The sequence below is a fragment of the Mauremys reevesii genome, linkage group 16 (genome assembly GCF_016161935.1).
Source record: "Mauremys reevesii isolate NIE-2019 linkage group 16, ASM1616193v1, whole genome shotgun sequence".
In the NCBI taxonomy this organism is placed as follows: domain Eukaryota; kingdom Metazoa; phylum Chordata; order Testudines; family Geoemydidae; genus Mauremys; species Mauremys reevesii.
In genome coordinates this window covers 19,345,348-19,633,705 of record NC_052638.1, presented here as the reverse complement: position 1 = coordinate 19,633,705, position 288,358 = coordinate 19,345,348, and the positions used below count along the sequence as shown (strand labels likewise).

The following is a 288,358-nucleotide window of genomic DNA, read 5'->3' as shown; positions in this document are numbered from 1 at the left end:
TAGCCAAATGTATTCTTTCTCGCTGCTATGTAGTAGGTAGCACACCCAGTGGTGCAGGGAAATGAAGTGGGCAGGGTGCGGAAGGCAGGGTGCGGAAGGCAGGTTGGTCAGTGAGGATAGTTGCACGGATGGAAGGTGGGGTGGGATGAGAAAGGGCCAAGTGCCCAATGGAGTGGAGGGCACTGTGCCTCCAGGGAGAAAGCCACCATCTCTGACTGAAGCTATTCTGGGAGATTTCCCCGCCCCCCCGCAACATGACATAATGTTATTTTCTTAAAATATCCTATTAAAATCTCCTGGATTGCTTTCAATAGTCACCAGGAGATTGATGCCAATTCTGGGAGACTCCAGGCCAACCCTGAAGGGTTGGGAACCCTATTACTACAGGATCAAAGATGGAGCTAGCTTGATTTTGGCTCCCCTTTACTCCTTCCCCTGGCTTGGCCTGGAAGCGGGGGGAAGGGGTCCGGCTAGTGGATTTTTGTTTTTTAAATCTACTTTCTTGGTTCCCTAAAGTGCCGAGCTCAGGTCAGATGAATGCCCTCTTCCCTCTAGCTCTGTGCCCTCCCTTTCACTAACCTGTCGGCTCAAATCCAGGCTGACAAGAGAATAGCCCATCTCCTCATTATTTTATCCACCGATTAGGCCTAATATCTGACATACCAATTTTGATTTATTGATTTTTTTAGTCTCTCACTGTTCTTGTTTACTAAGCTTGATTGTAATACAATTCTTTAATGATATCAGTAGATCTTTTTGTTCAGTTTTTCTGCCTCCCTTTTGTAACCTTTTCCCAGCAACTTTTGCTATTAAATGTTATTGTGACCCTTTATAAACTTTCACTCACTTTTTACAGTTGAGCTCATAATTAGGGTAAATTTGTTGGCCCATTATCACAGCAGGTCTTTTGCATCCTGCTTTCATTGAGTCAAAGTCAAAGATCATTCTTGCAGGGAAGTTGATAGGCATTCCGAGCAGAAGACCATACCACCTAAGAGAGCACTGGGCATCTGATTGAGAGAGTGGGATATTTTTAGTTAGAAAATGGATCTCTTCATTTGACTTGAATTCATACCATTTGATGGTTTTGATTGGTTGGAGATGAGTTATCTGAATGGTGTCCAATTGCTTTTCAATCTCAACAGTGAGGGGCCATGTGTCAGTCCTCTAGATCACAATATTGACAAAACATTTTATATCCTAGGTTTTGTCTCTCTACTTATGATGGTGTTTGGTTTGTGAAAGATAGTCTCAATGAGGTGCTCCGTGACTGACACCGCTTTTGCAGTGCAGGCTTCAAGTTCATTCTCGACGCTGCCTGTGCTATCAACGACAGAGCTAAGGCAAGAGAAACCACCCTGTGTGTTTGCCGACTAACATGCTGGAGCCCTCAGGGTGTTCAGAATCACTGACTAGAAGAATTTTGGTTTTACCCCTATTAATTTTCAGGCAATTATTTGCCACTTAGCTTTCCAGGACTTTAAGTGCTGCAATAAGCTCATCCATTGATTCACCAACTAGTTCTATATTATCAGCAAAATCAACACTGGTGAGATTCTTATCACCAAGGCATATCCCTAAAATTCATTTGCTTAGGCCAGCGTTTCTCCAACTGGGGTTCCGCAGACCCCTGGGGGTCCAGGTGGGTGCTCCAGGGGGTCCGCGGACCCCGCTGATCAACTCTTCCCCATCCCTCCCAGTGCCGCCTCCACCCTGGGGAACAGCTGTTCAGTGGCATGCAGGAGGCGCTTGGAAGGAGGAGGAGGAGCGGGGCCGGTGCACGCTTGGAGAAGGTGGCAGAAAGGGGAGGGGCAGAGGTGGGGTGGGAGTGGGCCTTGAGGGAAGGGGCAGAGGGGGGCAGGGCTTGGGATGAGCGGGAGTTTGGGGGCCTGAAAATTTTTTAAAATCAAAATGGGGGTCCTTGGGTTGCTAAAGTTTGAGAACTGCTGGCTTAGGCCAGGTCTACGCTATGGGCGCGACAACAGCAGAACTACCGTGCTGCAGCTATGCCTCTGTTATGCCATAGTGTAGATGCTTGCTACAGTGATGGAAGGGTTTTTTCATCAATTTAGTTAATCCATCACCCTGAGCAGCAGTAGCTAGTTAAGAATCGATAGTTAAGAATCTCAACTATGGTGCTCAGGGATGTGAATTTTTCACACTCTGAGTGCTGTAGCTATTTCAGCCTAACTTTAAGTGTGGACTAGGCCTTAGTGTCTATCAAGTATATAGTCTATGGCAGCATTGAAGAATTATGGGGTAGCAAGATATCCTTGTCAAATGCCTCTCACTTCAGAAGAAGGTGGTTCTTTTCCTGTTTACAAGAACTCAGTTTGAGGAGGCATCATGTGGGAGATGGAAAATTCTACAGAGCTTGCAAGAGAGGCCTGTGAGTTTCATGATCAGCCAAAGTGATTCATTGTCAACAGAGTCAAATGTGGCTGTGGTATCCGAAAATGCAATGTGAGCAGGGCACTTGAATTCTTGTGCATTCTTAATAAGGTGGCATGCAGTGAAGATTTGCTCTATCATGGAATGGCTGAGAATGAAGTCAATTTGTTGTGGTCTTCTCTTGCTCCTTAAGATAGCAGCAGCTCAGGTCAGCAAGACAAAAAGCAAAAACTTTCCCCTGGATGGATAGAAGAGCAATGCTGCAATAGTTCCAACAGTCTTGTTTGCTGTCTTATGTTTCCAAAGCAGTAAAATAGTTCCTTTTTTTCCAGTCAGACAGAACCAACTCTGTTTTCCACATGATATAGAACAGCATCTGCAGTCACAAAACAATAGCTGGTCCCAGGGCCGGATTCACTTTTTATGGGCCCAGTGCCAAACATATTTGTGGGCCCCCATTGGGGAAATAAGGCATGTGATGGGGAGTGGTCCGCAGAGCGAGGGGACGGTTGGGGGCAATGAGTGCAGCGGGAGTAGCCCTACTCAGCCCAGCACAAGGGCACTGTTTACAAACCCATAACTGCTAGACGCACACTGGCCCACCCAGCCCTGCACTTCTAGCATGCCCCTTCCACAGTGCCCCCTTGCCCAGTACCCTGCCCTTATGCCCAGCACCCCCTCACCCAGAGACCTCCCCCTCAGATTCCTATGCCCCCGGACCCGCTATGCCCAGCACCCCCTGCCCAGAGACCCCTCTCACTGACTTCCCACCACAACTGCACAGCAACCTGCACACCATACCCCCTGCCCAGCTCCCCAGCCACAGATCCCCTACTGTCCGGCATCCCCTTCACAGTCCCATCATCACAGCTGTATAGCGCCCCATATTCCTGAGGGAATTCTGCATCAAATTCTGTGCATAATATTTTAAAATTCTGCAAATTTTTTTTTACAATAAATGTGGCAGCTCCACCATGGCAGTGGGGAGCACAGGCCACTGGCTGCATGGACGTGGGAGAATACCCTGCAGCCTTCCCGCCCCCTGGGACAGGGACTTGGCAGTGAGGCTGAACCTGACACAGCACAAGGGCCATGCCTGCCACAGAAACACCCTGGGGCCCTGCCCGTTTTGTGCCAGGCACACCAGATGTGGGCAGGGAGGCTCAGCCTGGCAGCAGGATCCAAGTGCAGAGGGACTTAGTGTGGGGGGGATCCAGATGGGGGTAAGAGGGTTCTGTGTGGGGCAGTCTGGGTGCAGGCAGCTCAGTGCAGGATCTGGATGCACAGGGAGGTGCCAGGTGCAGGGCAATGGGAGTCTGCAGGGGGGACCAAATGAAAGTGGTTGGAGCTCAGTGGGGAAGGGGCGTGTCTGGGTGCAGGGGAGGTGGGATTCATGTGGGTGGGGGTCCAGGTGTAGGTGGTTGGGGCTCAGTGGGGAGGGTGTCTGGGGGGGCTCATTGGGGTGGTACAGATGCAGGGGAGGTGGGGCTTGTCAGGGTGAGGGTTTGATGGGCCTGCTTAACAGGGGAGCCCCAGCTGCTGCCAAGGGGATCTGCATGCTGGGCCCCTGTGTCCCTTATCCCCTTTTCTTCCCTTTCCCATGCCTTCTCCACTGCTCCATCTCCTCCTCATCCCACCCCCTTCCTTCCCCACTGCCTCTTTCCCCCTACCCCCGCTTTCCCTATCCCCTTCTCGTCCCCATCTCATGCCCCTTCCCCACCACTCCATCTCCTCCACATCCCACCCCCTTTCTTTCCCCTGCCCCCTCATCCCCCATCCTCTTCTCTTCCTCATCCCATGCCCCTTCCCCACTGCTCCATCTCCTCAGGCTTGGGGGACAGAGGGGAAACCGCCCCCCAGCACAAGCTGGCAGAGCGGGCTGGGGCTGGGTCACTCCACTTCCCACCACCTGGTGAGTGCAGGGCAGGCCCAACCCCTGCTGCAGTCCCCTGGGACGCTGCTCAGGGGAAGGGGTGGAGTGGGGGCAGGGCTGGGGTGGAGCAAGGGTGGGAAGAGGTGGGGTGGGGTGGAGCAGAGGCAGGGGCTTTGAGGAAGAGGCGGAGCAGGGGCGGGGGCAGCTCTCCTGGCCGGCTCAGCCAGCTGGGGAATCAGGCTGGCTGACTCTGGGCCCGGCGCCATGGTCAGCCCGGTACTGGCTGGTCCAGCACTTCTTAACAGTTCTCAGGAATTCCACAGATTCCTGCTGCCTTATTTCCATTAAGCTTCTTTACATCTCTGTGACTTTTGTTTGTAAATGCATCAGGATCATTTTGTGCAGAAGAGGTGAACTTGGCAGTGGCCTTAATGCCAGGATCCAAAGAAACTGGAGGTGTGATAAGCAACTGGCTGAAATGTTCGCTCCATTTCTGTATTGGTTAGCTGATCAGAACTGGAGTAGAACACACCAAGTGAATGTGAGGTCATTCAAATGTTTATACAAGGAGATGATGTTGTTTCTGGCAGAAGCTTTCTCAAGTGTGATGGCTTTAGCTTCCATAAAAGCTTTGTGGTCAATGTGTATCGCTTTATAATAAGTGCCATTTAGTTAATGATACATGACCATATCACCTCTCAAACAAGTCATGTGATGCTGTCCAGTGATGGGTAGGGTATTAACGGAGATCCAGGGTTTCTTGGTTCTTTGTTTAGGACCAATGATGCTCATAGCAGCATTGGTTATTTGAGATCTGAAGTTTGTCCAGGTGGATTCAGTATATTCTGGCAAGGTCTCAAACCTGTTCTAGATTTCAGATGCATAGCAGTTTCAAATGCTATCGATTTGTAGCATAGATAGTTCAAATTTTGTTAACTCAATTATTACTTTGCTTGTGATTTTTAATCTAAGATGGAAATTTGCAGAGACTAATTTGTGTTCAATGTTACCAAGCTCAGTGGACCAATAAGTTCTGCAGTTGCTGATGGATGATTTCCAACGACAAGAGATTATAATCTAATCAATCATCTTCTTTGTTCAGCCATCATTACTCAACCAAATAAATTAGCGAATTTGCTTCCTATGAAACCACGTTTGTAATGACAAGCTTACAAGAAACACCCAACTGTAAAAGGTGTTTGCCATTGACATTTAAAATATCTGAGTTAACAGGCCCAGTGACTTATGAGGAGAGGCTGAGGGAACTGAGATTGTTTAGTCTGCAGAAGAGAAGAATGAGGGGAGATTTGATAGCTGCTTTCAACTACCTGAAAGGGGGTTACAAAGAGGATGGATCTAGACTGTGTTCAGTGGTACCAGATGACAGAACAAGGAGTAATGGTCTCAAGTTGCAGTTGGGGAGGTTTAGGTTGGATATTAGGAAAAACTTTTTCACTAGGAGGGTGGTGAAGCATTGGAATAGGTTACCTAGGGAGGTGGTGGACTCTCCTTCCTTAGAGGTTTTTAAGGTCAGGCTTGACAAAGCCCTGGCTGGGATTATTTAGTTGGGGATTGGTCCTGCTTTGAGCAGGGGGTTGGACTAGATGACCTCCTGAGGCCCCTTCCAACCCTGATATTCTATGATTCTATGAATGATGTTTTTCCATGCTCCACTCAAATTATCAACAGTAGCATTAAAGTTGCTGAAGAGAGTGATGATGGGATTCGAGATAGTTGAAAGAAGAGAGCTGAGCTGATTGTAGAATTCTGTCCCTGTCTTCATCAGATATAGAGCTGAGCTGATTGTAGAATTCTGTCCCTGTCTTCATCAGATATTTCATTGGTTGGACCATAGCAAGGAATAATTATCTGTCTTCCATGTTTATGCTGGAACTAGAATTATTTAAGTAGGCAACTGGAAATTTATGCAAATGATATATCGATATACAGATATAAAGTTTAAAGAGGAGTCTGACTCCTTCCTTTCTCAAATTCCAAGCACTCGACCACATAAGATGGTAGTTAGCTGGGAGAAAAGAACAGGCATCTTTAAGGTAGGATAAAAGGTGGAAATTCTAATTCTATAGAAAACAGCTGCTGATTCAGAAAAGTCTCTGAACAGATTTTACACAATGAAAGATCGAAAAGACCTTGATCAAAGGCATGATTGACAAGGACAGAATAAAGGGCAAGATTCTGTAACTCTGACATTGGCCCAGATTTTCTGCTGCTTTACATCTTGTGCTGTTATTAACACTTGTACAAAATGAGCACAAAATACGTGTAAACACTGCCAAATCAGAACTGTAGCAGTTTGCTCCCACTTTGCTCAGGAGCAAATTACTACACAAGGTTCAAGGGAGCGGAGATTTAGTCTCATTGAGTATTATTTACCCATATGAGTAGTCTCATTGGATTCAGTCAGACTGCTGACATGAGTAAATAAATATTATTCTGCATGAATAAAGGGTTGCAGAATTTGACCGCATGTTTTGGAGTCATGTATGAACATTGATGTGAACAAGCAGTAAGCACTCTCTAAAAGGGCAGATAAACAGTTCTGTTGTAATTAAATACAGAAACCTGAGTAGTAACAAAGTGAGACAGAAAAAAGTGACTGAATTAATCATTTCAACTTTTTAGATAATCTATTAACATAAAAAGTATAAAAGAAATAATTACGCAATCACGCAGTGACATATTCTTGTGAGTAATGTCATTGCTGCCAGTGGGACTGTAGGCATGAATACTGATTACTTTCAGGAGAAAGATTTTGTAGGATTTGGCCTAAATTTGAATTTTATTTTAGCTTCTAAAGGAGAGTGATACCATTCCATTTATATTCTTTAGTTCAGAAACAGGTAGAATTTTTTTAAATTAATGAAGACAGTTTCTATCTGATGAGTATGCTGTGTTCTAATATCCCCTTTGTTCTTTTGTGTTACGTGTACTTTCTTTATTTTAACAATAGACAGTCCCCTGCATTTCATCTTGTATAGTCATTTACAACTGCACAAAGTAAGTACAAAATGCTTCCATTCTGATTTAGTAGTGGTTTACACCCAATTTGCACAGCCGTACATGATAACACAAGGACCAAGGCAGTGGAGAATCAGGCTCACAGGCTTTCAGTCAAAGTAGCAGACAGAGGTCTTGATCAAGAGGACCCTACTGAAGTCAATAAGCTAGATAGTCAACTGGTGTAAATCAGTATATTTCCACTGACTTCAGTTGAGTTTTGCTAATTTATACTAGCTGAGGATCTGGTCCAAGCTACACTGGTGTAAAACTGGTATAAATGAGAAGTGAATTAAGCTCTGTGCTTTTACATAGAAACCAAAGAGGCATTTACACTGACTACACTATATTTTCCTGCATGCCTTGAAGCAAAAGCCATGCAATTAAATATCAGATGAGGGCTCTTTCTAGGCAGAGACCTTTGGAAATTGCTCTAACCCTTTAACATTTAGAGAAGCATGTTTATAGAACTGGAGTGCCTTACTATGTTTGCTTGTTTTCACAAAAGTAAAAACAGAAGAAAAAAATCCCAAGGATGCTATGATCCCATTTCAGTCTCTTCCAATAGGAATACTAGAAAGACAGTCCACATTAAGGAGTGTGTGTTGGCACTGAAGAATCTCCTGTCCAGATTCAAGAAAGAGATAACTTGGAGGTAATTTATTTTATACTGGTTTTCTAAAGAGATGACATTTCCACTTCCGCTTGTTATTTAATCTGCTCTCCCATACTAATGAATATTAATTCCTAGTGGTTATTTACAATCTATTAAATAGAAAATAATGGAGCATCCTAAAATATTAGCACAGTTGGATCATTATGAATGTACAAATGCCAGGAACTCAGAAATGATTTCTACAACTATATCTATCTGTTAATATTTGAACACAGCTAAATGTTTTTGAGGAATGACATGAAAATGTGGATAATCAGAATTATTTATTCCTCCAGTGCCTACTGTTATGATGGTTTTTAACAAATCAGCTTATGCTGTGATTTAAAAAAAACAGAGCTCACCTTTTTGTATTACTAATATTAAGCTAGACCCTGAGCTTGTTTAAATCAGCGTAGCATTTGACTTCAGTGGGGCTACACTCATTTACACTACCTGAGGATCTAGCTGAATGATTATCATCAGATCATCTCAAAGTAGTCAAATGGGCAGAATTTAGCCCATTAAGACCAAAATCTTCCAAACTGATCCACGTGGGTGGATGTTTACATCTGTAAGATTGGCTTGCCGGTTCATGGCCTAATATTGTGGAGCAATAGGTCAGAAGACAGAATATTTCAAGTTAAGACTAGAAATCTTATTTTTTCCTATGCCATATATTGGGCCTTTTGAAAAACACAATGTGGGTGACTAGCAGATATAATCAATAACATTATTGATATTTAGGCTTTTAACATAATATTAACAGAGGTGATATTTTATAAAATCTCATAAACCAGGCAGGATTGGTCTGGTCAGTATCTGAAAGGAAACCATGAAGGAAATGCCAGTTGCTAGAAGAAATAAATGTCATCTACTGAATCATGAATGCCAGATCTCTGGTCCTATACTTGTGTAGACCCTATTGACTTCACCACTGGGCCTAAGTCAGTATGAAACCTTACCATGGTGGGAGGGGATACTGTGCAGTTAGAGGTGACATCTCCAAGATTACAGGTTCTGAGTGCTTGTGTTCATTAAAGATCTTCTAGCCCTTTTCACAAGAGTAAGGGAGTTCTCCATTAGAGAAAGTGTCTTTCCAAATTTAGGCTTGCTTTTATTTAATCCATTTATAGGACACCTAGCACATGCTTCTACATGTTGTACTTGGGCAATTACATTCTGCTTGTCAGCATCTAAATTCCTCTTGCAGCATCAACAGGTTATGGTATTGTTCTTCACACTTTCTCCTGCTTTAAGATGTGTGGTGGTTCTGTGCACCATAAAATAGCTGATGCATTCAATTGCAGAGGCAGCAGCGGCTACTCAACACCTTTGTTGTATGAAGTTTACTCCCTCTGCCCCATGTGGCTGGCCAGTGCATGGGGCTGGGGGAGACGTTGACCTCTGCCTGCCCTTTTTGGGGAACTATGCCCCCACAGGGGAGAGGAAATGGTGCAACCCTTGTGTTCTCCAGAGTACAGGTGCTTCAGTTGGGCCTGGCCTTATGCTGCATAAGTATATGGGGAAGAATCTTTATGTCCTCCCATAAGGGCCACATAAGGTCCAGGCAGAATCTGGCCTTACAGTTGTAAAGTCTGGTATGTGCTTCAGGATCCTTTGGGTTGAAAAGCTAGAGATATGAGATAGTAGTGAAATATATATATATTTAAAATACCACCAGAACAAGTGAAGCTTTAAAGCTTTGTATTAAACAGCTCATGCTACCTAAATAGTATCTGGTCTGATTTTACTGATGGTGTATTTACTGTTTTCATTTTGTTTCTGCTGTCCCATAAACACTTTTAAGCTGTGGACTTTTTGTGCCACATTCCCTTGTAACTCCTTTGGGCAGGGACAGGTGGCAGCAACTTTCAGATTTTTCCAAAATGTCCTTTCTAATCATTATTCCAACCTCTGTTTCAACAGTACTAAGACAAAAGACCAGTTCTTCTTTTATTTAGCATGTGTAAATTTCTCTAGGGATGTCAATGGAGCTACACTGGTATAAAACTGGTACAAGTGAGAAGAGAATCAGGCTCTAGCTCTACAATATTTCAGTTTTTCTTTCTTCTGAAGAGTATTTCAAACAATGACCCTTCCCCCTTACCTGCCCATCAAGAAACTCATTACAACAGTAGCTGTGATCCCAGACCTAAACAACAGAGCTGGGAATTGAACTGTGGTTGTCCAGAACTCAAAGGCATTAGATGCTCTCTGTTATTTATTAGTGAATTGTATCACCTTAGTAGCTACCGACAGAAAAATCAATCCTGTCATTTCTACTATTTGAAAAACATAATTACCATATAAAGACTGATTTAATACTTGATGTATTAAATTTTAAATGAAAAATTACTTGCTAAGTTGCATGGTTTTTTTGTCCAAAATCTTCTGAGAAATATAAAGGTTTCACATTCACCCCTAGCTGTATACATTTCAGGTAATTTCCTCTGCAAGGTACTGTTCTTCATGTATTTTAATTAAAACGAGGAAAAGAAATGTATCATCTTTGCTATATCTCATGCTAAGGAATACTAGTTAGTTTGAAAATACATGTTTATTGATTTTACATGATAATTTCTTTTCTTAGATCCAAAAGATGCTATTTATCCAAGAACATTTCTAAAAACAGTAGGGGGCATCATTTCACTTTTGTAATTCTTCTGAGACATTATCCCAGAGCATTATGTGTGCAAACTGAATTTTCTTTTTTGTTTATGGCATTAATCCTGAGGTTAAGGTTGGCCTGTGGTGAGCAATAATAAGTTTAACCTTTGACTTCATACAATAAGATGTAATTTATCATTTCTATACTCTTTTGTAAGTCCTATTACCCTCACTTTTGTTTAAGATAAATTGAGACAAGTGAACACTTGATATCAGTGATCCACACATGCAAAACATAAAGAAAATGAGTAAATTAGATTCTTAGTTCTTTAGCCTCTGAATATATATTAAAAAGCTCACACGTATGTTTAAAGAACTCTTGAACTGTAAGTCAGCTTTTGTACTGTGCAGAACATTCTGTCCTTTAAAAAGATTTTAAGCAAATAAACATAGCTCCTCCTGGCATTTCAATATTTGAAAAACTTTTCATTAAAAAAGGATAATCCTAATATCTTCAAGGAAATAGAAGCAAATTATAGCATGGGAAGTAGCCATGCATTTGTTGTAATTTACTTGCTGTGTAACTTATGAATGAAAAAGTGTTTTTTCAAATTAATGTTTAAAGACAGATTCAACAGTTTTATACAATTTAAAGTCAATTGAACAATTGTCTTTAAATATATTATTGTAACTGTAGTTATTCATCTGTAAAGTATCTGTGTACTGTCTTTATGTATCATCTCCTTGGTTTTTTTTCTTGTAGCTTGTTAAATATTATTTCTTTGAAAGCTGTAAATTTTTCTGCACTTCCCTGTTTGATTATAGTTTCACTGTGGATTTAAAGGACAGATTTGGTTTTAACCCATCTATACTATAGCCTGGCCATTGGAAGTAGAGCCAAGTAATATCCCTTTCTGATTGGATTTCCCTTAAACCCAGAATGCCCGCATTCAACTCCAGAACCTAGTGCCTCCTGCTGAAAGGAATTGTCATCTCATTTTACTGAGAAGATCTCTTGCAGCTGGGATGACTTCATGGGACACCATCAAAAACAAGTTGAACACAGAACTGAAAATAAAGTACCCTCCTTCCAAGAATATGGCCCATTTGCACAAGAAGTAGCCATGGAAGTACTAACAGCATTTAGAGTGACCACATGTGACTCTGACCTCAACCCTTTTTGTCTAGTATAAGAGTAGAGAATATCTGAGATATTGTTAACCATATTCCAAAGAATGATTCCTATCTCCTACTCTAAGCCTGCAGTTATCCAACCAGTACTAAAGAGCAGGTCCTCTGCAGCTGGGGCAGGGCCGCGCTACCAGCTCCGCCTGGTGGGGCACGCCCGTCATTTTGCCGCCCCCTAAATTTCGCCGCCCCAGGCACCTGCTTGTTTAGCTGGTGCCTAGAGCCGCCCCTGCTAAAGAGTCTTTCACTTGATGCTGGTGGTGACCTATGAAGTGGCTTAGGTACCTGACTTTTTAGTTACTGTCTAATGTCTAACCTTCCTGTTTTAAGCAAGCATAATACAATATCCAACATCAGCTGTTGGTTCCCAGTATCCTAGATCCTTCTCAGTCAGGTTTCAGGGTGAGGAATAGTATTGAGACAACACTTGTTCTGGTGGATGACCTCATCCTGGATATACACAGCATCACAGTTTCAGGATACCTGTATCTGTATTAAACAAAAGAAAGATAAAGAAAAACGTGTAAGCAGCTCCCTCCAGGATAGTCCACTTCTGTAGTCCACTTCAGGAGTTCCCAGTCAGGTCTCAAGTCTCCTGCCGACACCTGTCTCTTGGCAGGGACGCTTGTCCCACTCTCTTCTGACTGGGGAAGTTTTAAGGCTGCACAGCTCCTTGCCTTACACTGTGATTAATTGGGCCAGAGAGAAAGAGAGAGTGATAATGACTGTGTATGTTAGTGGTTCAGACACCCACCAGGGAGGTGGGAGATCCAGGGTCTTGTCTCCTGCTCTAATGACTCTTTGATTATTTATACACAGTGGAATAGCTTCAGCAGAAGAGACTGAGGGAGCCCCATATCAGACTATCCCATAGCTCGTACTTAGAGTACAGCCCTGAGAGGTAGGAGATCCCTGTTCAAAGCCTTTCTCCCCAGGAGGAGAGAGGGGAATTGAACATGGCTCTCCCACATCCCAGCTGACTGCTCTAACCAGGCTAAAAGTTATAAAGTACTGTGATGGGGTATTATATACCTCACACTGGCATGGAAGGGAGGATGTTATGGAGCTGCTTTTGGGTTAAAAGGCCCCAGCCCACCTCCCCTCCCAATCATGCCAGGAGTGGAGGAGAAGTTAAAAAGAGGGAACTCCACTCAGATGGGGGAAACCCTACGAAAGGAACAGACTGTTGTGCTTCTCCAGTCTTGGAGAGAGGGCTAACACCCTATAAAAGCCCTGCCCTTGCAAAAGGAGGGTGCAGAACCCCTGAGTTAAAGGGGGAAAGAACTAAGGCTTGCTCTGGAACCCAGTGAGCTCTGAAATGGACCTTGATACTCACAATGCCCCTCTGAAGTAAGAGAGGCCCATATCCTGGAGGGAGCTGCTTACACGTTTTTTATCTTTCGTTTAATCCTTTTGCTGGCTAGGGGTTGTTTGGTGGCATCACTGGGGACACATAGTGGATGAGACAGTTGAGAGGCCCTGGCTGGAAGGTGAGCACTGGCTTGCTAAAATGACACCCTGCAGCACCTCTGCACATCCCATGTAGCCTAAAGGGGGTGCTCTATCATGGACAGATTCATGACAGGTAGGCAACTCCAGCTGCTTTGTTTGGAGTGAGGCAGTTGCTTAACAAGGCGTGGCTTAGGTACCTGACTCCGAGACATTAAGGCCAACTGACTGAGTTATTGAAGTTTTTAAATCAGGATTTAAGTTACAGAGAACCCACCATTTACTCTAGTTTAAACCAGCAAGTGACCTGTGTCCCATGCTACAGAAGAAGGCAAAAGCCCCTCAGGGACTCTGCCAATCTGACCTTGGGAAAAATTCCTTCCTGTCCGCAAATATGGTGAGCAGTTAGACCATGAGCTTGTTGGCAAGACCCTCCAGCTAGAGACCTGGGAAAGAATTCACTGTAGTAACTCAAAGCCCTCCCCATCTAGTGTCCCATCTCCAGCTGTTGGGGATGTTTGCTACTAGCAGTCACATATGAGTCACATGCCATTGTAGGCAATTTCATCATACTATCCTCTCCATAAATTTATCAGACTCAGTCTTGAAACCAAATAGGATTTTTGCCCCCACTGCTCCCCTTGGAAGGATGTTCCAGAACTTCACTCCTCTGACAGTTAGAAACCTTCATTTCAAGCCTAAACTTGCTGATGGCCAGTTTATATCCATTTGTTTTTGTGCCAACATTAGTGCTTAACTTAAATAACTCCTCTGCTACCCTGATATTTATCCCTCTGATATATTTTTATAAAGAGAAATTACATCTCCCCTCAGCCTTATTTTTGTTAGGCTAAACAAGCCTAGCTCCTTGACTCTCCTCTCATAAGGTAGGTTTTCCATTCCTCTGATCATCCTAGTAGCCCTTCTCTGCACTTGTTCCAGTTTGAATTCTTAAACATCAGAGATCAGAACTGCACACAATATTCCAGTTGAGGTCTCACCAGTGTATTGTATAATGTTAATAACACTTTCCTATCTCTACTGGAAATACCTTGCCTGATGCATCCAAGGATTACGTTAATGGTTCATAGTCATCCTCTGATTAACTAATACACCCAGGTCTTTCTCCTTCTTTGTTGCTTCCAACTGATCTGTCCCCAGCTTATAGCAAAAATTCTTGTTGTTTTTCCCTATGTGCATGACTTCGCACTATTACATTTTTTCTCATTTCTATTACTCCAGTTTTCAAGGTCATCCTAGGCTTACCAGATGTCCCGATAAAATCGGGACTGTCCTGATTTTGAGGAGTTTGTCCCACATCCCGACCAGAGTATGGTCGGGGCACCATTTGTCCTGATATTGTGTTTCCTGGTCTTCGTCGGCAGTTCGGCGGAGAGTCCTTCAGTTGCGGATGGTCTTCAGCGGTATTTCAGCGGCGGGTGCTTGTGTCTTTGGTGGCTTGTGTTTTTGCTGAAATACTGCCGAAGACTGTCCGTGACTGAAGGGCTCTGCCGAATTGCCACTGAACTCCCAGATGGGTGAGTGTAAAAAAACAAAAACGTCCCCCCTGCGGCAGTCCCGATATTTTCCCCTTAACCTCTGGTCATGCTAAGGTCATCCAGATCTTCTTGTATGATGTTTCTGTCCTCCACCATATTGGCAATACCTCCCCATTTTGTGTCATGCAAATTATATTAGCACACACCTACTTTTTGTGCCAAGGCCATTAATGAAAATATTAAATACGGTTGGTCTGAAGACCGATCCCTGAGATAGTCCACTAGTAACTTTCCTCCAGCCTGACAGGTCACCTTTCAGTATGACTCCATTGTATTGTCTCCTTTTTAACCAGGTCCTTATCCACCTTTCAATTCTTGTATTAATCCCCAGCTTCTCCTATTTAACTATTCATTTCCCATATGGAATTTTATTGAAATCCATGTAGGTTAGACCTATTGTTTTAAAAAAATCAGTTATCTTTTCAAAGAAAGAGATACGGTTGGTCTCGCATGATCTATCTTTTGTAAAACCATGTTATATTTTATCTCAATTTCTGTTTACCTCTATATCTTTAACTAATTTCTCTTTCAAAATTTATTCTAAGACTTTGCATGCAACTGAGGTCAAACTAATGTGCTTGTAGTTTCCTGGATCACTTTTTTCCCTTTCTTAAAATAGGTACTATTTTAGTAATTCTCAAGTCATAGGGTACGACCCCTATGAGTATGGATTTATTAAAAATCCTTGCTATTGGGCTGGCAATTTCACATACCAGTTACTATAATTTTCTTGGATGGAATTATGTGGGCCCCCTGATTTGGTCCCATTAAGCTGTTTGAATTTGACTTCCACCTCAAATGTGGTAATTTGTACTTCCATATCCTCATTTCCATTAGCCACCCCTAAGCTCCTTATTACTCTTATTAAAAACTCAGGCAAAGCATTCATTTAGGTGTTGGTCCATGCCTAGATTATCTTTAATCTCAGCCTCATCCTCGGTGTTTAATAGTCCCACTTCTTCTTTTCTTTTTATTTAAATGGCTAAAGAACTTCCAGGAGAGAGGTTCCTGGTTGTGGATTGCTAGCCGAGATAGGCCTGTCCCTGAAGCCTGGATTTAGGTACCTATCTCTGTGAGGGTCAGGATTTAGGACTCGCCTTTCTCATTTGCACCTCCCATTGGCTACTTTAGGCAGCTATCTGTCTAGCATGTATACTTTTGTGGATCGCAGTCTTAGGCACCTATCTCTCCCCACTGGGTAGGAGCCTAGGCATATAATGCAGGCTTTGTGGATCACAATGTTGTTCCTATGATTTTCTAGATTACTGAAAGGTAGATGTTGAAACATTGAGCATTGCAACAGCTAAGTTCCTTTGTGGATCTGGGCATTGGCCCATTCATAGGCCTTAAGATTGCAAACTTAAAGAGGAGGTGTGTATGTAGTTCTGTGCACATTAAGGCTATGTCTATCCTGCAAGCCAGGGGTGTGAATTCCCTGCACGTGTAAATATACTTGTACTAGCTCAATAAATAGAAGTGTAGTCATGATATCATAGGGAGCAGCAGTGGAGGCAAAGCTGAGCCATGCCAAGTATGAACCTGCCTGAAACTGGTGGGTATTTACTTGGCATGGTTCAGCCATGCATCCACTGCAGCTACCCATGCTAGCAAGGCCACACTACTGTTTATACTCATGCTAACTTGATGAGAGCTGGCGCAAGTATGTGTACATAAGCAGGGGAATGACATCCCTTGCTCATGGCATAGACATGAAGATTGATGTATGGGGGTCAAGCAGGTGGTTGTTACAGACAGAGGTGCCCAATCTTTGTTGCACTGAAGGCAACTTTGACAGCTTGCTGGTAGTCTCAGCCCTACAATTTATTTCCTTGTAATATTATTTGGGAACAGCTAACTAACTAAATGCCTATATCCATAATATTGACTTGCACTAGAGTCTTTCTTAGTAAAATAGAGGTTGGATGGTGGCTAAGTTTGTCCAAAACAAAAAACCTGTGGTTGATCAGCTTTGCCTTGCTGGAGGGCTACAGGCAAAAGGAAGATATGGGCAGAATATTAGGATTCTAAGGGCACCAGTTGGCCCTCATGCCACACATTAGTCAATGCTAGTCCATAGGGATGATAATAGGTGTGCTTGTAAGTGCAATTTTATGCTCCTGCTGAAGTCTACATGCAGCTATAATTTGGAGTTTTGTTTAGGTTTATAATTTTTTGGTAATGAAGGAGTAATTGCAAGAGTTGAGGATATAACCATTTAGGCCATTTTCATACTCCACAGATGTGCTGAGCGGAATGTGTTTAAATCTAAATTGAGAAGGAGCGAATTATCCTACTGATTCTTATGGGGAAAGGAAAGAAGAAAGGAAGTGCCCTTTTTTGAAATGTCACATATGTTCAAGAAAAACCTTTAATGTTTTTAATAGATCACAAGATAACACAAGAGCTGATGAGAAATGAAGAGGGTATTGGTTGGTGGTGAACAAAGGAAAAGAGATTGCGCTAAACCATCTTTCATATCTCAGCATACTATAGGAAGTTAAACACATTTGAAATAGAGGTCAATTTCCAAACACAACAACTTTCTTAAGTGGGTTTGGACTTGAGATCCTTAGCACCAAAACGTGATCTCTACCACTTCAGCTAAAGAAGCAACTCCTTTAGATAGTAGTAATAGTAGGCTGTTATTCTCTCTATGGATCTGCTACTATAGGAGGACATGATATATTTTACAAGAACATTGTATAAATGCCTGCAACTGTCCTAAAAAAGTTTAGCAGCTCTCAGGATGTGTCCCATCATCAATCAGCAGCCTTTTCTACTTTCTATAGCTCTCATTTCAGAGGTATTAATATTTGTTGTACATTTGTGAAAATAATGTGGGACCAAATCCTGGGAACTTTGCATGAGGCAAAGATGATTTGGCCTGAAATGTCTGACTTGGACAGTCCCAATTTAATGAAAGCTCAACTGCCCTGACCTAAAGGATCAAGAGCATACTGAAATGCAATATATAATATTTTAGCAGCTTAAAGGAAAATGTCTGAGTAGACCCACCAGAAGTATTGATAATATGGGATGCATGTGGCTTGTTTGCTTCCAGTGCTTCCATTCCTACATATCCTAGGAAAATGCTTTAATTCATAATGGTTTGTCACTTTTGTAATGCTGGTTACGTAACAGGTTAAAAAGCTGTGGTTCAGTGGTCTAAAAATAAAGTTGCTGAAAGTTTGCAGGTTCTCAAGATGTTAATTGGAGAGCAGATAATGTAAATAGGTACGTGAGTTCTATGTGTTTTCTGTGTACACATTGGATGATAGTGACAAGAAGGAACAGTACCAATGCTGAACACTGGTAAAAAATAAAAAAAGTTTCCATTTGTTCAGTCAGTTATACTTACTCTCCAGCCCCTTTGCTTGGGCTGATGTCAAGGGTTTGCTAGCCTCTCTTGGATGTGTACTAGAGCATGGTATATAACAAGATCAACCCTCGATCTTTAAAACAATGGAGTTCTGTACTGTGACAATCAAGACCACCAGTCAACCCTGGGGCTAATAAGTCTTTAGGGAAATGTATTTCCAACACATTCTTGGTGAATGGGATTGTAACTCAGATCATATTTCTTACAACTTAAAATGGTTTGTACAAATCTTGTACAAACACGTATCTTATATCTTAGTTTCTCAATATTCAAACTGAAGGAAGGACAGCGGGAATTCCTTGATTATGGTGGAATTCATTTCCTCCATCCTGTGGATATTGCTAAATTATTTCTGGCAGAGATTACTTCTATTGCCAGATCACAGTAAATTTCACCCCTTCTCCAGATTGCACCAAGTGGCAGATATTATCTAAAATATGATCCTGGATCCCCTTGGGACCCTCTCCTCCTCTCTTCAAACTACTCCATTCAAACATTTGCTTTTCCATCAGACTCAAAAATGTTTAGAGGTTGTGATGAGAAAATGTTGTGGGTGGTGTTTGAAGTCCATTTGGGATAAGGCCATGTATAAAAAGTTACATGCAAAACAGGTTTGCGATTTAAAAAATAAGACCTTTTAAAATATGCAAACCATTTAAAGTCTAAAATATGGCATTGGCCTATGGGATGCATGCATACATCTTAGTGCACCTATTGTGTCCTTTGTGCTTATAGGGCAACTGTAGTAGCAGGGCACATAACTACTAGTGAGCATCTGACCTACAGGAAGTCAGATACAAGGCATGCTGTCTCCTGGGAAGGGGTAATAGCCCTGAGCACCACAAGATCAGGGAAGTTCTAATATGGCTTTCTCCACAATAGCTAAGAGAGGCTCCTAAAAGGGGAAGGGTGTATCCTCTCCCTGCTGAGCTGATGGAAGCTGGGACAGCTTTGGGTGGCTCATACTCAGCTTTGTGAGTTTATTTGCTCTTGTTTTGGAACTCTTGTTTGAAAATAAAGCCAGCCCTGAAGAAAGGGTTTTGGACTGTATGGAATTAGGAGCTACAGTCTATCTTCCCTGACTTTTTAGTCTACTTCCTAGCTTATACCAAGCATTTGCAGCTCAGGGAAATTATTTGCCTTTAAATATCATGAGTTATGGTGGAGAAGAGACAAAGTTATGGTTCAAAGGGAGAAAAGAAGAACTTTGATGGGTAAAGCTGCCTAAAAGGCTTGCAGCAGGGAGCTGATCTATCACACTTATTAATTCTAGGGTTTTCTCTGTGCTGGAAATTAGCCCTTATTATAGATGAACCAGTGGTGTAGTTTAACTGGTGCAGTTCCTAGTGCAGATGGGCAAAGCTGCTGCTGCACTGGTGGAATATATCCTGATTTCAAGATGGAATTTATCTTGGTTTCAAGCAGGGTAAAATGTATTGGTGCAAATAGTAGTTCTGCATATCTGCTAGGGGTTTTCACTGGAGTAGCTGTCCACCAGTGGCTGTAACTGGAGCAAACATCCTGTGTAGGGAGCATAAGGGCTGAAGAAAAACAGTAGAAAACAGTCAAGTAAGTGAAAACTAGCTATCATGCAAATGAAGCTGAAATACTGAGAACTATTTTCAGACTGGCCTGTGAGGCTGTTCTCATTTTGGTTATTTACTTTCCCCTCTAAAAGCCTTCATTGGTTTGGCCAGCAGCCAAGGGGAGAATTGCACTCTGACAGTTCTGCCTTTTTATTATCCTATCAAATACTCTTAACCACCCAATTAAAGCAGCTTCTTTTCCACTAACATGCTCTTTCCCTGGTATCTTCCATCAAGAAATTTCTCTGAGCTTAAATACTTAAATTACTGCTTCAAAAGGACAGTTGAACATTTTTGGTTATGCTGAGATCACTTCAGGTTATTTTTCCTGATAGGTTGTTATGACTTAAAGAGTTCCACAGATTCTGATACAGTGGCATCTGAATGAAGTTTCTACATCCACATCCAGAGTCTGGCAGCGGGTTTCAGTGCGTTGTCTTCACCTCCCCACGCACACTTCTTTTTTTTTTTTAAGCATAACAAAATTTCTGGGTATTTCCAAGATGCGCAGCACACTTCATTTTCAGCTGTCAGTATAGCTGACAGCTTATTGTGGTATCATGAATAAGTTTTTCAAAGGCTCACACCTAAAACAAAATCAGCTTTTGCTTGCTTTTTTTAAAAGCTGACATTTTAAGTTTATATTAAACATAATATCACCTTGATACACACTGCATGAAAACGTAGACTACTCAGAATGAATTATTAATGAAAAGATTTTACTCTTTCTCAGGTGTTCTGAAGTTACCGTACAGGCTACCAAGGGATATGTGTTTGAGAAAGAACTGGTGGCTTATCAGACATATAATAGGCTGCAGTACCTGCAGTTGTCATAGCTCAGCAGCTTTTCTCCATAGGGCAAAGTTCTCTATTGCGAGATGCTGCGTAGAGACAGTGGTGCAAGTAGAAATAATTTCTTGCTGGTACTGCACTCATGGGAGGGACACAAGGGGGGGGCATGTGACCTCCCCACATGACCCTCCATGTGACTCTTCCCTGCCCAGCTCGGGGCCCCCATTCTCTGCTTGTCCCCTCTGACATCCCAAACATCAGCATGCTTAACTACTCACTTTCCCCGAACATATATAGTGTTCAGTCTATTTATATGGAATATGGGAGTTGGGTGAGGAGCCATTTCAGGATATGTATGACTTATTAAAAGACAAATTTTAAGTAGAGCTGTATCCTAAACTGCTTTAGGTAACATTGCATTTCAATGGGGGATTCAACTTCCTTTATAGGAACAGACTCCTGAAACTCTTACCAGTCCACAAAAGTGGTCAACAGTCATGCAAACAGTCCCATTTGTTTTCAATGGGATTGATCAAATGATTAAGGGTTTACAGGATTAGGTTCCAAGTTTGTAAATTGTTCTGGATGAAACTGACAATGCCTGAGCTGTCAAATCAGAAGGAACTTCATTTGAATAAAGGTGGGCAGGTGTATAAGTTTTAGCTCCGTTGCTAAGATGACGAACATATTTTCAGCAAAGTTCTTGGCAGATTCCTGAGTCAGTTGGTTTAAGGCCGTCAGTGTCCAGCATTATAATCTTCACTTAGTTCTCTCACCCACAAAGTGGAAAATGAGGCATTTGGTTTCTTTGTTTTGCTGCTCCAGTTGAACGTCTACACTACGGGACTATTCCGAATTTGCATAAACTGGTTTTGTAAAACAGATTTTATAAAATCGATTGCGCGCGGCCACACTAAGCATATTAATTCGGTCTGTGGGTAGCTATTCCTAGCTATCCCATAGAGCCTCCCCGCGCCCTTGGAACTTCGGGTTGAGATTCCAGTGCCTGATGGGGCAAAAATCATTGTCGCGGTGGTTCTGGGTAAATGTCGTTAGTCACTCCTTCCTCTGGGAAAGCAACGGCAGACAAGCATTGCGCTTTCCCTGGATTGCCCTGGCAGATGCCATAGCATGGCAATCATGGAGCTTGTTTTGCCTTTTGTGACTCTCACCGTATGTGTACTAGATGCCGCTCACAGAGGCGATTCAGCAGCGCTACGCAGAAGCATGCTTTTGCTTTTGCATGACAGCAGAGATGGTTACCAGCCATATTGCACCATCCAAACCCTTCCATAAATTGGAACTAAGATGATCATGGCTACCAGTCCTTTTGTACCATTTGCTGCTGTCATAAGTGCCCCTGGCTGCTCTTAGCCAGGTTGGGAATGACTCCCTGAGTCAATTCCTCCTTTTTGGTATCTAAAAATAGAATCAGTCCTGCCTAGAATATAGGCAAGTGTACTAGATAACCACTGTATCATAGAACCAGAGAGCACAGCTGCTCTGTGTCAGATCCCGCAGAAATTATGATCTGTATGCTATTCACAAGGGGTGCTCCTGTAACAACACCACCTGTTCATTCCATTCTTACCCCAGCCTTCCTGGGCTACCATACCATTGTCCCCCCCACTTGTGTGATGAAGTAATAAAGAATGCAGGAATAAGACATGGTGACTTGTTAGTGAGAAATGAGTGGAAGGCAGCCTCCAGCTGCTATGATAGTCCAGACAGGACATTAAGCAGTGTGTAGGAGAGAAGCCCAGCATCCTCTGCTAGTCCAGGGGCAACTGAATCTTTTCTTTACACATGAAGGTGGGGGCTGATGGAGCTCAGCCCCTGTTGCTATGACGATGGTTACCAGCCATATTGCACCATCCACCACCAGAAAATTAGGCCAGGCGCCCTTGATCGACCTCACGGATGCTAGTCAGCATGGTTACTGCCCCATGTGCCAATAGGCTGATGACGAGGACGGTTACCAGTCCTTTTGTACCATCAGCCACCCATGGCAGGGGGGGAGTGATGATGTTGGTGTTGACGTCTGCAGCATCGTGTCTATCTGCAGCATTCAGTAAAGATAGGGTGACATGTAAAAGAGTCAGAGGATTGTTTCCTTCTGGGGTGTGTGTGGGGTGAGTAGATTGCCCAGCTCTGCCCTGCCCCACCGCGGAGCCTGTGTTTGACGCTGGAAGCAGGTGGAGCTCAGCCAAGAATGCAAATACCGGAGGCTGCAGGAACTGTGGGATAGCTTCAGTCCTCCAGTCCATGAGCGTCCATTTGATTCTTTGGCTTTCCGTTACGCTTGTCACGCTGCAGTGCGCTGAGTCCCTGCTATGGCGTCTGTCTGGAGATTTTTAAAAAAGGATTCTGAATTTCATCTTCTGTAACGGAGCGCTGATAGAACGGATTTGCCTGCCCTTACAGCGATCACATCCGCATGGTCCGTGCTGGAGCTCTTTTTTTATTTTGATTTCGGACTGCATCGCCACCCGTGCTGATCGGAGCTCCACGCTGGGCAAACAGGAAATATTCAAAAGTTCGCGGGGCTTTTCCTGTCTACCTGACCACTGCATCCGAGTTCAGATTGCGGTCCAGAGCGGTCACTGGTGCACTGTGGGATAGCTCCCGGAGGCCAATGCCGTCGATCAGCGTCCACACTAACCCTAATCTGATATGTTAATACCGATACTAGCGTTACTCCTCTCGTTAGGGAGGAGTACAGAAACCGGTTTAAAGAGCCATTAAAATCGATATAAGGTGCCTCCTAGTGTGGACGGTTGTGGCGTTAAATCGGTTTTACGCTCCTAAAACCGGTTTAAACGCCTAGTGTAGACCAGGCTTTGACTAGTTTGGCTACAAAGAAGAATTCTGTACACTGGGGACAACATCTGATTTCTGTAAGGCTGCAGAACTGGGCTGACATCAGAATCCAAACATCCTCTGGTCAGTGCAAATAGAGGCCTTCCTCTAATGATTTGGATTTGATGTGATGCAGTATGGATGTCATGGATAATTCAGACCAATGAGGAGAAACAGAATAAAAAATACTGTTTAAACACCTTCTGTCCCCCCAACCCCTCCCCTCTTGAGGACTCCTAACCAACGTAACAGCACAATACATAAGCTGCTTTGTTTAAGTTTGTTAGCATATGTATTGTGCTGTTAAAGCCATTTAAAGAATGAATGCCCTCCCTAGCCACATTAGCACAACCCCCCCCGGAGCGGGGGGCTAGCCCCAAGTCTTTCTGGTACCCCGTACCTGCTAAAAATCTCTTGCTGGTACTGCATACTTGCGGGTACCACCCTACTTGCACTCCTGCGTAGAGAATTCTAATCATATTGTGCGGAGCAACAGTAGTGCTATGGTATGTGTGTTTGTTTATTTTAGGTCTCTTCTTGGTAATTCTAGGATAACTGCATATCCAAGGTTCTTTGTAGTTTAAAGATAGTCAGTACTCATAGAATCTAATTAGTCAATGAGTTCAGTATAGTTTTCTTAATGGTGATATTTAAAGTATGTCAAAGTTTAATCTTGTTCTAATGATATCTGAGCAGCTGTCAGTCTCCATGCATCTCTATGAGATTCTTTGAAACATTCAGGCTGCTCATAACTAACCAGAGGAATGAACTATAAATATGAGTTAAATGTTCAGAGAATGTGCTGGTAGGTGCTTTAGAAATAGCATTGATGGATAGGTAACAATCACTTATAAATAAAGGTTGCAGAGTTTGGCCCTTGTTCTTGTGGTTTGGTTATACTGGTTTAGAATTTAGATCATTATATCTTTCTAAATAAGTTCTTGAAAAGCATCATGACTAATATTGTAGCATTAGGACTCCCATTGATTGCAGTGGGCTTTGGATGAGGCTGTAGGTATTTGGTTACTTAACATCAGAAGGTATTTCATACTTTTGGGTCTCAGGCTCCCACTGAAGTGGGAGTTCCAGAATTCCAAATTACATATCTATGTAATAATAGGTTCATAAAAAGATATAAACCACATCTGGAACAGTTTGAAAACTGTGTCACTGTGCAAATTATTTTTAAAATTGTATACATTTTAAGGCCAAGATTTAAAATAAAAATAACAAAAACAAAGTCAACAAAGCCTAAAGGTTGTTAAGTCCTTACTTAGGTTAAAACTTCCGAAAAGCACCTAATTGAATTAGGAGCCCAAGTTCCATTTTCAAAAGTGACTTAGGCACTTAGGAGTATAGATACTGTTGCCTCTCAATGAAACTTAGGAGCCTAAGTCACTTTTGAAAATAAGGCTTGTGCTTTTAAGGGCTTGTCTACATGCTGGGGTAATGCACATTACGTGCATGTGCTTTGTAAAGCGCACGAAAGTGTTGCGAATTAATTGGTCCATATAGACCCTGCAGTGCACACTAAAGGTTCCCTACTGCGCTTTAAGGTAGTTCTGTTTCAAATAGCACTCAATTAAAGCTCACTAGGTAACCTTTAGTGAGCATCAGCAGGGTCTACATGGACGAGTTAGTGTGCCTTAGAAATCACACTCCCATAGTGCACATTGCTGCACAGTGTAAACAAGCCCTAAGTCTCTTAAGTACTTTTGAAAATCGTATTTTTAGTCCCTTCAATAAGTGGTTTGCTTTTTTAATTTTTTTTTAAAGTATTGCTCTCATCAAACCGAGTTTGCACTGAGACCAAAATGGCTACCATCTCTGCAAAAAAGGAGAGTTCTTAGAAATGTAAGGGTGTACTACCTTAAAAACAAAGGTAACTCAGCTTTACAGCTCATGCAGTGCATCACAGATTCAAAATTGAGTTTATTTTTAGCCTATTTCTCAGCTTGACTCATCCCTTCTAGTTTCCCCAATTTGCAGCAGTGGCTTTAGAAATTCTACAAAGTGGCAAAACAGGAGATTTTATAGCAAATCTGCATTTGTCTCTAGAACGCCTTTCCCCTTTTACAAAATCCCTTCCCTTTCTTTGTTGGCAGGGTTGGGATCTTTACTGGTAATAAAAGTATGAAGTGTTTCCCTGTCTTCCTTTTATTACTGCATCCTCCTCTGCTCCTCTCCTTTATCTTCCTCCCTGTTGGGTGATTTTTCTTCTGGGTATATTTCACTCTGACTTTGTCACTGTCCACTACATGCTGCTATTTATTTCAGACAAAAAGAATCAGACCTTTTAAAACCCAATAAGAACAAATGAATAGAACTGTTGTTTCGTGCTGCTTTCTAGAACCTGGGATTCAAAGAATGTGTCTCGAATCATCAGTGAAAATGAGAATGGTTTCAACTACATGCAGTGAGATTAGTAGTCTTTGCTCAGGAGAGGCCCAAGGCTGGAATGTAGTGTTACAGGCTGGGACTACAGTATGCTGGTAGAGCTACTGACACCTGCCTATGTAAAGGCTGCAGATAGCTCCTTTTCTTTAACCAATTATATTTAAAGGGCCTGAGCGCCTCAGACTAGATCTTTCTTTCTTCCACTGGTGGGAGGTGTGACAATTCAGTCAGACTCAAACTGATGACTGAAGATAAACTCCTGTTTCCCCATATTAAACAATTAAACTGAACATCTCTAGCCCAATGCATTCGAAGAGTGACCAGTGGAACCTCTGTCTTAATCTTCTTTGCTTCTGTCATGCTTCTCAGTAAACAGCACTGTTTAAAGAGTCCTGGACCTGAGAGATTTTTGTACACAGTTCTCTTCTTACATGACGTTACTGAAGTCTCTTTGATTTGTCTTTTAGCTCAAAGACTTGAAATTGGTGTGTAGGAAATTATTTTGTTATCGAGACAGTCTCTGGGGATGAATTTTGAAATCAGGCTTGATGGGCTCCATTCAGATAAAACAAGATTTACAGTAAATGTGCATTCTGGGATTTTCCTACAGTCCTCCTGCAGCCAGAGTAAGGAAAATTATTGCTGTGTCTAGAGGCACATTGGAGGGATTTAGGTGAATGTGCAAACTAGTGTAAAAAATCAAGCCTGAGAGAATGATATCGGTATCCTCTTTTCTCCAGCATGAGGATCAATCTGCTGCACAGAAGGTTCAATAACTGGGGATCAGGATAGTCACTGATAGATTATCAGACTTCATTTTGCAATAATAGTGCCACAAAGGTGGAGATAGCTGAAAATGTAGGTGCCAGACACATCACTTTCACCTGCCATTTCCTTCTAGTATTTTTCATGACTTTCAATAAAGTAACTAATTGCTTGTAAAAAAAAATTGTGGAGTGTGAATACCAAATATCTTTGAAAACAAGTCCACAGGTGATTTACCGCTGACCTCTATGGAGAAGTATTGTGTCCTTGATCAAAAGCACCACCTTTAATGCTGAAGATGCAGGAGACAGTAATTAAAATATATTTAATAGATGCCACCCTCATTTTGAAGCCGCCCTCAGTTTAAAGCCTCAGGGAAAACTAAGTAATTAAGTTTAGTGGCCGCTTCTAAATGAAGTTATCTAGTAACTGGTTAAAAAAACTGCTATGATTTGGCCAGCATTAAAATAACTTGAAAGGCTCCCACTCCACCTTAGAATAAGGCTCTCTGAAATAACTTCACTGGATGCACTGTGTAAAGTAACGTTAATTTCATTGAACACTGGAGTCAGACATACATACATCTACATACACAGAGACCACAGTGTTAAGCCTACTGCAGTCTGAAGCCTGGTCTACACTAGGCGTTTAAACCAGAATTCTTGTAATTCACTTGGCATTTCACCCAACAGTACGAAGCCATTGCCTCCCCAACTGCAGTGGAGGAAAGACTGCTGAGGTTTGCAAGCAAAGTCTCTCCAAGGGTCGCTGGAGCAGGAAACGAAGAAACACTCCAAGTGGAGTGCAAAGTGGGAAAGATAGCAGGCAAAGTGGTCTATGCAAGTGGATGGGTGGGTAGGGCGGACACAGAGGGAAACGAGGAAGCAGAGAGAACTGAAAGCAGCACTAGGGTGTGTGTGTTCCAGACCTAATCAGTTGTATGTTATGTAAAACAAGAACTTTTAAAATTTATTTTTAATATATACAAATTCTGGAGTTATAATTCCATTGAGAGGTTCTGCAAACCACCCAAACTTCTTTGCCATGGTTTACAATGCACCATAACCCTCCCCCCACTCACGTACCATCCTCTCAGGCCAGGAATATGCTTGCTTGGTTAGCTAATACCTAGTATATTGCTATTTTGCCACAGCCAGGCCTACTCTGGTTCACAGTCTTTGGTTCATACTGTTAGTTATGCCTAGGGCTCCTGCAAAGCTACACCTGTCACTTAGGTCCCATCTGGTGTAGTACTATTGTCCCACTGTTTGTTTCAGGTTTACACATACAGCACTATGTTATGGGAAAGGAAAGGGACACATCTTTGTATCCCAAATTAATGATGAAACCCCAATAATACAGCCTATGTTGTGGGAGGATACGAGAGTCCTGCCCGCCTCTCTTGTGAATGAAAACTATACTCAGATCTTTTTCATGAAGGGAAAAGGAATAAACCCCAGTCCACTGGCCAATTGTCCTTTTAATAAGTTCCAGTGCCTAAAGCTGTGTGTGAGCTTTTGCTGAGTGTCTAATAGCTGCCACATTTTCCTACACAGTCATGGTGCTATCAGTACTTAAGTAATTGCTTTGTAAAATGCTTTGGGACACTATGTGCGTGAAAGGCACTATATAAAACCAAATTCTGTTCTCTTCTATCCCCTGAAGTGGTGCTATTCACTTTTTAAAAACACTGTTTATTGCCAAATTGGTGGGCATCATTCTGTTGTTTATGCATCTGCCACTGTCAATGCAACATTGTGCTAGATACTTAAATCTAAGAATCAAAAGGAAGAAGCAGGTAACTATGCTGGTCTGGTAGGAAAAGGAACACGATTGTCACAATATAAACTGGTGTTTTCACTAGATTTTGTTGTATATATTTCATTCTAAACATGTTTACTTTGATTTTCTAGGGGAGAGAATATCCATTCTATCTAGATAAACTTGGGAATTTTCACTGTCCTCCCAAATAATTAAACCAGCATATGACTATTACAAAAGCCATACAAAATTATTGGCTGGTATTTATTATAACTGGGGATAATTCTCCTCACATTTATACCTGCAAATTTCCAGAAAGTCCTCTGTAGTCAATGGGGTTGCAGCAGTGTAACAGCAATGCAACTGAGGGGATGTCTACACTACGAAATTAGGTCGAATTTATAGAAGTCGATTTTTTAGGAAGCAATTTTATACAGTCGATTGTGTGTCTCCTCACTAAGTGCATTAAGTCGGCGGAGCGCATCCACAGTACCGAGGCTAGCATCGTATTCCAATGTTGTACCTTGTTGCCTGCACTCAACATGGCTGTCAGGGAGAACGGTTTCTCCGCTTGCCTGCTGTGCGCTACACTCCTCCTCCTCCTCCTCATTTTCCTCATCCCCAAAATCCTCATCCCTGTTGCGTGAGACTCCCTTCTTGCAGGAGTCCATGAACAGGGGTGGGGTAGTGGTGGGGGCACCCCCTAGAATTGCACGCAGCTCATCATAGAAGTGGCATGTTTGGGAGTCTGACCCAGAGTGGCCGTTTGGCTCTTTGGTTTTTTGGTAGGCTTACCTGAGGTCCTTAAGTTTCATGTGGCACTGCTGTGGGTCCCTGTTATAGCCTCTGTCCTTCATGCCCTTGAAGATTTTTTCAAATATTTTGGCATGTTGTCTCTTGGAACGGAGTTCTGATAGCACAGATTCATCTCCCCATACAATGATCAGATCCATACTTCTCGTTCAGTCAATGCTGGAGCTCTTTTGCGATTCTGTGACTCCATGGTCACCTCTGCTGATGAGCTCTGCATGGTCATCTGTGCTGATCAGCTTGCCACGCTGGCCAAACAGGAAATGAAATTCAAAAGTTTATGGGGCTTTTCCTGTCTACCTGACTAGTGCATCTTAGTTGAGAGTGCTGTCCAGAGTGGTCACAATGGAGCACTCTGGGATAGCTCCCGGAGGCCAATACCGACAAATTGCATCCACACTACCCCAAATTCGTCCCGGCGATGTCGATTTCAGCACTAATCCCCTTGGGGAGGAGTACAGCAATCGATTTTAAGAGCTCTTTAAGTCAACAAAAATGGCTTTGTCATGTGGACGGGTGCAGGGTTAAATCGATCTAACACGGCTAAATTCGACCTAAACTCATAGTGTAGACCAGGGCTGACAGCAAAATCAATATCACTATTTTTACTATGTTTAAGTGTTCACAGTGTTTATGCACATTCCTAGCTAGTGTTCTTCATGTTGATGAATCATAATTAAAAACATAGCTCTATTTCCAGTTAACATTCCAGATTTAATTGGTGTGGTAAAGATTTGCCTGTAAGAATGGGGACCTACTGCCATTCACACTCCTCTTGCTTCAAGGATGTTTCATTTAAAACAATACAACTGGTGCAAATTTGTACACTTAACTCATGCTTCTCGTCTATTTATGTGCTCCTGGAATAATATGGATGCTAGTTAAGCATGTTGTAAAAAAGTTCAGCATGTTCCATGTTTGTTCTTCCTAGAAAGCGGCCACTGAATCAGAGCATCTATAAATTATCAAGCGTTGGCAACTGTACACTTAATTTCTTTGATTTCAGAAAGTTCATTGTCAAGAATGTATTTGTTGTGTGTAAAGTACATACTTACTGAACCATCTAGGTTCCTTACTTTGATTGTACACTACTTATTATAAGGCCTTTATTTTTAATTTTTTTTAAGGTGTTTATAGAAAGAGTGAATGAAAGAGGCAAAGGAGTGCTTTGGGCATTTAAACAGAGTACAATAGTCTAGAATCCACATATAAAATGGAATCATCATCAACTACTAAAATAATCTCCCATTAAAGAGAACAACTACAGATTTAAAAGAAGGGAATTTTGTCACCATATTTAGGTTCTTCAAGAAAAGCTTGAATTTCTGGGACCTGGCTACAGCTCTAACAATTTTACCTATTGACCTTTTTTCTATAATCAGTCAACTGTTTTCAGACGTTGTCATTGGAAAGTAGAATTAGCCACTGTAATGTTTGTTGTTTAAATCTTGAAGTAACTTTTCAATAATGTCAAAATATTGGCGATAGGACTTTTCTCTCAAACTAAACCATTATGTATAGATACAAGTTAAAAAACATAATACAAAAGGTAAATACAAAACAAAATTATAATGAAATAGCTCTCAGAACCTCTGGTTTTAATTGCTTGCTTGTTGCATCTTCTTCCAATAATTATATGATTATATTTAGGGAATGTTCTAACCTTTATGATGTTCCAAGCATTTATCATGTAGATGCCATATTTCTGGTTTTCACGTGCCTTGTGAAAGAGAGTAAACAATCCACATGGCACCATTCCAATCATTTGACACTTGGAAGAACAACATGGAAATACAGCTGCCCTTATGAGCCTCTTTGGAATGAAATGTGGTTGAATCCATCCCTTGTTCAGATGCTTCTAAAAAAGAGTCCTTCCCAGTCAGCACAGTGTTTTTCACATGCCAGGTGTGATACTGTAGCCCCACCAATGGTGTAGTTTGCTGTTCTCAACATGGGTAGTGGAAAAACAGCTGCTACCTTTTCCTTATAGAAATGTATCAAGGGTGACTGGCATGCAACATTCTCTCTTACTGAGATTGGGAAGGGAGTATAGTACGTGTCAGGCACTCTATATGTTGTCTCATAGCACACATTTGCTTTCAAGGACGGCGGAATCTATAATATGTGAAGAAGCACAATGTTTCAGTAAAGAAAGAGTTGAGTTTTTAGTTTCTATTCCATGTATGTTGGATGATGAGAATGAGAAATAATGTAGTTTGTCTGCACCAGAGAATCCAGTATATAGAGAAGAGATTCTGTCTGTGCCATTGTAGCTCATGAGTTTTATGTGTAAATTAACTTTTAATTTGTCTAGCTGTATGTTAACCTACAGTTAAAACTAATACAGAGAACCTCAAAAGACCAGTAAGATAAAATAAACAAAAAAAGTATAGCAAAGGAAATAAATTTTTCTTGTTTTTACTGCATGGAAATCAGAAAATCTTTGTGGTTTTGTCATACCCACAGCTTGAAAAAAAACATTCACTTGTTTGCCTACAGTAAGTAGGAATCTTTCCTGGAAAATGCCATCAATTCTGCAGAATCTCATCCTTCCTCTTTTTCCTTTTTTTTTTTAAATAAAAGGGTTTAGCTCCCCCCCCCCAAGAAACCTTCCAAATACGAACTGAGTATAAACCAACAGATAGACACGGCCTTAGAAAGGTAGCAATGTAAAAAGGTTGTACAGTTTTAATCACACTAGTATAGTTAAAGTGGGACAACCTCCCTAGTGTGGACACAGTTATACCAATACAAATATGCTTATAATTATACTAGTATAACATGTTCCTGCCAGGGAAGGGAAATAAGTTATACTGCTATAAGGCAGTTTTGTACTGGTATAACTACATCCACAATAGAGGTTATAACTATGTTGATAAATAAATCACATTCCTAACAGACATAGATAAGAAAAAGTATACAGGCTTCCAGTGGCTGGTGAGACACATGGGAGACTAAGAGAGCTAGACAGCAAAGTTTGATTGCAGAGGAAGGCAGGGAGGTAATTCCCCCTTCCCCTGGTAATTTGCAGGTACTGTACAAGGAAAAACCCGCAATGGGAGGAAAACAGGGCATGGCTAAACACTATTGCTAGCTCTTCCTCCGCCTGCACCTGTGGGGGACCCCCACCAGACAGCCATCCTGACCCTGGAAACTTCCACTGATGTCCTGGTATGACTTGCTGGGAATCCAGCCTGTATGTCCCTGCCTGTCAACAAAAGCCAGGCAAGGGGAACCACCCAGTGTGAGAGATGTCTGGGGGTGAAGTCCTTCAGGAAGCAGGTCAGAGAGCTGCAGGTGGATGCAGCTCATCTATGTAGCATCCAGGAACATGAGTACTTTACCAACAGGATCCACATGGAAACTTTTGGGATGGAGGATGCTAGCCAAACACAGATGAGTTCAGCAGCATCAGAGGAGAAAGGAGAATCAGTTGCTGTATGGGGAGGAGACAGGCTGCTGGCCACTTTGGGCAGTAGACAGTGCTCAACCCTCCCACCCAGGTCCTCCATCCATTGTGTCTGAGAACCAGTATTGACAACAGGAGGTGACGAGCAGCCCCCAGTGGCTGAGGAGCAGCCACCTGCCTCTAGGGATGGGAGGTTTACAGGAGGAGGCGTAGGGTGCTGGTGGTCAGGGAGTCCCTTCTGAAGGGCACTAAGGCATCCATCTGCCAACCTGACATGATGTCCCAGGAGGTGTGCTGCCTGCCTAGAACCTGGATCCAAGATGTTATGGAAAAGTTGCTGAGGCTCATCTATTTCTCTGACCACTACCCCATGCTACTCATCCATCTGGCCACTAATGATACTTCCAGGCATGACCTTGAGCAGATCAACAGAGATTACAGGGATCTGGCAATGAGGGTGAAGGAGTCCAGGGCACAGGTAGTCTTCTTGTCTGTTCTCCCAGTTGAGGGTAAGGGCATAGGCAAAGACATGCACATCCTGGAGATGAGTGCACGGCTGTGCAGATGGTGTCAATGGAAGGGCTTTGGCTTCCTCAACCATGGGATGCTGTTCCAGGAAGGACTGCTAGGAAAAGATGGGGTCCACCTGACCAGGAAGGGGAAGAGCATCTTTGCATGTCAACTCACTGACCCAGTGAGGAGGGGTTTTAACCTAAGTTCAAAGGGGACAGGTGACAAAAGCTCACAGGTAAGCATTAAAAAAGGCAACCTTAACAGAGGGCTAGGTGTTGGAGGGGGACCTGAAAAGATACTGGAACAAATTATTAAACAATCAATTTGTAATCACCCAGAGGAAACAGGGTGTAAGGAGTAGACAGTATGGATTTCTTAAGAACAAATCATGCCAAACCAACTTCATTTCCTTCTTTGACAGGGTTACCAGCCTAGTGGATGGGGGAGGAAATAGCCATGATATATTTTGATCACACAGCCTCATGACATTCTTATGAGCAAACTAGAGAAATGTGATCTAGATGAAATTACTATAAGGTGGGTGCACACCTGGTTGAAAGACCATACTCAAAGAACAGTTATCTGTGGTTTGCTGCCAAACTGAGAGGGTGTATCCAGAGGGCTCCCACAGGGTCTGTCCTGGGTCTAGTACTAGTCTATATATTAATTAATCACATGGATAATGGAGTGGAGAGTATGCTTATCAAATTTGAAGATGAAACCAAGCTACTGGGAGTTGTAAGCACTTTGGAGGACAGGATTAGACTTTGAAATTACCTTGACAAATAGAAGAATTTGTCTGAAATCAATAAGATGAAATTCAGTAAAGACAAGTGCAAAGTACTACATGTAGGAAGGGAAAAATCAAATGCACAACTACATAATGGAGAATAACAGGATAGGTGGTTGTACTGTTGAAAAGTATCGGGGGGTTATAGTGGATCACAAACTGAGTATCAGTCAGCAATGTGATGCAGTTGTAAAAAAGGCTAATATAATGCTGGAGTGTATTAATAGGAGTGTCATATGTAAGACATGGGAGGTAACTGTACATCTCTACTGGTGAGGCCTCAGCTGGAGTACTGTGTCCAATTCTGGGTACCACACTTTAGGAAAGATGTAGATAAATGGGAGAGTCAAGAGGAGAGCAACAAAAATAAAATGTTTAGAAAACCTGACTTACCAGAAAAGGTTTAAAAACTGAGACTGTTTAGTCATGAGAAAAGAAGACTGAGGGATGACCTAATAATAGTCTTCAAATATAATAAGGGTTGTTATAAAGAGGATGGTGATCAGCAGACATGCCAAACCCGCGAAAACAATGCAGAAATTGGGCTTGTTTTTGGCTTAATTGGCTTGTGAGTTGCTTGTTGGCTGGTTTTTGGCTTGTAGCTTGTTGCTTCTTTTTTTTTTTTTTGATTGGCTCCTGGCATGGGGGGGCCAAGCAGGGACAAGGGGCAAGCAGGGGAAGTGGGGGAGAAAGTCAGGGGTGCACAGCGGGCTGACCACAGTCCCAGACTGCATGCTGGGGGGATCTAGTCACATAAAGTGTTGGGGTTCTTAGGGATTGGCTTGTTTTGACCTTGTTTTGAAATGGGATTAGTTTAATTTTTGGCTTATTGTGAAAGTCGGGGTGCTTATTTACCGTGTGAAAGTTGACAACTGTGGTGATCCGTTGTTCTTCATGTCCACTGAAGGTAGGACAAGAAGGAATGGACTTAATCTGCAGCAAGAGAGATTTAGGTTCGATAATAGGAAAAGCTTTCTAACTATAAGGATATTTAAGCTCTGGATTAGACTTCCAAGGGAGACTGTGGAATCCCCATTATTGTGAGGTTTTAAGAACATGCCATACAAACACCTGCCAGGGATGGTCTAGGTCAGTGGTTCTCAAAGTAGGGCCGCCGCTTGTTCAGGGAAAGCCCCTGGTGGGCTGGGCCGGTTTGTTTACCTGCCGCATCCGCAGGTTCGGCCGATCGCAGCTCCCAGTGGCCGCTGTTCGCCGCTCCAGGCCAGTGGGAGATGCAGGAAGTTGCGTGGGCCGAGGGACATACTGGCCGCCGCTTCCTGCCGCGCCCATTGGCTTGGGGCGGCGAACCATGGCTACTGGGAGCTGCGATTGGCCGAACCTGCGGATGCGGCAGGTAAACAGACTGGCCCAGACCACCAGGGGCTTTCCCTGCACAAGCGGTGGCCCTAGTTTGAGAACCACTGGTCTACATTTACTTGGTCCTACCTCAGTTTTTGGGGCTGGATTTGATGACCTCTTGAGTTCCCTTCCAGTCCTATATTTCTATGAATCTATGATATCAGAACAAAAATGGTGTGTAGATCAGGCCTACATCTGCAGAGTCTCTGCTGTCATATCTTAGAGCTTTGCCAAACTGTGTCAGAGGCAGGGCCGGCTTTAGGAAGTGCGGGGCCCAATTCGAATATTTTCTGCGGGACCCCAGCAGGGATGACTAAACATATACATATACACACACACACACACACATATATATATATATATATATATATATATATATATACACACACACACACATATATATAAAAAAGCCTTTAATTTTTTAGCAACCGGCTCCCTATAAAAAGTTCTGATTTAAGGGATGTGCCACAGTATGTATTTTTTGTACCAATAGGGTTACCACATGTCCGTATTTTAAATTTTAAAAATTCCTCCCGGATGGTGATTTAAGAACCAAAAAGCCTGACATGTCCGGGAAAATACGGATGTATGTTAAACCAACCTAAAGTTCTTTTTTAAAAAGATGGGCCTGAACTAGAAATGAGCTCCGTTTCACATGTGTGGGTCCCCACCACTCCCTGGGGGGTGTGCTAGGGTGACCAGATGTCCCGATTTTATAGGGACAGTCCCGATTTTTGGATCTTTTTCTTATATATGATCTTATTACCCCACCCCCATCCCCAGTCCCGCTTTTTCACACTTGCTGTCTGGTCACCCTAGGGTGTGCACATGTGTGGGTCCCAGCTGCTCCCTGCCCCCCTCATTGAAGCAGGTGTGCAGGGTTACTGCCCTGGGAACTGCAGGGCACAAGTGGACATGGAGGCAGGGCAGGGGCTGACTGGCGGCAGGGCAAGGGATGCGGGGCTGGTTGGAGACAGGGGTGTGTGGGGTGGGCTGGCTGGCTTCAGGCAGGGCCACAGGGGGGTGCGGCATGGGTTGGCAGGGCTGGAGACAGAGGAGTGCGGGACTGGCTGGCTTCAGGCAGGGGGATGCGGCAGGGGTTGGCTGGAGACAGGGCAGGGGGTGCGGGGCTGGTGTGGGCAGGGCAGGGGGTGCGGCAGGGGCTGGCTGGAGATGGGCTGGCTGGAGACAGGGCAGGGGGTGCAGCAGGGGCTGGCTGCAGGCAGGGGGTGCGGATACAGGGGATACAGCCCACCCTGTATGGTGAGTGCCCCCTCCTCCACCAGGGTAGCAGCAGCAGCCCAGGGCTCAGCGGCTATTTAAAGGACCGGGGCGGCAGAGGCAGCTGGAGCACCCCCGCTACCCCAGGGCTCAGGGGGCTATTTAAAGGGCCCGAGACTCCCCTGCTTCTACCACCCTAGCCCTTTAAATAGCCGCAGGAGCCCTGGGGAAGCAGCGGGGCTCCAGCAGCTATTTAAAGAGCCAGGGCGGTAGAAGCAACGGGAGCTCTGGACTTTTTAAATAGCCCCCAGAGCCCCGCAGCCCTATCCCAGGGCTCCAGCAGTGGGGCTCTGGTGGCAATTTAAAGGGCCTGGGGCTTCAACTCCTGCTATGAGCCCCAGGCACTTTAAATTGCCCCCTGGAGAAGCCGGGCCACCCCGAAACAGCACACCGGCTCTTGCCGGTACACCGTATTGGGGCTTGGGCGTGGGGCCCTCTTAGGGGCGGGGCCCAATTCAGGGGAATTGGTTGAATTGGCCTAAAGCCGGCCCTGGTCAGAGGGAAAACTGGTCAGATTATTTTTTCTGTTGCTATTTGGCATACTGTTGGTAGCAGCGACACTTAAAAGAATCAGAGCGACAAGGTGGGTGAGGTATATCTTTTATTGGCACAAGTTCTTTTGGTGAAAGACACCCTTTTGAGCTCCGTAGAGCTCTTTTTCAGGTGACCTAAGGAACAGCTCTGGGGAGCTTGAGAGCAAGTCTCCATCAACAGAAGCTGGTCCAATAAAAGATATACCTCACCCACCTTGTCTTTCTCATATACTGGGACCAACACAGCTACAACAACACTGCAAACAGTTACAAGAATCAGATCAACTATGACCAGAAACAGAAGTAGACTTTGGAGCTATTAATGGAAGAGGAGGACAAACACAGAGGCTAGTGGAGGGAAGATTAGGAGAGACCTCTCCTCCCTGCCAGCACTCCTGCACTTGCCAAGAGGTTCTGTTGTGGGAAAAGTTGGGGTAGGAGGTGGAGAGAGAAAATAAAATTCTTCTTTCTGTAAGCCGGACAATTTTTGGAAGGGGGAGGGGGTTAAGGGGCTTCAAATGTCAGACATTTACTAGCTAAGGCTACAAAATATAGAACTGCTAAACTAGGTCCAATGTTAATCTGGAGATCCTGGTTGTAATGCTAGCACCAACCGCTTTTGCAGCAGACTAGGGGTGAGGGTGGCTTGGCTTCTCAGCTGGGCATTGTCTCTGGCTAATGGGTCCCCTCATCTTAATTTAGTCCTTTGAAAATTCAGGTGTATGGTAAACTATTCAAGTTCATTCTGATTTAATTCTATTGTTGTCACATTCTGCATACACTATGCACTAAGGTGTGTGAGTGCGTACATACACACACATACACATACTGGCTTCTGAGATGTTCTCAGTCTTTTAGAAATTGTGATCATTGCTCTATGTTGGACTGATGTATTCAAAGCTGAAAGAATAGTAGGACTATGTAATGGTAAGAGCACAGTGTTGTCTGACAATTTACAAGCCAGCAGACCTTGGGAACATTGCCAGCATCCTGATTACTCCTAGTTCAGGGAAGATTCAAAGCAGAACTGCAGCTAATGAGCTGAATTATTTGATGAGGGAAAGTCTGTCTAATCATGCCCTAAAGTTGTGAACTTGGTGCTATTTGTGGGTTGGTGTTACTAACTGGATTTTATAAAAAAAATCTGCCCTGTGTAAGTATAACAGCTGCCATCTTGTTTGTCACTGGGGATTGAACTAGGGACTCCAAAGCAAAAAGCGTGGGCTAAAGATCTAGGCTCACAAACAGAGCTGTAAGAGAGCCACATCCATCATGGATCAGGCACAGATGGAGGAAAATGTAACACTCACTGACCAGGGAGTTACATATGTACTAGCAGGAACCCATTAAATTGTGTAAATTGTGTACTCCACCCCTCCATGTCTGTGTTTCACTCTCCCTTTTCCTTTTCTCCTTCTTTCCCTTCCTGCCCTCTGAATAGAGTATTGCTGAGTAATGGCATTTATCATCCCCCTTCTCTATTCTTATTCTTTCTTCCTTGCTCATCTTCTCCTTTGCTTTGAGAGTTTGTGTATCTGTTTGTGAAAGTGCTTGGGGAAATCACCAGGATGGAAAGAGCTATTCTGGATCTAATTATTATACAAGGGCAAAATATTATAATGCCAATCACAGTTGCTCTTCCAGTACAGTTTATATAATATGCGAAAATGACAAGGAAGACAATTCTGGTTGGATGAGCAAGACATGGTAAGTAGTATGATATGTATAGACATGCTTACAATTGCCAATAGAAAAATACTTAAATGTGTATACAGCAGTATATAGTGTACACATACGCATAGGTTTATACCAATGCCTAGTACATAAGCAGGTTGGTAGCAGAACTACTGACACTGTTAAAATCTATTTGATTATATATTAAAAAAATAAAGAAGAGACATGGAGGTTGTGTAACACCATGTTCCTATAACTGTTATCCTGACCCACTTTCCTCTCTTTCCTGCATTTGTTTGTTACATCCACACTTTAGATCTTGTCTTAATTTAGTGTCTAACCTCCTCAAGAAAAGGACTGCCTTTTACTATATATTTGAACAGTGTCCCCTGCCCAGCACAATGGGGCTCAGATTAAGGCTCCTGAGTGCTACCATACAAAGAGAGCTGAACAAATAATTGTGGGGTTTTTTTTGGCTTGGTGCCCAAACCGATGCCCTCGTCCCCCAAAAATATTCAGTTTGTTTTGAGCCCAAACTGAATATTTTTAGTTTTTCTTGCCAAAATAACAAGCAAAAAATTTTTTTTGTTGAGGTTGATTTGGCATTTTTTAAATTAAATATCTATTTGAATGTCAGAATTAACCTTTCTGACTTTTTCAAACGTTTTCCCAATATGTTTTATTTGGTTATAACTGCATTTTTTGGCTAATTTACTGTTCACCAAAATAATTCACCCACCTCTAAATATAGATAATTATTTATAAGTTGATCACTACCTGTATTTCTCAGAATTGGTGATATGGAAATCCCGCTCACAAGCAAAGGTTTGCAAAAAAATAAGGTGGGCTAGGGGTGAAGGGCAGAAAATCTTACTGCAGCTACCTATATAGTCTAGTGAGAAATCCACTCAAATTTTTCTCTTATACACTCTTTATTTCAAAAGAGTCTATATTTGCCCTAAGGACTGAAACAACACAAACAAGCTAAGTTGTGAATAGTTAGAATATTTAAAAGTGCCGTGGTTCATCTTTCACTTGAAAGTGGTATTCAGCTGAATTATTGTAATGGGGCCTCCAGTTTTTATAACAAATAAAGTCATTAGACTCAGAAAGCCAAAGATTAGTATTATATGAAGCTGAATGAGAAAGGAATTGGATGTTTGTTTGCTGCTATAATCACTTCCTTAGCAGTGATGCTACCAGAGAGAAATCTCACAAATGTAATCCCATACAGAAGTTGTCCTTGAGAAAACTTAACAAGAGGACAGTTCTTAGGGTATGTCTACACTACAAGACTATTTCGAATCAACTTAATTCGAATTTGTGGAATCGACCTTATGAAGTCAAAGTTGTGTATCCACACTAAATACACTAGTTCGACTGTGTGAGTCCACAGTAACGGGGCCAGTGTCGACTTTGGAAGCGGTGCACTGTGGGAAGCTATCCCACAGTTCCCGCACTCCCCGCTGCCCATTTGAATTCTGGGATTTCCCCCAATGCATGCTGGGGGGAAAAATGTGTCGAGGGTGGTTTTGGGTAACTGTCATCATTGAACCGTCAATCACGCCCTCCCTCCCTCCCTCCCTCCCTGAAAGCGCCTGCGGGCAATCTGTTCGTGCACTTTTCTGCTCAGTGACAGCGCGGGCGCCACAGCACTTTGAGCAAGGATCCCGCTGCAGTTTTGGCCGTTGTCAACTCCTCGCACCTTATCGTCCACCTCTTCCACAGTCAGCTGCTGAGAAATAGGGCTACTTTTCAATGGTGCTGCGAGCACTGGTGGACCATGGGGGACGTTTTACCAACATCAACATCGGGTGGCCAGGCAAAGTTCATGACGTGCGTGTTTTCAGGAACTGTGGTCTGTTTAGACGCCTGCAGGAAGGTAGTTTCTTCCCGGACCACAAAATAAGTCTTGGGGATGTGCAGATGCCTATAGTGATCGTCGGGGACCCAGCCTACCTGCTAATGCCCTGGCTCGTGAAGCTCTGTGCAGGCGCCTTGCACAGCGACAAGGAACTCTTAAAGTACCAGCGAGCAGTGAGCAGTGTGACCTGTGACTGTTTAGTTTCTTTACAGAGAAGCTGAACCTGCCCCTGTTTCTTTACCAAGTGACTGTTGACTAGCATCTGCAGTTACATACCCCGCCCACCCCGCTTCCCCAACTTCCAACACACGTTTAAAAATAAAAGACATGTTCCACTGTAACTTTACAAAGGTTTCTTTATGGATGACTTTGCGTTACAGGGTTGAAACTGGGACACGGACTGTGCTGGGTAGGGTGTGCAGTGATGTAAAGACCGCCTGTAAACTCGAGGAATGACAGGCTCCTGCTCCCAGAGCGGTCTGCATTGCCGGACTGGATGTTTCAACGGAGCCTGCCATCCCTCCTTTTTGGGACTCTGTGTGCGGGGGCTATGTGGCCTTTTGGCAGGGGAGGACGGATACAGATTCCTCTGCTGCGTGGCTCTGTGGTCCAGGACAGGGACCATTGCATGAGATCTGTAACCCCGCTCCCCTGCTACAAAGTCACGTACCCCCCCACCCACACAGAACCTGCAAACCACCTCCCATACCGACCCGGGTGCCTACTGACTGCAGTGTGTGTGTGACCTGCTGCTGATCCTGCCCCCATGTCTGTACCCTGGTAAAGGTGATTGTCCTGTCCAATTACCAACCCCCTTCCCCCCCTTCAAACACAGTCTCCTCTAAAAGAACATGACGGAAACAGTAATTAACAGACAAGTATTTTTTATTATCAACTAGACAGTTAGGGGATGAAACTGGGATGGGGGCTTGGGTGAGGCGGGAAGGAAAGGACTTCTCAAAATTTAGGCTATGAGAGCTTTTCAGTACTTGAGCACTCTGCTGGGGTGCAGTGACAGTTTACACGGCCTCTGGCGCCCCTCCTTCTGGTTATTTTGGGTGAGGGGGGTATGGGACTTTGTGGCGGGGGAGGGCGGTTGCAGATACACGGCAGGGGGGCTCTGTCCTCCTGCCTGAGGTCCTGCAGAACATGCACAAGGTGCAGGAGCATGTCCGTTTGCTCCCTCATTAGTCCAAGCAGCGTTTGAGTCGCCTGCTTGTCTTCCTCACGCCACCTCTCCTCCTGTTCGCTGTGTGAGCACTAGTACAGAGAGAGGGTCTCCCTCCACTGGCTCTGCTGGTCCGCGTCATCTCGGGAGCACCCCATAAGTTCAGTGAACATCTCGTCCCGTGTCTTTTTCTTTCACTGCCTAATCTTTGCCAGCCTCTGTGAGGGGGATGCTGTGGCAGGTCTGGAGACAGTCGAAGCTGTGTGATGGGAAAAAGGGGAGTGAATTCCTTGCAAAGATAAATTTTTGCGAACAATGAACACAGTGTAGTCTGTCTCTGTGAATTCTGGGTTGAGATCCCAGTGCCTGATGGGGCAAAAACCATTTTCGCGGGTGGTTCTGGGTAAATGTCGTCAGTCATCCCTTCCTCCGGGAAAGCTACAGCAGACAATCATTTCAAGCCCGTTTTCCCTGGATTGCCCTGGCAGGCATACAGCGTGGAAACCATGGAGCCTATTTTGCCTTTTGTGCCTGTCACCGTATGTGTACTAGATGCCGCTGACAGAGGCGGTCCAGCAGCGCTACACAGCAGCATGCTTTTGCTTTTGCATGACAGCAGAGATGGTTACCAGCCATACTGTACCATCTACCATACCATAAATTGGTAATAAGATGGGCATGGTTACCAGTCCTTTTGCACTGCACCATTTGCTGCTGTCATAAGTGCCCCTGGCTGCTCTTAGCCAGGGGCGCAAAAGCCAAAATTGGGAATGACTCCCTGAGTCAATCCCTCCTTTTTGGTATCTAAAAGTAGAATCAGTCCTGCCTAGACTATGGGCAAGTGTACTAGAGAACCACTGTATCAGAGAACCAGAGAGCACAGCTGCTCTGTGTCAGATCCTGCATAGATTATGAGCTGTATGCTATTCACAGGGGGTGCTCCTGCAACAACCCCACCTGTTCATTCCATTCTTCCCCAGCCTTCCTGGGCTACCATAGCATTGTCCCCCCACTTGTGTGATGAAGTAATAAAGAATGCAGGAATAAGACACAGTGACTTGTTAGTGAGAAATTAGTGGAAGGCAGCCTCCAGTTGCTATGATAGTCCAGATAGGACATTAAGGAGTGTGGAGGAGAGGAGCCCAGCATCCTGCTGCTAGTCCAGGGGCAATTGAATCTTTTCTTTATACATGAAGTGTGTGGGCTGATGAAGCTCAGCCCCCTCTTGCTATGATTAGGACTGTTACCAGCCATACTGCACCATCTACCAGGAAAAATTAGGGCCAGGCGCCCTTGATCAACCTCACTGATGCTAGTACGCATGGTTACCAGTCCTTTTGCACTGCCCCATGTGCCAATAGGCTGATGATGATGATGGATATCAGTCATATTGTACCGTCAGCCACCCATGGCGGGGGGGGAGTGAGGATGTCGGTGTTCAGTGCTGCAGCATCGCATCTATCTGCAGCATTCAGTAAAGATACGGTGACATGTAAAAGAGTCAGAGGATTGTTTTCCCTTTCACTTCTGGGGGTGGAGGGGTGCGTAAATTGCCGAGCTATGCCCTGACCCACCGCGGACACTGTGTTTGACCCTAGAAGCATTTGGAGCTCAGCCAAGAATGCAAATGCTTTTCGGAGACAGCAGGAACTGTGGGATACCTTGCGTCCTCAGTCCCCCCTCCCTCCATGAGCGTCCATTTGATTCTTTGGCTTTCCATTACGCTCGTCACGCAGCAACATGCTGAGTCTCTGCTATGCCGTCTGTCCGGAGATTTTTGAAAAATACTTTGGACCAGGCATAACATTACAGTAATTCCCCTAATTCGATGCAGGAGTCTCCGAGCGAGATCACCCTGAGGACGGTCACTGAAGGAGATAGAGAGCGCATGCTGCGTGAAAGCCAGCACAAACCAGGGCCCTATGCAGCCGTGCTCAGGGAGGCAATGCTCCCAGAGTACCTCATGAAAGCCTCGCGCGGAAAAGTGTGCTGCCACGGAGCACCCAATAAGGCAGCTCTCCCCAGGAACCTCCTGCGGAGGCTTTTCGATTACCTCCAGGAGAGCTTCGTGGAGATCTCCCAGGAGGATTTCTGTTCTATCCCCATATATAGAGAGACCTCCTTTTCACATACTTCAGATTCCTGTTATATTAAGAATAAAAGTTTACATGGTTAAAGCACTTACTGACTGCTCCTCCCCCTGATTCAGGATCCGGGTTAATGGCCGGGGACGGTTGGTAGGGGATCTCCGTGACGGTGATGAAGAGATCCTGGCTGTCGGGGAAACCAGCGTTGTAAGCGCTGTCGCCTGCCTCGTCCTCCACAAACCCTGTCCCATTCTCAGAGTCCATGGTCACTGGTGGGGCAGTGGTGGCAGTGGTGGCAGGCTCCGTAGTGTCCGTTTGCCGCTTTGATTTTTTGGTAGCCTTGTCTGGGGTCCTTGATTTTCACGCGGCGCTGTGTTGCATCCCGGCTGTATCCTCTGTCTCTCATGGCTTTGGAGACCTTCTCGTAGGTCTTTGCATTCCGTTTTTTGGAGCAAAGCTCCGAAAGCACAGACTCCTCGCCCCACACACCGATCAGATCCAAGAGTTCCCGGTCAGTCTATGCTGGGTCCCTCTTTCTATTCAGAGACTACATGAACTCCTCTGCTGGAGACCTCTGCATCGCTGCCGGTGCTGCTGAGCTCGCCCCGATGTCCAACCACGAAATGAGATTCTAACTGTCCAGACAAGAAAAGGAATTCAAATTTTCCCGGTGCTTTTCCTGTATGGCTGATCAGAACATCTGAGCTCAGACTGCTGTCCAGAGCATCAACAGAGTGGTGCAGTGTCGGATAGCTCCCAGAGCTAGTAAGTTCGATTTGCATCCACACCTAGCCTAATTCGACATAGCCATGTCGAATTTAGCGCTACTCCCCTCGTCGGGGTGGAGTACCGAATTTGAACTAAAGAGCCCTCTAGGTCGAATTAAATGGCTTCCTGGTGTGGACAGGTGCGCGGTTAATTCGAATTAACGCTGCTAAATTCGAATTAAAGTCCTAGTGTGGACCAGGCCTTAGTGCTTTCCTCAGTGAGAGAATATTGGTTTGGTTTAGAGCCACATAGCAAGCTGTTACCCAGGTGGTTTCACTGTACCAGGCTGAATGCATTTATTAGGTCTGGGGGATACAGACTGAGCCTCACAACAGTCCACTGCGCCAATGAGAAATTCAAAATGCTCCAAACATAAGCAACAGTTTTCCTGAAGGAAATGTACAGTATGTTTAGAATGGATGTTTAGAATTCGCATCCTGTAACAAATTAGTCGTGTGTGTGATGCAAGCCCAGGACACAACTGGTGTATCAGCAAGATAGACTGGGGGCCTGAACCTCCTCTTACTTACACCAGTTTAACAGTAATACAACTTAATGGATTCTACTGGAGTTGGATCTGATTTACATTACTGTGAGAGGAGAATTAAGCCATAGAATTGGTGCGGGAGGGGGAAGGGTAGGCAAAGAGTCAAAATGCTGGAAATAACATTGTAAGTACTTAAGCATGTGGAATCTGAGCTCTGGTCTACACTGTGCGGAAGGTGGGGAGGATCGATCTAAGTTACTCAACTTCAGCTATGTCGATGTACTTAGATCGACTTACCGTGGTGTCTTCACCGTGGTGAGTTGGCTGCTGCTGCTCCCCCATCAACTCTGCCTGCACCTCTCGCCGTGCTGGAGAACAGGAGTCGATGGGAGAGTGCTCTGGGATTGATTTATTGCATCTAGACTAGACACGATAAATCGATCACCACTGGATCGATTGCTGCCCGCTGATCCGGCACGTAGTGTAGACATAAAGAGGGATAATTCCTACTTCCATGTGTTTTACCTCTCAAGTCTATTGTATATTTTAGACTTGATTTTATTTATTTTTTGTAATGCTATGAAATAATAAAACTATAAACACTGAAAGAAAGAAAACAAAGGTGAAATCCAAAGGGCGATCTTGCAGTAATTCTCCTTCCCACACACCAAGCCTCAGAGAGGGGATGACAGTAGGGAAAAGGTGTGTGGGCTGAGATATAAAATGTTCACCATATAAACCCCCCAGTTTCATATTGTTGGCATTTTCCGATTTTCAGGTATTCTTAGCATACGTGCAATGTGCCTCAGGTGGTACGTGATCAAGATTCATCACTGAATTTGGTCTGCTGGTATTTATCTCCATGTATCATTTTCCAGTGCTTCATTGTTTATCTCTCCTGACTTAATTAAGCTCCCCTTAGGTTGCAAGCCTGGCAAATGCGAAGAGCTTTTTAATTTTTCTAAAATGAGCTTTCCTGCCAAGTTGGTTTCCTCCTAGTTCACTTAGATCTTTGTTTACTTTCAAATGGCAAAGGTCTCTAAGAAGTGGTAACCTCAAACAAAGTGCTCAGAAGAAAGCATCTGAAATCCCTATTGCAGTTAGAAATATCTGAGGAAAGGTGTATGGACTATACACATGAGAGATGCACTGTAAGATATTGATTGGGATGTAGAACAGATGCTATTCCTGGCATTTTACGAAAGAGCACTTCTACACTGATTTTCAAAGGAAGCTCAGCTAGTGTTACTTCTGTCCCATAGATGGAGGAATGTAGATATTTTCACAATAATAAAGATGTTTCTCTTCATGTCAATGAGTATTTCTCTGGCTTTAGCATTGTGCAGATCAATTTGTAGAAGAAAATCTCTAGATCCCCAATACTCTCACTGTTTGGTTCTTAGTGTTTCTGCGGATTATCGGGAAGGACTCTGCAGACTGCTTGTGGTCCACAGATCAGTTTGAGAACCACTACTGCAATTTTTTTACCCCTTGTGCATGCTGTAAAGAATCGAAATGAGAGACCACATAAGGGATTCTCAATCAAGACATGAGGTTAGCTAACAAATTATTTCTCAATAACAGAGCTTTTACTCATGGAAAAACTAAGAATATCCACAGGGAAAATCTTTGCTTCTCTAGCTTTATATTTAGATTACAGTAGCTGGAAGTTAATTAGCCTTGCTAGCCTTTATCTTTCTGGCTAATTAGGAAGAAAACTGGATTAAAGAAAGCTGGAGTCATATCAAGAGAAAAAAATTTAACATTTTATACATAACAGCCCCTTTGGAGGATATTATCTCCATAATGACCATAAGATGCTTTGTGTTCTGACAGGATGTAGTTCTGCAGTCTCTGGACTCATTTAGGCACCATCTAAGGCATTAATGATTTTAGGTCTAGCTGCTTTGCAGTAGCCAGATGAAACCACATGCCACATTGTTTAATTATGCAGTGATCAGCAGCTTTTACATGTTAATTAGGCAGCCACTGTAATGAAGCCGTCCACTTTGCATGTGGCTTATTGGGCTGAAAGGTCTTCTTCACTAATTGGTTGTTTGGAAACTTAATCTTGACATAGCAATGCAGGTACACTTGTCTTTACCTCATTTCTAATGTGTTCTCTGGTCTTTTTTCATTTGGCTAATTAGCGCTAATAATTTAAAAGTTACATGGCATTCTAAAGCTCCCACTGTTTACTATACCTGTAGCTGTTTCATTAACAGATTTTAAATACTGCTAATATGTGTTGACATATTGTTATCACCTGCATCCAATCATCTTTAGTTTTGCGAGATCACAGGAATGACCTATCACACTTTTCATTCACTAGGAGTTGCTAGTGAAAGAGGTTCCACTGTGTTTTTATAACCATTTTCAATATTCTTTCTTGTGCATTGGCATTGAAAACTGCATGATTTATTTTGTGCTTAAGTTTTTTTAATGATTAATTCATGAATACATCCACAAGAATGCCAAGGTCTCCAAAATAATGAAAACCTATCCTTTTGTTGTTGTTGTTAGCTTTGATTTGAAATGAAAAACAATCTGTCTTGTTTGTTTAAAAAAACAGTAATAGTCTGTTCCTTCCACTAGGGTCTTGATAGCATTTTGACAAGTAAATGAATTAATTTACATTTATCAAATCAAGTAGATAGGGCTTCCATCTTCCCCTGCTTTATTCTGTAAGTTTTTGTGAGCAGGGGAACATTTCCCAGCCTGCTCTGCAAACAAAGTCCACATACTATGAAGAGTCCAAACTTTCCCTCTCCCTACTGTTTTACTTTATTAAGAAAGAAAGAAGCAATAACATAACAAAGTTCATCTCAAACCTTTTCCCCAGTCTTGGCTGCTGGTTAGGATCCTACCTCAGGACTTCTTTACGCACACCCATAGCCTCTCTCCTTAGAGAGCTACTCCCATTTCCCTTATATTCAAGTGGGGTGAAAAACTTGCTTCAGTGGATCAGCAGAACCCACTTAATCCTTTCCCAGCAGGATCAGCATGTGCTAATAGGCTGGTGTATCCTAGACAAACACTGCCACTGCCATCTTGTTAGAGTTCCACTCAGATTAGTATTGATTAAACTAAGGGTCAGATGCTTTCATTTGTCATTTCCCAACCAACCACCTTGTGGCAGCCCTATTAGGGCCATGGGCGATGGGGATAGGGTGACCAGATGTCCCTATTTTATAGGGATAGTCCCGATATTTGAGGCATTTTCTTCTATAGGCGCCTATTACCCCCCACCCCCATCCCGATTTTTCACACTTGCTGTCTGGTCACCCTAGATGAGGATCCATCTACTTCAGGTGTTATTCAGCAATTCAAAGTTTAGATCCAGAGGCACAACTTTAAAAGGAATGCTTCATCTAAGTCATTCCCTGTGCATTTCAGGAAAGCAGTTTAAAGAAACCAATAGCTTTATAATCTAGTACTAGATTGTAAACTGTTTGGAGCAGGGACTGTTTCTTCCTGTGTGGTTTTACAGCATCTCGCAAACTGGGGCATCAGTCCTGACTGGGGCATCTAGGAACTGTTTCAATACTGATAATAATCTATTAACAAAAAAAATCTTGGCACTAACAAGACATGTGCCCTCTATCAACTCGCTGCCCCATTCTTGCAAACACACAGGTGGGTAGTCCTATTGTTTCCAGTGGAACTACCCATGTGCATAAAGTTATTTGAGTAGGTGTTTGCAAGATCAGGGCCTTTGTTTGTATATTACATTCCTCCTCTGCATTTTGTCTGTTTTTAATCCATTTAATGTGTAAAGATTTTGCATCAGTGACCTGTCTGTAGAGCATCTAGCACACTTTGGGTGCTCTGGAAACAAAAACACCATTAATTCTTTTTTCAGAAAAAAACACAAACGATTACAAATGTAATACAGGCTGGTATGTGATAGTGCTGCTTGTGCTAACCTTCACATTCTGGGCTAGATAAGCAAAGAATACTTTGTTACCTTTAAAAAGGTGTTTTGGCATAGATTAAGTACTAGATATAATTTTTTTATATTTAAATAATTTCCACAGTGGGATGGTCTGATGAGGTATAATATGATCTCTTTTATATGGATAATATACTAATACATTCACATTGCTTTAGCGCAAAGGAAATTCATATAATACAAGATCTATCATGTATCAGAGGGGTAGCCGTGTTAGTCTGGATCTGTAAAAGCAGCAAAGAATCCTGTGGCACCTTATAAACTAACAGACATATAAGATCTATCATATAATAAATACTTGGGTCCAGGTCTTAGTTCCACTGAAGTTAGTGCTAAAACTCTCACTAACTGTAGTGTGGAAAGGCTAAGGCTGTAGATATTGGTAAGAACCTTGCACATAAATAAAGTTCAAATTAAAATGAATAACATAAGACCAGATCTTCCTGAGGGGATATGCACATGAACCTTCCTTGCTTGTATGGAAGGAATATCATCTCCAGGTCAAAATCTTGTCTAGAGGATCCCATAAAGAGTCCTGCATGAACTTTGAGCCAACAAAGCTCTAAAGCACCCACATGCTTGAAGGCAGGAAGGAGAAAAGCAGGGATGGGGGCCTGGAGATATATGTGCCACGTTCATCATCGCCCACTAACAATAAACAGGAAATCCACTGAAAAATTAATACAGGCTAAGGTTATGTTAACTCTTCTGCAGAACCCCTCTACGTTGTGGAGTCACTACTTCAGTGAAGAGCAGTTCCAGGGCAGCAACAGACTATGGAATCATTGTTCTCTGTCTAGTCTGGTGGAAGGCAAATTGCCCCACCAGGAATCAGTCTGGGAGAAGCTCTCACAGAATTTTCCTCCCAGATGGTGATCTGGTCCAAAGATTGGATTGGAAGCTTTAACTTTTGACAGAAAAATATATTTTTTCATTGTCTAGTTTTGGACCATTATGTATCTGGATCAAGTATCGTCAAAGCTCAGATGACATAAAGAAAATATAAAATAACAAGGCAGGTTTGTTCTAGATGAAGGAAATAGTTCAAAGGGATCCCCAAGATCCTAAGAGCAGTTTAGCTCCAGCAACATGGGAGGCTGAGAAGCAGGAAGATGAAGAGAAAGAGAAAGAGGGAATATTACCTTTGATACAGATGCACTTGTAGGGCATGGAGTTTAATAGAGTCCATACTATTCCAAAGCCTAACTAAGTCCTTCAGCCCCATACAGATTACTACACAAAAAACCCATTGAGCCTCCCACCAGAGTTTAATGATATATCATGATACCTTACTATAGTGCATATTAGTATGCTGTGCTTTGCAGTATTCTCTTTATGATCATATAGCATAAAACATCTATTTATATGTTCAAAGATGCACTTCAAAGCAGGGCTGGCTCTACAGTTTTCGCTGCCCCAAACAGCGTGCTGAATTGCCGCTGCGGGCGACGGGGGCAGTCCGTGTGCCCTTAGGGTGGCAGGCGCGTTTCCGTGGCGGTGGCAATTTGGCGGCAGCTTCTATATTTAGCTGAAGCCGCCCCAGACAGCTAAACATAGAAGCTGCCGCCGAATTGCCCTCACCGCGGAAACGCGCCTGCCACCCTAAGGGCACACGGACTGCCCCCGCCCTCCGCGGTGGCAATTCGGCGCGCTGCTTGGGGGCAAAACAACAGGGACTGCTGCCCCTTGCAGAATGCCGCCTCAAGCACCAGCTTGGAATGCTGGTGCCTGGAGCCGGCTCTGCTTCAAAGAGAGCTTAGGACTAACCTCCCATTCTTAGCAACAAATGGTGATTTAAAAAGTACCATAACAAATTACTTTCCCTTAAAAATATTGATCTTGAGGCTTAGACTTTAAGATAGAGTGGCCATGAATGTGACAGACTAACTCTTATGGGAAAGCTGGGATCTCTGAAAAGAGAGCAACATCTGGGTAGCAGAATGGCAGATGTTGCAATTCAACAGCGCTATCTACAGTGAGCACTATTTGTCTCTCAAGGTAGCTGATTCAATCACTTTGCCCAGGAAGTAGTTTTTTCTTGTGGCCACAGGAACTGAAGTAACCCCTCGATGAAACAAGAATTCTGAGTCCTTTTGATGAATCTCTTTATGAATACTGGTGCTACAGTTACAACTGTTCAACTTTCTAATTTGACTGGGATCAAATGTCTTGTGACTAAGCCTTAGCTTTCAGCCAAATGAATTTTGTTGTGTGTGCAGAAAATGAACTTGTCACTTAAGACAACAGGGCTGTATGGGTAAAGAGCTGAAGTGGTTTTAGCAAGACGTATGTGCATGCTGTAAGGCTGAATATGATGCTTATTTTTGAATTCCTTTGTCTGTGCTATTTCAAACAATACAAGCTTCTGTTTAAACAACTGGGCTTGAATTGCTGAAGTTTCCCGATTAACTCTCCCTTTCCACTAGGATTGCATCTCTCAGGACTACTACTCACTAATGACTCAATCCTTCACAGTGCTGAGCACTTTCTCTGATACAGCAAAGTATTTAAGCACATGCTTAACTTTTACCATGTGAGTAGTGCCATTAATTTCATTAGCCTTGTTGGAGCTATTCATACTTCAGTGAAGCCAGCTGGGCTACTTTCATGCTTAGAATTTAAGCATGTCCTGAAAGTGCTTTGCTGGATCAAGGCCAGAGTGCTCAGCGGGATCAAGCTCTAAGTAATGGAAAAGGGATGAGAACCATAGCCATTAATTTGTTCTTAAAGGTCTATCATTTTGAAGATATGACCAATTCTGTGACAGTTGAGGGAATGTGCCTTCTGAAAATAATTTCATGATTTAGGTTTCTGATTATTAATAAGAATGTGCTAAAATATGACCTATAAGATGCCTTTACCAAGAACATTACACTGCATTATGACTAGATAAATCTTGATCCTAAAATAGAAGAAAATACTCTGTATCTCTTATCTTTTGCCAAATCTATTTCAATTAGCTACATCTTTGAGACAGCCATGTTGATTCTCTCTCTCAGGTGACACAATGATTTTCAAGAGATTTTTAGATCTTTGAAACTCAAGCAACTTAGGTGATTTTGTGAAGTTGTAGATAGAGTTCTTGGGTGGAATCTCTCTTATGTATATAGTATTGCCTTGTATATATTATTGCCTCCAGGATAAATGGAGACTTAGGCAACAGGTTAGCACAGCAGGTGCTGAAGCATTTTGACTTCAGTGGGACTTAAGTGCTTTGCTGAATGAGGACTGAAAGGTGAAGTAAATAAATAGCTACTTTGAAGCAGGATTTAAAGGATGCGACAGAAGTGGAACTATTTTATGTTCTTGGGCCTTCCCTCCCATCTCCTCCCAAACAAATCTTTCCATTATCTTAAAAGCAAGTTATTTTAATAAAGACTGAACTCCTGAAGGAAAGATTTTTATAGATCTTTTCCTTTTCTTATTAGTGAGATCCACCAGAATCTGATTGAGAGACTTTATCTGTGATTGAGGCACACTTGATCTTTTCTTTTGCAGGAACTAGAAGTGGAATAAGAGAGGGGAGGAAAGTGAAAATAAAGTCACATGATAAAATCCTGGCCTCAGTGAAATCAAAGGAAATTTTGCAATTGACTTCAGTGGGGCCAGGATTTCACCCACATTCTCTTGAATGAGGTATAAATATACAGATACATTGCTTTGAAAGTTTGTTTTGATCATTCTAGTCTCAATGGAAGGGAATGATTTCAAAGACTCCTTAATGGGAGTTGGAATGGATGCCTAATTCCCTTAGGCTCCTTTGAAAATCCCAATCCTACATCAGGAGGTGGAAGGGCAGGGTGTTGTTATTATGTATTCTGGTATTCAGAGATTCATTGCTAAGGTAAATAGCAGGAATAATCATGGTGACTTCCACAATGCCCCATGTCACTTTGTCAGATGCCGAGCCCATGGGGAGAATGGGGCATCAAGCCACCAACCTGAAGTACAACACTGTGAGGCAATGTGCTTCAATTGGAAAATACATTTTTCCACAGGAAACTCGTTCCAGTGGAAAATTCCTGTCCAGCTATTATCAGCCTTCTCTGGTGCCCTGTTGAATTTGAAGAGTGATGATTTTAAGATGTTTGCTTGGACTTTAGAAGGAAGGTCTTTGAAGGTCTGTCTTTGAAAATATATTAATCGCTGATATATACTATGTGATATAATAAGACAAACAGATACAGCCACTTCCGCCAAATGCTTCCTTTGTCTAGATCCTGATTCAGAAATCTGTCTCTATTTAGCAAAGCACTTAAGCACATATAATCATAGAAGATTAGGGTTGGAAGAGACCTCAGGAGGTCATCTAGTCCAACCCCTTGCTCAAAGCAGGACCAATCCCAACCAAATCATCCCAGCCAGGGCTTTGTCAAACTGGGCCTTAAAAACCTCTAAGGATGGAGATTCCATCAGCTTCCTAAGTAACCCATTCCAGTGCTTCACCATCCTCCTAGTGAAATAGTTTTTCCTACCTCCCCCACTGCAACTTGAGAGCATTGCTCCTTGTTCTGTCATCTGCCACCACTTTGAACAGCCTGGCTGTATCCTCTTTGGAATGCCCCCTTCAGGTAGTTGAAGGCTGCTATCAAATCCCCCCTCACTGTTCTCTTCTGCAGACTAAAAAAGCTGAGTTCCCTCAGCCTCTCCTCTTAAGTCATGTGTTCCAGCCCCCTAATCATTTTTGTTGCCCTCCGCTGGACTCTCTCCAATTTGTCCACATCCTTTCTGTAGTGGGGGGACCAAAACTGGACACAGTACTTCCAGATGTAGCCTCACTAGTGCCGAATAGAGGGGAATAATCACGTCCCTCAATCTGCTGCCAGTGCTCCTACTAATGCAGCCCAATATGTCGTTAACCTTATTGGCAACAAGGGCACACTGCTGACTCATGTCCAGCTTCTCATTCACTGTAATCTCCAGGTCCTTTTCTGCAGAACTGCTGCTTAACCAGTCGGTTCCCAGCCTGTAGCGGTGCATGGGATTCTTCCATCCTAAGTGCAGGACTCTGCACTTGTCCTTGTTGAACCTCATCAGATGTCTTTTGGCCCAATCCTCCAATTTGTCTTGGTCACTCTGGATCCTATCCCTACCCTCGAGCATATCTACCTCTCCCCCTATCTTAATGTCATCCATGAACTTGCTGAGTGTGCAATCCATCCCATCATCCAGATTATTAATGAAGATGTTGAACAAAACCAGCCCCAGGACTGACCTTTGGGGCACTCTGCTTGATACCGGCTGCCAACTAGACATTGAGTCATTGATCACCACCCATTGAGCCCGACGATCTAGCCAGCTTTCTATTCACCTGATAGTCCATTCATCCAATCCATACTTTTTTAACTTGCTGGCAAGAATACTGTGGGAGACCTTATCAAAAGCTTTGGTAAAGTCAAGATATATTATGTCCACTGCTTTCCCCATATCCACAGAGCCAGTTATCTCATCATAGAAGGCAATCAGGTTGGTCAGGCATGACTTGCCCTCGGTGAATCCATGTTGACTGTTCCTGATCACCTTCCTCTCCTCCAAGTGCTTCATATTTGACTTTAGGCACATGCTAAAATGCTTTGATGAATTGGAGCCTAGTTATTAAACTTTTTAGTTATACAGAATGAAGTTTCTAAAAGCTTTAAAATGAGAGGCCCAAAGAGCTAGAATCATTATGTTTGTATAGAAAGCTGAATGCCAAACATAAATAATAGCTGCATCTCTCAGTTTGTGAAGTTCTCAGAAGACTGACCTTCTATGCAAAGAGAATTCTTTGCAAAAGTGCCCTCAAGTGATATGAGGTCTTTGAAATGATGGGAAGCAGCCATTTGTATTATAGTGAGATTAGCATTTAATTAGAATATTATCAGCATCATGCCATCTGATAGAGGTTTTGATAACACGGTCCCAGATCTTCCTAGGTAGTTTTTAGGTAGAAAAATATATAGTTTAGGTATATTTTCTATAACATGTTGCACATATTGTTTAGTTTAATTTTTTGTGACAGCATATAGACTATTTGTTAATATAAAATTCCTACAGTTTTTATCATATTAAACTATCAAGATATGACTATTTTTTTTAAATTAAAGAGGAATAGAACTGTTCAGACTGCTAGTTATTTTTTCAGACAAAATTGGTATAACCCCAAGAGCTTCAAAGCATATATTATGAGGAGAACCCAGGACTAAATTTGTAATAGGGTTACTAGAGACTTCAGTGGGGTTATAAAGGGATTAATTTGGCCCTAGTTGTCTTATTATTTTATTTAAACTCAGGAGTTTTGTTAGGGTTCATTTTGAGGAAAAGATAAAATCCAGTGTCTATTGATCTCTGACTTGTACAAGTGAAAAGTATGATTATTCTTGAGTATAACCAAACACAATTGTATATAGAGCTCAAGAACCATTGACTATCATCTATAAAATCCCTGAAATATTGCAGGTTGGAGAATTTGAATACTCTAATTATAACAATATCAAGATTAAATGTTTCTCATATAAGTTTTATATTATGCTATGTTTGATTTCATATGAATATATCACCTATTTTATTTTCCATAATACAGTGCCTATCTAAAAATGGTGCTATATAGAAAGCTCAAGTGGACTAATTTTATGTTCCTTAAACTGTAAAAATATTTTTTTAATTTCTTCAACCAACTCATACTTTTCACCTGCGGTTTTGAAAGACAGGAGCTTCTGACACTTCCAATGATAACCACATAAATAAACAAATTTACATTAAGTATATGGCGCTTTAATTGAATTTATGTGCTATTTCAAGGGAAGTTTTGGTTGGATGCAAATTTACATGGGTTTAGAAAGTGTTTTTATATCTTTTTATGCCATGTTTATGTAAATTAACTTATCCTCCTTTTTCTGTAAATGCCTTTATTTTGATTGCTTAATGGCTTGGAACAAGTCAGTGTATTTAAATGCAGTTAAAAAGATGAAACTGAAATATGCTGAACTCCAAATATATTAAAAGAGACTCTGAGAAGCTGACATGATGATCCATCCTGCAGGGAAAAAAATAGTCATAGTCTTCTTTTATTGAGTTGTATTCAATTTATAAGATGCCCAAGATTTAGAATAATGTAAAAAACTCAAATATAGAATATCGGTTGCAACATGCCTTTTGTATTTAGGTGACACTATTTTTAAAAAATGAAATGCAGTATCAAAATGTTCTTCAGAATTATTTGCAGTGGGTGGATATAGTAATATTTAACTTTTTAACATCTTGAGAGCATTAATTAATTAAAACTCACCACATCCCTGGGAAGTAGGTAATTTAGAAAAACATTTTACTATACACTAGGGGTGATATCATGACTCCACTGTAGTCAGTGGAAAACTCCTAATGACTTCAGTGGGCCAGGATTTCACCCTATATATTAATCAAAGTCCTGATCCTTTTCTGTCCTTTATAGGTTCTTGTACCGACCTCATCACCACAGTATCTGAATGTCTTCCAGTAGTACATTAAGTGACATGACTAGCATCTGTCCATTTGAAGTCAATGTGAGTTTGACCATTAAATAGCAATAGGATTGGGCCTCAGTTTGGGTGCATTGTAGTCTATCCAGATCTTATTTTTCAATTACACCACTATTTGCTTGCTTTCAGCTTCTGAACTGAATAATCGTTTGCCAAAGTACTTCTTTCTTCTAGCTAATACTGGGAAATAACAGTTCAGCATGCAGGCTAATTTAGGAGATAAGTCTTGATGAATTATAAATACCGAGTCTAGTTTCCTTAATGTGTATAAGTATGCTGTCCTGGATTATGTCAGGTTAGTCAGTTCATCGTATGACACAGCATACGCTGATGTCACATAACCCAATATAGTTGCCTGGGTGTACAAATATCACAAATTCACAAAAAGCACTGTGGGTAAGAAAACAGATAAACACTATTAAAGGTAGCAAAATACAGTACTGCATGCAGATGATGTAGATGATAATACTCACATCAGCAGTTGGTGGTTCATCATATCTACTTAAAGTTTGTAACACTAACATTTCCCATAACAGATTTAAATTAGATACTTTTGGAAATCAAAGCAACTATCTAACTTGAAAATAGGATGCTGAAATTTTAGAGGTTGTATTTGGATTTTTATGACTAAATTTTAATTATGCCATATCAACATAGCTGGTAAAGTGCCTGTGAAACATAAGCAGAGGTTCTTATTCTCCACAGCCATCTTAAAATAGTAAGTATGTCACTATCTGTACATCTTGATTTGTGTATTGCCACACCATTAAAGTACAAAGTTAGTGAATCCAGTGTCACAGAAGAGTGTGATCTAGTTTAGTAAACAATAATTTGTTCCTAGGAGCCATTGCATGGTGAGGAAGGGAAATAGTGTACCTGCTGAGGTGTATTCATTTGCACTTACACACTCAGCAAGCCAATTGAAGTGAATGGAAATCTTTCCACTGACTTCAGATCAGGCCCCAAGTGCATCGGCATTGCATCCATATTATGAATAGAATTCCATACCACACTCATATTGGTGAGTTGGGAACTCCAGCTGCTTATGTACAGAGTAGAACAGGGGCATACTAGGGACAAGAAAGTGGTTGTGTGTATGGCATGAGTGCAAATTCCACATCAAGACATGCTGATGAAGCACACAGCAGATATTTGAAAGGAAAATTGCTCCTTCTGCTGCTGAGCAAGGCTGGGGGACTGTCTGCGAAGAGCCAGAGCTCTGTGAGTGGCCAGCCAAGCCTCTGGATAGAAAGTAAAGTAACACCTCCTATTGCTGGGCACCCTTTTGGACACCTGTGGCCACTCTTTCCAAATCTTCCTCCTCTCTTTTAGAAGGATCGGGCAGAGAATTTTATAAAGTAACCTATCAATATCACCATGGTACTAACTTTCTGTGAGACAGCAAACAAGAAGCTGATATGATAACTCAAGCAGAATACTCATGCTTTGGCTTAATAGTTATCACCTGTGAATTTTAAGTTTGATCACTGAGAGTTTTAAACTGATACCAATTGCCCTCAGAAGGTTAAGGTGGCAAAGGTCTTCTGAAAAGACTGTAAATGACACCATCACCTAATTATACAGAAACACCTGTAGAGGTGTTTGGCATGACTTTGCTCTCATTTTTGGGAAATTGCATGAACCAAAGACATTAAACCTAGAAGTTATAAGGAAAAATGACACCCTTTCAGAAGTGATAATGATAATGATATGGGGTCAGAGTACACTATAGCACTCTATAGTTGAATCACTAATTAGTGATGCTTGATTTAGCAGCTGTTCTACGTTATGTTAGAAAGATGTTAGACAGTAGATGGGGAAAAATGACTTCAGTTCCTACCCTTCAGTTAACCAGGAAATAGCTTTCTTTTCAAGAAAATATGGAAGTTTTGCCACTAATTTCAGTGGAGTCAAGATTTCCCAAGGTGGTGTAGACTTTTGTAGGTCTCTTAAATATTCCCCTACCTTCCTTTCCTAAAATGGAAATAGGTCAACTAAAACTGAGAGCTATACTTTGCCAAGTGGCACATCCGTTTGCTTCTGTGGCACATCAGACTTCTCAACTCTGTCAGCTTCATGTAGGTCTTTTTTTCCTCCAGTAAATCTGCATTAAGGATCTCCATTCCAATACCAGCCTCATGCATGTGCACAGAAGAGTCTAGGGCAGGGGTCTCAAACTCAGTTTACCTTAGGGCCAATGCCAGTCCTCAAATCTTCCCAGCAGGCCAATGCCACTCATGCTGCCCAGAATCCCGCCCCCAAAGCTCTGCCCCCCCCAAAAAACTCCACCCCCCACCTGTCTAAGACTCTGGGACTGAGCTTGGTTGGGAGAGGAGGTCTGGGATAGGGGATTGGGGTGCAGGCTCTGGGAGGGAGTTTGGGTGCAGAAATGTTATACCAATATAATAAAAACCAGCAGGATCTTATTAAGAGGGATAAGGCAAAGATGCCACATTTATTGTAAATACTATAACAAAACAAAAGACAACAGTAAACAATGTTGTTTTACTACTTATTTCTAACACTACTTATTCCTTACACACACACATATATATATATATATTCATTCACACAATCATTCATTCAGGTTCCGTATAGATGTTATAGTTACCAGCCTAGATGTTGCTCATGCCAAGTTACTGGCCAGGTATCTTGGTCATGAGGATGGAGCCGAGTCTGTGCCAGATGCATCTGATGCTCCTGGAGGCTGGCAGCAGAACCATAGACTCAAAGTCCTCAGTCTTCAGAGTCCAGTTTTATAGGAATTTATTCCTATGTCAGTCCATGAGAGTTGCTTCATTCTGCTGTTGCTAAATCAATCAGCAGGTGGCTGGCTCCATGTTATCAGATGTTTGTTTTTTCCTTCCTTTGAGGTGTGGTGGGGTGGATTCCAGTTTGCCCTCCGGGGGTCATCTGGTTGATCCCACTTGACACCTTCTTCAGCGGACACTGAATTTTTCAGGCTGGTAACTCCCTAACCATTCATTCATTATTTAAACAAGGCACTCATTCACATACATTCTCTATCTTAATCACATCTATTTCACTGTCTCTTTACCTTTTGGGGTGTTACCAATTTATGTGAGACTCCTGGCCTTTTAACATTCAAAAATAAAGTGAGATGAAAACTTACAGAGGGTGGGGGTCTTTATCTATACACTATAACAGCTACTGTTTTGGCTTACTTAGAGTCAATTGACGTCAATTAACCACTTAACAGCTTACAGCCGCTGTTACAAAGTAAAGTAGCGACTACAAAGTTTTACTTAGAAAATAGGCACTTAGAGTCAATTGATGTTTAACAAGTTTTATACAAGTATCAGAGGGGTAGCCGTGTTAGTCTGGTTCTGTAGAAGCAGCAAAGAATCCTGTGGCACCTTATAGACTAACAGACGTTTTGCAGCATGAGCTTTCGTGGGTGAATACCCACTTCTTCGGATGCAAGCAGTGGAAATTTCCAGGGGCAGGTGTATATATAAGCAAGCAAGAAGCAAGCTAGAGATAACGAGGTTAGATCAATCAGGGAGGATGAGGCCCTGTTCCAGCAGCTGAGGTGTGAAAACCAAGGGAGGAGAAACTGGTTCTGTAATTGGCAAGCCATTCACAGTCTTTGTTTAGTCCTGAGCTGATGGTGTTAAATTTGCAGATGAACTGGAGCTCATCAGTTTCTCTTTGAAGTCTGGTCCTAAAGTTTTTTTGCTGTAGGATGGCACCTTAAAATCTGCTATTGTGTGGCCAGGGAGGTTGAAGTGTTCTCCTACAGGTTTTTGTATATTGCCATTCCTAATATCTGATTTGTGTCCATTTATCCTTTTCCTTAGAGACTGTCCAGTTTGGCCGATGTACATAGCAGAGGGGCATTGCTGGCATATGATGGCATATATTACATTGGTGGACGTGCAGGTGAATGAACCGGTGATGATGTGTCTGATCTGGTTAGGTCCTATGATGGTGTTGCTGGTGTAGATATGTGGGCAGAGTTGGCATCGAGGTTTGTTGCATGGGTTGGTTCCTGAGCTAGAGTTACTATGGTGCGGTGTGCAGTTGCTGGTGAGAATATGCTTCAGGTTGGCAGGTTGTCTGTGGGCGAGGACTGGCCTGCCACCCAAGGCCTGTGAAAGTGTGGGATCATTGTCCAGGATGGGTTGTAGATCCCTGATGATGTGTTGGAGGGGTTTGAGCTGGGGACTGTATGTGATGGCCAGTGGAGTCCTGTTGGTTTCTTTCTTGGGTTTGTCTTGCAGTAGGAGGCTTCTGGGTACACATCTGGCTCTGTTGATCTGTTTCCTTATTTCCTCGTGTGGGTACTGTAGTCTTGAGAATGCTTGGTGGAGATTTTCTAGGTGTTGGTCTCTGTCTGCGGGGTTAGAGCAGATACGGTTGTACCTCAGTGTTTGGCTGTAGACAATGGATCGTGTGGTGTGCCCGGGATGGAAGCTGGAGGCATGAAGGTAGGCATAGCGGTCGGTAGGTTTTCGGTATAGGGTGGTGTTAATGTGACCACCACTTATTTGCACCGTGGTGTCTAGGAAGTGGACCTCCCTTGTAGATAGGTCCAGGCTGAGGTTGATGGAGGGGTGGAAGCTGTTGAAATCATGGTGGAATTTTTCCAGAGTCTCCTTCCCATGGGTCCAGATGATGAAGATGTCATCAATGTAGCGTAGGTAGAGAAGGGGTGTGAGTGGACGGGAGCTGAGGAAGCGTTGTTCCAGGTCGGCCATAAAAATATTGGCATATTGTGGGGCCATGCGGGTGCCCATAGCGGTGCCACTGATCTGGAGATATATATTGTCATTAAATTTGAAATAGTTGTGTGTGAGGATAAAGGCACAGAGCTCAGCAACCAGTTGTGCTGTGGCATCATCAGGGATACTGTTCCTGACAGCTTGTATTCCATCAGTGTGTGGGATGTTTGTGTAGAGAGCCTCTACATCCATGGTGGCTAGGATGGTGTTTCTCCTCCCTTGGTTTTCACACCTCAGCTGCTGGAACAGGGCCTCATCCTCCCTGATTGATCTAACCTCGTTATCTCTAGCTTGCTTCTTGCTTGCTTATATATACACCTGCCCCTGGAAATTTCCACTGCTTGCATCCGAAGAAGTGGGTATTCACCCACGAAAGCTCATGCTGCAAAACGTCTGTTAGTCTATAAGGTGCCACAGGATTCTTTGCAAGTTTTATACAAAGTATTTCTTTGAGCAGGCTTCACACAGACACTGCTGGTGGCTTGCAGGTTAGAGGCTAAATGTTGGGAATCACAAATTTACTTCTAACATAAACCTTCAGTTATAAAGTATCAATTAACAATAAATCAATAAATCATTTTTCATATAAACCATGTCTAATATAAACCTTCTTTAATATCCCTACAGAAGGGGTGAGAGGTTGGGCTCTGGGAGGGAGTTTGGGGTGAGGGAGGGTATCTGGGGTGCAGGCTCTAGGATGGAGTTTGGGGGCTGGAGGGTGTGTGAGGAGGAGTGCAGGCTCTGGGAGGGAGTTTGGAGGCTCGGGGGTGTGGGGATGGGGTGAAGGCTCTGGGAGGGAGTTTTTGGGGCTGGGGAGTGTGGGGAGGGGCAGGCTCTGGGAGGGCGTTTGGTGGTGGGAGGGGTGTGTGGGAAGGAGAAAGGGGCGCAGGTTATGGGAAGGAGTTCGGGAGTGGGAGGGGGTATGTGGGGAGGGGGAGGGGGTGGGGGTGCAGGCTCTGAGAGGGGGTTGGGGGTGCAGTGCTTACCTGGGGCTCCAAGGCGGGGTGGGCCAGGGGGCCCCCAGGCACTGCCCCTGCAGCGTCCCATTGGCCGCAGGGGCGCTCGGGGCAGAAGCAGCACATGGAAGCAAAGCCCTGCCTCGCCCCTGGGCTGCAGAGAGGGGCCGGCAGCCACTGGAGCGAGCAGGCAGATGCCGCTCAGCTCCGTTGCGCTGCCGGGGCCCCTGAGGGGGAAGCGCCTGGGGGCAGCAGGTGGGGCCAAAGGAGAGAGTTGGCCCCAAAACTGCTGGAGCCCCGTGGGGAGGCTCATGGGCCACAGACAGCGGGAGTTTGAGATCCCCTGATCTAGGGCAAAGATGTTATCAGATTATATCTCTTCACAAAAAGGTATAATCCCTTGATCAATTTCTTCATGTGGCAGTTGATCACTAATGAATAGGCCCCTACCAAATTCAGGGTTCATTTTGGTTAATTTCATGGTCATAGGATTTAAAAAATAGTAAATTTCATGATTTAAATCTGAAATTTCACAGTGTTGTAATTGTAGGGGTCCTGACCCAAAAAGGAGTTGTGGGAGGGTCACAAGGTTATTGTAGGGGGGTTGCGGTACTGCTACTCTTACTTCTGCAGTGCTGCTGGCGGCAGCGCTGCCTTCCGAGCTGAGCAGCTGGAGCGTGGCGGCTGCTGGCCAGGAGCCCAGCTCTGAAAGCAGAGCCGCTGCAAGCAGCAGCGCAGAAGTAAGGGTAGCATGGTATGGTATGCCACCCAGCTCTGAAGTCAGCACAGAAGTAAGGGTGGCAATACTGTGATCCCCTAAAATAACCTTGTGACCCCCATGCAACTCCCTTTTGGGTCAGGACTCCCAATTTGAGAAATGCTGGTCTCCCCCCATGAAATCTGTATAATATAGGGTAAAAGCACACAAAAGACCAGTTTTCAAAGGGGGAGACCTGATTTCACAGTCCGTTATGCGTTTTTCATGGCTGTGAATTTGGTAGGGCCCTACTAATGAGTTTTACAGTTCTCATCCACAAACCCCTTCCTCCAACTGTACACTGAATATTGTAGTTTTCTGAAGAATTTAATTGCTAGACTGTTCTTAAAAAGATCTTTGCTAGGAATCTCCTGGGCAACTTTGTAAAGCCCACAATTTGATTTTTCCCCTTGCTTATAAGAGATGCCTATATCCCTCCCTTAGTCCCTCTTTTAATAGTTCATTTATGAAATGCTTGGCAGGGCATTTGTGGGTTTAGATATATAACATGGCGGGTCTTGTTCACATGCAAAATGTTGAATTGATTTTTCCAGTATTCCAGTATTGTAATGGTGCACTTAACACATAACAGCTGTTGCTAGCCCCTCCCAGTATGAACCAATGCATGAAAATTATGAAGGATAACTTGGGGGTGTCTATATTTTACCCACATTTTTAATTATCTACTAAGATGGCACCATATAACATGATGCTGGGTGTACCCAGAGCTGTGAGCCACTGTGTTACCTCTCTGCCTCAGCAAAGGTGAGTTTTGCTGGCTATTAGACTATCAGCAACCTGCCATGCCAGTCTGTCTTCCTCACCAGCAAAATCTTCAAGTCTCTCCCTTTCCTAGCAGCTAACAATCAGTGGACTCCAGCCCCCCAATCTCCTCAGAGATATATCTTTGCAATTCACAGACCTTACCACTGTACATTCACAGAAGTTATTAAGTTCACTGCTCTGTTAAAGAGTCAGTACATCACATCTTATTAATTTAATTAGGGTAAATATACCAGTCCATTCAAATACAGCACTTAATTGGTTTATAGTAAAAGTAAAACAAGTTTATTAACCAAAGAGCATGGATTAAGTGGTACAAAAAAAAAATAAGAGAGAGAAAGGCAGAGATGGATACAGGAAAATAAAAGTGAAAACACATCTAAAAGTTTAATCTAGCAAGATACAGTTCAAGATGGTTTCTTTTACCCTCAGTCTCCTTTCCAGCTGTTTACTGACCAGCCTGGCCAGGATCCATCACAGAGTTTAAATTGCTAGGTTGCTTTGTCTCCAAAGGTGAAGGATAAAGATGGAGTCTCTGTTGCTTATATTGCTAGGGATGGCTGTGTCTTACAAGTCAGGAGGGCCTCCTGGGTATTCAGTTTCCTGTGTCTCTCCGGGGTTCAGGGGCCATTTTAAATCTCTATCTCTCCAGTTTAGAAACAGGATAACCCCCGCTGGTTTAGCTTAATAGGTTCATTTACTGCTAATATGTAAAATGAGATAAACCCACATTCCTTTATCTAGGACAGACCTTTCATCACCATTACCTAGGCTGGCCTGTCTTGACTTAAACATGTTCTACTAACATACAGAGGCAATTCATAACTTCACAAATAATGTTAACACATGCACTTTACAATGATATTAATAACCTGTGAGTTATTAGCTTTCATATGATATCTCACAAGGCATATTTTGTACAAATATCATTGCAGTAGTGTGTAGGGTGTGACTACAAGGATGCCTAGGGTCACACACCCACCACTGTAATATATAAATAACTCCCTGACAACAATCCTCTGAAGAAGGATTATCCCTGTTTTACAGATAGCAAACTGAGGACCAAAGAGATTAAGTAGCTTCATTAAAGACGTACAAGGAGTCTAACTGAGTCATGAGCAAAACCCAGATCGCTGGCAATCCAATCCAGTGCTTAACTATGGGCTGGTCCACACTGGGAATTTACATCAGCATAGCTACATCTCTCCGGGGTGTGAAATAGCCATACACATGAGAGATTTAGCTATACTCACCTAATCCCTGGTGTAGACAGTGCTAGATCAATGAAATAATTTTCCCACCAATTTAGCCACTGCCTCTTGGGGAGATGGATTACCTATGCTAATGAAAGAACCCCTCCTATCTGCATCGGTAGTGTATACACTGAAGTGCTCCGACAGCACAGCTGCAGCAGTTTAAGCATAGACATACCCCACAAAGCAATCATTACATCCTTTAGGATTGTGTGAACGTCTATAGCATATATTGATTAAACAACCCTAGGTTTTCTATAAGGCTACATAACATGTATTCAATCCCATATAACCTCTGTCAGCTTTATAGCTGGTGTCAGAGCTTTCCAATTCCTCCACCCTCAGTCCCAGCAAATATTTGAAGATGTTTGATCTTTGGGAGATGCTTAAATTCAGCTTCTTGCTGTTTTGTAGAAATAAACCCTACAATAAATGTTGAACATTTATTTAACTTAAATTTTCCATGTGGAGTGAGTGGAATAGGAATTAACATCACAATCTCATTGAAAATTATATGGAAACCTTGGATGTTTTCATTTTTTACTAAGAAAGATACTTCATTTTACAGAACTGGCCTTGAGATCCTTCTGAATGAGCTTGTGGGGGTCATTTATAGTGATAAGGCTTTTGGGTCATCAAGAGGAAAAAGACATTCTCTTCTAGCAGAATAGAATGCTTTGTTAGAGAGTCCTTGTACTGAAAGATGTGTGTGTGGTGTTCTGAAAATTAAAATTCACATCCTGTTACTCATCAACATGTCAGAATATGCTGCTGGGGAAAAAGCATGATCCTCTATTTTTTCATTCAAATTGGTAAAGGTAGATACAACACAGTCTACTCACTATTTGCTGCTTTCCTCTAACTCATGAAAATACCAGGCAGTAGTCAACTACATTTTTACTGACATGGGTATGGTAAAAAAACATGGTTAACTAACACGTGGTCAATAAAAGTTGTTTTTATTGTTTCAAGCTCTAAGACACATAGTTAACTATATCATGGCTATTTAGGATGCTTCGCTTCATGTTAATCCAATTATATATTTTAAACAGTGACTTTATTAAAATATCATTTTTCTTCCAGCACAGCTGCCCTGTAGCATGACAGATTCATTTTGCTGTGTCGGATACTTTACTGATGTAAAGAGTAGCTAAACTGCAGTAATTTAGCACTGTCCTAGGCTTTCCCAAATTTTGTTTGAACCAGGTACAGTCCTTTTATGAGAAGTGGAGGTAATTGTTATTTATAGCAGGTAATGCTTGTAAATAAACTTACTGTGTCTACTTTTTGGTGGTGTACATTTTATATTGCATTAAATAAAAAAAATGTCTTGTGTCTGGCGGAGCACCCATTATTAAATTACTGTGTAATCACCGACATTAGAGATGGAAAAGACCTATTGATATGAGTACTTTTGTTCATCCACAGCCTTTGGTCTCTGTTCCACATTTTCTAGTGTGCTGTTCAATTACGTTTTTTAAATGACCAAGCAATGGGACCAAGTAATTTAGATCTAACCAGTTTTGTTTATGTTTTAAATCAAAGTTCCTAAATGCAAATTAAGACTCTGATTCTGCTGTGAGCTCCGAGCAGTCAGTCCCCTATGCTACAGGTAGCCCATTGATAAACTGCAGATTGGGCACTTTTGAGGAGGGAGCAGCTGAAACTCATTTTGTTCTCCTTCAGGTCTTCATTCTCTTTCTTCCCTCCAATAGTTGCTTTCCTATAGGGAACATTAACATTGTCCAACCTGTTAATTTTTCCCCACTGAACATAATTGGTGTAGAGATTTTCTCTGTGTGTTTAAGTGATGGGGTCCCAGCTGTGCGCAACTGAGTTGGGCATGTCTGTGATGTAATCAAAAAGGTCATCATGCAGCTTTGGTAATCGGTATTCTCAGCCATATTCTAATACTTGCTCAATATCAAGTGCCAAATGTGATTAGCACTGCAAAAGAAAAAGCTGATGAGGTGGTCCCTGTCACAAGGACAGTAGATTATTAGGACATGATTCTCAGGTACACTGGAAGTGTAAAAGAGCCTTATAGTGGGAGTGAACTGTTCCCTATCAGTTTAAAGATGTCTTCCTGTAAATGAGAATTGGGTGCTTAAAGGTCAACAAGCTGCTTTGAAAACCATTGGAATTGAATAGAAATGCAGTATGCCAACAGTATTATATGGACAATGAAGACACAAACAAACTTATAGTTTAAATTTATATATATATTATAAAGGCTCAGCAAAGAGTTGACTGATTTTTTTCATGTTTTCTTCAATTCAATAGATTATGCTGAATAGGTGATGTTGTATTCTGCTGGCAAAAAATGAACCCTTCTTTGTCTTTGTAAAATAATATACTCAGCAGATTTTTAATAGGCATCAATAAACTACTTTTATTTCCCTCTTAAAATTTTTAGTATCTTTGTAGTTTTGCAATGTTTTATGGCACTTTACTTCATTTTATGAAAAATTTTCATTAAGTGGGGTAGATTGACATAAACTGAGGACATTCCATAAGACCATATAAAAACTATTTATATAGTTGAATTTGTTTTCTTAAAAAGAAAAGCTTTAAATAATACAAGAGAGGATGATTTCTGACATTGCAAATTAATCAGGATTGTGTTAAGAGTGTGGGAGGGGGATGTTTTAGGGTTAGTTACAATTACAACACTCCATGTAGGATACACTTGTGTAGAGTGACAGATGCTGTATATTTGTGTAGGCTTGGGTAACTTTTGAATCACTCTCAATAGCACTGAGACTAGAGCCTTACAAAATGACACATGATTTGGCTGTGAAAAAAAGACGATGAACATGCATTAAAGTGTATTTGGGGGCAAACTGTGCAGGGCTTGACTTTTGCCAAGCTGGTATCTATGGCAAAAGAAAACCATACACCCTGATCCTTGTGTTTGGTTGAGATGTACTTGGCATACAACTGAAGGTGGAAGGACAAAAATGATTTTTAGCGCTAATACAAGAAAAAAAGATTTGTAAAAATATTTTAAAATTTTTAATGTTTTGTTTTTTTCAAAAATCAATATTTTTTTTTTACTATACCTAAGTGGCTTTATGTGTGCCCACCCTGATTCTGGGCTCTCTGAAGGCTGACTTGGCCTTTGGTACCAACTGCTAATGAGCCAGATATGGGAGAGTGCCACTCCCATTCCATTTCCTATGACCAGAGGGCAGTGTGTGAGTGCTACTCATATGAATAATATTATTCATGTGTGTAAGTGTTTGGGGCTATGCATTAGACACAAGATGACAAGGCTGGGTAAAGGAAGGATGAGAGAACTCCATATTGAAACCTTGATTGTTCATATTGTGATGAAAGACTAGAAAAATACAAAACTCTATTTCCCAATCAGCAAATTCCAAATTATTGTGTTCCGATGAGAAAAGTTACCCTGAATGAGTGATAATCCCCTGAATCAGCGGCTTTGGGCATTACAACGCAGTTGTGTTAACTTCTTTAATGCTGAGGCAAAATGTTACCGTTATTACCTTCAAAACCAATCTCTCTCTGTCTTCCTTGTTTGTTCCCAAATGAGGGCGTGGAAGACTTTCAGAATTAACTACATGCAAAACTTCATTTTCTCTAAATTAAGCTATTCTTTGTCTAGAGTTTAGTGAAAAAAGTATAAGCGAATTGCTTTTCAGTCATAAACTATAATGATTTATTTAACGTATTTTGAAATGATTGATTTGTAAAAGAATGGGTAGTGTGGATCTGACTAGAGATATGGGCTTGATTCTCCTTTGTCATGTACACCAAATCAAAATGAGTGTATAATCCTACCAAATCAGAATAGTAATGTTGTACAGTCACTTTGCACGTGTGTAAATGATTTCACAAGGTGCAGGCAGGGCAATAGAGAATCAGGTTGACGAGGCACAAGTTAACATTATTCATATTATAATTATAATTATTTATTATTATTTATTTGTATTACCATAGTGATGAACATGGAACCCTAGGCATGGACCTATTGTGGTAGGCACTGTACAAAAGCAGAAGACAAAGATGGTCCCTGCTCCAAGGATCTTACAGTCTAAATATAAGACAAGAAACAACAGATGCATACAGACAGAGAGGGAGTACAAGGGAACAACAAAACAGTATTGGTGAGCATGAGATGCAGTGGTCTCTGCATACCAACAACCTAACCATTGTCAGTTTTTTTGTAGGCCTCCACACAACGAGGAGGTTAAAGGAGGATTTTGAAGGAGCATAATGAGTTAGTTTTGTGGATATTTATGGGAAGCTCATCCCAAGCATGAGAGAAAGCACAAAAGTGATTGAAAATTTTACAAGTGGGCAATGGAGGCTGGCATTGTGGGCCACTCAAAGGCAAGCTTGATAGTGAATTAGAGATGCAAGGTAGCGTAGCCATTGGCTGCAAACACCGTGAAAGTAAATACAAACAGCTTATGAAGGGCCATGAAGACAAATACAAGCTGTGTATGTTTGATGTAATAGAGAAGGGGAGCCAGTGGAAGGATTCACAGAGGGGCGTGAAATGGTCAAAGCAAAAGTCTAGGAAAATGATTTTTGCAGCAGCATTCTGAATAGATATCAGTGGGACGAGATTTCATTTGTCAAAGCCGGAGAAGAAAATGCTTCAGTAATTGTGGCACAAGATGATAATACCTTGGATGAGAGTTTTAGCTGTTTGTATGAATAAGGAAGGCTGTATCATAGAGATGTTATGCAGAAAGACTCAGCAAGATTTAGATATAGCCTGGATGTGAGGCCCGAGACAGAGGTCTGAGTTGAAGATGACACCCAGGTTATAGGCCTGAGTGACAGGCAGAAGGGTGGTGTTGTCCACAGTAACTGTGAATGAGAACTGAGGATGTAGCAGCGAATATATATATATATTTTTTGCAGGGGGGAGTTTAGGAGCTCTGTTTTATCTGTGTTTAGCTTAAACTGATGGCTAGACATCCACAAGGAGATATCGGAGAGTCTGATGTGTTCTTAAAGTGGCCAAGATATCAAACCAGAAGAGCAAAAAGGGGCAATGGACCTTCCACAACAGCAATGCTGATGTGCCTCCATCATAACTGCCAAGAGGAAACAGGTCAATCTCAGCTGGACTCTATTGACTGTTAGCTCCTGTAAGGGTTGTAAATATTTGCATCATGACTTACAGATGCAGCAGTAATAATTAAGCTAATTGCAAAAGGTGACATTTCTGCCCTTTAGATGACATGAGAACCAAAAATAAATGCAGTTAGTCCATTCTGACGGATTGCATCATGTATATGTAAATGTTTTCAAACTGGATTAACTTGATTTACCCCAGTTTAAATCCCTTATGCAGGCAAGCCCTAAAACTTAAAGAAACACCATAACACATCACTATCTTACTAATAATATCTAACTACTAAAATTAATGTTTGAGATTAGGCATATTGCTTTTCCCAACCAGTGGTTTGAGACAATTCAGCACTTAAGCACATACTTAACTTGAACCATATTCTTAGGACCTCTTTAAGGTAGAACATATATGGAATAGAAAGTACATCCTTCAAATGCTGTTCTGAATAGGGATGAACATAAATACACAAGTGCTTTGTTTAGTTAGGTCCTTAATGCACCTGTACTTACATTAATTTCAGAATCTAACCATCATCAGCATATGGAGGTGTCTTCCATTTCTACAGAGCAATGTAATTGCAATATTATAATGATGATACAATGTTTAAACCAGGATACATTGCCAAGGAAGCAAACACCGATGTTTCTACATTTCTGAATAGTGTGATTTTGGGAACCATTCAGTAGGCACGAATTTAAAGAAAATGGGAATGTATTTTCTTTCTTCTTACATTATTGTAACAGAGCAAATCTCACTCAGCCTCTTAAAACTTCAAAAGACTGTCTTTACATGGTTGGTTGACTTCTTGGTTTATCACTTCTTTAGCAGTAAACAAGCATTTTGGACATGTTCTTTGATTAACTTTAGTGATTTAAGCACTCAGCTTTAATTACTGATAGTTTTAGATACAGCACAATAAAGATAGACTCCTGCTTCACTAAATCAAGGAGATGTGACTGAAGGCCTCCTGATCCAATTGTTTTCATTTAGTCCAGCACTCACAAACATGGTTGTAAAATATTATTGTGGCTTGAGCTGACATGAAACACCATTGTCATCAATCAAATAAAAAAAAAGTGAGAGAATCAATACATAACACAAACGTGGAGGCTTCAGCCACTTAATCAATTGCACATATTTCACAGTTTTGTTCTCCCTTTCTCTCTTTTTTTAACACTTGTCATTCTGCAATCTGGTGAGACTTAGCAGCTGTGGAGATGAAAAGATCAATACTTCCCAACTAGGGTGGCCTCTGAAAGACAACTGTAACACTATGACCAGATCATTCAGGCTCTAATATTACTTAGTCAAGCTCTGTGTGTTTTAGTCACTTAATGAAAGGCAGTATTATAATAATCTTTTGTGTCCCTGCTGATACAGTTATGCACAATATATTGAATAGTTATGATTGTGTAGCCTGGCAGGATTCCAAGGTTTTGCTAAAGTCCCTGCTATATAAAACTCATTCACAACAATGAGGCAGCTTTAATGGGCAAGTTGGATGAAGTGAGAGTCCAGCTGGTGTCATGTGCCTCTAAACACAGTAATATATATCAGTCATTCTAAATGTTTTTTATTGGTTTTTTTTTGTATCTTTGAAAATTCTTACCAGAACTATTTTTGGGAGGGGTGGGGGAGATAATAGTATACAGTGCATAGATTAAAATAATATTAAAAATAAAGCAGCAATCTGAATAACAAAGTGATTGTCCAATTTACAGCTGATGGCAATGCTTCACTGTGCAATATTCCCACATTCACTGAATAATTACTTACAAGTGATAGAACTCATTCTTGACCCTCAAAACAGAATAAAGATAATGTTGGTAGAATTATGCACTGCAGCTCTAATTACCACTGGTTCACTACTAATGTCTTAATTTAAGCTTGTGTCAAATGAATACTCTTCAGACAAAATGAAACTGACACATCTGCAATGAGGAAGATAATTCACTGAATGACAAAAAAAGAGGAGTTCCTGTTTGGGGCAGAATATATCTTATCAAATGCATCCTCATTGCAGAGAGGTTTATATTCTTTTCTGTTCTTTTTTTAAGTAATGTCACATCAGGTGGGAAAATAAATTGTAAAAAATGGATGGTCTCAGAAATATTTGGATCAGATTTTGCTCTCTCTATGTTTATGCATAATAACTAGGGCTGTCGATTAATTGCAGTTAACTCATGTGATTAACCCCCCAAAATTAATCGCGATTAATCGCAGTTTTAATGACACTGTTAAACAATAGAATACCAATTGAAATTTATTAAACATTTTGGATGTTTTTCTACATTTTCTACATTTTTGTATATATTATATTCTGTGTTGTAATTGAAATCCAAAGTGTGTATTACTTTTGATTACAAATATTTGCATTGTAAAAATGATAAAAAAGAAATAGTATTTTTCAGTTCATCTCATACAAGTACTTTGTTGTAAAAGTGCAATTTACAAATGTAGATATTTTTTGTTACATAACTGCACTCAAAAACAAAACAATGTAAAACTTTAGAGCCTACATGTCCACTCAGTCCTACTTCTTGTTCAGCCCATCGCTAAAACAAACAAGTTTGTTTACATTTACAGGAGATAATGCTGCCCTCTTGTTTACAGTGTCACCAGAAAGTGAGAACAGGTATTTGCGTGGCCAGCATTGCAAGGTATTTACGTGCCAGATATGCTAAACATTCATATGCCCCTTCATACTTCAACCAACATTCCAGAGGACATGCGTCCATGCTGATGACACTTGTTAAAAAAATAATGTGTTAATGAGTTAATGAACTCCTTGGGGGAGAATTGTATATCCCCTTCTCTGTTTTACCTGCATTCTGCCATATATTTCATGTTCTAGCAGTCTTGGATGATGATCCAGCACATGTTGTTCATTTAAAGAACTCTTTCACAGCAGATTTCACAAAATGCAAAGAAGGTATAGTACCAATGTGAGATTTCTAAAGATAGTTACAGCACTTGACCCAAGGTTTAAGAATCTGAAGTGCCTTCCAAAATCTGAGTGGGATGAGGTGTGGAGCATGCTTTCAGAAGTCTTAAAAGAGCAACACTCCAATGCAGAAACTACAGAATCCAAAACACATAAATAAATAAATAAATAAATAAATAAAACCTGCTGGTGGCATCTGACTCAGATAATGAAAATGAACATCAGTTGGTCTGCACTACTTTGGATTGTTATCGAGCAGAACCCATCATCAGCATGGACGCATGTTCCCTGGAATGGTGGTTGAAGCATGAAGGGACATATGAATCTTTAGTGCATCTGGCACGTAAATATCTTGCGATGTCAGCTACAACTGTGCCATTAGAATGCCTGTTCTCACTTTTGGGTGACATTGTAAACAAGAAGCCTGCAGCATTATTTCCTGCAAAAGTAAACAAGCTTGTTTGTCTGAGTGATTGGCTGAACAAGAAGTAGGACTGAGTGGACTTGCTGGCTATAAAATTTTACATTCTTTTATTTTTGAATGCAGTTTTTTTGTACATAATTCTACATTTGTAAGATCAACTTTCATGATAGAGATTGCACGACAGTACTTGTATTAGGTGAATTGAAAAATACTTTTATTTTTATAGTGCAAATACATGTAATAAAAAATAAATATAAAGTGAATACTGTATTCTGTGTTATAATTGAAATCAATATATGTGAAAAAGTAGAAAACATCCAAAAATATTTAAATAAATGGTATTCTATTATTGTTTAACAGTGGGATTAATCGTGATTAATTTTTTAATCACTTGACAGCCCTAATGGTAAGTACTGGATTGTTGGGTAAAACACACTGTTTAGAGAAGCTGAATTTGCAAAACTTAGACCTACATGCTCTGATTTACGAATGCATGTAAGCATATGCTTAAATCCATCTTTATTCTACACAGCACTTATGCATATGCTTGACATTAAACATATATTTAAGTCCCATTGACTTTAATAGGAATTAAGCACGTTTAAGTGCTTTCCTGAATAGGGATGTTTTTCTAAATTAGGACCATGGTAGGTTCAAATCTGGAAGCCTGATCTTCAGCTGGTATATACTGTCCTAGCTCCACTGAAGTTAATTAATCTATACTGATTTATACTGGTTTAGGATGAGGCTTTAGGTTTTTACCAATGAGTCCTGCCATCAAACTTTGGGTGTTCAGATACAGGATGGCAGGTAGGCCCTAGCTGTGAAATGTAGATCTAGGGTCCTGTCTGGATTTTTGCCTTCACGCTTCCAAAGTTTGGTATAGTTCATGGGATTCTGGTCTGGGCCCACTTCTGTTTACATAGATAATATACCTATGTACAAATGGCTTGATTATCAAATGTGCTGATTGAATGCATGCAGCTTCTTTTGACTTCAAAGGGAGTGGCTGGTGCTCAACACATCTGAAAATCAGGCCAAATATGTTTAAATATATTCAGAAGGTACTGAGTCTATGTCTGAATATTGTTAAGGGCTTGATCTTCAAAAGCCCAGAGAGAGTGAACGTTGAAGCTCATAATCAGTTTGTCAAGGTACTGAACACATGCTAATGATTATCTGCTCTTAGGAAACCTTTGCCTTACTTAGGCGCACTAAAGCAAAGCAAGGCAGGATTTCAGCCTGTAAACTCTTAACTTTATTCAAGCATAGTTTTGTGAGCTTCACTCTTTAGTGTTTTCTCAATAAACAAACAAAAACAATGCTTCAGAAAAGATTGACAGCCTGGAGACTGAAGTACTCTGTATCCAAAGAATAAGGACTCTTTACACTAGCATTAAAAGAGCCTTTCTCAGAAATGAATGAAAATTGACATGACAGACTGTAGCAGTCCTCTTGGAACCATTCCGCTGTGTTTCATGCATACATGAATAGTCTAGTACTTAGGAACTAGTTGCTAGTATGTATACACTTCATAAGAACAGCCATACTGGGTCAGACCAAAGGTCCATCTAGCCCAGTATCCTGTCTTCTGACAGTGGCCAATGCCAGGTCCCCCAGAAGGGATGAACGGATCAGGTAATCATCAAGTGATCCATTGCCCATTCCCAGCTTCTGGCAAACAGAGGTTAGGGACACCATCCCTGCCCATCCTGGCTAATAGCCATTGATAGACCTATCCTTTCTGAACTCATCTATTTTTTTTTTTAACCCTATTATAGTCAGAGGTAGATATGATGGATTAAGTGAGATCCAGTCTAATGTGTCTGTCATGTCAGTTTCTTTATCAAGTGTTTTGGATGACAGACATGTATATCTATATCTATATTTATATATGTATATTACAAAAACCCTACATTGAAAGAACATGAATTAGGTTGCATAGTCAAACCCTCAAAAGTATGGAAATGCTAAGTTTATAGTTGCCCATGCAATCTTATTTTTGCCCTCTTGTGCATCCGACTGATACACTGAATAAATCAGTCCTGTGTAAAAATAGTATGTTACCATGTAATTAAAAACTATATCATACTGCAGATGTTCAAGTGGGCAGAACTGATGTTGCATGGGCAAACTTAAATTTGGCATTTCCGAAACTGACTTTTGAGTGCTTGAATTTCCAATCTAAACAACACTCTTAATGTATTTGCTATGCATATAATTTCCAAGGTTTATTCCAAAGTAAAAAGGTAAAAAAAAAATGTACAACTATAAACAGCCTCCCATACTCCTCCCAAATTATAATTATCTGCAGAACTGGTAGTAATGCTGATAATTAAGGCTGGCACCTAAATCAAAGTGGCCTGACATTCATAAGTTCTGAGCATCTACAATTCCCCTTAAAAACAATGGGAATTCTGGGTGCTCATTGCATTTAGGTAACTAACTGTGCATATAGGGCTTGTCTACAGAATGCTGTAGTCCACACCAGTAGGGTGACTATACAGCAAATGTGAAAAATCGGGACGGGAGTGGTGGGTAATAGGAGCCTATATAAGAAAAAGACCCAAAAATCGGGACTGTCGCTATAAAATTGGGACATCTGGTCACCCTACGCACCAGTGCGCCCTACACCAGCATGTCTCACACTAATTGGCTCATATGGACCCTGCAGCTGGGCACTACAAGTTCCCTAGTGTGTGTTAAGGTAGTACTGTTTCGGGACTACATCAGCACACATTAGGAAATTTTTAGTGACCCCCATGGGCCAGTTACTGTCTGACACCCTGGTTCAGACTAAAATTTACATCCCGCTGGTGAGGACTAACACATTTTGTAGACAGACCTTTAGATGCCTAATTTTAGACACACAAGTTTTAATTTTTTTTCATAGTATATGGAAAATGAATCTTTCCTTGGTCAGAATAGAAAGTCTGTTCTCTTGCAAAGATGACTACTTTGAAATTTATTTAGCAATTCACATGCCAGTTTGGAACATTTAGCTTTTTAGTCCATAACTGCAATTGGCTGTTTACAATTATCTCTTGTAATTTCATTACTCTTGTATTTCAAAATGTACTGCAGATTTTTTGTCTTCTCTGACCAGTGGTTGAAAAATGAATTCATTAATCTGCTTAATCTGTGTTTATGACAGAAAAAGGTTTCTTTGGCTTTTCATTATGATTTTTAACTAAGTAATATCTTTACTACTTACGAGGCTGGAAATCTGCATTTGAAACTAAGAAGAATGGGTTAATCTTTAAATGATCAAAATATAATAGCTTTGCCTGTTGTATGCAAACCACTTGAGTTCCAGTGGTAAGAACAAGGGTTCTTTTATGCCTGCATGTGTAATTTTCACTCATGCATTGGAAGAAGTGGGTTTTTTACCCACGAAGCTTATGCCCAAATAAATCAGTTAGTCTTTAAGGTGCCACCGGACTCCTTGTTGTTTTTGTTTAACATGGCTACCCCTCTGAAGGGTTCTTGGTTATCCAGAGCTTAGTATTGAAGAGCTCACATAGCAGTCCAGAGAGGGGCTGCTTTGACTCCCAGCAGGGAATAAGAAAGCTGCTGCTGAGTCTAATTAAAATGCACTTTGTTTGCAAGGGGAGGAACTAGATGTTAAATTGGTGAGATAATTTTAAAATGCACTTCTGGGTAGCTGAAGGAAGGGTAGCCCCCACATTTTCTCAGACAGGAGAAGGGAGGGGCAGAAATTAGAGAAAGCTGTATGCTTGCTTTTTCTCATTCACATCTTGCAGATGTCATGATCTGAATCAGGGTATGTGTTCACTGCATAGTGAACCCTGTTATAGCCCAAACACCCATGCCATCTGCACATAAAAAATTCTGCCCCAGGACAGGTTTAGAGGTGCTTTCAGCCTGGGTTAGTTTACTCAGCTCATGGTATATATTAGAATATAGGGTAGAAGTTTAAATGAGATCTCAAAGAGAATGAACTGCAAGGTTTAATAAGTATCTATACCTCTTTCATTTACAACTGACCTCCTGGCTTCATTATCAATAAGGTTACTCTTTTGTGCTTGGGATATTTATAGTATAAATAAATCCTCTTTGATTTCAAAATGCATCTGTTATAGGGGAAGTGTTTTGGTTCCTCAGTAGCTGTGACATACAGGAGAGTGTTTGAATCATAATCCTAGTGTCTAGGTGCTCCATTTATTTAAAGTTTGTGAGCTGTGGCATTTGCACTGAAGTGCTGTAAACATAGATGACCACTGAAAGTTCTAGACTGGGATCTCTTGCTAGAAGCCAATGACATGGTTCCTCCTTATTTTCCCTTTTTACATGTAAGCAGTATTCCCATCCAGTTATATAGCATCTATATAGGTGTATGCTCAGAATATGAAACTTGCCTGCCTAAAGTTAGGTATCCACATTCATATTTAATTTATATAAGTAAGTAGTGTGGTTTCCAGAGTTACTGAGCATGCAACAGCTCTTGTCTGGTGAAAAAAATCTGCATTTTTGATGTCAATAGCTTAAAATGAAAACAAGTGGGAGAGCCTTAGGTGTGTATGAGACTGAAGTGAACCTGGGTCTAAAGGGCCCAGTGTTGCAAAGTGCTGAGTGTTCTCCACTTTCATTGTTGTCAGTGGAAGTTGAGAGTACTCAGTGTTTTGCAGGATCAGGGGTTAAGCCCCAGATCCAATTCCCATTGAAGTGAATGGGATTCTTTCCCTGGGTCTATATGGGCTTTGGATCAGGCCTGAAATGAAGAACTATTTCTCATGATGTTGGTACTAGCCTTGTTGTAAAATGAGAGTTAACCTGCAGGTAGCAGTATCACTATGTTCAAAGATACATAATATTTTCCCAGCACCCCAGTGCTGCATCTGTTCCACTCAGAACCAGCTTCTGACTGCTAGATGTTGTCCTGTCCATACTCCTGTTGTACCCAGTCACATTGCCTTTAGGGTATGGCACACTGCTCGACACAGAATTCCACCCCTTTGTACTCAAGACATGCAATCACGGCTAGTTTGGGACAGGGGAAGGAAAATCTTGTGACATTGCCCCCATTGTTTTGTACCCATAATGAGACAGTCAAAACCTAGCCTGAGGTATTCAACAAATCCTTCTGTGACCTTCTCCACTCTTTAGACCCTTGTGGTCCCTTCTAACCCTCTGGTTTTGTGATTCTAGGACTACCTCAAATAGCAATATATGTTCCATTCTATGCATCCGATGAAGTGGGCTGTAGCCCACAAAAGCTTATGCTCAAATAAATTTGTTAGTCTCTAAGGTGCCACAAGTACTCCTGTTCAAATAGCACGGACACTTATGAGTTTGTAAGCATCACTGTGTTATTTATTGAGTCCCCTCCACCAGTTCACTAGTACAGCTTTGTGCAGCAGTGTACAATTGGAAGTAAATTTCCCCTTTAGCGTATTTTCTAGGGAAGGAGAGGGAAAGATCTCCTCCTCTTTAGATCCTGTCTTCACTAGTCTCTGCCAGTGTTTTCCCTTGCACTTCCTTCTAGTCCTGTAACCATTCCTAGTTGATGGATTGATTGCTCTTTTTAGCTTGTCAATCCCATTCCTAATTAGACCATCTCCCCAGTAAAGTCCATTCCAGGGGATGATAGCCAGTACCTTAGTGACCAGAGTCCTGGGTCAGCTCTAGGCTTGTAGTACTCTGTAACGCTTACTTAAAAGAGATCCCTCAACAAACAGAAATAAACAAGCTGCCTATCAACATTTTTCCTATATGAGATCCCTTATATCTCACTTTTTAAAATGCTTCAATTTATGAGAGATTCATTTAGACCAGTGGTTCCCAAACTTGTTCCACCCCTTGTGCCGGGAAAGCCCCTGGCGGTCCGGGTCAGTTTGTTTACCTGCCGCATCTGCAGGTTCGGGCCAATCGCGACTTCCAGTGGCCCCAGTTTGCTCATCCAGGCCAATGGGAGCTGCTGGAAGCGGTGCAGGCCGAGGGACGTACTGGCTGCTGCTTCCAGCAGCTCCCATTGGCCTGGAGCAGCGAAGCACGGTCAGTGGGAGCCGCAATCGGCTGAACCTGCGGATGCAGCAGGTAAACAAACTGGCCCGGCCTGCCAGGGGCTTTCCCTACACAAGTGGCGTCCCAAGTTTGGGAAACACTGGGTTAAAGGTATCAGAATATGACTTTCCAACTCAGTGTTGGTTGCTCATGACTGGAAATAGTATGAAGAACATGACATGACTGGAAAATAATACTGCAGTGGCTGGACTTGTTATCTGGGACCAGCTGTGACAGCAGGGAGTCCTTTGTTATTAAATACTGAACTGTATTTATGTAGATATTTATTTTAATGCTTTAGCAGTTTGTGCCTAATCAATAAATGCTGTATGTGAAGTAAGTGCTGCATTTGTGTCCATGCTGTTTATATTTCTAACCTTATAATAAATGGTTTAGTGGAGTGTTTTTGTTTTTGTTAATATAAGCTTGTAAACTTAAATCCCGACAAAGTTGAACGTTCTGTTCCACCATTGCTTGCATTAACACCATTGTATCTGTCAAAAAAAATGTCAGCCACACCAGAAGCAATAGATCCTTTTTGACATATTGTTTGAAATGCCTACTTAAAAAATACCCCACAAAATATCCTACACCATTGAAGGGAAGTGATTTAGTTCATGTAAGATGCTAAATGTCCTTGCCATTACCAAAAGAAAAAAAAAAGAATTTGAGGGGGGAAAAAAACTTTGAAGACAGAAAATATCGTAGCCAATTAGCTAAAATGTTACAGTTGGTGCATTCGAGGCTTGATGGGCTCATTAAGCATTAAAACTCCTTGACATTTCCCGGTTGTAGTGAGAAATAGGAACAAGCAGTTTGCATTTTATATTTTACTAAATTGTGCATCTTTTCAGCTTCTTTGATTGTCATGTTTTACATGTTTAATTTTCCATACATTTTATTAAAAAATTCAGCATTAAAGAGTCCTCATTCCTCTCCTAATTATCTTTCCCCAAAAAGCCCGATCCTTGTATCAATTACATTATATTATTTTAAAGTTTAATAGTTAATGCTCATTGTTAAATTGCCAAAAGGGTATGGACTAATTTAGGACATCATTGTCACTTGGTGAAAATGCCATCATTAGTGATCCATGAGTCGAGGACTTTAAAAAAATAGAAAAGAAAAACAGGCCAATAGTCTTGCAAATACCCAAAATGATATTAAATGTCTTCTTTAATTAAACAGGAAAACAAACACAGAAAAGCCTTTATTACTTGACATATTTAAATAAATTTGAATATTATGTTTGACTGAAATTGTAAGTATATTGCTTTAATAAACATGAAAGACTAACAAAATGCAGAAGTAGCAGATTTGGAATGAGATTTTTGTTAGCTTCTTTATATTAATGAATTTAACCTTAAAACAACCCTCTGATCCTCTTATACTTTTTAATGCAGAGTTTTGTTTTGTTTGGAAGCATTGCAAAACTGACACAAGCTTCCTGAAAGCGGGGCTTTTCTGGCAAAGCTACTGGGTGGATTACAGTGACATGGACGAGTGACGTAAACTTTCTCCTTATTTCCTACTCAGCAGCAATGGCTCCACTGTTGCCAGAAATCAAGAGTCCTCTTTGTCTTTTCAGACCTAGCAGCTTGCTACGTGTTACAGCCTCTTTAGACAGTGGGAATAAGGCCACTAAAGTGCACTTTGTGTTAGATGGACAAAAATAGTTAATGCAGCACCTCAGAGTCCATAAATATGGGGCTACCTTTGTTCCTGTGCTTAGGGCTTTAGGTGACCCTTCCATTTCTCATATTTGGGGCCATAGAGGAATGTGCCTGCACCCTACTTACGCTGCTCTAATTTATGCTTTGCTTCTCATAGCCACTTAGTGGGCCTCGAGAAACAGAGAATAGCCAAAGCACAGTTCAATCCAATACCACCCCTACCATGGCTCCTTTTTCACCATGGGGTGAGAGTGGAAAGCCTTTATGCCAGCTCTTCATTTGCTCAGGAGACTCTTTGAGCAGGGGTTACTCTCAGTGGCCTGTTTCCACCCACTTTAAGGAACCGTAACAATGTAAAGAGCTTTAATGTAACAGAATCAGGCTCAATAGGTGAGTTTTGTGGCACTTTTCTGTACTGGTGGAAGGACAAGGGAGTGTTTTCCTGTAATCTGACATGAAAACAGTGTAACCATATGTCTCGATATTATAGGGACAGTTCTGATATTTGGAACTTTGTCTTATATAGGCAGCGGCGGCTCCAGGCACCAGCGCTCCAAGCGCGTGTCTGGGGCAGCAAGCCGTGTAGGGGGTGCCCTGCCAGTCCCTGCAATGGCGTCAGTCAGGCTGCCTTCAGCAGCTTGCCTGCGGGAGGTCCGCCAGTCCTGCGGATTCGACGGCAATTCGGCAGCGGGTACGCCGAAGCCACGGGACCTGCAGACCTCCCGCAGGCAAGCCGCCGAAAGCAACCTGCCTGCCATGCGTGGGGTGGCAAAAAGGCTAGAGCTGCCCCTGTATATAGGTGCCTATTACCCCCATTCCTCCAGTCTTGATTTTTCACACTTGCTATCTGGTCACCCTAGCCCATGCTGCCACTTGCTACTGCCTGTGCTACCACGGCTACACTACTATTTTTAGCATGCTAGCTGGGTGAGTGCTAGCATCAGTTAGTCTACTTGTACTTGGAAGCATGCCCCAGCTCTAGGTGTAGACAAACCTAAATTTCAGGGCTTTTTGTGTTCTGGCTTGCAGGCTAGGGAGCTTTGAAGGGAGATGTGCAATTTGGGGCTAGAACAATTGGTCTGCTGAGAGCATGTTAGAATAAGCTGGATTACGTTGTACCTTTCTGTTTTAAAGACCAACCTGCTTTGTCTCTCTCTGTTTTGGGGTTCTTGTGTATTATCATTCATAATTCTAACAACTAAAGCAGTGTTAATGTTGCAGCAAAAGTATTTTTATGCATTTTAAAAATCTAATTTATCTGGTTACATGCCATGAACATAACAGTTTTGAGAAATGTATCCTCTAGGGAACATCCAAAGTTAACATGATGATTATGGATTGTTTGCTCTTTTATGTGTTTTTTAGAGATATGTGTGTATGTTTTTATCTTCATCTAAAATCTTACCGGTTTATGTCTTCTACATTAGTTTTCCACCTCCTAGCTGGAATACACAGAGGTTTTTGTGATGTATGTTAAAATTGTAAGTTACCACTTTGAGACTACATCTACACTTAGAGCTAGGGTTGTGATTCCCAGCTTAAGCAGACATACTCATGCTATCCCTGACATGACTTTTAAAGTTGTGATAGTAGATTTAATATTTGGGTGCACTGAGACAAAACACCCCTTTTTGACCCAATAGCATAGGAGCAATGTTTCTGCATTGAAATGAAGTCGTAATGTTGATAGTGAACCTTAAAGTTGCCTCATGGATCCGATGGTAAGATTTTGCCCTTATTTTGCACAGCAGCCTGACAAGTCATGCTGGAATTTGAATTCGGTGTCACTGAGGGTAACAGAATCAATATATTATTGTTTTACCTCTCTAGACCTATCTAGAGATGGAATGCTTTCAAGCAATAGTAGACTTCTGTATAAGTCTACTATATAGTAGACTATATTCTGTATAATAGTAGACTTTTGCCATACACTAAGGCAAAGTCTAGGACTAGCTGCAAAACACGTCTCAAGACATAAATTTACAGCCCCTGACTGCTAGATTACATGAGCTGCTTACTTCCTAGGTTTGCTTTATACTAACAGATTGAAAGTATGGAAAAGAGGTTTGTCATTGCAGGTTTAACGTGTAGACTTTTCTGAGATAATTTGCATAGAATTTTAGATCATGGTTTAATTCTCATAAAATTTGGGATTTTATGAGAACACTATTCATGTGAATGCTATTAAATGCAAGTTGCAAATTTCTACAGATGCCTTATATGAAAACCTGGAACTGTCCTACTTTATTAGAAACCTAACACAGACTATAGGCCTTGATTCTTTAGCAGAGTAGTATAAGAGGCCTTATTCTAAATGAGAGCTGGTATACACGCAAACTTGCATTAAAATAACAACCAGTTTTAATCTTCACTTTTTGTAATTTTGGTGCAAGTCTATGTGTGAACATCTTAATTATTAATTGAAGCTAAATTGAAATAGGAAACTTTTTTCTGAAATAAGAATGTCCATGCGCAGACTTAAACTGAAATAACAAATGATGTGAATTACAACTGAAATACAACTCCGGGCCTATTGTGCTTAATCTCCAAAATTGCTACAGGGTGCTATTTTTCCTCTCTATTCTATTTTATTCAGGTTTTTATACCATAAACATCATTGTGATGTCTGAATGCTTTTTAAATTATAGTTGAAGGGCCAATGAAGTCCCTCAAAACTCGTTAACATTAGTTACAACTTCAAGCAGAGCTGGATCAGCTAGTTTCAGCAAACAGTTTGTCAAATGAAGTCCTTTTTTCTGTTTCTGAGTTGTTTATAAACAGATCATGGTTTCTACTTGTTCATTTGAACTTATTTGGATGTTTTAAATGAACATATGTCAGCATGTGAGTTACTTGTAAGTATTGTTTCAATATTCATAGTTAGAAATTCAAGTTGTTTTGATTGGATGCTGTGTTCTTTTTCCAAGTACAGGTATGTCTTCACAGCAAAAGCTGTGCACAGGCTAGACAACCTGAACTAGTTTGAATCCAGCTAGTGCAGGAAACAATAGCAGTGCAGACAGTACAGCATGAGATTCAGAGTGTGAGCTTCAGTACAAATCAAGACCAGGGCCGGCTCCAGGCACCAGCAAAGGAAGCAGGTGCCTGGGGCGGCCAATAGAAAGGGGCGGCACTCCGTCCGGTATTGGGGCGGCACGTCCGGGTCTCCGGCAGCAATTCGGTGACGGGTCCTTCACTCCCCTTCTTCTTCTTCGGCGGCAGCTCAATCAGGTTTTCCTTTTTTTTCTTTTTTTCTTTTTTCTCTTCGCCGTTTGGGGCGGCAAAAAAGCTGGAGCCGTCTCTGGTCAAGACTGGACTTGTTTGGCTTCTAGCCCACTCTGAAGCTCATGTTGTGTTGTCTTCACTGCTCTGCTTGAGTTAGCATGCTAAAAAGAGCAGTGTGGCTGCAGGTGCATGAGTAGTGTCTCGGGCTAGCTGCTTGAGTACAATCCCAGTCAGGAATTGATGTCATTCATTGCTGGAAATAGCAGACTGCTTAGGCTGCAGCACCAGGCAAGATGAAAGATCCAGGTAATACCTTTAAATAATATTGTTGATCATAGTGATCATAATCACACTCTACCTATTGATTATTGATTAATTTAATTTAAATGTGACTCCTACTGTCTCCATTGTCACTGAAAGATCCTCTGACAGTGCATTCCAATATAAATCCAATTCCTCTTGGGCTGAAGCTACATCAAATAGAATTTTAATATTTTTCATTGAACATTTTAGATAGCACTTTGGGTCCTGCTCCCATTGAAGTTTCTGGCAAAACTCTCAATAATTTAAATAAATTTTGCCCCTTGCATTCACTAGATGGTGCTGTAAAAAGTGTGCAGGATTTCTATATGAGATCTGTTGGCCTGATTCTAATTTCACTTGTACCAGTTTAACACCATGGTAACTCCATTTACCTCACTGGAGTTAGTCTTGACTTACCTTGGTGTGAAAAGAGATTCCCCCTTGTAGTGACCACTTCAATACAAAAAGAATGACAAGGGATGTGAGGAATTTTTCTTTCCCTTCCTATTTTAAATGAACTGCTTCCAAGTGCTGCTGTATACTCTTTATCATGGTGGTTATATTCATCTGTCATTTTGCTTATGCAGTCACTTGGTTAAGCCTTGGTTACCCTTGCTTTGGGCAATTCCTTAGCTTTTAAATTGTATAACGAAGACAAATTCAGTGAGGCTTACACAATGAGACCTTTAAGGTGCCATTCAATCCCATTCAGTCATGCTGAGGCAGAGATTGCTCTTTCCCTTCACAGAAATAACGATCACAAGAACAGTTGTCATAATATTTATAACAGACAGCATGTAAGCGCAAGTTGTTATTAACTATATTGATGCATGGCTGTGGATAAAACTCTTTCTCATGTTGATTAATTTACTTATTTATGGAATGTGTATTAGTCCCAATAGAGACAAAGCATATTAGAAAGCACCCCAGCTGAGAGGACCATGATAACCTCTCATGACAAACCACTCTATTGACTTCAGGGTGACCAGACTGCAAGTTTGAAAAATCGGGACAGAGGGTGGCGGGTAATAGGAGCCTATATAAGAAAAAGACCCCCAAATTGGGACTGTCCCTATAAAATCGGGACATCTGGTCAGCCTAATTGACTTCTAACTTCTTCTTAAAGTAAATGACACAATAGAAATATGAACACAGAAAAAATCTGTTTCAATATTACCAGGGATTTCCTTTAAACTGATAAAAGCCAGAAAATTCAGAACTAAGGCTGCAAAGTTGCTCCAGTCCTGCACCTAGATTTGTGTGGGTGGGCCCTGTTGCAAGAACAGGGTTTTAGGGCCAGGTTTACAAAGGTATTTTTATGTGCTGGGTAAAAAAAGGAAGTTAGGTGCCTAACTCCCATTGAAAGTCAATAGAGTTAGGTGTCTCTCTCACTTAAATACTTTCGAAAATTCCAGTAGGCACGTATCTGCATCTTTAGGCATCTAAATAGTTTCTAAAATCTGGCCCTAAGTCTTTACCTAACCCTGAATAGTCCAAGTAACAGAATTTTAATAAATTACCAAAGAGATAATGCCAAGGAGTTTAGGCCTCTAATGTAAGGCTAGATTGAGGAAAAATACTTTAAAGATTGTGAGATACTGTGGTATTGGGGGGGAGGAGGGCATATGAGTATCTAAAATCAGTGCCAGATTAAAGAATTTTTGGGGCTTTGTGCACTATGGAAATTGGGGACCTCCCACCTTTACTGAAATTTGGCCTGGGCACTCTCCTGTCATGATGCAGGGGCAGTTGGGCCAGAACTGAGTGGCACTGTGGCTCAGTGTGATAGGTTTTAACACCACTCACCAAAATCTGGTGGTCAGGCTCCCCCACCCCCGACATGGGGCCCTGTGCAAGTGCACCAAGAGCACATAGGTTAATCTGGGCCTGTCTAGGGGTACACCTGCACTGTGAGCTAGGTGTGTGATTCCTATGCTTGTGTGCCCATGCTTGCACTACCTCTCCTCAAGCTAGCGCAAGTATCGATAGCAGTGTAGCCGCAATAGCACGGGTTGTGGCAGAGGATCTGTGCCAAGCACAAACCCACTGGTTTTAGAGAAGGTGGGCTCTGCCTTGCCCATGACCTAGCAGCTATCCTTCAGCCTCACTCATGAGCTGGCACCAGGTCCTAATTAGTGACCCCAGCTGGGTGTAATGGAACTTAATTAGAAAGGCTGATCAAAGCTTTGGTGGTGCAGGATGAGCAATACTTAAATAGACCTGGGAACGCAGTAGAGGAAGGAAGACCCTGGAGAAAGAGACAAAGGGAGTGTCCCTCTGGGCAGGGCCTGAGGCAGTGAGGCTGAGTCACCACAGGAAGCAGGGCAGGCTCTTATTGGAGAGAGCCCTAGTTAGGGCCAGCAATGGAGAAAGAGACCCACAGGGAACAGAGTAGGCTTCTGGGGGTGGGAGATCCTTGAGATAGGGCCTAGAAGGAGCAAAGAGATCCCCAGAGGTAAACTCCTGGAGTCTCAGATGAAGGGAATCAGTGGGGATATCTGGCTGGGGAAGAAGTGGTTCAAGAGAATCTGTGCAGGGGCCAGGAGAAAGGTCCAGGAAGCAGAAGATTTCAGTCAAGCCCAAGAAGGGAGAAGATCTATAAGTTTGGACGTTGTTTGTTTGTGACCTTAAGGTGGACCTTTAGTAACCCCAGAAGAGGAGTGAATTTTATGAGCCACAGAAGAACCAGAGAGGGAATTGGGAGAAGAGGCTGGCTGGGGCTAGCCATCATGGGGCCAAGGAATTGGTCACCGAGGAGGAGGGGGTGCAACAAGTGCAATGCCATGTCCAGCCATGAGGGAGCACCTTTGAGATACAAATTTTCCCTGCTTCCTCCTTGTTTCCAGGAGGTAGTAATTTATTGCTGGCCTATATCAAATTACTACTCTGTTTCAACTGCTCTGTCCAGCAAATAGAAAATCTGTTCAGTCCCTGCCCACCTGCTCCAGGGAAGGAATAAGCAGGTGAGTAGTTCCACTTATGTATATGCATCTGGACCAAAGGTCCAAGTTGCCAGTGGAAGTGTGGTAAGGGAGAGTTCTTGTTCTGTCTTACTCCTTTGGGCAGATGCATAGTCACTATCTAGCCCTTAGGTAATACAAATCTTATAAAACCTATTGTGAATAGAAATGGTGGTTTCATGGATTTAAAAAAACCAAACTGTTATTTGGCTTTAACCAATTTCCGTCAGGACTGGAATGGCAAATGCAACGGTATTGTGATAAAGCATGAAAACCATAAAGCGAAGTGGACTATAAACAAAAGCATCAGTCTAATTCCACTGTCCAAACAGAATCAGATTGGGCTAGTGAGCAAACAGCAGAAGCGGTGAAAAACACAAATGGCTAGAAGCCACAAAATTCAGATCCAGACTGTTAACACTAGGGAATTGCTTGTAGTGGTGCCTGCATTTGTGCAATCTTCTGGAGACATATATTCAGATTATCATGGACACGTACAAAGGTAGCACAAGAGTAGTGAGAAGCAGCTGTGGCTACAGTGAGCCATTCACTGTGAGGGTAGTTCTACATCAAGGATCAGTCTTAAACCCGTTCCTATTTGTGATTATAATGGACGCCTGGAAACAGGATTAGGAGAAAAGCTCCATGTAGGGTTGCCAACTTTCTACTCAAACAAAACCGAACACTCTTGCCCCGCCCCCTACCCCAACCTTCCTCTGAGGCCCTGCCCATGCCCCGGCCCTTCTCTGAGGCCCAGCCTCTGCTCACTCCATCCCCTGCCCCCATTGCTTGCTCTCCCCACCTCGCTCATTTTCACTGGGATAGCTCAGTGGGCTGGGGTGTAGGAGGGGGTGAGGGCTCTGGCTGGGGGTGCAGGCTCTAGAGTGGGGCTCGGGATGAGGAGTTTGGGGTGGAGGAGGGTGCTCCGAGCTCTGATTGAGGGGTTTGGAGGGCGGGCAAAGGGGTTGGGATGCAGGGGCTCAGAGATGCAGGGCTCTGGGCGGTGCTTACCTCAAGCAGCTCCCAGAAGAAGCCGCATGTCCCGCCTCAGGCTTCTATGCAGAGACACGGCCATGTGGCTCCGCGCGCTGCCCCGTCCGCAGGCGCCGGCCTGTGGTTCCCGGCCAATGGGAGCCTCAGGGGCGGCGCTTGAGGCATGGGTAGCATGCGGAGTCCCCTGGCTTCCTCTATGCATAGGAGCCGGAGGGAGGACATACAGCTGTTTCTGGGAGCCACACGGTGCAGAGGCTAGCAGGGAGCCTGCCAGCCCTGTTGCACATTGGTGCCAACCAGACAGTCAATGGCCTGGTCAGCAGTGCTGACTGGAGCTGCCAGGATTCCTTTTTGACTGGGTGTTCTGGTCGAAAACCGGACATCTGGTCACCCTAGCTCCGTGGAGCATTGTGTTGTGCTGTGAAGATAAATATGAACTGGAAAGGGATCTAGAAAAATGAAGGACCACATTAGAAGAAAACAGCTTATGAATCAGCTGACAAAGGATGGAATACATTCAATGCATCAGTGAGAGGGACAACAAGAAGTCAGTAAAACTAGATGGCATAGAGTTTAAGTCCTGTGCAACAATTCAGATTCCTTAGTTTGTTGTTGAGCCATGGTGGGAATGTAGATGTGTATGTTAGGAGCTGCCTAAAAGCACTTGGTGCAAATGGAGGGAGCTGACAGGAATCCTCTGTGATAAAAATATGCCAAGTAAACTAAAGATCCAAGTGTGTAAGATCATGATTATTCCAGCCATGATGTATGGGTTGGAATGCTGGCCAATGAGGAAGAGAGAACTCTTCACACTACCAAAATGAGAATGCTCAGGTGGATGATAGGCTACGCTATGAAATGGTACATGCCATGATGCCATGTTGCAGGTAAGCCCCATCAGTACTGACTGAGATGGCTGGGTCATGTGACATGACAACATGCAGGATATGTTGGCCAGAGAGTGCAAGGTCTAGTAGTCACAGGACATGAACAATCAGCAAGACCCAGAAAAATGTGATTCAAGATACTGATGGAGGATGTGAAGAGGATTAATGTCAGCTTGGAAGTCACACTCAACAAGAATGCTTAGAGATGAAGAAGAAAAGCCTCCAACCAAGGTGAAGATGATATTGGGTGTATGTAGGAAGGAAGTCTGCTTTATCTTACACCTTCATGTTTGCTTTTCTTGCTGCAATCCTACCCTCATACTTTCTCCAACAAGCCACATACATCAGCATTAATGTAGCATCTGAATTCCTACCGTAATTTGTATGAGACGCTACCGTACATGAGGATCCTGTCCTTGCATGAGAAAAGCTGTTACTGATTCCCCAGATCAGACTTTATAAAATTGTATTGTAAAGATATGTAATTAGAAATGTCTATCTTAATGTTCCTTTACCAGAAATTTATGAAAAAGCTACAAATTTAAATTAGAAATAAATAGCTTAGGCCCCAATTCAGCAATCCATCCCTAATCAGCAAGTATTCAAGCAAAATGCTTAACTTTAGGCATGTGTGTAAGTCCCATTAGCTGCAATCAGACTTAAGCAAATGCTCAACTTTAAGCTTTAGTGCTTTGCTGAATAGGAGTGGAATTAAGTACATGCTTAAGCGTTTTGATTTTTTTCTATTGGCTTTGCTTAGTGAAAGTTGGATAAGCCTAGGGTAGGGCCTGATCCTTCACTACACTGCACTTCACTGGTCAATCTCAGTTTCACCACTGAGTGCTAGTGGCCACAGGGAAAGACCATTTTTGTTTGAAATCAGATGGGCACAGATGAAATTATTACAGCCAGGAAGGGAAAAAAAATCATTTGTGAAGGCAAGTTCTGGAAAACCCAGAGTTACAAAAATGCAAAATGTTTTGTGGATTTTTTTCCTGCATGTTGCTGCAACATCTTTATATCTCAGATGAAAAACTGCCATTTAATGCACAAAAAAGAAAAAAATGTTCTGTAAAAATGAAATGTCTCCCTGGAGCTATTGTGAGATTTTGATGATGGTGAAATTTTCATGACATTAAAAATAAAAACCTGTGCTTGCTGGTAGAAATGACAATTTCCCCTTAAATCAGGTTCACAAATATGCACGGGGATGTTTGTGAAAAACGGGCAGCTTGGAACAGTTCTAATCACTGTATGATGGCACTTTACATGTGATACCTGTCATCAGTTCCTTAGGTTTTGTTATCTCTACAGCAGCTTCATCTTTAAATAGCCCATCCATTGGAGAGGAAGGAAAGGTCAGTGGTCTCTTATTGTTCAACAATACCATGGGTTTGCTGAGATTGGCAACCTGCAGCATTTTGCAGGGAAAATATTGTATAGATGTGTCAGCATGGGCTATAGGCTTGCACAGATCAGCATTTTATTACAAAAATAGCAAATGACTAATGTATTTTCTAGGTCAAGGTGGAAGAAGTTCAATGGATAGTGATGCTGATGATTTTAGTGGGGAAAGGTGGTGATGGGTATGTGTGTGATATCCCATCAGATGCAGATGGATGGAAAACAGCTCAATCCTCCTCCTTTGTTTCACTTTGTGTTATAACAATATTTCTCCTTTAAAGGACCAAACGCTATATTCCTGTCACTGATTTTAACAGTTTGGCAACTAAAACTAAGCTGCTCTTCAAGAGTTATGTCTGTTGGATGCTAGACCAGTAATACTGAAATTATGGGCAGCAGCAAGGGAAAGGGGTAGCATGTCTGTTTGAGTTAGTTTGATGTGGAACCTGCAGTCAGTGACAGTGAGCTATATAGTGATGACTGCAGGGATTACTTTTAAAATAATTTCTCCTTTCTCCTTCCACCATGAGCGTATCTAGCCCTGAATGGGCATGCAAGTTGGAGCCCACCTACAGCCACTTAATTCCCTTAAGGAATTTTACAATATTTGCAATTTTAAAAGAAAAGTAGCTTTAGTAATGATGTTAAAGTATTTGGTTGCTTTTTCTACAAAATATCATAAATGTAATATTCAGTCTCAAATAAGGTATGACAACAGCAGAATTTGCAGGAATGTTCTTAGGAGACCAAGGACAGCAAGACAAATGAGGCAGTAGAAAGTGTTCCAACCCTGTGGGCCTTTGGACAACCTCAGATTCTGAAGCCCATCCAAGTTCAAGGAAGTGGCCTGACTCAACTGCAGTCTTCATTTCAGATCTATTATGGCAAGTCATATTTTCCACGAAAAAAGTCTTTAGAAATCAACATGTCCAACAATTTAAATAATTATTCCAATGCCCTTTAAAGAGCTTTGTTAAGAGATCTAAAGAGTTATAGAGGAACCACCATGTTTTTCAATTTTAACTACACCTCTACCTCAATATACCGCTGTCTTACCGCATTATATCCAAATTCGTGTTATATCGTGTGGCGTTATATCGAGGTAGCAGTGTATTTGCTAATTTTTCTTTTCACCCAAGAATTAAGACTCAATGAAGAGGTTCTGCCTCTAGACAATGCATGTGTATAACTCCTCCTTGGAAATTCTGTGCACTCGTTAACTATAGAATACACACTTACTTTAGTGTGATGCTGACCAAATCTCTAGTTGTCTTTTGGCAAAATTTGATAAAAATTATTTTTCACCAAATTTAACAAAAGACTTCTCCCTTCCCCGCCCCAATCCCCACACAACCTTTTCTGAAGGAACCAAAAGAGGCTCAAATGCTATTTTGTTTACCTGGGGCTGTTTTGTTTACCAATTTTTTAAAAGGCTTCAGAGGCCATCCTGGCAATTACAGGCTGGTAAGCCTAACTTCAGTACCAGAAAAAATGGTTGAAACTATACTAAAGAACAGACACATAGATGAACATCATTTGTTGGGAAGAGTCCACATGGCTTTTGTAAAGGGAAATCATGCCCTATCAGAAAGCCTTTGACGTAGTCCCTCACCAAAGGCTGTCAAGCAAAGTAAGCTGTCATGGGATAAGAGAGGAGATCCTCTCATGGACCAGTAACTGGTTAAAAGATGGGAAACAAACAGTAGAAATAAATGGTCAGTTTTCAAAATGGAGAGAGGTAAATAGTGGTGCCCCCTGAGGGAGCTGTATGGGGACCAGTGCTGTTTAATATATTCATAAATCCTCTGGAAAAAGGGGCAAACAGTGAGGTGGCAAAATTTGCAGATGAAACAGATTTACTCAAGATAAGTAAATCCAAAGCAGACTATGAAGAATTACAAAGGGATCTCACAAAACTGGGGGACTGGGCAAAAAAATGGCAGATGAAATTCAATGTTGTTAAACCAAGGTAGGATATTGAGGAGATTAGGTAAAAAGCTCTTTTCCCCATGTAATCACACCGTTCTTCTCCCTTACGAACAGGCTTGTTTACAGTCACAAAAACTATTTTTTCAAGGGTGTGAAACCCCTCTCCATCACAGAAATGTCTGATGAGAAGCTAGAGGTTTTCACATTTCACTACAGTGGAATTGGGGAAAAGTTAGTTGGCCAATTTGGATTTATTGGGAACATTTATTTCTGCACAATGCTTGTTTTCGTATCTGCATTGTGGGTTAATCACTTTGGACTGTTCCAAATGTCACTGTAAAATATGGGGTAAAAGTTCAAGATGTGTTTATTAGTAAATGCACATTGTCAAGGGGATGTCAAGGAAAAACAAGGCTGAGTCCTAAGGTCATTGCGCACTCTGTACCAGGCAAAACCCCCATTTAACTTGACAGGAGCTTTGCTTGAGTAAGATGGCAGGACTTGCCCTTAGTCTGGAATTATTTTCAGTAATATCATTCTATTTTTAAAATCAATTGGATTCCAAGTTTTAAAAAAACAAACAAACAAATATTTAGCATTTTATTTTCAGCCTCCACAAAAATCAGAGTCCTTAGCCACAAGACAACTTAGGGTTGTCACCAAGCTGCTAGATAACAAGCTTATATTGCTCATTGAAAATATATTACAATTTTATCTACTTGTACTGTTCAATAAAACATTAGTATCTCAGCATTTTTATTTAACAATAGGCAACCTTAGGCCAGTAATTATGCAACAATTATAATCATAAAAACTGTCCCCTGCTGTTCACCTAGAAACAAGAATATATTAAACCAGTACTACCCATCTAAAAGGCAAGCAACAAACTACACTCATTTTTAATACCCCTGCAGTGCACCATGGGAAGCTAATAATTCACCCTCTAATTAGTATCCCTTCTGCTGCTGTTGGCGCAAGGACAGACAAAGAGGTATCCGCTTCATTACAAACTTGTCTTGGTAATCTTTAAATGTCTTTCTTCTCTGCAGGTTGAATGCATAGAGCAGAGGCAAATAGAATGTGCAATTAAAGAAGGTTTTGCTAGTATTGCCAGTCTGACCATGCATCCTTAGTCTAATGAGTACACTGAAAAATCAGAAAAACCCATCTGAATGCACTGTTTCTCTCCTTGGCTGTGTTATAATTCTTCCTTATTGTCTTTCATTAGCTTCTGCATTAACAGGAAGAAATGAAGGGGGAAACACAGAAAGGACAACACAATAACTCCACAGTATGCCCCAAAATGACAGTATTTTTCAGAGCCTGAACATTTGGTAAATGGTATTAAGTTGGCCTGATAAAAGTAAAGGACAATGGGCTTTAATTAATGCTTTAGAAGAGTGGGATGTATTATTTCAAAGGAAGGAAATCCATATTAATATCTTTCTGTTTTGAAATCCAGAATGGTTTTTCCACAGGCCAATACAACTTTGAAATATACAAATATTCCTTCATTATTTTCAGTATCTCAGTGATTATAGTGATAATATTATTGTTACAGTTATGTGTTTCTGTAACTAGCTTGTTTACATATGCACAATGTATTTGTTGATTAATTTTAGCTTATTAAAGAAAATGTTATGTGCCTGAGAGTATTTTCAACCTGCCAATAAACAGCTGACTATAATTACTATAGAAAAATTTTAGCACGTAAAATATGGCCGACTGGTACATTAAGAATCAAGGCCAACAGGATACTGGGCAGCTCCAAGGGTAAATTGGTTACTTGTTCAACCCAGTCCATGTCAGTAAAGATATTGACATTTGAGAGCCTTTTAAAGATTTGTGTGAAATGAACAGTGGTCTCATTACCAACTGTGGATGACTGACCCTGTTGAAGTCAATGGGAGTTTTGCCATTGACTTTAATAGGGACAGGATCTCATTCCTATCCTTATACCTGGTCCTACTCTCAAGCAAAGCTCTGTGTGCTATGTTTACTTGCAGTAAGAGTTGTGTGTGCATTAGTAGGAAGGATGGTCTTGGGGTTAAATCACAGGACTAGAACACAGGAGATCTGGGTTTAATTCCTGGCTCTACTCCAGAGTTTCTGTGTGACCCTGGGAAAATCATATTACCTCTCTGTGCCTTGGTTTCCTCATCTATAAAATGGGGGTATCATATTTCACCTACTTCACTGGGGTGTTGTCATCAAATAATTTGAAAAAAAATAAATTCATCTGATGAATGTAGTCTTTTTTCTGCTCATAGACTATTCACAAGACTAAGAATTTCCTGACAGTATTTGTTCAGAATTATTTGGATCTTTAAATGAAGAGAAGTCCCCTGCTCCTGGCTTTTGAGATTGGTAGTCCATTTAATTCAATTCAATATAAACTCTCAGAGCACTGTGTGCTCACTCATGGAGACTTCCCTTTTGTTCTTTCTTGTGTTTTTTCTTTAATCTGAAATAAAGACCATTTGGATGTTTCTTTGTGTGGAAACATAGTAGTACAAAATAATGGAAAGATAATTGTTTGACTCAGGGGACTAGTAGTGACATATGGAACTCTTCTGTCTGTCACCAGTTCAAATATAGCCAGCTCAGAAAAGAGAGAAATTTGTTGCCCGAGTAGATGGGTGTCCATTTAAAAAGAAAGCTGTTGGCCATCTCAGCCCAGATGGCAAGAAATGAATGTGGCTGGAGATTGAGTCAAAGCAGAGGTAGTGTGTAGGAAGCTTGCACTGCTGCTGTAAGTACTATATCTATTCAGTGACTAAATGAAGATAATAATTGTCCCGATCTGTGAATATAGCCCCAGTACTAAATTCATTTTAAATGTCTAAATAGGATTTGCTCCATGGCAAGTGATATGAAAAATATTTTTAAAAGAAAACTCCAGTGTTTCTATTGAAATAATTTTGAGTAAGAAGATAATAATTAGGGATAAATTAGTTATAAAAATAATTAGATGCTTTAGTGCAGCATGAAGCAACATACAAGATATTGCATCACTGAGAATAGAAAGGAAAACAAACTACAGTGTTAATATTAAGCATTTTTAAACAAACATACATGCACATTACACGTGCATACACTCTCTTTGCCAAAGAGCTAATGACCAGATGAAATTAATGGCCCTTGGCGTTGAATTGGAAGATCCACTTTCATAATCAGCCATTAATCTCAGAGGAAATGCTCCCTGCCTCAGTCATTACTGCTTGTTGATCTACCAGAATATTCCATAACTTCTCCTGTTTTTGTCTTGTATAAGTTGTTTCACATTCAGTCATATGGTGCACTGTATCATGTTACATTACCTTATATGAAACATTGGCTTGATTAAGTAGTCATTTTAATAGCAATTGTCTGATTAAAAATGTGATGATATGCTTGGGTCAAATTTTCTATGGGCCTGTATGAATGCACCTGCAAACACTTGGCTGCCAGAGGAGCAAGCCGGCTGGAGAATGAAACTCCTGCCACCAAGCTGCTGAGAAGCTGCACAGAGACAGCACCCTGAGAGGCGATGACAAGATCTACAGGTTGGAGAAGCCTGCAGAAACCAAGGGAGGTAGGAAGGAGATCAGGGCACAGCAGGAGGAGCTGTTGAGGCCTGATTCTGCCTGCCTGGTTTAAGGGTCCTGAGCTGGAACCCAGTGGAGTGGATAGGCCTGGGTTCCCCTAATGACCCCTCAAGGACTTAGGAACCAAAGGGATTTCCAGACCCTCTGGCTACCAGGACCAGGTGACCCTGCCAAGTCTAAGGGAAAACCCACACACTACAGTGGGACTGAAACTAATACTCTTCATAGACCAGAACAGGACTACCATAGAGATTCAGGCAGAAGTTGCTGCCTGACCTCGCCGGTCAGATCAAGCAAACTCTGAGCAATGCCCTCTCTGACCAAAGGGGGCACTATTGCATTATCTTACCAGCTCTGACACATGTAAAGCCAATCCCTGGGGAACTGAAACAACCCCATGTTACCAGGGCCTTACTGCATGAGCAGGGCAAGATTGTGAGGGTGGGAATCATCAGCATCAACGAGCCGTGCTGCATGTGCAATGAGTAGAGCTGGTCAGAAAACAGGCTTTCCCTCCTGTGGAAAATGTAGAATTTTTGAAAAATCTTTTGTCCTGACAAAAAGTCAAAAATTCAAAATTTTTCACATGGGGGGGGACAGGATAGCTCAGTGGTTTGAGCATTGGCCTGCTAAACTCAGGGTTGTGAGTTCAATCCTTGAGGGGGCCACTTAGGAATCTGGGGCAAAAAATCAGTACTTGGTCCTGCTAGTGAAGGCAGGGGGCTGGACTAGATGACCTTTCAAGATCCCTTCCAGTTCTAGGAGATAGGATATCTCCATTAATTTAAAAAAAAATTATTTTGAAAGATTGAAAAAAAATCAGTTTTGGGAAAACTGAATTGGAATTTTTCAGCATGCTTCCCATGCTGCCAAAGTCCCTGGGTTGCTTGGGGTCTCAGGCAACCCAAGGAGCCAGCTGTCAAAGTAGCCAGCTGCCTGAAGGATTAGGGAGTCTGAGAAGTTAGGCAATCTGGGACTGGCGATCCAGACTCCCTGGGGAGTTGGTCAACACCAGAAGCTAGTGCTAGGGGAGTTGGGGAGCTAGCTGCCCGGGGAGCCACATGTCCAGGGAGTCAGGGAATTGGGCAGCCAGGCAGCTGGTGGGCTGGGGATCTCAGTGACCATGACAGCAAGAAACCTGCCAGGTTTCCATCAAAAGTTCAGTTGAAATTGAGACAGTCCCATGGACCATTTCAAGTTGAATGAATTGGCATTTTTCCATGGAAAAACTTTCTGTTGGAAAACTTCCGACGGCATTAAGCAACAAGCTCTGGTCACCAGTACAGGTCATACAGGAGGACCAGACCTCTTGATATTATCAGGGCCATCCCGATTTGAGGATTTTTTCCTTATATAGGCAACTATCTCTCTCTCCCCCCAACCCCCCCGGAAAAAAAAGTCTCCCGATTTTTCACACTTGCTATTTGATCACCCTAAGGCCATAAAACAAAGAAGCAGACATGGCCTGCTATATTCCTCCTCTCGACCTGGTCAGAGCGGGGTTTTGGACCCGTGATCTGTGCAGTGAATAGACTCACTGAGTGTGCCTCTGGCAGGCCCACAGCCCACACAATGCAGGGGAGCCCTCACCTAGGGCTTTCTTCCATGGCACATGAGGATGCAGACACCTCCTTCACAGGGTCTCTACTGCTATTGTCCCCCTGCACATCCTATCCCCATCTTTACAGCTGCCTTTTGGCCATCTGTTGGGCACTGCAGGGGTTGATCCTTATCTGTTTTAGGAATATATAAATGTTTTATGAACATTTTGATGTCTTCACTTCTCTACCAGAACCTGAATACTCACAACAACCTATGAAAGTCTGAGCATGTGAAATTAATTGAGTTCATATTCCCCAAAAGGTGGAACTGTGGAAAAAATTTGACATGACTTATTCTTTTCAGAAGATATGGACCAGATTGTGAAAAATGCTCAGCGTCCTTGTTCTCAATGGGAGCTGCTGACTTCTAGACTCTACTGAAAATCTACCCACTTACTTAGGTGCTTAAGTGGAAGCAGTGGACTGCTGAGTGTGACCCAGGCACCTCTTGATGCCACCTGACAGAGGGCACCGAAGGGAGGCATGCAGCTTTACTGTGCGTATACCTAGTTCAGATACATGCATAGTAATTCACCAAAGGGTGGCTTGTAAGATCTCTACCAAGAGCCAGTAGCTTACTGGTCATCATAGTCACTGCAAAATGTATGTATGAGTAAGATATAAGAAGTTATGTTTCTGTAAGGAAAATTATGTTCTTAAGGTATGTAACTTAAGGCAGGTCAGCACAAGATGATAAACATGCTCCTGTCAGATAGGAAGGAAGACATTCTTCTCTCTCTGTGGCTGGTCATTCTGTATGTTGTCCATTTCACAATGGTAGTGGTGATACAAAACTCCTCAAGATAGTTAAGTCCAAAGCAGACTGCAAAGAGCTTCAAAGGGATCTCATAAAACTGGGTGACTGAGCAACAAAATAGCAGATGAAATTCAATGTTGATAAATGCAAAGTAATGCACATTGGACAACATAATCTCAACTATACATATAAAATGATGGAGTCTAAATTAGCTGTTACCACTCAAGAGAGAGATCTTGGCATCACTGTGGATAGTTCTCTGAAAACATCCACTCAATGTGAAGCAGAAGTAAAAAAAGTTAACAGAACGTTGGGAATAATTCAGAAAGGGGTAGATAATAAGACAGAAAATATCATATTGCCTCTATATAAATCCATGGTATGCCCACATCTTGAATACTGAGTGCAGATGTGGTTGCCCCATCTCAAAAAGTATAGATATATTGGACTTGGAAAAGATTCAGAAAATGGAACAGCTTCCATATGAGGAGAGATTAATAAGATTGGGACTTTTCATCTTGGAAAAGAGCCGACTAAGGGAGGTTACGATAGAGGTCCATAAAATCATGACTAGTGTGGGGAAAATAAATAAGTAAGTGTTATTTACTCCTTCCCATAACACAAAAACTATGGGTCACCAAATAAAATTAATAGGCAGCAGGTTTAAAACAAACAAAAGGAAGTATTTCTTCACACAACACACTCTCAACCTGTGGAACTCATTGCCAGGGGATGTTGTGAAGGCCAAAGCTATAATGGGGTTAAAAAAAGAACTAGATAAGTTCAGAAAGGCTAGGTCCATCAATGGTTATTAGCCAGGATGGTCAGGGATGGTGTCCCTAGCCTCTGTTTGCCAGAAGCTGGAAATGGGTGGCAGGGGATGGATCTTTTGATGATTACCCGTTCTGTTCATCTCCTGTGGGCTCCAGGCCCCAGCACTCCAAGCGTGTGCTTGGGGCGGCATGCTGCGGGGGGCGCTGTGCCGATCGCCGGGAGGGCGGCAGGCGGCTCCGGTGGACCTCCCTCAGGCGTGCCTGCGGAGGGTCCGCTGGTCCCGCGGCTTCGGTGGAGCATCTGCAGGCACGCCTGTAGGAGGTCCACTGGAGCTGCGGGACCAGCGGATCCTCTGCAGGCACGTCTGTGGGAGGTCCACCGGAGCCGCGGGACCGGCGACCGGCAGAGCGCCCCCTGCGGCATGCCGCCATGCTTGGGGCGGCGAAATGGCTAGAGCCGCCCCTGCTGTCATTGGCCACTGTCAGAACACAGGATACTGGGCAAGATGGACCTTTGGCCTGACCCAGTATGGCCGTTCTTATGTTCTGATGTGGCCTATCTACAGTCTGAGCTGAACACTTATCAAGAGATTGTAAAATCGACCAGAAGGAGCACATGGGGGGAAAAACAACTAGTGGGGCATGGGGAAGAATCCCGTTTGAGTTAAAACAATGGATTGTTGGGGGTTTAACTTAGGCTGCAAAGCTTCACCCTTCACCAAGAAGACAGGCAGTGAGCAGTTTTATCTTATGAAAGGCGGGTCCCAGCCAGCCTAGCTGGAAAACACCTGCAAAGACTTTGGGTGAGTTAAACGTAATTAGACAAGACAGTATCTTGTTAATTAATTATAGGCTCTAGAAGACAGGCTATGCCTTTATTTTACATGTAACTGTTTGTTCCAATATTTTGACTTGAATCGCTGTACTTTGTTAAATAAACTTTCACATGTTTTCAATATAAATGTATCTAAATGCTGTGTGTTAAACAGAGCGGTGATCTGAAGAGAATCTGGTAAGTGGGTGTGTACAGCTATTTTGGGAGCAGTGGGTCTGTGAATTGTGTGTGTCTAGTGGACCAGGGGCTGGTCACTCCAGGGGATGCTCAGAATGAGCGCTGGAATGTGCCTCTTGTTAATCTGTAGAAAGAGAGCAGGGCCTGATTAGGCCTGGAGAGCAGTGCTTGTATTGCCCATGGCTGGTAGGGTTGGGGAGCTGACCCCTGACAGGCACAGATAAGGCTTCTTCATGCTAAGGGTGGGTGGTAGTGAGGTATCTCACAACCCCCGATACCACTGGGAAGTGTCACACCGAGTTTTTTTGAAAATGCTTTCATTTTTTAAGGTCAACACATGGAAATGGAGGCTATCAAAGCCAAGTGTCTCAGTGACAAATATCTCTGCCTTTGCTTATTTTTGCTATGAGTAGCAGTTACTAGTGAAATTATTGTGATAATAAATGTATTAGAATTATATATATATCTAAAGAAATTTGTATTGATTCCACATTCATTATAGTGATATTTTAATCATATTACATCATTTAGTTTCAGCCTTAACTCTTGGAGAATGACTATATGTGCAGAAATTAATCATCTAAATCAAATTATCATTGATTTGTTTTTAATCTAGAGAACTTCTTCCTAAATCTATTTCCAGCCTTTGATTATTGTGATAAATGGCTTAGAGAGTTTGTTGCTCCTGTAGAAAGTATGTTTTTCAGCTTGAAGGCTATAGTTCAGATTCCAAGGATATTCTAGTGAAATGAATTAGCTGGTCTTAACTGAGCTGCAAGTAGACTGGAATTCACACTATAAAGACAGTACTTTTGTCTTACCCCATGCACCTTACTTCTGTTTGGCTTAATGCAAAATCTTTGCTAAGGAAGAGAGTGGGTCTGATATTGATTGAGGTCTGATTTACTGCAGACATCCAGTGAAGTCCTTCTGATCAGTGATGGAATCCTTGGTGTGGCCGAAGTGTGGTAAAGACTTTGGGAGGGAATCATTGCACTTATCAGAGAATTCTGCTGTGTATTGTTTCTTATTTAAACATTTAGAAAATTTCCAGAAGTCCTCATGCTTTTCCAGTATGTGGCAAGTGCCTGAATGTAAATGTTTGAAAACCAGGAAATACAAAGTTAAAGCAGCTCTGCAGTGCACCTAGAGACTTGCAAAAGGGGTATCTAAATCAGTGTAGAATAATATACATCAATTAAACTACGAGGCCAATAACATCTTCACTGTGTGAATTTCTTATTTGTCAGTTACACCACTACATTGTTTTTTGCGTATGTGATATTACAATGAAGTGAGTAGTGTCTATGTGTAACACTTGTCTGTACTGGATAGAATCAGAACTGTTAACTGGTTTTCTTTCTACTACCTAATTGTCTTTTAGCTTAAAGAGTAGGGGGCATTGGAGCAGGAAGATCTATGCTCTATCCTGTCTCCAGGAAGTTCTGAATGGCTATGATGTGCAGCTAGTGATAACTGTGACATCCTAGGAGGACACGGATATGTAAAAATATTCTCGTATCTACTGTTGAACAGTCCTGGTTTGCAACTTTGCTTATTAATTTAACAAACCTTAGCCCTTCAGAGCAACTTCATTATAAATCTCTCTCTTTTTTTCAGAGTCAGACTAATCTTACTGGGTTGTGTATGCTGTGTGTGTACAGGATCGAACAATAATAAATAGTTCCAGCCTTCTGTGGGCTGCTGGCTGCACAGTAATGAAAGAGGCAATATGTTCAAGGTACAAATCAAGATTGAAAGATCTCTTGTGAACTTTTAATGTTAAATGTATACAATGCAATTAAAACCCCTGTACTTACATATTTCTTTTAGACTGCACTAATGGATTGATGGGAATAAGGTATGATATAAGACGGAAGAACTGATTAGAACAGACTGGAATAGTGGACAGATCAATAGGAACAAAACTTCCTAATATTTTGCATGCCTCTAGATTAAGTATTTATTCCACTGACTTTCAGCTCAGTCGCCTTCACCTAGAATTTTATAATTGTAAGATCGGAGTGCTTGATGCTCCTCAATTATCTTCTGAATAATATATATACAAATTTTGGTTGCAGTAAAAATCCTATGTTCATATAAAGCAAGCATCTGAATGTAAGGCCACTGTCATGGCAATTGAATCCATCTCACTAGAGTCTGCCTTTAGGAATGAGTGTAATGGTTTGAAGCCTAAGACAGAGGGCAGTTTTAATTGGAATCAAGGAGTGGCCTTACTTTCTTGATTTGAATCATGCTGAGAGAGCATGACCTATTTGCAGGGGCAGCTCCAGGCACCAGCGCACCAAGCATGTGCCTGGGGCAGCAAGCCATAGGGGGCTGCCTGCCAGTTGCCGTGAGGGTGGCAGTCAGGCAGCATTCAGCAGCATGCCTGCAGGAGGTCCGCTGGTCCCGTGGCTTCGGCGGCAATTTGGCAGCGGGTACGCCGAAGGTGCGGGACCGGCAGACCTCCGGCAGGCAAGCCGCCGAAAGCCGCCTGACTGCCATGCTTGGGGTGGCAAAATACATAGAGCCGCCCCTGCCTATTTGGACTTGTTTTGGGAATGAGGACATCTACTGATAGGTGCACAGATTGTTTACAGATAAGGTGTGCCTTGACTCTACAAAGCTTAAACATTTCCCAAAGAAATCAAGATCCTAACGTTTGTGTGGGTTTGGGGTGAAAGGACTCTTGGAATTTTCCATGATTGCCATAATGACCAGTGACAAAACATGGATGAGGGAGAGTTATAGCACCCAACAGACTTGACTTTCTGTCAACTTGTGTTGTCAATAGCTGGTTAGAAAAAAATTTACCACCATATTTTTTTCATTGGAATTTGCAATTTCAATTAAATATAAGTGTTTTGCAGACCTGTTTTGATTTTGACTAAGACAATTTGGAATGAAGCAAAATAAAAAAATTGAATATTTTATTTCACTTTAACTTTATTGTTTTGTTTCATTCTGACTTTCTTTAAGAGTTTCCCATTCCATTTTGACTTGTTGCAGGTAAAATTCCATTTCAATGTAGTGTCAGTCACTCTTGTCACATATTGCTCGGTGTGCTTTTTCATTGGATGAGTGACCATTGAATTGGATTGATTAAGTTTGCCCACCACACAGTGACCTGCTGCAGGCTGACTGAGTGTTTACTTGGTTTGTTTGAAGCTGCAGATCCATTGATGCAGCAACTTATTCTCTGCTGAAAGAAACAGGCTGAGGAGTCGGACTATTAGGACAGAATTCCAGCAGCATATGGCAGGTACTGTCTGTATCACCCTCCTAGCTTGTGCTGCTGGCTACCACTGCTGTGTGAGGCAGCAATGATTCACTGATTTATTTCACCTTGTGAAGGCTGCCTCTATCCCCATTCTTCAAGCTGAAAAGAGGGACTTTAAAGTAGCAGTTGTCTGAGGGAAAAAATGTTTCTGATGCTGGTGCTAGGACAAGCAACAAAGAGTTTGCACCATCCCTCACTGAGACCCTGTCTCAGAGCTATCAGTGGAAGTAGCAAACCCCCAGTGCAAGGCAGCTCAGAAGTGGGAATCCTCATGGAACAGTTTAGGATGGCGGGAAAAAGAAAGACCACTTCTAGAGGCTTGAGTTTGCTCAGTGGAGAATCTGTTGCACGAATTCTGCACCATGAATCCCAGGAAGTGACTGGAGAAAATTCTGAACCAGAATCCTGTCCTGGCAAACAGTAACTGGCAATGTTTCATGTACCATATACTGGGTAATAACATGAACAGACTCCATGCTTTTAAATCTAAACAGACTCTTTAGTAAGAGAACTAAAAATTTACAGATGCTGTAATTGCAGCTACTCTTCAAGCCATGTGCACACAGATGACTTTCTAGTGCTGTCTCTAAACTTTTCCCTCCTGCAACTTTTGCTCCTCCCTCTAAGTTCCATGCAGGTTGCTACAGACAGAATCCATTTTGCCTGAGACAGATGGCTCCTCTGGGAGAGGAATATGCCCTGAGGTATGATCAATCAGTTAGATGCAGAGGTGGTGTTAGTAGTGAGAAGGAGGAGGAGGAGTTTAGTGGTGCCACTCCAGTTACTGCACACTGATCACAAGCACCTTACTGCCATGAAATTGGACACAGAATGTAAGGATGCTGACTATGGACAGGTTTCCTTTCTCTCACCTGGAAGGTGAGGTCTTCAAGTGCATCATAGCTGCAGCTATGCTCAGGTGGCAAATGCATAGACACTCCTATTTTGTAAAAAAGATCAGATCTTCTGTGCTGCTCTGGGTGTCTTGGCTAACTAAAAGGTGGGAGGGTGTACCTGAGTACTGCCATGTGGACCAGTGGTCAGACAGCTGACTACTTGCCTGTTATGGTGAGCAGCAGCAGCAGCAAGACCAATATGGCAACATCTATACTCTCACTTGGTGGCATACCATGCTTTGCATGTTTGGAATTGAAGAAGATCATGTCTCCCGGAACATCTTAGACAAACTGCATGTAGTCATGGAGGAGTGGGTGGGACCGTGGAAGACTCATCCCATGGGACAGCCTGACTAATCTGCAGGGCTGTAGCCTTGGCTTGCCACTTCAGGAACCCCTCACACTCTTTCTGAAAGGTGGTGTGGATGCACTCCTGGGCCTCTTGCCTTTTCCTGAGCTGCAGCTGCCCACTCCCGCAGCACCTCAGACAGAACCTGCAGCTCCTCCCACTCCTGCCACACTGAGGAGAGCACCTCAGTTGCCTCTCCCTTGTGACTTGCAGATGCGCCATGCCCAGTCCCATTCCTACAGGACAGGACCCACATAAGGTGTTGGCAGCTGCATCTGGGCCCACAAGGGAGTGTGGGGCTGAAGAGCCAGCCCAATGTTGTATGACCCTCAGTGGCCAGTACAGGGCAGGTAGCTCTGGTAGGGGACTCCCGGGTCATCCCTATCACCTCTAGGTACCACCTTCTTAGGTAGCACCAGAGAGCACTGGTCCCAGACTCCCTCCCCCAATGAATATATTGGGACCACCATTCCCAGTCATAGACTCATAGACTTTAAGGTCAGAAGGGACCATTATGATCATCTAGTCTGAACTCCTGCACAATGCAGGCCACAGAATCTCACCCATCCACTTCTATAACAAACCGCTAACCTATGTCTGAGTTATTGAAGTCCTCAAATCGTGGTTTGAAGACCTCAAGCTGCAGAGAATCCTCCAGCAAGTGACCCGTGCCCCATGCTGCAGAGGAAGCCATATTTTTCTGCTCTGCAAACACTGAAAAGTGCTACCATATATTGGAGTGGTACTGGGACTGGCTGAGGGCTCTGTCCTCCACCTCCTCTTGCCCTCACACCCTCCTGACCTTCCCATCATCCATCCTAGCCAATTTTTTTAGATCAGTCCTACTCTTCTCCTACCTTCTCTTCAACCCCTTTCCTACCCTGATGAAATGATGCACTGAAAATTGCAAACTAAATGACTACTAGTGGACTTCCTTTTCCAGGTCAAAAATGGTCAGGTGTTTCATTTTTACTTTAATCGATACAAAACATTTTAGAGACACAAGATAGGTGAGGTAATATCTTTTATTGGACCAACATCTGTTAGTGAAAGAGACAAGCTTTTGAGCTATGCCGAGATCTTCTTAAGTCTGGTCTAATAGGTGTTACCTCATGCACATGTCTCTCTAATATCGGACCAACACTGCATAAAATATGTTAACATTCTTGACATGAAAACTTTCACAATTATTGAAATGAAATATTTCATTTTTTTCAAACAGATTTTTTTTTCAGAATTTTTTCATAGAGAATTTCAAAAATTTTGGTTTTTGTTTCAAATCTGAACAAAACCAAATTTGAAATCTCAAAATCCTCCTTAAAATTGAGCTGTTGTCTTTGCAGCTCTAGTCTTGTCCCTTTTCTTTGCTCTTATTTTTTGCTTTATGCTATGGGTCTAATGGGTGTCCAGCCAACTATGCCTCAGGCTTTGGTGTCACTTGGGATTTGACAATGGATCTTAGCTATCTTGGATGTGGTCCTTGTCTGATGCTGCCCCGGCTGATTCTGCTGTTGACAGTGAGATGGAACCTTTGCCTGTTAAACTGACTCTGCCTCCAGCTCTACAGCTACCAGCCAGACTGAACTTCTCTGGAGGCAGGCGTTTGTTCCTGCCTGCCTGAGAGAGGGTGCCAATTTTGGTCTGATGTAACAGCTCTACAACCAGCCACCTGCATCTGGCCATAACAGAACATTTTTCTTTTCTTTTCTTCCCCTCCCCTTCTTGGAACCTTTCTTTGGCTCTGTTTGTTTGAGCAAAATTGATTTAACAGAATCACAGCTCTGCAAGTGAGCTGAAAACATTTTGTCTGCAACCTATTTAATGGTGTCAGTATAACCTTAGTGATATTGCCATTATGAACATATTAATACTACCATCATAACTTAAGAGAAGTGTGAGAGACAAAGCTGATTTTGTAATTTACATTTTCCCAGTGGTACATAATGAATAAAGTAAGAGGGTTACATCATGTGTGATTATCGAGAAGTTAGAGCCTGAGATCATAGGAAAACCCCCCAAAATGTAGTACTAGATGTGAATTGAGCAGTATACAAATTAATCATATAGCTATGGCACCACTCACTATCTAAACTGGGGAAGGTTGGGAGGGGATAGGATGCTTAAACTATTATGCAGTCTTTAGTAGATAGAGACCATTGCAGAGGTACAGAGTCACCAGGATGTATGAATACTGTGACCATGCTGCTCTCCCACCTTGGAGTTGCCCATGTAATGGCCTACAGGGGGCCATCGTAAAAGAGGAACAAGCTGTGCCTGCCTTCTGTCCCTGTGCAACCCTAGCACTGTTGCAGCGATGAATCTGCCCCAATATCTCCTAAAGGTCTGCAGCAGCATCAACTATACAAACCCCTTTGTGGAATCTAGACCATCAATGGTATTAGACGATCAGGGTATATCTACATTGCATTTAGATACCCATGGCTGGCCTGTGCTTGCTGACTTGGGCTTGTCAGGCTTGGACTCGTGGGGCTGTTTAATTGCAGTGTAGACATATCATCAGAGTCCTGTGTGCCAGGATTGTGCAAGGCTCCTAGGTAAGTTTTGCAAGGGATTGTGGGAAATAGCCTTTTACTTCTCTGTCAGGTAACCACATGAGGCTATACACAGTCTGGCCCGTTCTCCTCTGTATCTCATGCTAGCTAACAAAATGAGATTTTTTTGGATGACTCTCTGAAGCTGTGAACAATATTATTCCATCAAATCTGCTATAAAGTATATCCAGCACTATCTGAGACTAATTCCATTTTGGGCAAAAACAGCGTGTTAAACTATGTTTTACTGCCCCTAATAAACAAAGATTCATATCTACATTTATTTGGTTTGAGTTTTATGGAAGCAGCAGTTTTCTCACTACAATATGCCCAGATCAAAAAGTGTGTTCTTTTGAATTCAGATCAACCAAATGGGCATCTCTTTCTGAATTCATTCATGCAGCTGATCTCTAATCTTCAGCATAGCTGGGAGTTTCATATGATAAAAAGGGTTTAACTCATTTAGACTGAGTATTTTATGCATATGTACTATGTGCAACAGCTGGAAGCCAGAGAAATACCTCCCAGTAAACTATCAGTGGTTAATAAAAATTACTTTCTTTTCATGGATTTCCAATTTGCCAATTACCCACTAAAAATGTAGATTAGATGTCCTTTACCTAAATTATTGTACTATCTGCCAAATGCTTTCAGCATGTTTCTTTTCTGAAAGAAAATAGGGCATTGGTTGATGTCATAGGTCTCACCCCCACTTAGAGCTGTTGGGTTCCAAAATGGGGACCTGCACTGGTTTCCCTCTAAATTAAAAATCCTAGTTTAGATCTGGTAAAAGCTGCCACCACCCAATCAGGTACGTGGATTGGGACACAGTCCTTCCCCAAAATCCTTGGGGATCCCAAGAGCCCCAAATCTATGGAGTTCTTATACCCAGGAGAAATAAACCATTCCCCCCTGCTTCCTCCCCACTCCCTTTTCCTAGGAGAGATACCGGGATCTAACTACAGAGGGATGCCTCCCCCTCCCCTTTCTCTGAGAATCCACCCAAAGAAAGATTAACCAAGTCCTTTACAGAAGAGATTTATTAAAAAATAAAAGAAAAGTCACTGTCTCTGTAACCAAGATGGAACAATATACAGGGTCTAAACTTATCAATCTCTGGAGAGAATTCCCCCTCCTTTCTTTCTCAGTAAAAGCAATAACAGTACAGACTTAAAGAAATTCTATAGCAAAACACAGAATTGCAAATACAGAAATAAAAGTATAAGAATACTAGTATTAGTTGCTAATACTCACTAGCTTGAATAGAAGAATTTATTGCAGAAACCTGGGAGGACTTGATTAAGATGTCTGGACTCTCTTAATTCCCAAGAGAGACTCTCGAAAAAAACTTCCCTCCACAGGGATTTGAAAATATCTTGTCCCTCATTGGTCCTCGGGTCAGGTGTCCACAGGTACTGCTTGTTAACCCTTTACAGGTAGACAAAAACCTTAACCCTTAACTAACTGTTTCTGACAGTTGAAAAGGACAATAATGATAACTGAATATCCCAACACAAACTATATTAACTAACATGTAAATTCTATGCTCCATTCAAGACTCTGTGAATTTTGGTGTTATTTTGTTGAGACTAGTTCTCAGCATTTTCTATGGATGTCACTTTAGAAGACAATGTACTCATTCTCTCTCTCTCTCTCCCTTTTTTTAAGTTGAAAAGGAGTTGTGTGGCTAAAGAATTTCCAGGATACGTTTTTCTGCAAGTCAGCTGGTATTCACCATTTCAATTTTGATTTGAGTAATGACAGAGTTTTCTGTGACACTAAATAGATACTTTGTTGGACAGAGTGTAAATCAATAGGCAAGTTACTAATATTTACATAATAGCTTTTCTCAAATCCTGTTTAGAGAAAGGTGTAGGGCCTGATTTTCAGAGCTGCTGAACACTTACAACTCCAAGTGAAGTCAATGGGAACAGCACATGCTCAGCACCTCTGAAAATCGGGGATCTTGTATAAAAACAAAGCTACCAGTGGTAAATGTGACACAAATACAATAAGAGCCCAACACGGTGTCCATGTTACAATATGAATGCTGGGAAGGTTGGTCTCTCCACCTGATGTGATAAGCTGCAGGATGAAGAACTGTACTCACAGAATGAATCCTGTAGCAATCGTTGGCCGTTTCTGCTTGCTTCCCTAACACATAATTTGCATAGCCCTGATTGTTACTAGTGGTGCCTCCAGTGGCCATAGATGTTATTGCTACTTCTCACCTGCAGCTCATCACCATCTTTGTCAAACTTACTCTGTGAGTGCACATCCCCACTGCGATTATACTTGTGTTGGCTTGGTAGTATTATCACGCACACTTCTGGATTTGGACTACTTCTTACAATTAACAATTGTCTGTTCATAGCGCTGCCTCACACCATGTAAGTGTGGCCCCTTTGCTCCCTGGCCTTATGACCAAATGATGTGTCCTTTGTTCTAAACAGCATTGCTGGATGGAACAGTGTTGGCTGCTGCTTTGGCATTTGAGCAGTATCTCTGTCCTTATCAGGGCATGATACACTCTAGGGGGACTCAGCTCACCCCGAGTGCAAACAGTTTAGTTTTCTGCATTTACCTTTTAGCATAGACATGTCGTGGGCTCTTGTATTTGTGTCATTTAAAGTTTCCACTGGCAGCTTCACTTTGATAATAATGAAAATTACTCTTATTAGTATTTTTATACAGAAATTAGATCTTCTTAGGCAATCTCTTGTTTTAAGTGACCACCCAAAGAATCCCCAAACACTGAATACATGGCTAGTAATCTACATTAACCTCAGATTTGTGTCAGTTTACAGTTTGCAATAACATTTGGCCAGCTATGTAGTTTTTTCAGTCCATCAGTCTCAAAGCAGTTTACTAAGGTGGATGTGCATCAGCAGGTTGGAGGAGCCTCACCTTTACGGGACGCAACAAATACAGCAGCAGCTGCAGCAGCAGCATGCTCCTCACACTTTGCTCTAGCAGCACTAATGAAAGGTTTTGGCAAAGGCAGAAATCCCAGTGGGTGCCAGATTGGCACTGGCAGCTACTGTGTTTTCCTTTTAGGATTTTTTAAAAAAAATTCAACCTGTTCTATAAGATGCTACAGACTGAGATGAGGGGAGAGAGAGGGAAAATAATTAGTGCTCATTTACAAGTCACTTTTCTGCCACAGCCTTTTGTCCCTGTGTCTCTAAATTCTCCATCATACTAATTAGGAATAACACTTGAAGGACTAAAGTCAAGGACAGTCTCTGGAAAGGGCTGTAAAGGGTAAGCGCTTCTCTGAAACATTATTATGCCGTAGCTTCTTATGGGTGTTGGCCAATATTTTCAAATGGAGATGCCTAAAGATGTTCACTGACTGTCAATCCACACTTAGACACCTACAAATCACGTCACTTATGGCCCAAGGCTGCCGCAGTAAAGTCAATGAGAGTTTTGCCAATGATGTCAATGGTAGTAGGATCAGGCCCTCATTTAGGTGCTTATATCTATATTTAGGCATCTAACTTGAGGCGACCAAATTTTATATTTTGGCCACTGTATATTTTGAGGAGTTGTGGGTACTCATCATCTCAGGAGAACAGGCTCTTTGTGTACTGTACTGCTATGTGCAGTTCTGCATGTACTATGGCTCCTTATTCTGCATGTTTCTCTTGTGCTTATTGATTTGGAGCCAGCATTTTTTCTACCCATATTGGAGAGCCTGGCTTTAATGACTGGTGCCATGATTGACCGCTGGTGAGCATCTGTTGGCTCAGTCTTGTGCAAAGTTGTGGTGGTGATGGAGCCCTTTCCCCATGCCCTCTTTCCCTGTCCCGTATAAAACTCCTTCATTGGGTGATGCCAGGAAAGAATGTGAAGTACAGAGTGTGGGGGAAAGCCTAGAGGAGTTTGAGTATTATGAGGAGTTTGGGAGCTACTTGAGGATGTTGGTTGAAGTCCAGGTTAGCGTATTGGAATGTATCGGCCTGGTAGATGTGTACTGTGCTCAAAATGGAAACATGCTTAAAATATGCTGCAGCTGGAGCTTCGTCCCAGGTTTGATGTTGAAGCTCTAGGGTGGCCAGACAGCAAATGTGAAAAATTGGCACAGGGGGTGGGGAGTTATAGGAGCCTATATAAGAAAAAGACCCAAAAATTGGGACTGTCCCTATAAAATCGGGATATCTGGTCACCCTATGTAGCTCTTCATGTACATGTAGTAGGTTCAGTAGGAGTTGTGGGGGGTCAGCATTGCTAAATATCAGCCCATTATCTCCTTGTGGATAATCCTGCTTTAAGTTTTGAAAATCATACTGGATTCACACATGGCTGAATTGTGCTGCTTTTCTGTTTCTTACATCGTGGGGCTGCTTTTTACTTTTAAGGGGCTCCCACAACTTTGTCAGCTTTTACATTTAGTGGGTGCTAAAATATGGAGGGAATGGCATTATCACAGCACATTATTGCTGCAGCATCTTCAAAGTGAGCTCCAGACATGTGCAGTGTTTTCACTAAACAAGGTTATGTCTACACTGCAGCTAGGAGTGTGCCCCCCGCCTGAGCAGACAGACAGGCACTAGCTCTGCTCGAACTATTGTGCTCAAAATAGCAGGGTGGACGGTGTGGCACGGGCAGTGGCATGGGCTAACTGCCCAAGCACAATCCTGCCTGATCCCTTCAGTCCAAGCTGGGTCCAAATGTGCCGCCACCTGTGCCACAATATCCACACTGCTATTTTTAACATACTAGTTCTGTTCAAGCTGATGCATGTCTGTCTACTTGGGCTGCTAGGCACATTCCCAGCTGCAGTATAGACACACCTCAAGAGATGTTCCAGGAAGAGTGTGATCAGCTTTGGTTTGGAGCTAAACAAGTGATAGATTTCTTCTCAAAATCTGTCTGCAGGAGGAGCAGATATGGCTATGTAAATTAGTGCAGAATGTGTCTGCTTGTTTATTAAGTGGTGCATCACACAGAGAACATTCTCCGCTAACTTCACTAGCAATCTCCACTAGCTCCCAGTTAGTTTTCAGGTTAAGTTTAAGCTGTTGATTTTGACATGTAAAGCCTTAAATGCTTTGGGACTTGGTTACCTGAGACACCACGTCTCTCTCTGCGTGACACTGCTGCAGCTGTGATCAGCATGGTTCCTATGCTGATAGCCCCCTGTTTAAAAGGAATGAGGCTATGTGCAAGGGTGTATTCTATATGAGTTCTTCAACTCTGGACCTCAGAGTTGGAATTATAGTGTGTACTGCATAGTGCCTTTATTTTCTTAGGCTTTTGTTGCAGGGTTAGGTTAAGCAATAGAGAGTGGTCTGATACTGGGGAGATGAGGGCCATATAACCACATAAGTAATGGTTAACCAAGGTAAGTCATTTTGTTCACCAGTTTTTATTTTATCTGTGGCAGTTGGTTTAGATAGGCATCGTAGATGTGTACTGTGCTCCCATCAAAACAACAAAATCAGAAGAGAGAGAGAGAGATCTTATTTCCCAGCTTATCAGAGGATATTAAAAACAATGGACCAAAGGAAATAAACAAACACCAATATTTTAGTGACCTTCACAAACTGGCATAGAACAACTGATAACAAATACATAATTTTAAAAAAGCTCATGATTAATCATGTAGAGTAAGAATTTTTGGAGAAGCCCAGCGTAGCTTGTGTTATTCATGCTTGTCAACCCTGCTGAATAATTTACTTAAAATAAATGAGAGAGAATAGCAAGTGGCTATGCAAAAGGAGCCAAATGGTTTTTGCTTTATATTTGAAACCTGTTCAAACTACTTAAACAGGTGAACCCATTTTGATAGTTATTTTGGGTTACAGACAGTTATGTATTAAAAAATATGTGGAATATTTTTGGAGGAAGAAGATAATGTTGTTAGGATATCAGCACAGCGCCTGCTTGGGATTGCAGGTGTATCAGCTTTTGGTAATAACTGATTTTAAAGAGTTAAAGTCCTGTTTGTCAATTGATATCTAAATCAGTTTGATCTAGTACAGCAGTTACATTATGTTAAAGGCCTTTTCTTAAAACTTATTTTGGACAAAGTTGGGCTGCAAAATGTGTGTTAAGAAATAAGGCCGCAGTCTTCCAAAGGATTTGGTACATACTTAACTTTATGCATCTAAGTAGTACCATTGAAGTCAATAGACTGCTTGTGTGTATAAATTTAAGCATATATTTAAGTCTTTGCAGGACTGGAGCCATAAACATTAATTTACAATTTAGTTCTTCTCTGGTGAAATTATTTTCTAAAAATAAAATGGACAAAAATGCAGAAATACGTGATATAAAAGTGATAGGACAGGACAGATTACAAATTTTTGGTAACAAATACCGGAACATCTCTAGACTACCCAGAGTTTCATGTATTTCTTCAGGTTTTACATTTATATTTCATATATTTTTCAATACTATTTCTTTTTAAACTACTTTTCGTAGGCAGCTGAAATTTTTCAAGACACATTTTTAAAAAACAGGACAGATAGCATTATTATTTACTAGTCTCTGTCTCCCTGAAAAGGAATTAAACACACAATGATCTGATTTTAGCGGACACAAGCTGCATAGATCAGTCATTCTGTCCTTAACTCACCCCATTGCAACCAGGAGAAAAAAAAACACGGATTTGGAACCCCGTCCCTACACAATTATCTGCTCCCTTGATGTTCCCTGCTTCTAACTATAAATGTTTTATCTTGCCCCAACCATTGTGGCAATGAATGTGCAGGTCAAAAGTATTAGCAGGCTGATCCTTCTCACACTCTGTTTTATGGCCCTTATCCCTTGTTGGTTTCATTTCAGTGATTTTCCTATTTCTCTTTCAACTCAGCTGATCTGCATAAACCAAGTTTTGGATTTTCAACTCTGTTGTGTGTGAGTGTGTGTGTGTGTGTCTCTCTCTCTCTCTCTCTCTGTGTTATGTTCTTTTCTCTGAACTCTCTTCTCCTGGAAATCCTCTTCTCAGTTGCTGCCTCCTGCAGCTCGTCTCACTGATTTTCAATCATTTTCATAATTGTTTGACTTTTTCTATTCTAGCATGAATCGCTCCTCTTCCTTAACTTTGAAATGAATATCATCCCAGGAGTCTTATGCATCTTCACTCTCTGCAGTCTCTCTCAGGCCATGTCTATGCTACAGACTTGCCAATGCAAGTTACATTGTCACAAAGCAGGGGTAGTCAACTGTTTTTTGTCCGCGGGAAGTGGCGCGGGCCGAGGGATGTGCTGGCCGCCCTTCCTGCAGCCCCCATTGGCCTGGAGCGGCGAACCGCGGCCAGTGGGAGCTGTGAACGCGGCAGGTAAACAAACCGGCCCAGCCCACCAGGGGCTTTCCCTGAACAAGCAGCGGACCGGCTTTGAGAACCACTGCTCTACTTGACCCTGCAGTTTGGGGGCCTGTTAGGAATTGTGTGGTGCCCGGTGTACATCTATGAATATAACACTGTCAATACACCTATTAATTTTGTGGTGCTTGCTGTACATTTATGATCATTACACCGTATTTATCACTGATCCTGTGAGTTGTCACACTGTACAATAACAAGTAAGTAGGTGCTTTTCAGTATTGGTAGGCATTCTTCAGCATATGTTGGGAACTAATAAAAATGAATAATTTTCCAAACAATAGAATTTTATTGAGTAATGAAAATACTTTAAAAAAGTTCTGTGCAAGTTAAAAACGAATACATTAAAAACTTAATACATTTATGGAACAGAGCTTAAGAAGTTACAAATACAGCAATCAAGGCTCTCACAGGTCAGTGTATGTGAAGCTGTGTTTGTCCTTAATGTCCCCTAATGTTTTGTGGTAGGGACGTGACCCCTGTTGCCAAGTGGAATGTTGAGGGGGTGCTATAATGGAGATCTCCCTTGACTGCAAAAGGAAGCGAGCCCATGACTGTTGAACCTGTAGGTCCACAAGAGTCTGCAGTATCTGTGTTTGCTGCCAGAGAGGCCCCATTATGCCCTGGTGCATCACCCTCTCCTTTTGCTGTTGGGACTCCTTGGCCTTTCGCCTGTCCACTCTTTCCTTCTTCATACTGTCTGCAATATTCATCTTCCAAGCTCTTTGCTCATGGTCTGATGCATCACTGGCTTGCTGGACCTTGTTGAGCATGTCATCCCAAGACCCCTTCCTTCTCCTCCTTATCAGGCTCAGGCATTCTGCTGGTGTGTAGGGGGCATCCCTCAAGGGGGAAGTGGCAGCAGCTATAGATAAAACACACACGGGTACCATTTTCAGTGTAGTAATAATGGAAAGTGAAAGTTAAGATTCAGAACTCCCTTCTCTTGCCCCCCTTAAGTGTTAAACAAGACATGCTTATTGGCATTTCTGCTTTGGTGTGTTTGTGCCATGGCACCACTGACAGCACCAGCCTTGGTGAATATAGCCTGCCAGGGATGGGGGAAATGAGGAGGGGATTGCTCAGTTGCATGAAACTATGAGTATAGGGTAATAGCACTGAATACTGGCACCACTTTCCACAGGCAGTAGCAATTTTAGCTAATTTCTCATTCCTGAGGGTAACAAATGCACAGACAGCACAGCTGCTTTTGGTGTTCTGAAGCCACCCATGTGCCTCTAGCCTGTTTACTGTAATGGTGCGTGCTGACTGGCATGGGAAAGTGTCCTACTGGGGAGGGAGAAATGAGGCTGCCATCTCTGGAAATCTTCAGGAGAGGACTGTGGAAAACCTCCATGAAAGTTTCATCAAGATATCTCAGGAGGATTCAAGGGACATCCCTGTGTTCATAAACAAAATGTTCTGCATAGACTCATGGACTTTAAGTTCAGAAGGGACCATCATGATCATCTAGTCCAGTGATTTTCAACTTTTTGCGGACCCCTAACAAATTCTGAATGGTGTGGATCCCTTTGGAAATCTTAGACATAGTCTGTGGACCCCCAAGGGTCCACAGACCACATGTTGAAAACCACTGTTCTATAGTAATGACAACGTTTCATGGACCCCTTAGACATAGTGTGTGGACCTCCAAGGGTCTGTGGACCCCAAGTTGAAAACCACTGATCTAATCTGACCTCCTGCACATTGTAGGCCACAGAACGTCACCCAACCACTCCTGTAATAGACTCTTAACCTCTGGCTGAGTTACTGAAGTCCTCAAATCATGATTTAAAAACTTCAAGTTACAGAGAATCTAGCATGGCCTCTTCCCGCCTAACTGTACAGGGGAATGAAATCAGATAACTACTCTACTTCTCTTTGTTGTGCTATCTCTTCTAGTATGAGTAAATTAATGAAAAGTCAATAGTTGTGTCATATTAAGTTGGGGGTGCCATTACTATAATGGGAAATATATTTACACACTTACCCCCATGTTCCTTCCCTTGAATCGGGCTTGCCTGTGCTTGACTGCTGCGACTATTTGGACTGTGGTGGAGTCTCAAACAGGTCCTTGCTCATGGCATAGTTGGACTCTCCATTTGCATGTCCACCAATCTCCTCCTTCTCTTCCTTGCTGTTCATGGCAGGAGCCTGTGACTTCGGCAGTTTGGAGGTGTCCACAATGATGTGCAGGAGGTGGGGGTTTGTTTTTTTTGCCAAGTATGGCATGCAGCTCTTTGTAAAAGCTTTAGGCCTGTGGCATGGCACCGTATTGATTATTGGCCTCCTGGGCCTTCAAATATGCCTGCCACGGTTCCTTTTGTTTTCATGTGGCGCTGCTGCTGATCCCCGTTGTACCCTTTTTTCTGCATCTCCTGTGCAATTTGCTCAGAGATGTCTACATTTCTAAAGCTTGCCTGTAGTTGGGCCTGCACAGCCTCTTCTCCCCAGAGGGCCAGGAGATCCACTATCTCCTCTCCAGGCTGGAGTGCATCTGGATTGTGTCAGCTGGGCCGTTGCATACAACAATGGAGAGCTGCTAGGTGTGCTTGCCAAGTATGACCATAAAAAAAAGGCATTTGAAAAATTTGTCAGACTTAAAGTGTGTGTGTGTGTTGGGGGGGGGGAGTGGTTTCCAGTCTCCATGACCCATGATCAGTGGACCTCACAACTGTGACCAGAACAGTCAGTGTCAGGCTTTGTAGGACAGTTGCTGGAGGACTGTTAGGGTTGACATAGGTAATGCAGTGTCCACACTTGTGCTGTGTTGACCTCAGTATGTCGACTGTGGCTCCATGCTGTTCGGGGAGGTGATGTTACTATGTCAGTGTAACATGGCACTTACATTAGTGGAAGACCAATTTAAGTGTAGACACATGCACAACTAGGTCAACACAAGGGGGCTTATGTGACCTAGCTTTGTATGGTAGACCAGGTCTCAGCCTCCTGAGGTCAGGAAGTACTATTAATTAGTGTAGAATAATTGACTATTGACTGCATTAATGTTTGAAAGTCTGTATTTATGTCCATGTTGTGGGTTTGCCTTATGCTTTTGTCTTACTTTTACTTCAGCTACAACAAGATTGAAGGATACAGTTTCAAGTACTATAAAACATACAATTAATTTTTGTCCTCTGGATTGTAATTACATTGCTCATCTCTCTTAATATAAATTATTTGGTTCAGTAGTGCCACTTCATCTTTTGTTACTGATTTTACTGATCTTCGGACAGTATCACTTCACTTGACAATTCCTCTTCCATTCCTTCACTTTTCAGTAGTCTCACATTGCATTAGCATTGTGGGGTAATAGAGAGTCCTACTCCAGAGACTGGAGAAAGGCAAATATAGTATTTGTCTTAGAAATGGGAACAAAATGGACACAGGGAATTATAGACCTGTCAGCCTAACTTCAGTACATGGAAAGATACTGGAACAAATTATTAAACAATCCGTTTGTAACAACCTAGAGAATAATAGGGTAATAAGTAATAGCCAACATGGATTTCTCAAGGACAAATCATGCCAAGCCAACCTAATTTCCTTCTTTGACAGGCATACCAGCCTAGTGGATAGGAGTAAGCAGTAGACAATATATATTTTGATTTTAGTAAGACTTTTGATGCAATCCCACATGACAGTCTCATATGCAAATGAGAGATGTGGTCTAGATGAAATTACTATAAAGTGAGTGCATATCTGATTGAAAAACTCTACTCAGAGACTGATTATCGGTTTGTGTCAAAATGGGTCTAGTACTTGTCAACATTTTCATTAAAGACTTGGATAATGGAATGGAGAGCATGGTTTTAAAATTTGTAGATGGGAGGGGTTGCAAGCACTTTGGAGGACTGGATTAGTATTCAAAATGGCCTTTACAAATTGGAGACTTGGTTTGAAATCAACAACATGAAATTCAGTAAAGACAAGTGAAAAGTACTACACTTAGAATGGAAAAATCAAATGCACTGCTACAAACTGGGGAACAATTGGCTAGCCAGTAGTTCTGCTGAAAAGGATCTGGGGCTTATATTGGATCACAAATTAAATATGAGCCAACAACAATTGAAAAATGGGGCATATTCAGTCTTGAGAAAAGAAGACTGATGGTGGACCCAATAACAGTCTTCCAATGTGATAAGGGCTGTGTGATAGGGCTTACAGACTCCACACAGTGACAAAGAGAGTGAAGGAGCAGTACTGGGCCAAGAGGGCCCCCACCCTATAGCAGCTACAGAGCCTCCTCTAAATGAGAGGTGGGCAAACTATGGCCCACGGGCCAAATCTGGGAGCCTGCTCTGGCCCCAGTGTGCGCCGCTGCCACGCCAGAGCTGCTCCAGGTAAGCAGTGATGGGCTGGAGCCTGCACCCCACACCCCAACCCCCTGCCCCGAATCTCTTGCAACCCCTTCTGCACCTCAACCCTGTGCCCTGAGCCCTTCCCACACTCTTCACCCCCTCCTGCACTCCAACCCCCTGTCCTGAGCCCCCGCCGCACCCTGCACCCTTCCTGCACCCCAACCCCCTTCCCTAAACCCCCTCGTGCACCCCCACCCCTCCTCTGCCCCAACCCCAACCCCTTGCCCTGAGCCCCGTCCTGCACACCACACCCCCTCCCACAGCCCGCACCCCAACCCCCTGCCCCATCCCTACATTCATGGCCCTGCATTCAACTTCCCCACCCAGATGTGGCCCTCGGGCCAAAAATTTTGCCCACCCCTGTATTAGGCAGACACCACCTATTTGGTCAATGTAATGCACCCTCTGTACACATGCACACATATCATACATCTTTTGAAAACTTATTGTGTCCACTTTAAGATGAGGTATGATGTGGAGCTGTCAAGTGGTGCCATTACATAGAAATGGGGATAAACAATGATACCTTCAACATGTTAAAATGACCACTTTGAAATAATTGCATTTGTTTCTGTTAGTTTAATGCCTCTATGTGTTATTTAAAGACTATCATTGGATTTCTTTGTGACCTCAAAGCACCACAACAACTATCTAAAGGGTAAAACAAAATCTATTAATAAATTGGTACAGGAATCATTGAAATGTAATAACGCTGCTGACATTTCTAGTTAACATCATTATCATCATCTTATTCATCATTATGATCTCTGTCAAGAGTGCGTGGGTTACCACAATCTTAATTGCCTTTGTGCATACACAGTTCTGTGCAGGGAAGACACCAGAAGACATCTCAGACAGCATTCATTTGTAGGTCACAAGAGTTTATTTTCTCAAGTACTTTTTCATGATGATTTGGTTCTGGATGTGTTCTAGGGTTTTCAAATGCTACACATTGCATAAGAGACTCTGGTTGTCTGGGGAAAGTAAATGACTTTTCTTTCCCACGCTTCAGTGATATTTCTTGGGATGCTAGTCTAGCTGTGGACTGTTCTTGAAATACCACTCTAGTCACTGAATGGAAGGCATTCTTTTCATCAGTGGTCTCTACATTGATTTCTATATTATTATCTCCTTTATGGATGAGAGTTCTACCAGCTTGAAGTGGTACAATTCCACTTCAAGATGAACACATCTTCCTGGATTCTTTCTGTTCAGTTTTTGCAGCACTAGTGGTGAACTGCATCACCTCATAACTGATAAAGAATCCATGAAGGTGTAGTATGTCAATTAAATTGTGAGACCCAAAACTCATGGTGTAGCTGTGTAGCAAGGCTTAAGTGTGGTGGTGCGATAATTGTGGAACTGTTAAATACTATGGACTCCATAATTGAGAGGCACCTTCTTTGAATGTCTTTTGAAGGATGATACTAAATGCTAGCTGAATTATATGCCTCTTTATCTATCAACGAAAGGACAAACTCCTGTGCTACTTGGGACACAAAAAGAGCTGACCTCTGTAAACTACAATTACTTGGCTTTGGATAATATTCTGAGGCTCTCATTTTGGCTATTTCAGACCAAAGGATTGAAGTGGCCTTATACCAAACCACTTGTTGATTTGAAAGCTGATCATCAGGCTCACTTGCCAGAAGAACATCCACAAAATGTTTGGATGACTTAAGTTCCTGCTTCTGATTACTGGCAGCTTGGATAGCATCAGCTAATATTATTGCACTGCATAGAACAATCGTAGACTGGCCTTGCTGTGCATGAAATAAAATGCCAGAACCATGGTATTTTTCTAATCTTGGCTATGATTTGATACTGGAATAAGTTGCAGTTTCTACATCTGAGGGAAGTAGGGCTTTATATCTTTGTAACAGCTTAGATAGCAGAAGAGCCTTTTTGTTGTACATAAGATCATTCTCTCTCTCTCTCTCTTCAATTAGCTGATAAAATGCAATTTTATCAAGTGCAGTATAACTAGATGGTTTTGCTTTAAGATTTATTTTACTCAAGTAGGAAGAAAGGCATGTTTGAGTGATAAACTGCATCCTTAGCAATCAAGTCTTCCACAAATATTCTGTGCAACGTCATCATCTCCTCTTTGAAGTGCAGCTTTCCTTAGATTGGTTGCTCTCTCAAGTGTTTCTATTTTATAAAATTTCTTGTCTTTTCTTGTGTGTTTTTCTCAAGCAAACAGTGCAACAGCACCAATTGCTGGAGGATGTGGCTATCGAAGCAGGTGAACATGATGCTGTCTTATCAGATTCAGTGTCTGTTTTCTTTCTTGGTTTCAATACAACTCTGATATGTGCCAAATTCAGCTTGGTTATGTATTTCTGAAAGCAACCTCTGTGACAGAGTATTGGTGGAACATCATGTAAACTAGAAACCTCATCCAGTTCCTGCCAATACAATTCATCTCTCATGGCTTCTGCTGCCATCATCCTAGAAATCTGTCCAGCACTGGTGGCTTTAGACAGTTTTTCATTCTTATGATTTTCTTGACAAATAATAAATTCTTTTGAAATTTGTAGACAGTCTTTTTCTCTTTGATATAAGCTTTAAGGGGTTTGTAGCCTCTATGTCTTCATATACTGTAACTTACCGGTAGAGGTAAAATTCCCCAAGTATATTGTTAGCATTACTACCACCACTACCACCAATTTTAATGTACAAGTATACAGAATTAGATATACATTAGATCTATATGTTAGTATCAAAATTGCCATTTTTTGTGAACTCTTTGGTTGAAGTCCAATATGAAGCTGTGTATTGTCATCTCTAACACTAATACTGAGCTGTGCATAAGTGTTATAAGTGTCATTGAATTTAAAAGGTAGTTTTTATAATATTTCAAATGCTAGTAATGCATGCACAGGCAATTACAAATTAAAACCTTCTATCAGGTGTACTAGATGCTACATTGTATGTACTGAAGCATTACATGATAAATTCATGTACATTTATTTCTACCCATTATACAGTACAAACTATGGACATGCAGTCTATTGCTGTTGGTGCACAACTTTCAGTCTGAGATTTATCTGGTCAGCAAATTTCAGTTTGCTGAAATATGGAAAACTATTATAATCACTTGTGAGATACTTTGATAATTAAGAATATGTGATGTGAAAACATTTAGTATTAGTATATAGCAAAACGATATTTGCAATTTTGGCCAGCTTAATCATCTCTGAAAAAAAACCCTTGCCCAATAGCAAACCCAATAAAAATCTTTTAATACATTGTCGTTTGGTAGCTTTGACAAAGAACCACATTAAAGTGTTGAGATTAACTTAAACAGTAAAAACTATAGTCATGCTGCAGTGTTTCTGGAATTGTGCAAAAAATGACACGTTCTCATTTTGGGTACCGTTTCACCTCGCGTATAGGCTAACAGCACCACTTGATAGGTCCACATCATACCTCATCTAAATGTGCATAAAATAACCTTTCAAATGATATATGATGTAGGTGTGTGTAGGGTGGATACATGAAGTTCCAAAAATATGGACCTTTTTGGAGAATTGCCCATGCTAGATTGGAAGCACCTTATTAGGAGCTGGCAGTGATCACACCCCAAAGCAAAGAGAGAGAGTGGGAAGTTAGGAAGTGGACATAGGGAGGTTGGTCAGGTGCACCAGGAAGAGGCAACTGAGACACTCCACACCTCTCCCCATTTGGCCCTGAGCCAGGATCTAGTGGAGAGGAGGACCTGGGTTCCTCTGGTTTCTTGCAGCAGCCCCACCCCCACCTGTCTAGCCAGGACAATTGTGGAGCGCTGGGGAACGATGGAGTGCAGCTTGGCCTCGAGGCTGGCTGACTGCCAGGCAAACCCATCCCAGGACTTTGGGGGTGGAAGGATTGTTGAACCACAGCCTGCCCACTAGGCCTTCTGGCCTCTGAGTGAAACCTGCTGCAGGTTGTTGCAAAGAAAATGAAGGTAGGACAAGAAATAATAAGTTTAGGGAGATTTAGGAAATATTAGGCGATATTGGGAAAATCTTCTAGCTCTAAGGATAGTAGGCTCTGGAATAGGCTTCCAAGGCTTCCCCATTATTTGAGGTTTTAAAGAACAGGTTAGACAAATACCTGTCAGGGATGGTCTAGGTATACTTGATCCTGCCATAGCACAGGAAACTGGACTAGGTGACCTCTTGAAGTCCTTTCCAGCCCTACATTTCTATAATTTCTATGATTTCTGTGTGGATTGGCTAATTTCCTCCAGCTCACTATCCCAGTATTGGAGACCCATATGACCGTAGAGTACTTTTTGTCAGACTGTTATTGATTGCGTAGAATAAAACTTTGTTTATTTACCTCTCATATGCAATTGCTTCTCAAAGTACTTTACAGTATTAACTTAGAAACCAATAGCGAAATGATTGTAAAAACAAACATGGGAGTCACTGTGTACTCACATGAAGGGCACACCTGTGTACAGCAATGCTCTGAATCTGAGCATCAAATTCTTTCCTCCTCTGACATGGGTCAACACAAAGCTTGATCCAGTCACTTTGCAATGCCTCTCTTTGTAGATCCTTTGCGAGCTTCAGAGTACAACACACTCTTCAGGAACCTGTAATCCAGCATTTGCTTGACATTCCCAAGCCACCTGAGTCTTTCCTTACTAATCAATGTTCCCATGAATGACATACCAGCACAATTTAACACTTCCACATTTGTCACCCTGTCTTGCTATCTTATTTGAAGAATTTTATGTAAGCATCTGATATGAAAGCTGCTTAATCCTTTGGTATGTTTGGCGTAAATCATCCATGTTTCTGAACTATATAGAAGAGTGGATAACACACATCTCATAAATATGGATTTTCATTATATATCTATATGCATTCAGCAAAATATTTTATAGTGTAAAGGCATAAATTAATTTGGCAAAATATTATTTTATTAATATGGATTCTGAACAATAGTAGTTTTCAAAGGCTTTCTGTTAATCTACATTACCATTTCCAGCATGTTATTTTCCTACACTGTATTCTGTTGCCAGCTATCCCATTGGGAATTTTGCCTGAATGAAGACTTGAGGACTCTTATATTGCAATAAGATTGGATCATTCATGCACTTCCAAATTACTCCTTGATGTCTCTCATTTTTCCTAGAACACTATAATGTATGGATAATTTTATTTAAAGTGAAATCTCTCAACATATTCCTTATTTCTTTTAGAGATTATCCTTTTAGAAAACAGTGTGTTTCTTCTGATCTCCTGGTACTATCAAAGCTAAGAAATGCCTGAGGGTATTTCTGAATCTGATGATATTATGATCATTAGATTCTTCATAGTTGTTTATGAACTTGTAACATATTTGCCTTAATGTTCTATTTTCAGTGACTAACTTTAGAATAGCCTCTGATCATATTAGTTGTTTAGCCAAGTGAAAGAAAAAGGAACATGCACATTTCCTTAGCCATTTGGAAATTTTTATGGCAATCAGTATCACTAAATTTCCCCATGACATGACTAATGGTCAAGCTTTCATAGTGGCTTCATTTATCTGCATAAGTAGTACTAAATCTGTGGATATTCTCTCAGTTTGCATGGTCTACAATAGCTTATCGTTAATGCTTTCCCCATGCCTACTTTTCATCTCAATGAATAGTATCAATTTTGGTAGTAGATCTTCATATCATTCTCTCTTCTCTGGACATATTGGCTGAGCTTTCAGTGGGAGACCTGGTGACAACCATGTCGATGTTATTTATGAGATTCATGTGGCTAAATCCTACCTTATTTACCTCAATCTGTTCACTTAATATCACCACAGCTTCCTTCCATCCTGCGCACTCTACTGTGTTTTTGAAATACTTTACTTTTGTATGCAAGTCATTTTGTTGGTTGTAGGAACTTTTGGTAATCTGTTTCATCACATTTCTTTTAATGCCATATGCTTGCACTGCTGGATTTTGGATTTCCTTGGGTATTTGTAGAAGCAGTGAAATTACATTATTTCCCCTGATTTGTCTAGTTGCTTGCATTCTCCAGATTTATTCTTTTTTTGTTCTAACATTTAACAGTTCCCCTTTGGGTTATCCCAAGTATTCTGTGCTTTTGTAAGGCTCCTTTAAATTATAGTTGCAAACATTTGAAAGGAATAATGTTATTTCTTTAGCTCTGTGAATCAGCCTTTCAGATCCATTGGTAGTAAAGGATGGAATAACAGTTAGTGTCAAGGAATTTGAAGCGTCTGTGCTGCAACAATTAACTATTAAATTAACTGGAGAGCAGCTTGTCCATGTACAACAACCAGCTAATGATAGATGGTTCTATTAGGATAAGCAACCAAAAGTGTATTGTTAATTCAGGAGGTAGCACTATTCCCCCTGAGTCATTACTGAACTAATAACTCTGCATAGTGTAAGATGGTGCTCTTTTTTCCTCAAGTGCCATCTTTTGGATGAGACATAATGATGAAATCCTGAACCTTGGGACTATTAAAAGATCCCATCAGACTATTGTGAGAATAAGGGTGCAATCCTTGGGGTCCTGGGTGGATTCCAGTGTGAGCAATTATTGGACCTGTGTGATCACAGCAAACTTTTCCCATGATTATTCACTTGAATTTAAAAAGCATTTGCCTTGGTCAAGCCTGCACCCATTTTGTGTTCAGATTCTGTGAGTACTGACATGATTAAGTGTTATTGGCATGCATGCTTATGAAAAGTGAGCTTTCAGCTCACATGCTGGGTATTTGTGAACAGCAATTTTTAAATTTGCCCTGGAAGTATTTACACTTTGGGATGTGAAAGTGTATGTGGAGGAGTTAGGTTGAGAGAGAATAATCAAACCAGTTAAAAACAAAACAACAAACAAATGAGAAGCAGTAAGGATGTGAGATCATCTAGGCTAGGAATAGACTTTCAGCAACCATAGCATTCCTACCAAGCACAATTTCTGGGTTTTGGCATGGCTGGATTGGGAGGAATGTGGACACTTTGGGTATGTCTACACTGCAGTTGAACATCCGCGGCTGACTCAGGCTTGCAGGGCTTGGCCTAAGGGGCTCTTTAATTGCGGTGTAGATGTTCAGGCTTGGCCTGGATCCCGGACTCTGGAGGGTCCCAGTGTAGACATACTCTATAAAGTCTAGATTGCCAGTCTTGCTGCAGCAGTTTCAGACCAGCTTAGTGTGGGGATGCTGACCCATCCCCCTGCAGGAAGAAGGGAGACACTTCAGGTCCACACCAGTGTAGGAAAAGCTGTCTTTACTTGGACCAATCAGAACAGTACCCACCCTCCCAACCATGGAAATAGTTAAATATCAGGTTTTGTCATGATCAGCTGTGGGCAATATGCTAGTTGTTCCTTTCTCAGGGGGCTGGGAAGGAATTTTTTCCTTCACTGCCAGATTGGGAAAGATGAGGTAGGGTTTTTTGCCTTCCCCACAGTAGGTTGGTGTCTTAGTTGGGACAAACATAAAATGGGGGTTAGGCTATGATATCGCAACTCATTATGTAAGTGTGGGGCAGCTGTTGAGTGCAGATACTCTGTAGGGAAGGGATATGGTGATCAGATAAAATGGATTAGTAAAGAATTTAAAGGCGGCATTCTTTAAAGGAGTTGAAACAGGGAGTGTTTACAGTCTCCTTTAACCTTCTCCTTTATAGTCCTCCTTATCCCTCATTCAAGATGTGGGGTGGTGAGGTCCCAGCAGCGAGTTTGCTGGGGACCAGAATGGGTAAAGGGGGAGGGCTGACAGCAGCCCCCTCTAGATATGTGTAAAATATTATGGAATTTCCTGCACCGTACACTTTTATCTGCTGGGTACTCCCCGACATTTAGGAATAAAGCTGCAGCCTAATTAAACCACATTGTGTGTCTCATGGTCCTTCTTCCGGTATAGCCAGACAAAGAGATACCTTATACTTCTGTAAAAAGCAACAAAGAGTCCTGTGGCACCTTATAGACTAACAGATGTATTGGAGCATGAGCTTTCGTGGGTGAATACCCACTTCGTCAGACGTGCATCTGATGAAGTGGGTATTCACCCACAAAACTATATGCTCCAATACATCTGTTACTCTATAAGGTGCTACAGGACTCTTTGTTGCTTTTTACAGATCCAGACTAATGCGGCTACCCCTCTGATACTTATACTTCTGGTGGGCCAGCTGGGATCAATTATCCTCCTCCTGCTGCTGCTGCTAGGAGCTGTTATATCTCTGCTGTCCCCCGATGTAGCACTTCCTAGAGATGAGGATAGTTATGGATGTGCTTTGTTTAAGCTTCAAATGACTCAACCAATTGGGCTTTCACTGCTTCCTTCGGGCAACTACTCCGTAGTCTGATATTCCTCAGAGTTAAGGAATATTTCCTATTGTTCAGCCTACATTCTCTTTGATTAATTTCATCCCTCTACTCCTAGTTATGTGAAACGAATCAGTTTCTGTAGACAGATTTCCATGTGACAAAACACTCCACCAGAACTAGCACGCTTGTTCACTGTCTCAGCAGAAAGGCCAAAAATTGAATTCAGTTAACTGTAATGTGAGTCATCTGTGTAACTAAAGGTATATCTTGGCCCAGTTTATTGAATGTAACTAGAATGCTACAATTCTGCCTGAAGGAGACACTGTGGAACATATCTATGCTGGCTTGTATTTCTTCATTTCTTTATCAAACACAAACCTAACTGGAGTAACCATTGTTAGTTCTAATTGTCTTTTCTGAGACCATCCCTAAATACTATTTCATGATTGCCTCTCAAAGTGTAATTGCAGTTTTAGATGCACAATGCCAACTGAAAATAAACATGATGAACAAAATCAATCAGATAAATATTAGTTAAAATCAATGCCATCTTTATCTTATATAAATGAGAAAGTTGTAGCAATTATCTATCATCCTAAAATTGAGCAACACTAGCATGACAATCATATTAATGTACTCAAAATGTTTAAGATCACTGGGAAGTCATGCATCTAATTATGTTTGCTTATAGGAGTTTTAAATATAGAGGAAGATAAGACTGTCTAGTAGTAATAATAGGGTTCAATATTCCTTGATTTTATTCTCAACTCTGCTATGAATTCACATTGCTTCAGTTTATTCATCTGCAATATGTGTACTGTAATACCTCATTATTTTTTTGCCAGTAATATTCAGGATGTGCTAGGTGATTTCAAAACAAAGTAGTGGTCACAATCTTCTACTGAGGAGTATTGTGCAGCTTAATTTGTGTTTGTGTTTGTAAAATACTTTGAGATGATGCTATGTTGAACGGAGCAGTTTATATTAGTGGAAAGTAATGCTGATGTTTATGAAAAAAGTAGCTAATGATACTGATAATGTAACCATACGGCATTCTGTTTAGACTTTCTTTTTTGATAGGTTTAACAAAGTAAGCCCTCTAATAATGAACACTCGTTTTGTGCAATAAATTACATTCTATCTTCCTGTAACATAAAACAACTAGCATAGCCTGAATACTTTCTTTAAAGAATAACTAGCTTTGTATTCAACTGGATATTCCCCATTAAAATTGCTGCATTTTTGTCATGGCTGTCATGTAGGTAATGGATTCCATGATTTTCATGCTTTTAAACAACCTATGATTTAAGCTATTCTGTGATTTTGTTTTCTTGGGTCAGTGGATGTATGAACCGTCAATGTGATAGGAACAGCTGAATCAGTTTAATTAAGGACCTTGAAAGCTGCTATGACAAACCACAAGGCTCCATGGGACAATAATACAAAACAGGAGCTCCAAAACAAAACAAAACAAAAACAGTGATTCAGAGGATCAGATCAAAGAACTCTGTAAGAGATGCAATTCCTCTAGGAGTGAGGTTTCTTCTTCCATAAGGTGAAGAAAAAAAGACTTTTAAAAATGTGGAATTAAGCCCAGATCCCACAAAAACTTATGCACATGCTTAAGTTCTGGGACTACTCACATGCATAAGTATTTTTGGGATCATCATGTTAGTCTGGCCTTAGAATGGTCACCTGAGGTATGGCAATTACTGTGTTCATATATAGTGTATGTCAACTGTTCTCACAGTACAAGCACATTCTAGTTAACTCAGTTCCAGTTATTCCCAGTGTGACAAAGTTCCTCCTCTACCTTGGTGGGTCCTGCACTTATTGCTGGATTTTCTCACCTCAGAGATCTTCCCCTCTGGTGGAACCCACAGTCTGGGTCAACTCCTCCTGTGTCTGATCAGGAGTTGGGAGGTTTGGGGGGAACCCGGGCCCGCCCTTTACTCCGGGTTCCAGCCCAAGGCCCTGTGGATTGCAGCTGTCTATAGTGCCTCCTGTAACAGCTGCATGACAGCTACAACTACCTGGGCTACTTCCCCATGGCCTCCTCCAAACACCTTCTTTATCCTCACCAGAGGACCTTCCTCCTGGTGTCTCATAACGCTTGTACTCCTCAGTCCTCCATCAGCACTCACTCTCACTCTCACTCTCAGCTCCTTGTGCTTCTTGCTCCCAGCTCCTCACACACGCACCACAAACTGAAGTGAGCTCCTTTTTAAACCCAGGTGCCCTGATTAGCCTGATTTAATTGATTCTAGCAGTTTCTTGATTGGCTGCAGATGTTCTAATCAGCCTGTCTGCCTTAATTGTTTCCAGAAAGTTCCTGATTGTTTTGGAACCTTCCCTGTTACCTTACCCAGGGAAAAGGGACCTACTTAACCTGGGGCTAATATATCTGCCTTCTATCACTCTCCTGTAACCATCTGGCCTGACTCTGTCACACCAGCAAAATTGGAAAACAAAGGTTTTTTTGGGTTATATCTGGAATATGTATAATATTTTTGACAAAATAACTAGAACTTTTGCCCTTTTCATCACAGCCATCCCATGTTTTTTCCTAATAAAAGGCTACAAAAAGACAGACCCTGTATCTATTAACATACATAATTGACATCGCATCTGAAGCATGGATAGATAATTCATAAAAGCCAAGCTGATGCTTTGATGCTACAGAATCTAAAATTAGTTTTCTTAAACCATACTTAAAGACATTTCATTTGTTCACCTTTGAGATGTGGTGTGAGCACAGCTATTCGTTCTGAAGGACAGGCTGTAACCATATGTAGGTTCTTTCCTACCTTTCACTGAGAAAACAAACAAGGCAGTTTCCCTTTTTTTTTCCCTGTGAAGCTTAAACAGATATTCATCTCTGATATGGGGCAATATGGAAATAAATTACTGTTCTAACGGAACAGTCAGTGAAGAGTCCACCTTCATTTAGCAAATAGTCCTTATTGGTGGATCTCAGCAACAAACAAAGTACTGGAATCTTAAATAATTGTACATTTTGTAAATTGCACAATACACCTGGTGGAGTGAATAGTGCAACTACATAATTGGTTAAGCAGTAGTACTTGGTTTAATCCTGACTGGGTTAGTGAAGCACTGGAACCAGTGGAGACTGGCCCCTGCCATGTGGCAAAGCTCTAACTTTTTGTAATGTTGACCCATATCTTGCAACCGGCACCAAGAAATAAATACCAGTCTTTATCAAAGGAAGAATGGTCTTGTGGTTAAGACATTGGATTGGGACTCAGAGGATCTGGGTATAGTTCCCAGCTTTGCCACAGACTTCCTCTGTAACCTCAGCAAATCATTTGATCCCTCTATGCCTCAATTCTAACCCTTCTATAAAATAGGGATAATACTTTCCCACTACACAAGGGTATTGTGAGGCTAAATCTATTAGTAGCGTGAAGCACTGAGGTACTATGGTGATGGGAGAGAGGTAGTATATATGTGTGTGCGTATACGTATGTGTATAGAGAGAGAGAGAGAGAGACAGACAGAAGCTTAATTAACATCAGTGTATTAATTTTAATGGCATCCATATATATTAAAATTGATACACTGATGTTAATTAAGCCAGTTCTTTTCTATTTCAAGTATTGGTAATGGCTTTATTGGAATCCAAGGACTGACAGTTATTAATGAGCGTATAGCAGATAAGAGTAAGGTGGTTTTGGTGAGTTAAAGGGATTGATTCTAATCTCATTTAGCACGCAAGACAGCTCAGTGGGAATCTTCTTTTCCTTGGCTTTAATAGTAACTCAATCAGACCCTCCCACCGTTATAAATCCAGAGTAACTCAGATGAGAACTCCATTATAGAATCTGGTACCAAGACTACATTAAATGGTCTCTGTCCAGCTAAATCACACTTCTGCCTGGAATTTTACCTACTGTTGTTACAAATAATGACCAGGCTGACTACAACTGAAAGAGATGAGAGAAAACAAATAGTTTTCTATATGCTTACTCTTTGTGCATTTGATAGTACTCTCTTTATGGTCAGGTAATTAGCTAGTTTCTCCTTTTGTCTGTGTAGGTCTTTTCATGCAACAATGGAGGAAAATATTTTTTTAAAAATCAAGAAAATATGATTATAAAATTGGCAGGAGGGACTATGGGGGTTGTGTAGTACCTGAATTTTTTTAGTTGATTAGATTAAAATATGACATTATCCTTTTAATCATCTAGAGTTGGTACTGAGCCCAACAGATGGTATGATCACCCCAGTTATCTGAAAAGATAGCCAAACGTAGCTAATGTATGTAGCTAAATGGCAGTTCAGTTCTGAAGTTGCAGCTTCTTACCCATTGTATATACCCAGAATCAGAGCTGCTCACCATTGTGATAAAAATGTTTATATTTAAAAAAAAATTATTATCCCTATTAGCATTTCAGAATCTTTTAGTAGAAGAAAAATACATTTACAATGGCTTTAGGCCCCTTTGCATTGCCAGAGTTGTGTCAAGGGGCCTTAATGTGAATGAGAACCAGCTCAATGGAGTCTTGGGTAATGATGTAAGTATTAAATCAGCAATAGGTAGTTGTTTCTTAGGCAGAGTTACCTGAATCAGCAGTAACTTCTGTAATACAGACACTTATAAAGCTTGCATAGGACAAGAGTTGTGGAGGTGATTTGATCTGGAAGGAATCATAAGATGCAATCATTCAGTATTGCCACCTTCAACCATTTAAAAATCATAACTTGGGCCCAAAAAAATCATGAGATTGGCTTAAGCATCACATCACAAGACTTTTAAAAATAATATATTTTTTCCTTTACCTTCTGGTTGCTGAGTATTTGGGGTAATATTAACTTCACATTTCAAACTTTTCTCTGCAACCAGGAGGGCTACAAACATTCTATTTTTTTAAAAAGAAAACTGAGTTTCTCACATAGTCTTTTCATGCCAGCAGCTGGGGCTTTAAGAAAAATATTCAATATCACAAGACTCACAAGAAAACCACAAGACTTGGCAAAACTGAGATGTGACCAGATATTTTCACTTGGTATATAAAACCTATCATTTTGAGCATGTGACTGATTCCATTTTAATTTCATTTGCCAGTTCCATAATCATGGTAATGAATTTTACCATTTTAAAATGAAGTTTACTTTATAACATATAGAAACATAGCTATTTAGTGGATGGTAAAAGATTTAATGTTTTTTTTCTCATCTATATTTGTTAGGTTGAAATGTAATATTGCTTTATTATAGGTCAACTTGCTTGGAGTGCTTTCAAAAATGCATATCTATTGCAACACTAAAAATCTGGTAACATGAATTGAAATCTATATATTTCACTGGTAATAATACAGCACCACATTAATTATTATTATTTATTTATAGTGTCTAGGAGCCTTTATCAGAGATCTGGGCTCCATTGTGAAAGCCGTGTACTGAAATGCTATTATCTCAGTATAAAAGTATCTAATTGAAGCTGAACTGTAAACTATATGGCTTGCTTTTCATCTAATAAAAATTACCTAAATTTCAAACACGATTGCAGATTGCTCTCAATATTTAATAAATGAAAGATCCTGGCAATAAATATGCTGTTTATTTTCTGCCCAGAAGAATATTGATTAATCCTGCATTTCTCAAAATAACTGAATTCTGGCACCCAGTAATATACCACTATTCCTGTCATCCTAAAATGATCCCAGATGGACATACCAAATCAGCTATGAACCCTTCCTTGCTTCATTTATATTCTTTAATAAGCTAATACTGGACTTCAGTCAATGATTTCTGTCAGATTCATGTGTATGCTGTTTTTAAAGCACGTTCAAATTTCACAATAAATCTCTGTTTGAACTGTCAGCATGTGCACTGTGCAAAAACAGCGTACAACATTTCAAAGGTAGGGCAATTAAAACATCACATTTACTTTAACCTTTTTTCTCATTACTGCCATATATAGGTACTATGAAAGTAATGGAAAACTGAACAGATCTGCTCAACACAATCTTGACCTTCTTTAGAAAAGCCTTTTTGTTATGCTGAATGCCTCCTCAGCTTTCCAAAACCATGTGCAACTTATTTGTCCTTGCAGTCAAATAGAAAGGTTCTGCTCTAATGAAGACTTAGTAGCATTTTAGATACGGTAGAGGCAAAGGATGCTTCATTTGCAGTTTTAAGTTGCCACTGAAGATTGGGTTTTATTCATTATCAGTATGGCTTGTGGGAAATTTGTTTCAGAACATACACCTGAGTCGTTCAGGGTTAATTTTAGCTATTGGCGAAACATTTTTTCTCTTTAGAGATGTCCAAGGTTCTCTTGTTTTACAGTTGCAGTTCCTCCTCTGTGAAATTGGGACACGTGCATATGACAGTCAGTTTCCATGAAGACAGATCACTCTCTGTACAAGGTCAAGCCTCCATAAGTCCATGATTTTTGGCAGACACATAAGTCAAAAGTGACAGAAGACAATCACCTTAGAGTCCCTTGTCTATCTAGCTTGCCTAAACCTTTCAGAGGCATATCATCCCTTTTAGAGAATTTTTGCAACATGTATGTAGAAATAATTTGGGAAGTGACAAAAAACCAAAATCAAAACAAACCAAAAACACAAATGAATAAAAAACACCAATAAAGAGGAACCTAAGGAACAAAAATGGTTTGAAGATATTTTGCAGAAGTCACTGTAAAATGATGTGATATAGAAATGTGGGGGCATTTAAGGAGGCACCTTATTTCTCTTTTTTTCATTAATAGCTACTCAGACTATTTAAGAGCCTGATACTCAGGGATGCTGAGGACCCACACAGCTCATTTGAACTTCAGTATGACCCGCAGGTGCTTAGCTCCCCTGAAAATGAACCTAAAATGTAACACTTCTCCAGTGCTCAGCATTCATTACTGGGGCCAGATTTTTAAAAGAGCTCAGCTCCCATTTAGGCACCTAAAGAAGGGCCAGATTTTCTAATGCACTCATCAGCCAGCAGCTCCCACTGTGACACCTATGACCAGAGTTTGCAAAAGATCTCAGCATGCTCAGCTCAGCTCTTTTGAAAATCTTGCACTAACTCTGTTATTGTAACTCAACTTTGTTGAAGTATAGTATTTAGATCCAGGAGTGAGGGAAATTTCATATGGTTCCACTTGTGACATCCCCCCAGATTATTCCCATATGAAATGAGTAGAGGGTTTTCCCCCAGAATCTAGAGATGCCCCAAGATATATATGGATCCATTGGAAGACCTCTGTGCCCCTTGAAGCTCCTTGACTGTGCAGCTCCAGTGAAACCATCTAGCCAGGGATTTCTCCAAGCACCACTTCCCCTTGAACCCTTCCTAAAATGGGTTTCACAGCATGGAAGGCCTGAGTTTCAAAGTTAACACACAGCCTGAAGCTTTGTTAATTTCTCAGTGGATTCCCCCTGGGGCTGATGCACTTTTCTCCCTCTCCCCTTTTCCTCACAGGGGACCCCTGACACCAGAGAGAGCTCTCCATGGGCACTGGGAACCAGAGGATAGTACTGCAGACCAAGCTGGAGCTGCCTCATGTGTGTAATGCTCTCCACTGCACATCTGTTCAGGTAGTTGAAGGCAAGGTCATCAATCCAAAGATTGATGGGCCTCATTCTGTAGTCCTTACCCAAATAAAACTCCCATTGGGCCAGTTATGCTTCCATTAATGGCAAAGTAAAAGTCCAACTGAAGTTAATAAGACCAAATTTTCACCACCGGAAGTTTTGTCTGGGGAAAAAAAAAAAAGCAGGATTGGGCTTTATTTATGGCAAACCAAAAATTAATTACTAGAGCTGCTGGTGGAAAAGTGTAAATTGTTTATAATGAAAAATTTTCATTTCAAAATTCCTACAGTTTTTTAAAGTTATTTGATGAACTCTTCCTCCAAAAATCCCCCTAAAGTGGAGGGGGAAAACCATTGTTCATTGAAAACCCAGACAATGAAATGGTCAAGAAGGCCATTTTCAAGGGATAGTTACCAGCAAAATTTTCAATGTTTTTACAAGTGTAAAAAATGCCTGAACCTCCTCCCCCGAAAAAACAAACAACCCTCCCCCCAAACCAAACAACAACAGCAAAAAAACCCAAAACACAAAAACCTAACCAAAATTTTTGTGGAACAACCTGGTAAATCACTTTTGATAGGGAAGAAACACTGCATGAAAAGCCGTTTAATTGGCAGTACTAGAATTATTGGTGAAAGTAAGTGAATTTAACATTTAAATTTCATTTTAAAAATCCACTATGACTGTGGTCTTTTCCTTTTTAATATTTAGCAGAATACAGATGCATGACTCAGTATATTTAAGCATTTAATAAAATGCTTCAGTCCTTGAATGTTAACTAGAACTCACAGGAAAGAATGCCCTAAATGTGTAAATATAATTAGTCTAGCTATTATAAACCAAATCCTTCATAATCCTAGTACATACAGGAACTGAAAGATCTGATTTGTTTGTCTTTGTGACTCCTGAAGTAAAGCAAATTTGCAACGGTTACACTAACTTGACTTATCTGTAAAATGAGCTCATATTACAAGTGTCAGTTTATAGTTTTAAAATGTTGCAATTAATTTATAGTTACAGCTAATTTAAAAACTGAAGTACTAATTGATTATTATATGAAAAAAATGGTATTGGCTTTGAAAAGGCACTTATATAATTTAATATGTATTCTAAAGATTGCGCGGGTGTAACAAAGGGTAGAATCTGGCAACAAACGCACTGTCAGAAACTAAAGCTTCACTGACTCTGTATTTTTTACTTCATTAGCTCAAAGCACCACATAAATGTTAGTCTATCTCCTGCCATAAATACAGGGATAGTACTAAGGGTTTAGTTCTCGGGAGAGTTGTCTCCATTGTATATGTTCACTGTGTGGTATCTCTGTGGTTTATTTGTTTCCAGTGTCACATGGTCATTGCTTGCTGATCTGAGTTAGCCTTACTAGGAAAAAAGTCATCCATAATAAAATAAAAAATAAAATCTATTGTGTTAACATTATATGGCAAATGGTGCTGGTTGAACATAATAAAGCCTAAAATAGAAGTGGAAATGTTAAAACCTGGTGTGGAGAATAAAGGGACTTATGTGTATTATTTTTATAAATATTATATGCCCCTCATCTTATCTTTGTGATATTCTTCTGCCTGATTGCATAGAGTGAAATCAAAGGAGTCTGAAAGAAAGAAGCAAACAGAAAGAGAAACAATGGCAAAGATAAGCTGCTATCATAAGGAATACCAAGGGGGAAGCAATGGGAAAGCTATTAAGTGGCAAATATCCCTGGTCTGATGCCCACTAGGATCTTCCCAGCAGGAGCGGCTCCAGGCACCAGCGCACCAAGCGTGTGCCTGGGGTGGCAAGCCGCAGGGGGTGGCCTGCCGGTCGTCGTGAGGGCGGCAGTCAGGCTGCCTTCGGTGGCATGCCTGCAGGAGGTCCGCCGGTCCTGCGGTTTCAGCGGCAATTCGGCGGCAGGTACATCGAAGGCACGGGACTGGCGGACCTCCTGCAGGCGTGCCGCCGAATCCTCATTACCAGCGGACGTCCCACAGGCATGCCGCTGAATCCTCATTACCCAGTGGACCTCCCGCAGGCATGCTACCAAAAGCCGCCTGACTGCTGTGCCTGGGGCAGCAAAATACATAGAGCCGCCCCTGCTTCCCAGCCCCAGCCTAGGATCAAAGTGTATACTAAACCCCCTAAAGGTAGCCTAGGCAGGCAAAAGAGGGTGAACAGGCTATCAGCAGGGACTGGAGGTAAATCTTTAACAGAGAGACCTGTGGACTGAGTGAGACACAGCCTAACCTAACGGTAGATGTAACTAGGCTGAATGGAGATTACTAAAGCTTGCAGGGAAAGATTAAGATGTAAATAAGGGGAGATGTGAATAGGCCTTTCTAGTTTTATACCTTTGCTCTGTGTGCTTTATACCTTTGGGTGAAAGAATAAATAATTCTTTGTTTTGGAACAGCTGTTTCTGAGTCACTTTAGTCACGGGCTCCGTCGTGAAAAGGGTTTACAGGTGCCAAACCCACTGTAACATGGGTTAAAATGGATGGTAAACAGCAGGCTTCAGCCCAGAGTGACAGACTATGTGGTTCCACCCAGAGTAAGGTGCAGGAAATCAGGGGTGCACTCAAGAGGGACCCTGTAACTATGACATCTGGATAGAAATTTCAATGGCAATTAGTAACTAGAGTGCTGCGAATACCTGATTTTTCAGTTTGTTGAATCCATTTTTTTAAATACCATTTTGGTTGAATAAAAAGTTTCATTGAATTTGTAATGTAATGTTCCATTTTGTTTAGTTTTTGGTGTTTTATAAAGTATTTTTAAACAAAATTGAAACAAAAATTTGCATTGAATCACAAAATCAAAATGTTTTATTTAGAAAATGTTGAAATAAAAATGTTTAGAGTTTTTTGGATTTTGTTTTAATCAAAACAATTCAATTAATTTAATATGAATTCACAAAATGTTTCAATCAATCTGAATCCTCATTTTTTGCTGAAAAAATTGTCTGAAAAATTTTGCCCATCTTTTTTAGTAATGCTACAACTTTAGAGAGCTGTGGGAATCACATTTATTATAGATAGATGCAAGTAACTGTATGTGCTTAACCTATGTGCACAAGTACCCAAAGTGCACATGGAAAATGGTTGTGTACATGCACAAAAGTCCAGTTATAGTTGGTACCCAACTAGCCATGTGCACACACTAATACCTTTTTGTATATATGTGCATTTTTATTATTATCTTAATTGAAGGGAAGTAAACATATGTTAGTTACAAAATGGTGAACTCAAAATTCCTTAATTACAGTATATTTTAGTGGGAGATCACAGAAAAGTTTTGGTGTGAGAAGGGACATGAAATAGAAACTCTAATATATTAGTGACATGGAAGGAGAGAGATTCAGGCATTTTTGCAATAATTAATTTTCCCTGCACATCTTGCCTGCTTTATTTGGCATGAGAGAAACAGGGGTGCAATGAATTCTACTCCATGCTGGGCTGCCAAACGGAGGACAGGATTCTGGAACAGAGTTGCAAAGTTGGAATTGTTGCTGCCACACAACTCCTGTAAGGGAAATATAGGGATCTTCAGCATGGATTTTTTTCAGATTCAAAAGATGTGTGATAGTTCCTGGTGGGCTCTGGAAACAAACAAAATAATTGGCTAATTATAGTTATAAAAGACATTGGAGCCCTTCACTCTGCTACTGAAAGTCTGCTTGACTCAGTACCCATGACTGCAGAGCAGCAAGAAGCGGGGAACTTTTCAAATAGACACTTAGTAAACCATGGTCAGAGCCATCCCCTGGGTAGAGCAAATCTGGGCAACCGCTCCAGGCCCAGCACTTTGGGGGGTCCCAGAAGACATAGGCGCAGGAACTAGGAGTGCGGGGAGTGCTGCAGCACCCCCAGGCTCTTGGCTGCCAGCTCCGTGCCTGGAGCTCTGCTGCCGCCCCGTGCTCCCAGGGTCTTGGCTGCTGCTTTGCACACCTGGGACTCTGCTGCTACCCTGCGCCCGGGGATCTGTCCCACCGACCCAGCCGCCAATGCAGAGCAGGGACCCCAAGCCGGCGGGGCTGATTTGTCCCAGGCCCCGAACCCCCCTAGAGACGGTCCTGACCATGGTAGCCTTTAGGGACCAATCTTCTCTATGCATCCAATAGCTAATGCAGTAAAGGGAAATAGAGATACTGCCTAGGCCTAGCACATCCACCACATCCAAGACACTTGCATGACCACGCTCCTTTATCTCCTTCCATGCGCACTTCTGTGCCCTATTCCATGTTGCTTACTATGGGCTATAGCCCACATGCACTGAAGTTAATGAGAAGGTTCCCACTGTCTTCAATTGTGGAGAATCAGGATCTAAACCTGCAGCCCCCTTTTTGATCCCACCCATCGTGTCACCATCTTCTCAAAACACACTTTTAAAGGAGGCTTATAAACCACAATCTCACCCTATTATAACAATGATGATAAACCACAAGAGCACTCTACGCTATGGCACCCTGCATCCTTCATTTATGCAACCATGTAGTCTGTATGGCCTTTCAACCTTGCCCCACATTCTTAACACCATCCTGTTGTTCTTGTCTTTATTAAAGATTAATAAATAATCTTGGGCTTCCAGTCCAATTGTTTATTAATTATTGTTTCTTGTTTTACAAAGCGCTTTTACATTTTGTTCAGTAAATTATAAAACTAACAAAACAATCATTTAAAATAGATACATACCCCTTAATCTAGAATAGCAGACAACATAAATACTTTTTAAAATGCCTGAATGATCCAGGATAGATAATATAAGTTCTTCATTGTTTTACAGATGAGAAAATATGTCACTGTTTTATTTGATAGCATTATTTGTTTTGTTTTATTGCATATAATTCATTATCTGTGCATTTGCATTTGTTTTTACAGCCAACATAGGTCACTACTAAAATACTGTGTCACTGACAGGTTTATAATTCTGCTGACACAGGTTGGCAGATAGACGAGCCTCTCCTATGGAATATAAACATAAATTTAGTTGAATAAATAGAACAAGGCCTGTTAGTGCAATCATCAAAAGAGAAAAGCACTGTAAGAAAATAACAGTAGGCTTTTGACCCTTTAAATTACAGCTCACCAGGTCACTGAAGCAATGAGCTGAACTCCTTAGCATTGATGCTACTCTGACTGCCCTCAGCATCTGCTTATATGGCATTTGCATCAAATTCCAAATGAAAGTCCCCAAAATTAACTATATGATTGATTGCCTGATTAACCTAGGTTCTAGGTCATAGGCTGTTTTCCGATGCTGCTCCCGCCAGACTCTACAGTGCAACTGTAACCACTTATGGAGAAAAGGAAGGAGTAACTGCATATAACTGACCACCTCTTTTCTGAATGACCTGTGTTTCATTTTCTGTTTGTAAGTAAAAGCCTGAAGGGATAGTTAGAGTGAGTACCTTGGAAAAAAATATAAGCAGGCAGGTCCAAGACTGCTACTATTTAGAACTTAGTGCTTTTCACCTTGGAACCTGCACCTATTGACTTTAGTGGGAACTGAATTGGACCCACTGGGTCAAATTCTCCGATGGTTGGGCTCACTGGAACCATGCCAGCAAAGGAATTGGCCGTCTAACTAATCTTCCCCACACCTTTGTGAGGCAGATAAGCATTATTATCCCCATTTTATAGATGGGGAAACTGAGACAGGTATCTAGTGTAAGCAGGGGACAAGTCCAATGAAGTCAGTGGGATCAATCCTGCTTATATCATCTCTGAATTTGGCCCATAAAAACTAACATAACTTACATCATGATTAAAAAGAAATCAGTGTCAGAGCTAAGACTACATTCAGGAGTTCCTCAAACCATGCTTCTTATACAAACGTGTATTAAGCCATAAGTATTACAGCCATACATTTTTGTTTACATTGATACGTATTTGCTTTAAATTAATGAATTTCTAGAGAATGCGGAGCCCAAATGCAGATTTGGTGTGAGTGGGTGCAGCTCCACTGACTACAAAGCAAGGTCCATTTCAAAGTCAAAGGGTGAAATCCTGGTCTCGTTGAAGGAAATGGCAAAATTCCCATTGACTTCAATAGAGTCAAGATTTTGCCCCTGGTGCTTATCTAAGGTTTAGTCCATTTAGGGCTTTGAAGATATCTGAGGCCAACATCTCCCTGTGGCAGCTGCATTCACTGGTGACATTATGGCTCGTGTAGCCCAGGCTAGGGCACACTCAGTGACATACCCTTGGCTGTGGTATTCCCTACCACTGGAGATGTGGCTGAGCCCCAAGCTTTGCAACCTTCATACAAGACTCCTCTATATTGGCAGGCATTTTCATAACAGCAAAGTTGTTGAATGGCCCTGGCAAGTGGCCATGGTGTAAATCTCCTAGATACAACTATTCATGAATAATTGGCTTAAAACTGAGAGCAGAGGGAGAAATGATTTCTTCTCTTGAACAAATTTGATACAATTCTAAATGTGTGTAATGATGCTTGGGGGATGGGAGCCTTCAAAACAAATACAATAATGACTCTATTATTAAAATTGCATGGAGTACAACAGGTTTAAAATGGAGCATAAATTCTTGTTTTTCTCTAAAAGTAGCTGGCTTATCTGTGTGAAATTTTGCATAGTGCTAGTTCTTATGTCCTTTGAATTTTCTATGCTCTTCAGCTGTCACTTGTCTAGTGCAGAGCACTGTATCTCTCTCCCACATGACTGGGTTTTTTAAAGCTGCAGTTTCTAGCCTACACTGGGATATTCCCAGCAAGCCAGACGACCTAAACAGGCAAGTGTCTACACTTTGCTTTCTTTCCAAAAGCGATGAACAGCTGTTATACTACCACACCCCCCTTTATAAGCAAAAATATATGTTCTTAAGGAAAAAGCATTACAGAGAAAACACATAAAAACAAGAATTCCTGTATGCATGCTAAAAGCACCTATCCATCCTTTGGGGCCTCGGTAGGCCAAAGTCATTCCAACCTTTCCCAGGAAGGATTGGGGACTTCCTTGGACAAAAGATCCTGTCCATTTGCTGGATCAGAAAGAAGGCCCTGAGTCAGTTTAAACTCAGGCTGTTTATCCAGAAGTTCTTGCTATGTCTGGTGGTCTCTGGAAAATCCAGTTTGAACTAGTTTATGTGAGTTCTTCCTGTTGTTCTTCTCTGGAGGGGTTACAACCTAAATGAATTTGCCTAATCACCCCCCTACTCTTCTTAGAGTCTGAAGGAACTGTGGTCACCCTTCGCCATGGAATTACATATAATCCCTGGCCCACAATGCTAGATAACCTTTGCATTTAATACAATAGACTGCAAAGATACTTAAACTTAATTTAATATTTTTTTTCAAGGATATTGAAGGAAATTGTAATATCACTCACAGGAGTATCCTGAGTAGATTAGGTGCAACATGTAGGATTTTTAATGAAGAAAAAAATGGATTTGGAATAATTTTGAGCTGCTATCGGTCATAGTTGAAAGTTTATGTTCCAGCAGTTTCCAACAGATAAAATATGTGTTGAACGAAGTCTTCTCCATCAGCAGCAACACATTTCTATCAGATTTTATACTACAATTCAGCAGTTGGGCACTTACGTGTTTACAGGTGGTAGCTACACTTATACACTCCCACATATCCAGCCCTCTTACTTAACCTTCTACTCTCCACATAAGCATTAAAAATAAACTCTAGTAAATTAACATACAGAAAACTTTGTTATGAAGCAGTTAGGGTTTTTGCACCTCTAGCAAACCCACAAAGGCAAGGAAATTAAAATGAAGCACCTACCAGTACATACCCTCTTCTTTTCCACCCACAGGCACATTCTTTAACATAACAACTGCCATATACCATGCAATGCAAAACTACCCCTTCCCAACACAACACATTACTACTCCAAAAAACCACAACTAATAATATTAGGAGAAGGTATTTTGGTAAAGGATTTTGCCTGCAGAAGGGCAGGTTGCAGTGTGTGGTCTATGATGTACAGAAGTTGTGATATTGTTAAGGTGTGTGCTTCTGGCTGCAGGAATAGAAGGCTTGTACTGCTCGATAGTTTCCCTTTTCATTTCCTTACTTTTGTGGGTTTGCTTCAAGTATCTTATATGTATAGCAACCCTGACTTCTTCACAACAAACTTTTCATGTATTAATAACAACGCGGGGCCAGGTTCATTTATAAACTCATTCAAAATTTATGAACGCCACATTTTCAGATAGACAGAGTTTACTCATTATGGGTCTGGGCCAAACACACTGAATTCAGTGGGCTTTAGACCAGGTCTTATGAGCCAAACCCTGCAATCCTCACTCAAACAAAAATCTTATTGACTTCAGCGAGTTAATCGGAGTAAGCTCTTTTGGATGATTTTACTGAAATGAGGGTGGATTACTTGATTTTGTTAAAAAATTACAAATATATCACAATCTCTCCTTCCCTTTCCTCTGCTTTCCCCTTCTCCAAAATGGCAACATAAATTCTTATATTTAAATGAAATAATTCCCAAAGACTTTCGAAAAGTAGCATTTTCCTTGCAATGCAAACATCAAGATTTCAAACTTGGTGCACTTTAGGAGTAAATATGAAGACATGGAATATGTGCAATTTAAAATCAAATCCAATTTACCCAGAGGTCAAAGGTAATAGTAAGATGATCAGATAGAGGAGAAAAGAGATGAATCCATCATACCTCCTGGCTGGAGTTCTTCATACAGGATGTAAGCTCTAGGGGTAAACAAAAAGAAAGACTTTCAGAGAACAACATGAGGCATCCACCAGGCTACAGAATCAGTGAAATAATTCCATACTCTATAGTTGCTGTCAAAGACGGGATGTATTTTTGAACTCTCTGGTTTCATTTTTTTTAAAGTTAACAAAATACAATGATCTCCTTTGTCTTTTCATGAATTATCACTGTCTGCTCTGCTTCAAAGTTTCCAAAGCTGTTCTCAGTTTTCACTGACCAGGTATAATCAGGGCACCGTACACTCAATACAGCACTTTAATTATACTTTCCAGAGATAGAGGTATTGCATGGATAACATGCATTTGAAGGAAGAAATTCTCTTTTCATGCCTGGCAACCATTACTAATCTGTAAAACCTTGTTTTAAATTCTGAACTCAGGAGCTGAGATTTCCTGATGCATAAATGTAAAATGCATTAGCGTTTACAGTGGTAGCTTCCAGACCTGCTGTGGTCAAGGGGTGAATTAAATGTGAAAAAGCCCCACTAGTGATACTAAGTTTTAGGAATGAGACACAGTAGGATATGGGCTTATTGTATGGTAATTATTTCCACAGACTTATAGTAAAGTGAATAATAAGACATGAGGTGAAAGCCAAATGCTGAATGAGATCAGGTCTGTACTGTAACATGTAAGTAAACATAACTTGTGGGCAAAGAACCAAACAATCCAATGACACCCCCCCAACAAAACAAAACACAACCCCCACCCACAAAATAAGAAACCTCTCCTACGTCATGAGATCTGAGAAATGTAAGAATCTCCATATGTACAAAGAGCTGACTCCTGTTTGTTTTTGTTGCCACCACAACCCTCCAAGTTAGAGGGTAACTTGTTAGGTACAGGTCCACATTACTGCTTTGTAAATCAAATTCCATTCTGCCTTTCAATATCCAACATTCCCATTTCCCCTTAATCTAGATTAGGTAAATATTAACTGTTGATAATGAATAACTATGGGCCTGTCATGGAAGCCAATGACTTCACTGTGTAGATGATGCCCTATATGATTAGTAATATAGTGCACTAGCTAAGATAAAATTACTAAGTGTATAAATCCTTAATCTTAAAGGCATGAGATGATTTGCAGCTGTGGCTAATAAAATATTTCCAGATATTGCAAAGTTATGGCTGTTATGGGGACTTTTACTGTCCCCTAAAGCACTCAGCATTGGCCACAGTTACAAACAAGCTATGGGTCTAGGTGGACTACATCTCTACCCTGATATAACGCTACCCGATATAACATGAATTCGGATATAACGCAGTAAAGCAGTCATCAACCAAGATTTTAATCTCTCTGGGGCAGGGAGCATGTCTTTCTATTTGTTTGTATAGCGCCTAGCACAATGGGGCCTTAGTCCCAAACTGAAACCTATATGTGCTACCATAATAGAAAAAAAAGCAATAGTAATAACAACATCAGAAGGAATAGTCACAGATATGTTTTCCTTCATGAAATAAATTCTATGGAATTAGACACCATGGTTCAAGCTCCTATAAAATATATTATTCTCTTTCAAATGATACAGGATGGTTAAAAGTAACCAATAGAAATTGTGTATGGATAGAGCAGGTTGGAGAAACTCGTTGAAACCAAATTCCATCAGAATATGAGGTTCCATCAAAATTTAAACATTTCCCAAAATTTGGTTGATTTTGCTGGAATTTTGTTTCAGAACAAAATGGGGAAGGGAGGGGAAGGAAGGCCTTTTTTGACATTATTGTAACAAAATATTTGCGTTGTTCATTTTGGAATGACTTCTCATTTCAAATTCTTTTTCATTTTGTATTATAATATAGAAATGGTTACAATGTAATACAAAATGTAAATAATTCAAAATTGAAACAAAATATTTCAATCAACCCCACTTCATGGAGAATCTAAAAAATAAAATCATTCTGATTCAGAACAAAACCAAATTTTGAAATCTTGAAATCCTTTCCCAACCGTTATTTCCATCTTCCACAGAGCTCTAGTGCCTAGTGAGCTTCAGCCCCATTGATTGTAAAGAAAATATTTGTTGAGATATATCATGTAGCTGAAAACTAAATGATAAATCCATTAGCGGATACGTTGTGCTTTACAGTTCCCTTTTTATCATACAGTGAGTTGCTGAAAAGGCCTTGCAGACAATGGGCCAAAATATTTAGATTGTTTCAAAAGTGCTGGTGAGTCCTGTTTAAGACTCTGAACAAAGATTGAGCCCAAATTGAGTGTTAGATACAATGAGACATAAACAATCTGATTCTCCTTTACATTGGTATGAATCCAGAGTAACTCCCTCGAAATCTCTGGAGTTACACTCATGAAAATCTGGTATAAGAGAGACCCACAGCTAGAGTATGCCCTAAAATAGCAGGCCGAGGACAATAAGCACATCCAAAAAGCAAAATACTGAAATAAATAAAATGAATTAAAATGTAATGGGAAACATACAGTCAATATGACATCAGATTGCTTTTGTGATGACTGGAATTGCTAATTCATAACATTTGTGCCTGAACAGAATGGAAATCCTCTGATTTACAAAATCATTCTTTAAAATGCATCCCTGATTATTTTAAAATCCATTTTATTCTGATTCCACTTTATTTATTACTGAGTAGCAAGCAGATGGAGCAATTTTTCCTTGAAGCAGTTTGAAAGAGACACATTGCTATTCCACATACTGCTACTCCACTGATTTATAGCTGCCATGACATAGGAAGCATCCCCAGATCCGCTTGTGTTGTTCCATTCAATAAAATGTGAAAATGATTTCAATAGGATTTCACTTTTATGACATAGCTTCTAAATTAACACATTACAAAGTGAAATATTATTGTGGCAGAATCATTAACATATACTCAAGTTTAAATGCAGTGATATTGCAGTTTTACAGAGGCTATGCATTTGAGACTTTCTCACAGGATCTTTAAATATGATCTAACCCAAGAGAGGATGAGAGATTAAATGTCCATTTAAACAAAGGCAATTTCATAGTGCCAAAGGAAAAAAAATCATATCTTTAATCATATGAGTATTTGGAGAGAGTCTCAGCAGTGCTATTTAGAGATTATTATGTGGGTCCATTTTTACCTAAAATGACACTTACTATTGAATTTTCAGGCTGCCACCTCAAAATGTAAAGGATTCTGACACAATAATAATGCATAACTTTTATATAGCACTTTAGACATTCAAAGCACTGTACAGGCCTAACTAGTTAATCCTCACAAGCCCCCTATGGGGAAGGTTGATAGGATGAGGAAAGTGAGGAAGAAAGGTGAAGTCTTAGTTCATACAATGAGGCAGTGGCAGAGTGAAGATTAAAATTCAGGAAATTCTTACTCCCATTTCTGGTGAAACTGAGCATGATAGGTTCCTTTGAGATTCCAGATTTGAAATGTTGTATGTTTGAAATACAAATTTCAATTTTTTTATGATGCAAATGTTGCCACTCCTGGAAAAATACCCATGAAGGCAAAAACATCTGAAACAAAATGGGAATCACTTGAAGTGAAATCTTAAGAAAAAATGTTCACAAGGTTTGCACAGCTCTCATAATTCTACAACCTAAAATTCCTCTAGCCATTTCAAATTGATAAGGTATTTTTTTATACCCTGTCCTAAATCTATTTGTAGCATTATAGTCCATTGTTACACAGCTGCTAGCTGGTATTTAAATGTTGAATAAAATAACTCCTTTAACTAGAGGAGTAAATTGCTTTGAGATCCTTGAACCTAAGATCCCAGTCTGGCATATATGGTTATATGGCCATCTACCATCTTGACAAATGAAAAGAGACGCCACAAATTCAGTCAGTCAGTGGTGCTTAGCAATGGTATGGGGAAAGAGCCAGATGCATGAGCAGCAAATCTTCCCACAGTGACTAAAGGTCCACTCGCCAGATGGAAGTTGAAGCATTCTCTGCTTCCTGGCTCACCTGCAGGCCTCAGCCTGGGCTCTCTGATGACTCTCCGTGGTGACTGCACCAGTCTTAACCCGGCTTCTCCAAACTGAGCGATTGTGGGCAGGATTTTCCCAGTTGTCAGTGGGAATGCTCAATTTTTGGAGGCCTTGCTTAATCTTGTCACTGTATCAGAGCTCTGGCATTCTTTGTCTCACTGGTGGTTCTTAAGCTGGCCATAGAACACAGCCTTCAGCAGATGATCTTGAGGCATGTGCTCCATGTGTCCCAACCAGCGAAGCCTGTGAATGTCCAATGTAGTGTGCATAGACTGTAGGCCAGTTCTCTCAAGGATCTCATTATTGGTGATCTGCTGGTCCCAAGTAACTCCAAGGATTTTTCTAAGACAGCAGCGGTGGGAATTGTTCAATCTCAGCTCCTGCTTGGTGTATGTAACTCAGCTTTCACCACCATAAAGGAGGGTACTAAAGACACAAGCCTGATAAACAGACACTTTTGTGTTCAGGGTTAGCAGCTTCTTGTTCCAAACTCATGAGATAAGTTTGCCAAAAATAATAGAAGCTTTGCAGATTCTAGCACAGGGGTTGGCAACCTTTCAGAAGTGGTGTGCCGAGTCTTCATTTATTCACTCTAATTTAAGGTTTCGTGTGCCGTTAATACATTTTAACATTTTTAGAAGGTCTCTCTCTCTATAAGTCTAAACTATTGTTGTATGTAAAGTAAACACGTTTTTAAAAGGTTTAAGAAGCTTCATTTAAAATTAAATTAAAATGCAGATCAGTTTAGTGCAGTGGTTCTTAACCTGGGGTGCACGCACCCCCGGGGGCAGGGCCGGTGCAAGTATATTTTGCCACCTAGGCGAAACTTCCACCTTGCACATCGGTTCATTGAGGGGCAAATCCCCAATGAGCCTTTATAGACCCCAGGAGCTAGCCGTGCCCTGGGGCTGCTCCCCAGACCAGGTTCCCCCCTCCCCGCCCCCTGAACTCCCCTGGAGGTTGCAGAGGCCCCCTGCGAGCCCACTCAGGTGGCCCCCGCCCCAAGTCCACTGGCTTTGCCGGGCTTGGGCTGCTGCATCACCTCGGCAGGGAGGAGCCACCTTCTGGAGGCGCCCAGAGAGCCAGAGTGTCCCGCTTGCGGCAGCAGCGAGCCCCAGCCATGGAGGAGCCAGCGTGGTGCAGGGGGGCAGCAGCCCTGCAGAGGTGGTGGTGGCACCGCTAGCGGGGAACAGCTGCGCCCTCCTGCCCCTCCTGCCCAGGCTGCACCCCGGGGGCACCTGTAGGCTGCAGTGGATGTATGCAGGCGCCAGCCCCCATGCACTCCCTGGCTCCCTGCTGAGATAGCAGAAGTGATCCACATTGTCCAGAGTTTCATTATTGACATAGATTTTTTAGGTAGAATCTTGGTATCTTGTGACATGACAACTGTTTTCTTGATACTGACATGGCAGAAGTAGGCTCCCAGTCTGGCACCAAGTAAATTGGAGTTTTAGTATTGATTTTAATGGTATTGAGTCAGGCATTATAATGATGATGGAGATTGCAAAGAATAGGAAAAAATCATATGGAAAATATTTGGGATATCATCGCTGCACACAAAAGGGGTCATCCAGTTGAGCAAATATTCTCCTTTATAATTGCATATGTATCATACATGGTAGTAACAGTGAGTTGCTCAACAGATCTTGAAGATCACATGCAAATCTATTTAGACCATCTGAAAAGTATTGATGATGAGTCCTAGATAAGAAGCTGAACAAAGACAGAGAAAAAGGAGATTAAGTGGATGCTAGATAAAATGAGAAATAGCACTGGGGAGTGGATGGGAGAAAATAGACAGGGTGAAGATGAGGGAATGGGTCCTGAAAGGGAAATGTTTTTGTCCAGATCTGTGAAAATGGAAGCACAGACTGTACCAAAATGTGTTACTGCCTATAATCAGTCCAAGCTCTCCTGCCAATCCCATCTAATTTGCAATGAGAGGGGTTAAGAGAAGATGACAGCTGTACACAGTATATCAGCACATGTGAGAGAGACTTTGCAGTATATTTTGTCAGACTGCAGTGTGGCACTGGCACTGATCCAGATGTATAAAAAGTACTGGCTAAAGTTGATAAGAAAGTGTAAATTAAATAATATAAGGTAGAGGAAGGAACAGGACAGTAACTGGCCCTATAATCTGATAGATTGATATATATAGAGAGATAGAGTTTCTATTATTATTGTATGTATTGAGGTAGAGCATCCGATGCCTAGAGCTTCCAGTGATTGAGGCCCTATTATGATAGACACTGTACATACACATACAACAAAAATATGGTCTCTACCCCAAAAGAGTTATAAAGATGAGATGCACACATACAAGGTGTAAGAAAAATGTGCACTAAAGTAAGGCTTATTATTGCTTCTATGTAGAGGTTTGTGGAAAATGAACTATAATACCAAAAAAGGTACTGGCTGGAAATGACGATGGGAGTGTGTCTGTGGGGAGGACAGGGTGAAGCAGAAAGAAAATGTAAAAGAACCAATAATGATTGGATAAAAATGTAGCATTTATAAAGTATTAGTTGGGAGGAAAATAGAAATTCAAGGTACACTTGCAGGTCCAGATCCTGCATCACTGGCATCAGCACCATTGACTTCAATAGGGGCAGGTATGAACCCTGAATGGGTTAAGTAAAAAAAGAGACTAAACCAAAAGAATCTGCAGGAGATACTGTTATGCTATTTATTCAGTTTCCTCATTCACTTCAATTTTTGGACCCCTGGAAACTGCATCAATAGATGTCTCCTAAGCAAGTTGAGTTTTTAGCGCAGGGGTGGGCAAACTTTTTGGCCTGAGGGCCACATCTGGGTATGGAAATTATATGGCGGGCCATGAATGCTCATGAAATTGGGGGTTGGGGTGCAGGAGGGGGTGAGGGCTCCGGCTGGGGGTGCAGGCTCTGGGGTGGGGCTGGGGATGAGGTGTTGGGGGTGCAGGAGGATGCTCCAGGCTGGGACAGAGGGGTCCTGAGGGTGGGAGAGGGATCAGGGTTGGGGCACGGGAGGCAGTCAGGAGTGCAGGCTCCAGGTGGTGCCCACCTCAAGCAGCTCCCAGAAGCAGTGACATGTCCCCCCTCCGGCTTCTAAGTGGAGCGTGGCCAGGCAGCTCTGCGCACTGCCCCATCTGCAGGCATTGCCCCTGTAGCTCCCAGTGGCCACTGTTCCTGGTCAATGGGAGCTGCAGGGCAGTGCCTGGGGCAGGGGAAGCATGCGGAGCCCCCTGACTGCCCCTACGTGTAGGAGCCGGAGCGGGGGCATGCTGCTGCTTCCAGGAGCTGTGCGGAGTGGAGCAAACCCCTGACCCTGCTCCCCAGTGGGAGCTCAAGGCCCAGATTAAAATGTCTGGAGGGCCGGATGTGGCCCCTGGGCCATAGTTTTCCCACGCCAGTTTTAGCGTCATCTGGTATAAACTGACAAAACTCACTGACTTGCAAGCCCACTAAAAGTCCATAACCTGGAGTTTCAAACTAGTTCTTAAATTATTCTTGCAGCTGCTTAGCCTCATCTCTGCTGGTCCATGCTCTGCTGAATAAGCAGTGCCTCTCATCAATCTAGCACACAGGAAAGACTATCTCTAGAAGTGCAGACTCGCTCAGTAGGTGCGTGACCAGGAGGATGGTGGCAGTCAATTTCAAATAGGATTCAAAAATGATTCTATAACTTGCTTCTGCAGGCTGTTCAGTGAGACAGATGGAGAATGGAGGGGAGATGCAAGGACAAAAAGAGTGAGGATTCAAGGATAGTAGGGTAAAGGAGAGTATAGCAGAAAGTAACAAATAGGGGAATGGGAAATGAGGAAGAAGAGATAGAGGGAAGAGGAAAGCTCATGAGAGAGTCTCAGAATAGCTGAAAATACCTGATAGTTTACTTTTCATTTTTGATAATCCTCAGAAGGGAACTATATCATCTCCAATGCATCTACTAGGATCTGTATTATTTAAGTACAATGCCTGTACTCTTCAAAACACAGAGGAAGACATAGTTCCTCCTGAGAGGAGATTACAATAGAAACTGGACAGACAAAACAGTTAATACCTCAAACACGTCAGGCAAGGGCAGCTGGTCTTTAGGAACTGATAGAATGAAGTCTTGTCAATAACGTTTTAGCTGTCAGACACAGTGTAGACACTCCATAATATGCACAGTGCAGCTGCTGTAGTGCTGATACAGCACTTGCTGCTGTGGGTTTCAGTGGATGTGGTACACCTGGCCACCATCGCATGACTCCAGCCCCCCACTGAAGTTCCTGAAGAACACTGGCATTGAGCTGCAGGGTGAGCAGGCACAGAGCAGGAAATACAGGCTTCTGAAGTTTATACCAATTACTGTGTGGTTTCAGCATAGAATTGGGAGGCAGGAGATCTGTGTTTCATTCCTGACATGGTCACAGACTCACTGGGTGAAGCTGAGCAAGTCATTTAGTGTAAAATTTTCAACAGTTTTCCCTCGAAGTCCCTCTCACCCAATTGCTCTTTAAAGACAAATCCCTCATAATTATATATTTAACCATTCATATTAATAGTATAATATAATCTGAACAACAATGTGAACTTGGAAGGATACAATTTCATTCTTTCCAATGCATTATTTTGCTCACTTACACCACTCTAAATCTAGCAGAACTCCACTGAAGTGAAACAAATTATTCCGGATTTACAAAAGTGTGAGAATTCCGTGTTCCTTTTTTTCTATCAAATATTCCTTTAACGAGATTGTTTTCTGCTGCAAGTTTTTCTAGCAACCATATGATTTGCGCAGGACATTGCTTAAACTGATGTCTGGCAGATTTATGAAATTTACCCAGGTCTGATCATCATTCATAAGTTATTTACATTAATAATCAGTCATTTAATTAGATGTCTGTGTTGCTACATTTTCTTTATTATTTAATTAGTTTAGTATGTATTTAATGAAAACATTTCTGTGCTAGTGTCATTCTGTATGGACTGATTACAGTTAATTTACCTTCATATCAGTTTGTTGTTTGTGTGCTTTGTTTAATGGATATATATTATATTGGGAACTTCAGAGTCTGATGCAAAGGCCACTGAAATCAATGGGAATCTTTCCACTGATTTCAAAGGGCTTTGGATCAGGCCCATTAATGGTGTACTGTAACATCTTTATATAGTACATACTAATAATGGGATGTTAGTCAGTAAAAAAGCTGCATTTAGTATCATGTATGTCCAAATCCATAGCAGCAATGTGTTTCTAGTTGGTGAACTGCAATGTTGTCTGATTATTCTAGTTAGAGTTTGATAAACTTTGCTCTTCTGTTGTTTCAAGGTCAGGGAAGGATATTAAACCTCCCACATCATCAAGGAAAAATACTAATCAAATTGTGCCTAAGATGATCAAAATTAACCTTGATTTGAATATGTAAACAAATGTAACATTTGGTAATTTAAAACTGCCCTTGTCTCAGGTCACAGGAGGCAGGGATGAAACCGCTTCTGTGCCAAGTCTTTTTATTCCTTAAAAATTTATTCTTAAGGTTTTTACACATGGATAAGTGCTAAATAATAATAATAAGCAAAGACTGAAACAAACTACTGCTATCTGAAGGGTGTCAACACAGTCAAGATAAAGAACTGGGAGTTCTTCAAGTGAGTCGAGGTGTGACAAAATCTGCACTGATGAATGCTGACATCCTGAATAAAATCACTACATGACTTCACGTAGGTCAAGAAACTACATTGTTTCCCTGAGCCACAATGACAGCGGGGTGACAGAGATTAATAGCTTTGTATTGACTGAGCAACTTCCAGTTCCTTATCTTTGTCAAGTCAAGGCTCTGTCCAAGAGCTGAAAGTGTTATTAGACTTATAATTGCAAAGGCATTTAAAGGGTTTCCCCTTAAGGGACTATGAAATCCAATAAACCTTTCATAAAACCTCAAGCATTCAAGTGCAAAACCCTTGTCTCAGAGACAGGCACGCTTGCAGCCATAGCTGGGGAAACCTTGAAGCCTCATACATTGAATAATGTTTGATTTATGAAGTTGGTTTTGAATTTGGATCAGTTGTTTTATTAAAAATATATGAAAGAATGTTTTAAATATGAGTGAGCTGTGTTCACTTCTTTCTTGATCAAGTGCTCTGTGTGTCTGAGCTGGAGGTCTTTCTTCACCTGTCACTTAGATTCATGACGGCTCAGGAATACTGAATCTGTATTGCTAATTTAAGGAGCTTAATTCAATTTGGACAAGATTAAATCTCAATTCTTCACTGAAGTTTCAAAATAAAAGTTTTAAGATCAGGCTGGGGTTTTTATAATATTGTCTGATTTATAAGGAAACATCTGCACTGTAAATGGAAGAATTCAAATTTTAAAAAAGCTGATTTTATATTTATCTCAACTGCCTGTTTAGGGCCAAACACAATCGGGGCCTCATTCTTGGTTCGTCCTTAAGCACCACTGTAATAAACTTGATTAATAATAGTAATATTAGGTTGATGGAAAGGCTCCCATTGACTTCAGTGTTCATTGGATCAGTCCCTTCATGTATGAGGCTTTGACATTGTTAGGAAATTCTTTGCAAAATACGTTTGGTAGCCTGTCAGCTATTGGGCCAGATTCTCTGTTGCCCTGCACTTTGTGTACTCAGGTAGACCAGTGCAAAGTGAGGGTAAGATGGTGACAAATCAGAACGGTAATACACATTGCATTTACTTTGCAGCAGTGTGAATTTTGTCGCATGGTGAAGAGCAATGGAGAACCTGTCTCATTATGTTTAAAAAGGGTAAAGTGTAATAACCTGGTTTCAAGTGTTCTCAATGTAGCGAGGTTAGGGCTGGCCAGAAAACAAGAATTCCATGTGAGGGGAAATTTTGATGTTTCAAAATTTGTTTTCATCCTGCATCAGAAACAAAACGAGAGCTTTAGATTATAAATTTTGGGGAGGGGGCATTGGGAGGGGAAGAAACAACAAAACAAAAATAGAAGAAACCTAGACTTGCACTCCAGAAAAGACAATGGTTTAAAGCACTCAGCTAGGGGGCCCAGATGTCAGACCAGGGACTTGAACCTAGATTTTCTAGCTCCCCACAGGCATGCACTAACCATTGGGCTATAGAGTTACTCTATGTCACCTTGGCCCAATTAATATTTTATTCAAAGTGGAACAGCTTCAACAGAAGAGATTGGGAGAGAGCCAAAGAGAGACTGACTCTATAGCCCAGTGATTCAGCTACTCCCCAAGGCTGTAAGAGACCCAGGTTTAACTGCGTGTTCCCTATTAGGCACAGGGACTTGAACATAGATTTCCCAGATCCCAGGTGAGTGCTGTAACATTTTTCAGTAAAAAACAAAACAAAACAAAAGAACATTTCACTGAAAAATCACCAACCATCTCTAGTTAAAAGTCATTTAGTAAATTCCTAACTTTGTCAATTTTTTTAGCTAAGCCACCATTAACAAATAAACAACCAGGAATAATTCAAAACTGTGAGCATAATATTGATGAAGCGGTTTAGTAGCCATAAAACATTCAGGACACATGCAGGAGTACTGTAGCCTACTGCGTCATCAGCAGTATGGTTTCCTCTCCAGGTACTGACCTGACCCAACGTCTTATGTATTATTTATATTACTGTAGCATCCATGAGGAGGGCTCTTATGCTGGATGTCGTAAAAATACGTAACCTGGCATTGCTTGAGAGATGGCACATAGTCACTGCAGACAGTGGTGTACCTGCACCTTTCTAAAAGAGCTCCAAGAAATAAAAGTTGATACTTCCCTTTAAAGAGTATTTGAAAATTTTGCAAGTGTATGCACTGTATGGCTCTGGGGCCTCTAATGTGGCTCAGGCAATTTTTGGCTGATTACTAAGTTACATTTTTTTCCTCTTTAAGAAGCTATTAAGTATCAGATACAGGGCTACCCCAGCACAAACTGCCCAGAACAAGCTTCTCTCCTACACGCACCAGATCTAGATGATTCTACCTTCAGATTAACAATAAACTATAGCCATTATATTTCCTTACATGACCAAAGAAGAGGATTCAGAGGGACACCTCTTTCACAGTCAAAAAAAGCTTAGCAGCACTTATTAGCATATGTGCACAAAACCATACATCAAGTTGTCCTGCAGACCACAGCAAAAGAGTATTACATAGAAATTCCAAAGCCCCACAAGAACTTATTTCCATCTCCTTGCTCCAGTTATTACATGCAGCAAGAGATACATACCATGCTATACCATCTCCCACAGATATAAACCATTTATGACAGCTATGGTAATTTCCTGAAATATCCTTGAAAGAGCTTATTGTATTACGTTTATGTATTATTGTGGGCTGGGATTGTATGTAACCTCTCTAGGGGGCAGATGTGAGAGATGTGGGCTGGGAATTCAAAAGACTATATTGAAAATTTGCCAGACAAGTAGAGACTTTTGGGACAATAAATGTTAAGTACGTTTCCTGGGAATCCTTAGGGAGAAGTTAATGCAATTTCCCCAACACTGGTTATGCAAAAACCCAGCCTTTCAAAGCTATGCCCTGGGGAAAGGGTCATTTTCTGCAGATTACCTGTTACAGAAGGCTAGGATCAAAGGCCCAAGCTGTACAAAGAAATGGCTGATCTGCCCATCTGTTGTTCTGATTCTGGATCTAAGATGGATGAACTTGTGACCATGGGGAAAAAAAAACTTGTGGGTTTTGAAGGACTAAAACCTACCAGAGCCCTAGGTTGGAGTTGGGGATGACCTCTGATTTTTACGATGTGTGTAGTTTCTTTTATTGTTGTAATGTGTTTCCTTTGTGATTTTTTTACCTTAAGAAAAAATGTTCTTACTTGGAAGGAGCTGTGTGTAACTCATAACTGCCAGCAATATGTTGGTCATAGACATTGGAGAGAAAGCAAAACACAGGTGCTGGCCTGTAGGCAGTCTGGCTTACTGGGGATATCACAGTGTAAGGCTGGGAGCTGTGCAGCCTTAAAATCTCAGTCAGGATTGAGTGAGACACAGGTTGTCACCCAAGAGAGGTGATGGGTAGGAGCCAGAAGCCTTAAGTGAGTGCCTTTGGTGGACCTCAGAGGGGGAATACAGGTGCAATTGCCTTGAAACTGTGACACTGTCCTCTAGAACATGGACCAGAGGGCATACCTAGTCTATTATTCTGCCCAAGAGGAAAGGAAATTAATGTCCTGTGTTCAAGTTAAATAGAAAATGCATTGTATAATGTTCTGAGAATAGACTTCTTGGTATCTGTTACCTTCGTGATGAAGGTACCATATGCTACACCCATACTTCTTGGAACTTTAAGAAGCTTATCAGCATGCCCCTCTTACAGTACTTTCACATCAACACTTTCTTCACTTAGAGATAATAAGCTAATGCCATCAATTTCAATCCCTGACTTTTGTCTTATTTACAGTACTAAGAACCTCCATCAAAATCATGGTAGCTATCAGCTGTAGTGAAGTGAAGAGTTTTGTCTATATCTGTAGACTGGCTAGACGAAGACAACTCACACTGTCAGCTGGAGTTGCAATCCTAGTTCTCTGCTGTGTCATCCTTCCTTGAACTAGATTGCTTGGTAGAGTAAACAGAGAGAAGCAGCAGCTTCAGCCTCCATAAATTACAGTCTGACATAGGAGCAAAATGCAGTATCAGATGGAACTGCGGTCTTCCTTATATAGGGAAGCTTCCAAAAGTTTCAGAGTCAGAAAGATTCTCAACATTATCTTAACTAAATCAGTGTGGAAGTATTTGCAGGTATGGTACATGGCTCTAGGACAGCTTGTTTCAGAGCGGCACCTGGCTAACTTCCATAGGAGACTGCTCCAATTGTTCCAAATTGCCCAATGGAAAACAGACTACCACAGAAACTAAGTTTTCAGGGTATTTGCCTTTAAATACTTTTGGTTTCTTTATTTTTTATTTTTTAAAGCACATTAAGCCTTTCTCTTTATCCTTCTCCAATGTCCAAGGACTGCTGAAATTCACAGTCATTTTCACTGTTAAGAATATAAAGAGATGGGACGGTATTTGATATACCTTAATTTGTCAATGAGCTAGTGTGTTCATTAATTACAGCCCTACTAGACTTGAACTTTAGACAAACAAAATAGTGAACTTCCAAATGTCTAACATATTTTCAGAATTTTCTAGATTTTTGTTTTTTTCCTGGGAGCCTTCCAGCAATTATTGTCTAATTCAGATGAGTAAATCATATTAATTCCTTTGTTTTATGGGAGATGAACTCTGGTTTATGCAGTCAATAGGCTCAGGTCTATTTAAAAGTATCTCTTTTGATAATTGTTTTCTATGTTTTAATTTTTACATAATTTGATATAACTTTAAAGAGGAAAATACGTTTTTCATTTCATTGTATTTATTGGCTGTTGTTTGTTGAGAAATTATAACTATTTAAAGATTGTTTCACCCAGCTCACAGATACTTCGGTTATTTTGTCTTTCGAGCCTACTTCTAAAGTTGGGAGCACCAGAATTGTAGGAATTGCTTAAAATGCTATCAATAAATTATAGCATTGACTAGACAATGCTTTGATGTCATCATAAATGCAGTGGACTCTAATGCAGCATACCATGATGTAGATGGTATTACAGATCAGCAGGTAACACTCCAGAAACCAGGATATATATGGATATTGTGGAACTCTAGAGTGAGTTTTAAAGTTAGGGAAAACTGCTGGGATGGACAATTGGGGATTTTACTTTGGCTATAGAGAGGTGATGAGTTTGCCTGCAGCAGTGAGTGAACTGGGTATTCAGCCCCTGAAGTAACTGACTGACACTCTGGAGCCAGGACTACATTTACTTTAGCCTTTTTAGAGCATCATTTCTGTCCCTAATCTCTGCACAGCCAACTCAACTGCTTTTGGAGCGTGGAAGATTCTTATATACATTTGATAATGGCAGCCAGGGAGGCTAAAAGCTATATTAAATCTCTGGAGAAAAGTAAAGTATTTTCCACCTCATCTTCTTTAGTATTAATCAGTAACATCAGTGCTGCTTCTCTCACTGCCAAGAACATTGTAGAAGTATGCATAAACTAAAATATACATAATTTACAATGATAATAATATGATAGTTTGCAATATACAAATAGCTTCTCTACTCAATGCATCTTCTTTTGTGTCTTCCTAATGCTCACTAATGTAGGAATTCCCTCTTAGAGTAAATTTTTTTCCCAGCATGCCTTTCTGCAGCTTGCCCTTTAAATTTGGCAGAGTCAGGCAGCTTTAGCACTAAAGTAGCCATTTTATAACTGGCTATTGTTTGCTGCCTCTCCCTCTCTTCTAGCTGGTAAGTATTAACTTCTGTTATATTCTCCCCCTTTTTCCCCCTGAGGAAATTGGATATTCTCACACCACCACTTCAGTCAGTCATAGTCCAGAATGATTTACAAAGCTATATTATATGACTGGTTTGTGAGCTAGATATACCCCGCAGCCTATCACTTTCATGCAGTAGCGGGGGTCTGTGTCCTGTGAATTCCTTTTAAACAGAGTTTCAGGTGCACAGCACAGCCTCTCAGGGACCACAGTCATGGGCAGAATGTAAGAAGAGGCATGGAACAGACCCTGAAGTATAAGTGCCCTAAACACTGGAAGCAGCACCATACCCACCATGTATCCCACAGGGAAAACAAGTGGCAAAATAGAGCATAGATGGTAACAGCAGGAAGTTGGGATTAATATACAGTAACTCCTCACTTAAAGTCATCCCGGTTAACATTGTTTTGTTGTTACATTGCTGATCAATTAGGGAACATGATCATTTAAAGTTGTGCAATGCTCCCTTATAATGTTGTTTGGCAGCCGCCTGCTTTGTCCACTGCTTGCAGAAAGAGCAGCCTGTTGCAGCTAGCTGGTGGGGGCTTGGAACCAGGGTGGACCGGCAGCCCCCCATCAGCTCCCCACACCCCTAAGTTCCCTGTGCGGCAGCCGTCCAGCAGGCTATCAGTTGCCGGCAGTTCATCTGTCCCTCCCCACACTGCCATGTGCTGCTCTTGCCCTCTGCCTTGGAGCTGTTCCCAGGAGCCTCCTGCTTGCTGTGTGTGTGGGGGGGAAGAAATAGGGGTGCTAATGTCAGGGTGTCCCCCTGCTCCTGCCCCCTGCTTACCCCATCTCCGTAGAGCAGGGGGAGGACACAACAGGGCTCAGGATGGAGGGAGCTTGCTAACAGCAGCTGCTGTCTCAACTTGCTGATCTACTTAAAAAGGCAATGTATTTAGAGTGGCATCAGCGTACTTAACGGGGCAATGCGCATCTCTCTCTCTCACACACAGGGTGTGTGTCTGTCTCTATCTGCCATGCTGTCTCCCCTCCCTCCATTTGTGCTGCCTTGTAGAGTGTGAGGCTACATTAACAACAATGTGTTACTCTTGAGGGCTCAGCCAAGTTTATCATTCAGTACTAAGGCATTCCCTGGGAAATATCCCACCCTCTCACTCCACCACCTCAACCAAGCTTCACAATCATCATTGTTGTGTACAGTATTAAATTGTTTGTTTAAAACTTATACTGTGTGTGTGTGTGTGTGTATATATAGTCTTTTGTCTGGTGAAAAAAATTTCCCTGGAACCTAACCCCTCCTATTTACATTAATTCTTATGGGGAAATTGGATTTGCTTAACATCGTTTCACTTAAAGTCACATTTTTCAGGAACATAACCACAACATTAAGCATGTTAGACTAGGTGCGGTTTCCTTGGTCTGAAAAAAAAAAAGCTAAACATATAGAGCTAAATTTTCAAAAGTGACTAGTGATTTTTGGTGTCTCAGTTTAAAAAGCAATAAGACATCATTCAGTTATACTCAAAAAACCCTGACTGATACAATAAATTAGTTATGAGATACAAGGATTTTTAACGCTAGGCCACTATCTCAAAACTGGCCAGGACTGGTGGTGACCAAAAATTGCTACCAACGCATGACTGTTCAGTAGCCACTGTGACATGAATTGGTAGTTCAAATTTAGTTTCTGGTGTCCAAATAACAAAAGCCACCATCAAAAGTGGCACCCTTATTGATTGGATTGAATGAGCATGCTACCTTTTTACTGCCAGATAGAATTTCTCAAGGTGAGGGTTGACATGTTAAGGGATTGGTCTGGGGGACCCAGGGGCGGCTCTAGGAATCCCACCGCCCCAAGCAGGGCGGCGCGCCACGGGGTGCGCTCTGGCAGTCGCTGGTCCTGCGGCTCAAGGGGAATTCTTGCAGACGTGCCTGCGGAGGTTCCACTGGTCCTGCGGCTCCGGTGGAGCATCCGCTGGTGTGCCTGCGGGAGGTCCACCCGAGCCGCGGGACCAGCAAACCCTCCGCAGTCATGCCTGCGGGAGGTCCACTGGTCCCGCGGCTCCGGTGGACCTCCCGCAGGCATGACTGCGGAAGGTCCGCCGGAGCCGCCTGCCGGCAAAATGCTGCCCCAAGCGCGCGCTTGGCATGCTGGGGTCTGGAGCCAGCCCTGGGGGGGACCCTTACTGCTACTGTATGTACTGCACCCTTTTCGGTAGATAGAGGCTGATATTTTCAAAGCTGACTGGGCTACACAACTTCTATTGAAATTAATGGAGTTTGCACATATAGAGAGAGGTGACCCTGAGCTACCCCAATGGATTCAGTGGAGTTATGTTAGGAATAAATTTTGTCCAATGATTATGATTCATGTAAAGGCAAAAGGAATGTCAGGAGATGCAATGCATAGGTGGTGTAGAGCAATTGATTTCCTTTGGTACTGAGTCTGATGGTTGCATCATTGACTTTTGCAAGGGAAAGGGAAGACCTTTAAAACCTGAGATTAGTTTTTTAAAAACTATTGAATGAAGTACAGAGTGAGATTTGCTACACAATTGATATATATTTTCAATTGTGAGAACAATCTCTGTATTAAACATTTGTTTGGTTTTGTTATTTAGGAAACAATTGACTAAAATGTACAGTAGAGACAAGTTAATAGAAGAAAAGTTATTTGAGATTTCATAGGGAATAATGATTTAGTATATTCCCACATTGGGAGAAAGCCTGTGTGTAGTAATTTAACTTCTTTCTTCTTCTCCCCTTGGGCATTGCATAATCATTAATTTCTAGTTTATTAGCTAGTTATTTACATGCTGTGCTATTCCAAAGAGTACCAGTCATTTTATTCAGATGATAGCAGTTGAAAGGGGATTTGTTTCATTGTTTGGTTAGGGTTTTCATGGGAATACACTGTTTAACTTTAGGTAAACTAAGCCCAATGAAGGCATGGAGGTAAAAAGTCAGAAAAGCTTTCCATTATTCTAGTAAACAGAGCATAGTGAGGATGTTGGACCGAAGTCCACAATTTAAATCAATGGGATTACACCAAGGATGAATTTGTCCCATTCAATTTGTTCACAAAGCTCAGAAACCCACAATTTTACTTAATTTGGCAGGGTTATGTATAGGCAAATGGGAGTTTTGGTGTGTTTATTTGCATATTGCTTATTACCACAGTATTACAGTACTCTAGCTCACAGCTCTTACATAGCAGTGCTGGTGTTTGAGCCCTGGGAACAAGCTGAAAGGTGAGAACATGCCTGCCCTGTGGATGTGCACAGATCCTTCCTGTTTATTTTTAGATGCATTAGCATGGCAGGTTAAAAAATGAATTTATCGTGTTGCACATGGAAGTGAAGAAATGTTGCACTGATGTTGTTCATTCTGGCTTTAGTTTTTTCCCCCTAAACTAAGGTTAATTGTTCCAGAACTTTTATGCATAGGACATAAAGAGAGAGTAAGAGGTCACTTGGTGTAAACTGCTGAAAGGTTCTTGAGACAATGTACTTTGAATTTCCTTTGGGATATTTTATTCTGGTATGTAAGAACTAGGCGGTGTCTTGGATTTCATACACGCTCAGCATATTTTTTTAAATTGTCCCTGAATGCACACCATTGCTTTTCAATGCTTTTTAACACAAAGAAGTCAAATAAAAGTTGTGGTGCCCAGAGAGACTCCTTGCAAAAGAAATAGGTCTTGCAATGTTGTGCAGTTTGCTCATCCTAGTTATGTATCTCTAGTGCAACAGGCCAAAAAAATAAAAATAAAAAAAAAGCTGAGAGCATGTGACCTACTGATGAGATTACAAAGGAAGATGTGGCAAAGGCACCTATCCAATACATGTGTCAACTAGGGAATCCAATGAATTACATCTGGTTTCTTAATGTAATTTGATTCTATCAGCGAAAAATTATTTATTACTGTGTGTGAGACCAAGAGATCTCTTGGTGTCAACTGGCAGAAGGCACAAGGTGCATAAAGGTTACAGGGGTCCCCTGGGTCTGGTATCTACATACTAGTTTCCCGAAGAGTGCAATGTAAGGTCTCTACTGAAAGCCTGTATCTCTGCGTGATGTAGGGATGGAAAATATGTAAGGAGTTACATACATATACTGAAAATTATGTTCATAAGCTCTGTGACTTGGGACTGGTTACCAAAGGTGAGGAAACAGGTTTCTTTCAGGCAAGAGATGTTTATCTATCTGTCTGGCTACATATAAATTGACTATTGTATGGGTGCCCATTTGCAGTCTGAGCAAAAATGCTAATCAAGTGACCGCAGCTTCTCCAGGGAATAGTCTAGACAGGAGAAAACAAGCAGCAGGGGTTATCCTGTTTGCAAGTGAAGACAATGGATTTTTGGACTATAACTGTAGGGACAGAGATACATTCTGCATCTGTCATCTGATGAGGCAAGAGGACTGTTGTACACTGGAAGGATTCTGGGTGAGTTTTTGCTGTATATGACATGACCATGTCTTCTTAGTTAAGTTTAGGCTCTAGAAAGCATGTTATGATTTTATTTCATATGTAGCCATTTGTTTCCAGTTTTTCTACTTGCTTTTTCTCAAGTCTCTGTTCTTTGTTAAATAAACTTCTTGTGTTTTACTATGAATATATCAAAGACCTGTGTGTTGAGTGGAGCGGTGATCTGAGGTGTAACTGGTAAGGTGGTGTGTACTGTTCCTTAGGGAGCAGAGGATCTGTGTGTTCTGTGAGCATCCAATGGAACAGAGGCTGGAAACGCCAAGGGATGCTTGGAGTGCTCAGGGGTTAGAGTGTACCTGTTGCAAAGCCAACTGGCAATTGGTCCACTGGTCAATACATTTTCCATAGACATATTTTGTCCAATAGCAATCATTCATTTATTTCTTGGATGAACAGTGGAATGTGTTTGGGTAGTAGCCTTTTTTTAAAAAACCTATTAAGGAGACAGAGAGGAAGGGTAGTTTGTTAAATGCTGGGAATCAGGAGGCCTGGGCTGTGGTCTTAATTCATCACGGATGTAATGTGTGACTTTGGGAAAGTCATAGAATTTCTCCGTTTCAGTTTTGCTATGTGAAGTAGAGAAGAATAATTCATAAATATTTGTAAAGTACTTTGTGATGCATGTATGGCAGGTTTCATAGGGATGCAAAGTTTTGCATTTTTATTATTTTACTTTAAAAACATTTCCCCTGCTTCATTGTGACTAACAAATGAGATTTGCATGGCTTATAGATAATTGGGTGCCCCTTTTGCAAATAGTTCTCAGAGATGCACATCAGAAGTTATAGATGTAGGCAGTACTGTGGGTAAAGGTTTTTAAAGCACTAAATATTTTATTGCTAAGCTGTAGAATGTCAGGGGTCCATACCATAACAATACATTTTGTCAGTGATGCTGGTACTAAGAATTGTTTATAGTGGTCATTTGGCTGCTAGTTGATCAATTATTCAAACGGATGATTTATTTTGTGAATCATTTTGCCGCATATGGGTGAGATATTTATGCTGTTGGCTGCAGCCTTGCATAGTGTGCCTGTTCCTGCCCTGTTGAAGTCCAGAAGAGCTTTACCATTGACTTCAATGAGCGCAGGATCAAACCCGGTATGAGCAAGCACTTTTCGAGCTGTCTCACGCAGCTCTGATATTCAACATCCCTTCTATTCCTGCTCTGGACTTGTCTTGCTTCCTATATCAAATGTGTTTCAAGAATATACTAAGGAAATCTAAATACTAACACATGCCTGTGACATGAGACTACTAAAGTGATTTGTAGTTATTATGGGGCAGATTCTGCCACCTTTATTCATGGGATTCCTGGTACTGTAAGGTACTACTCAATGCATATCCTACAAGGGTTGCTTTTAAAAAGCCATCCTTTGCCAAGAGTTACCATGTAATGGTAGCACAGAGTACCATAGTTTCCCCCATTCACTTTAGAAGTATGGGCAATAACTGTGCAGTGAGTAACTATGTGGTGAATCTTGGCAAATGTTTAATTATCAGTGGCTTCGACTGTATTTCCATGAGGATTTGAACCCAGAGGTGAATTAACTCAGTGCACTTAACAAAATGATCAACTTTACTGACTTCTTTTGAAGACTATTGAACTACTAGAAGGGCTAGATTCCTGCAGACTCTGCCCAGTGTTGTTCAAGACAGTCTAGTCTCCTAATAGTTTTGGTTTTCTCAAGTTATTTTCCTATTTATCCTGAGACAGCTTTTAATAAAGTTGCTGAGTGCAAATGAGCTTCGCAGACTCATCTAATTTTCACTTTTCAAGTTCCTGAGGGAGCTACAAAATTGTTTTACTTAATTCATAACACTATTAATCTAACCATAAATCTAGAGGAGACATGAAAGGATAGAATGGAATTCATCACATTTTAGCTGGAAAACAGGGGTATTTCTTCAAAAAGTTTGGATGCTAGAACACTATTAGCAGGTACAAATAGAGCATCTTTTCCTTTCCACATTTTCCCCCTTTTCTTCTGGGTTAAATTATTCCAGACTTATTTTTAAACTAAGAACTTTTAAAGTAAAACAAAGGTGGCTATTCAGCTAAGCAGAGTTCCCTAATCTATTCTATTTATAAAGGAAAATGCTTTCCTTTCTTTTTAATGATGGCAATAAAACACTTGACGGGTTGCAGGAAGTAGCTGTATCTCTATGAAAATAGAGGTACTAGCTTATTGCATATACACACAAGGCTAGAGATTAGTATTATTGATTATTTCAGAATCACTAAGGCCCCAGTTAGGATTGAGGACCCATTGTGTAAGGTGCAATGCATAGGTAAATATGGTTCCTGCCTTGAAGACCTTGCAATCTTTCCGAATCAGGGATAGCACATACTTATACTTAAGCATATATTTAAGTACTAATATCACACTGAAGACAATGGGATTTAAGCACCTACTTAAAGCTCAGCATGTGCCTAATTATCAGTGGCTTCTACTGTATTTCCATGAGGATTTAAACCCAGAGGTGAATTAACTCAGTGCACCGAATCAATGACCAATAAATGATCAACTTTACTGACCTCTTTTGAAGTATATTGAACTACTAGAAGGGACAGATTCTTTCAGGCGCTGCCCAGTGCTGTTCAAGACAGTCTAGTCTCCTAATGGTTTCTCAAGTTATTTTCCTATTTATCTTGAATAGGGATGCTTTTATTGATCAGGGCCTAATCTACGACAGTAGGCAATAAGTGTATGTGACAAACAATAGGAGGGAAGGAGGAAGGTTAAACAGAGGGTGTCAGTAATGGTATCAAGCAATTACAAATGTCAGCTATGCACATAACTCAATGGTTTTAGTTCAAGTGAACTATAAGGATATATGAAAGCTTGAACAGAACAGATTTTAGATACTAGCTTTCCTTAAGAAGAATCAAGACAACTGCTTTAAGAGACCTGGGTAGGAGGAACTATTAACCCTCACTATTGATTTTTAATTTTTCCTTTTTTATTTATTTTTTTCATGTAGAAAGTTGAAGGAAAGAGTTCATTTCAGAAACCATTGATTTTAAGGATCTTAGGTTACGGAAAGAAAGCTTTATTAGTTTATACAGTCAACTGTGAAAATCTTGAAAAGCCTGCAATTTCTTTTGCTATATAGATTGATTTCTGAGTCTTCCTTAAAAGTAGTAGTAGTAGTAGCAAAAGAATAAAACCCAACTGAGAAAGCTCATGATGAAAAAAATCTGAGTTTGCCAAAGTGGATCATTTGAGACTGAAGTGTATGGACACAAGAGTATTGATAAGGTACACTGCTGCTAGCAATGATGACTACTGACAGAGTTGTGTAGCTTCAGGAAAAACATTAGTGTTTTTATGACTAGAGCTGTGTGTGGGGAAAATTGCCTTTGAACTGTCTAGCTATGCACATATATGGGCCACATAAATGCTTGGCAGATTTGTAAAATTGTTCATCACTGATTTTCTACGTAAATAGAAGATTTTGAATATTCTAGCGTCAGTCACAACATTTTCACCTGCTAGATCCACAGCACTGGAAGGTTATTATCATACATAAAGAACTTCAAGCATGTCACGTTCCTCCTCATCACTAGAACCCTACCAAGTTCACCCATTTAGGTCAATTTCATGGTCATTGGATTTTTAAAAAAGTAAATTTCATGATTTCAGCTATTTAAATGTGAAATTTCATGGTGTTGAAATTTTAGGGGTCCAGACTAAAAAACGAGTTGGGGGGGTCACAAGGTTATTGTAGGGGGATTGCGGTACTGCTACCCTTAATTCTGTGTTGCTGCTGGCGGCAGCGCTGCCTTCAGAGCTGGGTAGCTGGAGAGTGGCGGCTGCTGGCTGGGAGCCTAGCTCTGAGGCAGAGCCGCCGCAAGCAGCAGCGCAGAAGTAAGGATGGCATGGTGTGGTATTGCCACCCTTACTTCTGTGCTGCTGCCTGCAGAGCTAATCAGCAGCTGCTGCTCTCCGGCCACCCAACTCTGAAGGCAGCAATGCAGAAGTAAGGGTGGCATGGTCAGGGGCGGCTCTAGGCACCAGCAAAGCAAGCTGTTGCCTAGGGCGGCCAAATCTAGGGGGCGGCAGGCTGGGCCGGTGGACCTGCCGCAGTCATGCCTGCGGGAGGTCCACCGGAGCCGCGGACGACCGGACCTGCCGCAGGCATGACTGCGGAGGGGGGCTCGTCCCGCGGCTCGGCTGGACCTCCCGCAGGCATGGCTGTGGGAGCTCAAGCGGAGCCGCCGGACCCGCAAACCGTCCGCAGCCGTGCCCGCGGGAGATTCGCTGTTCCCGCGGCTCCGGTGGAGCTCCCGCAGTCATGCCTGCGGCAGGTCCGCTCGTCCTGGGGCTCCGGTGGACCTGCCGCGCGGGAGCTCAACCGGAGCCGCGGGAAGAGGGGACCCGCCGCGGGACCGAGGAAGGGCGGCGCAGCGCTCCGCGCTGCCTGGGGCAGCCTAATTTCTAGAGCCGCCCCTGGGCATGGTATATTATTGCCACCCTTACTTCTGTGCTGCTGCTGGGGGGGTGCTGCCTTCAGAGCTGGGGCCCGGCCAACAGCTGCCGCTCTCCAGCCACCCAGCTCTGAAGGCAGCTCTGAAGTGAAGGTGGCAATACTGTGACACCCCCCCCGATAACCTTGTGACCCCCCTGCAACTCCCTTTTGGGTGAGGACCCCCATTTTGAGAAACACTGGTCTCTCCCATGAAATCTGTATAGTATAGGGTAAAAGCACAGAAAAGTCCAGATTTCACAGGGGGAGACCACATTTCACGGTCCATGACGCATTTTTCATGGCCTTGAATTTGGTGGGACCCTACTCATCACCATCCTTCCTCCATGCCCAAAGATATTTTTACTTGTAGTGTTGCATTTTATATATATACACACATTCTTAAAGTGACTGTCTATAAATGGTATTGTGGGATTTTATGTGTCCTATTTCTTACTGACTTTCAAAGCAAATTTGGCTCAAGATGCTTTTTCTAACTGACTACCTTACATCCCACACATCATCACTATTAATAAAGATTCTTCAGGCCAAAGAAAAACTCTGTGGCAACCCATTGTCTTCAAATAATGCCCTTAGTGACACCTGCAGTGCAAAGGTGAATTAGCGCCTAATCCAAGGCCCACTGAAGTAAATAGAAAGAGTCCCATGGACTGAAATGGTCACAGCAGGCTGAAGATGCTGTCAAGCATCTCAGTCACATCCCCTTTCTTGTTGATGTCAGTGGCTTGACTCTGGATTTGCACTGATGTAACTGAGAGCAGATTGTAGCCCTACATTCGTTTGAATGTGCATGCCCTTTCCATTTTTTCTTTCTTTTTTAATTTTAATTTTATAAAATTTAATTATGTATATTTTGAACTTTAACAAATAGTTTGTAATTTAATAAAATAGCACTATTGTTATTGCTGCTGCTGTTAGTTTATGTATCATGCCATGGGAATATTTTTCTGGACTGCAGGAAATCCCTGGACTAACTAAAGTAGATATCTTTCAGCTAGGTAATATAAAAGCTACAATACATTACACAAGACTAAGAAAATGCTGTTGCTACAGAAGGATGCAAAAAATAAATAAATTGTCAGACGAGAAATTGAGGGAACAAATCTCATTGTTCTTTTTGATGAGTCTGTAAGCATTTACACATACCTAGCATTTTGCTGCATACTAGTTAGCAACATGTATCCTTCATTCAATGATTTCTGTTTCATATTGGACTATATTACTTTAGTCTTTGGAATCTAGGGAAAGGTCTCCCCATATTTCATATACCATTGTTATTTAGTATCAGAGGGGTAGCCATGTTAGTCTGTATCCACAAAAACAAGGAGTCTGGTGGCACCTTAAAGACTAACAGATTTATTTGGGCATAAGCTTTCGTGGGTAAAACCCCCACTTCTTATCTGTATCCACAAAAACAATGAGGAGTCTGGTGGCATCTTAGACTCCTCATTGTTTTTGTGGATACAGATAAGAAGTGGGGTTTTTACCCACGAAAGCTTATGCCCAAATAAATCTGTTAGACTTTAAGGTGCCACTGGACTCCTCCTTGTTTTCATGGTTATTTAGTAATAATAGTCATCAAAGTATACTGGTATTGAATCAAGTTCACATGTATGAAAAAATTGGCATAGGCCAGGGATTGGCAACCTTTGGCACTTGGCCTGCCAGGGTAAGCACCCTGGTGGGCTGGGCCAGTTTGTTTACCTGCTGCGTCTGCAGGTTTGGTCAATCATGGCTCCCACTGACCGCGGTTTGCAGCTCCAGGCCAATGCGGGCGGCGGGAACCGGTGGCCAGCACATCCCCCGGCCTGCGCCGCTTCCTGGAGTACCCACGGAGTTAGCGCCTATGCCTGGCGGGCCGCGTGCCAAAGGTTGCCGATCCTTGGCATAGCCTAACTCATTATTCTGTCACAGAATTGGTATAGTGATGTATGTGAAGTTATCTGTGATCACTTGATATTGGCCAGAACTAAACTGGCAAGGAATAATGTGCTGATACCTTGATAGAGTGTCTCCCTGTGCTATTTGATCCACTTCCTTAATCCACCCTTTGAAATACAGAACAGTACAATTTTGTTCTGTGGTGTCACACATACACATTATGTCACAAAATGTTCTACAGAATAAAATACAGTTACAAAATTAAAAAAAAAAAAAGCACGCAAAAGGGACAAAGAAATTAAGAGATGTGTCTCTTAATGGAGGCATAGGTAACCTAAGGAAGATGAGATATAATAGTAAGTGTGATAGATTCAGTGATTCAGAAAGGCTGTTGCAGGCGGCAGGCAGGATCCACAGAGGAGAAGGCTCCTGCATTGAGAGTGGTGAGATTGTATGCGAGTACAGATAGGTGACTGGTTCTGGAGGGATGGATGGAATTGAGTCTCACGGGGGGACTTGAAAGAGGCTGCTTTCCATGCAGGAAAAGGAAGTAAGCTCATTAAGGGCTCAATAATGAAGGCAAATGGCTTTGAACTGGGCTCTGAACTGAACATGGAGCCAATAGAGTTGTGTTCAGATCAGGGGCGGCTCTAGCAATTTCGCCGCCCCAAGCATGGCGGCACTCCGCAGGCGGCACTCTGGCGGTTGCCGGTCCCGCAGCTCCGGTGGACCTCCCGCAGGCGTGCCTGCGGAGGGTCCGCTGGTCCCGCGGCTCCGGTGGAGCATCCGCAGGCACGCCTGCGGGAGGTCCACCGGAGCCGCAGACCAGCGGACCCTCCGCAGGCACGCCTGCGGGAGGTCCACCAGAGCCGCCTCCCGCTGACCGGCGGAGCGCCCCCCGCGGCATGCCGCCCCAAGCACGCGCTTGGCGTGCTGGGGCCTGGAGCGGGCTCTGGTTCAGATGGCGATGATGTGGTTAAACTTTGTAAGGAAGCAGGAAGTAGCACTCTATCTATACTGGAGAGTGGAGAGCTAGCACCCTCCCTGTAGACACCTTGCCTATCACAGGGAGTTAGAACATTAACTTATTGAAAGATTCCCTTTAAACAAGTCCAAAAGTAGTCTCTGGTTTGGGTGGGGATGAGGTTTGGGGGGCTCACTAAAGAAAATAGCCATCTCATGGCTACCCTGCTACAGCCCCACAGTCCATTTGTCTGCTGCTTCTCCCCTACTGGTGGCAGTGAGGGCAATCTCTGTTTCTGTCAGAAGATAAGAGAACCTTCAGTTCATCAGCTGACATGGTGTGGTGAAAAGAACAGAGGAAGGAGAATGCAGCTAAATCATTATGCAGCAAGTGAAAGGCAGAGAAGCAGACTACACAAAGTCTTCTTTCTTGAATCCGATTCACGTATAGGTTTAATAGACTATTTTGATATTTCAATTGTTTCTATTAAGAACAAAGATAGATACTTCAGTTTACAAGGTGACACAGCTAATAGTGCCATAACTGGAGATTAAACGATAGCATCAATAGTATCTCATGGTTAATTTTCATGGGTACTAACAATACCAGTAATGAGGAAGGACTCTTGGGGGTTTCATGTTAATTATGATCAGTTCCTCTAGATGCCTGAAAATGTCCTCAGAAGGCTTGCAATGCCCTGTGTATCTCTGCTGTCAGATGCAGCCAATAACTCCTATCAGAACATCTAGGTGAAAATTGCATAAAATGTCTTGAATAGGTACAAAATTAACACAGATCACACATCACTCCATATGGCAACTCACCGCGCCAAGACAACTCAAGGTGCTTTAAAATAGGTGGAAAGTTGCTAACAAATACTATTCTGAAAAGCATTTTTTCAGTTGTCTAAAGAAAGTTTGCCAACCATGTCTTGAGCCAAAGTATGCCAGTGGTTTTTCATGATTTTATTACATTAGTTTAATTTGACCTAGAAAAAATTGTAGGTACCTGATTCCAGGCAGTGCTAGGCTGAGCATGAGTCACTAGCTCTGTCATTCTATGCCAAAGTCAAGTATCTTAAGAAGGAAAAATCAAACAGGTGTCAGAGAATATTAATAACAATCAGTTCAAATTTGCTGTGTCTATTTTATGTTTGCTGTCTATGGTACTCTTGCTTATCTCGCTCTAAATTCTGGATATGCTGTGTAACAGCTTGGATTCCAGTTCAAAAGAGATCAGCACTCTTTGTTGTCTGGATCAGATAGGGTGAAGCTCCCTTACTGTACAACAGCTATAACTGCCTGGGGAGAAAAGGAATCCTGATTTTTATTTTGGCTGAGGTTGAGTACAGTGTCACATACATACATCATAAACCAATTCAATGTCTTGCCACCAACTGGCAGAGAAAACTCACAGTAGAACTTCTCTGGCATACAGGGACAAACTTTTAGCCAGCTGCAACTAGGCCTTTAAATTGTGCATGAAAGCTTTATATGTACAATCACTGCATTTGCACTTGCACACACATTAATTGTACCCATTTATTTGCACAATATTGTGTGTTTAGGTTTAGTAGCCATATTTTGAAAATGTGCCCCATATAAATAAAATATAAGTACAATATGAGTACTACAGGTCCGCTATTGATATCCAGTTATATACCAAAAGCAGCATGAGATACAGTTTTCAGCTTCCTGAGGACAAATCCCATAGCTGTCAAACTTGTTGTTTTTTCCTGAGTGCTCGTATTAATAAACTGCTGCTCTGTCTGTCTAACAGCACCTTCTGCATTTATGATTGTATTGTGCATCACGGCATGCCTGCCATGGAGCGGGGAGTATGGTTTTACTGTAAGTAACTTGCAGCCTAGTGTGTATACAAATTTCAAAGGGGTATCATTAGCCATATTCCTGGCGTAAACTAAGGGTTCAGGTGTGTCCTTAAGGCATGGCCCTGCATTGTGGGCAGGTAGGCCACATACATCCCAGAGCATTAGAGATAATGGCTGCTGCAGCACCCTTAATTGACGGTACTGAACATGCTATCTCTAGCTACTTCCATTGGCTAGTCTAGAGGCCCTGCCTCCTTTCAGCCCTTTCCTGTAGGATAACATTTTCCAAAGTGCCTAACTATAATTTAAAAAGGAGATTCAGGGATGGGACTTAGGCTCCTAAGTCATTTTGGTACTTTTGAAAAAATTTCCCACAGAGTTTGAGGAAAACCTCTTTTCTGTAGTTTTTTTTGTTGTGTTCATTTTTTTGGGGACCCATTCTATAAAATACAGTAGAAAATTAAGACCCTGCTATTGAGTTCTATATAACAGTTAAAAAAATCAACAGGAGTCTTTCCATTGACTTTAATGGAACTGGATCAGGTCCTTAATTAACATCAACTTGGCAACCAATGGCTATTAGTGGTAGTTGGTCTTAGAAAATGTATCTTAACATTGCCAGCAGTTTTGAAGTGCAGTTTATTCAAATAAAAATGCCTTGTATATTTATTTTGATTAACAAATTGAGGGATAGTATGGAAAATTTCATTATATAATTAAGAAACTCATAACTCTCAGCATTTTATCTAAAAGTTTCTAGCATTCAGACATTAGCCAAAATGGCCACAGGCTATTGTGTTGGAAGTTTTGGAACTTTTCAGCATTATTCCTTTAATGTAAACAGAGAAATTCTAAATCTTGTAAGAATTTGCAAATAATTACACGGAGACAGCAGCACAGAAACTGATTAGCAGTTGAAGACAAATATTAAGAGTGGATTCATGGAACTATCAAAACAATGGAGATGAACACTTGAAGCAGCAGACAAATATATTGACCTTCAAAGCTTTTCCCACCATGTGTGTGAACAACCCAGTATGATAGCCACTCAATAGGGAATCAACATTTGATCTCTCTCCAATCATTTAATCGTGTGGTTACACATGTGCATGCAGTGTAGGGCCCTAAAAGCAATGGTCATTCAGGGTTAGCAACTCTTTAAAAAATCTGTAATCCCTGACACAGGAAGCCTTTCAATTATTGGTGTGCAAAGTTTGCATTTGTGTGTGTAATGTCCTTATGTAGAAGCAAAATCAGAACTAGTAAGAAACTAAAAACAAACAAAGCAGGCCCCCATAGGTGGAATTATAGGGATTACTCAGGGATAATTGATATCTGGAATTTATTCTATGTATGGAAATATTTATCTTGTTAAAAATGTAATGTGTGTACTCTATCACTAATGAATATATGTGAAGAACTTTTAAATCCTCAGATTGAAAACACTATACAAGCGCTGTTGTTGTATTAATGTATAGAGGGATCATCCTCCCCAGTGGAACTCGGGAAGGAGGCTTCTCCCCTTCAGGTGTTTTCCCCATATTATTTTGTCAGGAGCGTCGTTCTCTCCTTCAGGAAACAAGCAGAAGGTTTGACTCCCAGATCCCAATGATCCTGGAGATCTGCTGGAAGTATGTACAGGGAGACCCGGTGCACCAGTATATTGGGGTTCCCATGTTAAAGTTAATTCACCCACAGGATGAATTAACTTTTGGCTGGAGTTACTGATGATGTGCTGGGGAAGAAGATACTTAGATCTTCCTGGCCCTGCTCCCAGACTCGTTCTCCTCATTCTTGGATCCGCAACCTGGAGAGGTCCTCCAAGGAGTTTAGAGCCAGAGGAAGGAATGGTGCCTTTCGGTGCATACAAGTAGAGACTGCACATACAGGATTCCTCTGATGCATGGCCCTGGAGGTAAATCCTCCCACCCTATTGTTACACTATGCATGCTTAGTATATGCTTTTTGGGGCAAGGATGTCTTTATGTTGTGTTTGTACAGTGGCTAGAACAGTGGTATCCTGGCCCATTACTGGATCACCTAGATGCTATCACAATACAAATAAATAATAGCAGTCTGAGTATTTTATATATTATTGATTTCAATGGAGTTATGCTGAGTTATACCAGCTGAGAATTTGTCTGTCTGATAGTTTCTCAGAGGTGTAAAAGCTGGTGTTATGACATCAGAAATCATGGTGACATTTTAAATGAAATTTGGATTTGTAATCACTGATCGATAGTTCTTACTATGCATGGCCTTCTTCAACTTTTAATACAGTGTAGGCTGGTTAAGGTGGACTCAACAATCTAAACCCCATTTCTCTGGCTGATGTGGTGTCTACTCAAGGTAAACAATGGCTGTTCCTAATGGAACTAGATTAGAGAAAGAAGGAAAAGAGCAGAGGTGGGAGTTTGCAAACAGTTAGGGAGTGTGTGGAAAGCTCCCCTGGATAGTAAGCTGACTTTCAGGCAATAGCACAAGACAGAAATTCCCAATGGTTTGGGCATATTAGTGTTTTGCTCAGGTTGCCTCATTATTTGAAAAATTCCCATCTACCTTCACAGGACTGAATATTACAGGGCACATAAAAAGTACATTCACTTCTTAGGCTTAGCCCCTATTCAGGGTGGGGCCATCTTTGTATATAACTTGTTCTTGTGGAGTGGTTACTTTCCTAAGGCTTTGATTATGGTTAGGCACTGGGTAATTGGCATCCTCCAAGGCTTGTGTAATTCCAAGATCTTGGAGGAGCTAAGAAAGAGAATATCCACTACCCTTCTCTAATGTATCCAGGCTTTCTACTTCTGTGATGAAGGTGCATTCACTGATAGTTGAATAGAGAGCGAGGGCTCACCTGTGAACTTACACTGGTGGGCTGCAGGGTAAACTCTCTAAAATGCTACGTATTTGTATTTCTCAGAATCCAGTCTTCAAAAGTAAGTACTGTAAAGGTTTTAATTATGGCTAAAACTTGCCAGGTACTGCTCTCTCTGTACATCTCTCAGATACAGTTTATTGTATATTACTTTTCATAGTATTTTCTGCTCCTGCAATATATGACCTTGGAAATGCAAGAGATTATCAAAGTGGCAGCCTCAGGCAGGAAAAACATTGGTGTGCATGTGCGCATACACACTCCCTTCTACTGTTAACGTCAGGATTCCGGGTTTGAAGGGTGATTTCTTTTCTAATGTTGTCTTTTCTTTGTTGTAGCAAATGTGAGCAGACTAAATACGGAAAACTGTTAACTGTACAGTGTATGGTACTAAGCAAACATATAGTGTGTTCTCAAGCACCCTCCATCAGTGGTTGCATGTATACTTCTCTTTAATTGTATTAATCTGTGTATTGTATGGAAAATATGAAATAATGATGTAGACTTGCCTAGTGATTAGGCTTTAATTAGGCTTTGTAGGCACAGCCCTGCTGTGTGGGGGGAAGGAGGAAAGTGTAGTGGGGAGAGGGAACCACAGGGAACTCTACAGTGTACATTATCTAACTAAGGGTTTGTCTACATTACCTGCTGGATCGACAGGCAGCAATCGATCCAGCAGGGGTTGATTTATCACGTCTAGTCTAGGCACGATAAATCGACCGCTGAGTGCTCTCCCGGCGACTCTGGTACTCTACCAGGGCAAGAGGCGCAGGCGGAGTTGACAGGAGAGCGTCAGCCATCGACTTACCGCAGTGAAGACACCACAGTAAGTAGATCTAAGTACACCGACTTCAGCTACATAAATAACGTAGCTGAAGTTGAGTAACTTAGATCAACACCCCTCCCTCCCCCAGTGTAGACCAGGCCTTACGGAAATGTAATGCCTTGTTGTGCAGCGCTTGTGTGCCTGGTACTATTCCCCTGCTGTAGGAGGTGCAGTTTAAACTCTCTCTATGTGGCTGGTCAACAGAGATGGCTGGTGTGTGTCAGCAGGGGGGCTATACAGAAAGCATTATTATTGGGGCCCCCTTTCTGGGTATAAATAGTCCCCCTTGTTTATTGACTGATGGTGCATGATCTGGTCCCAAGCTTTTAATTTGGTGTGTTCTTGTTTATTTCCATGATGCACTGAGTGTAAAAAACTGCAGTGATCTTATTTCTGTGGACCAACAGCAAGTGCTCTGCAGACAACCATGGTTCCAGACAAATCTGAGAATTGGTGCTCTACAAAATCAGAAATAATACTGTTACTTCACAGCTTGTGAAATTCACCTTTCTCTGCACGAAGCCCCAACTAATCAGACTTTGTGCGTGGAACTCCATGAGAAGAGCTCGTAGTTCTCCTCCACGCCTATCTACGAGCTCAAGCTGAAATCGTGGCCTCTACCCCCTCTGCATTCCTTGTTCTTGTGGAAGCTAGCCCATAGTTAGTAGTTCTAGGAGCTGTGCCAAGCTACACCAGCTGATGATCTGGCCCATTACATTTTCTAGTCGACATTTCTCTCTTTTCCCTCCTCCATTTTATCGCTCATTCTCTGATAATAGTGTATTACAATTATATTTCTGTCACACAAGAGTACCATACCATCATGCTATTTTAATATTTCACACAATCCTCCTTTGTGTTATATATATATAGGTTTTCCCATCTTCAGAGCAGTTTCTCTGATAGATGTTTTTCTTTATTTGACATAGAGCACCAAGAAAATGTAATACTGTTGCACTTTTATATAAATTCTTTACTTAACTAATGGGACCAATCAAAGGCCAGCAAATGCAGACTGTAGCTATTGCATTGTCTAGGCAATGTGAAAGATAGGGAACTGCATACTTTCAAATGTGCTGAAGTAGTTCTGTGGAGTTACTCACAAGTGGCTGGAATTAAATTGACTAAGTGGTTTCTCCAAGCACAGCACCTGTCATATCTTGTCTTCTTTTCATAACTTCAAAGATATGAAAGTCATAAAACCAAACCCAGGAAGGGTCAGAAGTCAGCAGCTTCTTTGATTGATGCTTTGTCATATTTTGGCTCATTACCTCACCAAGTATTTTCTCTACTAAATCTCAACATTTATGAACCCGTGCAAAATAAATATTATTAAAAAGTAGGCAAGCAGGTCAGAGAGGATCTAAACAAGATGCATGAATCAAGCCCTTTTGCCTTCAGGATGCACTCAAAATAAAAGGTACAATAGAGATTACATTCACAATAATTGTTATATATTTCTTTGACCTTACAGTGGCTGGAAACATTGTTCAAGGAAATATTTTTTGCTGCTGTGTACAGAAGAATCTTTTTAATGAACACCATAGGGTTTACAGATCACTCTTAATGAATAAGGAACTAGTGTCCTGCAGGTAAATTGCCACCTATCTTTAGAAATAAACCAATCAATGAAGGTGATGTATAGAATGATAGAGTTATATGTACTTCTCCAAATAAGAAAACAAATATATCAATGTCCTTAATGTTGTATATAAAGAACACTTCAGGAGCTGGTAAAAACTCAGTTGGACTCCTGTTTTAGATTCTAAGGATCAATAATAGCAGTTAAACTGAGATTTAGTGACTGCTATAAACAGTTGCAGCCACAATATTCAAAGACACTAAACATTGTCTCAACAAAAAAACAAAACAAAACAAAAAAAACCCTCTGATGTTTGTTACAATTGTTTGCCACTTATTTTCAAAAGACATTTTATGGCTTTCAAAAAAAAAAAAAAGAAGCAATCTCTTTTGGATGCTATTATAACATCCGGTGTTAATTACTGTAAAAGATCAAGTGGCTTTAATAAGAACTTTAAACACCCAATAACATGCAATAGAAACCTGCTAAATTAATATATTTGTGCAAACAAATTAAAATTCCTTAAACAGATCTAGTCCCTTCTGAGGTAATTGAGTTGGTCTCTGCTGTTTTGTGGGATTTCGTGTTCTGTATCACGGATTTAGTGTCCATGAAACATATTCCTTTAGAAATATATAGCACCTGTCATCCTTAAAGAAACCAAAGTGCTGCATAAGTGTATGTATAGGGATTATTTCATCCACCATTCAAATGCAGGACAACAGGCACACAGGCAGCACATAGAGCCCAGCAGTGGGAGGAGTGAGAAATTTTGTCAAAGCACACAAGGGCAAACCCCTTCTGTTATGAAAAGTGCCCTGGGCTCTTATATGTCTGTGTGCCATATTGAGCCATGAGTGTCTAAGAAGAACTCTCCACTGATTTTAGTGGGGAGTTCTGCTTAGAAACTGACAGCATGATATGAGGTGTTGTAGTAGCCTTGTCTCTCTCACCAATAACAGATATTACCTCACCCAACCGGTCTCTCTAGAATGATATGAATCCTTTGTTCATTAGATCTTACCTGAAAGCTCTGTCTCACTCCATGCAGTAATTTGCATGGAACTTCAATTTATCTCTCTGAGAAGGATGAATGACTGAATTAATCTTACTGGGACTTGAACCTGTGTTCCCACTAGGGCTGTCAAGTGATTAAAAAAATTAATTGTGATTAATTGTGCTCTTAAACAATAATAGAATACCATTTATTTAAATATTTGTGGATGTTTTCTACATTTTCAAATATATTGATTTCAATTACAACACAGAATACAGTGTACCGTGCTCAGTTTATATTTATTTTATATTACAAATATTTTCACAGTAAAAAACAAATAAATTGTATTTTTGAATTCATCTAATACAAGTACTGTAGTGCAGTCTCTTTATCATGAAAGTTGAACTTACAAATGTAGAATTATGTACAAAAAAAACTACATTAAAAAATAAATCAATGTAAAACTTTAGAGCCTACAAGTCCACTCAGTCCTACTTCAGCCAATTGCGCAGACAAACAAGTTTGGTTACAATTTGCAGGAGATAATGTTGCCTGCTTCTCGTTTACAAGAAAGTGAAAATAGGAGTTTGCATGGCACTGTTGTAGCCAGCGTCACAAGATATTTATGTGCCTGATGAGCTAAAGATTGTCCCTTCATGCTTCAACCACCATTCAGGAGGACATGCGTTCATGCTAATGATGAGTTTTGCTCGATAACTATCCCAAGGAGAGCAGACCGACGTATGCTCATTTTCATCATCTGAGTCAGATGCCACCAGCAGAAGGATTTTCTTTTTTTTGGTGGTTCGGGTTCTGTAGTTTCCTCATCGTACCGTTGCTCTTTTAAGACTGCTGAAAGCATACTCCACATCCTGTCCCGATCAGATTTTGGAAGGCACTACAGATTCTTAAACCTTGCGTTGAGTGCTGTAGCTATTTTTGGAAATCTGACATTGGTATCTTCCTTGTGTTTTGTCAGATCTGCTGTGAAAGTGTTCTTAAAATGAACAACATGTGCTGGGTCATCATCCGAGACTGCTATAACATGAAATATGTGGCAGAATGCGGGTAAAACAGAGCAGGAGACATACTATTCTCCCCCAAGGAGTTTATTCACAAATTTAATTAACGCACTATTTTTTTTAATGAGCAACAGCAGCCTGGAAGCATGTCCTCTGGAATAGTGGCCAAAGCATGAAGGGGGCATATGAATGCTTAGCATATCGGGCACATAAATACCTTGCAATGCTGGCAACAAAAGTGCCATGCGAATGCCTGTTCTCACTTTCAGGTGACTTTGTAAATAAGAAGCAGGCAGCAGTATCTCCCATAAATGTAAACAAACTTCTTTGTCTTAGCAATTGGCTGAAGGAGAATTAGGACTGTGTAGACTTGTAGGCTCTCAAGTTTTACATTTTGTTTTTGAGTGCAGTTATGTAACAAAAAAGATCTACATTTGTAAGTTGCACATTCACAATAAGGAGATTGCACTACAGTACTTGTATGAGGTGAATTGAAAAATACTATTTCTTTTGTTTATCATTTTTACAGTGCAAATATTTGTAATAAAAAATAATAATATAATATGAGCACTGCACACTTTGTATTCTGTGTTGTAGTAGAAATCAATATATTTGAAAATGTAGAAAAACATCCAAAAATATTTAATAAATTTCAATTGGTATTCTATTGTTTAACAGTGCAATTAATCACGATTAATTTTTTAATAGCCTTTCTATTATAAAATAAAATATTGTTCTCATGATTCTTAGATGTTTCTTTTTTTCAATATTGCAAAGCAGATTGCATTTCATGCATATGGGTAGCATATCTAACGGAAGAAAACCGGTTTGAGGAAGGAAATTAAGGACTACTTTCTATGTGAGAAATATAACCGATTACAAATCCTCAGGTATTCTGACTCAAAAGAGTCAGACACAGAGTTAAAATATGATTTCATGTGTTTTAAATGTACATTTATTGTTCCTGTTGCTTCTAGCAAATTGCATTGGGCAATTTACAGTCGCTAACATAAAACCAAATTGTACAATAAATACTGAATTGCATATTTTATAGTGCTTTTCCCTTGAGTGTACGTCTCCGGTTTCTGAGTGTTGAGATTCTTTTTAGCTTATTTAAAGAAACCCTTTCTCAAAACAACGCTCTAGCAGTGTGTACTAATGTAATCTTGGTATTAGTGCCCTGTATCTAAAGTGTAAAGAAATAGTTTCTAACTCTTGTTTAAAAAAAAAGTAATCACAGAGCTTAGGGTGGGAGCTTGCTTTATATCATTGTACTTTTTTGACCTCTTCGTATTGAAACAGTAGGGAACAAATATACATGGACATCATATGAGAGGGTTGCACTTTTTTCAAGTTGGTTAGATGGAAGCTAATTACATCAGAAACCGAGTATTAGAATTAAGATAGGGGAAACTTACTGTTAGATGCTGTTATCTGAAAGCCAAACACAGTACTAGAGCTGGTAAAAAAAACTCTGACAAAAATGCGGTTTCGTCAAATGAAATGTTTTAGAGAAAATGTTGGTTTTGACAGAACTCTTCAATTTTGAACATTTGTTTCATTTTAATTTTCAAGAACAATTTTTTTAATATCTAGAATTGTTGTTCTTTTTTTCCTCCTCCCCCCCCTCCCTTGTCTGCCTCTGAATGCAACAGAGTGAATGACATCTAGGGGTTTGTTTTTATTCTTTTTCAGTTTTCCTTTTTTCAGTCTGTAACTTTTCAAAATGTCTCCTGCTTTGGAAAAGTTAGAGTGGAAGAAGGAAAAAAAAACAAAAAACTCTGTAACCCTGCCACTCTGTAATTTTGCAAATGTTAGAGAAGTTATGAAAAGTCAGAGTTGAAATAGAAAAAAAAAATAAAAAGAGGGGGAGGGAGCCCTAGACACCATTCATTTGTTTGCACCCAAAAGGAAAAAAATGGGTGAGGGAAAAACCTTAAAAAGATATTTGCAAAAAAAAAATTCAAAAAAATGATACAGTAACTCCTCACTTAACATTGTAGTTATGTTCCTGAAAAATGCGACTTTAAGCAAAACAATGTTAAGCGAATCCAATTTCCCCATAAGAATTAATGTAAATAGGGGGGGTTAGGTTCCAGGGAAATTTTTTTCACCAGACAAAAAAGTATATATTATATAGATATACACACAGCATACGTTTTAAACAAACAATTTAATACTGTTCACAGCTATGATGATTGTGAAGCTTGGTTGAGGTGGTGTAGTTAGAAGATGGAAGAGGGAGGGATATTTCCCAGGGAATGCCTTACTGCTAAATGATGAACTAGCACTTGGCTGAGCCCTCAAGGGTTAACACGTTAAGGTAGCCTCACACTTTACAAGGCAGCACGAACACGAGGGAAGGGAGACAGCGTAGCAGACAGAGACAAACACACACCTTGTGTGTGTGGGAGAGAGAGAGAGAGATACACTGCCCCTTTAAGTAAGCTGACCCACTCTTAAGTGAGCTGTCTTTTTAAGTGGATCAGAAAGTTGAGACCAGCAGCTGCTCTGTCTCCCTTGGTCTGTGTCCCCACCATGCTCTATATGGAGAAGAAGGGGTAAGCAGCGTGTAGGGGGAGGGGGACACCCTGACATTAGCCCCCCCCCCGCTTCCTCCCCTGCACAGCAAGCAGGAGTCTCTGGGAGCAGCTCCAAGGCAGAGGGCAGGAGCAGCACATGGCAGTGGGGGGAGGGATAGCTGCAATTGATAGCCTGCTGGGTGGCTGCAGCACAGGAAACTTAGGGGAGTGGGGAGCTGATGGGGGAGCTGCCAGTCCACCCTGGTTCCAAGCCCCCACCAGCTAGCTGTAATGGGCTGCTCTTCCTGCAAGCAGTGGACAAAGCAGATGGCTGCCAAATGACGTTAGAAGGGAGCACTGCACAACTTTAAACGAGCATATTCCCTAATTGATCAGCAACGTAACAACGAAACAATGTTAACCGGGATGACTTTAAGTGAGGAGTTACTGTACTGTTCCATTTTGAGCTCTTCAAAAGGGAAACAACTTCAAGATGGCAAATTGTTTTGTGAAATGTTTTTTGCATTTTTGTACCAGCTCTCGATGGTATTGTCTCTCTGCCATTACTGCTAAGGATTCTCCAAGGCCCTGCTCCTGCTCCCACTGAAATCAATAGCAAAACTCCCATTGACTCCAGTGGTGCAAGATCAGGGGCGGCTCTAGGTATTTTGCCGCCCCAAGCACGGCAGGCAGGCTGCCTTCGGCTGCCTGCGGAGGGTCCGCTGGTCCCATGGCGTGCCTGCGGGAGGTCCGCTGAAGCCGCGGGACCAGCGGACCCTCTGCAGGCATGCCGCCAAAGGCAGCCTACCTGCCGCCCTCACGGTGACCAGCAGAGCGCCCCCCGTGGCTTGCCGCCCCAAGCACGCGCTTGGCGTGCTGGTGCCTGGAGCCGCCCCTGTGCAAGATCAAACTCTAAGGGCCAGGTTTTCAGCTGGGGTAAATTGGCAAAGCTCCATTATCTCCAAGCTAAGGATTGGCCTTAAATATTTATATAACCTGAAGTACCCCAAGCAGCTGCACTATAGAACACATGGTACTTCTGGGTCATAATCAACTGGTCAGATTTTCTCATATAACAGTGTCATTTCTGGACCTGCTGTTTTTTAGATTGATTTCTTGGAATGGTTTTCATATGATAACTATACCATTTTGTAGTGTAAGTGAAGAGCAAAATGCTTGTCCTATTTCACTAACTTTAACACATCCTCTAGGTTTGTAGGTACCTGCATTTTTCTTGTCCCCGTTTGGTCCATATCTAGAATTAAATTGTCATGGATGTGGTTTCATTCTCTGGACATTTAAGTATTTTCAGTAGATATTCAGAACTGTTATGAAGTTCACTCAGTAATACTTCTGTGATTATCAAATATCTGTGTCTGAATAAATTATATTCAGTTGGCCATATGATCTGAGAAGATACCTGTCTAACAACATAAGCTATTTTATAATCTGGGGGAGGCAATACTGAAGATATTATTTGAAAAAGAAGAATGTTCAACCAAAATACTGCATGTAAAAGCTTTTCTGGGTCTGTAACAGCAGGGCCTAGAGAGGCATAAAGTCTTTAATAACAGATTGGTTATGTTTTTACAGAAAATAATTTTGGATTTTTTCCCGTAGTAACTCAATTTTCTGAACACTGTTTTCATGGGGAGAAATTGCATTTTTGCTGTGTTCCCAGAGTGAGCACCTGTTATTGTTCCATTGTATTTATCATCTCTTTAATCTCTGTGCATTTTTCCTTGTGCCTATATACTAAAGATGATCCCTCACAGTTTGGTAACATTCAACTATTCGAATGCAGGTGATAAAATATAAAATACGTTAATCCATATATAAAAGGCTGTGGTAGTGAAAAGAATCATACAGAGATAACTGTGGGTACATATTTGGATGTTTCCTTTCATTACAGGTGAACACGTTTTGCTTTACAATAACATGGCAATGTAATCTCATTTATAATCTCATATATATCTCATTTATACCTGTTCATTTTTCTTAAGTAGGCATAAAGTATATTTCTATTTCTTTGGTCAAATTCTGCTCTCAGCTACATCCATGTAATCTCATTGAAATCAATGGAGTAGCATGGATATAAATGAGAGGAAACTTTGGTCTGTGTCAGTGATTTAAATTTATCTTCTCATTGTTCATTCTTAGGTCCACAGCATGTTTTAAAGCCTGATCCTGGAGACCATAGTCACATGAGTGGCATTACTTGCATGAGTAGACTAATTAGTTTGATAGCATCATTTGTGAGTTAGGTTTAGCCAATGAGGCCCAAAGTCCAACCCTCACATGATGAGACTAAGCAAGCAATTTTAGAATATTAGCCAATTGATTAATCAGTAAGTACAACAAAGCATAGGACATATAAATGTCCAACTTTCCAAACATATCTAAGGATTATAGGATCAGAATTAGTGATGAACAATCCTTGAAAGCTTTGGGTATTCTATATGGGAAAATATTCAAAAGTTTAGCTGTTTATTTCATGTTTATCAAAATCTATTGAGGTTGGCTCTTCAGTTAGTATGGTAGTGAGTATCGCATGGATACTCTAACAATTTGTTAACTAGGATAGATTTGAAAACCATGGGGAGTGGAGTTTGGAGATGAAACTCGTATGAGATTTCAGTATTTGTAGTTTTGACAAGGCTGGAAATACAATGAAAAATACAATAAAAGTACACTTCTGACCTTAAAACCATCAGGAAATGCTTAGGCCCATGGGGATTAAAGTGACTCTTGAATCTTTTAGTTTGGGTTTTGAATGAAGTTACAAAAATTAGATTCTATTTTATCCAAACTTGTTTTCCTATCTCTAATGAGACTATGTGATAGATAGCACTTCTGATTGTAGCTGGTGTATAATTTGATATGTTGATCACTTTAGATACACAGTTACATATCAGTGGGAAACTCTTTTAGGTCTGCTGTGGACGGAATTGCCAAACTATTTTCTTAGAATTATGTAGATTATTGCTGGCATTTCTGAGAAAACTGTTGTAGACCATGCTTTTATTAATATTTCTAAACATGTGCATGTTATACTGTATGCATCTACACATAAAATCAATATTATTTGTTTAAGCTTGTTAACATGATTGACAGACTGGTTATTCTTTCTGCCCTGAAGTGCCTTCAAGTGTATAATATTAGCCACTGACTTGCACTGGCTAGTTTTGATTTAAATACATACCTTCTTGATTCTCTTCCCTCAAGGCAGCAGCATATAGATTATATTTTCTATCAAATCAATACTTTTTTTTATAATTGAGGCACAGGTGGAATGTATAGTAGGTTTCTAAACATGAGTATGTACATTATAAAAAAAGCCAAGGAACATTTAACTATTCTGATGAATACCACTATAAAGTACACACATTTTAAATCTCTTAGCAGAATTATGTTTTCCTAAACCACAATGTGGAATTGCATACAGAGTGATGATGAAAAATGCAACAGAAAACTGGAAGTTCTTTTGAGCTGAAAAGCTTCTTAAATTCTCGAATGTAATAGATTAAAAAGTAAATATTCTGATTTATTTTAATCCTGGTACTGCATAGAAGTGATAGTGATGGAAGAATACCTGGCTGCTGTGAAAATCAGATCAAAATGTTGTGATGTTTTTAAAAATTGACAAATTGAGAAAAACTGTATTTAATTTTTTTGAAGGGATGGGTCTGACAGTAATGTCGGTTATATACACCAGAAAAATCAATGAAATAACTTTTGCCTTCTTTTTGGTCCCTTGCCATAAACACGTGTAATAAGTCAACTTGACTGGCTGAGCAAACAGTGATCCTACCGGCCTCCTGTCTGCCTTTCAATTCCCTAACCCCTTATGGGCAAGAGCCAAAGAACAGCCAGTTTATTTATATTTGCTCTCTGCAATCTCCTTTACTTTTAGACTGGCTCTTTTTCTTTTCCATAAAAATATAAATGATAGCTTTTACAGAATGCCCATTTTGCACAGCAGTTCCTGAATTCCTCTTGGCTAGGCACAGTATATAGTAAAATAGTGCCTTTGGCATCTCACCTTCTGATCACTGCTAACACCTATCCAATAGGGTTGACAAGCAGAGTATACTTAAACTGCCACAGGCTATGACTGAGTCCTTTATACGCGTTTAAAACTGTGCTTAGAAGTAGAGAAAGGAAACTGTGCCTTTTATTTTGGTGTCACAAAACTGTCCATCAGGTAAGCAGGTGGGAGGTCAGATCTCTGCTAGCAAGTGTTGCATTTGTTAAGTCGGTGCCATTTGTAGGATATCTGGTTTCTTTATTGCAAAAGGCTATCATTTAAATCTTAACCTGAAACCGGAATGGAATTTGTGAATAAAAGCTGTTCTTCCAATCCTTATTGCCATCCATATATTATAATCATCACTAATTCCAAGAAGGTCCCTGGTAAATGACCACAGTACACCTTGGTCAGCTTGTGTTTCTTGCCTATAATATATTTTTTTTCAGTTTTGCTGTCTTCTGTGAATAACTCAATAGTTTGTTTTACGAATTGACAGCTTTCAAGCATCATTGGATAGCGTGACAACTCACCAGGGGAGTGAGAAATGAATTTTTTAAACATTAAAATAAGGAAACATCTTGGGTACTTTCCATCATTATATCTTTCAAATTTGGAAATTTATTTGTGGTGAAACACAGAATACTGTAGATAATCTCTTATTTTAAAATGATAAAGAAAACATTCAGTATTTTGGGCTAGATCAGGGGTGGGCAAACTTTTTGGCCTAAGGGCCGCATCAGGTTTCATAAATTGTATGGAGGGCCGGTTAAGGGATGGGGTCGTGGCCTGGCCCCCACATCCTATCTGCCCCTCCTGGGACTCCTGCCCCATCCAACACCCCCTGTTCCCCGATGCCCCCCCCAGGACCCCTGCCCCGTCCAACCACTCCTTCTCCCTGTCCTGTGACTGCCTCTGGAACCCCTGTCCCTGACTGCCCCCTGCCACCCTATCCAACCCCCCCCTCCTTCCTGAGTGCCCCCCCCCAGGACCCCTGCCCCTATTCAACCCTCTGTTCCCCCCCGACCGTCCTGACCCCTATCTATACCTCCGCCCCCTGACCACCCTGAACTCCCCTGCCCTCTATCCTACCCCACTCCCCCTTACAGTGCTGCCTGGAGCACCGGTGGCTGGTGGCGCTACAGCCACGCTGCCCGGCTGGAGCTGGGCCACGCAGCCAGTGCCACCACGCAGCACAGAGACCAGGTCAGGCCGGGCTCTGCAGCTGCACTGCCGCAGGAGCTCACAGCCTTACTGCCCAGAGCATTGCGCCGGCGGCGGCGTGAGCTGAGGCTGCGGGGGACGGGGGACAACAGGGGAGGGGCCGGGGGCAAGCCTCCTGGGCCAGGAGCTTGGGGGCTCGGCAGGACAGTCCCGTGGGCTGGATGTGGCCTGCGGGCCATAGTTGCCCACCTCTGGGCTAGATTGTACATTTAGGCACAGCCTTGAGCAAGGGCTTGTGCATAAATTGCAGCAGCTCTGGAGTAGCTCTACAAAAGAATGGCCATACTGGGTCAGACCAATGATCCATCTAGCCCAGTATCCTGTCTTCCGACAGTGCCCAGTACTTCAGAGGAAATGAACAGAACAGGGCAATTTTTGAGTGATCCTTTACCTGTCATCCAGTCCCAGCTTCTGGCAATTGGAGGTTTAGGGATACTCAGAACATTAGGTTGTGTCCCTGAACAACTTGGCTACATAGTCATAGGTGGTTCTATCCTCCATGAACTTATCTAATTCTTATTTGAACCCAGTTATGCTTTTGGCTTTTACAACATCCCTGGCAATGATTTCCTCAGGTTGACTGTGTGCTTTGTGAAGAAGTACTTCCTTTTTTTTGTTTTAAACGTGCTGCCTATTAATTTCATCAGATGACCGCTGGTTCTTGTGTTATGTGAAAGAGTAAATAACACTTATTCACTTTCTTCCCACCATGCATGATTTTACAGACCTCTATCATATCCCCTGTTAGTCATCTCTTTTCCAAGCTGAACAGCCCCAGACTTTTTAATCTCTCTTCTTACGGAAGCTTTTCCATCCCCCTAATCTATTTTGTTCCCTTCTCTGTACCTTTTTCCAATTTTAATGTATCTTTTTTGAGATGGGAGAACCCAGAACTGCGTGCAGTATTCAAGTGTGGGCATACCATGGATTTATGTAGTGGCATTATGATATTTTTTGTTTTATTATCTGTCCCTTTCCAAATGGATCCTAACATTCTGTTTGCTTTTTTGACCGCTGCTGCACACTGAGCAGATGTTTTCAGAGAACTATCCTCAGTGACTCCACAATTTTTTTCTTGAGTGGTAACAGCTGATTTAGACTCCATCATTTTGTATGTATAGTTGGGATTATCTTTTCCAGAATGTATTACTTTGCATTCATCAACACTGAATTTCATCTGCCATTTTGTTGCCCGGTCATGCAGTTTGAGATCCCCTTGTAACTCTTTGCAGTCAACTTTGGACTTCACTATCTTGAGTAATTTTGTTTCCTCTGCAAATTTTGCCACCTCACTGTTCACCCCCTTTTCCAGATCATTTATGAATATGTTGAACAGCACTGATCCCAGTTCAGATCCTTGAAGGACCTTTCTATTTCTCTCTCTCCATTGTGAGAACTAGCCATATAATCCTACCCTTTGTTTCTTACTTTTTATACAGTTACTGATCTATGAGAGGACCTTCCCTCTTATCCCATGACCACTTAGTTCGCTTATGAGCATTTGGTGGGTGATCATCAAAGTCTTTTTGAATGTCCAAATACATTAGATTGACTGGATCACCCTTCTCCTCATGCTTGTTGACTCCCTCAAAGAACTCCAATAGAGTAGTGAGTCATGATTTCTCTTTACAAAAGCCATGTTGACTCTTCCCCAACATATCATGTTCATCTATGTGTCTATGTGACGGAGTGTACTCCAGGCCCTTTGAGGCCCCCTGCTGGAGGTCTTGCGGTCCTACCATACCCTGCCCCAGAGAAGGAGCAGTGAAGGTGGGTCCTCCAGGCTTGCCTAGAGAGGCTGTAGGGAAGCAGCCAATCAGAGCGCAGCAGGTTCAGTTAAATGGACCTGCAGGACCTGAGCAGATCAGTTTATGGCAGAGACCAGAGGAGCAAGGAGAAAGGGTTTCTTGCTGGTTGCTGGAGCTCAAGGGAGAACCAGAAGGTGGGTTCTGATGATGTCATGCCATGAGGGAGAACTTCATCCCTGAGGTAAAGGTGATGAGGAAGGGGCTATGTGGGATGTGGCCCAGGGAATAGCAGCACCAACAGAGTGAAAGAAAGCAGCACATGGCTGCTATTTGTAGGGTCCCTGAATCGGGACCTGGAGTAATGGGCAGGCTCTGGTTCCTCCAGTGACCACAGGGGAAATGGCCTAAGCCGCAAGAAGGGGGTAAGACTCAGTACTAAAAGCCTGAGAAAGGGGCTAGAATTTAAACAGGTCAGTGAGAACCGCTGAGGACAAGGTCTCCAGGGACGAAGCCCTGGGAGCACTGCTCTATCGCAGGGCAGACATGGACTTAAAGCTAGCCCAGAAGGGGCTGCGAACTGAGCCCAGAGACAGGGCTGCAGACATTATCAAGGACACAGGGACAGGCCCTGTTGGAGCTTTTACCTCAAAAGGAGTTTGTTCATTCATGCTTTTGACTGTGTGACTTAGCCAGAGGGCTGAGCCACTGAAGACCTATCTGTTGAGGTTAACAGCCGACGGGGGGCGCTGGGACCAGAGAGAGAGTGTCAGAGAGAGTGCAGGTTCACACCCATCCACGAGAGATGAGTGTGATAATTCTGTCCATTACTATAGTCTCAATCACTTTCTGGGTACTGAAGTTAGGCTTACCAGTCTGTAATTGCTAGGATTGCCTGTGGAGCCTTTTGTAAAAATTGGTGGTACATCAGCCACCCTCCAGTCAGCTGGTATAGAGGCGTATTTAAGTGATAGGTTACATATCACAGTTAGTAGTTCTGCAGTTTCATATTTTAGTTCCTTCAGAACTCTTGGGTGAATACCTGGTGACTCATTACAGTTTAATTTATCAATTTTGTTCCAAAATCTCCTCTCAGTCTGGGACAGTTCCTCAGATTTGTCACCTAAAAAGAATGGATCACATGTGGGGATCTCCCCCACATCCTCTGCAGTGAAGACTGATGTAAACAATTGATTTAGCTTCTCCGCAATGGGCTTGTCTTCCTTAAGCACTCCTGTAGCACCTTGATCGTCTAGTGGCCCCATGGACTGTTTGGCAGACTTCTTGCAAATTCTTTCTTGGCCTGCCTGCCTTATACTTTCTCACTTGACTTGCCAGAGTTTATGCTTCCTTGTATTTTTCTCACTGGTATTTGCCTTCCAATTCTTAATGGATGCCTTTTTGCCTCAGACTGCCTCTTTTACTCTGCTGGTTAGCCATGGTGGCTCTTTTTTGGGTCTCCTTGCTATTTTTTTAAATATATATTTAGATTGCTCCTCTATTATGGTGTTTTTAAATAATTTTCCTGAATTTTCAGGCATTTCACGCTAGTAATGGTTCCTTTCAATTTCTGTTTAACTAGCTTCCTTTTTGCATAGTTTTCCTTTTTGAAGTGAAATGCTACTGTGGTGGGTTTCTTTGGCATTTATTTCCCATACAAGGATGTTAAATTTAATTACATTATGGTCACCATTACTGAGCGGTTCAGCTATATTAACCTCCTGGACCATCTCCTGTGCTCCACTTAGGACTAAATCAAGAATTGCCTCTCCCCTTCTGGGTTCCAGAGCAAGCTGCTCCAAGAAGCAATTATTTATGATGTCTCAAAATTTTATCTTTGCATCCCTTCCTAAGGTGACACATACCAAGTCAATATGAGAATAGCTGAAATCCCTCATTATTATTGTATTTTCTGCCTTTGTAGTCTCGTTAATCTCCATGAGCATTTCACAACTACTATTGGGATCCTGGTCCGGCGTGGTCGGTAGTATATTCCTACTGCTATACTCTTATTGTTCAAGCATGGAAATTCTATCCACAGAGATTCTATGGTACTGTTTGAGTCATTTCAGTTTACTTTATTTGACTCTATGCTTTCTTTTACATATTGTGCCCCTCCCCAGAGCAGCATGATTTACTCTGTTATTCCCATGTATTTTGTACCCTGGTATTATTGTGTCCCATTGATTATCCTCATTCCACCAAGTTTGCATGATGCCTGTTATACAAATATCCTCATTTAATGCCAGGCACTCTAGTTCACCTATCTTATTATTTAGACTTTCAGCATTTGTATATAAATACTTGTATATTTTGTCAATATTCAGTTGCTTGTTTTCATGTGTTATATTTAAATATGACTCTTTTAATCTAAATCTTTGGCTTCTCAAATGAAGGATTAGTGAGAGAGAAGACTGTTGACTTTAAAATAATGCAGTACCTTTGTAAATTGATTATATAAATAAATTCAAGCAATATTTTCCAACACACTAGAGATTGATCATAAAAATAATGAAGGGGTGGCATCACTGTTCATACCATTGCCCTGTGATGTCTTACTTTAAAAGATTTCATGCAGCAGAGATGTGCAATCTATGTGAGTGAAATATCCAATATTTCTGAATTATCTATCAACATTAAAAAAATATAGTCTGCCTCCATTTGTGGATAGCAGGGAAGGATCTACTTCATCTGGATAGCTGCAAAGATAAAATAAAGTGGCATTTTTGGAAAGTGATGACAAAAAGATGTGCTATCATTTATGTCCAATTACAGTGTTACAATGACACAAGATAACTTCGCAAAACAAAATGCTGTGTTATAAGTTGCAAGTGTCACACAAAAGGGTGTATATTTTGGAGTTGCAATTATGGTAGGCCATTAACATTTTTGCCTTAAATATTTCCCTTTTCCCAAAGGTGCAATTAATTGCATACTCAGGGCCAATGCAGGTCCTATCTATCTATTTTGAGTCTATTTTGAGGACTCAATTGGTGCTTAGACCCAATGCTTGAGCCTCTGCACAGGGTATGAATTTTCACCCACTGTAAATTCATTTCTAGAAATCTGAGGTTGTTTCGTACCCTTTACCATTATTGTGCCTGGCAAACAGTAGTTTGGGTCTAGCTGCTCAGACAAATGAACAGGTTGGTAACTACTCTTATTATACTGGTTTATCCACATGACTGAATCTTTTATTAATGTTATCAGATTATCCAGATCCATCGGTATGACGGGGTAGAGAAAGAAAGATAGATGAGGAGTATCCATTTTTATGTTAAGACTTAACTGGTCTAGTTCATGAAGGGGAAAAGGAGGGTGACAAGGTTGTTACTTTCTTCATAGTGACTTTTTCCAGTGATCAATATCTGAACTTTGCTGAAGTCCTTTATGGCTTCAATTTATTCTTTTGCCATGTGAATCAAATGAAGCTGCCAATACTCATTCTTCTCTGTCAGACATTTTACTTATTCTGCAGTCTATGGAAATTTCCAAAACTGTTTTCTGTCATTATTTATGAATCAGTATCTTTTTCTTTTACAAATTGGCTAGGAGGTTTATCAGAAGGACACACACACTGCACAGTTTACTATCCCGCTAGTTCTGCCCAATAACAAAATCTGTAAACCTGGAAAAACTGGGATTATAATTTGTAATCCCCGCACCTAGCTCTTCTGTTTGTTCCCAGATATAATGTGTTCAGTTTTTGTTGGATTGATAATGGATACACACAGTGACTGGCAAAAAATAGAAATGCCTAGTGTAGGATGTTATATGTTATATGTTGAAGAGATGGAGCATCTCAGACCTGTTCCAAGGTCCAGAGAAGTCGGTGGAGAATCTCCCATTGACTTCAATGGGTTTTAGAACAGGCCTTTTGTCGGGGCCAGTAAGGAGGTCAACATTTTCAAAAGCAATTCTGATTTTGGGTGTCCAACCTGAAACATACTGGGCTCACCATTTGCAGCCCCTGTTGGCTTCAGCCAGCGTTGTTGGGTGCTAAGAATGTATGTAAATCAGGCCCAAGGTGGCTCATACTGGGCTAGAGCCACCTAGTAATAACATGGCTCCTGGAGGTGCTGTGCCGCCTGGGAAATGTGGTGCCAGAGGCACAGCATGTATGGACTGTGAGGTGCTCTGATACCACAGTTACTGAGAGCCTGAGATAGAAGTGTACGATTTACCATTAGTCTCAGTTAATATTTTCTTAATAATCTTCAGTTGTTTGATATGATAACTATCCTAATGAATTGCGTGGATTTTAAAAGGGATTTATTGCATGTGAAATATACATACCATTCGATAATTTACACTCTAGCAAGGATTAACTATGCGGTACATGCTCTGTCTGTTTAGGTGTAACAGTTGGTGTTAATAATTACACAGTAAGCACCTTTTAAAACCTTAATTAAATGGGTATCAAAGATGCAATTCAAAATGTTACCAAGTCTCTTGGGCTATAACTAAATTGTACACTAGAGACACAATATTCATTACACAGTTATGTAACATTATAAAGTTATTTTTTTTCCTTTTTCACATTGAATACTACTGCTCTTATTTTGCCACTGATCTATTTCAGCCTGGGTTCCAGGGAGAGTCACTATTCAGAGTGTTCCATAGACAATGATTTTTCTTTTGGGGACAGGACACCCAAGTAAAATACAAATCTTTCATTAAAGGTAACTGGCAAAAAGAAAAAAAATTAGGCTTGTCCTTTCTTGCATCTGTGTGATGTATGAAGAAGGCTAGAAAGGTGTCCCTAAGTATCTCTGCCCCATCTGTCCATCCTACTGTTTTATTGCAGAATCAACCCATGCCATCATTCTGCCAGTGATGTCAGTCTTGATCCCCCATTTGTCTGTGTTTCCCACAAGAACCGTCACTGCTTTCCCCAAGCCATTCTTTAAGCCAGGTTAGGCAACCTATGGCATGCGTTCCAAAGGCAGCACACGAGCTGATTTTCAGTGGCACACTGCCCAGGTCCTCGTCACCGATCCGGGGGGCTCTGCATTTTAATTTAATTTTAAATGAAGCTTCTTAAACATTTTAAAAACCTTATTTACTTTATATACAACAATAGTTTAGTTATATATTATAGACTTATAGAAAGAGACCTTCTAAAAATGTTAAAATGTATGACTGGCACGCGAAATCTTAAATCTAAAGTGAATAAATGAAGACTCGGCATACGTCTGAAAGGTTGCTGACCCCTGCTTTAAGCCTAGGGAAAAGCTCCTAGTCAAAATTTGTGAAGGCCCCACCTTGTCCTCTCAAATCCCTCTTAAAATGCCCCTCTGCTGTAATGCATACAGAAAACTATCATCTAATAATGGCTGGGCAATGTGTGAGTTGCAATCACTGATGTTGATTAGCTACTAATTGTACACACAGCTTGGCTACGATAAAGCATCCTATCACGTTTTGTCACTCTCTCCCCATCCCCATCTGCCTGTTTGTCTTATACACCTGTTATGTCTTATTTTTTTTAGACTGTGAGTTCTTTGAGCCAACGACTGTGATTTACTGTACGCTTAGCCCAATGAACTCCTAGCTTGGTCGAGGTTTCTAGGTACCAGTATGAGGTCAGTGTTTAATAATAATTAGTGATAGGACTCTTTCTGAGTGTTTTTTACATTAGCAATTCAGGTCTTGTCTATCCTGGAAGACCGTGTAGTGGCTGGAGAACTAATGACACAATGACGGCACAGGAGACAAAAGACTGAAAGCTGAATAACAGCTCAGAGGGGAAAAGAGAGCAAAACACACTTAAGCAATTAAATAAAAACCCATGTTGCAGGTTACTTTTAATACCCACAAACATTAAATAGTACTGCAGCAAAGGAATACAGGGAGAAATTAGGCATTAATTAATTAAGCATGTCCTTGGAAGATGATGCCATCTCCACCTTAAAGCAACAGTTGATCCAAGACACAGCAGCCTGTCCTTAGGAACACAGACAGCCCAGAGTCCATCATCCCCATGCTCTGCTTTCTGTACTGGTTCCTCATTAAATGCGGGGTCACATTCAAGGTTCAGTCCTTGTTTTCAGAGCTTACCCATAGAACTGGCCCAACATAGCTGAGGAGCCACTTCACTCTGCCTTATCATGGGGTCCCATGACAGTTACATTCTGCTGGAACAATGGAATCGTCAACCTCAAGGGTTGAACTGCCGTATGCAGGAGACAGAGCCCTCTCAGTGACTGGTCTGCAAATCGGAAATTAACTCCCAGAAGAGATATAGGACCCTGAACCTCAGCACTTTTAGGACAAAAGGCAAACTCCACTTCTTTGACCTTCTCTTCCCATGGTAACTGCTAACAAGTCCGGACTGGAAGTTAGAGAGAGATACTTCATAACTTTGGAAGGCATCCAAATACCATTGTGATTGGGCCATTTAAGAGCCTAGATAGATATCTCCCCCCCACCCTTGGGGTACGTCTACACTGCAACTGGGAGGTGTGATTATGCCATGTGCATATGTGTCTGGGCTAGCTTTGATTAAGCTAGCTGGCTAAAAATGGCAGTACAGCCATGGCAACACAGGTGGGGGCAGGGGCTAGCCACCCACGTACAAGCAAATGTGCTTGAGTGACTAGCCTATGCCACTGCCTGAGCTGTCATGGCTCCACTGCTATTTTTAGACGTAGCTTGGGTAAGCATCCGTGTGCGGTAATCATACTTCCCAACTGCAGTGTAGACATACCCTGTGTGTGTGTGTATATGTAAACATTTGGAAATATAGAAAATACTCACTACATTGGACCAATGCAGGAGACAATCCTGCAGCCCTCTCTCACGTGAGAAGTCCTGTTGGCTTCAATGGAATTACTCCCGTGAATAAAGGCTGCATGACTGGGCCCTTGCTATTATAATTATTGAAATAAGTAATACAAAACATAGAGCAGCACATTTGACTGAACTGAGTTTCAAGCATAAATATAAGTAATCCTTTTTTAAAAACATGGAGGTTGCCCATTGCTGTATATTATATACCGATCTGAATATCTCAGATGGAAACATTATTTTTTAAAAAAATCTTAACTAAACCTCTGATTATTGTTTTCAAAAACACCTTTTGTGTTCCTCTCCAGCTAAACTGTTGACATGACATCTCAGATCTTCCCTAGGGCTTCTCATTGTCTGCACAAATGCATGCTGGTGAAGGCAGAAACGACCCAGCCGAGTGCTTACCTGCTACCAGATGTAGCAAAACAGCTCATTGGTCTAGCAAATATGTTTCTTGTTTTTAGAATATAGTGGGCTTACAGCCATACTTCTGCCTTTCCACACAGAAAAGGTACAGCTAATTAGAGTGGAAGTGGCAGTTTCCTTTCCATACCAGGCACTTTAATTTTATTTCTTATTAGACTCTTACATTTCTTTTTCAAAGGATTCCCCTGTACATTCTCTTAAACTACTGACAAAGAAGTCTTTGTATTCTGTACTGGCATTTTCACTTGAGTGTCTTCTTTTCCTGTCACATGCTGTGGCTTCGTCAGTATGGTTCCATAGTTTCCACTTGTTAGAAATTTTGAGTTCAGGGGAGTCATAGCTGCTTACACCAGATCTGGAAATGCAGTATATCTGTTTCTTTTAAATCATATCCCCCTTTGACTCTGTTACCTGCACATCAGAAATTTCCATCTTGAAGTATTCAGGTTATAATCACAGACAGCACTGAGAAGCTTGCACATAGCTCACTTTATTTTGGGTGACATGTTAGGAAATGATCCAGCACTCAGAAAAATGTATCCATGGGGCCAGATTCAGAGAGGCACAATTCATTGACTTGCACCCAATTGAATCAGCCTGCACTGCCCTACAGAGTTTATCCATGTGAATCGTTTACATTTTTTTAGAAAGGTGCCAGATTTTGGAATGTAGAGGCTGGAGTCTTATAATACAGGACAGGTACTGCACAGCACTGGCTGCAGCAGTGTAAGCTTCCACAACACTGGTTCGTCAATGTGCCTTAAGTTTTTCTGGAGAGGCATTAGCAGAGACCAACTCTGATGGTGAAAGGGAGAGATCTTGTCGAATTTTTAGCTGTATTTCAGATGTGCTGCCAATAAAAATAAATGCCGTGTTTATAAAGAGGTTCTATTGTCTCTTAAAGCTGAGTAACCTTGGGAAACTTCAGGTAGCTGACAAGCTTTATATATAATTTCCTATGAAGCCTCAATGACCTCTACATCTGCAAACATTTGAATTTCTACCAGGCTCAATGATTTGTTTATTTTTTGAGGCTCACTCTCACTCATTGAAAAGCAGTAATCTTGCAAGCTCTGAGGAATGAATATGCACACATGCAAGTTATTTTTGCTCTGATTGTTTAAACGCAGAAAGCACCAGCACAATCTTGCAATGTCAGGTCAGATTTTAAAAACACTATATTCAAGTGAAGTTTCATGTTAATTATATAGCATGGGAATTTAACAATCACTTGCGTAGATATCAGTGTGTTACGCTGACAAAAAGCAACATTTCTGTGGGTTCTTTATACTGTAATTTACGTATTGTGTGATGTCCACAGCAGCAGGTCAGTAAAATGAAGACACATGTCCAGAGATTAATTCATTGCAACATAGCTGTTGTGTTGACGCCGTAAAATCTATCACAACTTTCCCTATACCCCTACCTCATATTGTAGACATAGCTGAAGAGTTCTAGTCTGCACTGAATCTGATTCCTTCTGTGATAGTTCTCATTTGCAAAATGGAGATATGTACGTGTTTCAGTTAGGTGCTAACAAGGGCAATTAATTTGTAAAGCACTTTATAAATGCTTTAGAAGTCACTTTCTCTTATACCGAACCATGCATGCAATTGGTATTTATCTCTCTAAACTATAACAGCTATAAAAACTGTACCACTAAAAGCCATACCTTTGTAGTATAAAGTGTACTCTACTCCAGGAGAATTACGCTCACTGAAGTCAACAGGAATTTTGTCATAGAATTTAGTGGGAGCAGGGTCGGGATATACAGTATAAAATTTGTTCTGAAATTGTGGAAGGCAGGTACACTCTGTATTCCATCCCAGCTCATGTGAATTATTTGAAACCAAATCATTACTTTTGCTGAGCCACTGGATGGGCAACAAGTACCAACACGTTCAGAGCTTAGACTCACACTGAAAAGTGTGAAATGTGATTTTTTTTTCCAGACACAAAGAGCACCTCAAATGTAGTCATAATGACTTTTATTTGAGATTAAAAGAACAAACAAGGAACAAAAAAGTGTAATCTCAATGAGAGTATTTACCGTGTATGCCTCATTTGTAACAACCTGCACTGAACAGAATACAAAATGGCTCTGCCTTAGAGATTTAAAGGTGCAGCATGCAGAAAATACACACGTAATATTTACATAGCTAAACACACTACATGAGTGAAAACAAGGGCTTACTGCTACTGTTTTTATTGTTGCTGCTTCAGCACCTGGGGAAGGTAAAAGACAAGGACTTTCAACCCAGTTAGGAGATTAAGGAATATTGAATGCATGGTTTTCATCCCTGAGTTACCATAGTATCTGGTTTCCTTGGTTACCAGTGACCAAGGAAGGGACATTGGGGAAGCTGGGGTTTTGATGTATATTTTTTAAAGAGAGAAACACATACGGGGCGGAGGGGGATAAGGAGCGGTCAGTCAGAGAAGATCTTGTTTTTGTGAGAATACAGAATATGAGAATACTGCTGGAGGACAACAGTTGGGAACAGATTTTCTTTGAAGATGGAATTTATAGATTTTACTTCAGTGCTGAGAACTAAATCAGTTAAAGGAAAAAGGATTGTGTGAGAGAAACAACAAATCTAATCAGAACTAGGAAAGTAAGAAATGTGAAGTTGTCTTTGTAAATGGCTGGAGATAAAACATTAGGGTGATGTCAATACTAATGATAAAAGAATGGTGTGGGGAAGCATTTCTTTTGCAGGTGTATTGGCGTTGGGCTCAAGTGTGCCTTTAAACCTTTGCCCCATGGATTGGGTTGGATGGAGCTGTATTGCCCTGCCTTGCTGGGTGATACAAGGGAGGGTACAATGCCTCCTTCTGGAGTTGCCAGGCATGTGGGTGGAGTGCGCACCCTCTGTTATGCTTCAGGAGATGCAGTGTGCCCTCCTCCATCTTGGCTGGCAGTCTATGGTGGTGATGTGGAGGTGCAGCTGGACCATTATTATTATTTATTCCTATTTATTATTTGTATAGTGGTAGCAACTAGGACCACCAGTCCCATTTTACAGGCGCTGTACGAACATTAATATTTAATATTTTCCTGAGTGACCTTGGCACAAAAACTGGGAGTATGCTAAAAAAAATTGTGGATGACACAAAGTTGGGGGGTATTGCCAATATGGAAGAAGACTGGAATATCATACAAGGAGATCTGGATGACTTGAAAACTGGATTAATAGAAGTGTGATCAAGTTTAATAGTGCAATGTGCAAGGTCATGCACTTAGGGACTAACAACAAGAATGTTTCCTATGACTTTGAGCTGCCAATGTGATGTGACAATGAAAAAAGGTTAATACAAACTTAGGATGCATCAGGCAAGGTATTTCCAGTAGAGATAGGGAAGTGTTATTACCATTATACAAGGCATGGGTAAGACCTCATCTGGAATACTGTGTTCAAGTCTGGTATCCCACGTTTAAGAAAGATTAATTCAAACAGGAACAACTGTAGAGATGGGCTACTAGGATGGTTGGAAGAATGGAGAACCTGCCTTACAAGAGGAGACTTAAGGAGCTTAGCTTTTTTGCTTGACAAAATGAAAACTGAGAGAGGAGATATGATTGCTCTTTATAAACACATCAAAAGAACAAACACCAGGAAGGGAGAAGAGTTATTTAAGATATGGGCCAATGTTGCCACAAGAACAAATATTATAAACAGGCCACTAACCAGTTTAGGCTTGAAATGAGATGAAGGTTCTGGAACAGCCCTGCAAGGGGACCAGTGGGAGGCAAAAAAATTAACTTGTTTCAAGACTGAGCATGATAAGTTTCTGGAGGGGATGGTATGATAAGGCTACAATGGCCATTGGCCCATCCGTGACTGCTGTTAGCAGATGTCTCCACTGGCTGGAGATGAGACACTAGACAGGGAGGGCTCTGAGTTACTCAGTGAATTCTTTCCCAGATGTTTGGCTAGTGGATCTTGCCCATGTGCTCAGGGTCTAACTGATCACCATACTTGAGGTTGGGAGGGAATTTTCCTCCAGGTCAGACTGGCAGAGACTGGTGGGTTTTTTTGGTTTTTTTTGGGCCTTCCTTTGCAGCATGGGGCATGGGTCAGTTGCTGGTTTGAACTAGAGTAAATGGTTGATTCTATGTAACTTAAGTCTTTAAATCAAGATTTGAGGACTTCAGGAACTCAACCAGAGGCTACGACCTATTGCAGGAGTGGGCGAGTGAGGTTCTGTGGCCTGTGATCTGCAGGAGGTCAGACTAGATGATTGTGATGGTCTCTTCTGGCCTGAAAGTCCATTAGTTCTATTAAAAAAAAAATCTGCTCCAGAGAGCTTACAATTCTGTTTCTTGCTGGCTAGCATCACTAGCCAGGAGCAGTCCTTACAAGGACCGTGAGCGCAAGGGCTGTGATTGTGACTGGTTCCCATGGTGGAGCCTCAAGGGGAGGAGGCTTCTTTTGCCCTTCCACACACTCTCACAAAGGCTAGCTGTACTGTAAGTGGGGAATTGGTTTGAGGAGTGTGACTCTGGCAAACCAAGTGCCAGCTCATGCCAGAGCCCCAGGCCAATTCACTTGTATACTAGTATAGATCACAGTGATTGTTAAATTTATTTGTATTTGGTGTTTATTTGGTGGGATGTTACTTGCATTGTTTTCATTTACCTGTATCCCATTATAATGTAGTAGCAAACATTTACATTGTGTTACCCCTGTAACTAAATAACCCCTCAAAGGAGAAAGAAGCCTTGTGAAATGCAAGTGAAGAACTTTAACAGAAGAATGCTAATTTAGATGCAAGTGGTCATTGTGTGTGATGATCGGAGGTCCACGACTCAGAATACATTCCTCACTCTCCATCATCAAAGGAAAAGCCCCTATGGGTAGTGACCCTGTCAGCTTGTTTTCTGTGAGAAGAAGCTATAAGTATGGATTCAGGGAAAGATCCTGCATCTCTGGACTATTTGGACTGTTTGGACAGATCCCAGTAGCCACTCAGTTGTGAGCCACATCAGGAAGCATGACAGGGAGTTTATACTGGGGATGGTCTCAGTGGGTTTTACTTTTTGTTTCAAAATATTTTTGGATTTTCTGTCTTCCTATCAGTTTACTCTATTGCATGTGAAATCTTGGCAGCAAGTTATTTTCCGAAAATTCTCAATAAAAGCAAACATTCCAACATAGCTTCATTTTGTAATTAGTTTGTGGAAAACAAGAGGGTAGAAATGGCGGTGTGAAAATATCAGGTTAGACTGAATCCATTTTATTTATTTATACTATTTGGCATGTAATTGGTGCTCACACCAGATCAGGGCAGCCTACTGACACCTCCACTTCACATTAATGGGCCACCTTTGTGGATGCCCAATGCTTCTGCTCTGCATGACCAGACCTTATCTGATTCAGGGAATTTTAGCAATGAATTCCCATAGATGTACAGGTGCTAGCAGTCATTTTACATTGATGCATGCACACATTTAATTCCTTCACTAGTATGACAAGTTACAGACTCCTGATTGGGGCAGCTATCTTCTATCTCTAAATTAAGACTCTGTAAAGGCTTAATTATTACCATACTAAACTTTATCCCATATAAATTAATCTCTAGCATGCAGCTGACTTTGTAAATCATAGAACTTTAGTATGCTCTTGTAGTTCTTTTCATGGAGGCCAGATGGTGAGAAGCAGATGATTTCGCTTCTTCTAGCTGGAGAATTTTAAGCATGTGACTATGAGAATATTAGTAAATGCGTCATTTTGCCACATCTCATTGCTAGATTTGTTATTGGCCCATTCATTCACATCTCAGTAAATCAGTTTTCCTTTATTTATTTTGAAGGCTGTTCAAGATGGCGCAAACAAATGATGTTCATGTGTTTTTTTTTAAAGTAGAGCTTCTCACAAAGGAGAAAATAAGAAAAGAAAGAAAAAGTGTACATCATTTCCACTTAGACCCTTAAATCCTAGTCCTATTGAAGTCAATGGCAAACTTCCTTTGACTTCAGTGGGGCCAGGATCTCACCTTTAATTCCAAGGTTTCAGATATCAACTGCAATGATAAAGTGCTTTTCATAGCAATGGCTTTTTACTAGATATTCTCAGCTGCAGGATAGTTTAATTCTTAAGTGGAGAGGCTGGGCCCAATATTGCTCTAAGTTATTCCAGTTTAACGCTAGCATAAATTCAGTGACCTCTCTTGATTTACACCAGTGTATGTGAAAGCAGAATGAGACCGGCTGTGTAGGTACAGTCTGCCATTTTGTGTACCGTATATTTTCTTCATTATGAAATGTGGGATAATTGCCACAGTGTATTTTTGGATCAGTTGGTTTTTTTCTTCAAAATCCAAGCTTAAATTCCCAAATCTTCTCTCAACTTGTTTATTTATTTACAAGATATGGCCCCAGATTTTCAAAAGAATGCACACACTTTTTGTGTGCCTGACTTGCATGAGCACCACTTCAAATACATGCATGTGAATTGGGTATTTGCAAATGCATGTGCCCATGCACGGAACCACAGTTTACACGTACAAGTAAGGCATGGCCAAAAGCACATGTGCACTTTTGAGCGTACTCTTTTGAAAATGTAGGAGCAGATCTTCAATTGATATAAACTGGCATTGCTTCATTGAAGAGAATGGAGTTCTGTTGATTTACAGCAGCTGAGCACTTTCACTTATTCACAGTTTTTACTAAGAGAATTAGCCATGTTTCTATAGGCTGTGACAGCCTTCCAAAATGCATAAGAAGCTAGTCTCAAAATTTTAATTTTTTTTTAGATATAGGACAATTTCATTTTGTTTATTTTTTTTTTGTATTTGATAGGCTCATATTTTTTAAATGGAAATGTGAGCCTGGGAGTCAAATGGGAACCAGTCTCAATGGGGGTGTTTTAGTTCATGTACAAAACATTTTAATTTTGTTGTTTTGCTACCTGCAGCAGGGCCTCTAGTTAAACAGACCCCAGAGCTGTTCTATCCTGCATAGGGACCAAACCAGCCCCCGGCAGCACCTCAGTAAGGGAAGTGCAAGCCACTTCCCCTGTATCCCTTTAATGGCATCAAATCTGTGCCTCTGTATACAGAACTGAATGGGAGCTTCAAGTGGATATCCTAGGTATCCTTTAAGGTTTTATCTTCCCTATCCATATGCTGTTTAGTTTGATCATTTGATGAGAGCTGAAGAGATCTTCAGAGATAAGAAAGGATCTTGCCTTTAAGTCAAGATTTCTCCTTTCCCAATGCAAAACTCCCATGTGTGTGAGTTTGTGGATCCTTGGAAACAGACAAAATTAACCTTTTCCTTTTAAAAATATACACATTTTAATATAAACTCTTTTCTTCTATTTAATCCTTTTCTAATGTGTTTATTTTTCTATTATGTCTTTTATGACTGAATTTCTTTTTTCTTTTGCCTTATTTAACATACAATTTTTTTATTATATTTTCTTCATTGCAGAACTATGGGTGTTATTTACTTTGTTATAATTCATCTATGACTGTCCAAATTTAAAAAACAAAACAAAAACAACACACCCAACTTAGCACTGACAAAATCAATGTGACAATTTTAAAAGAATTCTGAACAAACTCTTTCCCCATGTATTTGGAAGGACAGTCTTTTACAATTCAATCAAAAGGTTGGCAATGAACATATTTTGCTACACTTGCATAAACAGTAATTTAATTTCCTTTTCTGTTTTGCTGATACATACCAAAATTGTCAATTAGAGTAGTTTGCTATATTGACCTCCTCCTTATTCACTAAAGTTTTGGAAGCATGTCATTAGTCAACTCTCTTGGAAGTGGTACTATTGTCTGTTTAAAAAAACCATAGTCTGACCCAAAATGTTCTGTATATGGCAATAACATTTAACTTTCTTGAAGTGGGAGAGGATAGTGGGAATTCATCACTTGTCTCTTAGAAGGCCCAATACAGGTAGATTCAGTAATTCAGCAAAGACAGAGAACATGTTCTATCAAACCAAATAATGAACCAAACTAAAAATTGCCTTTAGATGGATGCATGAGGAATGCATTGAAAGCACCAGAGTTACCCACTATCACTGTAGGAGAAACATATTTGCATTTACACCTGAGACTTTCAACTAGAGCCAATCAGAAAGTTGTAAGTTGAATCCGTAGTTGAAGAACAAGCTATTTGGAAGAAGTTTGGAAAGGAAACATGGCAATGACCTTTCATTAGCCTTGCACCTTTCATCCAGAAACATCCATAACTACTCTACAGGCTTTCTCTAGAGATTTACAGAAGACTGTGCATAGGAAATAATGTATCTTGTGCTATACAATCACTCCTGGGGTGGAACAGAGCCACCATCTAGCAGAGGACGTTAAGATTAATTTATCCAGTTAAAACTGTGGGAGAAATTTTAGGTAGGCAGAATATGGTAACATATATGTACAAGTCTCTGTACAAATGCACTGGAAAACTGTGTTTCTATGACAATATTTTCTGTGCAAAGAAAAAAAGCCCACCCCCTGTTAGAACTTCAAGCCCGGCGCAGTCCCCTTGGGAAAATATAGTCACAGCTGGTGTAAGTAGAGTCTGAATGAGCTTTCCCCTGACATCTAGTGGTGAGCTGTGGAAAAGGACTTCAGGAGCTGATCTCATTTGCATGGATACACCCACACTGCCTAGGTGCTCAGCATGATGGGATTGCTTTCCCAAATGATCACTTGTGACTGGTGTCCTTGTAATTGGGGCAGGAGTAATAAAGCATTGTTATCCTTGTAACCCAGGTCAGCAGAACTGTACCTGGCATACCCCAATGGAGTGGACTCACCCTCAATTGAACGGCACTTGCTAGGCAGGGGACATGGGTTCCAAAGTACAATGAGTTGAAAGAGGGTGGGGACAGGTACTTGTACCTGGTGATGTGGTCCCTGTTTAAGGGTCCTACACACCATTTGACCCTTCCTCTCTCCATGGTATAATAAGAGTTAATTTAGACTCAGTTGAGAGTCTTGTTACATACAGAAATCATGGATACTTAGGTCTAAGTAGTAGACCTACTTTGGGACAGTGTCTCTATTGCAACAGACTGCCCAGTGTGCACCAGCAGTGAAGCTCCCCCACTAACAGCTGAATCACGAAGAGCTGTGTTAAGTGGGGGGCCTTGAAGACATCTTCGTGAGTGGCCAGCTGAGTGGCTGGCAGAGATGCATGGCAAGCAGCCAGCAAGGCGGCTGGCGGAGAAGGCCAGAGCAAAGCCCCACAGAGAGGTGCAGCAATCAGCTGTTGGGGTGATGAGCGAGTGCCTCCTTACCCCCTCACTTCCACCCAGGGTGAGAGGTGAACTTCTGAACTCTGGGGCTGCAGTGGCCAAGGACAGCAACTGTGAGTGGGGTGCAGAGAAGGGATGGGCATGTTACATTTACTTTTGGGTTGCTGGACTTAAGAACCTGAGTGGAAAAGGACACTGCCCAACTTACTTAGGGGTGGGTCTTTTACTCATGGTTCGTGTTTATGAACCCTAGTTGTGGTGTTTTCTCAAATTAATGCTGAGTTACTTCCCTCCTTTTATTAAAAGTTTTTGCTACACTCAGACTCTGTGCTTGCGAGAGGAAAAGTATTGCCTCTTAGAGGCATCCCAGGGGGGCGTGTGTAATTGTCCCAGGTCACTGGCTGGGGGCTCGAGCTGGTTTTGTGTTGTACTGTTGAAAAGGAACCCTTAGATACTGAACCCGGCCCTTGTTGCTGCTGGCTCCACCTGGCAGAAGGGTTACACTGGCATTCCAACAGGCCCTCCATTTCTGAAAGGGGAGGCCTGGCATCACCCCTCTCACATTAGCTACCAGAGGTGCAGATGAAAGCACATACCACACCTAATGAAATGGTGGCCATGATTATTTTCTGATGTGTGCTTCCCAAGGGCTTTCTTTTGCTTACGAACATCTAAGCTTTGTGACTCAGAAGGTCACAGGCAATTTGCTTGGAAGGAAGGTGGCACCTAATTTGGATGTACGTTAAACTAATTTTTAATCCCCTTAAATGCTGCCCAACCCAACCCTCCCAAACCCTCCACTCAAATGCTGGTACAAGCCAGCATTAAGATTGTGCATTTGTGCGTGTGTGTGGAAGGGGGTTGGGAGGAGAAAATTGTGGTGACTTAATGGTGGAGAGGTAGTTGTGAAGTTCAAAATGATTGGAAATTGGGTGTAAGGACCAAAATGATGAAACCTGTGCTGGTGGGAGACTCCGTGAATCTGCAAAATGAGTGTAACTCATCTTGGGAGGTTAAAGCAGAACAAAGGAACGAGCAGGAGAGAGGCCATGCCTAGGGGAAAATCCATCTCATCCATTTATCTGCATTTCTGAAGTACCTATATACCTTAATATCTAATCGAACCTATTCTACTGTTGAGCAAGTGGCCCAAAAAGAAGTAACTGAAGTAGAGACGGGCCCAATCCAAACACCAGAGAGAACATGCTGAACTATGAAAAGGTTCAGCTTTTAGGTCCAGATCCAAACTTTGTGGCAGTGGCCCATCTCCTGTATAAACTGTCCCACTGCAGCTTTAAACACTAGCTGCATCACAAGAAGCCATCTCCATCACTGGTAGGGGCAACCAGGCTCCCTGGTGTTGCTAGGACACCAGCTGTGTTATCCAGCCAATGCATGGTGACAAGGACAAGAACAGTCATTGAGTCAGGTCTGCCAAACTCTGCTGCTCCTGCTAGAGTTATTTTAGTCTACTTGTGTGGAGTCCTCCTCACTCTTGTGACTATCTGTGTGCAGTGTACAGGGCCTAGTAATGTTTTGGACACAATGTGGGACCTTGGTGGGGATCAGGCTGACTTAGCTGGTGTTGAAGACAGTGTTCTGTATGTGCATATATTTACTTTGCCTATTCTTTCAATCCTTTTGATGGATGCTGCCTGCATCCTGCCTTCCATCACATATACCCCATGGGTCTCTTGAAACACAGGCAAAATTCTGGTATTAATTTCTCATTTGGTAACTTGAAAGTTTGTGTGGTTAAGACAATTCACTTTATGACAAATGTGTTGGATGGTGCTAGAGTGTAGAATATAGAAATGCTAGAATGAAGTAATTGGCCATGGGGCTGCCTCAGCAGCAACCATACCAGAGGGGGTGGCTTTATCTTCAGCACCAGAAAGGGCATTACACTTTGCAAACATTCCCCAAACTCTAATGGTGAAAAATCTTGAGTCGTAACTAAAAAAACAACAACCCCAAACTCTTTGGCAGCTGAGCCCCTACTGAACCTAATGGGAATGGCTTCACTCAGATGTGGAAAAGACACCTTCCCCTCGGCCCCCCAAACATGCATATATGTGAATCATCTTTAGGAAACGTTGCACAAACCTTACTCTTCACAAAGGCCTTTCCTCCATAAGAATGATACGCACAACAATGACACTGCCTTCTTCCCTGAAGCCCCTACCCCTACCAAAACAAACAAGTAAATTAATACAATTTAAAGAAAAAAACAAAACCAACCACAGAACAAAATCCTACCTAAGCAAAATCTTTTTACCCTGAAGAGGCAGGTGTGTCAGAGATTCCATGAAGTCCTATAGGGATTTTTACGTATCAGAGGGGTAGCCGTGTTAGTCTGGTTCTGTAGAAGCAGCAAAGAATCCTGTGGCACCTTATAGACTAACAGACGTTTTGCAGCATGAGCTTTCGTGGGTGAATACCCACTTCTTCTTGCATCCAAAGAAGTGGGTATTCACCCACGAAAGCTCATGCTGCAAAACATCTGTTAGTCTATAAGGTGCCACAGGATTCTTTGCTGCTTCTTTAGGGATTTTGCTATTGATTTCATGTTGAAGGAGCTCAGAATCCATGGTGACGGACAGAAGTATAAAACCCTAAGATGGAGATATATAGATTTCTTGTAAAAATGAGATTGACTTACATCTAAATTGTGAGAGCTGAATACTACTATTCAGTCAATAACATTGCATGATAAATAATGAGGCTTAGATATTTGTGAATGAAGATGATACCATTTCCCACTACTTCTATTTAGATATTTATAATAAAAAATTAAAGCCAGGCCTAAACACTGTAAATCAGCATTTTGGTTTAAATCCTCTCAAATGCCAATATGCATCTTACTATATGAATTCATTGTCAAACTGAAGCAATATATCCAGGTTTGCTGATACACTCTGAAAACAAACACTTTCACTTACACACAAATATGCTTTCTGTTTGTGAATTGAGTTTCAAACCTTTTATCAGCACTGATTGCTGCCCAGGGAAATGGCTCCAATATATCAAAGCAGAGAGAAAAGAATGCCAAGAATGGCTGGCTCTTTCAAAGCAGAATGCAAACTGAACATTAGGATTCATGACTAATAAAAGCAATTTGTAGCATAGAGATAGGCATTGTATGTGGAAGCATTTAATATTAAATAACTGCTAAAATATTACATGAAAATGAAATAGGTATTTCAGTTTAAAGAAGAATGAACAAAACATCAAGATTTAACAAGGTTTTTGTAGGTGTTATGACTTGGACCTGAAAATAAGATTATATGTAATTCAATCAGGGAATTTTAAAATTTAAATTGATTTGTTCTGGGCCAGAATCTGTCTCACTCACACCAAGCAGCACCTTACTCTTCGGGTAGACTTATTTTCTTCAATGACTCTTCTCAGAGTAGGGTATTACTCAGTGTGAGAAATAGTAGGAGAATGTAGCTCTTTGTTTCTAGCAGCAACACACTGAGAGACAAAAAGGACATTTCTCTTCTCAGCTAGGGCTAGGGTAGTATATTAGCAAAGGTTGCAAACATTTCAGACACCCAAAATTCAAAACATTTACTTTTTTAATGAACTTAAACATTTCACAGACATTTGGACTGGATCTTGCTTGAAATATTCACGTACTCTAATGTGAATATTTCAAGCAAGATCCAATCCCGTTTTCCAGAACAGATGGGCCAGTTTTTGAGCAAAAGCATTTCTAAACAAAACCAGGCTCATTTTTGAATGAAAATAACTCATTTCAAAATCATGCATTTTTTTTCATTTTTGAAGGGGTTGGATGAAATAACAGCTATTTTGTTGCAATTGCCAATGAAACAGCATGCAGAAAATTAATATTTTACAAAATGATATTATAGAAACAAACTGTACACTTATCACAGTCCTAGGATGTGACTGGACTGCACTGGCGATGCTGAGCCAGTTTAGATGATTGCTGGATCTACAGAAGAATGCAAGTTAATCTGACTGTTTTAGCAATTTATTGTTTTATAGGCGTGTACTTACAGGAACTATACTTTTCCATAAGATATCTAGAACATTTGATCTGTAGAGGATTGACTAAAGAATTTGATAACTGCAAAGAATGGAACATATCCCAACTTAATAGTCACGTATGTTGTTATACATTCATCCACTGTATTGGATTCCAGCAAAGACCTTCTCCTATTTGTCTGGGAGTGCCTTTGGGTGTATTTAATGAAATATATATGTCTGTGTAATTGTTTGAGAAGGGAGAAGGGCTGCCATTTCAAGGAACACACACTACGGGAGTGTAAACTGTTGGCATTCAGTGCATGTTACCAGGGTTCAGACCTCTTTGTGTGATTGGCCTACACTTTAGAACTTGACATTTATAGAAAGCAATATTGAGATTTCCAATGTCTTGCTTTAGGAAACTCTTCAGATCACTCAGAAAAAACAGCTGAGAAAGCTGGACATGTCTATAGTATATTTGCCCTGCTATTTCTTCATCACAGGTCTTGCTTAAACAAGAGACACATGATCACAACTGATAATAATCTAACATCAGTGAATTATGCTTCTCCCACAGCATCCACCAAGCCCAACTGCTATTTCACTAGCATGGCTCAGTGGCAGGCAGGCCATCGTCCCCTCCTGCTGTCTCCCTCACAATTTCTGTTATAGCTTCCCAGAGATCAGAATCTTGCTCAATGAGAGGCACCAGTGATTCCCAGAAAGGTCACTGTAAAATGCTAGTACAGACCAGTTTGGCAGTAGTGCTCCATGCTACAGAGCAAGGAGTTAGAGTTCATGACTCTTTACTTGGTCTGCCCGTGCTATGTTGTTAGGTGCTTGGGAGCACTTTGGGGATACCATGCTCAATCCATTGGAGAAGGGGGAAGTATATAATATTCCTCAGTAGTGAATCTTTCTCGCTGGTTGAAAACAGCACTGATGAGTTTTAAGGGAAGCTGGATGTAGCTTTCCCAGGCTGGAAAAGGAATTTCCATACTGGGAGGATCTTCAGAGTTTGGGAATGAAAAATTACTGAGGTGATTGCCACTTTGGCTCAAAGTAAATGGAGAGTTTAGAGAGAGCAAAGAACAATATGGTTATTTACTCAAAATAAACTTTTTGGATATTGCAGAAAGTTTGGACTAAACTCTGACACCATCTTTTCCTTGCAGAGGCCTGGGTATAAGGTAGTGCAATCAGTGTAGAACTGATTTCTGTGTCAATCTGAACCAGTTCTGTCTGCTAGCTTTGTGTCTGGCCTGCTTGATATTTATACCAGCTGACGTCTGCCTTTAAGCTTTGACTTCCTTTTGCAGCATTATGAGTCACATATGTTTAATGGTGACCATTAATTATATTTTCAGTGAGCTTTCATTCCATTAACTTCATCAATTTGACAAAATCCTATAGTCAAAACTTTTCTCATGAAAACTAAATATGGCTGAAATAGGGCTTGATCCTGCTCCTACTGTAGTTAATGGCAACAATCTTCTTGGTGCAAAATCAAGATAATGAATATCTACTAGTAAAATTAAGAAACTAATTTTTTTCAATCTTTTTTCATAGTTTCCATACCTTAAATCACTGACTCTAACTCATCATTGGAATATACCTATATGTAGCTGGGTACGGGTATGCTCTCAGTAGCTATAAAATGTTTTTAGGGACACCACTATGTCTATTTTGTATTTGTACATAATGCTTGAGCTGTGAATTGTACACCATGTAGTAGCTTATTTTGATAGTCATCTGAAAATCAGTCTTTCTAGTGAACACTCTGAAGATACATTGGTTGGATACCTATCTATTACAGGGACTTTATGTTTATAATTTTAGTTTTTCTCAATTGTGCAAACATGTTACACGTGGTATTTATCTGTGAATACTGGATCAGAGAATAATCTGAGATAAATCTCTGTACAGTTGCACAGTGCGCTGACAACATGCCCATGATAAAAGTCATTATACTTTAAAGGACACACAATCTGCTATGCTTTTTAAAAACAAAAATAGATAACATAATGTAGTACAAAATCTGATTATATCTTATGTTGGTCAGGTGTCATTATAATTTGACAGGCATGATGTGATACATTGGAGTGTGAATGACACAACCCAATCTGACATGACTGATATGTCAGCCTAGAAATTGAATAAACATTTCCCCATAAATTTGTTCTCCCCTTGCCCTCACTATGTTAAAATTTGGGTCAGGTGTTTCATATCTTAAACAAATTACAGAATTTGACAGATTGCTTGTTCAGGAGAAATGTGATAGTCCTTTCCCCCTACTCTTGCTGGGTATTCTAAACATGGATAGTGTTGGGACTCTATTTTTATTTTTACACATTATTAGTTTGTTCACAACTATTCGGTAGCATCTAAATTAACTTGTTTGTAAAGTGCCTGGCAGCCTGCCAGTACAGCGGAGGAGCTATTGAATGTACGGATTCACTTTGCCTAGTTATGTTATGTATTAATGGTTTTACTTATTAAATAATTCAAGATTTGTTTTCATGAATTTTTATGGGGATTTAATTAATGAAAAATTATGGTTAAATTGTCAGAATTGCTTTGATATTTTCTACAGCTTTCAAATGTAGGTGCTTAAAACTAGGTAAAAAGGTTGAGCTTTTCAAAGCCGTCTAAGAAATGGCTATCAACCTTTTCTGCATTGGGATCCCCTCCATTCCTCATCCCAACCAGCTGGGATGTAGCCAAGATCCTTTCCTGTTTAGCCAGTTGGGAAGAGTAGTGTACTTCCAACCGCTGACTCTTATTTGTGGCCCTCAGGGAATTGTGAGCCCCAAGTTCAGAAGCTATGATCTAGGTGATTCAGCCATACTTCTTCCATTAAAAATAATGGTAAATGTGTCTCTAAATCCCATAGACATCTTAGAAAATTGCAACCATAAATTCATATAAAATTGGCCTGATTTTTAGAATCTGTATGTGTGCTGAGTACTTGGAGTCCTTTTGAAGTCAATTGTAGTAATGGGTGCTCAGCACCTATGAAAACCAGGCAGACATTATTTAGGTATCTAACTATGGATTTCAGTGCCTCATTCTAGGTATCTACATTTGAAAATGTTGGCCTATATTCATAAGTGTTATGGAAAATAATTTAACAGAACCAAATAATGGTGAGAAAATGCAGAAGCTGGGATTTCCATAGGGGCTTAAGGGAGTTATATGCCCAGGTTGCATTTGAATTTCAGTTAGAGCTGGCTGGAAAGTATGTCTGTTTGTTTGTTTTGCTTTATTGTTTTTTATTTTTAAATCAAAATCTTTAATGGAAATCAAATGATTTTCATAAAACATTTTGTTTAGTCTGACAAATTCTGTAATTTTCCATTGAAAAACAACTTAAATGAAAAATTTTGACCAGACGTACCCTAACTCCATTAGGCCCCTTTTAAAATCCCAGCCACAAATAACAATATATTTCAAATTAAAGAACAAGAACAAAATATGCAAAAAAGAAAAATGTTCTTGGGACGAGTTTACCAAAGCTTCAAAATTAATTAAGGTCTTAAAAAATACAGTGAATATCATGGTGGGCTGGAGTGATCCAGAGGGCCTGATTCTCCAAGCATTTACACTGATGCATATTGTGAATAAGTCCACGTAAGCTTGACCTAAGCAAGGACCAAACAAAGCCCAGGAGGTCTGCTCCAGCTGAAGTCAATATAAAAAACCTGCCTTGATTTCAGTGGGAGCAGAATGAGGCCCAAGGTGATCAGAGAGAGATTTGCAATTTATGGATATATTGTCATCTACATTTTTTAAAAAATTCACTACAGTCTTTGTCTTGCTAATACAATAAGTGCTGAGCCAGGTGTTAAACTCCAACATAGCATGTTAAGAATGGTCTAATTCTGTAAATTTAGCAACTGATTGGCTTCTCTCTAAAATTCTTAGCTTAAAAAATAGGCACTGTCCCAGCTCTGCCCCCCCAGGACTTCTTAACATGACTGTACCTGTTTCAAGGAGTTATGAAGAGAGCGTCTCCACACCCGCCTGTATTGATTTCCGTTCCTGATAGCATTAAGGCCCTCTGCTGGTTTAATAAAGCAGCTCAACACCTTCACTGGACTCTCACAAAACCTTCCATCATGTTCTTTAATCATTTAATATTAACCCAATATAAAATTCTGCTAAAAAGTAAAACTCAGTCATCCTTTCAGCATGGCCTGGCATCCTCTTGTTTATCTTACTGAATACTGAACTTTACAGAAAGTTGAGGACTTGTTACAAACATGATTGTGATTAGCATTTCTGAGTATGACTCAAATACTAGTTTGTTATATGAAAATGCCCATTAATACTGTACTCTAGTAAAGAATCTATAGTTATTTCCAGGGCATTTATAAAAAACAAACAAACCCCAAAACCAAAACCATGAAGCTTGTAAATAATTTGTACTCTCTTGAACAGCATCCAAAATATTTGGCAGTGGTGATAAAGCAAACAGTGGTGATAAAGCAAACAGCTGCTTACATAGTCTCAATTAATGTTGCTCCTTGGTTGATTACAAAGCTAGCCCACTACTGCAATAAGGATGTGCTAAACAAAAGTGCTGGTAAGAGACTGCTTTTTAGTTCCTGGCTTGAGTCACATGACATTGGTGAGGCTTGTAACAGGTCATATGGCAGGAGTCCGTATCCAGTGTCTGTTCCTGACTTGTATGTTTAAATTTAATCTCTCTATCTGAGGTACATATATGGGGATATATGGGATATCTCAGTGCCTCACAATCTTTTATATATTGCTTCTAACAGCACCCTCTTACGGGTAGTAGGGAAATACATTTTACAGATGGCGAACTGAGGCACAAAAAGACACTGACTTGCCCAGAGCTACACAAGAAGTCTGGGGTGGAGAACTGAACCCATGTTTTTCAAGTCTCGGGCTAGCATCCTAACTATTGGAAAATCCTGCCTCTAAATGTATGACCATAGTTCACAACCTGCCAGGCTCAAATGTGATATGCAATGTGGAGAAAGACCCTAACTGAAAACCACCAAAAATTGTTCATAAAGAAGCTTAAAATGCTGTGAAATTCATCCCTTTACTGTAAATAACTGTTACTATAACCTTTGTTTTACGTTTCTGCATTTCTGATGTAAATAACTTTCAACATAAATTGAATGGATCCTAAATTCGTGTAGAAATTTGTCGGGAAATATGGGACTGAAACGAAGGAGATTTGAGAATTTTTTTATTGTTTAATGTGGCAGATATTGAGCTGTTATGTAATAATCTAAGAATGCTGCTAGGTAAGAATTTTATAAACCCTATATATGACCTGGACAGTGACATAAGAACGTTCCATCGCACACTTGAAAGACGAGGGGGCGGGGGGAAGCTATTGATTTTGAAGATCCTATTCCATGTTTACAGCAAAGTTGTAAACCTTGTTTTCCCAGGCTGGGAACTTGGAAATCAAAGAACAACAAACAATTAAAAAGTCTTTCTCAGGAGAAGGAGATGGGGTGTGTAGGGAGTAATTATCAAGGGGATCAAAAGGGCTAAGCAGCTTTTAATGGCGAATCTCCCTGAAGCAGTGTGTATGAGTTAAGAGAACAGACTATGCCATCCAGATCCTAGAGGTCTTGGGGTGGGTGAGTGCGATGTCTGCAAGAAGCTTAGACCTACCAAGATACCCAGTGGAAGATTAATAGGTATCTGATAAGATAGATATGCATTCAGCTTATTTTGTTGTTTTAATATCTGTTTTCTCTTAATTGCATATGTTCTAAATAAATAATACTTTGCTTTAAGGAGGCTGTTTGGTTTCTGTTAACACTGTCATTGCGCCTGGGGGGAACATCATTGAAGGTACTTGATATGTCAGACATGCTGAGATATAGTCCAGTGGAGATTTGAGCTAGGGCCTAGTTTAAAAGTGGGAGAATCATGTGATTCCATCTCAAGAAAGGTGGTGATATGTGGCCTGAGACCTGAGTGGGGATGCATTCAGAGACCAGGAGGGGTCAGAGGTGCCATTATCTCAATAACTGTGACACTTAATGTCCCATTAATGTAGTTTTTTAAAAATACATACATACAGATAAGAACCAAACACATATCTGAATGACATCGTTAGAAAAATAATTCCTAAGTTCTCTCTCTCACACACACACACACACACACACACACACACACACACACACACACACACACACACACACACACACACACACACACCCACCCACCCCTCTCTTAATTATAAACCCATGCCAGAACTCTCCCAGGAAAGTTTTGAGACTAAGGAGGACATTAGTTGATTTTGATTAACTCACTTCTTGCAGCACAAAGGGGGAAAACATTTCTCTGAAATTCTAGATGAGAAAGGGAAGAAAGTGATGAAAATAATAGCTACAAGGTATTTTTGTTCTGAAGCGTCAAAGTCCACCTATTGAGGTTTTATTACTGTAGTGCATGTTAGAGTTTTGATTTTTGTCAGGCTTTTTTTGTCTATTTATTAAGAAGTAAAGACCTTCCCTATTTCCGAGTCCGAGCCTACAGATACTTAGGCACACATTTACTCACAAGTGCAATCCAGTTGGGACTTGTATGGGAGCAAATTTACTCATGTGTAAGTGTTCGCAAGATCAGTTCCTTAATTTACGGTGTGCTGAGATTTGGCACAGTGGAGCTTAACCTCAAGGGAATTATTTTTCTAACGATGTCGTTCAGATATGTGTTTGGTTCAAGTGGTACAAAACAACAACCTTTTTCAGTTTCATCTAGAGGGATTTTTGTTGTGTTTAGACTTAAGAAACCCTCAATCTTGTATCTACAAGATTTAATTATTTAAATATGAGTTTTCATTAAATGAGCAACTAAGGTGCTGCTTTTAGCAACCTGCATGGAACTTGGAGGGAGTAGAACAGGGGTAGGCAACCTATGGCACGAGTGCCAAAGGCGGCACACGAGCTGATTTTCAGTGGCACTCACACTGCCCAGGTCCTGGCCACCGGTCTGGGGGGCTCTGCATTTTAATTTAATTTTAAATGAAGCTTCTTATACATTTTAAAAACCTTATTTACTTTACATACAACAATAGTTTAGTTATATATTATAGAAAGAGACCTTCTACAAACATTAAAATGTATTGTTGGCACACGAAACCTTAAATTAGAGTGAATAAATGAATACTCGGCACAGCACTTCTGAAAGGTTGCTGACCCCTGGAGTAGAACATCTTGCAGGAGGGAAAGAATTTGGCACCAGGAAGCCTGTCTGTGTGCATGTGGCTTGAATGTTAGCTGCTGTTGCTTAATCTCTGTAATATTTCTCTTAATAAAGAGCAAGTTTAGCTTTACACACATGGAGTTTTCTAATGTTGTTACCCTACACACAGTACATGAACACGGCACTGCCTAAGTTAATATTTAAGGTGAGAGGGTACAGTGAGCAGAACTATAATACTGCTGCCTAAACCCCTGGGCCCTGATCCAGTGTCCATTCAATTTACTTCAGTGGGTGTTGGATCGGGCCATTGATACGCAAGTGAGCCGATGCTTCCATTAGTGTTGCACACCCCAAAGGGGGACTTTCTGAGCAAGGTGGGAACATAACCAATGTGCCACCCCCACCTTGCACAGCAGCTAGCACTAGCTACTACTATTTCTGTCATAAAGGTTAACAGTATTGCTACTTTGAAATAAAAAATCATGAGTCAGACCCTCTCAAGAGATCAAAAATCATGGGTTGGACTCTCCAAAAACATGAGATTGACCCAAAAAATCATGAGAGATTTTTTTTTAAAGATGATATTGTGTGTTTTGGACTATCTTTTGATTTTTAGGGTTCCCCTTCCCATCCCGTGTGTGTGTGTGCGTGTGCATGCATGCGTACGTATGTGCGTGACAATTAGTGTTGCGCACTTTCCCAAATGTATTGGGTAAGATGATTTTTGGCTTTTCCTGCAGGAGCTCTCACCACCACATCTTCCCATCCCCTGATGAGCAGTTCTTGTTTTTCTTGCTGAAAAGCAGGCTATAAAAGGGATTTTACATTCATTCAACATAGATATATTCCTGGAGAAGAACCTGTGCAAGATAATATTTACAATGGTATATAATGCAGATTATACTGGACATCAAAAGAGGGTTGGGGCTGATATGTTGCTAATGAACGCAGATCCTTTGAACTGTTACATTCCATAAGCCCCAAATGTTTGCTTTCTCTGAAACCCTTTAAATACATTACTCTGTATCAAAAGCCTCTGATTGCAATTTTTACCCTCTTTCTACATCTCTGCTCTTTTGTATTTGTTTCTTAGTGGCTATGCCCACAAGGATATCCAGAGGTAAGAGCAAAGCAAATGCCACGGCAGGCTTCCCGAAAGCCTGCACCAGCTCAGTGTTGCACAGTTGTTTTAATTTCCTTGCTGTAGTTTTTCTTAGTCCCCCCTCAAGGTCATATGCTTCACCAAGCAATCCTGAGACTGCCTGTTAATTATTGTACAGTAGTTGCACTTGTTGGCTGTGTCAAAAACAAGAGTGACTCTCACTGTTGCAAGACTTGTCTTATATCAGTGCTGGGCACCTATGCTCTGGCTTTCATTATTGTAATTCCATTGGTGTAGTTCCACCAGTGCAAAAAAACCCCAGTATAGTCAGGGTCTAAGTTTCCACTAACTATATGGATCCAGTTTTGAGCATATGTGCGAAAGTTGGTAGTTTTTGCATTGAAATCCATGAAACATTCTTAGTTTCATATAGCTCTGAGGCAAAACAAGGTGAAACTTTTCTTTTGTGTGTGTGTGTGTGTGTGTGTGTATTGGGAGGAGAATTTAAGCAAGTTGAAAACATGCAATTTTTGTGCACACCTCATTAAAGTGAAACCACCAGGATGGGATGTTAGATGGAGTGGGATCTGAGTTACTACAGAGAATTCTTTCCTGGGTGCCGGCTGGTGAGTCTTGCCCACATGCTCAGGGTTTAACTGATCGCCATATTTGGGGTCGGGAAGGAATTTTCCTCCAGAGCAGATTGGCGGAGGCCCTGGAGGTTTTTTGCCTTCCTCTTCAGCATGAGGCACGGGTCACTTGCTGGAGGAGTCTCTGCAGCTTGAGGTCTTCAAACCACAATTTGAGGACTTCAGTAACTCAGACATAGGTTAGGGGTTTGTTACAGGAGTGGGTGGGTGAGATTCTGTGGCCTGCATTGTGCAGGAGGTCAGACTAGATGATCATAATGGTCCTTTCTGACCTTAAAGTCTATGAGTCTATAAGTCCCACACAGCTGTACTGATGCTCCCACTGGACTCTTTAGTTGTGATGTCCCAATTCACAAAATCCACAGGGGGTGACATTAACATCTGTGATTAATCAGATTTCACCAATTGCTCTGTCTCCCAAGTGACACAGCGGCCTGGCAACTAAAGAGGTGCCCTCTGGCAAATAGGTGAAATTGTCACTTCTTGTCATAGAGTTCTACCTTTGCTCTGGCAACCCAAGCTGTACAAGTCTGTGTACAACTGTGCCGGGGGGGCTTCACTGCAGGGGCAGCTTTGTTAATACTTCCCAGCAGGCACCTATGGCCTCCTCAGATGCATGCCCATAATGATGACTCTTTCTTCCTATACCTTGAAAGATTAACTTGGGGATCCCCTCCTCGGCTTCCTATTGAGAAGTATAAAAGTCTCCCTTTCAGATGATGAACTTTCTTCCCTGTGGAATCATAGATTTTAAGGCCAGGAAGGATCATTGTGTGACTTCCTACATAACATAGGATCTAGTCTGAGGGCAGGTCTACACTAAGGGCGGGGGTCGAACTAGGGTACGCAAGTTCAGCTACGTGAATAGCGTAGCTGAATTCGAAGTACCCTAGTTCGAACTACTCACCCGTCCAGATGCCGCGGAATCGAAGTCCGCGGCTCCAAGGTCGACTCCGCCACCGCCGTTTGCAGTGGTGGAGTACCGGAGTCGACCGCGGCGCTTCCGGAGTTCGAACTATCGCGTCCAGATTAGACGCGATAGTTCGAACTCCGAGAAGTCGAACTCACCGCGTCAACCTGGCTGGTAAGTGTAGACTAGCCCTGACCTCCTACATAACACAGGCCATAGGACTTCCCACAATTTCTCCATGCTTCAAATCTAATCACTCTGCTAGACCTAGCGCATATATTTTAGGAAAACATCTAATCTTGATTTAAAACTTCACAGCGATGCAGAATCTACTGTCTTTGGCAAGTTGTTCCCATGGTTAATTACCCTCATTGTTTTGAGCCTTTTTTCTAGTCTGAGTTTGATTATCTGCAGTCTCCAGCTACTGGATCTTCTTATATCTTTGTCTGACAGATTGAAGATCCCTCTGTGACACTATGCCCCATATTCTTCATAGAGGTATGGTTATGATACGACTATGGCATAACTAAGAGGTATTTTATGAAAGATGGGTCATGTGAGATAGCATTGGAAAGGTTACTAACACCGGAACAAATCAACATACCCTTAGAGCCCCGACCAGGGTTATTCTATCTACTACTCAAGATCCGCAAAACCCGGAAATCCTGGACGCCCCATCATCTCGGGCATTGGCACTGTCACTGAAGGACTGTCTGGATATGTGGACTCTCTACTCAGACCCTATGCCACCAGCACTCCCAGCTATCTCTGTGACACCACTGATTTCCTGAGGAAACTACAATGCATTGGTGACCTTCCAGAAAACACCATCCTAGCCACCATGGATGTAGAGGCTCTCTACACAAACATCCCACACACAGATGGAATACAAGCTGTCAGGAACAGTATCCCTGACGATGCCACAGCACAACTGGTTGCTGAGCTCTGTGCCTTTATCCTCACACACAACTATTTCAAATTTGATGACAATATATATCTCCAGATCAGTGGCACTGCTAGGGGCACCCGCATGGCCCCACAATATGCCAATATTTTTATGGCTGACCTGGAACAATGCTTCCTCAGCTCTCGTCCACTCACGCCCCTTCTCTACCTACGCTACATTGGTGACATCTTCATCATCTGGACTCATGGGAAGGAGACTCTGGAAAAATTCCACCATGATTTCAACAGCTTCCACCCCACCATTAACCTCAGCCTGGACCAATCTACATGGGAGGTCCACTTCCTAGACACCATGGTGCAAATAAGTGATGGTCACATTAGCACCACCCTATACCGAAAACCTACTGACTGCTATGCCTACCTTCATGCCTCCAGCTTCCATCCCGGGCACACCACACGATCCATTGTCTACAGCCAAGCACTGAGGTACAACTGCATCTGCTCTAACCCCTCAGACAAAGACCAAAACCTACAAAATCTCCACCAAGCATTCTCAAAACTACAATACCCGCACGAGGAAATAAGGAAACAGATCAACAGAGCCAGACGTGTACACAGAAGCCTCCTACTGCAAGACAAACCCAAGAAAGAAACCAACAGGACTCCACTGGCCATCACATACTGTCCCCAACTAAAACCCCTCCAATGCATCATCAGGGATCTACAACCCATCCTGGACAATGATCCCACACTTTCACAGGCCTTGGGTGGCAGGCCAGTCCTTGCCCACAGACAACCTGCCAACCTGAAGCATATTCTCACCAGCAACTGCACACCGCACCATAGTAACTCTAGCTCAGGAACCAATCCATGCAACAAACCTTGATGCCAACTCTGCCCACATATCTACACCAGCGACACCATCACAGGACCTAACCAGATCAGCCACACCATCACCGGTTCATTCACCTGCACATCCACCAATGTAATATACGCCATCATATGCCAGCAATGCCCCTCTGCTATGTACATCGGCCAAACTGGACAGTCTCTACGGAAAAGGATAAATGGACACAAATCAGATATTAGGAATGGCAATATACAAAAACCTGTAGGAGAACACTTCAACCTCCCTGGCCACACAATAGCAGATCTTAAGGTGGCCATCCTGCAGCAAAAAAACCTTCAGGACCAGACTTCAAAGAGAAACTGCTGAGCTTCAGTTCATCTGCAAATTTGACACCATCAGCTCAGGATTAAACAAAGACTGAATAGCTTGCCAACTACAAACCAGTTTCTCCTCCCTTGGTTTTCACACCTCAACTGCTAGAACAGGGCCTCATCCTCCCTGATTGAACTAACCTCGTTATCTCTAGCTTGCTTCTTGCTTGCATATATATACCTGCCCCTGGAAATTTCCACTACATGCATCCGACGAAGTGAGTATTCACCCACGAAAGCTCATGCTCCAAAATGTCTGTTAGTCTATAAGGTGCCACAGGATTCTTTGCTGCTTTTACAGATCCAGACTAACACGGCTACCCCTCTGATATTGGAAAGGTTATGAGTTACTGAATATGATTATCCTATTTGTATGCATGTATCATTTTTTGTATCTGGAATAGGAATATTTTCTATGCATCTATTACAAATGTGTTTACACCTGGGAAATGCCCACTAGGCAGAATGCAATCAGTCTGGATAGCCAGCTGGGAAGGGCCATTAGGGAACACAATAGGTCTTTGAAGATGCTAATCTCCCACCTTCCTGGAAAGCCTTCCTGGGGACACTGCAAACAGCCTCTGAGTTATGGCTGCAGAGGCATGTGACAGTCACCTGGTACTGGACTCCATGATGATACTAGTGTTTTTGCATTGACCAGGGTGGGAATCACACTGGGAGACACAGGATTCCCACCATATGCAAAAACTATTTAAGGCAGGGGAGTGACATCATCATGGTTTGTTCTCCCCACCCAAGAAAGAGGATGGCTTGAAATACCTGAGAGCAAAAAAGACTGAACTAGGGGAGAAGGGCTGAGCCCAGGCGAGAGGGTTGTTTTAAGCTGCAAGCAAATGCAGCTTGCCTTCAAGAACCTCTGCAATCTACCTAAAACAACATTTAGGGTGAGAATTTGCTATTTATAGCCATTTTCTTTAGTATATTAAGCTTAGATTGCGTGTTTGTTTATTTGCTCTCACTGGAAGGGATGCTTTCTAATTGTTCTCATATATAACCTCTCTACTTCTACTCAAGATTCCCCTTTTTTGAATCCAAGGATGGCTTTAGTCATCTAAGCCACAACATTGGCTGGGAGCTCATGTTCTGCTGATTATCCACCATGACCACGCAAGTCTTTTTTAGAGTTACCTCATGGGAAGAGGTAAACATGGCCTACATTCTTTGTTCCTTACATTTGGTCACATTAAAATGTATATTGTTTGTTTGTGTCTAGTTCAGATCTTTGTATCAGTGATATCTCCTCTTTTGTTATTTACAACTCCCCCAATCTTAGTCATCTGTAAACTGTATCAGTAATGTTTTTATATTTTCTTCCAGGTCATTGATAAAAATATTAAATAACACAGGGCCAAGAACTGATTCCTGCAGGACCCCATTAAAAACACATCCACTCTGATGATTTCTCATTTACAATTACACTTTGAGACATATCAGTTAGCCAGATATTAGTTACTCCTTAGTTACTGTTGAAATGGAAGTATTCCTTCATCATCATCATCTGATATGAATACAATAACTGGATTTTTCCCAAATACAGAACAGAAATATTTATTGAACATTTCTGTATGTTCTTCATTATTAATGACAATGCTATCATTTTAATCTAGTAATATACCAATACTATAGTTACAGCTCCTTTTGTTTCTGATACACTTATCTTTAACTCTGGTGGTCAAACATTTTCCCTCTATTCTTTTGCTTCCCTTATCAATTTTGCACAGTTTCTAGATTTTCATTTATATTTATCTCACTGTTCCCTTTTTTCCATGCTACATTTTTTTTTAAATTGCAGCTTTCACTTTTCCCCTAAGCAAGACCTGTTTTTTTTTTTTTTAAACCAATGTAGCCTTTTTTTTCCATTACATTGAGCATCCTGACCTTCTCCTTCTCTCTAACATACTATGTGGAAATCAGCCCAAAGTCATCACACGTCCTGCTTTTGCACAGGGCTCTGGAAATCCTAAGGCAGCCCTGTAAGCAGCCAAAGAGCAGCATCTCTTCTGATTTGTAGGGGGTGAAGGGAAAAAGGATTAAATAATAACATATACTGCACAACAGGCACATTTTAAATTCAGCCAATAATTCCATCATGGATTTCTAGTCCCTATACAACCCAGGCCAGCTTCACTCTCACAGTTATGGCATCACCACATTACCCTTTAAAGGAATTATAATCTTGTAAATTAGAGTTGCCTCTTGGTTGTTCTATATTGAATAGGTGTTGGCCTTAGAGAAATGATTCTTTTACTGCTTTGGGAGAAGACAAACTGTCTTTGCTCTAGCTTTTTTTCCCTTGCAGTGGTATTTTGAAGATCTATGTGAAATTCAAGGAACCTTTCTTTACTTTGGCTTCAGCTATTTGTTTGTATCCTTTGAGCTTTTTTATTTTGAGTTTCAAGTTCAAACAAATCCATAGCTCAAAGCAAAACTCATTTTGAAACCACTGTTTCTGTTGACTTCACATCAGAACTATGGGAAACTGCAAGTTTCCCCTGATTTCAACATAAAATCATAAATTGGTCAAAGATCATTTGAAAATTGGGGAATTTAAGGGAATGCTTTGATGAATTTCGGCCTAGGTTCCAGTTTGTAATGAAACCATGTTGTTGTTTGGGGATTAATTATGAAATTTCATACAGTGCTAGTGTTTTGCCAAAGACGAGGACACAGCAAATTGCAGTCCAGCCTTGATCATTGAATTAAGCTTTTTGTTATGTTGCAGTGAGGTACCTTGCTGTAAACTCTAGTCTAATGTGATTCAAGAAGAGAATCCTGCAAATCATGTGGGCACAGGTTTCCAACAGTGCAGTTTTTCATGCGACTAACTTGCCTGCATGCCACATTCCTGTCCACCCCTGGGGGGATGTGTTCGCACACTGGCTTTTGTGCACATGAAAGTCAGGTATGTGCAAACCTCACCCTTGGAAATCTGGGCCTTAAACACATTTCACCACTATGGCTGGAAAAACAAAGACTGGCTGGAAAACTATCATTGACCAGAATAAAAGAATTAAGAGAAATGGAACAACTTATTGCCTATATTATATTAACAAAGGAATTGTTTGCAGAAAGGTGGGTCACATGGGATGAATTGATTTTAAAAAGTCATAGATATAACTTTACAAGAATAATGTGTATAGCTAATGTAACACATAACCTACGCTCTGAGCTCAGCTTTATTCCTTTACCTTTTGTGTTTCTTACCCTCTCTTTTAATGCTTATGTTAGAAAAAAATTGAACTATCAATAGTTAATTGTCTTTAATAAAAAGTTAACAACTAAACAAAACAAGAAAAAAAAACCTGGGCCATTATTTTCCAGTAGTGCTTGTACATGCCCCTTCCCAGCTGCTAAGTATGAAAATGCAAGAAACAGGAACTCATTGGAGAGGCAATGCACAGCAACACCAAGGGAACCAATACTTGAGCATTTTAGGCCCAATTTGGTAAGCCCTGTGTATGTGGAATCCCATTGAAGTGGATGGGAGCACAGGGTGTGCTAGACTGGGTCCCTTGATTTTTTTTTTTTTAATAAACACTTTTTAATAAACATAAAGAAAAGAGATTGGTGAAACTTCATCCAATGTTGTCAAACAATGGGTGGAAACTTTCAAAGGGAATCATTTAAAGTTGTTTGGTCCAAGGTCTTTGTCAATGGGAAGGGGACGGGAGAGAGTGCAAGTTAATGTTAAGTGAACCACTCATCTATCTGTACAATGTGAAAATTCAGATGGAGAAGAGATGCTCTCTCTCTCTCTTTCCTCCTTTCACTGTCCCACCATAACTTGACATCTCCCCCTGTTTTTCACACTGGACTGTGCCAGATTATTTTTATTTCCGCACCTCCAAGCTTTTTGTCCACTGGCTCTTGCCAGTGAGGTGATATTCAGTTGAGAATTTAGGGTTGGGATTAAGTTACCTTTCCTTTCTTTCCTATTTGTATGAGAACGCAATAGAGATGGACTTCAGAGAACATTGATAAAGGCACTAGAGAAACATCCTAGGGCAGTGTATTATTGTTGCAAAACCAGGTTACCAGTGTTCTTAACTTCTGTCCTCCCCACCCCTCCTCAGAGACACCAAAGAATGAATGGATGTGCTGTAGAATTTATTTTTATACGTTAAGGATTTTAAATAAAAAGGGAAGGAACAAAGTTAGTACAGGGTCTCAGGGCAGCATGTGAAAGACAAAATGAGAAGGGATTGATTAGTTACTTTGTTCATGCTGTGTAGTCATCAAAATGACAAATGATCAAAGGAGGTAAAAGGCAGTACATATGGCGCTTTGACTCATCTGCACACATATACACTGCTGTTTCCAGTATGAGCTACAGTGTCAGAAACTCCACATAATTGCTGGGTGAGCCTGTCTTCTGCCATGAATATGAAGGGGTGCTCTTGTGTCTACATAGCAAGGAGGTGGTAGACAGGACGCTTCCGCAAACAAAAAGGCAGAGGAGAAGGCAGTAAAATTTACCCCAGGGAGAAGCTAGAGTCGTGTATATCTAGTTTTCTCCACTGAAGCAACAACATATCCTGTTGTGGGCTGCTAGGAGAACAGAAGATTAAACAATTCTTCCATATCTGCCAAGCGTGTGGTAGGGGGTTGAGACTTCAGCAGTACTGGGTCTGGTGCAGGCTCTTGCATGCTAGCCCCTCCCTCTTTGCTCCCTCGTAAAAGGAACTGACAGAGTCTGGCCCATTCTATATAACGTACTGTAGATAGTTCATCGTTATTAACATGTATTAGTCAAAAGAGTTTAGGGAGTATTTTGGGCAAATAAAGTAAAAGCTGGAAAAATGGTTTTGTACAATTCTTTCAATGGGGAATCCGAAGATACCATTTTTTCACTGTTCATGCCCTGCTGCTTAAGCAACATAGAGGAGTGATACGATACACTGATGTTTAGAGTAGCAGAGCCTAAAACGAAATGCTTCCTTGCTTTTGTTAGCTTTAAGTTGGACTCATGGGATCATGAAGTAAATCATGGTACTGAGGTAAATCACTGCAGCTTCAGTGGAGTTACACTGAATTACACCCGCTGAAGATGTTGCTCTTAAAACCCTTGCTTTGAAACACAGTGCTGAGACCCTGAACCTTATTTTAGCATAGCCTTTTAAAAAAATGTAGTAATCTTGTTCTTATGTCAGAGTTGCCTCTCCTGCTAGACCATACCCTCTCCATATCCCTCTGTGTTAAACCAGGAATACATTGTATGCAAACCAAGTAATTTCCCCATTATACTTTATGTACAATAGAATTCTTCAAATCCAAAGGTCACCAAACAGACATGTCAAATGACTTCACGAATGACTTCAGCTCATTAATCACAACTCAGCGTACCAGTGGCTCTCTTCTGTTCATTAGAATAACATTTCCTTGCACTTTATGGCAAGCCATCATTATAATACAGAAGGACAACAAAGTGTGAAAGACTTTTTTAATGAGACTTCATAGCTGCTCATAGTGGGACTCCTCATCCTCCTTGCTCTTGAAAGAGCTGTCTGACAATGCATTAGAAAGATTTTACCTGATGAAGAGACCCGGGGAGAGAGTTTCACAGGGAAAACTGTCAATGAGCTTGCAGAGAGCTGCATAAACCTGGCTGCCCTGTTGGCTGAGCTGTCAGTCTTCAAAAGAATACAGGGAGAAAATCTTTAATTGTGCTCACCACACAGATGACATTTTATGCTGGTTCACTGTCATTTGCAGTTCTGGACTCACTTCTAGGGAGAAGGCAGCAACCACGGGATCTCAAGTGGACTCTGCACTTAATAAGGACCATCTTTACAGCTTAATACTAATAAATTATTGAGAAAATAAACTCTTCATTAGTCTCTAATGCTAACTTGCATGCATAGTGTTCCCTCTGTTAGACTAATATTATTTCAACCCTTGTACCCTGGATACACCAAACGGAAAGGAGCAGTTCAAATACTGCCGGACTGAGACAACTAATTTAAATATCTTTTAATACATTTTTAAGGGACATTAATATATTTTAGTATCTTTCTTATTTGAGGGAAATAATGAAACTGCAAAAATGGCTTATAAGCTTTTGTGAATATTCATTTTAATTAAATTTTCTCTCTTTTCCCCTCAGGAGAGTGGTGACTCTTAGTGGCTCATCACCAATTTTCTTGTTAGCGCTGGAAACTTCATTGAATTATTGGTAGGGCTGTGCAAAAGTGAGCCAAAAATGTTCATGGCAGTTTAGTCAAAAGTGTCTCAGTGAGGTTTTTTCCCTGATGATTGCATACCCCTGAAAATTTACTTTTCTACACTAATGTGGGCAAAGGGTACTTTTCACTTCCATACCCATGAACATGCCAGAAAAAAGCCTCCAACCCCTAAGAACTGAAAGTTTGAATGGAAGCTATTTATGTTTTATGCATGAAAAAGGCACCTCTCTGTTACTCTGGATGCCCTTTATAATAGTAAAGTAACAACACAGCCAAAACAAAACCAGCAACAAAGCCCCTGGAAAACTCAGTCTACCCACAGCACACCTTGAATAGGCAGGAATTTCCCCACTATAACTCCTCTCCCCTATAAACAATTTCCTTAAGGCCCCAACTCTGAGATGGCTCCTGTGTGTTCAAGTAAAGCGAGAGAGAGAGAGAGAGAGAGCAAGAGAGAAAATGAGACACAGAGATATTTGTTTGCTGCTGCTGTTGCCCTCCCTCTTTTCCATATCCAGACTACTTCCTGGGAAACTAGTCTGGAAGGTGCTTATGCACTTGTAGTGGTCTGCTGTAAGGTGAACTGACTTACCCATGCAGTTCTCCCCAGTGAATGGCAGCAGACAGGGGTGAAAGTAACTTACAGGACTAATCGGTACTGCGGGAGTCCTGAGGGGGGCGTGGCCTCATCTGGAAGAGGCGTGGCCTCTTAAGATTTAAAGGCCCTGGGGCACCAGCTGTGGCTGGGAGACCCAGCGCCTTTAAATCAACCAGGGGCTCCCAACTGAAGAGGTGGCTGGGAGCCCCCCGGGGCTCAGGGGAAAATTAAAGGGGCCCGGGGCTCTGGCCGCCGGGGGGAACCCCGAGCTTTGGGGCTGGGGCAGGGATTTAAAGGGCCCAGAGCTCCTGCCGCTGAGGGGAGCCCTGAGCCCTTTAAATCCTGGCCCCAGCCCAGTCGCCAGAGCGGGCAGCCCAGAGCCCTTTCAATCCCCGCCGTGGAAGCCGGTGCAGTCCAGCACGGCGTACTGGCTCTTGCTGGTACACCGTACCAGACTGGACTGGCTTACTTTCACCTCTGGCAGCAGATCAAATGCCAGAGTTATTTTGCCAGCTTTGTATTAAGCAACAGAGCCACTGGGGTATACAATGGAATTTAGATCAGGCAGGTGATCAGCGTCACTCAGCAGCAAACACCAACAACAGCAGGTGTGACGTTGCACTCCCTATGATTTTATAAAAATATGCTAATGAGTGTGAATATAATGTATAAGGTATCATTACAAAGCTTATAATCTAGTGATTGTGGTCATCCAATCTGTATAAATATATCATTCTTGTATCTGAAACTAGAAATATGAAATATAACTCTGAGGTCCTATTGTAATTATGCAAAGTGTGGGCCATTAATGGTGGTTTGGAATCTTGATGACTCCCATCAACTAGGACAATTGGTTGTAAATAGCTCTGTTTACTTGCAAGCCTTCCTGTGAGTCAGGCCAGGAAGAATGAAGGCTTGGGGTCTCCCAGGACATGTCACTTGGTACTAGAATCCATCTTAAATCTGGTGCTTTTCCATTTAGAAGGAGGGGTGAGGACCCAGAGAGACAAAAGATTCCTGCTTTGTGCCAAAGCTGTATAAGGGGGTGGAACAGAACAAACGGGCTGCAGTCATGAGAAATCCCCTAGCAGAGCTGGAACGAGGACTGTACTGGGGGAAAGGATTGGGCCCAGAATAGAAAGGATTCTTGTCTGTGAAAGAAGCTTATTGGAACATCTCTGAGGGTGAGATTGATCTGTATTCAGTTTCCTACTGTATTAGGCTTAGACGTGCGTGTTTTGTTTTGTTTTGCTTGGTAACTTACTTTCTTCTGTCTGTTATTACTTGGAACCACTTAAATCCTACTTTTTATGTTTAATAAAATCACTTTTGCTTAGAAATTAACCCAGAGAAAGTAATTAATACCCAGGGGAGCAAACAGCTGTGCATATCTCTCTATCAGTGTTATAGAGGGCAAACAATTTATGAGTTTACCCTGTATAAGCTTTATATAGGGTAAAACAGATTTGTTTGGGGTTTGGATCCCATTGGGAAACAGGAGCACTTTCTAAGCCATTTTCAGTTAAGTCTGCCACTTTGGGAGACGTGGTTCAGACCTGGGTCTGTGTTTGCAGCAGACTGGCATGTCTGGCTCAAAAAGGCAGGGTTCTGAAATCCTAGGATGACAGGGAAAATGGGCTCAGAGATAGTCTCAGCACATCAGGTGGCAGTCCCAAGGGGGTTTCTGTGACCCAACCTGTCACAGCAGGATCAAAAGCAAAGGCAGGATTTAAGTGAGAAAGTATGTTCATAACTGAACGCACAAAACAGCATCTGTAGCAGCATCAGCAGGTAAACAGGCCTGATCCCTCACCAGGATCCCACATTGTACTCAGAGCATTATTGATTTGTATCTCCTCTATGTTACACACAGGCACAAGGATTCAGATGATCCATAAAATGGACTCTGGCAAAGGCAGCTGCAGAATTAGAAATATCTTCTAGCTTTGTTCCCAGCCAGCATTCTGTTCCAGTGTTGTCTGTGTGTAGCTAAGCCTTATTGAAAGTGTACTATCCATGGGGATCATGTCAAAGAGTATGTGAGTACACATAAGTAGGCAGGCAGTTTATATACACCCTTCCTTCTGCCAGCCCCTAGTGTTCATGCTTGTTGAAGTTTTCCCATTTAAATAATAATAAACAACTCATGAAATTTCAGTTTCAGCATACAGAATTTTGAATGTTTATCTTAAGTTGAGGATGGGCCCAAACCAAAAACAGGGATTTTCAAATCTATGAATGTTTTAGGCACGGGTTGGAAATCTGAACTTGAATCTGAATTTTAGAAGTGGTTCTTATCTTTATGGTGGGTTCGACTGAAACTTCTTTCTAGATCCAAAACCTTTGTCCTCTACTCGGTCAGCTCTAAATGCTACCAGGAACCAAATCTTAATAGAGAGGAACATTTATTCTCAAATATATTCCATTGTAGTGCGTTAATAATTGCTCCTGGAAGAATCTATCTTTAGCACCATGGCAGCAGCAACTTGAATGAGAGCAAAAGGACTGGCTGTGAGATAAAGATGCCTCTTGTCTTGCCCAAACTTGAGACTGTGCAACAGCATGCAGGGGCAGATTAAGGCATGAGCCATGAATTTCTGTCCTATCAGCCTGAGGGCCCTGATGCAGCAGTGAAAGCAAAAGTCTGTGCAAGGACTGGGAGGCAAACATGAGAGAGGGAGAATGGGAGAGAGTCTGCCTGGGAGCTCAGGGTGGAAAATCAACGAAGATGTGCTTGATGTTGGGAACAGAAGGAAATCTTTCCATGGGAAGGACTGATATTATTTTGAGGGATCCTGAAGTTTTGGTGCATCCAGACTTATTTAACCTTTTCCTCATAAAATGAGAAGTTTTCAGTAGATTATAAAACATTCTGAAGTTTAAAAGTATAATGCTCCTTACCGAAAAGCATGACCGTGAAATGGAGAGCTGTATCTTAGCTTTTGGTTAGCAATATTAGGGTCTGAACCAAAGCCCACTGAAGCCACTGGGAAACTTTCCATGGGCTTTGGATCAGGCCCTTAGACTAGAAATTCTTTTCTTTGGGCTAATTCTTTGGGCTTTAAAATTAGAAAAAATCTGGCTTAATTGCTTTTTTCACTTTCCTCTTTTCTCTTCAACTCAACACATGCAGTAAAAATGTTTCTGAAAACTAAAACCTCTAGAAATTATTAAATTTTGTACCAAAATATGATACAATTTGGGGGAGGGGCTGATCCTACAATGTGATACCCGCAAGAGGATCCTTGCAGTCCTGCAGAGCACCATTGACTTTAATGGGCTGTGTGAATGGTTTACAGGGCTGGGGTTTAAGGGAGTATATATTTTAGTGTGTGAATTTAAGAGAACCACTAAGATACAGTATACATATTTTAACTTTTTTGCCAAAGCTTTGTCAGAGGCAGAGCAAGGACCATCCCCTCTTGGTTATCCGGAAAGCCCCTAGCACATAGAAGATGCTACCATAAGTATATTATTAATAATAACCCCAAGTTACAAAAAACGCTACAAAACCTTAAGACCAGATCTCTCTATTTGAAATTTCATAATTTCAATCCATCATTTGGTTTCATTCTAATCCTAAAATCTAGTCAGAAGCAGCCTTTTATGTGATTTCAACAATCCGGTCATTTAAAGAGATTTAGAAGTTTAAATTCTTAAATATACAATTTTTACTTAAACTGTTTAAGATCTCTCATGTGCATTGCACAATTTATTTTTAGTTATGAAAATATGAAAGTAGCAATGCTCGGTAAATATGGTATATTTAAAAAAAACATAATCTTGTAAATCTTCAGATTTTCACTTAAATTTTTAATTAATTGGCTATAGTGAAGCATACATCCCTTGTCAGATTGTTTTCCACCAGCACTGATGCATTTGAGTTTTACTGGTGTGACTTTTTGAAGAAAGTGAATTTCAAAGTTGCATATCTGAGATGTCACAGAAAATAAATTTTAAATTGGTTCATTTTATAACTTGTTCAGCTATTCGTGTTAAAATGTTTGCAAATGTATCTAATCAGGACATAGAAACTGTAACAACTTATTGCATCACTGCTACCCAACACAGCTTGAATGGCAAATATTGAAAGTTCAGATAGAACAAGTTCATGATCAGCCTGTACAGCTAAGAAAAATTCACACACATAACATTTCAGATAATGAATAAATCCAAGAAAACTATGATTTGCTGACAGATATCTGTGAGCAGAAAAAGGGACTAGATTGGTTAGGTAAATTAATCACGAATTATTAACTCAGCTCTAGAAAATGCTTAGAAATGTGTGGTTGTGGAGCTGTGGAAACTGATTCACCTCATTCAGTGTAATTTTTTGTCAAGCTTTTTAAATTTTTGTAAATCCAAAACCCTCACCAGTGGAAAACTTGCATCTGTCACTGAAACAAAGTCGCCTGGAAACTACTACAGGTGACGTAGGGAGGGAATTCCATTTTGCGTTTAAATATTCTCAGTTCACTTTATCGTTGGTTATCAGCAAGAGCATCAGCCGGACCATGAATAACTCTTCTCCAGTGCTGAGACAGAAATGGAGTACTGAGAGAGCATGGAGTAAGAGCACCCTTTGTTTCTGTATTCTGTCTCCTCCTGCTGATCAAAGGATCATATTTTTCCAAGTTGGGCTGTGATAGAAGTGGCCTTGTAATCTTAACAGCTGTAGCACAGGAAATATCTTTCACTTTCCCCCATGCAGCCATATTAATCAAATTGAATTTTTCTGAGCAGGGCCAGCTCCATGGGTTTTGCCACCCCAAGCAGCAAAAAAAAAAAAAAAAAAAGAAGAAAGAAAAAAAAAAAAGGCGCGATCTGCGGCAATTCAGTGGGAGGTCCTTCGCTCCGAGTGGGAGTGAGGGGCCCTCCGCCAAATTGCCGCCGAATACCTAAAAGTGCCACCCCGCTCCGGAGTTGCCGCCCCAAGCACCTGCTTGATAAGCTGGTGCCTGGAGCCGGCCCTGTTTCTGAGGCAGTCTTTGTCCAAGGAACAAATATTTTGAGTATAATGCATTTGAATTTTCTGAACCATGCTCAGAGATATGGACAAGTGTCAGCCTTAGCAAAAAGAACAGTATTGTAATTAGATATGTAAAGGATTTCTGTATTTCTTACACACTCAATAAGTTGTGTTAAGGGAAGGCATTGTTTCTTGAAGTTACCCAGACATCTATGTACTACAGTATTGACGCATACTAAACACCATTAGATAGATTAGATGGATATTAGACATATTGGATAGTTAGAATAGAGATATTAGATATCTGAAAGACAGAGTTTAACTTGCTCGAGACCATTAAAAATCAAAGCACTTAAGAAAATATATGTTCACCAAAGAACATGGTAGACTCCATAACTGATGTTTTCCACATCACAAATTCTAGTGAGTCTGTACTGTATAGAAGCTTACTGAAAATCTACTGTATATAAAAGCTGCCAGTGATTTTATAATACGACTCACTGTTAATAGGGGTAATTACACTGACAAGTCTTTTCTGTTACTGGCCATTCTTGTCCTGTTTTGATCGCTCACCTGAGTTAAAAAGCGTGGAGATTAGCCAGAATTAAAATACTCATTAGCTTTGAGTTTTGGGATAAGATTTCAAGTGTTGGCTAAGTTCTGATCACATCTACGCTGGTACAAATCCATAGGAACACCACTGAAGGCACTGGTGTAAGTAAGAGCAGACTTTGGCCCAGGCTTGTCAAACTGACTCACACTTTAAATGTAATAATGAAAGAGCAAACTGTTTACATGTCCTACCTGGAAATTCAATGGCAGGGAAAACTTCCTACTAGCACAGGGTGATGATGATGTTCTCTACAACTGGTAATGGCTTCAGATAATGGAAAAAATAAGCAATTAAGTTTCATTTTACCATGAAGATATTTAAAGTTGATAGAGTAAAGAAGTTGCCAGAAATTGTAACAACTGTAGTTGTTCTTTGTGATCTTGAGGTCAGAATTCCAAACACTGCAGTAAAATAAGAGAAACAAGGGTTTCATTGAGTGGAAGATTCCTATTTAGATACTGGTAATGTGGTAACTATGGAGGACTGCTGCATCAGGGCACTCCGGAGGATCAAAGCAAGTTTGATATAATGTGGTTTCACCTATAACAGGGTAAGATTCTTTGGCTCCCGAGGACAGCGTTATATCAAGGTAGAAGTGTACTGCAGATCAGGCTTTCTATCCAACATGTTTTACAAATGTTGATGAATTAAGCGTCACAGCACCCTTGTAAGGAAGGGTGCATTTAAGTTATTAGGATTCAGAGGCAACACTTGCTTGAGAGGTTTGGGATAAATTCACACTTCTCGCAGAACTAGCGTTAGAGGCTCTGTGTGGACCCAGGCCAAAAGCAGTGTATTGATTATACATAGTTGACATTTTTGAAGGTTTTCCTTTTAGATGGAAGCTTAGATTTTGTAGCACAATTATTCAGTAGTTTAAAAATTAGAGAATTGTGCAGCTATTTGCCTGACTGCCTAATTGCATTATAAATAAGGCCCTTCTTATATATACATAGTATGTTATTGCTAGTCAGTTTTCTATAGAAAAGTCACCTAAACTCTCAATGCCTCAGGTTCCCTATCTATAAAATAAATTCCTAAATATTCACACTTAATTAATACAATTATTACTCCTATTTTACACTTCTGGAAGAAGAGGATGTTTTCTCTCCCATCACCACAATAGAGAGGGCTACTTGAGGAGGGTCTTTTTTCCTTCTTTCCAGGAGAAGTAGTGAGCTGGAAACTGAGTTCTGCGAACTGAGTTCACTGTCTGGGACTGTTCCTCACCCTTACTCCGCTTGGCCTAGTCTCATTCCAGGTGGAGCAGCTGAGTCCCAATCAGGTGCTCAGTAGAGATTTTGCTGGTGCGGGGGGAGAGAAGAGGAGAGGGAGTTGCCACTGATGGGGTAGGAGGAGAATGGTCAGTGACTGCTTAGGGGGGGCACAGGTGGAAAGAGACAGTAGCTGGAGGGGAACTAGGAGAACAGGGGAAGACACAGAGAGGGAGCTAGGGAGATGATCTGACAGTGGTTATTTTTCTTGCAGTTTTATTTGCTATTCTGCTGTGCCCTTGTTCTTGCCACCCTTGGCCGTCATGGGATCTGAATATAAGGCAGGCTCACCTATGTCAAAATCCACATATAACTTGCATAGATGATCACAGCTTGCCGGAAAATGCAGCATTTTACATTTTGTACATATGGAGGACACAGAGGACAGGCCATTCCCTCTGTGTGTCATCTTCAAGGGAAACGCCCAATGTTTCTCTAGGGGGAAAGACTTTCTGTTTCTGAGCTGTCTCACTTTCTTGTACAGTTCTTAGTATCTTCCCCCTGCTGCAGCAAAGTGTCTCCCCCTCATCTGTACTTTATGTAATACTAGTTTGGGCTTCTAGGCCTTCTGTACTTTTTACTCTGACTTTTGGTCTTTTACACAGGAAATAGCTGAGTGAAATTCAATAAAGTGTAGTACAGCAGTTCTGATGTGGTCTCCATTATTGATCTCTCCCCAACCTCTGCAGCTAGGCATTTTTTGCTCCATACATCACACCATCCCTGTCTCTTCCCTATCCCCAGCTGAGCTCTCTCTTCCTACCTCTAAACCCTCTCTGAGCTTGGATCTCTCTCTTCAGCTTTCTCTGCTTCCAGCTTGGGGTCTCCTCTTCCCAGCCTGGATCCTCACCCCAACTCTGCATCTGCCTCTGACCTAGGGTTACCACCTTTGAAGTGCAAAAAACCCGGCGTCCCCTCCCTCACAAAGCAAGCCTGCTGCAACCCCAACCCCGCCAACCACAAGGCAACTCTGCAACCCCTCCCCCTTCAACAGCCATTTATATTATCTGGAGAGAGAACACATATAGATAAGATTGATAACATGCATGTCTCCTCACTCTCCCGTGCAGGGCCGGCTCTAACTTTTTTGACGCCCCAAGCAAAAAAAAAAGAGCGCCGCCCCCCGTGAGCGCTGCGCCGCCCGAACCCCCGCCCCCGAGCACTGCGCCACCCGAAGCCCCGCTCCTCTGAGCGCCGCCTGAAGCCCCGCCCCCCCAAGTGCCACGCCGGGCAAACCCCCGTCCCCCCAAGCGCCACACCACCAAAGCCACCACCCAGTGCCACACCGCCCGAAGCCCCACCCTCCCAAGCACCGCGCCACCCAAAGCCCCGAGTGCCGAGCTGCCTGAAGCCCCGGCCCCCCGAGTGCCACACCGGGCAAGCCCCTGCCCCCTCAAGCGCCACACCGCCAAAGCCCCCACCCAGAGCCATGCCACCCAAACCCCCGCCTCCCCGAAGCTCGCACCCCCCTGAGTGCTGCGCCGCCCGAAGCCCCCGCCCCTCTCCCCTCCGAGCACCACCCAGCCAAAACAAAAACAAACAAAACCCTCCAGTGCTGCCCCGCCGAACAAAAAAAAAAAAACCCCGAGCGCCGCCCTGCCCCAAGGTGCTGCCCCAAGCACGTGCTTGGTCGGCTGATGCCTGGAGCCGGCCCTGCTCCCGTGACTCAAACCCACTCACACACACACACAATGCGCTTGCATGTTGGTGGGCTGACAGCTGCTGTATTTTCAGCACTTTTGATCTGTTACTGCTTAAACTGTGTAAGTGGGAACGCTGCAGCATCTTTGGCTGGACACAGAAACTTATAACATTGGATATCCCAGTCCATTGTGATAATGCAAATACTTAGATCCATGTAAAAAATCCCCAGCAGATTAAATAATTTTTCTGGCAACTGGCAAATCCATACAAAAACCAGCCAGGCTGGTAAAATACTGGCCAGGTGGTAATCCTACTCCGACCCTGGGGTCTCCCACAATATCTTTCTTCCACTCCCAGCCACTCAGGATTTCCTCCCATGAATCCCCTGTTGGAGCAGGAGGAGAGAAGTTAAGGGTGAGGAGGATGCTGATTTGCTAGGAGGAAAAGGAGAGGAAAGTCTGTCAATGGCTCTCCCCAGAGATGCTGGGAGACCAGTAAACTGGAGGTTAGGCAGACCTGGGGCTGGCCCAGTCAGGCTGGCTGTGAGGGGAGAGGGCATACAGTGGGATTTATGCTGCACAATTCCAGGGTGCCTGTCATACTGTTAAGGTGTTCTGTGCTGCACTGGATGTGAGGCCTGCAGTCTAGAGAAGTTTGTACTTTGTCAGTAAGTTTAGCTTCCTGTAAACGAACTAACACTTTAAATATTGATCTGTTTTCAGATAAAGCAGCCAGAAGCTTCCATTCCCATATGACTGAAAACAGGTTTAGCTCTAACTTCAATCTTTATTTCAATTAAAAATAAAACTGCAGGTAATATCTGTAGTTCCTGAAAATAACTTCCCTTATTAAACCAACAAAAAGTAAATTCCCATTGGAATATTGATCGAATACTAGGCTGTATTTCCACAATATGAAAATATGAATGTTTATTGTAGTGGTCTGTCTGCTAAACCAACTATGCTGTTTATTGCAGGTGATGTATAAGGTCTGTAGGATTTCTGTGAGCTTCCTCTGATCTGCTCCTGGGGTGCTGGGACCATGTTAAATGACATTATTTGAGGAGGAGCTGTTTGCCAAAGTGGCAATGTTAGTGCTGATTAGCAGACATGGTAAAATCCTAATTCCTGTTAGTTATGGTGCCACTGGGAGTAAATTATAATCATTTTGACTTAAGACATTCCAGAATTAGGAACAAGTTAATAATTACAGCATAGACCTATCATGATCCAGGGACATTTGACAAAGAGAAATAGATAGAAGTGGGATAAAAATAACTAACAGGAATTAGGAATTATAACATAAAAGCAAGGCACAGTCTCTGCCCCAAACAATGTACAATTGTACAATCTACAAGGCAAAAACAGACAAAGACCAGAGAAAAGGGGTTCAAGGTGGTGATTAGCTATGTCCTGATGATACACATTAAGAGCCAGATTATTTTCCCCTGCTATGGCCTGTTTGCACTGCTCCAGTGCCACACAAGCTCTATAAACCATTCCCATAACTATCTATAATATTATGACATATATATCGTGTTTTTACTATTGACTAACATTATTTTCTTAATACAGGAAATTATGTTACTGAAGAGAAAAGTGTGAGCATTTTTATTTTCTTGTTAATTCTTTCGGATAGGTACAATGTCAACATAAAAGGAAAAGCTAGAGAGAAGATCAAAGACTGGAAAGGATCAAACATTGGAACATGTTTTATTTGTGCTAATTTTACAGAAATTACCGGGTTTTGTTTCATTAAAAGGTGTATAGTATGGGGAAGAACAAATGGTTTTGAAGAATGCAAATCAAAAGAGTTTTTATTTAGAAACAAGAACATCTATCTCAGATGCAAAGGAAAGGTTACAAAGCAGATGCAAAACAGATAACTCAATGAGACTACTTGTGAGAGTGCAGTTACTCAGGTGCCAGTGGCCTCAGCCATGCAATGAGCTCCAAATAATGTCAGCCCCATTGATTTAAAAAGCGTGTTGCAGGATTGGAGCCTAAGTTTATGCAGCATCAGGCCATATGCTATTTTAATCCACAGTACTGCAGCCTGCTTGTCTAATCTTGGGAAGATACATCACCTCTCTAGGGTTCTGTTTCCCTTTCCTCCATTTGTCGTGTCTATTTAGCTTTTAAATTGTTCAGGGCAGGGGATCTCTCTCTATCTCATGATATGTTTGTGCAGCGCCTAGCACGAGGCGGCCCTGATATTTTTGGGGACCTCTACGCATAACTGTAGTACAAATGAGAGATGATAATAATTGTCAAATGCTCACTTAAAACAATAGACCCTACATTGACAATTTCTCTTTTCATTTGTCATATTCAATTGTCATACAATATCAAGATTCTATTTCTTATAATGCTGAAAAGCTATCTTGATTGCTAGGCTACAAATCCCCCTACCAAAAGTCCCAACCATATTCATTTGCTGTTTAGGGCTTAAAATGACAATAAGAGGAAGCATCTTTTTTTGTTTTTGTTCCTGCTAATTGAATTTCTTACAGCCTGCAGCATTGTAAAGTTTAAAAATACCAGACCTTGAACAGCTTTGCTCTGCTGAAGATGTTCTAAGCATGCACTTCCTTTGCCAGCTGCTGTTAGCTAGATTAAGGAAAACTTAAAGTTCATATAAAACTTGGCAAATCGTTTGTAATCCTGATGCTGCATGGATGATATTTGATTGTCCAGCATTAGGAAGACTAAGTTACATAAATCAGGACTTTTAAAATCAATAAAAAGATACCCCCTTATTCTGAATTTTGATGAACTCGCCACATACGTAAAGACTTGGGCTCTGATTCTGCAAGCTGTTCCACATAGGTCCCTGAGTCGGCATGGAAGGCAATAGGGCTCTGCCTGGGCACAGAGGTCCACCTGAATTGAACAGGATTTGGGAGTTAGACACACCTGGACCACATTTTTTAAAAGCATCTATGATAGGGCGTACTGGCCAGTCAGAGGAAGACATCATGTAGGAGTGGGAGACCTGCCCGAAATTGGTCACTGATATGATGTATTCAGGATCAGCCAGGGTTAGGAGGGTGGGTTGGCTTATTACCCTGCCAATTTAACCCAACAGGAGATATGCAAGCTGATGATCTTCCATGGAAGAAGGCCATGAAGTCACAGACAAACTGCAGAAGTTACAGTAAGGACTCTTGCCCAGACAGCTGGGGAAAAGGATTGATTACAGTATGGATGAATTTCCTCTTCCTTTCCACAGGTATGAGGATTGTAAAAAAGCACATGGCCTTAGAATCCAAATGGAGAGGTCTGTGCTGTGCTAAAAGCCTAATAAACCTAGTTTCCCAGGAGGGAGGGAAACTCTAGTTAATTAGAACAACTAGAGCCTGTTTGTCCACTGGCTTACCCCTTGTGTGTTCATTTATACCTGTGTGTGGGAGTGTGTGTAATCATTTACCTTTTTGCTTTGCACACTGTAAATGACACCCCAAGGAATGAGGCAATGGAGATTCAGGCCCAGAGCATCTGTTTTTCCATGTAGAAACCTGGCCTCTGTTACAGCCTCCTTGCCCACATCCAGAATCCAGTATTTGCAGATGTATTGGTCTGGACAAACAAAAGTCTCTGGTGTACACAAAGGCTCTAGGAGGTGGTGGTGCATGTAAACATGTACTATGGGCAGATATTTGAGTGTGGGTAATTGCACCTTCAGATGAATATCCTGAATTCACAAGTATGGCAGGCACTCATTAGGGACACATCTGAAAATTTGGCCTATGCATGCAAAATGGAAAGGGAGATTTTGCTGAATTGGAGGTGGACTATAAAAGCTGCCATTATTATAAGGAGATTTTTGCATTACAAACCCAGCTTATTTAATATATTAACCATTTTAAATATCATAGGGCTGAATTGTGGCACCCAGTATCCTCACTGGTGAGGCAATTTATTTTATTAAAACACAATCATTAGACTGTTTTCAGCCATTTTGCAGCTAGAGAATTGCAGAATATTTTGCCTCAATTGTTAATATTAAAAATAACATTTGCATGTGCTTAGTTCTTATAGCAGGCTATGCCCTTTTGGTATTTTGAAAACATAAAAAACAATAACAGCTTCAAAGCAATGAAGATATTTTAGTTTGAATGTGCATCATTATCTCAATGTTATAATAATTGCTTCATGAAAATGCACAGCCTGATTTTAAAAATGAGAGAGGGAGGGGCTGCAGATCACATCTGTTTCGTATGCACACTTGCATATATCTGAGTATGTGAGTGCCCATACAAATCAGGTTTGTTCATATACAGGCATATGTGTTCATCCCACTTGGGCACACATCAGATTTGCATGTTTTTTGGTGGTAGATGTCCGCATAAATGGTTCACAGACCTCTGGCCTCTGTCTTGTAAAATCAGGGGCAAAGTTACTCCTAAGGACATTCTGCATGAAAAAAAAATTCTAAACCAAAAATTAAAATTCTGCACACAATATTTTAAAATTCTGCAAAATTCTGCATATTTTATTTGTCAAATAAATGTGGAGGCTCCAACATGGCACTGGGGAGCACAGGCCACTGGCTTCACAGAGGTGGGAGATGACTGTGCAGCTCCTCCCATCCCAGACACTGACTCAGAAATGAGGCTGCACCCAACCCTGACACAGTGCAAGGATGGGGCCTACTCCAGAAACACCCCAGGGCCCTGCCCCTCCATGCCAGGTACACCAGGTAGGCTCAGCGAGGCAGGAACCAAGCGTGAAGGGGCTTAGTGTGGGGGGATCCATGTGTGGGTAGAGAGTTCTGGATGGGGGAATCTGGGTACAAGCAGCTCAGTGGGGGATCCGGGTGCAGGGGGGATCTGGATGCACCGGGACTTGGGGGGGGTTCTGGGTGCAATGGTAATGAGACTCTGCAGGGGGGTCCAGGTGAAGGTGGTTGGGGGTCAGCATGGGGAGGATAGAACTAGGCAGGGGAGTCAGGAGGGGCAGTGCGGGGTCCAAATGCTGGGGAAGCAGGTCTTAGTGGGTTGGGGATCCAGGTGCAACTGGTTGGGGCTTGGTGGGGTGGGGATCTGGGTGTGGATGGTTTGTCGGGGTGGTCCAGGTGCAGAGGCTTGTCAGCTTGTCGGGGTTCTGAATGTGTGTGGTGGGGTGAGGCTCAGCAGGAGGATCTGGGTATGAGGGGATCTGGATGCATGGGGGTTGGGCAGATGGGGGAGCAGCTCCCTGTACAGGGACCCTTCCACCTGCAGCTGAGGAATGATGGTTGAAGGAAGCATGGTCGGGGGGAGTTTGCAGAGTTCTTGCAGCCCGGGGGAGAAATCTGAGGGTGGGTCTGACCTGGCCCCAAATGCCGTGCAGGGGAAGAGGAAGTCCCCTCCTGGCTAGCCCAGCCCAGACTAGCAGCTGAGCTCAGCACAGGGTAGGAGCCACCAGCCAGGTCGTCTCCAGTTCCGCCTCCTGCCCACAGGGATTTCTCTCTCTGCTGGCTGCCCTGGGCACCTAAAACATACTGCTGGGGAGGGTTGCATGACCACTCTTGTGGCTTCCCTTTGCTTCCCCATCAGAAAGTCACTTTCCTGCGGGGAAGCAAAGAAATCTGAGGGGGACATAAATTCTGTGCATGCGCAGTAGCACAGAATTCCCCCAGGAGTACAGTGTTACTCATTATGGTAGAGTTATGATGGCAGTTTGCAGAGGCAAAGTGGTGTAAATGCAGGTCTTGGGAGATCCTGAGAAAGATTCACTCCTGTAATAAGATCTGCCCAGTGCAGGGGTAAGAGGATTCATCAGGGAATGGGTTATGACTCCCTGATTCTGAAGCCATGGCTGTTCTAGTCCCAGCCACATATTTGAGCGGCCCAGGAGTTGCTGTAGTTTATTTCATCTAAGAATTGATAAAGCAGAGTGGAGCTCTGTCCTTCCCCCAAGATATCCCCACTCCTACATGCCCCTCTACTGGGCTAGGCAGTTGTAGGAGCTGGCTTTTCCAGTACTATGTCCGCTGAAAGCTCCCCCTGACCCCAGAGGATTAGGAAAATTGTCAGGTGGCCAGTTATGGCCAAATCTGGGCTTCTTTGCAATGTCTCAGAAGTAGAAAGTAGCCACCAGATCCAAGAAGAGAATCTGGCTCACTTTCATTAGAGCTGGTCGAAATTATATGAGAGTTCATGTTTTCATCACAAACTCTGTTTAAATTTTAATCAAAACAACCAAATTAAAAAAAAAGGAGAAAAATTGTAACATAATTTGTGTATTTCCCGCCTCCCATTTTCCAACTAGCTGCGTTACAGTGCCAAAGTCACACACCATTACAGTCACTCCAGTCTGGTTTGTGGAATGGCAGTTAAGGCAAAATGAAATATTGGTACAATCAGAGATTTCAGTCCAGTAAACTATCGTCCAGCTCAGCTCCCTCATGAGGAAGGCAAGTGAGGATGCTGGCTTGGCTCCTGCATCCTGCAAATGGAATGTGCAGTCAGTGAATTTGAAAGAATAATCTGTAGTCTGAAAATGTGTACATCTTAAATGTTGAAAGTGCCCACATTTCTAAATGGCAGCCTGACAGCGCTACAGACTGGCGCCTTCTGCTTTGCTGCAGAATAGGAACAGGGCAGGTCCCCCCCCCCCCCCACACACACACTCTGCTCCATCAGGGTGCTTCATTCCCAATCTGGAGAGAGCACACTGGGAGACAGGGTAGTGCAATCTCCATGACCATTGGAGACTGCAAAGATGGCCCCAGTTAATGACAGTTGTGACTGTGATTTTTGGGATCTGGACATTTTCCCACCAGAAACTGTACTGAAACTACTACTTTTTTTCATATAGGTCACCTAATAGCTGGTGATTTGTAACAGCTTCCCAGCTGCTCCTGGTCTGGGTCAGGATTCTCGAGGCTATTGGACAGTCTAGTAGATCTCAGTTTTCCTAATTCTTTTCTGGTAGACATCTTAACTATTTCTCTGTTGGCTCCTAATTATACCACTTTGAACTATGCTATGTAATTCCATGTCCCTCTCGCTGTTTACACCTTTTTGTAGATTTTTATCATAGGCCAGCAGCAAATTATGTCTCCCCCAATCCCTAATCATCTTCCTCTCACCTGGAGCAAGGGGGAAGCAGGAAGGATATTATGTCTTGTCTCTGAGCACAATGCTTCCCAGGGCTACCCCTGAGATGATGTCATTGTCCTTCACCTTTTGCACAGGGATATGCCTAGGGTGCAATGTAGCCCATTGATGTGAGAATTGAAAGCAGCAGACGCCATGAATTAGAGTATCTTCCTTTATCTCACAAATCAATTGCTCAAGTTACATAGTTTGACTGAGAATTTGTCAGGATTTTGCATAACAGAGAAAAATCTCCTTCTCTATTAGAGCTGTAGGATTTTTTCCTTTTAATTTTATCTCATGATTTCAATTACTTTTGATAATATGCATGAAGTGTTTTTTTATCTACAGGAACAAAAGGTGAAATAGAAATATGATTCTGTTTTCTGCCTTTTATCCAATATACTGTGCAAAATTATGAGCAGGCATGTGGTGAAGTCCTTTATTTTTTTAACAAAAAGTATATTAAGCAACTATAACTATCAAAGATCAATAAATAAGCAAGATGTAAGAAATTTAAAAGTATTAAAGAAACATTTCTGAATAGAATTGGGATGTTTAAACATATAGTTATAAGTTTTTTTTCAGTAGTGTCCTCTGGTTAAAACATACAATATTAAACAGTTTGCCATAAGAAATTATCTGTTAAAATAATTAATGTAACAAAATCACTTCCACTATTTATCTCTTACTCATACTTCTGAATCTTAAGAGAAACCTTGGTTTTAAGTGCATCTCAGGTTAACTTCAGAATTTTGTATTTCAAGTTGAAAGGTTGAAGTTACATCTGAATGCTTTATATTTCAGTTGGAGCTAGATTGTGCTACTTTTAGTCCTGTGGAATTATATCATAATCCTAAATAATTCCACTGAAGTTAGTGAAGCCACTTGTCAAGTAAGGTACCACTCACTGGGTGAAATCCTACCCCATTGATATAAATGGGAATATTTCATTGACTTCAGTGGGACCAGAATTTCACCCAATGTGAATAAGTATCATAGTGGAATCCTAGGACTTATTTTCTGTCCAAAACAAAGTTACTGTGTGTTAAGTTTAGTTGTCTTATTTTTAAACCGACACCCCACAGAAGGTTACAGCTAGCATGAGGGAGACACGAATACAGTCAATATATTGTAGTAATCAGAACACTCCCACCAAAGTCAGAATATTAAAGTTCAGTGTTGGAGAAGTGAAATTGTAATTCTCTGTATAGTGTAACATTGGCCAATTTTCTCTCAAGAAGCTCATTTTCATTTTCATGTCCACAGTAAGGAAACTTGAAATAATAACCAGGGAAGAACCTGAAAGAATAAACTAAAAAGAAAAGATAATTAATCCATGAAACAGAAGAAAAGAGAACAAAAATATTTGTATTATGTTTAGTATTATGTATATTTATTATATTTTCTTAATCAGTGGAAGATGAAGGAAAAGAATAGATGTACTCATGTAGGGCTGAATTGTGAACCTGTTACTCCCTTTAAGTAAGTAGCTATTCACAAAAGCAAACCCAGTGACTTCATTAGGTCTACTTGAGTAGGTAACTGCTCACAGTGGGATAAAATGTTTACAACCCATATGATTTCAATGTTTTCATACCCTTACCCAGTAAGGGCTTAGTGTTGTGGAGCACCTATGCGGTGCTGAGCATACTCAATTCCCGCTGAGGTAAGTAGGACCTGAGAGTACTCAGCAGCTTGCTGAATCAGACTCTAATGTGGAGTGTATCTGAGATCATTTTATGAAACATTACATTACTCAAATATAAATTATATTAATTCCGCTGGAAGCCCACCATTAACAAAGTGTTGACTGAAATGCTTAAAGAATGAGGACCATATCCTAATAGAGGGCTGGTATTTGTCCTATGATGACAATATGAATTTGTCCATGACAGATATGAACCCTAATTTCCTGATCCATTTCATTTCCATAGGGGCTATATTTCTCTTCCAAGATCTGGCCAGTGCATCACTTGCTGCAAGAATGAGTTGTGATAGTTAACTGCCAGAAGCAGAGGAAATATGCCCATCCCGGGAGAATTTTGAAGACCATGGTAAGTAATAATTTTTTTAGTTTTCATGTTGATCATGGACCAGAAATTCCAAATAAAGGATCACAACCCTCTTGGCCTGTTTTTATTCTTTTAAATTGATGTTCCTTTGTTTTTTGAAAGGATCTATTTTTTTCTGATCCTTGTGGATGATTTACATTTTAGTAGTCAGAGCAAGTTTGCCTAGGTTCAACATTTATCCCTGCTCCTGTTTTAAACCCTTGTGCATTACCAGTGCTTGGGACCACATGGCTGTGTGAAATTCTATTGATTTTTTTTTTCATGGAATACAGAGATGTAGGAATATGGGGCCAGCAAATGTCACCTTTTTGATCAAGCTTCAAACATCCGTAAGGCAGAAAAGGGGTTAAGGGACTGCAGTTCTCTACTGGAAGTTCTTCATTTAAAGGAATTGGGGAGACTTATTTCCTCCAAATCTCAGTCACAACAACAAGAAAATGAAACTTATAATTTTCTTTACTTGTCTCTCACTATGGAGCCTTTAGATTAGCTTTCTTTTTTTCTAAATTATACCACATATCATTATCTATGACATTTGTGATGGAAGGTTCTAGACGGAAAGCACTTTCAGTGGGAAAATGCTGGGTCCCATGGAGTTAATTAGCTCAATTTAAAACATTTCCCGTAATACTTATATTATGTTGCTTCAGGACAATTTTCACATCATACCATTCATTGCTGAGAAAGGTAAAGTGAAGCAAATACAGGTGCCTCAGCAACCGCTTAATTTTCTGCAAGCCACTCTCACTGATCAGTCCAGACAATCTCTGAAGTGAAATCTAAAAAAGAATCCCCCAAAGCTGGCCTTCTGCTCTTCCTGGCACTAGAGACTTCCCTTCCCTTGTAAGACCTGGGAATCTTTCATGACAGATCGAGGAACAATGTTATAGACCGGGGTGGCCAAACTTGTGGCTTACGAGCCGCATGCAGTTCTTTTAGGGTACGTCCATACTACCCGCCCGGGTCGGCGGGTAGCGATCGACTTCTCGGAGTTCAATATATCGCGTCTCATCTAGACGCGATACATCAAACTCCGAACGCGCTCCCGTCGACTCCGGAACTCCACCACCGCGAACGGCGGTGGCGGAGTCGACGGGGGAGCCGCGGACTTCGATTCCGCGGCGTGAGGACGGGTAAGTAGTTCGAACTAAGGTACTTCGAGTAGCGTAGCTGAACTTGCGTACCTTAGTTCGAACCCCCCCCAGTGTAGACCAGGCCTTACAGTTAGTGTGGCTCGGGGAGCCCACCACACCCCCCGCTCTTCTCTGCCTACCAGACTTGTGGGGAGGGGGAGAACTCAGGACCTTTGCCTTGCATGGGGTGGTGGGGCAGGGGGTTCTGCCCAGTGGGGAGGTGGGTCTCAGGACCTCAGCCCCATGGGGCACACCTACCAGGTCTCAGGGCTTCAGCAAGAGTGGGGCTGAAGCCCCAAGCCCCAGCAGGTGCCTCCTGCGGGGCAGAAGCCCCAAGCCCTGAGGGGTGCGCCCCAGCTCTCAAACTTTTGAAGATTGTCATATGCAGCTTGGAGGGTCAGTAAGTTTGGCCGACACTGTTCACATTCAGATCCTGTTCCTAGCTGAATGAGTTTGACCCTAGCTGCTGCACTGATATTACATATTATGTTGCAAACCATTATACATTACTTTGCCTTGAAAAGTACAATATTTTAGATCATTGACTGAACAGGGGAAAAATAATGATGGTACGAAAAAGAGAGCTGATTAAAAAATCGTCCCTACCATCCATCTGTTCTCTTTCTCTGCTATATTTCTCTCCTTTTCCTTTCTTTTCCACTGGCAATGGCAAAAAGTTTGAGTGCAGCATACTCATGTATATTTGCCCAGTTCCAACCCAACTGCTATTGAAAGGCTTTTGTATCTTTCCCTAAACTGTAAGGTTTATAGAAAAAATCCCTTCATTTCCACTATTTCAATACTATTTTTAAATGAAACTACCTTTTAAATGGATGTGCAACTGAAATTTTAGGACAATTATAAAACTAAATATGACCTGAATAGCAGGTCATATTTAAGTACTTTTCCCAAAGAAATCACCACTGAGGAATTTTAAATAAAGAGTAGCTGAGGATGTGTCAAATAAAGGGGCATAATTATATGTCTGTTGTGGTCCAGCATATTGTCATATTTTACATTTCAGTGTCCAGAGCTGCACTTTTCACATAATCAATATTGATGCAAGCGATGTTATTCTTGTCTTACTGTATTGTAAAAATAATCAAATTCCATCGGTAGTGTGTGTGTGTGGGGGGAAAAGTCTAGTTCTATCAATAACAGAAGAAAGAACTACAAAGAGGCAATCAAGAGAAAACACCCAGCCCAAAGCACCCTGCACCCTTTAGGGGAGGTGTTTAAAATCAAACTTTATTTCCTAAATTTTTCCACTGTTGCTACAATCAGTGCACTAGAATTGCTAGTGACTGTGTCTTCTGGCTATGTGCTGACCAGGGCTAGATAACATAGGTTAAAACACTAGTAGCTGACCTACGCTGCACTCTTACTACTATTAATGCTGGTGGAGCTAACTTGTAGCAAACGTTGGGAAGAAACCATAGTGTAGACAAATGCCATGGCTTTGTAAAAGCATTGAATGCAGAGGCAGGGTGTGGTCTCCTAGTAAGAAGTGTACATAAACTATCAGTAGTGTCAATTGGCCAAGAGTTGGAAAATAACCGGACTTTTGATGCCTCGAGAGGATGGACTTTTGAATGGTGCATGGTAGGCATATCCAGATGGGCTCAGAAGAAGAATTTTTTTTTTCAATGAACAAACACATGAATGAAGATTTATTACAAGGATCTACAATAAATTGAACTAAAGGCTTTCCTGTCATTTGACCCAAAAGCTGACAGCAAAATAGGAAACTGAACGGCAAGGATAACATGTTAGTCAAGCTAATTTTGTTGCTGTTTCTGTACATGGCTAATGTAGCTAAGTAGAAATATATCATTTTATGCTCAAAGAAACCACTTACACTTATGAAAGAGAAATGTTAAAATACAGATGTCAAAGTGTCATAATAATCATTATTCTGTCTGCTTAGGAAGAACAGTAAGTATTGGGAGGGAACTACTTTATGTTGTTGACAAGACTACAACTGAAACAGTGAAAGAGTAGATGAGATTTCTCTGTCTCCTGACAATGGCAGCTGCATTAATGAGGGATGGTGGAATTATCTGTGCTCAGGGGAAACATGTCTGGACACTGGGTTTTCTCTGGCCATGGCTGTGGATCTCGATTCCACAAGACATTAGAATGACCATAGATGTTTCTGTAGGTCCATCTCTTTATGCTACATTCTCCCACAAATAACTAATTTAAATGGAAAAGGAAGGCAATTTAAATCACTGGACATGCAAAATGTCATGTCAATGAACACAAACCACAATGAAGAGAACCATCCAAGCAAAATATGAAATTATGTAATAAAGACAAGTGCAAAGTACTTTCACTTAGGAAGGAAAAATCAGATGCACAGCTACAAAATGGGGAATAACTGGTAAATTGTAAAGTGGTGTGGGTGTACCATGGATTTATACAGAGGCAATATGATATTTAAGACAGAAAATATCATATTGCTTCTATATAAATCCATGGTATGCTCACACCTTGAATACACCTTGTGCAGATGTGGTCGTCCCATCTCAGATATATTGGAATTGGAAAAGGTTCAGAAAAGGGCAACAAAAATGATTAAGAGTATAGAATGTCTTCTGTATGAGGAAAGGACTGGGGAGGGATATGAAAGGACTGGGGAGGGATAGCTCAGTGGTTTGAGCATTGGCCTGTTGGACTAGATGACCTTCTGAGGTCCCTTCCAACCCTAATCATCTATGATTCTATGAGAGATTAATAAGACTGGGACTTTTCAGCTTGGAAAAGAGGTGACTACAAGGGTATATTATAGAGGTCTATAAATTATGACTGGTAAAGAGAAAGTAAATAAGGAAGTGTTATTTACTTCTCATAATACAAGAACAAGAGGCCACCAAATGAAATTAATAGGTAGCAGGTTTAAAATAAACACAAAGTATTTTTTCACATAACACAGTCAGCCTCTGGAACTCCTTGCCAGAGGGTGTTGTGAAGGCTAATACTATAATGGGGTTCAAAAGGGAGCTAGATAGATTCATGGAAGATAGGTCTATCAATGGCTATTAGCCAGGATGGGCAGGAATGGTGTCCCTAGCCTCTGTTTGCCAGAAGCTGGGATTGGGTAACAGGGCATGGATCACTTGATGATAACCTGTCTGTTCATTCCCTCTGGGGCACCTGCCATTGTCCACTGTCAGAGGACAGGATACTGGGCTTGATGGACCTTTGGTCTGACCCAGCATGGCCATTCTTATGTTCTTAAGTATCAGAGGGGTAGCCGTGTTAGTCTGTATCCACAAAAACAACGAGGAGTCCAGTGGCAGCTTAAAGACTAACAGATTTATTTGGGCATAAGCTTTCGTGGGTAAAAAACCCACTTCTTCAGATGCACCATGCACCATGCATCTGAAGAAGTGTGTTTTTTACCCACGAAAGCTTATGCCCAAATAAATCTGTTAGTCTTTAAGCTGCCACCGGACTCCTGATTGTTTTTGGTAAGGTGTAGGAACTGCAGAAAAAGGTTGAGGATTTGTAATAGATTACAAATCAAATATGAGTCAACAATGTAATGCAGTGGCAATAATATAATTCTGGGATGTAATCGCAGGAGTGTCATATGTGAGACACAGGAGGTGATTGTTCCACTCTGCTCAGCATTGGTGAGGAGTCAGATGGAGAATTGTGTTCAGTTTTGGGCACCACACTTTAGGAAAGATGTGAACAAACTGAAGAGAATCCAGAGGAGAGAGAAAAGGTTTAGAAAACGTGACCTATGAGGAAAGGTTTAAAAAACTGGGCAAGTTTAGTCAGGAGAAAAGAAGACTGAGGGAGGACTTGATGGTAGGCTCCAAATACTTTAAGGCCTGTTATAAAGAGGATTATGATCAACTGTTCTCAATGTCTACTGAAGGAAGGACAAGAAGTAATGGACTTAATCTGCAGCAAGAGAGATTTAGGTTAGATCTTAGGAAAAACTTTCTAACTTTCTAAGGATAGTTAGGTTCTGGGATAGGCTTCCAAGGGAGGTTGTGGAATCCCCATAGAATCATAGAAGATTAGGGTTGGAAGAGACTCAGGAGGTCATCTAGTCCAACCCATCACTGAAGGTTTTTAAGAACAGGTTGCAAAAACACCTGTCAGGGACGGTTTAATTGTACTTGGTCCTGCCTCAGTGCAGGGGTCTGGATTTGATGACTTCTCAGTATTCCTTCCAATCCTACATTTCTGTGATTCTGTGAAAACACTATGGTCCATTCCTCTACTGAATGATAAGGAATGTGAAGCACTGCAGTGTGCTGGAGGTAGAGAGCAGAAGTATTAAGTAATTTTTGCAACATAAAGAGTAACCACAATCTCAGAAATAAGTGATCAAGATATTGTCTTGTGATTTCCTGATTGTGTGCAAAGTTTTCAAGACTCTGTTAATAGGCCTTATAAAAGGACTCGGCTGATGGGGAAAATACTGGGAGCACATGGGGACATGGCTGGAGTTCAGTGCACTCCAGCTATTCTGGGATGCGTCTGTGGAACCATTACAGGCAATATAAATTAGAGCATTCCTGGGTCCAGTCAGACTTATGTTGGGGACGACTTCAGTACCCAGCCAGTGCAAAAATCCAGAGCACAAATATGGTGCACAGCCAAATTGGCTCTCCCTGTAATGCCCTCCGCTCTTGGACTCACTTTCTTAGAGGCCGAGCTTACAATTGGAGGTCCCCTTCTCCATGTTGGGTTAAAAAAAACCAAAAAACAAAAATACCTTTTTTGATCCCAGATCCAACCTACCAATGTGAGTTCAGAGTTCAATATGACTTTTTGTGTGTGTGTGTGTGTGTGTGTGGATTTTGGAGGTGTGTTCAGGGAAGTATGTCAGGAGGTGTGTCATTTGTAATCTTAACTTTGGGCAGCTACTGTTGCTCCATAATATCACATTCATTTATTTAATCTGCTAGCTTCCTATAAGAATTTTGTTGTTATTTAACATTTCAAATTTGCTGTCTTGAGATCTTTGGGGGGCGGGGGTAAGTGTAAAGTGTGTATGATACCAATAATAACTTTCATACAAACTTTAAAATAATTTTAATACTAATTTGTTATGCTGCCAAAATACTCAATATTGCAGTGCTTAATCATAGCTTAATTAAAATAGTACAATAATTATATGAGATAAGATTCAGATTCTCTGTTACTTTTCACCTGTGCTTCACACATTCCAGGCTATTTCTCATCTACAACCTCTGTATGCAAAGATTTTTTAAAATTATTTATTTATTTATTTATTTATTTATTTATTTTGCATCTTCCTTATATGAGAACACAAGGTACCATTCTGGGGTTTTGTTTCAGCTATGGGACCAGTTCTTGGTTAAAGTGTTACGTTAACTTTGTTAGTTACTGCCTTTCCTCCACTCTAGTTTTTTTTCCCCACATACATGTCAGTGAGTGAAACCAAGTATAAAAATACATATAACACCAAACATGGCAGTGCTTTCTCAGAAGAGGGACTTATAGTAGTGGAGATGGCATTTGTATGGTGTGTAGCTGGCTGCACATCCAAACTCATGATCACTTGCCAGCTAACCCAAATGAAACAGTCTGACTAACTTATGAATGGGCATGATGCCATCTGAACACATGGACATGAGTTCAAGCTGCCAAGAGACCACGTCTGAGCATCAAATGTGTTTGCTGAGTGTTGGGTATCCAGCCTAGAATTCCAAACAGCTGTCCACACTGAGGTTATGCATCAGTGGTTAGGGGAATGTAAAAATGCTAATCTAGCACTTGGTTGGATTTACTTAGAAAAACATTAAAATTGTCTCCACCACTACACAGAGATTTTGGCCCTGTTATATGAAACAGGATGTTGTGTAGGGAGCGGATAGAGATTCCCAACAGCACCCTTTATTATCTATCTGACAGCAACTAGCCAAAATAACAGCAATCTTTCTGCTGAGATGCCAAAAACATATTGGCTGTTTTCTAAGTGTTAGTGGCTACAGCCATTTCAGATGTGCCTCATTTCAATCCTGTAAAGCTATCACCAATACCAAGCCCTAGAAGACGGACGACACAAGGGGAAGCTTTGTATTATATATTCAGTAACAAGCCCTACAATTATGGCATCAAGACAAGTACAATACTTCCTTTTCAGTAGTCCTGGGAATGCTCAGGTGGGAAAATACCCTACATTCAATAGAAGAAATAATTATTGTCAGACTTTTTTTTATCTCCATCAACATTACATGAAACATCTTTATTTTTAAAAAGTCTGAAATTTATCTGAGAGCTGCTTGTTTCTTACTAGAGCTATGACATGAACCATTGTGAACAAATCCTCAGGGCACGAGCTCAAGGTCATTCCATATTCCCAGTGTCTGCCAATTTATCCTCAATCTGAATGTGCCCAGTGGGATCCCAGTGAAAACCAAAGTTTGGTCTTAACTACTGTGATGGAGCAAGGATGGATGCACAGAGGAAGGTACTGAGAGCAGTATGTTTAGCTCCAGGCTAGCAAAATCCTAGTACCATGGGAACCAAAATGGCAGTTGCTCCAGGCTAACAAGCACCCTGGGCAAATAAGAAACTTTCTAGAGGTACCGGAGAGAGCTACATTGATTGGAGCACCTGCAGCCAATCACAGCAGGCTCAGGGCAAGGCACCTGGTATAAAAGAGAGCTCCAGTCTAGGGAGGAGGAGGAGAGAGAAGAAAAGGCATGAGGAGCTGGGAGGAGCAAGAGACACAGGAACTAAGAACTGAGGGGGGTACTACTGGGGGATGAGGAAAACACCATACAATCAAGCAGCATCAGACACCAGGAGGATCCTGTGGTGAGGGATGGGGAAAAGGGGAGGGAGCTGCTAGCGGTCAAGCGCAGTTTACAAGTAGCACACTAGAGAGACTGACTGCAATCACAGGGCCTGGGCTGGACCGAGAGAGAGGGGGGCCTGGGTTCCCCTAGCCCCCGCTACTCCTAATCAGACATAGGAGTAGTTGATCCAATCTATGGGTTTCATCCAAGGGGAAAACCACTGAGGGGAAGAAATCCGCCAATAAGCGCAGGACCTACTAGAGGAGAGGAGGAACTTTGCCACACTACATATTTAGTCATTAAAATTAAAGGGACTAATTTTTAGAGGTGTGGAGCACCTGCATCTCCTTTCAGCCCATGCTACAAGTGCTCATCTATGAAAATCATGCCTCTTTTATGTAAAACCCTAATGTTAGGCTCCCAGATTTGAAAATGTTGGCTTAAGTTGTAGTATAAATTATACAGGAAAATCTGCAATGTTTCTTCTTTCTCCTTTTTGTATGAAAACTCTCCATGTAATATTCAAAATAGTGATGATGTAAAAATGGCACCATCTGTGTCAGTTGAACTGCTCGCTGTATGCAGTCAGAATCCTACTTGATTCAATGACAAGAAGATGTTTTTATTCCTTTGCACTCATGTTAGCTAAGCAGAGCCAATATCACCATTGAAGAATGAGCTGGATGCTAACTACATTCAAACAGCAGAATCTTTATTGATAATGCACAACCCAGAAACAGCATAACTTGGCCTTCAGATCCCAAACTTAGCCTGCAGGGCTGTCCTTTGAAAATAAAACCTGCTCTTTATGTATAGCCTCAGCAAAATTGATATAGGCATTATTGAGTGACAATAAAAGTGGGATCCTTTGATGCCATTTCTGCAGCCACTTTTTAGGTGCTGCACCTACAAATCCTACCACTCATACCCACACATTGAATGTTCAGTTACAGTAATTACATGTGTGGTTTGACACATAATTATGTACGCAGCTTTCCTTGCACTTGTCCATATCAAAAAATATAAGCAATAATCTTTTAAGCTCTTTGATAAAATCACCGTGATCTACTCTGCGTATTTGTAATGGGCAGGGTATTTCTCTGTTTTGTCATTGGGATGCATAACCCAAACACAAGTTTACTCAGTCATACTGTCTGTTTCAATAAGTAATTAATTATTAATTCTAATACAGGTTGCTTTGATGGTAAGTTTCATTATGCTGAGAGATCCATTTGTGCAATTTGTCTAATTTACTTGAACAATATATGACCTTATATCGTTGCATTAAGAAAACTAATGTTTTTAAGTAAAAGTTAATTTATTGAAATCAGACAGACTGTAACAGCTGTGAGCTGAGTAAAGTGAAACACTCACTTGATGGATGAAATAAAAGTTAAACTGGAAATGAATAGGATAATTACCCAGAATTGGTTTATACTACAGCACCTTCCTTCCAAGGATTTCAGTGTTTTTAGAAACATTAATGACTGAAGCTTTGTGATACCCCTGTGAGATAGCAAAGAATTAGTTATCTACATTTCAGCTGCAAGACAGAGAGATTTAAGTGACTTTCCCAAATTCACATAGGAAGTCTATTGCAGAACTGGGTACAGAATCCAGATCTTCTGGTACCCAGTCCTGTAACATAACCTACACCTGACTTTTTCTTGAATTGTTTGAATAAACATTTGTTCCATATGGAGTTTGCTTTGTGAACAGTGCAGATTGTGGAATACATTTGAACACTTCATATTTCATGCACGGCCAGATTCTGATACTCTTACTCATGCTGAATATTATCTTACTCCATCATTAAAGTCTAGTGGAATATTGATGCTTTATTTTTTTACCCAGTTAGAAATGCTATTTGCTGTCCAGATTATGTGATTGTCTTTTGTGCAGAATCTTTTAGCATATTGTAGAAGACACTTTCATGCCTGGCTGACCAACCCAAGTAAGAAAGCTACCCAGGCTCCCAAACCACTCTGTCCTGTTTATAAAGATACCTCTCAATGGGTAAGATCAGAGACTTATGGGAAATTAGTCTTTTACTTCCATTCTCCCTTTATTTGTATCAGGAGGGAAAGTGAACCTGCTTGTCTTCTATTAATAGAGCTGGTCAAATATTTAAAAAACAGATTTGTAAATAAACTTATGAATAAATGACTTGGATTCAATTTGCTGCTATTTGTGTAGCCATATTTGTGAATATTCGGATATATTCCCAGTATTCATCAAACTGTTTGTGAATTCCTTAAACTTAATGAACTTGTATTGGAAGTGTATTATTCATTATTCTCCCGCTGAAAAAGCTTAGATTCAAGTTATGTTTACTTTCACAAATAGTATTTGGCCAACTTCATTAATAAACATTAAATAGATCCCTGCAATTCTCCAATCAAAGACACTATTTCAGATGACTTTTTTTAATGTCCCCCTTACCATTTTTTCCCTCAATAAAATCCTACCTAGCTTGTGCCATATTTGACTGTTTCTGATGATAGGCGTTTTGGCATCTTCTTCCCATTGGAACTTCAGCAGCCTGCTTTCAATCTGTTCAGCCAGACTGTATATTTTTTCTTTTCTTTTCTTGGACTTGGATATTTTTTCTTTTTCTTCTGGATAGAGCAGAAAGTGACTTGCGGATTTTATCAAGAAAAACTGTAATATCTATTAGAATATTTTCTCTTTATGATTTTCTTTTTGTAACCTTTGTTATTACCAGCAATAGGGTATTAGTGATGACTGAAATATGAAAATTATAAATACATTATTTTAAAAGTTAGAAATACACATTCTGTGCTAGCAGTCAGCAGCTGTTAGAGAGTTCAGTGGAGTGGAATAGTAACTTTTTACCAAGAGTGAATTGAATGCACATATGACTTACATGTGTATTTTGCTCTTGTTCACAAAGGGTAATAATGTATAGATAGGCATGGGTCTCTAGATTTTTGGATCATTTAAAAATATTTAAAATACCAGACAAAACCGTTAGCTGTAAAATATATAAGATTAACATTTATTCAGTAGTTTTCAGGAAGTAGTTTATCATAATGTTGATCCATGTGATTTATTTTGGTATTTAATATATCATATTGCGTATTGTGGTTTGTGGGGGTCTTGAGCAGAAATGGATTTTATTGGTTCATATGGGCTGTTCACTGCCAGTAACTCAACCTACTCTCTTACCTATAAATCATTAAAATATTAAATGACAATAAAACATCCCAAATTGCTACTGTGAAAGCAAATGTGATATCACAGACACTAGCCTGGTATTACTGAAGGAGTCAGATAAATAGAGGCTGATTCTAAGAGGGGAAGGCTTTCTGTTTACAACACTAGTCTCACATGTCTTCATAATAGTCAAGGATTTAAAAGAAAATGAAGAAATCCCATCACCGTAGCTGTGTTTCAAAAAACATTATCTTTTGTAAAGTTTGACTGCATGTTAGTGGTTATTCTGAATTTATTCTGAACAAAGAGATAATAGAGCAGGACCAGGACAGTCCTTTCAAATTTGCAGATGCACATGTTTAAAGAACTCAGCATTTTTATTATTCTTTTTAAAAGTTTACTGACAATCAACAGAACTAATCTGTTTAGAATTCAAATCTGAATATGTTTAAATAGCCATTTAGTCCTAAGGGAAACTGAATCAGGGTTAAATTGAACCATGCAGATTTGTATCCTTTGATGGTCATTTATCATTACAGATAAAATTTGCTGTACTGACTGAGCAAAACTAAATCCAGCAATATACCCATTCCATTCTTGACTATGATTTTGCCTGTAAGGAACAAACCATGTGTAATATATATAAATTACAAATTGAAACTAAGTGCACATTTCTCTCTATCTTTCAATATAAGCTTCTTGAACCAAGGGCACAGACTGCTTGACCAGTGAGCCGTGTGATAAAGCACAAACAGCGCAGGAAATGAAAACCCTAGGAGCAGCAGATGATGTGGGCAGGAGGCACAGGTATTTCACTCAACTCTATCTGGTTCACTCCCCAGGCACACAAAGAAAACTTAAACATTATTTACTCAACCGTGTGCCAGTTAAAACCAATATCTCTAGACCATCTGTTCAGGAAGATGACCTCATGGAACTTTCTGCCCTAACATTACGTCAGCATAATTCTGGCTAATCAATCTCTGCTTGATCACATTGTTTTAAAGTATTCCTTAGTGATAGGGAGGATTAAAGTAAGTACTGGAAAGTTCATATTAGTTGGATTTTCAGCATATGTTTTAGGAAACAGAGTCCTGTCCGTAGCTGATATAAGTCAGTGTAGCTCTACAGAAATCACATGAGCTATTCTGACTTACACCAGCTGAGCATCCATCCCATATATGTAAAATATATCAGGACCATAATCATACCATAATATCACTTTAATATGTCCATTACCAGGACACTCCAAGAGACTTTACAAGGGGATGGACTTTGATGATCTACCCAGTCTTTTTCCATCTGTAGCTACTATGATCCTGTTATGTGGTCATTTTAAAATACAGTGGTGGTAATTCCAGTTGCTATGATTGGAAAATAGTGTGGTGCTGTCCACTTAACATGGACATTTTTTTCAATACTAAGTCTGCTTATGTGTCAAATATCTAATACCTCAAGCTGGCTGTGGGTCATAACCAGAGCTGTCTCTAGGGTACAGAGAATTGGGGTGACTGTCCTTGGGGCACTTTGGGGCCCTGCAGGAGGTGGGCAGGGAGGTGAGGCATGAGGCAGGCAGGTGAGTGGGTTGAGGAGGTGAATGGGGAGGCGGCAGGTGGGCGGAGTTGGGGGCGAAGAGGAGCCCCCCTACAGAACCTCTCCCTCCCCCCAGTGCCTCCTGTCCACCGGTGGGCCCCTCCAGTCAACGTCTCCTCCTCCCTCTCAGCACCTACCGTGGAACAGACGTTTCAGCTGTGGCATCAGAAGGTGCTGGGGAGGGAGGAGCGAGGGCCACAGTTGCCAGCTTTCATGTGGTAAATAAGCACCCTAGCTTTCACAACAAGCCAAAAATCAAGCTAATCCCATTTCAAAACCAGGCCAAAACAAGCCAATCCCTAAGAACTCCAACACTCTCTCTGTGACTAGATTCCCCGGCGTGGAGTCTGGGACTGTGGTGGGCCCTCCATGCGCCCCTGACTCTCTCCCCCTCTTGCCCCTGCTTGCCGGGAGCCAATCAAAAAAAAAAAGAAGCAACAAGCTACAGGCCAAAAATTAACCAACAAGCAACTCACAAGCCAATTAAGCCAAAACCAAGCCCAACTTCTGCATCTTTTTCACAGGTTTGGCATGTCTGGTGAGGATGCAGTGTGCTCGGGGGAGGGGGTGGAACTGGGAGAGGAAGAGGCGGGATGGGGGCAGGAAGTGGTGGGCGGGAAGGAGCAGGGCGGGAGTTGGGCCTTGGGGGAAGGGGTGGAGTGGGTAGGGTGACCAGATGTCCGAATTTATAAGGACAGTCCTGATTTTTGGGTCTTTTTCTTATATAGGCTCCTATTAGCGCCCCCCACCCCCATCCCCTGTCCCAATTTTTCACACTTGCTGTCTGGACACCCTAGGAGTGGGGCAGGGCCTGGGTGGAGCTGGGGGGAAACACCCCCTGGCAGATTAGAAACTTGGCACCTATGTCCCGGGCCCTGCACCCCCCTAGGGATGGCCCTGGTCATAACAAAAGAGTCTTGCAAATAAAAAAAGGTAAAGAAATTACTTAAATTCTTTTTCAGTGCAAAGCAAAGAGGAAAACCCTTCAGTGTCTCCACTAGGGACTTTCTGAATGGGATTACATGGAAAGATTGAGCAATGGCCATTCAAATTCACTGTGCGTGAATGCTTGGTTTCCAACTGCTTAACAATGTTCTGTAAGCCTGGAATACTCTGGGAGATCACTAACAGTTGAGTTTTAGTTCCACCTATGTCTACGGACCTGTTCTTTGGGAAGAGCAGCAGCACAGTATAGCGCTACATTTTAATCCATATTTACACCAAAACAGCTTGCTTGCCCACTCTACCTTATATTTCATTTGAGTCTGGCATGTAATCACTTGGCTCAAAGCCAGTTCTCAGTTACATCCCCTGCAGCCCAACTTACCTGTGGGCTGACTTTGGCTCAGCGTTTAATTTCCCGTTTGGTGAAAGCATCTGGCCAGACATTCTAGCACTGAATTTGGTCTCTCTCACCTGATACTTTCACTTATCCCTGTCACTTCCATTTATTCATTTGCACCTTTGTTGCTTTTTGATCTGGTTCCTGTTGGTTGCCAGGCAACCATAACTGTATTGTGCTGGGTTCTGCGGTACTCCCATCACTGAACTGCTGTGCACAGTTAGGTAGTAACTGATGTTAGACTGTATCTTTTATTTTTACCAATGCCCACAAATTGGATGTTTCTAATGAAATAGTGTTTGAATTTTAAAGGATGCAAACTTTACTGATACATAATCAATATCAAGGGAGGGTGGATCAGGAATAAAGCAAGGTGGAAAACAGTGAAATAAAGATGTTTTACTGTGTGTCCTGCACCCCTGAAAACACCTCTGGGACATGACGTGGCTCTTCTGAGGCATCACTCTAATGATGTGGTACATGTTCCGCAGTTTAGACCTGTCTGATCAGGCAGTTAGCAAGCATCAGTGGTATCTAGAAACAGGCAGAAATAGTGGTTGGCTGATTAACTTCATTTTATTTAACCTTCCCTCTAGACACAAAGAGGGTATTTTTTTGCATGTATTCTTTATAGCTCAGTGATATGTGGAGCTCGGGGCTACTGCTGGTGTATCCATTAGGGTTATGTACTTCTTTAGTTGAATCTAGACAGATGGCAGAGAAAACATGTATGAGAGTCAGGAAAAATCACACTAAAAGGATAGAGAAGGAAAGAAAATTTACAATTGCAGGGAATGGATGTATGTCTAATGCCTAGCAGGATAAATCTCACACAAGGGAATTCATTTACATACTATTAAAGTTGACATGTTAATATCAAAGCATTAAAATATGTAAATAGCACAAGCCTGCACCAAATCCTAATTACTGCTTTACATTATCAACTAATTTACTCTTTATGATATTTTATGACTGTTCAGCTGTGTCAGCGAACAATTATGAGACCCTCCTACAATTTGATAACTTCTTTCTTTCTTTCTTTCTTTCCATCCCTCTAGTTTGGAAATGATGAGAAGATGCACATTGTTGAATGTCCTTTTTGCATGAACAACATATGCTCCGGGTTCCTGGTGTTTCACTTGTCTTTCTTTTATCCTGCTTATCACAAAGGCAGATTTATATGCAGGCTAATGAGAACTGACATTTCTTATACTGTCTGCTACAGTTACAGCACAGATTTAATGTTTCACAGGTGTTATATCATTACAAAATAAGCTAGAGGCATATAAGCATTGAGGAAAAACTTAACAATTATTATGATAGAAGAAGATGCTTCATTTTATGAAGTATTGTACCTTTTGAGTCATAAAGTCTTTATGGCAGGGAAGAAATTTATCATAAAATCTGTACTGTCAACCTGGAATAAGACTTTCTCCTCCCCTGCTCCCACTAACTTAAAGCATTTATTGAAATCAAAAACTGGTGGTGTGACATTTCTTGATTTCAGTAAAAATGTCTGACATTTGATCATGTTTTATTCATTTCAAATAGTTGCTTTAAATTAAAAGGAAATATCTTTGGGATGTGACACTGCTTTTTGTGGTGAGTCTCATGGTTTATGACAAGAAACGTAATGTTGCTTACAGCTGCTCAAGACATATCTGATCACGTCATGTCAGTAAGTGTTGACAAACAAGCAAAAAGAGCAGTTCTGTTGGAAAATCCAAAATGTAGGGCCAGATCCTTACGCCGTCAAAACCACCATTAAAGTCAAAGTTTTATCTGCATTAGGATATGGTACTTAGCCCTTAGTCTGAATAATGTACCCAGTTGTACCTGTCAAATGTTTACCTTTTTAAAAAAAACCTATGCCACAGGGATCATAATTACTAAGTGTTCATAAGGGGCCAGATCCTGTTAAATGCCAAGCACCCTCAACACCCATGGAAATAAGTGGGAGGGAGCTCAACTCTTTCAGGATCAGGACCATAGTACAAGAACATACAGTCTGACTAAAGAACTGATATTGATAGCAGAATAAAGGGAACTGGGAAATAAATAGAAACAATTTCCACTGAAGTGAAAGTTTGGAGCCAAAAGGCACATACAGAACCATTTTAAGCCAAGGGCAGATGACACGGGATTCAAAATTTAATGAGCCTTAAATGCCATAGAATGTGCCAGAGGTACAGTTACAGCATCAAGGCTTTCCACGACTTATTTAAAAGGCCTGTTTATAATGCACAAGATCATCAGTTCAATCTGAAGATGCAGGGATGGAGCCCAGAACCATTTCAGATGGTCGCAGTAATCCATTCCAACTCAGATTTTATTTTAACTGTGGGAGTTCCTAAGCCTCATTGCCCAATGCCGCACACCCTTCTCGTAGAAGCTTCACTTCACATCCTCTGACTGCTCACCTATATGACACAGCCCGAAGCTCTAAAAGATGCCTTGCAGTAGGTTGCATCCACTGTTGGTTAGAGTCTCCCTGGCACGTCTTGGAATGTGAAATGTTTCACTATGTTCCAGAATCTTTGTTGCTCTTCCTGTTTGCTCCTCCTAAATTTATGTCTTGATTATTTTCAGTGGTGCTGAGCATCCAGAGCTCCCACTGGTCACTTATTTTGGTGTTTAAGTATGGTTTTAGGCCCTGTCTCTTGATGAGTTGGGTTTAATAACGTTGGCCTTAATGCACGCTACTCTTTTTGGCAACCTGCCGCTAATAATGCCCTGAATTGGTCCACCCTTTAAATATCTAATTCTGCCAAAGGGAATTATAATGTATATCTGTGATGCTATATAAAATAACAACAATGGGGTGGGTGCTGCCTTTCAAAGGCACAGGTGGGCTAAGAGGTTCCTAACTGCACCAGAGTCCTCTAGAACAATTCTGCTTTATGAGGTAGGAAGACTCATGGGGCTGGAGGGCAGCGAATTCAGTAGCATTCCTACTCATGTTCCAAAACGGAGCAGTGTGTGCTTCCTCCAGTGCCAGATGGCAATATGTGCATGGGGGGCTAGGGGCCTGCTCAGACCCTCATGCCAGCTGGCATGCCCCTTTAGCGTCATGTCAGCTGGTTTCCAGGCCTAGTGCTAGGTCTATCCCTTGCCTTCTCCCTATGTGCGAACATTAGGGAGAAAATATTTGTGATGCCATCTTCCCCTTCCCCAAATGAATGCTCATGTGAAGTGCAGAGCAGGATTTTGCCTTTCATAAATAACCCATTTAAAATACAAATAGTTTTCCCAGTGTTTAATTATTGATATTTTCCAAATGGTAATTCAGAGGTAAAGGATAAATGCATAAGTTTTAGGTTCACTGTTTGCAATTTAATAGCACCCAAAAGTAGGGGAAATGCTTTAAAAATATGTAATGAGACAGGGTGGTGGCCCAAGGACTTCTGAATGCCAACTGCCAGAGAGCACAGGGATCCCTTGGGTTCAACAAAAGAATGTCATGTAAGATCTTGACTGAAAGCCTGTGTCACACTGGTCAGCATAATAATTGCAAGATATATGCATGGAAAATATGTTAAGAGTTAAGTATACATACTGAAAACTTTGTTTTCTGGGTCTGTGAGTTAAGACAGGCAGGGCCGGCTCCAGGGGTTTTGCTGCCCCAAGCAGCCAAAAAAAAAAAAAAAAAGCCGTGATCGCGATCTGCGGCAATTCAGCGAGAGGTCCTTTGCTCCGAGCGGGAGTGAGGGACCCTCCACCGAATTGCCGCCGAATACCTTAAAGTGCCGCCCTGCAACGGAGTTGCCGCCCCAAGCACCTGCTTGGTAAACTGGTGCCTGGAGCCAGCCCTGAAGACAGGTCACCAAAGGGTAATCCACATACTCCTGGAAGGCAGCAGGGGAAGAGACACTTGTCTCACTTTGGCTGGTCATATGCAAATTAAGTCTTCTATCATTCACAATGAACACACATTTTCAGTCTGAGAAAAATGCTGATCAATAGATTATGGGAGCTGGCATTAAAAACAAAAACAGCAGGAGTTATCCTGTTTTAGGGGTAAGACAATGAATTTTTGAAACTATATCTGGGGTACAAATTAACCCCTATATTTTTCTCTAATTTGTGAGGACAATCTGCCAGCAGGCTTGATCTTATAAAACAGGGTCCCAGCCAAACTGGTTGAAAATGCTGGGGCAAGAACATGGGTCAGCTATCCTGTAGGAGATAAGGGAATGCCTTGTTAGTTCATTTTAATCTCTAGAAAGTGTGTTATCATTTTGTTTTATATGTAACCACTTGTTTCCAGTATTCTTACTGACTATCACTTGAATCTCTGTTCTTTGATAAAAAAATTCTTGTTTTCACTATATCTATAACTATATGTATAGCTATATCTATATCTTGCTGTATGTTAAGCAAAGTGGGGATGCTGAACTGAATATCACAAGCTGCTGTGTACTATTCCTTTGGGAATAGCAGATCTAACACACAGGCATAAAACTGTGCGTGTGTGTGCACGCGTGTTTTGAGGGGAAAGATGGAAGGACTGTGGTGGAGAGAGGCAGGAAGATCGACTACCTCATATTCCAAGAGCATAACCTCCCGCAACAGCTACGTATGACTGGGACAATGGAACCATTACTCTCAGGAGTGAGACCTGTCAATGCAGGACCAAATGGCCCAACCCAGAATATATTAGAATGGTCTCAAATATTCATACCTTGAGAGTCAAAAGCAAAACTCAAAACAGCCTACTGAATGGAGGGTAGGAGGGCAAGACAACTCCTTTATTGTGCCTACTTTTAAGATGGAGGGGTGGGGGGGGCACTCAGGTACTCCAGAGATGAGCATGATTTAAATGCCTTGAGGAATAAATTTCCCCTGTTATCTCCAACTGACACTGGAAACTGAGTCAGAAAGTGAAGTGAGTTGCTCAAAGCCACACAGTGAGTCTGCAGTAGGGCAAGGATTAGAATTTAAGGACCTCCTGACTCTCAGTCCTCATCCCAGTTCTACAATGCATTTAAGTATGTGCTGAAGTCCACTGCTAATCAGCAGAACATTTAAGCATGTGCTGAAGTCCATCACCATTCAGCAGAACATTTAAGCATGTGCTTACATGCTTGAGTGCCACTGATATCATTTCTTCTTATAAGCAATTGATTTAAAAAATAAAGCCATGATGATAATCCTCAGAATTTTTTGAGTACAAGATGTATTTGAAACAAGTAACCTGGTATGCGGTTTTGTTTTTGACTCCTTGCTAGGTTTATTTGCTGTGATCCACAAGTGGACCAGTTATGGACTCCATCTCCATGTTACTGTCTCAGAGAATCCCATGGTGGGACCTTCTGAATTCACCTTACAATAGTGACATCTTGCATGGATTGCAACACAAATTATGAAAGCAATTCAACAGAAAGAGATGCTCATCTTTAACAACAAGTTTACAGTCTTGTCTTTGTTTTAGTGCCTCCAGTGTTGGCACATAAGCAGATGGCCCTTTGGGGGAGAAATGGGGTGGGGAAAGGAAACAAAAATAATTCATAGAATATCTGGGTTGGAAGGGACCTCAGGAGGTCATCTAGTCCAACCCTCTGCTCAAAGCAGGACCAATCTCCAGACAGATTTTTACCCTAGTTCCCTAAATGGCCCCCTAAAGGAGTGACCTCACAACCCTAGGTTTAGCCGGCCACTGAGCTATCCCTCCTCCCCACTACAGAGTTGTTATATAGTTGTCTTATCACTATATAAACAAATCCCAAATAAATATTTCTGTGCTTGGCCAGATTGCCAATCACTCGTGGGGGCGGTTGGCTGATCTATTGATTAGGTATTATTTAGTTTTCCCAATTTAACATTTCGTGGTTTGGCAGAGTTCATTTGTCTCTAGATTGGCCACAGTATTACAGTTAATTTGAGAGTGAGGACTCAGGTGTACGTGGGAGAGATGCTCAGAATTAAGGAAGGCCTTTTGAATTTGCAATAGTTTTATCAGACAATCAGCAGTATCACTACAATGTAGCAAAGTAGGCAGAGATAGTACAAGCATCCAGAATTTGCATACTCACACCATTCTTTGTGGGGGGGCCCCATAGTAGCTCAGATGATACACAAGTGGTCCTTGGCCTGACACGTTCCAGGAAATCTGCTTGGAGTGCCTGGGCTGAGTGCTACTTTTTATCAAAAGTTAGCTGATTACTACTATGCCTACTACCTATTCAGCAGGGGTTTCAGCCCCTTTTCCTTACCTGTATTTCCTCACCCAACTAATGTTGGGGTGCCCTTCTCCCATTGGTTTTTAGGCCTTTTACGTCAAGCTTATTAACATATACTTCAGTTAGTTGCCCTGGCATTCTTCTTGGTTGGACATCTGCTGATGTTGCTAACGTAAAATATCTAAAACTGGTATAAACTGGCATCTTGAGTTTAGCTATCAGCAGTTTAGCAACATCTGCTAATAACAGCATTCTGTCTTGTGACATTTTCTGATACAGGGTCCCTTACTGGTTAGTTTCTTATGGCAAGTCTTTAGGCCTTAGGCCTTAATTAGTTTGGCTAACCTATTGTTTTTCAGGTGTTTGAGTCACTGCCTTAATCCATACCTATTTCTTATTTAGAATATGCCCATATATCTATAGCAAAATAGCTGGCTACAATGTCAGTAGCAAGTATTCAGGAAACCAGATGAGGTAATTGACTTTCTCAAAAGCAAGCAAATTAAGCTGATTGATACTTGTATTTCTGGCATCTTATGGTACGTCTACACTATCCACCGAATCGGCAGGTAGCGATCGATCTATCGGGGATTGATTTATCGCATGTAGTGTAGATGCAATAAATCGATTCCCGATCTCTCTCCCGTCGACTTCTGAACTGCAGCAGTGCGAGAGGCAGAAGCAAAGTCGACGGGGGAGCCACAGCCATCGATCCAGCGCCGTGAGGACGTGAAGTAATTTTAATTCAGTCTAAGATACGTCGACTTCAGCTACACTATTCTTGTAGCTGAAGTTGCATATCTTAGATCGATCCCCCCCGCCCCCAGTGTAGACCAGGCCTTAGAGATTAAGTGATCTTTGAGTCTGAAACTATTCTTTATTAGTGGGCAGCTTTTCTGTAGCTGTGTGATTTCAACGAGTGGACTGTAATGAGATTGCTTAATTATATTGAGGTATATCTGGAGATTTTCCATGCAATTCTCCATTGGTTTTCTGATATTTGTTTTGTGATACTACCACATGCTTGAGAGCACTGACAATGATAAACATATGAGGGATTTTAATGTTTAGATCTACTGTGTCGTGTTTATCTTTTGATTTAGAAGTCCTGGATGCAGAAGAACTCACTGTCTCTTGTTATATTTATCACTGTGCTTTGGAAATCTGCCATAACTCCAGACATTTGCAGTGTGACATAGTTTTGGCTGCTTCCAAAATGGCTACTGATTTTGGTCCATGACCAAATGTCCACAAAACCTTCCTCATCAATAAAACAGATCAGAGAACATGAATGATGATGCAAGTGACATACATGTGAGAAAAAGGGTAATTAAAGCATTAGGTAGGCTGAGTCTGTGTCTGTGGAATCTTTTTCCCACACGGTTTTGGGGACATATGTATTTTTTTTATTCTCTATCTATTCAAGGGATGCTACAGTATTTTGTTGCTACTGTAGATGTTGGAGGACTCAGCCAAAATGTATATATGTATGTACTAGTGCCTAGCCAGTGGTAGACTGAGTAGTTTTAAAATGTATGTTTAGTGTGCCAGATTCTCAGCTGATGTAAATTGGTATGGTTCCATTGACTTCAGCAGTATAGGTCAGTGGGTCCCAAACTTGTTCCGCCGCTTGTGCAGGGAAAGCCCCTGGTGGGCCGGGACAGTTTGTTTACCTGCCACGTCCGCAGGTTCGGCCGATCGCGGCTCCCAGTGGTCGCAGTTTGCTGCTCCAGACCAATGGGAGCTGCTGGAAGAGGCAGCCAGTACGTCCCTCGGCCCGCGCCACTTCCAGCAGTTCCCATTGGCCTGGAGCAGTGAACCGCGGATCGGCCAAACCTGCAGATACAGCAGGTAAACAAACTGGCCCAGCCCGCCAGGGGTTTTCCATGCACAAGTAGCGGAACAAGTTTGGGAACCACTGGTATAGGTAATGGCCTATTAAGTATTTTAGCTTTATTCTCAGTTTGTTCCAATTTCAATATGTGATAAATTGTATATCATAGTCTTAAATATGAATGCACTATTTTTATTTTATTTTCCTTCCTTCCTTCCTAACTTGAGATTCCATTTAAAAAACGCTTCTATATACTGCAGACGTTATTAAAAATGTAGTATTTTCCAACAATTACCACACAGTGGCATCTGAATTTACTGCGGCTTGAACAGAAGGTGTCTGTGATAATTATTGTAATGGTTGGAAAATACTAGTCCAGATCCTCAAATGGTGTCAAGTGAGATAATTCTGATTTCTATGGAGCTATGCCAAGTCACATCAGCTGAAGGCCTGGCTCATTGACTTTTGGCTCCTATAATAGCTGTTGTAATTCATTTATGATGTATCCTTCATTTATGATGTATCCCTTATTATGATTCTTTAAGAGAGGGTTATGCAGATTCCGTCATTCTTACAATATAGTGACAGGACACTGTAGAAAATTTTGCATCATTTTTGAACCAAATTGTTTCATGTGCTTTTTGGGATGTCAGATCTTACTTTCATGAAATTAGTAGCTATTATTATTACTGTTATTATTTATTATTATTTTGTGGGTAGACTTATGAAATTATCTTCTAGTTGAAAGTTTTATGATTTTTTAATTTTGCAAATTCAAAATTCAATGTGGTTATATCATGACAGTCCTATTTGGCAATTTTACTCATGGAGAGAACACTGGAGGGATGCAACATACAGTATTTCACACAACAAAACAGAGATATCTAAGATTTTATGAGAAATTGCAGGCATGTATTTTTTAAATCAGATCCTGTTCATTTTTCAGCACAGAAAAAGACATTTTAGGTGACCTATCAATGACCAAAATCCAGAATGTAAAACAGATGTACTAATACTCCTTAATTATAATAAAGCAAATAGTACAGCTTACTGTAGGATTCACATAAGCAACAAATTAATCAGACTGTGTAATATAACGTTGAAAGTATTTTAGGTAAATTTCCTCTATAAAGATGTTTGTATTTATTTGATGAAATATTTTATAATAAGAGTAATTTTTGTTTACATTTTTGAAGGGTAACTTCAGGATGTAATATTTAATTTGCTTACCTTTTTATATAGTAAACCACTTAACTGTAACATAAGGGATTCATATCCTACTCTGCACCCTCGTGGTTAATGTATATATTTAATTAACATTTCCACTGAAAAACATAATGCATAAATATTTAACATTATGAGAAATTTTTATCAAAAGTGCAAGTTACATAAAATGCATAAATTAAGCAATTAATTATATTGCAACATAATGCTAAAGCACTTGTTTAGAGATGGCAATTTTGTAATTAAGAAATTAATATTTGGTATGTTTTGGAAGTGTCCTTTAATCGGTACCAATACTATAAAAGTAGACTTATGGGCTTCCATTTTGATTGTTTCCCAGTTACTTCCATATTAAGTTTGCCCATATTCCAAGTGAAAGAAAGATGCCTTTTTTTCTAGCTTTGTGCACTCCAGCTGGAATTCAAGCTGGTTTCCTCTGGCTCGTGCAGCTTCACCAATAACAGAGATTTAGCTGTCAGAACTTATTTAACAATTCTGTGGATGATGCATGATCCAGAAATGACTCCATCTCCCTCTTCCATAGCTGCATTGGTTCTGCGATAAGAGTAAAAAAGTAGGATTCTTAGAATGTCTGAAGAATAAGAGAGAAAGTAATAATGAAAATATTGTGTTCCTTTCCTGAGGATATTCTAGCTGATGAATTTATTGGCAGCACATGAAAACAATAAATTTCAAGTGAACATTGTAGCATATTCATGGAAAGTGAATTTGAAATGCTAAAACAAATATTGATGCTAGAAACCTGATTCTGAGAGTTACATCCACCCAGTCAGGGAATAGAAATATACTATGTGACCTGTGCGTCCAATCAAATCTAATCAACAGAGCTTGAATATCAAATAGTCAACTCTCAAACAATCTACAGACCAAGAATTATTTGCAAAAATTTTTCAAAAATATTTCAAATAAGTAATAAATTAGAGGGGAAAATTGCAATCTAATCACAAAAATTTGTGAAAATAAAAAGAGGCAAGTAAATTATTCATGAATAGTTTTTTTTACCTGATCCTGATCCTACAAACTCTTACACAAATGCCTTTAACATCAAGAATATAGGTGGTCCCATTGATTTCAGTGGGACTACTCATAGGAGACAAGTTATGCATGTGATGAAGTGTTTATAGAACTGGAGTCTTAAATCTGTGCCTCCTGAGTCTCCATATTATAGCCCAACTTTTATTAAAATAAGATTCCACTTGTCTTATTAAAACATTCTTTTTCATCTCCTCAAAGAAAATATGTGAGTTTGTTTTCTTGGAATTGTATTCCTCCTGGCAGAATATCAAATCAGCTTTTTTCTCTTAATTGGGCAGGAATACAAGGCTGCAGGTATGGTACCTTTTCAAGCAGACCTATGGGTCTGTCAATGAGACAGACTTGAACAGGATCTGTTTTCTTCTGTTCTTCAAGCTAACTGAAATAGTTCAAAATGGGGGCATAAACACAGCCTTTTATGATTTCTGTAAAAATGTACTAAGAAACTTTTAACTTGTTTCCTTAATTTCTTCCCATAAGAAAGAATATCAAGTTTTAGGAAGATTTCTACCCCCCAAAATCATAATCAGCATGTGTGAAAATTCTTGCAGAGCTATTATCTGATGAATTTATCAAAGTTTAAATGTCTTTATCCTACAAATCATCCTTTGTTTCATTTCAACGGAAATTGAATTACAAAGAACATCCTCAGCCTATCCTAAGGGGCAAGATTTTTATGGCTTTAACACAGAACCTTTTATCATCTGCTAATTTGCCCCCAAGCAGCGGAACCCCAGATTCCATCAGTGCTCGAGTGCAGGACTTTCAGATGTACAGATGCCACATCAATAATGTTATCATTCCATTGATTGTGGATACAAAATTAAGATTCTATTAAACTTGGTTTTATGTTCAGCCTATTCTGTAGCCTATGTTTTGTCATGGCCAATCTGACAAGTAGTACTGTACCAAGGATAGATACTACCATGTCTTCATTTATTTATTGCTGCAAAAATTGCAAATATAAATCTTTTAAAACTTGGGGTGGGGGAGATGACTTTTCCGATCTCTTTCATTTACGAATGACTAACTAGATCTGTGCGTGCTGAGCAATTCTGAAAATGAAGCCCAAGATTTTCATTTATAGGACTGGTTTAACTGGGATTATTGGCTGCAGTATCCTTGGAAAGGCAACATCATTTTTCAGTTATGTCCTATATTATTGATATTTACCAGCAGCAGTGCTTCCGCTAGAAGTAGCAGTATCAGTATTTAAATAAATTTAATCAGACATTAACACTGCCATTAAGGGTGTTTAAAAGTCTGTTTTGTCATCAGCCTAGAACAGTGCTTTGCATGAAAACTCAATGTGCTTTTTTTACTAGTGGATAAAAATGACTATGATGAAAGGTCTATAGCTGTCCAGGAAAACCCTTCGTTTTGTAGGAGGTAAGTTGTGACCAACTCTGACAAAATTTGCTGTTTCCTCTGAGTTTTGTATTGTCCAGTAAATATTTAGGTAATATATTTTGTGTTGCTGGTCACACCATAATAGACCAAATAACCCTGTTCAGTGCAGGCTGTGCTAAGTACTTTACTTTCTTAAAAATGAATCTGAAAAACTTCCCAGCCTGTACATCTATTAGGCCTCTCTGACTTCAAAGAACGAAGCTTCACTCTTTAACAACACCAACTTCTTCTTTGCTCCTCGGCTCCTTTAAAAAAATGAGGCTGCTGCTACTAATATTCAAAACCAAATACTTACGTGCTAGTAATGCCTATGTGCTCACACTGAATAGCCTATCTATATGTATAACCAATCCTTTTGTGATAGAACATGACAGTTAAGATATATGCTAATAAAAGAAAAAGAAAGGGAAATCAGAACTAAGGTTACCGTACTCCCTTTTACACCTACTTACACACCTTGCCTGGGTCCTTTTTACTCTTCTTTCCCACCACCTTCTGTCCCCTTATTTCTAGTCAAACCATCACTGGGCAACTTGCAGGTGAGTCATTATTTACTTCACAAACGTAGGCCGTCCCGAATGAAGCTCTGGACTCTATCTGGTTATCTTTCTACGGGCTTGTGCTGAAGTCAAGTTTCATATTGCCTCTGCATTCTCCCCTCCTGAGCTTGGTATTAACAAGAGGGATGGCGCTGAGGATCCTAGCCCTTTAGTAATTTTATGTAAGTCCCTTTTTCACACAGCCCATCTCAAATGATCAAGCAAAGCAGTATGCAAAGAACGATTGGCAGGAATGGGATAAAACAAGCTACTGAAAAATAATGTAACATAAACCAAGTCAGAACACATTAAAATTCTTGATAGATAGAAAAATGCTTTACTTTGATTTACTACAGACGCCTGAACAGATGTGGTAGCCCTAATGGCCTTCTGTGGAGCATAAAAACTAAAATGTCTTTTGGTCTGACAGTTTTTTCTGAGTTGTGATTAGAGATATCCAGAAATAGATGAAAGGAGAACTCTACCCAGAGCCTATTTAGAAAACAGTTCATATGCATAGGCGACATCATTTAAAGGTCTTACAGATTTGGTTCTTTATTCTTATTTGTATTGCAGTAGTGCTTAGATTCCCCAGTCAAGGAATAGGTGATAGGTGCTGTACAAATGTAAAGTAAACAGATGGTCCTCATCGGAGGAACCTAGCTCGTAGAATGCACAATAAGTGGATAATAGAGACAAACCGTGATGTGGTGGAGTTAAGGAAGGGAAAGGACAAGATAATTGGAATCTTAAAACAAATGTGCAGAGGTTCATTGTAATGTGTAAAGTTTGACTGATGTTCAACATGGCTCTAGTGGTAGGGTTTGGCACATGATTAAATTGGTGTAGTAGAAAGGCCTAATGAACAGCACTCTAAAGAATATCTGATGACCTCATTAATGCCTAAAGTATAATAGAATGGGACCCTGATCCTGTTTACTGAAGTATTGGGGCCTTTGACACCCCATTACTACTACTACTACTTTTAAACTAATGCCTTTGAAGAACTACCTTTTTAAACTAAAACAGTCTTAAAAATAGAGCAGGCATCTCTCATCTAACTCCATGGGCTCCTGGTGTTTCTCCTTGCTCCCTAGCCACTAGCATTTGTAAACCTTGACCTGTGTAAATCTAAAAGACTGTTAAAAAAACTAGTTGGAGTGCAGCTCACACTCTTTGAGTTGCCTGCTAGCACTGATCTGCCAGAGCCCTAATTCACTAAAGGATTTAGGCATGTGCTTAACTCTAAACTTGTCCTGAAGGCCCATTGACTTTCGTGGGATTTAATCTTGAGCTTAACGTTAAGTATGTTCTGACTCAGGGTTCTATTCTTTTCTTTTTAAATTAAGATTTGAAATTACAAGGTGACTTAGTGTAGAATGGTAAAGAACAGGTGGGCACATAAGCTTCAAGGTGAAACTCTTAAACCTGTAAAAGGTGTAGTGCAGGCAATAAAGTATATCCTGTAATAGAAAGTGCCCTGTCCCCCATAATTGGAGCTGTAGAAGCTACAGTACCAAATGTCAATCATTTCCTAAAGCTAGCTGATTGTTATTTTCCTTTTATTAGCTTTAAGTAGTACACTGAATAACTCTGTCCCCATCCTATGCCAATCAACATAAGCAACCAGGTTTTCTCAGAGGATTTTGATAATGTTCTTACTTTACGTTACTTTAAAGGTAGAAATCCTGTTTCCTATGTGTCCTGTTTGTAAGTAAGTATAGAACGGAACAAAAATATATAGATGTTCAATTAATCCTGATCTCAGGTTATAATTATATCTTCAATTAAATCTTGAAGAGAATATTTGAATTTGCCATGCTGGACTTGTACTTCTGTATTTCTCTAGATTTAAGGAAGAATTTCTCATATGAACTGGCCTACATGCATACCCCTGTCAATATAAATAAAAAATATATCAATAAAAAGTGTTTAACAGATATTCAGATATGTATACCAAATAGGATAAAATTTGCTTCAGTCATAATACAAAATAATGGCAATTTTGTGTAAGTGTTCACTGGGATTTGTTAATGGGTAGAGCTGGTCAGAATTTTGTCAACATGTTTTTAATGGAAAATTTCAATCTTGCTAAAGCAGTTTGATTTTCCATGGGAGAAATTTTAATATTTCATTTCAGGTCAGGTCAATCCAGATTGAAACATTTCAGTTTGTTGAACTGAATTGAAACATTTTCTGGGGGGTCAATTTGACATTACTCTAATTAATCTGAGCTGCCATGATGTTTCATGATTCAGGTCCCTGGCTGGACTACGTCTCCCAGGATGCCCTATGAACTCCCCTCTGGTTGAACTGATACAGTGACTAATATAAGTTACATGACCACAGTGCATCATGAGAAATGTGGACTGTCCAGGAAGCCAAGTTCATTGATGAGAATGGGAGAATGCACTCAAACTACAATTCCCATAAGGCACTGTGGCAGTTCAGGGTGATACAAATTAATATCAAACCAAACCAAAACACAATGTTTTGATTCAGTTCAGAAAATCAATTTGTCACATTTCAATTTGAGAATGTTGAAATGTTTTGATTGGAAAATGTCAAGATGAAATGTTTTTATTTTTACCCCCAAATTTTACTTTCCAGTCCACAAAAAAAGTCAATATTTTGACTTGTCATCCTAATTTGGGATGAAAACAAATGTTGAAATATTGGAATTTCCTGTGGGATAGAAATTCTGATTTTCAATCGGTCTGTTAATTAGGTTGCTTTTTTAAGTAAACAAAAACTGTGAAAACTGGCAATACTTCCTTTACTGGGAATTTCTTAGAGCTAGTGTGATACAGCATCTCAAGAAGAACAAGAGGCTGAGTTACCTGCTGTTCTCTGTATTCTAGCTAATAGTTTTGGAATGAACAGCTCATCTCAGAAGCCCAACAGTCAGCCTGTAGAATGTTCCAGTGAGAAAATGACTAATTTTTAAGACATGCATTTTTGCAGGCAGCATTTGTTAACTTTGATTTGGTAGGTAAAGTTCAATGCTGTTTAGCTCAGACAGAAAATAATAAGAGAGAGAAGTCATAGAAAAGAGAGAGTGACAAGAAAGGCATGGCTGGAGTCCTGACATTCACACCATGACTGAATCTCAGAGCAGCAGTGCCAATGTCACTTCTGGCAGCTGAGGCTTGGTGCTTTGGTGAATAGAGGATATCTTTGCTGTACCACACAAAGAGCTCCGTTAATTTATTTCTTTATCCTCCAAACCAAAAACTTTCTTTACAAATGGTGTCCCAAGAATGTATTTGTTTGATTATAAAATACACTCCAGACATCTATAGCTAGTTTGCTGAAGGGCTAAAATAGAATAATACAAAAATAAAATAGAGCCTTTTTCTATTTTTTTTTTATTTCACAGTCTGTGGGATCACTGGAGTTGTTCTCTTTCCCCCCTCCCCCCACCCTCCCTATCATAATAAAAATGTAGACAATGCTCTACAGGAAACTTTTATATGAAGCTAAAAGGCTTATTGTTAGAAGACTGCACAATCCTACAGTTGGTATTGTACCTGTTACAGGTTTAATTCACTATGAATTAAGCTAACCAAATTCAAGCCATTTTGATGCTGAACAAGAAAGTTCACACAAGGTATTAATGTAGTTTAACTAATTCACTTTAAATTCACACTTTTAGTTCATTTGGATTTACTTTCCTGAGTGTCCCCATGTAGAAAACCCATCCTGTAACCTCCTATATTGGGAGAGCTAACATACATTATTTTCTGATACTGTGTATTGCAAACTGTTATTGCACAGTGATTATAATCAATACATTATCTAATGGTATTTTCTGATTTATTTCAATGGTAAATTGGAGATTAAAACGTCACTTCCATATTACAGTTAAATTGTGATAGTACAGCTGGTGGGTTAATGCAGTAAGATGGGGTAGAGGAAAGACAGCTAATTTGGAGGAGTCAGAGTGGCTTGACATTTCAAACAAAATAGGAGACATTAAGACATTATGTCTAGGAAAAGTAACTTTGTACAGTGGTTTCATACTGTAAACCTTCCATCACAGATCTTTTATTAATTTCAGTGATAGTTCTGCAGGTTGAGGACTTGGAGGATTGGGCTCTGGATCTCAAAATTGTGTTTAAACTAAACTAATTTTAAGCACAGTTCAAGTAAAACCTGATATTAATGTGGCTTAGCTGGCCAATAGATATGGGTCCGGACTATGTTTAAACAGGCTAAAATGGAATTCTGAAACATAGCTCTAATATAGTTTGGCCTGATCTACAATCACAAGGCAACCGGTGTTATAAAAATGTTTTTCAGGAATTAGGTAGTTTCCAAATGTGGTTACAAGTCCAGGGTGGGTGGCGTGTGTGCGAGAGAGAGGGAAAAAAACACTTTTGTGGAGTACAGATTGTTTTCCTCTGGGTGATCAGCAAGCTCTGATCTGCTTGCTCCATGTGCCTGCTTCTTCCCTTCCCCTTTCAGGAGCCATCTGACCCCCCCCAATGAAAGTAGATATACCTTCTCCATTGTGTACTCTAATAAGGCTAACACAGAACCTGGCCTGTAGTGAAGAAAGCCAGCTTCATTGCATTCTGACTACACAAAACAAGGTAAATATTTAGAGTGGATATGCAAAACTCAGTAGGATCCTATTCCCTCTTCCTTTCAATGGGGTTTATTCATATCTTGCAGAGAGACAACAGAATCCAGAGTCTTGAGTTTATAATCATTTATAGGATTGCTCATACCATTTGTGTGTAACTACACAAAGGCAAGCTTATAGAAGACCACTTACATATTTAACAATTTTACTATGCCCACAATTTAATTTATTAATAGAGTTTATAAATGTTATTTATTCTAATTTTGTGGAGTTACAGCACAGGAGAATTTGGTCAAGAGTGTTTTGTTTTGTTTTATCTCCCTCTGAGTTATACATGCATATACAGTATGTATTATTACATAGAAAGTATTTACATATATGTCTTTGTACACATACACACAATTAATAACAATTTATGTGTGTATTGATTCATACAGAGATAAATCCTTCAAAGGATCTGAAATAAGTAGGCCAAATTCTAGCTCAGGCAAAACTTCCATTGACCTAGGATTTGACCCATATATATTGGTATTTTATTGAATTAGTGGAAAAGTAGATATTTTGAAATTCTTACTTTGATAATCTCAAATTTACCAATTATAGTGATAACAGTAACATTTCCTGAATGTTCCTATAAAGTTTTAGTTATGCACAAATGCAGTCCAGATCCATAATTCAGTACCTAATTTCCAGATTTTGCTCTGAATAGAGTTCTGAGGAAGTGTACTCTTTATTACAGACTCATAGAGCCCTTTTTGGTAGTGCGACTATCAGGGCGAGCTCTAGGTTTTTTGCCATCCCAAGCAAAAAAACCCAAAAAACCTCTGAGAGCACAACTGCCAAAGCAAAGAAAACCAACCCCACCCCCAGAATGCTGCCCCTGCAATTGTGCGGCCCCAAGCATGTGCTTGGTTTGCTGGTGCCTAGAGCCGGTCCTGGTGACTATATGGATTTGAGAGATGTGTATTTCTAGAAAGGGATGATACCCTTTGATATGGGGGACTGCTCCAGTGCTTTAAATAAACAGTCAATAGAAGATGCTTTTCACTGTGTAAAAGGAGGTTGTGTAGTGTATATTACAGGGGTAGGCAACCTATGGCACGCATGCCGAAGGCGGCACGCGAACTGATTTTCAGTGGCACTCTCACTGCCTGGGTCCTGGCCACTGGTCTGGGGGGCTCTGTTTTTAATTAAAATTTAAATGAAGCTTCTTAAACATTTTAAAAACCTTATTTACTTTACATACAACAGTAGTTTAGTTATATATTATAGATTTATAGAAAGAGGCCTTCTAAAAACATTAAAATGTATTACCGGCACGCGAAACCTTAAATCAGAGTGAATAAATGAAGACTCAGCACGCCACTTCTGAAAGGTTGCCGACCCCTGGTATATTACTACAGCACAGCCATAGTTGCAGTAACTTATGCTTAGTCAAGATAAAATTTTTTCACAAGTATTTTACTGTTGTTTTTATATTGCCTATATGCTTTCTATTACTATATCATATTGTACTGTACTATGCTTTAGCTATTTCTGTGATACTTTCAAAAACAAAGCATCCAATCTTGCATTCCCTTTTGATGTAAATAGGATTTTGGGGTGTGAAAGGGAATGTAGTGTTGTTCCCTAGAAAATAAAACATTTATTTTCACTTATGACATAGGACAAGAGGCAGACCTAAATCTACAGAGGGAACAAGCTGGTGCTTTGGAATCAGAGAGAGACTGGTCTGGATGTTTGGGGCAAAATCAGGAAGCTGAACTTGGTGGAACTTTTGATCTAGTGCCAACCATTGTATTTGAACTCATCTCTGATGACCTTATTAGCTTGGGATGAAGGAAAAATGGCACCATATAAACAGCTGTCAAGCATAGTAATGAGAGCGAATTTTCTATGGGTTTGCTGCTGTTTTATGGCATCATAAACCTTTGCTTTGTCAAAATGTCTACAATTCAAGATGCAGCACTTAAAGGTTAAATAGAGTTACAGCAAAACAACTGTGTTTTACTTCTTTTTACTCTTGAATTTTATTAAACCAAGTGTATATGTTTTTCACATGCCTTCATGCTTCCTCACAGCTCGTTACCAGCTTCAGGATGAAAACTCAAGGGCCTCTAGCTAATGCTCAAGGAGACCCACTACTACAGTGCTGAGCAGTAATACAGTTACTCACAATGATACTTTCTCTGTAATGGGATGTTGGGTTCTTTTGCCTTTGGAAGGTTTGAACAACCCACATTTCAGCACAAGAATTCTTCAGTGCAGTGTAGAGCATATGATGTGACTATCTCTCTAAATTCACTTTTGACTTCAACGAAATATTCATTACATTCAAGACACGTGGCACTAGCCTCCCAGCTGATCATAACATCAAATAGTCTTCTCTGTCATGGTTCCATTTGTTGTCTTCACCTGTTCTCATCTTAATTTTAGACTGTAAGCGCCTCAGGACAGGGAATCCATAGTTATCTGGACCATAAAAAAACAGTGCAAATCTATGACAATATCAGCCTGGTCCAAATTCTATTGAAGTCAGTGGGAGCCAGGCCTTTATACCAGTAATTACAGATAACTACATAAAAAGAATGTTAAGGATGCAAAGTAAAACACTCAAAATTTAAGTAATTCCAGATTTGTAGTTGCCTGTGCAACCTTAATGAAGCCTCTTAGTGTGAACACATTATCATACAGTCTTTAATTACAATGATCGCATACTATTGTCTCCATAGAAACCCACTGATCCTGCATTGTGATCTGCTGTACCTGCAGGGGTCCCATCAGCTTCACTGAGGCTCTGTGCACGACCAGCAGTACGCCCACCCAAATCATGTGCATGATTAGCGCTTAAGATGATAACACCGATTCTGACCAGCAGAGGGAGGAACAGGGAAGTATATTGACCTATCAGCATTCACAGGGGTTTTAAATATGGAAAGTTGCTGATACAGCCATGGTTATTAGGTTTTTATAACTTGAAAATTTCTGTCCTTGGACAATAATACACTCTAGATAAATGGGGAGCCCCCAGCTGATAATTAGGCTCACACTACAGCTCACAAAGCTGTATACCAGTCCTTAAATGACAGTGTTTGAGGGTGGACTTAGAACAGCTGTGACCTTCTTCTAGTCAGCTCCAAATGGGTCATTGATTTACATTCATTGTTGTGTTATTTGTTTTGTGTGTTAAATAATTTATAGGTTATTTATAATGTGGTGCACTATAATGAAGCTGTAGCTTTTTGATCTCTAAGGTGGCGTTGCTGCCTTTTGTGGAAGCAGAAGGCTTTCAGGGTAATAAATCACTATTATTCCCACCAATTCTTTACTGCGCAGATGTTTTACAACTAACCAAGGAGACAGGGCATTCAGTAAACTAAATGGCATAGCACTTAAAACATAAAATAATTATAAGGTGTAAGTTGGAATAAAAATTATACCTTTACAGGTTAGGTAAAGAATCACTAATAAAACTAAAACAGACATACATTATACAGCATGAGGTTCATAATGAATAATTGCTGGGTTATTAGTGCTTAGCAAATTAAGGGCACTTCCATTTATTACTGTGCTCCACTAAGGATGAGCATTAATTTTTTTTTAAAGCAAATTCACTGGAAACAGACAGTTTAAAATTTATGCTTGTAATGATTGCTACATGGTCCATTAAGACCACCTCTAAGTGAGCTTAATTTGTAGCAGATAAATGTACATGTCTACATATTTTTCAACATAGTTTATGGTTCATCCTGCACAGCTGTGCCCAACTGATTAAATCCTCAAAAATTTAAATAGGAAACCCATTACATAGACAGTATTATATCCATTTATCATACCCACATTTTCAGTTTAACTCTCTAAGCTTTGTGTTGGGATATTTTCAGGGATTCATTAAATATGTATAGTGATGCAATTTGGTCTTGTTGTTTTAGTTTGCCCTTTGTTTTTTGATTATTTTGTTTGTACCTTCCTTCTTTTCTGTTCTGTTATCCCCTATTTAAGAAGTGCAACAAAAAGAACCTCCTCTGTAACAAGCATTTTGGTAATAGCCTCTGAGATGGCGGTAGCTTGCAAGTCATTTGTGAAGTTCTTGTTCCTAGGTCAGATCATTAAAATATCCTCATGAAATTAGCTTTCCAGGACACTATTGTCAATAAAGATGCAACTAAGGAGTCAAATTAATATTATTTTTATCTTTTTTTCCCTCCCTTTATGTAATATTTTAACATATAGCTGGACTAACTTAGTTAGGAAAGTTTAAGCATTTATTGGAGAAGGAACACTTTGACAGTATTTTACGATTTGCTGCCAGTACAATATGTTGAGTCATTCAGACCGACAGGGTGAGGAAGTGCTTACTTCTGAAGTCAACCATTGTCTCTCCCTCGAGAATAATCTTGTCCAAAAAGTGTTTGATTTAATTTGTTCAATTTAATCTCTTCAGCCCTGTTTTCAGGCCAAAATTATTACTTGTACCGTCATTCTTATGTTTATTATTTAGTGGTAGAAACATGGAAGAAATTTAAATAAGTAGCAGAATCCTCCATTGGGTGGTGGGGAAATTACTTTATGCATATGTCCAGCAAAGACTCAAACCAAGACCCTCATCATCTGTCTATAGGCACTAACTCAACCATAGCCTCCTTGGGTGTGTCTACACTGTAGCTGGGAGTAAGTCTCCCAGTCCAGGAGTGTGCACATTGTAGTTCAGGCAGCAGCTCTGGATCTCAAACCCCCTGGGTCTGAGCTTAGGTGGCTAGCCTGAGCCTCCACTGCAGCTGCAGCATTCAGCCTAATATTTTTAGCGTGCTACCTTGAGCTCAAATGGCCTGAGTCTGTCTAACTGGGCTGGGAGCCTCACTCCCAGCTGCAGTGTAGACATAGCCATTTTGGATTAACTACTAGGAACTATGCCAATTATGGGTTAGCATGGACCTCTGCACTGTGCAGAGCCTCATAAAACTCAGTGGGGCTCCGGAAAAGCACAGGAGTCTGTGCTAACAGAGCTGATTGCAAGAGAGAGGCCCCCTCTTGTTCCTGCTAGAGGACACTCTGCACATGTTCGTTTAACAAGGACATAACTTTAAAAGCAAATAATTCAGTAACAATCGTGTATACTTATAGTTTCCTACTTTAATGCTGTCGACTGTTCTACGTACTGTTTTACAGGAAGGACAAATTTATACAAAAAATGTGGACCAAAAAATCCTTGAAGTTTGTGCATCTCACATGGAAAAAGGTGGAGTTTAAACTAATAGTTCTTTGATAGCTGGTTCTTTTTTCTAAATGTGCCAGTATGATTTAATCATATGGGAATTTTTTTAAACCAACATTGGTATTTCATGAAGAAATGAAAGATGCTCAACTTTTCTCATTTGATGTAAATAGTGAGAATCTGTTAATGTAAAGTTCCCACTAGTTTGCTTTTGGAAGCCAAGGCATTTTATAAACTATCTTTAAGTCAGAGTTTTATTTTCGAAAGTCAGTAATACCACACCATTCTCTGAAGAAACACAGAAGTTGATGGATGGGCAATTTATTTTTAAAACCCTGCAAATTATTACGAGAAGCTTACAAATAGGTATATCTGTAAGCTATGTCTCAGTATATTTAGAACTTTGGGTGGTGATTTATTAACATTAGGGTCTTGTTTAAACAGCATCACTCACATTTTGGCTAACGAATGCTACAGTGTGACTGTGGCAAAGATATAATTATATTCAATATCAACATTATAATTTCACTATATTCTGACAATTTGAATATGAGCATGTCACATAGATTAGTCTTTCAGTTTTACAATACTGTATATGAGCCATTGAGAGATATTTGGGACCTCGGTACATCATGTCTGCTGAGATGCCCCTCTCCCATTTAATTTTATTTACGTATGTTACACTTTAGTTTACAGATTTTTTGGAGGTCCCCTGAGCTCAGAACCCTGGTACAGTTGTCTTCCCTTTCTTCCCTGTTATCAGCCCTGACTTTATACAAAAATACTGGATGGGTCACTTAGCAATATTACATACTTAAATTAACCCCAATTATTTCCTTATTTTGTATCATTATCTTATTACATAATAGCAACAGGCACGAAATAAAAATACAAGGTCCCTGCCCCACAAGGTCTACAATCTGTTACCTTGCAGCTAGTGGTGTGCAACCTCGCAGTCTTCTTATTGATGAATTAGCACAAGCAGGCAGAGTCTCTTGAATGATGATGCTGGCATAAGCTCTGTAAACAACACAACACGTGTTTATTACTGGAAGAGGGGATAGAGGATACTCCCCCATCCCACTGCTGGTGCTGCTAACACAACACTTTGTTTCTTCCCCAGCTAGAAAACATCCTCCTATGTGGAACTTCCTCTCAGTGTTACTTCCTGAGCCAGGGGTCTGGGAGCAGCCACAGGCTTTAGGGCCAGTCTGTAGATGTACCACACATAGAACCAGCCAGCACAATAACCTAGTGATGCTCTTCCCCCTTTCGAAAAAGATACATCCTTACATCTATACCACAAACAAAATAATCAACAGAACTGACTATGCAAACACAATCTTTGTGCCAAATGGATAGCCCAGTATATTGACTGCTACCCTTGAGAGGAATTGTCACATTTCATCACCATAGGTGCTCTGGGAATGGGAATTATCAACTTCCTGGCAGCATAGTTAGTGCAGGTTGGACTCCATCGCTCCACAGCTGCACTCCATCCTAGCCAGTAGAGACTGGTTGATGCATGGCTGTGAGGTTCTCTATGCTGAGATATCTCCCATGTGATCATAAGAAGCATTTGCTTTAATACAAGGGCAATGATGGACTTTTCTGTTCTTACCTTTAAATCCTGACTGTTTTGACCAGATAGCTAACATTTGCTATGAGACAGGATCTCTGTCTTGCTCAGATTTTTCACCATCTCCTGACACACTAGCCCATCCCTCTTAGGAATCACATTGGTGAAGTGACAGAATGAAGTGGCCTCTACTGCTGCATCTATCTTGATTCTATCTGAAGTTTCCATAAAACTTCTTGTCAAAATCTGATTGGAAATGTATGGGTGCCTGTCTCTGACCCATTTATTAGGTTGGCAATTACTTGGTTTCTCACTTTTCTCACTGACTAGTCCTTCCTCTCCAAAACAAAGGAGAAACTCTCATAATTTAGTGCCATGCTTTAAAATCTGAGGATCTACTGCTAAATTAGCTACAGAGACCTGTCTAGCTCCTTCTTTGTGGTTCCAAGAGAGCACGCAAGCAGCAGATCATACCTTCTCGATGTCCCACCAGATAGCTCCATAATGATCTCTAGTCACTATTTCCTATATCTGTTAACTGACTTGGTATTTCCCCTTCCACTCTGGAGGGAATTATTGCATCCTCTACCACAGTTACCCAACGTACACCAGTGGCATCATTTCACCAAATTACAGGAATACATTTTCCAAATATAGTGCATGTTTTATCCCCCATATTAATGTTAACTCCATACCTCATGAGCAGAGGTGAAAGTAAGCCGGTACGGTCTGGTATGGTGTACTGGCAAGAGCCGGTACCCCGTGCCGGACCACTTCTCCGATGGTGATTTAAAGGTCCCAGGGCTCCAGCTGCTTCGGGGAGCCCCAGGCCCTTTAAATCACTGCTGGAGCTCTGGCAGCCAGGCTTGGGCGGGGATTTAAAGGGCGGAGCTCTGGCCCCTGCAGGGAGTCGTGGGCCCTTTAAAGCGCCGCCCGAGCCCTACTGCTGGAGCTCCAGCAGCGCTTTAAGGGCCCTGGGCTCCCCACAGCGGCCGGAGCCCCGGGCCCTTTAAATCGCCGCCAGAGCCTTGCCGCCCCAGGGTACGGGGCGGCAGGGCTCCCGCAGGTATTTAAAGGGCCTGGAGCTCTGTGGTGGCTGGACCCCTGAGCCCTTTTATTCGCCCCTGAGCCCCGGGGCTTGCAGCTGCCTCTGCAGCTGGTAGCTCTGGGGTGATTTAAAGGCCCTGGGGCTCCCAGCCACAGCCAGAGTCCCGGGCCCTTTAAAGCTCCAGGACTCTGGCATACTGGTAAATCCTTTAAGTTACTTTCACCCCTGCATGAGAAAATCAGTTCCAACCAATGCCCCTTGATCAGAGTTCCCTGACACAATAAAACTCCATACCAATTTAAGGTTGTCAGTTTCTCAATTACCGATTACCTTCAGTCATTGGCCATTTGCCACTATGATCACCTCAGAGCAGGCGGTTAGTTTCTGAGTACTCTCCTGGGAGACCTTCTATCCATAACCTTTCGGGTAACATAGAAACTTGTGCACCAGAATCCATTAGGATCTTGGGCAGACAGATACCACACTCCACAGTTGCACTCAGATACCCCTGTGGCCTAGAATTTGCTGATAGACAGTTTGTGTGCTAGTCCCTGCACAAGTCTGTCCAATATTAGTTTTAGTCAGTGGGAAATCCCCTTTAAAATGTCCAGACTTTCCACATTTTCAGCAGGCCCAACCCTCTGCAATATTTGCTAATTAACTCCAGTGCATTACCTTGTTCCTCTGGATCAAAAACCTGCATGTCTCAATCTCAGTACCTTTTGTCACTGTGGAGTTACCAGCTGTCTTTCTGTCTGGAGCTATCTGACTTCCCTAGTCAGTGTTTCTATGGCTTCCTGCAAACTTTCAATTGTATTATTGATCCCTTCATCCTCACTACTGTGTCCTTGTGCTCAGTGGCCCCGAATCCTATGTGCCGTTCCCTCGCACTTTTCCAGCTTGTGGATCAGATTCAGTTCACTAACTAGCATGATGGTTTTATTGAGTGTCTGTAGTTTTGCACTCTGGGCTTGTATCTGGACATCCCCTCAACCTGCATTAGCAATGAAATAATCTCACACTAAGCCATCCTGTACTACTGCATCCCATCCCAGTTTGGCTTTTGCTCGTAGTCAGCTGAGCTGATTTCCATACCCCTGAGTGTTTCTGTAGCCTGGCATTTCCAGTCTGCAAATGCTGCCCGAGCCCTGTCTTTGTATGAGGGAGGCTCTCACTTTGCTCCAAAGCCTCTGTCAGGGCTTTGTAATCCATTCAGCACCAAAAAAATCTGCTTGCTTTCCCTCAAACACAGCCAGCACAGTAACTCCGTTGAAGACTATGGCAAAACTCCTGTTATGTTCAGTCGTGTGGAATTGGGACCTAAGTAACAGAGGACAAATGTGGCCCTAAGTAGAAAGGTGTGCATTTTTAAAGCAATAAAGGAGATTTAGCAACATATCATCCATTAGAACGAAATCCCTTCTTACACTGCTTTGAAAATCTCAGCCAAATCCTTCTACTGAAATTGCCTTTTTACATATACCTCACAAAGGTGTATTGTAAGACACAGGCTCAAGTCCTGCATTGAGCAATCAGTGGCCTATTAATATGAGAGGGAAGCAGAATTTAGCCCTTCAAAGTCCATAAGGTGTCTCAAGAGCCAGGAATGACAGACAAAGTTAGTGCAAAGTCTTACTATTATTGTTAATTATGTAAGTGAAAGGGACTGTCATGGGACACCATCATAGATGAATTTTTTTTGTAAAAGACTCATGAAGAAACAAAATATTCATTATGAAACGATAAAAATAGATATAGGAGCAAAGCCTTCAAATGCTACACGGTACATGAGCCAAGTGGTTTAACAGATTTAATGGAACATTTACAAGTGGTCAAATAGTGTAGAAAGAGCATTCAGGATCATTCATTCAATTTTCAAATGCCACAAATAAAAAATAGTTGAACAGAACAGTTCATGAACAACCTATAAGCTGGGTCAGGGTTTAAAGGCCTTTAAAAACTCCGACCCGGTTTATAGGTTGGTCATGAATTTATACTTCAAGTTTTGTGTTCCAGTTCATCTGGAGACATTTGTTTAATTGTTTGTTTTGTCAGTGATTAGTGCCGGTAGGATCAGCTGTGACTAATAAAATGCTGGCTCCAGTGTTTTGACAGTTGGTAGCTTCTTCAAAGTGTGAAAACAAGTTTCTGGCATCACAAGTATGAAAATAATACTTGGAGTGCTTTGGATATTATTTTTACAATTTTTAAAAAAATATTTCACTGGTTCGATATGGGCAATGAATTTGTTCCATATAGACATTACTTTATAATGATACACATTGTTTTGCTGAAACAATGGGATAACTGCACAGTTACCTCACTGGGAACAATGACAAATGCATCGTTCCTGATGATATTGTTACTACGGGATCTCGTGATAGCAAAGGGCCTTAGCTTCCCATCAACAAATCTGTTTCAGTGCAAGTGCTCAAAGACCTGCTTGTGCTATCAGAATGCTATTGTCCTTACATGAGCCAGTCACTTCATCTATATTTAAGTAATGCTTATACTTGTTGTGAAACTGTTTCTTTGTATGTTAAGTGGATAAACATTTTAAAGGAAGTGTGTACTTAAAAAGGAAGAACAATATAAATATATGAACATGAGGAGGGATGTGTTAGAATCTGTTGTTATTATCAGGTCAAAGTTACTTCAGAGATGTGTTTTATTTAACTATTGGCAGCAAAATTATTAGTTGTAGAACAAACTTACAGTGCCATTGATGGACATTTTTAATAAGAAGCCTATTTAAAAATAATGTTGCTGGTATATGTTGTATTTTCAGGGGAGCTTTCATCCCACACATTTATTATTAAGCATGTAATTATATATAAACAAGTTCTATGTTGTTTAGGAATTTGTCAGCTCCTCAGCTTGACATAATTTTCTTACCACAAATGGAAGTGTGAAGAAGAGTTGTTTACCTACCTACCTACCTACTAGAACACAGAGGCGTATACAATGATTTCTGGAACTAGTCCAAACACGCTACAGAATTAAGGGGAAACACTGGAAGGAAACAAGACTCCTGACTTCTCATGGATTTTGGAAGATTAATATATTTGGTCCAAGTCTTGCTTATTCTGGTCCTGATTCAGCAAAGTACTTAAAAACATGCCTAAGTTTAAGCACATGAGTAGGTCAGTGGATTTACTCAT

At 41.1% G+C, this 288,358-nt stretch overlaps 2 long non-coding RNA genes across 12 annotated transcripts; one reads left to right on the top strand and one right to left on the bottom strand.

Moving 5' to 3' along the window:
* The first annotated feature begins 159,079 nt into the window (after positions 1–159,079).
* LOC120384634 lies at positions 159,080–281,533 on the top strand. Of its 10 annotated transcripts, none has more exons than XR_005588992.1 (7): positions 159,080–159,128; positions 246,352–246,471; positions 258,286–258,397; positions 272,144–272,207; positions 277,235–277,362; positions 279,022–279,330; positions 280,088–281,533. It is a non-coding gene; the product is annotated as an uncharacterized LOC120384634 (long non-coding RNA). The 10 variants fall into 10 exon arrangements; XR_005588995.1 differs by lacking the exon at positions 159,080–159,128 and adding an exon at positions 189,684–189,799; XR_005589001.1 differs by lacking the exon at positions 159,080–159,128 and adding an exon at positions 199,260–199,435.
* On the bottom strand, positions 244,973–260,679 carry LOC120384635. 2 transcript variants are annotated; one of them, XR_005589004.1, is made up of 4 exons: positions 260,600–260,679; positions 256,882–257,031; positions 255,835–255,919; positions 244,973–245,729 (listed from the first exon to the last, which is right to left on the bottom strand). It is a non-coding gene; the product is annotated as an uncharacterized LOC120384635 (long non-coding RNA). The 2 variants fall into 2 exon arrangements; XR_005589003.1 differs by having other exon boundaries at positions 260,511–260,654.
* Positions 281,534–288,358: the final 6,825 nt, after the last annotated feature.